The sequence below is a fragment of the Diabrotica undecimpunctata genome, chromosome 1 (assembly GCF_040954645.1).
Source record: "Diabrotica undecimpunctata isolate CICGRU chromosome 1, icDiaUnde3, whole genome shotgun sequence".
NCBI classification, from domain to species: Eukaryota; Metazoa; Arthropoda; class Insecta; order Coleoptera; family Chrysomelidae; genus Diabrotica; species Diabrotica undecimpunctata.
The window spans coordinates 87,212,591-87,500,948 of NC_092803.1; the positions used below are offsets into that span (position 1 = coordinate 87,212,591).

The 288,358-nt window shown below is 33.1% G+C and overlaps 6 protein-coding genes and 2 long non-coding RNA genes across 12 annotated transcripts; 3 read left to right on the top strand and 5 right to left on the bottom strand.

Annotated features, from left to right (window-relative positions):
* Positions 1 to 91: 91 nt before the first annotated feature.
* Positions 92 to 601, top strand: LOC140433018 (uncharacterized). Its single transcript, XM_072521114.1, has one exon. The coding sequence runs from the start codon at positions 92 to 94 to the stop codon at positions 599 to 601; it is 510 nt and encodes a 169-aa protein (XP_072377215.1).
* A 162-nt stretch (positions 602 to 763) lies between these two features.
* Positions 764 to 1,150, top strand: LOC140433034 (uncharacterized). The gene has a single exon (XM_072521115.1). The coding sequence runs from the start codon at positions 764 to 766 to the stop codon at positions 1,148 to 1,150; it is 387 nt and encodes a 128-aa protein (XP_072377216.1).
* A 27,721-nt stretch (positions 1,151 to 28,871) lies between these two features.
* On the bottom strand, positions 28,872 to 213,238 carry LOC140451164 (uncharacterized). 3 transcript variants are annotated; one of them, XM_072544900.1, is made up of 4 exons: positions 212,767 to 213,238; positions 143,736 to 143,962; positions 77,485 to 77,595; positions 28,872 to 30,971 (listed from the first exon to the last, which is right to left on the bottom strand). In XM_072544900.1, exons 1-4 carry the CDS (start codon positions 213,042 to 213,044, stop codon positions 30,835 to 30,837), a joined length of 753 nt encoding a protein of 250 aa, XP_072401001.1. In that variant the 5' UTR covers positions 213,045 to 213,238; the 3' UTR covers positions 28,872 to 30,834. The 3 variants fall into 3 exon arrangements, with proteins under 3 accessions (XP_072401001.1, XP_072401005.1, XP_072401008.1); XM_072544904.1 differs by lacking the exon at positions 77,485 to 77,595 and having other exon boundaries at positions 28,872 to 30,995; positions 212,767 to 213,235; XM_072544907.1 differs by lacking the exon at positions 77,485 to 77,595 and having other exon boundaries at positions 212,767 to 213,227.
* On the bottom strand, positions 161,164 to 187,152 carry LOC140451177 (uncharacterized). The gene is made up of 3 exons (XR_011952030.1): positions 187,012 to 187,152; positions 162,555 to 162,690; positions 161,164 to 161,686 (listed from the first exon to the last, which is right to left on the bottom strand). It is a non-coding gene; the product is annotated as an uncharacterized lncRNA (long non-coding RNA).
* Positions 213,239 to 215,172: 1,934 nt separating the features above from the next.
* Positions 215,173 to 218,562, bottom strand: LOC140451180 (uncharacterized). Its single transcript, XR_011952031.1, has 2 exons — positions 217,992 to 218,562; positions 215,173 to 217,850 (listed from the first exon to the last, which is right to left on the bottom strand). It is a non-coding gene; the product is annotated as an uncharacterized lncRNA (long non-coding RNA).
* Positions 218,563 to 236,235: 17,673 nt separating this feature from the next.
* On the top strand, positions 236,236 to 239,667 carry LOC140451183 (uncharacterized). The gene is made up of 3 exons (XM_072544918.1): positions 236,236 to 236,362; positions 236,753 to 236,905; positions 237,160 to 239,667. Exons 1-3 carry the CDS (start codon positions 236,336 to 236,338, stop codon positions 239,170 to 239,172), a joined length of 2,193 nt encoding a protein of 730 aa, XP_072401019.1. The 5' UTR covers positions 236,236 to 236,335; the 3' UTR covers positions 239,173 to 239,667.
* Positions 239,538 to 246,502, bottom strand: LOC140451190 (uncharacterized). 3 transcript variants are annotated; one of them, XM_072544932.1, is made up of 6 exons: positions 245,245 to 246,502; positions 243,614 to 245,152; positions 243,486 to 243,558; positions 242,774 to 243,434; positions 239,959 to 242,644; positions 239,538 to 239,674 (listed from the first exon to the last, which is right to left on the bottom strand). In XM_072544932.1, exons 2-5 carry the CDS (start codon positions 243,739 to 243,741, stop codon positions 242,241 to 242,243), a joined length of 1,266 nt encoding a protein of 421 aa, XP_072401033.1. In that variant the 5' UTR covers positions 243,742 to 245,152; positions 245,245 to 246,502; the 3' UTR covers positions 239,538 to 239,674; positions 239,959 to 242,240. The 3 variants fall into 3 exon arrangements, with proteins under 3 accessions (XP_072401033.1, XP_072401025.1, XP_072401029.1); XM_072544924.1 differs by having other exon boundaries at positions 243,614 to 244,838; positions 245,030 to 246,502; XM_072544928.1 differs by having other exon boundaries at positions 243,614 to 243,873; positions 243,950 to 246,502.
* LOC140433057 (uncharacterized) lies at positions 244,072 to 245,323 on the bottom strand. The gene is made up of 2 exons (XM_072521124.1): positions 245,245 to 245,323; positions 244,072 to 244,838 (listed from the first exon to the last, which is right to left on the bottom strand). Exons 1-2 carry the CDS (start codon positions 245,321 to 245,323, stop codon positions 244,072 to 244,074), a joined length of 846 nt encoding a protein of 281 aa, XP_072377225.1.
* Positions 246,503 to 288,358: the final 41,856 nt, after the last annotated feature.

Here is a 288,358-nt window from a genome sequence, read left to right on the forward strand (position 1 = left end):
TTCTTCGTGTAGGTATAATAGAAGAAGATCAACATGCACAACGATTCTTGTGTCGCAATGGTAGCTCTGATAATCCTTGGAAGTTTATGTCATGACTGTGATGACCTTCGGGGCTACGGGGCTTCGGGGCTTTGTTAAAAACGCTAATGCGAAGAAATTTAGCGTAAAATATCCTAGCGCTGTTGATTCCATAGTAAAGAATCATTATGTCGATGATCTCTTAGAATCAACAGACACTGAGGATGAAGCCATCCAATTAGCAAAAGAAATTGCCTTAATTCACGCCAGCAGAAATTTTGAAATAAGAAACTGGAGATCAAACTCTGAAAAATTAATGAAAATCATGAACACCACCTACGGAAATAACGAGGAAGTCAACCTAGATCTAGGAAACAATAAGAGCATGGAGAAGGTTCTAGGAATGTGGTGGGATTTAAAGGGAGATAATTTTATTTTCAATTTAAAATGTAATAAAGGAAACAGAGATGTTTTAAGTGGATTAAGAAAGCCAACAAAGCGAGAAATTTTACAAATCTTAATGTCTGTATATGACCCTTTAGGTTTGTTAGCAAACTTTTTGATTTATGTGAAGATTCTTTAACGGGAAATATGGAGGAGTAACATTTCTTGGGATCAACCAATAACCAATGAACAGTTTCAAAAATGGCTTGTTTGGTTAAAACAGCTTCCAGAAATAGAGAAAGTTTCAATTCCAAGATACTTTCTTAATAAACTCGAAAACTGGAAGGATACCAAAACGCAAATGCACATTTTTGTAGATGCCATCGAATACGCAATTGCTTGTGTGGTATATCTAAGAATAATGAAAAAAGATGTCATAGAGTGTACTTTGATTGGAGCGAAAACACATGTAGCACCATTAAAACCACAAACTATTCCTCGATTGGAACTTAATGGTGCGGTAATGGGTTCAAGGTTTGCTAAAAGCCTTTGTCAACATCTTTCCATAACTGTGCACAACATTGTTTATTGGACAGATTCTTCAACAGTTTTAAGCTGGTTAAGAAATGAAGACTCAAGAAAATTACCAAAACATGTTGCTTACAGAGTGGCCGAAATTCAACAAAACTCAATGATATCACATTGGAGATATGTACCTACTAAGAATAACAACCGACGAAGCTACTAAATGGACGAAACGTCCCAATTTGAAAAACACGAGGTGTTGGTTTAAAGGTCCTGATTTTCTGTACCAATTAGAAAACAGTTGGCCTCCAGACACCACCCTTAAAAAGGAAAAGGCTGATGAAATTTTAACCACTCATGAAGTAAAATTTAATAGTCCACTTTTAATAGATTTTGAAAGATTCAGTCAATTTAATAGAATTTTAAGAGCAACTGCATATATGTTTTAAGAATTGTTTATGCAAAATTGATTAAATCTGAAGAGCATATTAACTTCGGAAGAACTTTAAGGTGCTAGAAATATTTTAATAAAGCAAACTCAATGTGAATATTTCAAAAATAAAATAAAACAATTAAAAACTAATAATTCTGGTAGTTTATAGAAAACAGTTAATAAATCAAACAGTTTATATAAATTATCGCCATATCTGGATGAAGATGGTTTACTTCCTATAAGAGGAAGATTAGATGAAGCTATAGATGTTATTTCAGAAACAAAAAGGCCAATAATTTTACCAAGAGGAAGTCGTTTAACTTTACTATTTATTGAAGACTATCACAAATGATATCACCATAGAAATCATGAAATTGTAGTAAATGAGATAAGACAAAAATTTTATATACCAAAACTCAGACAACTAGTTAAAAAAATTAGGACCAATTGTCAAAATTGCAAGGTCAAATTTGCTAAGCCAACACCACCAGAAATGTCACCTCTACCGCCATGTAGACTTGCAACATTTACTGCTCCGTTTACACATACTGGCATGGATTATTTTGGTCCAATAAATGTAACTGTTGGAAGACGGACGGAGAAAAGATGGGGAGCTTTATTTACGTGTCTCACGACTAGAGCAGTCCATCTCGAAGTAGCTTACAAACTAGATGTGAACAGTTTTATACTATGTTTGACAAATTTTATTAACAGAAGGGGACGACCAAGGCATATATATAGTGATCGAGGTACGAATTTCATTGCAGCTGAACGAGTATTGAGAGAAGAACTGCAAAAGGTTGACAGTAAATTAATAGCCAATTCACTGATTAGCCCAGAGCTAAAATTTCACTTCAACGCACCCTTTTCCCCATATATGGGTGGGGCCTGGGAGCGCCTAGTGAAGCGGTTAAAATTTCGTTATATGATTCATTACCAATCAGGAACCCTACTGACCAATTACTTTATAGTTGTCTCATAGCTGCAGAAAACATAGCAAAAACTCAATACCACTTACTTATCTTCCAATAGAATCTGAAGAATCTGAATCTCTAACCCCAAATCATTTTCTATTTGGATCTTCAAACGGAGATAAACCAATTGAATTTTTAAACAAAGATGTTAAAGTATTTAAATTTAATTATTTATACAGAGAGCAATTTGCAAATAAATTGGCGACGCTTTATTTCTGAATACATACCTGAACTACTACTTCGGGCAAAATGGCATAAACAAGTTGTACCAATTAAACAGGGCGATATTATAATTATATGTGATAAAGATTTACCAAGATGCAATTGGCCAAAGGGTAAGGTAATTGAAGTTAAAAAATCATCTGATGGGCAAGTGCGACGAGCAATAGTTCAAACAAAAAATGGAATATATGAACGTCCTGTTATAAAATTAGCAGTAATACCAATAAATGGAGACTAAAAAGATGATGAAAAATAAGTGGTACAGTTTCTCTTTTGCATAGAACTGTACCGGGTGGGAGTGTTACGAATATTTGTTATTTGTATACAATGTATTTAGTTAATTTTATGTTCTATTATGTTACCCAAAATTTCCCGTTGCTACTGTTCTATAGACTATGTCAAATATAATAAAAACGTCAGAAAATAATCTGTCACCGATTAGGGAAAAATTTAAATAATTTAGCAGACAGCAAGAGAACAGAATTTGAGTTGGTTTTCGCAAATAAAAACAGTAAACTACAAATGCGTCAATTGCTGGCTGTACAATAAAGATAAATTCCCAACAAGCAGTTTTGAGTGTTCGGTGTGAAAACGTTCAATACACCCGTTTGACTGTGGGTGGTAGGCAGTGGTCTTAATATCATCTACTTCTAGTCGTCTTAGCAAGAGTAGACCTCTGAAATTGTCTACTCCGCTGTACGCTCTGCACTAGGGTATTTGTGTGCAAATACCCTAGGGCACACCCTAGGCACTTATCCAATGTAGAGCTGGACGTGTGTTGAATTATTACCAAGTCTTGATAAAGACTTGGCATAAATGTCTTACATGAAAACTAATTTAGACTTATTGTAGAAATAAAACTTCAGATTTGTAGCAAATACAATACAAGCCTCAGAGTCTAGGTAAGTGGTTGAAGCAGAGCCGCGTTGATCGGCTCCCTAGAGTTTACGGCTCTAGGGGAGACTGGGGTGGACTGTCATTGGCTTGGAATTCAACTCATATTTATAAATAATATTTAACAAGATTTCAAGCCAAAAGGCCAAAGATAAAATTGGCATATGTAGAGAAGGCGGGGCGATGCGCGCCAAGGATGTTCATTGGTCACTCTGATCGAACATTTTGCGACGCTAGCATTGTATTGAGCTGGAGAAACAATGGCTCTCAAATTGTCTACCTGGCTGGCACACCAAACCGGGATATCCATCCCGCAAGAAGCTTCTGTGCGACTACTTCGGTTGTAATATCTGGAATAGGTATGGCCTCTGGCCATCTCCTGAAACGATCGATGATTGTAAGCAAGTATCGAAAGCTCTGAGTTGTTAGAAGTGGGCCCACAATGTCGATATGTATGTGTGCGAATCGACCGTCAGGCATTCCTAAAGGTTTCATAGGTGTAACAATGTGACGTCCAATTTTGGCACGCTGACATTGGATGCACTCTCGTGACCATTGCTTGGCTTGGAGATTCATGTTATGCCACACAAATTGTTTGGCAATCATTAGTAATGTAGCAGCGTGCCCTGGGTGGGGGCACACTGCGTGTTTAACTTCAGGAAAACATCTCTCTTAAATACAGCTGGTACATAAACTCGTAAACGACCATCTTGTACTGAACAAAAAATGGGTCGCTGGCTGTCTGGTAGAACTATGCGTTGAAGTTGTAAGGAGCTGGTAGGATCGTTCAGGGTCTGTTGGAGACCCTCATCTGTTGTCTGAGCTTAGGATAGCCGGTCACAGTCAATGGTAATGGGTGCTGTGACAGCGTCTACTTCAGGTTGTGAGAGACAATCGGCAACGATATTTTCTGCACCCTGAATATGTCGAATATCGGTCGAGAATTGGCCAATAAATTCTAGTTGACGTATCTGTCATGGAGACTGTCGCTCATGTCGTTGTTGGAAGGCAAACTTTAAAGGCTTGTGATCAGTATGAATGGTAAAAGACATGCCCTCGAGAAAATGGCGGAAGTGATGTATGCCACTGAATATGGCAAGTAGCTCACGATCATAAGTGCTGTAGTTTCGTTCCGTCCTATAAAGCTTTCGAGAAAAGAATACGATAGGCTGCAGGTGTTCACCTACGAGCTGTTGAAAAACACCGCCGATGGCAGCATCTGAGTCATCAACTGACATGTTCAATTGGGCATTCGGTGCTAGAAAAACCAATTCAGTCGAAGCGGTCAGGAGTTCTTTGACTTTGGTGAAAGATGCTGCCACCGTTGGTGTCAATGAAAATTCTAGCTGCCTCTTCTTTTGCTGAGACAGTAGCTCCGTTAGTGGCATTAGCTCATTAGCAGCGATTGGCAACCAACGTCTGTAGAAATTAAGCATGCATATAAAACATCGTAGCTGTCGATAGGTCGTAGGTTGTAAAAACTGGCGAATCGCACTAACTTTAGCTGGCAATGGAAGAATGGCATTTGGGGAGACTGTGGCAAGGAAGTTCACTGAACGTTTTCGGAATTTTGATTTATCTTTGTTAATTTGGAGTCCGTTTGCTTTCAGAATCCGAAGTACTGATACCAGGTGTTGCTCATGCTCAGTCTCAGTTTCCGAGGCAAAATATCGTCAATGTATACGTAAGCATAGGAGCATTCTCGAAAAAGGTGGTCGAGGTATCTCTGGAACGTCTGGGCAGCATTTCGTAAACCAAACGGCGTTCTGGGGAACTCGTATAGGCCAAAGGGGGTTATTACAGCCGTTTTTTGTACATCCTTAGTGTGGACTGGGATTTGGTAAAAAACACGTATCAAATCAATACATGAGAAAATGTTCTTGCCATGTAGCTGGTTAGCCAAATTCTAGATGTGCGGTATTGGATAGCGCTCTGGTTTCGTCATGGTATTTAGACGGCTGAAATCTCCGCAGGCACGCCATCGTCCATTAGACTTCTGAACCATGTGAAGCGGTCTTGCCCAAGATGACTTTGATGGTTGGATAACGCGTTCCTCCATAAGCTTGCAGCTTGAAGACGTTCTGGTGGGAGTCTTCGTGGTTTCGAGAAAACTGATGTACCTCGACTCTCAATATAGTGCTGGACTCTTGCAGTATCCTCTGGTATAGCTGCAGTTGGACGTATTTAAGGATGGGCAGTGGATAGGTCTACTTCGGGTACCTTAACACGACGAGACACGCAGGTAATACTGCTTGAGAGACTTACTAGTCGTTTGTTTCTCATGTCTAACTAATGCCGTGGTGTGACAGAAAATCGGCTCCTAGTATGGGTGTGGTGACATCTGCGACTACAAATGTCCATGTTACTGGTTAGTCTAGACCAAGGTTTAGTGTAAGCTGTTTTTGTCCATACGTTTGGATGAAAGATCCGGTGGCAGAATATAGGCATACAGAGCTGAGCCGCAGAACAAATAACAACCAGAATGCTCGGATTCCGCCTTTGAAGTGTGTCAAGACGTGATCGCCATATTATAAACGGAAACACAGACTCGGATTGAGAAATTTGTGACAAGCTACGACAGAACCGTACATTATTTTAATACATCCTTGTCAAAATTTTTTACTTTTAATTTATATATATATATATATATATATATATATATATATATATATATATATATATATATATATATATTATTTATATATAATTTAATATTTAGTAATATATTTACATTTATATTATTTATATATAACACTAACACTAATCCCAAACAGTGAACACCTTAACACACGCTACCCCTGAACTTTTTAATGCACACCAGATAAAATTTCACTGAACAACACTGGATCCGTTTAAAACATGGCTGATTCCCTCTGTGCGAACGAGATGCGCGTACTTATCTTGACAAGCAGAGTGGGCATTCTGATTTTTATTATTTTTACTATTCTGTGGCTCAAACCCCTATTAATGAATGATTTTTTATTAATGAACGATTTCATTATAGGCAAAACAACATACATTGCTTGCATAAATTAATTAAATGCTCTGTGATTGGCAGTGACCTGTGGTGTAGGCAACCAAACATATACCTACTTATATTCCCACTAAAAAGTTTAAAATGAAGTAGCCGCTGTTAGTACTATCTGCCATTGTATGTAATTATTTACTTTATTGTTTAAAATTCTGTGTATTTGAAAAATCAAAACATGGATATTGACGAAAAGTTTAATTTAACTCCACCAGAAGTGGCAGAAACTGCAAATGAAATATCTTTAAGTTTACTTCTAAAAAAAGCAGAGTGTTGTACGAAAAAACATACGCTGAATTTATTGTATGGTGTGACGAGAGAAAAATAATACGATATTCAGAATCTGTATTGTTGACATATTTTTCAAACATTGCCGAAAAAGGAATAATAGCAAGTTTGTGGCCCAAATATTCGATGCTAAAATCAACCTTAAGTTTAAAATCAAACATTGATATATCTTAATATAATAAGTTAATTATGTTTATCAAAAAAACAGGTTATGTACCAAAGAAATCAAAAACACTTGAAAAAGAACAAGTCCAGAAATTCATCTCTGATGCTCCTAACGACGTGTTTCTAATGATAAAGGTAAACCAGTAAATTAAGTTTATATATTTAATACTCGCATTTCATAACATTTCATTTTGTAGGTTGCATTGATTATCGGAGTGGCTGGTGCGTTAAGAAAAAACGATCTATTGAAATTAGAAACAAATAACGTTCAAGACTTGGGGTCAAAGTTTTTTGTCACAATAAAAGTATCAAAAACATACACAAATAGAATATTTACCATAGTAGATAACGAAGCAAATACCATTCTCAATGCGATCAAAAACTATATTTCTTTAAGACCGGCACACACACCACATAAACGATTTTTCATTTTTTATAAAAATAACAAATGTTCCACACAGCCAGTTGGCATAAATACGTTTTCCAAACTTCCTTCCGTTATTGCTAAATTCTTAAAATTAGAGCACCCGCATCTCTACACTGGGCATTGTTTTAGACGTTCCTCTGCCTCAATACTGTGTGACAATGGTGCAGACTTTTCAGCTATTAAAAGACTAGGTGGCTGGAAATCGACTGCTGTAGCAGAAGGTTATATAGATAATTCTATGCAGAATAAACTTGAGACGGCTGAAAAACTCTTGGGACAAAATACCAAAATACCACTAGACCTTGTCAAAGTACTTCCTTCAGCACCACCGCTTCTTCTTCTATCACAGAATTTACAGAGGTCCAAGAAGACTTAAATATAAATTTGTCAAAATGCTATACAGCAGATAATCATTTAACAATACCTTCGTTTAATTTCAGTAATTGTACTATTTCGAATATTAATGTTTACAATAATGAAACTACCACTAAGGAAAATTAAACTTTGAATAAAAGTTAATGAAAGCTGAAAAAATTGTTGTTTACCGTTAAGTAAATAAAAATTTAAACTAAGATATCTTTATTTCTGAAAAGTACGGTCGACGGAAAAGTTTTGTAACGAACGTGAATTAAAATGGCGATTAACAATCTCGAACATTAACGCGTTCGCTCCGCTCACGCGTTAGAATATCTCAATTGTTAATCGCCGTTATTAATACACTTGTTGGTTAAATAACTATTATTAGAATCTATGGAAATTAAATTAAACAACAAATTAAACAAATTAAAAAATCGGTTGCCTGTAAAGTCGGTTTTACGGGCGAAGATTTTACGTGACAACGTCTTTTTCTCGGTAGAATATTTATTGATATGAATATTATTAAATTGCACAATAGGAACAAGGAATTGCCGCTATAAACTCAGTTTCTCAACTTTTGTGTCAATCTAACAATTAATCAATCAATCATAGTTTACGATAATGAAATATTAGTGTACAATTATTTACCTTTATTGTTGTAGTTGTTGTAAATGACGAATCTACTCACGAATTGAAGACAAATCTCACGATCTCACGATTAAGGTCTTACATCTTACGATTTTTAAATTTTTTTTAAATTTCAAGTGTTTCTAATAAAATGCATGGGAGGAAATCAGCTTTTTTTAGATTGTCAAATTGAAATATCCATAAATTGACTGTATTTTTGTATCAAAGTGGGCTACTCCAATTAACTCAATTAATATACACAAAATAATATAAACAAAGCTTAAAAGGTTCTTTATGCTTTGAAAGTGGTTTATAAACAAATGAATTGTAATGTATATTTTACCGCCTTTAATAAATATGAAGTATAGACTAAATTTTGTGTAAAGAACAAACATTCAACAGACCTAATAGTAAAAACATATTGATTTAAGTGTGAATTTGAGATAATGTGCTGACAAAATGTTAAATCCTAAGAAAACAAAATTATGTTTTTATGTATATTCATTATACTTAATACTTTTGGGTAAAATACCTCATATCATATATGTCTTTAGACACAGTTAATAATTTTCATTGAAGTTTAAACTCTAAAGAATGTTTACAATCATTGCTCAATATTAAATGGATAAATCCATAGCAATATTATAAAAGAATATAGGTCCCTAGGTAATTTCCTAAAATTATATCTGATACTGGTGGTTCCCCCTAAAATAGGACACTGTAAGCACTCCACATTTTCACTACAGACACAGCTGACGATACTTTCAACGATTTTCAACTTTAGCGATTCAACGCGCCTAATTCTCTAGTGCCGCGCGCAGCGGACCGATCATGTTTGAGTGGGAGAGAGACGCAAGGCATTCGCCGGTCCGGCGGGCCTCTCTCTCGTTCGGTGACTCACTGTAACAGACGTGAGCGGGCGTTACACTTTTTCTTAAATGACTCTGAGCCACAACCTAATTTAAGACGTTGTCACGTCAAAAACTACAGATATAATTCTAAATGACCAACTTGAGACAAACAGTTATCCCCTCCTTAACTTATTGAGCTGAATAGAATATGTAGAGTAAACACATACCAAAAATAGATCACTTGAGTAAGGCATTCTGCCGAAACAGCTATAGTGATAATAAATTATAATAAATTTTGTGGAAGTTTTGCAAATAAGAGTTTTCAATGTTTTATTGTTAGATAAAGTGAATTTCCATCAATAACGGTCGAATCCATCACTTAAGTATTTAGATAGAAGAAAGACCAGATTCGGTGTGATCATCTAATCGAATTATAGCGAGATGTTATATCTCCATAACTCATTGATTCACCACAAACCTTAACATGATCAAGGTCTCCTTATTATCTAGCAGTCGGGCCCGGTCGATTCTATGAGTTAAAAAATCAGTAGCCTAGACAAGTAAAAAGCAAGGTACGAGAACATATCGCGCACGTTAACCGCTTTGAAACAAATAAACAAATTAGTAGAAGGTAAGCCACTTCACCCCACTTTGACCTTTGACGTCACAAGTCCCGTACACCTTCGCCCCCACTCCGCGCTCCGGTCATGTCACCGCATCGTAATTAGCTATTTTTAATATGAATTAATTTACATATTATTTTCGTATTTCAACTATGATCTACTAAAAGTCACTATCTATAATTAGCCAATTTTAATTTAAATTATTAAATAAAAAATTCTGCCTTGTGTGGGACTCGAACTCGCGACCAGCCGCACCGAAGCTAAGCATGCACATCGCTAAGTCACATAGCTGTTTAAAATCTGCTCAAAATAATCTGCATAAAAAAAACACTCATTAAGTATAGCGCATATTGAATAATCGAAAAATGGTACCTATTTTACGTTACCATTGTTAGTTTTCTAAACACATAAGGTATATTATTCACTCATAGTCACGTCTTAGTCAACTGGCTCCCAAACACTTAATGATTTAAAAAATTAATGCGGATCTATATAGAGTGTTGATCAAACACATAGATAAGCTGATCTAACGCTTTTTACTAAAAGGTAAACATCTCTGACGCGCTCAAACGCATGTCTGACACATGCTGACGACCACGCTATATTAATATACTTAAAGCGTAGTTTCAACGCTTAAACATCAGCTAACAGATATCGAACGCAATCTAACGTATAGCAGACGTAGACCTGACGCTATCTAACGCATATCAGACGTATAGCAGACGCGTTCTAACTCATATCAGACGTATAGCAGACGCATATCAGACGTATAGCAGACGTATATCAGACGTATATCAGACGTACATCAGACGTATAGCAAGACGTACAGCAGACGCAATCTAACTCATATCAGACCTATATCAGAAGAAACTGAGAAAAAATATGACTTTTTTAACATGCATAAAAGAATTAGAGAATTAACAGGAATGAGAAAAACACTTCAAACTAGGCAACTAAGAGATAAAAGTGGTGCACTTATAACAGATATAAACAAAAAAATGCAGAGATGGACACAATATATAGCACAACTTTTTAAAGACAAAGAGAGAACAGAAGCACCAAAAGAATTTAAGGATGATACTGGGCCTGCCATTATACGAGAAGAAATTGAATATGCAATGAAACAAGCTAAAGGTGGTAAATCTACCGGGCCTGATGAAACTCCTATCGAATTACTCAAAATTGTGAATAATGAATCTATTGATTTTCTTTTGGATCTATTCAATACCATATATAGAACAGGTATAATACCTAAAGAATGGCTCCAATCAACATTCATACTGCTACCCAAAAAGTCAATGCAAAGGAGTGCAATGAACATCGCACTATAGCCTTAATGAGTCATGTCTTGAAATTGTTTTTAAAAGTAATTTACAATAGAATACATAAGAAATTAGATGAAGGCATAAGTAATACACAAATGGGATTTAGGGAAGGACTGGGAACACGAGATGCACTGTTTGCAGTAAGTGTTCTTTCGCAGAGATGCTTAGATATAAATCAAGAAGTATATGCCTGTTTCATTGATTTTGAGAAATCATTTGACAGAGTGCAGCATAATCGGCTTAAAGAAATTTTATTAAATAAAAACATAGACAGTAGAGACATTAGAATCATAGAATCGTATTGGAACCAAACAGCAAAAGTGAAAGTTGAAAACGAACTAACCGAGGATATCCAGATTCGCCGTGGGGTCCGCCAAGGGTGTATTTTATCACCCTTGTTATTCAATTCATACAGTGAAGCCATCTCAGAATTAACGCTTGCCGAAGTCAGTGAGGGCCTTATAATAAATGGTGAGCCACTTAATAACATAAGATATGCTGACGACACCGTCCTTCTAGCAGGAACACTAGAAGAACTGCAACAACTTGCTGAACAACTAAATATATATTTCAACGATTATGGACTAAAAATAAATTTGATGAAAACCAAGTTCATGATATTTACAAAAGTACAAAACATCAAAGTTAAGCTAGTACTAGATAATACAGAAATTGAACAAATATCTTCGTACAAATACCTTGGAGCATGGATCACAGAAGATACTGATCAGACAAAGGAAATAAGATGCCGCATTGAAATTGCAAGGTCAACTTTTAATAGAATGAGAAAACTTTTTTGTAATCGCGATATCAATATATCGCTCTGAATAAGAATGCTTCGATGTTATATTTTCTCTACCCTTTTGTATGGGGTTGAAGCTTGGACACTTAAAAAATCCAACATTAAAAACCTAGAAGCATTCGAAATGTGGTGTTACCGACGTATTTTGAAAATATCATGGTTGGATCGCAAAACAAACGAACAAGTTCTCGAACAACTAGGAAAACAATGCGAAGTTTTAAATTCCATAAAAATCAGGAAATTGGAATACTTGGGGCACATCATGAGAGGTGAAAAATACGAACTACTAAGGAATATAATGCAGGGTAAAATCAAATGCAGAAAAAGCGTAGGTAGACGTAAAATCTCGTGGCTACGCAATCTCCGTGAATGGTTTGGATGCAGTTCAATTGAACTATTCAGGCGCGTAACCAACAAAATTATAATTGCCAGAATGATTTCCAATCTCCGATAGGAGCGGAACATGAAGAAGAAGAAGAAGCAGACGTAAACCAGACGCAAGCTGGGACAGAACAATCGCTAAAGAAAATCTGTCGGAAAAAACGAAATTTGTCAGAGTAAAAAATGAAAGAATCGTAAGAAATTATGTACGTTAAACACAGAATAACAAAGGACATCACAACTACGCCGGTATGGACAGGTCTAAAGAATGGGCGACAACAGAATAACAAAAAGTATTATAATGGACACCACAGAAAAGACGAGGGAAATGCAGGTCAACAACTACTATACATAAATATGTAAATCTCATCTGAGCAGTCATTACAAGTATTCTCCGAACGGTAACTACTATACAAAAGTCACCAATATGATTATTGATATACGATATCGTTTTGTTGCATACTATATTTTATTTACAACAATTACCATTTTACAATGATATTCAGATGTAATCCAAATATAACTAGGACTAACCAAAATATGTATACTATTCTTCCTGTATGACCAAACAACTAACGATTATTACTCGACATAGATATGAGTTGGATGATCACAAAGAGATAAGGACCTAAACGTTCTCTACAAGCTACATCTGAATGAGCACTACTATACACAAATCTAAACTAAACGTACAATTTGCCAAGAGTCTCCGCTGAACGCTCACTACTACACACAAATCTCCACTGAACATACAATTAGTCAAAAGTCTCATCTAAACATCCACTACTATATACAAATCACCAATATGACTATTTTTCGATTTGTTGCATATGTTCTCATACGCTCGCATTTACTGGCCAATCAGCGTACGGGAAACATCTCCAGACACGGAAAAAATTATTCATTGGTTGGAATAGGGGTTATTCCAACTTTTGAGCAATTTAAAATTTCCCATTGGTCGATTTTACGGGAAGTCCACTGTCATACGTCATAATCCCCTAACACAAAGGATTTTTATGTAGGAGGTACTCGTCCCAGTATCCCAGGAGAGCAGGTACTCGTGAGGAACCACAGCAAAGGGAATTTTGGAGCCACATGGACGGGTCCACACACCATCCTGAGGGTACTAGGTAACCATACGTACGAAGTGTATCGGGACCAGGACATCAACAGGACCATCCATGTGGACGATATAAGGCCTGCTCCTCCACCCAGGGAAGAAATGGAAGAAAATTGATTATATACATATAATTGTAAAATTAATTTTGTAACTTACACTTTTTAAAACTTTGTAAACTTACGTTCAATAAAGATAACCGGCACCTAGAGTCTTTAAAGGGGGGGGATGTTCTCCTACGCTCGCATTTACTGGCCAATCAGCGTACGGGAAATATCTCCAGACACGAGAAAAATTGTTCATTGGTTGGAATAGGGGTTATTCCAACTTTTAAGCAATTTAACATTTCCCATTGGTCGATTTTCGGGAAGTCCACTTTCATACGTCATAATCCCCTAAAACAAAGGATTTTTTTATATAAAAGAAGGTGGATTTTCTGTAGTCGGCCAGTTCGAGCTCACCCTCGTATTTAAGACTCTAGGTTCGGTGCTAGTCATCCACCTAGAATCTGCCTTTTTATTTACCTTATTTTGATTTTTATTGAATATTTATACATTTTGATATATATTATTTTGTGCTATTTTGTGCTTTCTGCTGTGGTATTTCTTTTAGATCACGCACAGAGAAAGTGCCCATTTTATCTGCTATTTGATTATTACATTTATTTGATTTATTTTGAATATATTTGTTGCGATATTTCAACTCGTAGATCATACGCTCGAATATATTCCCAATTCGCTATTTTGTTATTGCTATTTGTTTGTTGAATATATCCGTTGCGATATTTCTCTCAGGAGATCACACGCTCCGTATATTCTTTTATTTTGCTATTTGATTATTTCATTTTTTTCGTTTCTCAAATACATTTATTGCGATATCTTTCTTCACGGAGACCATACGCTTGAAGTATTTATATTTCTGTATTTACTTGTGATCCCCTTCCGTAAGTTAAGGATACACAAGGGTTCTCGAGGATTCCTTTCGTAAGTCAAAGAATCTCTCACACTGCCTTTTTACTGTTGCATTATATGTTTATTTGTGTATACAAATATTATTTCTTACTTGTCTTATTACCATTGTGCAGATAACGCTCTAGTGGAACTTCTACTACGTAGATTAAGCTCGAGAGACGTTTGCACCAATAGTTCGAACTCTATATATTTCTATATTTTTGCACACATTCAAGTATATCTATATATGTATATTGTATCCGAGGTTTATTGTGGTATTTTACCAAGATACGCACTACAAACCTCTGATCACGGATTTGTGACAGTTTTCGCTCCGAAAATATACACGATTTACCATATCTCACCCAATATAAACACCAGCTGTATTATTTGTCCAGAGGAGAATGGTGGACACTCGTGAAACATTCAGGTCCAATTACACGGACCGTAAGAAGCCCGTAGAGCCGGAGACGAGCCAACCAGCCGCCTTCCACGCCTCTCGGCAACACATATTATATTTTATCTATGACAATTACTATTTTACAGTGATTGTCAGATATAATCCAATTATGACGAAGACTAACCAACGAATGTTTACCATCCATACATTATCTTCAAACCAACTAACGTGCCAAAAGGCCATTACATCATATCTTCGTTGCTATTAAAGTTATATTCTCGAAATATTTAAGACGTTAAATGAAAGGCGAAAGGAAAGCGTAACGTTTTGTATACTTTAGTTTATCTACGACGAGCAAGTAATTTATTGTTTTATAGTGGATAATAAACATTGGTCTCTGTAAGAATATAAATGTTGGTCATATACGGTTCTTCGATAGCCATCAGGCAACAATTTCCCCTGATCATGTTTATTTAACATACAGAATGTAGTGTATATAACTAACCCTAGTTGACAGCGCACTTTGCAGGTTCCATCTCACGATCAACTAATAGGTTAAGTACAACTCCCTTCGTAAAGGTACACAGGCGTGAATCCGTGCGGGAAAAAGTAGACCATCCATTTTATACTCCGTAGAGGACCATTAAATATTCAACGTTATGATATTTCAGGTATATTGACAAAGAAAAATTAAATTAAATACATTTTTAGAGTATATGTAGTTTTGAAGCAAAATGTCAAAAGGTGTCAAAATTGAAAGTAAATATATTACTTTATATGAAAGGAAAACTCAGCCATCGAGTAAAGACATGATTACCACAAAACGCTAGGGTAACTCAAGCTGACAGATACGAAAAGCCATAATAGAAATAATATAACAGGAAAAATATTCAAGTATAAAATGGAAATAAAAACAATAAAAATGTTTAAAAATAATTTATATGCCAACAAAAAATTACTCCAAGTATATTGATAGTCATTTAATTATTAAATTTATTGATAACTCTGTATAAAATTATCTCATAAAAAAAAACAAAGAAGTAACGGAAAGATCATAGAAAATATAGCTCGATACACACCAGCTTAATAATGTAAGTCAAAATATGTATGAAATATCAAGCAAACGATTAAAATATAGTGTATGCAACCGTAAGGTAAAATTAAAAATCGCAATAAGAATCCGAATAACGACTAATAGGTATTTATCAACTTGACACAATCAATCAATAGAAAACCTATAACCAAACAGAACAAATTATTATCAATATTTAGGCATATATACAGACACAATTAATGAACTGAGAAAAGTTTTAACAATTAGCGCTGTAGATGTTACATTAAGAAAAAGTATTTTTGAAAAAACGAAGTCAATAAACTAAAATTAATAATAGGAACATTACAACAAATAAACATAAATTAATAAATATTTAGTTCAGAGAATAAAATAATATCGGTTACCTTAAATATGATCACTTTTGAAGATAAACACAAAACAATAGCTTTTTTATATCACACACACTGTAACGAAATATTTTGCCTACCACATAGGGTATTATTATAGGGGGTTGAAAATTGGGGGCAGAAATTATTGGGGCAGAGATAGGGCAAACAAAATAAATCGAAACTTATGCGAACTGCGCTCAGGGTTTATTTGGAGTATCTGGGTCATGGATAAGTTGAATGGTAAGGGGATTAGATTGTCACAACTACAAAAAATGAAGCAAAGGGGTACTTACATGAATCTCCTGCGCAAATGGACAAAACAAAACAACAAGAAGGACCTCTAGCTATTTAAAATAGGACGCCGCTTCGAGGAAACTTCCTGCTGGAGGAAAAAAGGTTCTTCCGTCCTTTACACATAATAGAGGTTACACAAAAAAAAACACATAATAGAGGTTAGGAGACTTTTCTTAATAAATAAACAAAATGGTTTAGAGAAATAAATTAAACATTTATTGTTGTCTCACCACAAACAGTTACAAAAATAAATGGCACAAAATACTATATGGATAGTTACAAAGATAAATACCAAAATATCAAAGAAACACTTACTATGTCCTATCCGTTTACAACATCCGTTTACAAGTGGGAGATACTACAAAACTACAATAAATTGTTACTGGGCTATAATCTGTGGCAGAAATATATTATTACAAATAAAAAATTATCTTTTTAAATCCTGAAAGCAATTATTAATAAAAATGTTTATTCTTATTTTTCCTTTAAAATTTAAACACAAAAGTTACCTTGATTTCACTAAAATTTCTGGGGGTAGAACTGGGTTTACACTTTCTGCCACACGAACAAATTCATCTCCATACTATGAAAAGGTATTCTGAAACGGTTTCTTAGGGACATACAAATTTGATGTTGAAATTGGGCCACAAACTTTAAACTGGGCTTCTTAAAAAACAGGAAAATGGAACATGTGGATATTTTTCCAAATTTCACTATATCTGTAACTATTAACTGCCACAATACACTACATATTTTCCATGAAAAGGGACGAAGAACGAGAAAACATTTCAAATTTGACGTGAAATTTGAACAAACGCTGGAAGCAGTTGTCTCTGACAACGCCTCAGCGAGAGTGTCGCAATTATCTGTCGCAAAACTTTCTTAGCGATCTAAATGGATGTTTGTTTGAAACGCAGTATCGAGAGGCTTAAATCAAAGAAAAATATGAAAGAATATGCGTCCGTGATATAAACAAACTTAAAATGTTTTCATATCAACTCGGAAACGCAAAGAGGATTGAAAATACTTTTTACATTTTAACACATACGAGGGGATTTCAATATATACGAAGAAATTTTAAAATGCAACAATACCTTGACGTAAGAGCGAAAACTGGACAAACAGAAAAAGTTTTCGTTTAGGGTCAACAACATTCAGGTTGGAACAACAGTAGCATTTTCCAGCTATTGTAACAATACATCACGACTTCAGTGGATCAAACAAAACAAAAAATCAAACAAACAAAATTCATAACCAAAAACTACTTGTCATAACTGTCTATGGTACTAACATACCTACATTCAGAATAAAACTGGATGCTCGACTTGATGAATCGGCACGAGGTACAGTTCGTTGGCTCTTAAGCACAACGACCAATGGCATATTTTTACAAACATGGCTCTAGCCTAAGCAAAAGCGTGGAACAGATCAGTGTTGAAGTTTCTGGGAGCGAAAAGAGGAGTGCTTTCAGCTCAACAAAGGCGGATGGCCAAGAAAATAGCTTTAAGCAAGCTTCGCTATGGTTATCCACTAGGTAGATAACCAAAATAGCATCAAACAATAATAAAACAAACAATAAATTTTCGAACTTCCAACTACTAGTTGAAAATCGAACTAACACAAACAGAAGAAAAACAAGATGGCCTATAGTCCCATAGGAATATTCTCCGAGATCGATCAAAGCGAAAAATTTCCAAGTCAGTCTATCCTATAGTAAATGTCTATCCTACATGATATCTCAAAAACAAAACAACAAACTAATACATTTCAGTACCATCAACATCTACTACAACATCTGATCACACAAAGAGCCAGAAAGACATAAAACTAACTGACAGAAGAAACATAAAAATACTTCAGCTCTGTCAATAACAAATCGGCCTTAGCCATGGACAAAACGAAGTTGCATCATTATTTCCTCCTACTTATAACACAAAAAAGAACTGGAGAGAAACACGGGACCAACAGACAAAAGAAACATAACAATACTCCTGCTCCCTCCCTAACAAATCGGCTTAGCCATGGACAAACGAAGTCGTATCATTATTTCCTCCTACTTATAACACAAAAAAGAACTAGGGAGAAACACGGGGAGACACGGGACTAACAGACAGAAGAAACATAACAATATTCCCGCTCTGTCACTAACAAATCGGCCTTAGCCGTGGACAAACGAAGTCGTATCATTATTTCCTCCTACTTATAATACAAAAGACAAACACGTAAAAACACAGACTGCATAATACAAAACATTTTCGGGAATTAAAAAAATTTCACACATTACCTGGGCTAAAATTTTCATCTCAGTATCCGTGCTACGATAAAAAACCTTTTACAAATCTCTCTCGAAAATATTTGGCCTATATTTTCGTACTGAAATTGGATCATCAAAATTTTTAGCTGAAATTAAATAAACAAACTAAAAGGAATAAACAACTTTATAAACAAAATTCATTTCTCACATATAGGATGTTTACTTTAGACGAGTTGGAAATAAACAGACGAATAAAAATTCGCATGCGAACAGTGAATGATTATATCATTCCAAATAAGTAATATTTGATCCACAGAAAATAGACGAAAACATTTCTCTCAATTTTTACAAAGACTGAACTAAAAGAAAATGGAAAATTTAGTAGCAGTTAACTTGGAATCGACTCGATTTAACATTGGATGAAAGCAAATACACAATGTAACTGAAAAAAATGTTTCAAAACAACAGACTTAATAAACTACACATACAGGGGGAGACAAAAAAACTTATAATATTGAAAACTTAACTTTCGAGTGAGCTACACAAAAGAACACAAAATAAATAATTCTTGTTCTGACTACTAAATGTGACTGCTCCTAGACGAATTTAACAATATAGGCCAAAGTACTACACTTGTGGTCATTCAGATACAAGAAAGGAAACACAAAAAACAATCTACTACTGACACAATCTCCAACTAACCCATGGCATAAAAACACCGTCCAAGATGGGCTAAATAGGAAAACAAAAGGGGACACAGGGGAACACAATCTCCAACTAACCCGTGGCATAAAAAACACCGTCAGAGAGGGGCTAATTAGGAAAACAAAAGAGACAGGGGAACACAATCTCCAACTAACCAGTGGCATAAAAAACCGTTAAAGATGGGTTAGTTAGGAAAACAAAAGGGGACACAGGGGAATACAATCTCCAGCTAACCCGTGGCATAAAAAACACCGTCCAAGATGGGCTCGTAGGATCGGGAGGCTTAAATCAAAGATAAATATCAAAGAATATGCGTCCGTGATATATACGAACTTAAAATGTGATCATATCAACTCGGCGACGCAAAGAGGATTGAAAATACTTTTTGGTATTTCAACACATACGACGGGATTTTAATATATACTAAGGAATTTTAAAATGCTACAACACACAGATCCGATAGTTTCCAATACTAAAATTAAACTGACTAATTCTGTAGAAAATGGTCCCACGCATCGCCAGTAAATTGAAATTACTTCATTGAATCTGCAACGATAGGTGATATTAACAAATATATGATATTAATTCAACAAATATATTCCGGTATGACATAACCATAGCTCTAGAGGGGAACGACAGTTTGTAAAAATAATAATAAATATCAAGTAATTTATTCAAAGATATCAAGACAAATTGATGAAAAGCAAGAAAAAAGTATAATGTAATGAAAGTGTGACTTCTAACATTATTAACAACATGCCTTCTTTAGGTCAACAAATGCAAATTTATATAATACTATATAAATTACTACGCTATACTTTCATTAATAACAAAGATAGTGTTTAGTGCTCTTTTAGTAGTCGCCACGCCTATTTTTATATCTCAACATATTCATATAATATCACCCCGCCCCACACCAATATTTGGAATTGTTGTATGTAAGGATTCGGCGACGTGTTTATTTTATGCTTAGTCAGAGGCCTTCTTTATATCCATAAATCAAAATTTGTCTTACAACATATATATATATATATATATATATATATATATATATATATATATATATATATATATATATATATATATATATATATATTAACATTCATAGTGTCACATATCTCGTTTGTTACTATATATTCATTAATAACGCTAAAATTAGTTTTATTTTTAAAGTAATTTTTGATCGACACCGTATAACAAATATTTTCTAGACTGATCACCGATTGGTGTAATAGGATAAATTTAAAATTTAATTTTCTAAAATTATTTTATTTTATTATTTTAAATTACCCCGGTATTATTACAATAAAAGTTTTCATACATCGCAATAATTCCTTAAAATATTATATATAAAGAAAATCTGTTTAATGCAGTTTGCTATCGAGAACTCTGACGTCACCGGAAGCAGCTGTGCACGCCTTTTAACATTTTATATAAACAACCAATAAAATAATGGCACCGCAAAAAATGTGTTTTTCCTGTGGCAATATCATGCACTTATTTCCAGCGGTAATGACAATAAAATTCATGTTAAAATCATTTTTATTTGGGCCAGTGTTGGTGATACATCATTAAAATTTTGTGTAAATGTGTGAATTTTTATTAAAACAATTTGAGTTTATTTTAGAGAATATTTGTTTAATTTTTTTTAATTATTAATTGATCTTTATTTTAGTTATAATAATTGAAGTTTTAGTAGTTGTGTGTTCAACTTTCCTTTAAAAGCATGCGTTTAGTTGCGAATAAAATTATTTTTCTACTATTCTTGCTTTTTTGTTTAAATTTATATAGTTTAGAGATAGTATCAGTGCTTATCACGTAAGAATAAATGTGTCGAATCTAATTTTGTATTTAATGATGTTACTCATTAATTTAGGTGATATTTATACTTTATACATTTCTAACAATCATAACTATTTTAGTTTTCGATACTTTTTTTATTATAACTCCGGTTATTTCCAATGAGCTCTATTTTTGTCACTTTTTTTCTAGATTATCCTCTGCAAACATCTAGTATTGATCATGTTCTGTGTTTTAACACAAATTTGACACTGTGCTGGTCTTCTAGCATACTAATTCTACCATTTCTTAAATTCTTTTAGAATCGGACCATGATTTACTGCTAAGCTCGATAACTTGTTGGTATTATTCAAAGTTATTAAGTGTGTTAGTGCTGAAAGTGGTGGTGAGGGGTTATCAAGATTTTCGGATATTTATAGCTAAAACTTGCTATTTATTAGATGATACCTACGGTTATTGATGTCAACTAACTGTTTAATATGTTATGCTTTGCCTTTCTCTATTAAATAAATTTTATGTGTAAAGCATGTACATTATGCTTATGGTACAGGTGTTGGTAATACTGATACTTTCTTGTATCTCTAAATGTATATGCGTTAAATTCAGCACTTTTTTTCGAGTTGTGGCTTACGTGTTCTAATAATTAATTATAAATACATTTTGACCCATTACTTTAAATAAACGGGTTTTAAATTACTTTTATCGCATTATGTTGTTTGGCTTTTCCAACATGTGAACTTTGTCTTTTGTACATGCATACTGAATTATTTTTATCCACATACGAATGATTTATGTATAAATGTTCTAGAGCTGATTCTAATATCTTTGCCTTTTCGGTATTTTAGATTTTTATTTAATTTTGTTATATGTATTGTGTATCAGCAGTTTTGCTAGTAAAATGGTTATTTCGTATCTAATGTACTTTTTATATCTGGTGTCTGTTTTATATGATTTTCGTTATTTTTTGTTATTTTTGTGTCATTTATTTGTTAACTTTTTGCTTGAAAAATATACTGTTTCTATTTGGGGTCAGATGTTTTGTTTTTACAAAATAATTTGTTACTGTTAAATTTGAGCTGATGTTATGACCTTATATTCGTTTTCTTGTTTTAATTAACTAAGTGTTATTTCTTTAGTAACTGTCCTCTGTATCTAAAACGAAATCTGTATTTATTTCCACTTTTCCTAATTTCTTAAATTCGCTTTATATAATATTTGATCGTTAATAGTTTATTTGTGTATTATATTGTTAGTTTTTGCTTTACTATAATGTATGATATTTTTTATAGACTTTTATGTTTTTATCGCAATTTTGAGTAATTTTTATATATAATTTGTATTTTTAGGAATACTTATTTTTTCCGGTATTTTTGATATGTATTGTATGCCGCTTATAATTTAAGCTTCTTCGTGGTTTTTATGGGTTTTTGTTATTTAATGCGTAACATTTTTGTACACAATTTATTTCATCTTCTTTACTTTCCTAGATATATTTACGATGTTTTTGTTACTTATGATGTTTATTTTTTATGGTGAACTTTGGTACTTTTATGTATAGTTTTTTATTTTGTATGTATTTTATTATTGTTTATCGTCTACTATTTGTATTATTTGCTAAGTCTTTTTTTAATCTTTTTTCATTTTCTCACTGTTAATCTCTACGTTTCACCAACTATGCAAGAGCATTTTTTTATAGGTATTAACATATATATTAAACTTCATCTTTTTCCTTATGTGCTTATTTCAAAGAAGTATTTAAAGTTTTCATTTTTCATATTAACAGTTGATTAAGACGTGACTACGGGTGAAGAATACCCCTTATCTGTTTATTTTTTTTTATTTTTTCAATATGCGGTATACTTAATGAGTGTCTTTTTTATACAGATTATTATGAGCAGATTTTAAACGGCTATGTGGCTTAGCTGGCCGCGAGTTCGAGTCCCACAAGGCAGAATTTTTTATTTAATAATTTGAATTAAAATTGGCTAATTATAGATAATGACTTCTAGTAGATCATAGTTGAAATACAAAAATAATATGTAAATTAATTCATATTAAAAATGGCTAATTACGATGCAGTGGCATGACTGGAGCGCGGAGTGGGAGCGAAGGTGTACGGGGCTTGTGACGTTAGAGGTCAAAGTGGAGTGAAGTGAATTACCTTCTACTCAAATTATGTGCAAGAAAATAAGCTTTAAAAAAGATAGCTCATGGGAAACCTATTATGGATATTTGGGAAAGTATGTACTATTTCTTTCATATTTTTACATTTAATATTTTTCTGTTACGGTACTGTAATGTGATCTAATTCAATGCTGTATTCTAACGACTTTGGTAAAATATATTGCTTCCTGTTATTTCGTAAAATTGTTAAACTGGTTATCTCATTTATTATGTTTTAAGTACGGAGAATTTGACTTCTCTTTTGTATTCTGTGTCACAAATATGCACACAAGTGTACGGTTTCATATTACGGTCACAATTAACTTAAATTATCGAATTCAAAATCACAATACAAGAGGGTGATTTATTGATGTACCCTCTTCCACCCAACGGCCAGAAGGTTCTTTTCTGACCTACAATCTCAAGACACTTCATCCCAAGACAGCGAACGAAACACACCAAGTTTTTTGGCTCTTGTGCCTATTAGCCTCCGCGTCCCGGGCGTCGTGATGCACCGCTACCAAATCTTCAGCCTGTTGCGAATACATCAATATTTCAAAAGGTAAGTCTATATTCTTTGTACAGACAACAATAATGAGTAAGACCAGTTAATTTCTTAATTTATTTACAGTTGTATTTGCTATTTTTCGCTAATTAATTTACAAACAAAATATTGCATTTTTTCTTCATGATTATTTATCTAATATCATTTAACCAGCGACCTCTTAAGTTTTATACAAAACATTTCGTCCTTCGAGCCGGATGATAAATAATTATAACTTTGATTCAATTAATTTCATTGTGTCAATTATTTCATTTTAATTAATTGCTTTTTTTTTTCTTTTCAATTTAACTTTGATTCGGTCCTTCGGCATTATTTTTAAACTTAATTTACATAATTAAATTGGATCATATTTATATAGCAATTTTTAAATTTATTTCTACGTATAATTCTTAATTTCAGTAGGTAAAATACTTTTATATATATTTTGATTAATATCATACATTAATTATACATATATATTACATTTACGATTGATTGTTTTACATATTTACATTGTTTTTGTGCTGATTTTGTGAATTATTTTCATTCTACTTGTATTATACTTTCCAACTCATTCTGTACGTCTTGTTTGTTAACTTAAACACATTTCTTTTGATTTTCTTTGTTACTATACCTTTCGTTACTTACCTTTTTATCGATATTCTTACTTGTTTGCAATTGATTGTGTTTAAAATCGTTCACTTCTTTAAATCTAGATATTCTCTTCGTGTTGATTTGTTAATTTGCATTGTCTTCTCTTTCGTGCTTGTATCTTACAATGCTCAACAAAATAAACAAATGCAATTTTTCGCGCCATACTCGGCATTCTCTAGATTAAAGGAGGCCTATGAAACGCATTCAAGTATCAAAACTACACGCCTTCATTATTATTCGTAGCCAGGGTAGATTTTCATAAATCTCACAACCTTGTTTCGATTGAATTTATTGTCTTCTTCTACCCGCTTTTGATTATCGCTGTCTTATTTCAATATTTCGATAAAATCTCTGTTACTTGTGGTTTCGTTAGTGCCACAAAGCACCCTAAGGTAGCTAATCAAGGTGTTAAATGTGTCTTGTGTTCCGGTTCTTATCAGTCATATAAATGTTTGTATTTTTTGTGTCCAACCGTCAAATTTATCTTGTTCCTTTGGACAATCACTTCTTCAAATACCAACATTTCTAATTTACTTCACAATCACGCATTTTAGTAATCAGATCTTATAGACATACTCATAGGGGTTGAATTGGTTTTTCGTTTCGTAAATTTTGGTCAAAATTCTTGGCGAACCAAATCATCCTGTGGCCTTAGAAATCATTTTCAATTATGTTCTATAAGGGCCAGTCTCTACGACTCATTCGATATTTTATTCATATCTTTCGTTACTTCTATGTATACAAACATAGATCTTTTCTACAAAGGTTTTGGGAAGTCGAAAACAGTAGGCACCTGTTAGTTTTGTCCCAATACGACGAAGCTCGTGAAGGATATTTCTCAGTTGCTGATTTTTCGAAAATTAACAAGCCGATTTTCTGTTATTCCACCGTTTTTACAACCCAATCCTCTTTATTTATCTTTTTCTCTTGTTTATATTCGCTACTTATTCTTTATTCTTATGCATATCTTCATTTTGTATGCTAGAGAATCGCTTCAGGAAACTTCCGAATCTCAAAGAGACATATGTTGCATTCATGCAAGATTTTGTTACTTCTCAACATATGAAGCCGGTTTCTGAATCCGATTTTAAATCGATTATTTCTTATATCTCTCACAGTTTTCAAAAAACAAATTTTTATTTCGCTTCTTTGATCCAAAATTCGTACTAGCTTCGACGCCAATCTATATGACGTTCGAGGTGTGTCGCTAATCGACGCTTTTGATACTGGTCCTAAAAGGGCATCTCGTTCTTTACTTAATTTTCGATATCTCCGTTGTAGTTTTATTTGCGATATAACGCAAACGTATCGACAAATTAAAATAAATAAGGAATTTTGGAACAATAAAAGGGGTTCTCTGGAGATCGGACTTTTTAAACCTCTCCAAGAGTTTTTACTACGTATCGTTACTAACGGTACTTCTTCGTTTTATTTCGCTTATAAACTCTACAAGAGTAACGCTTAGTTTTTAATGCTCGATGGTTTTCCGCTAGGCAGTGGGCCAGCAACCATCTCGACGAACTTACGTCAGAATCACGCTACAAGTGATTCTCTTTGATCTACTCACCTTTTGCAGTGAGCACTCGCTTAGCTTTTAAAGCTCGATGGTTTTTCGCTAGACAAATCGACAACGTCAGCAACCATCTTTAATTATTTTCAGGCTTTGGCTTAGACATTTTGACATGTTGTTCGTTGACAAAGAGGAACCTTTCATTGTTACGGTACTGGGCCTAAAATGGAATCCTACGACTGATTTCTTTTCTCATTCTTCTTGTCCCTTTGACAAACCGTGCACAAAGCGGGCTATTCGTTTGTAAATCAGTCGTATTTTTGTTGATATCCTCTTGTTTTTATTCATTTTCCATGTCTTTTTGCTAGTCAAACGTCTTCTAAAACCGCTGTGGTACTTCAATGTATCCTGGGATACTGAAACATCTGAACAGATACATCTGACCTCTGTACTTGTATGTGTTGCATTTCTGGTGTTATTTCTATACAGGAACATCTATCGCAAGATCGGAGCTCTTGGCAACTATACTTCTGACTGATCTAGTCACTTTTGTCAACGAGTCTAGTCCAATTTTCATGCTCGCTCTGTCTCGACAAGATTGGAACTCTTGGCAGCCATATTGCTGGCTGATCTAGTCACCTTTGTCAAAGAGTTTTCCTTTCGATCTTCCGATATCGACGACTGCGCTCCCTTGAGCTAATTTTTCTACCCATAAATTGTCAATCGTATTAAACACATACAAGAACTGATCTACTTAGACACACACTCTACTCGGCATCAAATGCCCTATAATCAACACCTCTCTGATTGTGTTAGTCGTGTTTTATCACTGACACAATTATTACAATTTTCACCAAACTGGCATTTTCCTACCGTGGAGCTCGTCGAAATATCATTACTTCCCGGCTGTCATTAAAGACTTGAAATGGGACACCACGCCGAGATTTCAACGCTATTCTTCTTCTTGTCTTTTCGCACCCTACGGAATTCTTATAGGAAAAGGTGCCAACGGTATTGTGTATGACACAGTCTTTCTAGTTTAGTCGGTCGAAAAATTCTACTGATTCGACGCTATTCTTTTCTAATTGATGACATTGTACGCGTTGTTAATCTGAGCAGAGGGTCAGAAGACATCCAACAATGTTCTGTGGTCAAAATATGACTGCCGCTTATTTGTCAATTCATATTTTATTCTTACTTAGTTCTTTATTAGTATATCGATCTTTTCATGTCTATTCTTTATACTTATCCTTTCAGCTGTTCTTAAAAACATTCGTTTTTGGCGCGGGAGAATATTTGGGAAAGTACGTACTACTTCTTTCATATTTTTACATTTAATATTTTTCTGTTACGGTACTGTTAATAATTTGAATTAAAATTGGCTAATTATAGATAATGACTTCTAGTAGATCATAGTTGAAATACAAAAATAATATGTAAATTAATTCATATTAAAAATGGCTAATTACGATGCAGTGGCATGACTGGAGCGCGGAGTGGGAGCGAAGGTGTACGGGGCTTGTGACGTTAGAGGTCAAAGTGAAGTGAAGTGAATTACCTTCTACTCAAATTGTGTGCAAGAAAATAAGCTTTAAAAAAGATAGCTAATGGGAAACCTATTATGGATGTTTGGGAAAGTATGTACCATTTCTTTCATATTTTTATATTTAATATTTTTCTTTTACGGTACTGTAATGTGATCTAATTCAATGCTGTATTCTAACGACTTTGGTAAAATATATTGCTTCCTGTTATTTCGTAAAATTGTTAAACTGGTTATCTCATTTATTATGTTTTAAGTACGGAGAATTTGACTTCTCTTTTGTATTCTGTGTCGCAAATATGCACACAAGTGTACGGTTTCGTATTACGGTCACAATTAACTTAAATTATCGCATTTAAAATCACAATACAATAGGGTGATTTATTGATGTACCCTCTTCCACCCAACGGCCAGAAGGTTCTTTTCTGACCTGCAATCTCAAGACACTTCATCCCAAGACAGCGAACGAAACACACCAAGTTTTTTGGCTCTCGTGCCTATTAGCCTCCGCGTCCCGGGCGTCGTGATGCACCGCTACCAAATCTTCAGCCTGTTGCGAATACATCAATATTTCAAAAGGTAAGTCTATATTCTTTGTACAGACAACAATAATGAGTAAGACCAGTTAATTTCTTAATTTATTTACAGTTGTATTTGATATTTTTCGCTAATTCATTCACAAACAAAATATTGCATTTTTTCTTCATGATTATTTATCTAATATTATTTAACCAGCGACCTCTTAAGTTTTATACAAAACAATGGAAGACTATAAGAAGCAGAGTTGAAGTAATTTTTTGAGAGACTAGCGTATAAATTATTGCGTGTTACTTTAATCCGATGATACCCTGCTCTATAAGAACAGTGGACATCCTCCAAGGTTTCTATAGAGTTGGAAACACCTGTTGCTTTCGCAACCGAGAAAAGATGCTGAACATTTCTGTTTCCGGGTAGACGGTGAGAGGTAAGAAAGGGACAATATAGCAAGTCCGGATATGTAGCTGAATGTAGCTTAACACATATACTCGAATATACGAACGACATGGCGTTCCCAAGAATTCTAGAGAATTTGGTTTATGTAAAAAAACCGGTATAACACTTTAGTAGTTATTAAGGAATAGTTTGTTAAATACCATTAACTTTGTAAACGGTGAAAAAAATCAATTTGAATAATTCAAATCCTGAGTTTATTGCAAGTTATAATCCCATAAAAATACACTTAATTAGCTTTTTTTAATGACACATCATGTAATTAAATAGTACTAGTATAATACAAAAAAGAACCTCTAGATTATACAAAATAAGATATAAAAATATTTTACTTTATTTATATAATACTAAATTTAATTTGATATGGTATTATGCACATTTCAGTACTGGACGCAATACAGAGATATCAGTTGATTACATAATTAATTTTAGTTTAATTTTTTAATTGGTTTATGAATTTCTTACATATACATTATTTTACATTATTTTGACCTGATTTAATATGTACTTCTATTAGGTATATTATATATATATATATATATATATATATATATATATATATATATATATATATATATATACATATATACACACATGTCCAAAAGTTTGGAATACGTACAAATAATATATCTACGCCTATGGTGGTTTTAAACCTGTTGTTGATATTTATTCTAGAGCGTTTTTAAATGAAAATGACAAAAAATTTGAATCGTTTTTGTATGATTTTGGTCACTGATTCAACTGATTAGCGTATTTACACATTATTTCAGTCTTTGTTTAAATTTAAATTGAGCCGTTTAAAAATGCCTAGAAACGTGATATCTCATTTTGATAGATCTAGAGTAATTGCTTTGTTACAACAGGGCTTTAGTCAAAGTTATATCGCGAATATTGTTGATGTTACTCAGAGTGCTGTATCAAAAATTAAAAAAAAATTCCAAGATACAAATGACGTCAAGGATCGACCCAGAAGTGGTAGAAGTCGATGTACAACAGCAGCACAAGACCGGCAAATAACATTGATAGCTCGTAGAAATCGTCTGGAATCTACAAGTGGTATATCCAGAGAAATTTCTAGGCTTCAAGGACTGAATATTTCACGGCAAACAATAACACATAGACTAAATGCGGTAAATTTGTATCGTAGAAGACCGCTACGTGTTCCTAAACTAACCTACCAACACAAAATAGTAAGGTTGCAATGGGCTAGAGAAATGGTACATCATGGTCGTAACTGGAATAACGTGATGTTCTCTGATGAGTCAAAAATTGGCTTGGTATCTGATTCGCGAAGAAAACTGGTTTGGAGGGCCCCAGGACGACAAGCCCGACTAGAAACAGCCCAACTGCGTGTCCCATTTGAAGGTGGCAGTATTATGATTTGGGGTGGTATTATGAGTGGTACACGGACGCCACTGCTGGTTCTGGAGAGAAGAGTCACTGGTGCTGTGTACATCAAGGAAGTTTTAAATCCTGTCGTACGTCTATTCCGACGAGCAGTAGGTGATGAATTTGTGTTTATGCATGACAACGCACCTCCTCATCGAACAGCAGCAGTACAAAATTTTCTGGAAGAAGAAGGAATATCTACATTACAGTGGCCTTCGAATTCCCCCGACATGAACGTTATTGAACATGCTTGGGACATTCTCAAAACACGCATCAAGAAGCGAAACAATCCCCCTATTACACTTCGAGAACTAAAAGATGCTGCTCGTGAAGAATGGGAGAGAATTCCGCAAGCCCAGCTCGACCAGTTAATGGGCAGCATGCCAAATCGCCTACAGGCATGAATACAGGCCAATGGAGGAAACACTAATTATTAGTTTTATTAAAAATAATTTTTTTCTATACTAATTTATTTTTAAATGTAAGTTGTACATTGTAAGTTTTTCACTCCAATAGAATAAAGAATTTTTTTGCATATCGTTTATCTGGTTTTGAGATTTATTTAGTATTGTTGAGTATTAAAACAAAATAATGTTTAACTATTCAGAAGATTTTATATATAAAAATCAATAAAAAGCTGAAATATTCCAATATTCCAAACTTTTGGACATATGTGTATATATATATACATATATATATATATATATATATATATATATATATATATATATATATATATATATATATATATATATTAATGGCATTGGGCTCGAACTTGAACCGCTTCAGATTTAGGCGAATTAGTGTTGTTTGTACATTCGAGACTGTGGTGGGACGAAGATGGTGTTTTGGCTGCTGGTGTAGACTCTCCCTCAATCTGATGTAAGGTATCTAGAAAAGTTCCAAAATTTCTTGCTAATAAATAAAAGAAAAATTAAAAAGGTGCAAATTAATCCGATAACCAGACAAGGCGAAAAGTTCGGGTTCGTTCAGAAAAATATTTTCATGAGATTTTTTTGCTTATCACTTTTATGAGATACCCTAAAATAAGGTTTAAGAGGTCGCCCAGGCGAAAAATTGATCATTTTTTTTAAACAATTTATATTTGAACAATTTTCTGTAAACTTGATTGTTTTCGAGTTATAAATAATTTAAAACTGAGAAAAATTATAAATAACGATTTTCAAGGCTCAAACCACAAGTAAAAAACATTATTTTTGAATTCACCAAGAACCTAAATGTAAGTTTAAACCTTGATTTATGATTTCCCGATAAGTATTTTGGGCTTATTTCATTTTAAAACCTTGTTTTTTATTCGTTAGTGAAGCGCTTATGACATTACAGGCGCTCGGTGCGGCGTGTATACGAGAGAGAAACAAGATCTAGTGCACACATTTTTGCTGGTTTAAATGCTCATTGAACAAATGAGCATCCACACTGCAATATGTGCTTCATTATGAGTGGTCAGTTTTAAATTATTTGTAACTCGAACAAGATTAAGTTTACAGAAAAACTACAAGAGACTTTGTTCGTTCAGAATGATCAAAAAAATAAAAAAAAAATTGTTCGGACCGACAGCCGATTGGATGTTACAATTTGGTTAAAATAAAAGTGTTTAAAAAACTTTGAACAACTTTTCGCTTGGGCAACCTCTTGAACCTTTTGGAGAATCTCATAAAAGTGATTATGCAAAAAAATCTTATGGGAATATTTTTGCGAACAAACCCGAGCTTTTCGCCTTGTTTAAACAGGGTTTCTACTTTAATATATATTAAAGTAGATATTGCTATGATGTTTTGTTTGTGTATAGTTTTATGAGCAATGAGTGTTTTTAAATAACATATATATATATATATATATATATATATATATATATATAGATATATATATATATATATATATATATATATATATATATATATATATATTTATATTTATATATAGGATATATATATATATATACATATATATATATAAATATATATATATATAATATATATATATATATATATATATATATATATATATATATATATATATATATATATATATATATATATATAGGGTTTTTATCGCGGTTCTCAAAAAATTAGTTTGTAAGCACTTTTTGAAATTACCTTTATTATAATTATTATAAAACACACATATATATCTAATATAGACAATGTAAATTTAAAACAAACTATCTTTAAATTGAAATTCTTATGACACTAATTAAATTATATTAACAAAATTTGGTACCTTTCTGTCACTGAATGCCTAAATTACACTGTTTTCCAAAATAAAGATTTTAAGCACCACTCAATGTCTTCGTTGTCAGCCTCGGTTATCCTTCTTTTTGTGAACTTGCATTGCCAAATACACCACAATGTTTTAATTATCAGCTTCCACCATTTTAAAATATTTTTCTTCTTAATAGCATTTATAAATCGGTAAAATATTCTTCCATTTTTATTGCTTTATTGTTTATTCTTCTTTCTAATAATCTTTTTTTTTTCTTCCAATCTCCAATCACCACATACATAATATAATTTTTAATCTCCAACTAATACTCTCTTATTATTCTTGAAAGAAAATATATTCAAATCCTTCTATTTCATAGACACTACAATGTTCGCGAACATTCTACTACGAAAAAAGGTTAAATTCTTTCTATTGACGTCTTATTTTAGAGTTCTAGATAATTCTTTACTCTTCTATCGAGAATTTTATGGAAATTTAGGCTTTTCAGATCAGAATGTAAACTTATATATAAATTAAACATCTTAAATTAATAAATAACACTATTTTAAATCCATAATTATTCACAAAAGTTCCCACAACCAAATTCATAATGAATTTGTACCAAATTAAATAAAATTAAAATATTGTACTTACATAACTAGATAACTTTAATTAATAAGTTTTAATGTTTTGTAAATTTGAAAATTTAATGGATTAACCTCATGTTGTAAGTTTTTATACTAGTTTTATACAATGCTATTTAATTTTAATTTCATTGTATTTACTGATACCATATTTTAGCATATCCTGAAGAAGCAAATAAATTTTGCGAAAGCTAGATAAAGAACAAAGAGTTTCACTTTCCTGCCCTATTAATGACTGCAACCCCAAAATAAAACTTTATTTTACATAACGTGTCAGTCAATAATACCTAACTACTTTATATATATATATATATATATATATATATATATATATATATATATATATATTCTATTTCTGTAGTATCTGCTGTCTGTCTGTTATTTTTTTATCGAACATTGATACGCTAATGTTTTTTTTAAACCTGTTTGCTTGGTATCGGGTAGCGACACCAGTATTATTTTTACCTAGTTTTTACCTTTTGCTTATCGGTATGTGTCTTATTTTGCTTCGATTTCTGAAATAACACTTCTTCTTGCAGTACCGTCTCCTATCGGAGGTTGGCTACCATCACAGCAATCTTCACTTTGTTGGCTGCAGCTCTGAACAACTGTATTGAACTGCACTCATACCACTCCCTTAAATTTCGCAACCAGGAAATCCTCCTACGTTCCACATTTCTCTTTCCCGAGATTTTTCCTTGGATTATGAGTCTAAGCAGAGAGTACTTTTCTCCTCTCATTATGTGGCCCAGATATTCCAGTTTTTTCGTTTGTATGGTTTTTATGACTTCGCATTCCTTCCCCATCTTCAGCAGAACATCTTGATTTATTACTCTTTCTGTCCATGGTATTTTCCACATTCTCCTGTAACACCACATCTCGAATGCCTCAATGTTTTTGATGTTTATCTTTTTCAGTGTCCAGGCTTCCATGCCGTACAGCAGAACGGAGAAAACATAGCACCTTAACATTCTCGTTCTTAAGTTTATATTTATGTCCCGGCTGTATAGGAACTTTTTCATTTTGACAAACGATTGTCTCGCTATCTCTATTCGCCTCTTGATTTCTCATCTCAATAACACTTGACGTTTGATAAATTTACAGAATGCTTATAAAACATTTAACTTTTAACTTTTGACTGGCACTCGTATTCAAAGATAATTTAAAAAACAAAATATTTAACAATTAGCTTGTCAATGCCGGTAAATATTTTGTTTCTTTTGTTTTTAAATTGCATTTGTATTGATAATTTAACATTTTCTGTATGTTTAAATTACTTTTGCCGTTTAATATACCTGTTGTCCCTAATTTTGAGTACTTACAATCTCAATGAATATATAAACGTTTTGTGTATAAATATTTTGTGTTAACGGTTTCCACGACATAGTCAGTGTTCTTGTATTTTTCACATTTTATTTTTAATATTTGATATTTTCCTTACCTTTTCAATATGTCTTTAACGTTTAAATCAAACCATTTACACTCCGATGAGTTGGAATATGAGTGTTGTGACTTATCTCCGTTCTACAACACAAGTAACGGGCCAAACGTTGGAACTGGTTAAGTATGTAGACTAGGATTGTAACGATTATTTTACCTACCACATAGGGTATTACTATAAGGGGTTGAAAATTGGGACAGAAATTATTGTGGTGGAGATAGGGTAAGCAAAACAAACCGGAACGTTTGCGAACAGCTACTTAGGGTTTTTCTGGAGAGCTGGATCGTGGATAAGTGAACGACAAGGGGTCTGGATTGGGGTAACTACAAAAATGAAACAAAAAGGGGTACTTACATGAATCTCCTGGAGCAAACACAATACAAGAAGTTCTTAAGCTATTTAAAATGGGCGGCGCTTAGAAGAATCTTCCTGCTGGACGAAAGAAAGGCTCTTCCTTCCTAAAAAATACAAAAAGGGGTTAGAAACTTTTTTTTAAAAGAAATAAACAAATTGGTTTAGGGAAAAAAATTAAATATTTATTGTTATCTCACCACAAACAGTTACAAATATAAATAATAATAACAAAATACAAAATAACAAAAAACAAACTTACTATTTTACTATGGGTTTACAAACTCTAGAAGTTGGAGATACAAGAACTTCCAGAAAAATTCCAGTTACAACTGCGAAGTTATACGTCAAGGTCAGATACGATACTCTATGAACGCGTGTTTGAAAAGAATTCCGGTTGACTAGTCCCTGGACTGATATGAGGGGTGGGACGCGAGAGAGGAAGCCGAGACGAGAGGTCAGGTCGAAGTGAATTCAAGTTTCAGGTTTGGGAGAGATTTTATTGAGAGCAGACGGGGCATGTTTAGTTTGAAGAAACCGGCAAATTTGTTGTGAAAAAGTGAATTATACTCGATGTAATGTGTCAGTTTTGAAAAGAGTAACCACTGTTTATGTTTTTATGCCGTCTCTCATCTGAGAAATTTGTAAAACGACGTTTCCAACAAATTTGAAGGATAACCACATGATTCCATTGTGTCCAGTTGCATTCCAGTTGTATTCGAGTTTTTAAGAAGCCGAGTTTCAAATCTTGTGTCCCAGTGCCAGCTTCCATCCTCATTTTGTTTGTCCTAGGTTATCGTTCCAGACTAGATGTAGTCTTTTGTGTTGCGGTGAATCTAAATCCAGTTCCAACCCCAGAAATTTTTAAAGAAAAAAAAATAACACTTAGTGAAATTCAGGCAACTTTTTTGTTGAACTTTTAAAGTAAAAATAGACATTTGCCATAAATAATTGCTTTCATAACAGGTTAGGAAATTGCAGTAAGGATAAGTAAAATTATAAATGTTAGTGTGCGGCTAAGCTGTTATATTAATTATTCCCAAAGTTTAGAATTTAATATTGACATCTGACAGCTAGTTTTATTTTTTGAAATTTGGTACATACCTAATCATAATTGAGATCTTGTTTTGTTTTTGTTTTTTATTAAAGGTTAACCCCTATACATAGTTTCATTTAAAAAGATATTTTTCATTTGTAATAATTTATTTCTGCTACAAAATATCGCCCATTAACAATTGTAAGTTCTTGTAGTATCTCCAACTTCTAGAGTTTGTAAACCCATAGTAAAATAGTAAGTTTGTTTTTTGTTATTTTGTATTTTGTTATTATAATTTTTATTTGTAACTGTTTGTGGTGAGATAACAATAAATATTTAATTTTTTTCGCTAAACCAATTTGTTTATTTCTTTTAAAAAAAAGTTTCTAACCCCTTTTTGTATTTTTTAGGAAGGAAGAGCCTTTCTTTCATCCAGCAGGAAGATTCTTCTAAGCGCCGTCCATTTTAAATAGCTTAACAACTTCTTGTATTGTGTTTGCTCCAGGAGTTTCATGTAAGTACCCATTTTTCTTTCATTTTTGTAGTTACCCCAATCCAGACCCCTTGTCGTTCATTTATCCACGATCCAGCTCTCCAGAAAACCCCTAAGTAGCTGTTCGCAAACGTTCCGGTTTGTTTTGCTTACCCTATCTCCACCACAATAATTTCTGTCCCCAATTTTCAACCTCTTATAGTAATACCCTATGTGGTAGGTAAAATAATCGTTACAATCCTAGTCTACATACTTAACCAGTTCCAACGTTTGGCCAGCTACTTGTGTTGTAGAACGGAGACAATTCACAACACTCATATTCCAACTCATCGAAGTGTAAATGGTTTGATTTGAACGGTAAAGACATATTGAAAAGGTAAGGAAAATATCAAATATTAAAAATAAAATGTGAAAGATAGGAGAACACTGACTATGTCGTGGAAACCGTTAACACAACATATTTATACACAAAACGTTAATATATATTCATTGAGGTTGTAAGTACTCAAAATTAGGAACAACAGGTATATTAAACGGCAAAAGTAATTTAAACATACAGAAAATGTTAAATTATCAATACAAATGCAATTCAAAAACAAAAGAAACAAAATATTTACCGGCATTGACAAGCTAATTGATATATACCTATTTTGTTTTTTAAATTATCTTTGGTTACGAGTTCAAGTCAAAAATTAAAAGTTAAATGTTTTATAAGCATTCTGTAAATTTATCAAACATCAAGTGTTATTTCAGAAATCGAAGCAAAATAAGACACATACCGATAAGCAAAAGGTAAAAACTAGGTAAAAATAATACTGGTGTCGCTACCCGATACCAAGCAAACAGGTTTAAACAAAAACATTAGCGTATCAATGTTCGATAAAAAAATAAAAGACAGGCGACAGGCAGCAGATACTACTGAAATAGAAAAATATTATGTGAATTAAAAAAATTTAAATGAAAGTCAAAATCTAGAAATTTCGACTAATAAACGAACGTGCTAATTTGTAACACCATAGAAATGTTAATTTATTTCAAAGGTTAATATATATATATATATATATATATATATATATATATATATATATATATATATATATATATATATATATATATATATATATATATATACCGATATAACAAAGTAGACCAACAAAAATCTTAAGAGATACCTATAAGAAGAGAAGTACGACAAGGATGTGCAATATCCCCTCTACTTTTTAATGTGTGCTCAGAAGAGATGTTTAAAGACGTACTAGGAAGACATCAATGAAGGCATATCAATTAACGTAACACTAATGAATAATCTCAGATACGGAGACGATACAATACTCCTTGCGGACAGCGGACAGAAAGGACTGCATATTTTGGTTCATCGCACTACGCATTGCTGCGAGAGGTAAGGAATGGCTCTGAACACAAAAAAAAACAAAAATTATGATTGTCAGTAAGAACAAGATTGAAGACGAAACAATTAAAGGAAAAGCTTTAGAAAATGTACCCCGATACGATTAATTGGGATGTGAGCTAAATGAACAATGGGACCGCAGCCTTGAAATAAAACGACGCATTGAGATAGCCAGAAGCGCTTTGAATAAGATGAAAGCTGTATTATGCAATGGAAAACTGGGAAAATAAATTAGAATTAGAGTATTGAGATGATACGTATTCTCTGCCCTTTTATATGGAGTTAAAGAATGGACAATTACGGACGCAACAGCTTTGAGATGTGCTATTATCGAAGAATGTGGAAAATATTATGAACACAGCACGTAACAAACACGGAAACATTAATAAAGATGGAAAAGAAAAGGAGATACTCAGCACTATGAAGGAAAAAAAAGTGAGCTACTTTTCAAAAGGTCACATACTAAGAAATGGAAAATATGAGTTAATCCGGTTGGTTATATAAGGGAAAGTGAAAGGAAAAAGAGGAGCGAGTAGAAGACGCATGTTCTGGTTGAAAAATGTAAAGCAGTTAAATGGAAAAACAATAATAGAACTGCTGCAGATAGAGTAAAATGGGCCGTTGTGTAATGCCCTTCAAGAATGAGGCATATGAAGAAGAAGAAGGATTCACAGAAAGCACACACAAAATATAATTAAAATTAACAGCATAAGCCCGAGTATCGTATCTCATCTTCAAACTTCAATTCAAGAAAAGGTAATCCAGACATATTATGTTCCAACGACTATCCACTCGGATGAAGAAATTAAAAATTTTATGAGGTCCTAGAAACAGCATTACATTGTACACCAGCATATTATACAATAATATGGGTGTCTTTAATGCCAAAAAGGGGTTTAAACAAGACAAAGCAGATGTAGCAATGGGCAAGTATGGATATGGCAAAAGAAATGAACGGGGGCAAAGATTGCTCAACTTCCTACACCAGGAAAATGTATCCATGATGAACTCTTTTTTCGATAAAAAACTCAGCGTAAATGGACGTGATAACCCCAGATGGCAGTGTCAAAGAGATAGATTTTATCACAACGAACAAAAAAAAATAATTAATGACATCGAAGTACTCAACAAGTTTTCGATAGGAAGTGACTTCAGATCAGTCTGAGCAAAGATACGATTAAATGTCAAATTGGAAAGAACCAAGATAATCTTAAAAACGCGAAAGAATAAATAGATTCCCCCAGAAAACGACCTGTACGCAGATACACTAACCAGACATATACAAGACTTAGAAAACAAAAACAATGATGGAAACACTACTACGGATAGATCCAAAATCCACGAGTTTGTCGAATATTTTATCACGAAATATATGAAAGCACCAACGAAAGACAAGTTCCAGCCCCTGCTCAAAAACACAAACCAGAGATCAGAATTAATGCCAGAAATAACATTATACGAAGTCAAAAAATGACATTTTTAGTAGCATCACGAGTAGTGATCGAGGTGATCAAACTAGGTGGAAATAAAATTATCCAGGCTTTAGCCAAAATTTTCACTCAATGCATCCATCAAGGAAAACCCCGTTCTCAATGGAACAATGCATTGTTTTATTACACAAGAAAGGAGATATAACAGACTTCAAAATCTACCGTCCTATCAGTTTGCTATCACACATATATAAACGTTTCACAAAAAAGACTGGAGAAGTTAAACTTCTATCAATCTAGAGAACAAGCTGGATTTAGATCGGGATACAGCACAAATAACCGCTTACTAGTGATAAAGAACCTGATAGAAAAGTCTGTACAATACAACAAACCACTGGCACTGATATTCGTGGACTACGAGAAAGCATTCGATACCTTAAGCCAGCGTAAAATGTTAAAAGCATTGACAGAATGTCAAACAGACCATCTCTACACTAAAAAAATCAATTATATCTACCAAAATGCGACAGCAGGCGTAAGACTGTCTGAACAAGGAGATATTATCTCTCCAAAGTTATTTACGATGCTTTTAGAACATAATTGTAAGAAGGAAGATCTCAACGAGTATGGTATCATCATAAGCAGGCAATAATAATGTTAAAAAACTTTATTATTTATAAATTATATCCCGCTTCCTTGGAGATTGGACTAAAACATGAACATGATTCAAATAATGACTAACCTGGTGCTAAATCGTAATACTGCTGTTGATGGAAGGGATATTACGTCCAAGTCGCATAGGATTAGCCTGGGCAGCATTTGGTAAATTAAACTATGTATTTAAATCGGACCAACCTATATGTCTCAAATAGAAAATCTTTGACATGTGTGTGTTACCTGTACTAATTATGGAGCGGAAACATTAACACTCATAAAAGAGGTAGTAAACAAGGTTCGCATGACTCAGAGGGTTATGGAGCGCCAGATGTTGGGTTATCTCTCTGAGAGACCGAATCCCAAATTTTCTAAACGTACTAAACCTCTAATTATTTGACTGAAGAAAAATGAAAGGAGTAGAAGTAGAGATAAAAATCATCAATGGTTTATCTCAAATTTATGAAAATTTTAAGCTACTGGTAAATCAAATTTCTAGTAGAATAGATAAATTAGAAGAAAAACAGAACGATTTAGAAACTAAAATAGTACAACAACAAAACGATACAAAAACCGATTTAAAAAATCAAATATTACAACCATTTAAAACGACAACAAAACGATTTAAAATCTAATTTAGAAAGAAAAATGAGAACACAAGCTTCCGTATCTAACACTGTTTCAGTAACTAGTGTCGAATATAAACAAATAACCTCATCGCCTTCCATAGTTGAATCAGGTACAATTAGTAATAAAGTAACAATTAACATGGGAAACTGCATCTAGAGCAAATAACTGGACTGAGAAAGAAATGGCAGCTTCCTTGGTAGTGTCGCTTCGACGACAGGTATCAACCGTCTTGCAATTTCTTCCTCAGGATGCATCTAGTTATACCTCTCTCGTTCAAGCTTTAGGGACATGATATAATCAGCAGCATCTAAAGCAGGTTTTCCAAAGTCAGCTGAAAGTTTGGTATTAAAAACATAACGAAAACCTGTAAGAATTTGAAGCCGATATTAAAAGATTAGCATTTGGCGTACCTTCAGGCACATAAAGATTTTCTGGAACAAACTTATATAGAGGCATCCATAGATAGACTAAATGGAGCACGCACAAAACGCTAAATGGAGCACCAATCTCATGCGAAAAATTTTTACAGATCTTGTCCAAAAATTTAAAGAAATATTTCGAGCAAATGAGGATAGTGACTACCTCAAATAACCATTTATTCCAAATGCGTACTGCAAAATCTTCAATATCATCATCATTATTTTCTTAGCCTTTATCCCCATGCGGGGTCGGCTTTTCTAATTACATTTCTCCATACTTTGTACTAACTCCATCTTTAATAGAACATTTCAAATATTCTGTTTTTGTCCTACTAAGTTTTAAACCTTTTTCCTCAAGAGCTTGTCTCAACTGTTCAGTTTTGTTCTAATTCGCTTTCAATATTTCCTACTAACACTACAACATCAGCATACATTAAGCAACACGGAATGTTATCCTGTAGTTTCGCTGTTATTTGATTCAGAAATGATGAGAATAAATAAGGACTAAGTAGCGAACTTTGGTGCAATCCTACTTTCACATGAAATTTATCAGTTTCTCCAACACCTGTCCTAACACTTGTTGTCACTCCCCGATACATGTCTCTCACCCACCACAGATTCTCTCGAGAAACTCATATGCTTTCTCAAGATCAATGAATACCATATGAGCTCTTGTTTCTTTATTTCTTTATTTTTCCATCTACTGCCTTATAATGAAAATTGCATCTGGTGTTGATCTGCCTTGAAAAAAGCCAACCTGATTATCGGATATTTCGGTATCTTGATGTATCCGTCTATCAATTACTCTCTCCCACATTTTCATGATGTGACTAAGTAGTTTTATGGCCCTGTAGTTTGTACATTGTTCTAAATATCTCTTGTTTTTGTAAACAGGTACTAATATACTGCTTCTACATTCGTCTGGCATTTGTCAAACTTTCATAATTGTATCAAATAGACCAGTTCCTGTCACTCCTAATGCTTTCCACACTTCCCCAGGAATATCATCTGGGCCAACTACTTTTCCTTTCTTTATTTTTTGAACTGCTTGAACCGTTTCTTCGTTTGGTATTTTGGTAACCATTGCTGTTACTTTCTTTATTAACTCAATTCGTTTTTTGTCAAATTCTACATTCAATAACCTGCCAAAATCTCTTTTTGACATATTTTTCGTGAATTAGTATTTTCATCTCAGTTTCAGCATCTAATGCTTTATGTTTGGCTATTTTATATATATTTGCTTCTCCTTTATTGGATCAAGTTGATCGTATAAATTTGTACACTCTTTTGCTTTAGCTTTGAATATCTGTGTCCGACCCATTATCTTTTCACTGTTTATATATTTTTCTCTCCTCTCTTATTTTTTTCTTGAACTTCTTTGGACCATGAGCAGGTTATTTAATGACCAAACTTCTTTCCTGACGTTTGCCGAAGTATTACAATATTTTTTCTACTATCATTGCCCTGAATAAACCTTCTTTCTTATGTTGTTGGCTTACGGTCTCACTAAATATTAACAGTCCTTATATTCATGTATATGTTCTTTTCTTGTCTGAAATAATCTAAACTGCGAGACATAAGTTAGGGATGTAGTTAAATATTAAATAAAAAATAATACAACAATTATACAACTATATAAATCAACTTATAAAGTTACTTATCTACATCAACAATTAACACTATTTTTTTGATTTTTTTATTAAAATAAATAAATTATTAAATTATATTAAATGTATAAGTTGTTTATAGTTTATTATTCCATGAAACAAAGTCGAAAAATCACTTAAAAACCGAAAAATTACTGGTCGCTATTTTTTACTGGAATATGTGGGAGATGTCGATAGAAAGGGCATATTATCTTGTGGTTATCGAAACTTTTATTGCGTTATGACATTTCAGCAAAAAAGGGACTTTTTTCATTTATTTTAATATTGTGAAAAAAACTACGCATTCTAGATAAAAACGTTCAACAGACGACTTTCTTGAAAATACTTTCTCTTTAACCTTTTAACTGCCAACGTTCCCATTTTGGGAACACCTATTAAAACATTTTTTTAGGATTGTTTATGCAATTATTTTTGTAAATCGCACTACATAATGTTTTGTAAAGGTAAGGGGCTTGCTAGTTTAAAAAAAAATGTTCTTAGATGTGGGTTCATGTTCTTAAAAAAAAAATAGTAAAAAGCACAAAAATTCAATTTCTTGATTCGTTTTACGGTTCTTGTTATCAAGTCAGCAAAAATTATTCTATTGCTATTATTTTTTCAAGTAAGGTAGCCAATTGACTACCTTAGTAAATAGTTTATATTGCGCTTGAATTCTTTCATTACTTTTTGAAAAAAATTGTCGGAATTAGCCATGTCCCAAAATGGGAACGTTGGCAACTTTGAATACCTAATATACCCTAATAAATTATAATATAATGTCGTTTCTGTTAGCTCGTAAATTTTCAAGGGCAATAACGATTAGTGCAATCGTCTTTCAAGTGCCTAATAGGAATTTAGGAATAACAAACAGTCGATCAGAGCTGTTCAAGAAGAACACGTGTGTACTTGGTTTTTTTTCTGTCTGCATTGTTTATGCTGAGAAGTTTAGAATGGATACAAAAGCATTTATGGGTAAGTTTACAAAAATAATTTTTCAATTAGGGTCTAATTCAACAGTTTTTCTTAAGTTTTTCTTCTTTCTTGAAGTAAGTACATAACTAAAAATAAAAATCTATTGGTTCAGTTTTTTTGATACAAATATTTTCATATTGTTTACTAAGAGCACCGAAGGCTTTTTAGAAAAAAAAATATTATGTAAAGTACCTAAGACAGTCTTATTTTACATGTACCTTTCTATTGAACCATGTTTCTTAGATATTTCATTGTTTTAGGAAATCTATACGCCGACACAGACTATTACGGGATGCTTTGGAAGATGTGGAAACCTCAATATCCTCTAACATTGATGTTGTAATACTTCCTCCCACTTCAGGAGACCGAGATATTGATAGTGACGAGGACACTCTTGATGACCAGATTTTGGACGTGGTTGATACGCCAATAGAGGTTCCTGGAGAGGTAGAAATTCATGATGGTGATGCCGAATCAGATTACGAAGAAGAATCAGTTATAAGTCACGCATCACAAAAATGGAGGAAATCTGAAAAAGTGGCAATCCAGCTAGAAGCCCAAGATCCACCTAAAGTAGGAGCCGAGCCCATGGGTAAAACGGAGTTTGAAATATTCTCTTTGTTTTTTACTCCAGAAATTATTAGTTTTATTCGTAATCAAAGCGAAACTTACGCTCGAAGGGATCAAAATTTTCATAATTTTATAGTTTCTGATGAAGATATTCGTCAGTTTATTGGCTTGCTCCTGATTAGCGGATATCATCATCTACCCGGCGAAAATGACTACTGGTCAACGGCGGATGACATGCAGGCTCCAATCTTTGCAAAGACAATGAGCCGTGAAAAATTCAGAATAATAAAAAGATATCTTCACGTTTGTGACAACTCTAATTTAGCTCATTCAAAAGTAGCTAAAGTTTTACCACTTTTCGAAAAATTAAAAATTAATATTCAGCAGTTTGGAGTTTTTCATAAACATGTCAGCATTGATGAATCAATGGTTCCATATTATGGCCATCACTCAGCTAAAATGTTTATAAAAAATAAACCAATTAGATTCGGATTCAAACTATGGATGCTCTGTGGAAATGATGGATATCCATATAACTTTGATATTTACTGCGGAAAATCGGGAAATGCTCAAACTCCCTTAGGAACTCGAGTTGTAAATAATATGTTAGAAATTCTGCAAAATAAAAACAGCCATGTTGTATATTTCGATAATTTTTTCACCAGCTACTCCCTTCTGAAATCTTTATCAGAAAACGGTATACGGGCTTGTGGTACAGTTCGAGAAAATAGGATCAACAAATGTCCTTTAGTTTCATCGTCAACTATCAAAAAACAAGATCGAGGGACCTATGATTACAAATCAGATGGCGATGTTATTTGTGTCAAATGGAATGACAATTCTCCTGTAATAGTCGCAAGTAATCATTTTGTAGTAACCCCTGTTCAAAATACAACCAGAAGAGTGAAGTCTGAACATAAAAAAGATGTAACTCAACCAAATTTGATAAGACAATATAACATTGGAATGGGTGGTGTTGACCTTTTTGATCGTTTAGCTGCTTCTTATCGTCCCCGACTTAGATCAAAAAAATGGTGGTGGAACTTGTTTGCTCATGGATTGAATTTGGCGGTTGTGGCAGCTTTTCGATTTTTTCAACATGTGAATGCAGGAACAAACATAACACACCTCGAGTTTCGCAGACACGTTGCTCTCGCGCTTGTAAAAGCAGGTTCAGGTCAAAGAAAAAGAAAAGGCGGTCCATCTGCCTCTGTTCTAAGCGACATAAAATTTGACGGGATAAATCACATTCCCGAAGGCACTAACCAAGGGCGTTGTGTTGTGTGCTATAAAAATACTAGACTTCAGTGCAGTAAATGTGAAAAGCGACTTCATAAAAATAAATGTTTCGACCAATTTCATACACCTAATAAATAATTGTTTTATATTGTATCTTATTTTTACTTATTTTAGACATTTATGCTAATAATAAACATTTTTCCAAACAGGTAAGTATTTTATTTTTTAGAAAATCCATAATACCTTACATGCCAACGTTCCCAAAATGGGAACAACATGATAAAGACAAAATACAGCAGCAATATTTTTTTTTACTTCAAAATCTATTAAAATATGTCAAAATCAAAAGACCTTTTACATATTATCTGTTTATTCCAAATATTTCGTATAGCCGCCATTAAAAGGTTTTAAAATGAGATTTTCTAAATTAAAAAATGTTTATAAACAAAAAAGTTATTTAGTTAAACAAAATAGTATATAAAGTTAAGTTAAGTTAAAAATTAAACCCGAAAATAAACATGTTTTTAATTAAAATAAACAATAAAAACATTAAAAACACATTTCATAATGTGAGTTTTTATGTAGTTTCTACATTTGCGAAAGATGGTCACAATCGGTCAAGTAGTGTTTACACAATAATTATATTTGTTTATCTCATTTGAGGAATAAATGCAATTTTCAAATAACTTTTTTTTATTGTATAATGGCTTTGGCATAGCTAATTAGCCAGACTCTTTGTGGTATTTACAATTTTTGATTGTATTACCTAAGTCTATTTATAATCTAAAGTTACAGGGAGTATTAATATGTTCGTATAAACATTTTTTCAGTTTTTGACATATTTACAATTTTTTATTTTATTTACTATATTTTAATTACCTAAAACTACTTATAATTTAAATTTACAGGACGTTATGTATTCGTAGATACATTTTAAAATCTGCTTATCTGTATTATTTGAAAAAATAATTGTATTCAAATTGACAGGTAATGGACAATTTAGCTCAATAGTTTTTCATAAATAATTTTGATACAGAATGACGGTATTAGATTTTTGTTTTGATAAAGTGCAGCAACAACCGTTGATACGTATTTCGACCTCCTTAAGTCTCTTCAGAACGGTATAGCCACTGCTCTGAACCAAAACAAAAATCTTTCCCGTCCTAGACAATAGTTATTAAAATAACTATATACAGACGTAACTACGCCATCTAAAAACAAAAAGAGAAATCAAACGATTTCTACTTAGCGAAACCGAATTCAAATCTTAACCACTGTGTTTCCTAAAATTTGCGAAACAAACAGCTGGATGAATTAATCGGCAAGGGAATCTAAAATTGCATTCCACAAGCCGTTCATCCTAGTCAAAATTCGTAGTGAATTCAGTTTCTCGTACTTCCAACGAAGTAAATAACAAAACAGAATGACGGTATTAGATTTTTGTTTTGATAAAGTGCAGCAACAACCGTTGATACGTATTTCGACCTCCTTAAGTCTCTTCAGAACGGTATAGCCACTGCTCTGAACCAAAACAAAAATCTTTCCCGTCCTAGACAATAGTTATTAAAATAACTATATACAGACGTAACTACGCCATCTAAAAACAAAAAGAGAAATCAAACGATTTCTACTTAGCGAAACCGAATTCAAATCTTAACCACTGTGTTTCCTAAAATTTGCGAAACAAACAGCTGGATGAATTAATCGGCAAGGGAATCTAAAATTGCATTCCACAAGCCGTTCATCCTAGTCAAAATTCGTAGTGAATTCAGTTTCTCGTACTTCCAACGAAGTAAATAACAAAACAGAATGACGGTATTAGATTTTTGTTTTGATAAAGTGCAGCAACAACCGTTGATACGTATTTCGACCTCCTTAAGTCTCTTCAGAACGGTATAGCCACTGCTCTGAACCAAAACAAAAATCTTTCCCGTCCTAGACAATAGTTATTAAAATAACTATATACGGACGTAACTACGCCATCTAAAAACAAAAAGAGAAATCAAACGATTTCTACTTAGCGAAACCGAATTCAAATCTTAACCACTGTGTTTCCTAAAATTTGCGAAACAAACAGCTGGATGAATTAATCGGCAAGGGAATCTAAAATTGCATTCCACAAGCCGTTCATCCTAGTCAAAATTCGTAGTGAATTCAGTTTCTCGTACTTCCAACGAAGTAAATATCAAAACAGAATGACGGTATTAGATTTTTGTTTTGATAAAGTGCAGCAACAACCGTTGATACGTATTTCGACCTCCTTAAGTCTCTTCAGAACGGTATAGCCACTGCTCTGAACCAAAACAAAAATATTTCCCGTCCTAGACAATAGTTATTAAAATAACTATATACAGACGTAACTACGCCATCTAAAAACAAAAAGAGAAATCAAACGATTTCTACTTAGCGAAACCGAATTCAAATCTTAACCACTGTGTTTCCTAAAATTTGCGAAACAAACAGCTGGATGAATTAATCGGCAAGGGAATCTAAAATTGCATTCCACAAGCCGTTCATCCTAGTCAAAATTCGTAGTGAATTCAGTTTCTCGTACTTCCAACGAAGTAAATAACAAAACAGAATGACGGTATTAGATTTTTGTTTTGATAAAGTGCAGCAACAACCGTTGATACGTATTTCGACCTCCTTAAGTCTCTTCAGAACGGTATAGCCACTGCTCTGAACCAAAACAAAAATCTTTCCCGTCCTAGACAATAGTTATTAAAATAACTATATACAGACGTAACTACGCCATCTAAAAACAAAAAGAGAAATCAAACGATTTCTACTTAGCGAAACCGAATTCAAATCTTAACCACTGTGTTTCCTAAAATTTGCGAAACAAACAGCTGGATGAATTAATCGGCAAGGGAATCTAAAATTGCATTCCACAAGCCGTTCATCCTAGTCAAAATTCGTAGTGAATTCAGTTTCTCGTACTTCCAACGAAGTAAATAACAAAACAGAATGACGGTATTAGATTTTTGTTTTGATAAAGTGCAGCAACAACCGTTGATACGTATTTCGACCTCCTTAAGTCTCTTCAGAACGGTATAGCCACTGCTCTGAACCAAAACAAAAATCTTTCCCGTCCTAGACAATAGTTATTAAAATAACTATATACAGACGTAACTACGCCATCTAAAAACAAAAAGAGAAATCAAACGATTTCTACTTAGCGAAACCGAATTCAAATCTTAACCACTGTGTTTCCTAAAATTTGCGAAACAAACAGCTGGATGAATTAATCGGCAAGGGAATCTAAAATTGCATTCCACAAGCCGTTCATCCTAGTCAAAATTCGTAGTAAATTCAGTTTCTCGTACTTCCAACGAAGTAAATAACAAAACAGAATGACGGTATTAGATTTTTGTTTTGATAAAGTGCAGCAACAACCGTTGATACGTATTTCGACCTCCTTAAGTCTCTTCAGAACGGTATAGCCACTGCTCTGAACCAAAACAAAAATCTTTCCCGTCCTAGACAATAGTTATTAAAATAACTATATACGGACGTAACTACGCCATCTAAAAACAAAAAGAGAAATCAAACGATTTCTACTTAGCGAAACCGAATTCAAATCTTAACCACTGTGTTTCCTAAAATTTGCGAAACAAACAGCTGGATGAATTAATCGGCAAGGGAATCTAAAATTGCATTCCACAAGCCGTTCATCCTAGTCAAAATTCGTAGTGAATTCAGTTTCTCGTACTTCCAACGAAGTAAATATCAAAACAGAATGACGGTATTAGATTTTTGTTTTGATAAAGTGCAGCAACAACCGTTGATACGTATTTCGACCTCCTTAAGTCTCTTCAGAACGGTATAGCCACTGCTCTGAACCAAAACAAAAATATTTCCCGTCCTAGACAATAGTTATTAAAATAACTATATACAGACGTAACTACGCCATCTAAAAACAAAAAGAGAAATCAAACGATTTCTACTTAGCGAAACCGAATTCAAATCTTAACCACTGTGTTTCCTAAAATTTGCGAAACAAACAGCTGGATGAATTAATCGGCAAGGGAATCTAAAATTGCATTCCACAAGCCGTTCATCCTAGTCAAAATTCGTAGTGAATTCAGTTTCTCGTACTTCCAACGAAGTAAATAACAAAACAGAATGACGGTATTAGATTTTTGTTTTGATAAAGTGCAGCAACAACCGTTGATACGTATTTCGACCTCCTTAAGTCTCTTCAGAACGGTATAGCCACTGCTCTGAACCAAAACAAAAATCTTTCCCGTCCTAGACAATAGTTATTAAAATAACTATATACAGACGTAACTACGCCATCTAAAAACAAAAAGAGAAATCAAACGATTTCTACTTAGCGAAACCGAATTCAAATCTTAACCACTGTGTTTCCTAAAATTTGCGAAACAAACAGCTGGATGAATTAATCGGCAAGGGAATCTAAAATTGCATTCCACAAGCCGTTCATCCTAGTCAAAATTCGTAGTGAATTCAGTTTCTCGTACTTCCAACGAAGTAAATAACAAAACAGAATGACGGTATTAGATTTTTGTTTTGATAAAGTGCAGCAACAACCGTTAATACGTATTTCGACCTCCTTAAGTCTCTTCAGAACGGTATAGCCACTGCTATCGTTTGATTTCTCTTTTTGTTTTTAGATGGCGTAGTTACGTCTGTATATAGTTATTTTAATAACTATTGTCTAGGACGGGAAAGATTTTTGTTTTGGTTCAGAGCAGTGGCTATACCGTTCTGAAGAGACTTAAGGAGGTCGAAATACGTATCAACGGTTGTTGCTGCACTTTATCAAAACAAAAATCTAATACCGTCATTCTGTTTTGTTATTTTCTTCGTTGGAAGTACGAGAAACTGAATTCACTACGAATTTTGACTAGGATGAACGGCTTGTGGAATGCAATTTTAGATTCCCTTGCCGATTAATTCATCCAGCTGTTTGTTTCGCAAATTTTAGGAAACACAGTGGTTAAGATTTGAATTCGGTTTCGCTAAGTAGAAATCGTTTGATTTCTCTTTTTGTTTTTAGATGGCGTAGTTACGTCTGTATATAGTTATTTTAATAACTATTGTCTAGGACGGGAAAGATTTTTGTTTTGGTTCAGAGCAGTGGCTATACCGTTCTGAAGAGACTTAAGGAGGTCGAAATACGTATCAACGGTTGTTGCTGCACTTTATCAAAAAAAAAATCTAATACCGTCATTCTGTTTTGTTATTTACTTTGTTGGAAGTACGAGAAACTGAATTCACTACGAATTTTGACTAGGATGAACGGCTTGTGGAATGCAATTTTAGATTCCCTTGCCGATTAATTCATCCAGCTGTTTGTTTCGCAAATTTTAGGAAACACAGTGGTTAAGATTTGAATTCGGTTTCGCTAAGTAGAAATCGTTTGATTTCTCTTTTTGTTTTTAGATGGCGTAGTTACGTCTGTATATAGTTATTTTAATAACTATTGTCTAGGACGGGAAAGATTTTTGTTTTGGTTCAGAGCAGTGGCTACACCGTTCTGAAGAGACTTAAGGAGGTCGAAATACGTATCAACGGTTGTTGCTGCACTTTATCAAAACAAAAATCTAATACCGTCATTCTGTTTTGTTATTTACTTCGTTGGAAGTACGAGAAACTGAATTCACTACGAATTTTGACTAGGATGAACGGCTTGTGGAATGCAATTTTAGATTCCCTTGCCGATTAATTCATCCAGCTGTTTGTTTCGCAAATTTTAGGAAACACAGTGGTTAAGATTTGAATTCGGTTTCGCTAAGTAGAAATCGTTTGATTTCTCTTTTTGTTTTTAGATGGCGTAGTTACGTCTGTATATAGTTATTTTAATAACTATTGTCTAGGACGGGAAAGATTTTTGTTTTGGTTCAGAGCAGTGGCTATACCGTTCTGAAGAGACTTAAGGAGGTCGAAATACGTATCAACGGTTGTTGCTGCACTTTATCAAAACAAAAATCTAATACTGTCATTCTGTTTTGTTATTTACTTCGTTGGAAGTACGAGAAACTGAATTCACTACGAATTTTGACTAGGATGAACGGCTTGTGGAATGCAATTTTAGATTCCCTTGCCGATTAATTCATCCAGCTGTTTGTTTCGCAAATTTTAGGAAACACAGTGGTTAAGATTTGAATTCGGTTTCGCTAAGTAGAAATCGTTTGATTTCTCTTTTTGTTTTTAGATGGCGTAGTTACGTCTGTATATAGTTATTTTAATAACTATTGTCTAGGACGGGAAAGATTTTTGTTTTGGTTCAGAGCAGTGGCTATACCGTTCTGAAGAGACTTAAGGAGGTCGAAATACGTATCAACGGTTGTTGCTGCACTTTATCAAAACAAAAATCTAATACCGTCATTCTGTTTTGTTATTTACTTCGTTGGAAGTACGAGAAACTGAATTCACTACGAATTTTGACTAGGATGAACGGCTTGTGGAATGCAATTTTAGATTCCCTTGCCGATTAATTCATCCAGCTGTTTGTTTCGCAAATTTTAGGAAACACAGTGGTTAAGATTTGAATTCGGTTTCGCTAAGTAGAAATCGTTTGATTTCTCTTTTTGTTTTTAGATGGCGTAGTTACGTCTGTATATAGTTATTTTAATAACTATTGTCTAGGACGGAAAATATTTTTGTTTTGGTTCAGAGCAGTGGCTATACCGTTCTGAAGAGACTGAAGGAGGTCGAAATACGTATCAACGGTTGTTGCTGCACTTTATCAAAACAAAAATCTAATACCGTCATTCTGTTTTGTTATTTACTTCGTTGGAAGTACGAGAAACTGAATTCACTACGAATTTTGACTAGGATGAACGGCTTGTGGAATGCAATTTTAGATTCCCTTGCCGATTAATTCATCCAGCTGTTTGTTTCGCAAATTTTAGGAAACACAGTGGTTAAGATTTGAATTCGGTTTCGCTAAGTAGAAATCGTTTGATTTCTCTTTTTGTTTTTAGATGGCGTAGTTACGTCTGTATATAGTTATTTTCTTAACTATTGTCTAGGACGGGAAAGATTTTTGTTTTGGTTCAGAGCAGTGGCTACACCGTTCTGAAGAGACTTAAGGAGGTCGAAATACGTATCAACGGTTGTTGCTGCACTTTATCAAAACAAAAATCTAATACCGTCATTCTGTTTTGTTATTTACTTCGTTGGAAGTACGAGAAACTGAATTCACTACGAATTTTGACTAGGATGAACGGCTTGTGGAATGCAATTTTAGATTCCCTTGCCGATTAATTCATCCAGCTGTTTGTTTCGCAAATTTTAGGAAACACAGTGGTTAAGATTTGAATTCGGTTTCGCTAAGTAGAAATCGTTTGATTTCTCTTTTTGTTTTTAGATGGCGTAGTTACGTATGTATATAGTTATTTTAATAACTATTGTCTAGGACGGGAAAGATTTTTGTTTTGGTTCAGAGCAGTGGCTATACCGTTCTGAAGAGACTTAAGGAGGTCGAAATACGTATCAACGGTTGTTGCTGCACTTTATCAAAACAAAAATCTAATACCGTCATTCTGTTTTGTTATTTACTTCGTTGGAAGTACGAGAAACTGAATTCACTACGAATTTTGACTAGGATGAACGGCTTGTGGAATGCAATTTTAGATTCCCTTGCCGATTAATTCATCCAGCTGTTTGTTTCGCAAATTTCAGGAAACACAGTGGTTAAGATTTGAATTCGGTTTCGCTAAGTAGAAATCGTTTGATTTCTCTTTTTGTTTTTTTATAATTTTGATACTTTGTCTGTACTATCCAATATAAGGTGCTGTAGATCTCCGACTTTACCACAGAAGCAATATGGGTTATTAGTGATACCTATGCTGTGTTTGTATGCAGGAGTGAGTGGGAGTTCCCATCTCTCATTGGAAATTAGTGGTTGGCAAGTTCTAAAGTTTATTCCAGTTGTACTTTGGTTGTATAAACGTTGCCATCTTTGTTTGCAATTGTTTCTACTGATATTATCTATGTCTGTTACTGGTAGAAGTATGTTGTTTATGTTATATTTGGTTAAAGCTGCAGATTTAGTTAATTTGTAGACTTTTTCATTTCCTAATATTCCAGAGTATCCTTTTACCCAACAAATAATAATCGAGCTACCTGTGGAAATAATATCATAATGTAACCTCTTTATTTCTATATCAATATGGTTTAGGTTTGTGGTTTTGATAGAAGTGAGTTTGTCGACAATGCTTCTACAATCGGTCAGAATGATATAATTATTCATACCAATAGAGGCTATATATTTTAACGCAAGTAATAAAGCTGATAGTTCGGCAGTATATATTGAAGCTTCATTGGGCAATCGGAATGATTCTTTGTAATCAAAATTCCAGTGATATATTGCACAATCCGTTTTGTTTTGAATTTTAGAGACGTCAGTAAAAATATATTGAAATGCAGGCCACTTATCTTTAATTATTTTGTTAATCATACTTCCTGAAAGGTTTGAATTCATATATTTCTATTGCCATGGAGAAGAGCCTTAGGAGGTTGAGTCAAAATTGGTGGAATTTTATTTTGATACAATTGTTCTTCAAATATTGTCAATTTCCTACAACTTTCAACGTATATGGGAGTTTTTTTGTTACGCCAATATTTGTGACTTAAGTCTAATATATTCAAGTTACGAATATTTTTTAAATAGCTGAATTTTTTTGAGATAGCTCTAGCTACAAACTTATCTGTACAAAACTGTCTACGTAGTGTAAGGGGTATCTCTTTAGCTTTAATTTCAAAAATAGTAATAGGAGTAGATTTTAAGTAACCAAAACATAGCCTTAAACATTTATTCTTTTGGGTTTCAATTTTATTAAGATGTCCTGTTGACGTAGACCCATATAAATGACAACAATAATCGAAAATTGGTCGAATCATTGAGCGATAGAATAGCAATGCAATATTCAGGACAGCTCCCCAACTGGTTTTACAAAATGCTCTAAGGATATTCATGGAGTTTTCCGATTTTTTTTATAATAGAATGAATTTGATACTTCCATAACAGTTTACGATCCAAATATGTGTCTAGATATTGTTACGATAAATTCTGACCCAAAACGGTAAACATGTTTATTACTAATATGCTTATTCATTCGAGTATTTTCTAGGTAATGCCTACCTGACTCGCGATGGGTCCCCCTTTGTTATAAAAACAACAGTTCGAACCTTCTGGAGACGAGCCGATGTGAAAATACCAGTTTGCCGTTACCATTTCGCCGCTCGGTCTAGTCGAGAGTGCCGTCGACTTTTCGAGATAACGGCAGGTTGTGTATTTAAATGAAACATTTTATATGGAAGAACAGTTAATTTTGAAGATTCGCGGTCGTCATTTAATTGTAACGTTCGTATACATAAATTATGTAATTATTAGTCAAATAAATTGTTGTACAGTGGTTTAATAAATTGATATAAATTATCGTGTTTTTTAATAATTTAAAATAAGAACAATATAATAAATTATAAAAATAAAGACGTAACAAATGGTGTCAGAATAGTGAAATACATAAAATAAATTGCGAAAATGACTACGATTTATGAACTAGCAGTGACGAATTTAAGAAGACATCTCGAGGACAGAGAATTAGCTTCTACCGGAAAAAAGGCTGTTAGTCCAACGACTAAAGAACGCTTTGCTAGAAGAAGGATTGGACCCAGAGAATTATATATTTGAAGATGCTGTCCTCTCGTCGATTTCGAAAGTTTCTGGTGACATCGCATCATTAGAGAACAAAGTTTCTGGCGATATTTCGAAAGTTTCGGGCGACATCGCTTCTTTAGAAAGCAAAGTTTCTAACGAGATTTCTTTTCTGGAAAGCAAAGTTTCTGCTAAGTTCTCTAAAGTCACTTCTGAGATGTCTGCCCTCGACGATAGAGTGTCTTCGTTAAAAAACCAAGTTGCTGCCGATATGTTGGCCTTCGAAGAAAAGATATGGAAAGAAATGGAAAAGAAGCTGGAGGAAACAGGGACAGCAGAGAGAGGAAACAATCCAATTAGAGTAGAGACAAAAGAAGACGAGACGAAATGTAAGTTGGAAACACGGCCGAAATTTGAAGGAAGTGGAAGTTCTGTGCATGTCAAAGTCCCAACTTTCGACGGAAAATCGTCATGGAACAACTACATGAAACAGTTCGAATCAGCTGCAAGAGCGAATGGATGGTCTGAAAAAGAAGAGGCTGTAAACCTGACTATCGCTCTTCGAGGAGATGCCTTAGATGTGTTCCAGACCATAGCTGTAGAGGAGACGGATGATTTCGAACAACTTAAGAAGAGGTTAAATATGCGATATGGCCACGAACACTTGGAGCATGTATATCAGTCGCAGCTTAAAAATCGAAGACAAAAGAAAGATGAGACTCTTCAAGAATATGAGGTAGATATTGATAGATTAGTACGATATGCTTATTGAACAGCTCCCGAAGACATGATGGAAAAGTTGGCCGTTCAAACGTTTATTGATGGTCTTCGTGATCATGAAATGCAGAGAACACTACGATTAGCTCGTCATAAGACGCTGGTTGATGTCTTATCCGCCGCCCTCGAATACGAATCAGCTACGCAGGCCTGTGGCGGGTACAGTAAAGTTAGGACTGTAAAAGAGGAAGGAGATGAAGATAAACTTGACCAGCTCGTTAATATGATGAAAAGCATGACATACAAGAAAACGAAGACCATAAGATGCTGGAATTGTGGCGAAATAGGACACGTACGAAGTTTCTGTAAGCATCCTAGGTACGACGCAAATCAAGAAACTCACCATCAGGAAAACTAGAACTGGTCGGCCTTAGGGGGGCAGCTTCGACCCAGAACTTTTCCAAAGACCCTCTCATACTAATAGCTTCTTTGAAATATCGTGAAGATAGTGTATATGTAGATGGAGACATAAATGGTAAAAAGCATACGTTGTTGGTGGATACCGGAGCGACCAGAACCATTATACGCCCGACAGTTATAAACAGCCGAAAGAAACTGTTACCAACGAGGCTGCGACTTCGGACCGCTACGGGTGAAAATGCCACCATTCATGGAGAAATCCAGATACAATTAGGAATTGAAGCAGAAAAGTTCATCCATACTGTTATAGTTGCTGACATCGAAGAGGATTTTATATTAGGAATGGACGTAATGAATACGCATGGATTCCAATTGGATTTTAAGAATAAGGTAATCAAAATTGGTAACGAGGAGGTATTTCTTCATCCACATGATGACAACACTATGCAAGCAGCTGTTAAAGACGATACAGTCGTGCCTGCGAGAAGTGAAACGATCATAGTAGCGCGGCTACAGGGAATTGTGGACGAAGGAACACCTGTTATGATGAAGCCTTGGAACCATGACGACGAGGTTGGCCGAGGAATCATAATTGGAAAGGAATTGGTGACTTCGGCTAAAGAAATTCCTGTGAGACTTATCAATGTCAACGACTACCCAGTGACCATCAAGAAAGAGACAAAAGTAGGAACTTGTGTACCTGTGACATCCATAATCCGTCAGGCGACAACATCTGATAATTCCAACGACAAATTCGACCAAATGGTTGCAGTTGCTGGACAGTCTATGAATCAAATTGAGAAAAGGAAATTAAGGGAATTTCTTCGGCAGTATCGTAATATTTTCGTACCGAAAGGAGGAAAGACGGGAAGAACTACCGTTGTTAAGCATAAAATTGATACTGGTATTGCTAAGATAATTCGTCAAACAGCTCGACGATTACCACAGGCGAAAAGAGAGGAAGCCGAAACGATTGTTCAGGAAATGAAGAAAGACGGGGTGATAGAACCTTCTACGAGCCCATGGGTCTCTCCGGTGGTCCTGGTTAAGAAGAAAGACAAAACGACGAGGTTCTGTGTGGATTACCGTTTGCTGAACAACTTTACCAAGAAAGATAGTTATCCTCTGCCTCGGATCGATGACACATTGGACACATTGGCTGGAAGTAAATTGTTTTCTACTTTGGATTTGAAGTCTGGATACTGGCAGGTAGAAATGGACCCGGTAGATAAAGGGAAGACAGCCTTCACCACAGGATCTGGATTGTGACAATTCAACGTTATGCCATTTGGACTCTGTAATGCTCCTGCGACATTTGAGAGGTCCACAAGGAAACAAAGTTCCTGTATTTGGCTGTATACCATATATTAAAAATTTTTTTTGAATAAAATCCTTTATAAAAAGGTATATAAAAAACCCAGTTGGGCTATGTTGAATTGACAAAACGTTTTCGGAATAAGTATTCCATCATCAGTGTCTAGTTAATACATGGATGTAGCCACTAAATATGTGGGTAAAAACCCTTTAAAAATTATTAAATGAAATTTAGTTTACATTATGTCTAATTTACAGTTAAGATGTTAAAGTTACCGTTGGATTGGTAACATGGCGACATATACCTCTGAGAGACTATGAGAGTCATATGTCGCCATGTTACCAATCCAACGGTAACTTTAACATCTTAACTGTAAATTAGACATAATGTAAACTAAATTTCATTTAATAATTTTTAAAGGGTTTTTACCCACATATTTAGTGGCTACATCCATGTATTAACTAGACACTGATGATGGAATACTTATTCCGAAAACGTTTTGTCAATTCAACATAGCCCAACTGGGTTTTTTATATACCTTTTTATAAAGGATTTTATTCAAAAATTTTTTTTTACATTTGAGAGGCTTATGGAAAATGTGTTGAGAGGGTTATCTTGGAAAACATGCCTAGTTTATCTAGATGACATAATCGTCTTGGGGGAGCCATTTGAAGATCATTTGAGGAATTAAGAAAACGTTTTTAATCGACTTAAAGCTGCCCAATTGATGTTAAACCCCAAGAAGTGCCAGCTATTTCAAGGTAAAGTCAATTATCTGGGTCATATAGTCAGTAAAGAAGGAGTGGCCGTGGATAGGGAAAAAATTGATTCCATTAAGGAATGGCCAGTACCAACGGACAAACATCAAGTTAGAAGTTTTCTTGGACTATGTACTTACTACCGAAGGTTTATTAAGAAGTTTGCAGATATCGCTAAGCCATTAACGCGACTCACAGAGGAAGCAAGAGATTACCGCTGGGATACAGACTGCCAAAATGCCTTTTAGACCTTAAAAAAGCATTTAATAACAGCACCAATTTTAGGGTATCCACTGCCAGAAGCAGAGTTCATCTTAGATACGGATGCAAGTAATGTGAGAATTGGAGGAGTGCTGTCTCAGATTCAAGGAGGACAGGAACGAGTCCTCGGATATTTTAGTACAGTTCTTTCAAAACCTGAGCGGAATTATTGCGTCACGAGAAGAGAACTTCTAGCAGTAGTTAAATCAGTAGAGCACTTCTACCAATACCTTTATGGTAGAAAGTTTCTAATCCGAACCGACGATGCCGCCCTTAAATGGTTGATGCAGTTTAAGAATCCAGAGGGTCAGATAGCCAGGTGGATCGAACGACTCCAAGAATACGATTTCAAGATTGAGCACCGGGCCGGAGTTAGCCATAGAAACGCTGATTCTCTTTCCAGAAGGCCATGCCCAGCAGAGTGTTCTCACTGCAACAAAACGGAATCCAAGGAAGCAGCAGTGCTAAGAACAACGATGGTCAACGACGACTAGACGCCTACTAAGATCAGAGAAGAACAAGAGAGAGATCCAGTTATACAGAAAATTCGAAAATGGAAAGAGGAAAACCGTCGACCACCTTGGCAAGAAATATCAAACCTATGCTCAGTAGTTAAGACGTATTGGGCCCAGTGGGACTCATTTATCATCTAAGATGGCTTGCTCAAACGAGTCCTGGAAAATGACGACGGTTCAGAGAAGAGAAGACAGTTGGTGATCCCAAAGAGCAGAATAGTCGAAGTACTTCGTCAGTTACACGACAGTCCATCAGGAGGGCATTTTGGTGTAAAGAAGACCCTTCAGCGAATTCGGGAACGGTTTTATTGGATGAACAGTTCCGACGATGTAAAAGACTGGTGTAAGAAATGTACTATTTGTGCTACGAGTAACGGGCCTTATCGAAAAAGGAGAGCCCCTATGAAACAATATAATGTTGGAAGCCCGTTTGAAAGAATAGCTTTGGACATCGCTGGGCCATTTCCAGAAAGTGAAAATGAAGGCAAGTACATGTTGGTAGTAATGGATTACTTTACTGGGTGTCGACCTGGAGAGTATGTAGCAGGTGAAGATTATGTGATCGAATTACGAAGAAGAATGGACGATGTACATGAGTTCCTCCGTTCCCACCTTCAGATCGCTAGCGACCGAATGAAGAAACGGTACGATACACAAGCCGAAAAGGGTTGCTTTAAGAAGAACGACAAAGTCTGGCTCTATAAACCCAAGAAGCGAAAAGGTTGTTCTCCCAAATTGCAGCAGTTTTGGGAAGGCCCATACTTAATTATGAAGAAGATCAACGATGTCATCTACCTAATAAGCGAGATTCCGAGGGGAAAGCCGATGATAGTACACCATAACCGGCTGGCGTCTTTCGAAGGTGACCACGACGTAGATGAAGAAGTGGAAGTAAACCAAGTCCAAGATGTGTCTGACCTCACGATTGAGGAATTCAGGGGTGCCTATGGAGGTACCGGTAAAGCAAGACATGGTGTTACCACTGAAGAAAAGCAAGATCTACTCGCGCTCTCCGATGTCTACTCGCTGGCCCTTACCATCCTGGCCATTATCAAAGACGCACCAGGGTTGGCATCCGTCTTTCGAAGGAAGTTTGGTCGAGTTGCAGAACTTTAATGCCAAGTGCCAACTCCCGGTAAAACCTTGAAACCCCAAGATGCATCACGTTACCTTTTCTACCTAGGAACCAAAAGACACTTCCCGTGACCAACCTACCTACCGAGATGTATGGGAAGCCTTACTTCAATTGAGAGAGCACGTACTAGAGTCCGACGTGCAAAAGTTAGCCATGCCAAAGTTGGAGTGCCGCCAATTAGATTGGAGGGTTATCCGAAATATGGTGGAGGTGATCTTTAAAGACACCGATGTCCAGGTGTTAGTCTGTTGCAATCCGCATAGTTACTGGTGCGGAGAGAAAACCGTCCCTTGTCATTTTTATACAACTGGAAGTTGTAAAAGAGGGTCCAGTTGCCGATAGCAGCATACCGTTCCGGTTCCAGTCCCGACAAGGTTCCAGGAGGAACCATATTTTAAGAGGGGGGCAATGTTACGATAAATTCTGACCCAAAACGGTAAACATGTTTATTACTAATATGCTTATTCATTCGAGTATTTTCTAGGTAATGCCTACCTGACTCACGATGGGCCCCCCTTTGTTATAAAAACAACAGTTCGAACCTTCTGGAGACGAGCCGATATGAAAATACCAAATTGCCGTTACCATTTCGCCGCTCGGTCTAGTCGAGAGGGCCGTCGACTTTTCGAGCAGTTTGTGTATATAAATGAAACATTTTATATGGAAGAACAGTTAATTTTGAAGATTCGCGGTCGCGATTTAATTGTAACGTTCGTATACATAAATTATGTAATTATTAGTCAAATAAATTGTTGTACAGTGGTTTAATACCTTGATATAAATTATCGTGTTTTTTAATAAATTAAAATAAGAACAATATAATAAATTATAATTAATAAAGACGTAACAATAATTTACACAATTTTTGATTAGAAATTCTATTTTTCCTAATTTGAAGTTACCTTGAGGAGTTTGGCGTTTTTTGAAAAAAAAACAAATTTCAGTCTTTGTAGTTGATATTGATAAGCCTAGATAATGGTGTTATGATTATTATAAGTTCTAATTTATTCTATTTTATTTATTAATTCTTTACTAATTTATTATATTGTTCTTATTTTAATTTATTAAAACACACGATAATTTATATCAATTTATTAAACCACTAATAATACATAATTTATCTATACGAACGATACAATTTACACGCGGCGCGAATCTTCAAAATTAACTGTTTCATATAAAATGTTTCATTTATATACACAAAGTGTCGTTATCTCGAAAAGTCGACGGCACTCTCGACTAGACAATGTACGGTAAATGGTAACTGCAAACTGGTATTTCCACATCGGCTTGTCTCCAGAAGGTTCGAATTGTTGTTTTTATAACAAAGGGGGACCCATCATGTGTCAGGTAGGCATTACCTAGAAAATACTCGAATAAATAAGCATATTAGTAATAAACATGTTTACCGTTTTGGGTCAGGATTTATCGTAACATTGCCCACCCTTAAAAGATGGTTCCTCCTGGAACCTTGTCGGGACTGGAACCGGAACGGTATCGGCAACTGGACCCTCTTTTACAAATTCCAGTTGTATAAAAATGACAAGGGACGGTTTTCTCTCCGCACCAGTAACTATGCGGATTGCAACAGATTAACACCTGAACTTTGGTGTCTTTAAAGATCTCCTCCACCATACTTCGGATAACCCTCCAATCTAATTGGCGGCACTCTAACTTTGGCATGGCTAACTTTTGCACGTCGGACTCTAGTACGTGTTCTCTCAAGTGAAGTAAGGCTTCCCATACATCGTGATGCTTCTTGAAGTTTCAAGGTTTTACCGGGAACTGGCACTTGGCACTTGGCACCAGAGATTGTGTTTACGATCAAACGCATAAAATTGCAATATCTGGGACACGTTATGAGAAATCAGCACCGTTACTCCCTGCTGCAGTCTATATTGCAAGGTAAAGTCAAAGGTAAGCGAGGTCCCGGTAGAAGGAGAATATCATGGCTGCGGAATTTAAGAACATGGTTTAAGAAAACCTCAACGGAGCTGTTTCGAGCCGCAGCAAGCAAGGTCATGATTGCCAATATGATTTCCAACATCCGAAACGGATAGGAACCAGAAGAAGAAGAAGGCACTTGGCATTGAAGTTCTGCAACTTGACCAAACCTCCTTCGAAAGACGGATGCCAACCCTGGTGCGTCTTTGATACTGGCCGGGATGGTAAGGGCCAGTGAGTAATCATCGGGGAGCGCCAGTAGATCCTTCTTTTCTTCAGTGGTAACACCATGTCTTGCTTTACCGGTACCTCCATAGGCACCCATGAATTCCTCAAACGTGAGGTCAGACACATCTTGGACTCGGTTTACTTCCACTTCTTCATCTACGTCGTGGTCACCTTCGAAAGACGCCAGCCGGTTATGGTGTACTATCATCGGCTTTCCCCTCGGAATCTTGCTTATTCGGTAGATGACATCGTTGATCTTCTCCATAATTAAGTATGGGCCTTCCCAAAACTGCTGCAATTTGGGAGAATAACCTTTTCGTTTCTTGGGATTATACAGCCATACTTTGTCGTTCTTCTTGAAGCAACCCTTTTCGGCTTGTGTATCGTACCGTTTCTTCATTCGGACGCTAGCGATCTGAAGGTGGGAACGGACCAACTCATGTACATCGTCCATTCTTCTTCGTAATTCGATCACATAATCTTCACCTGCTTCTCCAGGTCTACACCCAAACTCTAGATCACAAGGTAGTCGCATTTCGCGTCCGAATAGGACTCTGGCGGGTGTCTGGCCTGTTGATTCGTTAACAGCAGATCTGTAGGCCATTGTGAAGAACGGAAGGTATTGGTCCCAGTCTCGCTGATGATCGGACACCATCTTTGTCAAATACTTGCCAACTGTCCTATTCATTCGTTCTACCATACCATCCGATTGCGGATGATAGGCGGTAGTTCTTGTTTTCTTCATGCCTAGTCTATCACATATTCCTTGGAATAGATCGCTTTCGAAGTAGTGTTGCCCAAATGCAAGAAAAAGACGAGACTTAGACAGTCTTGGTCTTGGTATTGCACTCCCGGTCTTGGTCTTGGTCTTGCAGCAAGAGTCTTGCAAGTCTTGCAGTTACCCATTAGCCTATTGCTATTTATTAAACGTTACTAGGGGAGTTTGAAGCCACGATCTAAGCGAACCGTGCCTATGCTCTAACTAATCCAGCTATTTACGATGCCCCACGAAAGTCAATCAAACATGGTTAAAACACAAAAAAAAACCAAATTAATGACATAAACTTGACTGTATTTTAAAGAACATTTTCTGTCTAGAAAGGTATTGATAGACCTCCACTATATATGAAACGGAAATCTTAAAAAAGATTGGTACGTGGCAAAAATCCACATACAAGTATCAAGGGCACATATTCTTTAGGTGATAAGATAACAAACTATAATCTCCACTTATTAAAGCAACATAAATGTTATTAACAATCGTAGCTCTACTTTTATATAAAAAACTAACTTGAAAAAATAAAGAATGGGTAAGAAAGCAATGATAATCAAAAGAAGTTATTTTAAATTAAGGAGATATCTACTTAATAAATACATTCATTTACCAAAATAAAGTAGTAGGAACATTTTTTTAGGAACCAGAATTTTGGTTTTTCAGGAAGAAATATTTGTAATTCTTTTTTGTGAAAAGATATTAGATGCTTCCTTAAACGTGAAGTGTTTCTGTTTTTCATTTTCATTTTAACCTTTCCATGTAGGCAAAATTTAAACAAAGCAATTTGGGATGCATGAATTATTTCGAAAAACTCATCAAATTTGCTTTTAGGTCTTTTAGATCTATAATTCCAACGCTCACTACTCCGACTAAAACTATTTGAATCTTTGTCCCCCATGTCAAATTGTAAACTTGTCAAATGAAGTTTAGTGATGTCAAAAAAGTAACTATAAATGTCCGTTACTTTCAATACCCTAAGTATCTAATAACACACCGAGAATTATATATCGTTACTTCGTTATTCTAAATATTTCGGTATTTTGTTTACACGGCAAGCGACATTATCTGTTATTAATAAACGTTTGAATATTAATCGCGCTCTTTCAGCAAATTTGGGTTAACCGAATGATCTCATCGCACACTCAGCAGAAATAATGCTTAGTCTTAGGCCGATAAGATTTGTTTATTTAGATTCCTCCTAACTAAATTATAATGGGAAAAAAATTGAATTATTAAGTGGGTGTCCGTAATAATAAGTGTTATATTTTTTATTAGCTAAGGTGACATATTTTAAAAAAATTTCGATACGATATTACTGTCGGCGTAGCAATGCAAGATTATTTTATGATTAGAGGGCGGCTATTCTCAAAATCTGGACAATTAATTTCAGAGCGAAGAAGTCGTATGCTGAAAAAAAATGTACAAAATATTTTATTTTTACATTGTAATTATGACCTCTGAGCACGTGTCAAATATGTTGTTTTTAATGAATATTTTGATTGATGATTTTGATGTATGTTTATTACATATTTTTTTGCGTCTCATAGAGTCTTTAAGCATAAAACCGAACTACAATACTCGCTAAAACGACACTCCGTCCTAACTGCAAGACGCAAGAGTCTCGCAGGCTTAGTCTTGTTCTTGCGTAAATCTTGCAGGGTCAGTCTTGGTCTTGGTCTTGCTAAAATTAGGCGGTCTTGGTCTTGGTCTTGCGAAAACGCAAGAACAAGACCAAGACTGCAAGACCAAGACCGATTTTGGGCAACACTATTTCGAAGTTCCTGCCTTGGTCACTATGGATCTCCAAAGGCACTCCAAATCGGCTGATATATTCTTGGATCAACTTATCTGCAACGGTGGCAGCCTTCTGATCTGGAAGTGCGTAAATCTCGACCGGCTTAGTGAAGTAATCCATTACTACCAACATGTACTTGCCTCCATTTTTATTTTCTGGAAATGGCCCAGCGATGTCCAAAGCTATTCTTTCAAACGGGCTTCCAACATTATATTGTCTCATAGGAGCTCTCCTTTTTCGGTAAGGCCCGTTACTCGTAGCACAAATAGTACATTTCTTACACCAGTCTTTTACGTCGTCGGAACTGTTCATCCAATAAAACCGTTCTCGAATTCGCTGAAGGGTTTTCTTTACACCAAAATGCCCTCCTGATGGACTGTCGTGTAACTGACGAAGTACTTCGGCTATTCTGCTCTTTGGGATCACCAACTGTCTTCTCTTCTCTGAACCGTCATCATTTTCCAGGACTCGTTTGAGCAAGCCATCTTCCATGATAAATGAGTCCCACTGGGCCCAATACGTCTTAACTACTGAGCATAGGTTTGATATTTCTTGCCAAAGTGGTCGACGGTTTTCCTCTTTCCATTTTCGAATTTTCTGTATAACTGGATCTCTTTCTTGTTCTTCTCTGGTCTTAGTAGGCGTCCAGTCGTCGTTGACCATCGTTGTTCTTAGCACTGCTACTTCCTTGGATTCCGTTTTGTTGCAGTGGGAACACTCTGCCGGGCATGGCCTTCTGGAAAGAGAATCAGCGTTTCTGTGGCTAACTCCGGCCCGGTGCTCAATCTTGAAATCGTATTCTTGGAGTCGTTCGATCCATCTGGTTATCTGACCCTCTGGATTCTTAAACTGCATCAACCACTTAAGGGCGGCATGGTCGGTTCGGATTAAAAACTTCCTTCCATAGAGGTATTGATAGAAGTGCTCTACTGATTTCACTACTGCCAGAAGTTCTCTTCTCGTGACGCAATAATTCCGCTCAGGTTTTGAAAGAACTTTACTAAAATATCCGAGGACTCGTTCCTGTCCTCCTTGAATCTGAGACAGCACTCCTCCAATTCCCACATTACTTGCATCTGTATCTAAGACGAACTCTACTTCTGGCAGTGAATACCCTAAAATTGGTGCAGTGATTAAATGCTTTTTTAAGGTCTCAAAAGCATTTTGGCAGTCTGTATCCCAGCGGTCCCAAACGAAACTAACGTCGAACAAGTGGACAAATATGCATACCTGGGAACAATGATTAACTCCACAAATGATTACAATCAGGAGATAAAAATAAGAATAGAAAAGGCTAGAGCAAATTTCAACAAAATGAGAAGAGTTCTATGTACCAGGGATTTAAAACTGGAACTAAGAGTTAGGTTGGCGAGGTGCTATGTTTTTTCGACCTTATTTTATGGAATGGAATCTTGGACCTTGAATGCTACATCAATGAAAAAACTGGAATCATTTGAGCTGTGGGTGTACAGAAGAATTCTGAAAATATCATGGACAGAACACGTCACAAACAAAGAGGTTCTGAGAAGGATGAACAAAGAAATGGAAATTTTAAATTCAATAAAAACAAAAAAATTGGAATATCTCGGACATATTACACGTGGAGAGAAATACACCTTGCTCCAACTGATCATGCAGGGAAAGATCCAAGGAAAGAGAAGCATAGGGAGGCGTAGAATGTCATGGCTGCGCAACCTGAGAGAGTGGTACGGCTGTACATCAAATGAACTTTTCAGAGCAGCCGTCTCAAAAGTTCGAATAGCTATGATGATTGCCGACCTCCGCCGCGGAGATGGCACTTGAAGAAGAAGATCCCAGCGGTAGTCTCTTGCTTCCTCTGTAAGTCGCGTTAATGGCTTAGCGATATCTGCAAACTTCTTAATAAACCTCCGGTAGTAAGTACATAGTCCGAGAAAACTTCTCACTTGATGTTTGTCGGTTGGTTTTGGCCATTCCTTAATGGAATCGATTTTTCCCTTATCCACGGCCACTCCTTCTTTACTAACTATATGACCCAGATAATTAACTTTACCTTGAAATAGCTGGCACTTTTTGGGGTTTAGCATCAATTGGGCAGCTTTAAGTCGATTAAAAACGTTTTCTAAATTTCTCAACTGATCTTCAAATGTCTCCCCCAAGACGATTATGTCATCTAAATAAACCAGGCATGTTTTCCAAGATAACCCTCTCAACACATTTTCCATAAGCCTCTCAAATGTCGCAGGAGCATTACAGAGTCCAAATGGCATAACGTTGAATTGCCACTATCCAGATCCTGTGATGAAGGCTGTCTTCTCTTTATCTACTGGGTCCATTTCTACCTGCCAGTATCCAGACTTTAAATCCAAAGTAGAAAACAATTTACTTCCAGCCAATGTGTCCAATGTGTCGTCGATCCGAGGCAGAGGATAACTATCTTTCTTGGTAACGTTGTTCAGCAAACGGTAATCCACACAGAACCTCGTCGTTCCGTCTTTCTTCTTAACCAGGACCACTGGAGAGACTCATGGGCTCGTAGAAGGTTCTATCACCCCGTCTTTCTTCATTTCCTGAACAATCGTTTCGGCTTCCTCTCTTTTCGCCTGTGGTAATCGTCGAGCTGTTTGACGAATTGGCTTAGCATTACCAGTATCAATTTTATGCTTAACAACGGTAGTCCTTCCCGTCTTTCCTCCTTTCGGTACGAAAATATCACGATACTGCCGAAGAAATTCCCTTAATTTCCTTTTCTAAATTTGATTCATAGACTGTCCAGCAACTGCAACCATTTGGTCGAATTTGTCGTTAGAATTATCAGATGTTGTCGCCTGACGGATTATGGATGTCACAGGTACACAAGTTCCTACTTTTGTCTCTTTCTTGATGGTCACTGGATAGTCATTGACATTGATAAGTCTCACAGGTATTTCTTTAGCCGAAGTCACCAATTCCTTTCCAATTATGATTCCTCGACCAACCTCGTCGTCATGGTTCCAAGGCTCCATCATAACGGGTGTCCCTTCGTCCACAATTTCCTGTAGCCGCGCTACTATGATTGTTTCACTTCTCGCAGGCACGACTGTATCTTCTTTAACGGCTGCTTGCATAGTGTTGTCATCATGTGGATGAAGAAATACCTCCTCGTTACCAACTTTGATTACCTTATTCTTAAAATCCAATTGGAATCCATGCGTATTCATTACGTCCATTCCTAATATAACATCCTCTTCGATGTCAGCAACTATAACAGTATGGACGAATTTTTCTGCTCCAATTCCTAATTGTATCTGGATTTCTCCATGAATGTTGGCATTTTCACCCGTAGCGGTCCGAAGTCGCAACCTCGTTGGTAACAGTTTCTTACGGCTGTTTATAACTGTCGGGCGTATAATGGTTCTGGTCGCTCCGGTATCCACCAACAACGTATGCTTTTTACCATTTATTTCTCCATCTACATAATCACTATCTTCACGACATTTCAAAGAGGCTATTAGTATAAGAGGGTCTTTGGAAAAGTTCCGGGTCGAAGCTGCTCCCCTAAAGCAGACTCGTTCTGGTTTTCCTGATGGTGAGTTTCTTGATTTTATGGTCTTCGTTTTCTTGCATGTAATACTTTTCATCATATTAACGAGCTGGTCAAGTTTATCTTCATCTCCTTCCTCTTTTACAGTCCTAACTTTACTGTACCCGCCACAGGCCTGCGTAGCTGACTCTTATTCGAGGGCGGCGGATAAGACATCAACCAGCGTCTTGTGACGAGCTAATCGTAGTGTTCTCTGCATTTCATGATCACGAAGACCATCAATAAACGTTTGAACGGCCAACTTTTCCATCATGTCTTCGGGAGCTGTTGGATAAGCATATCGTACTAATCTGGCAATATATACCTCATATTCTTAAAGAGCCTCATCTTTCTTTTGTCTTCGATTTTTAAGCTGCGACTGATATACATGCTCCAAGTGTTCGTGGCCATATCGCATATTTAACCTCTTCTTAAGTTGTTCGAAATCATCCGTCTCCTCTACAGCTATGGTCTGGAGCACATCTAAGGCATCTCCTCGAAGAGCGATAGTCAGGTTTACAGCCTCTTCTTTTTCAGACCATCCATTCGCTCTTGCAGCTGATTCGAACTGTTTCATGTAGTTGTTCCATGACGATTTTCCGTCGAAAGTTGGGACTTTGACATGCACAGAACTTCCACTTCCTTCAAATTTCGGCCGTGTTTCCAACTTACATTTCGTCTCGTCTTCTTTTGTCTCTACTCTAATTGGATTGTTTCCTCTCTCTGCTGTCCCTGTTTCCTCCAGCTTCTTTTCCATCTCTTTCCATATCTTTTCTTCGAAGGCCAACATATCGGCAGCAACTTGGTCTTTTAACGACGATATTCTATCGTCGAGGGCAGACATCTCAGAAGTGACTTTAGAGATTTCCAAAGAGATGTTAGCAGAAACTTTGCTTTCCAGGGAAGAAATCTCGTTAGAAACTTTGTCTTCTAATGATGCGATGTCACCAGAAACTTTGGCTACATCAGAAGATACTTTCGAAATATCGTCAGAAACTTTGTTCTCTAATGATGCGATGTCACCAGAAACTTTGGCTACATCACCAGAAACTTTGGCTACATCAGAAGAAACTTTCGAAATCGACGAGAGGACAGCATCTTCAAATATATAAGTCTCTGGGTCCAGCCCTTCTTCCTGTAAAGCGTTCTTTAGTCGTTGGACTAACTCAGCCTTTTTTCCGGTAGAAGCTAATTCTCTATCCTCGAGATGTCTTCTTAAATTCGTCACTATGAGTTCATAAATCGTAGTCATTTTCGCAATTTATTTTATGGATCCCACTTCTGACACCATTTGTTATGATTATTATAAGTTCTAATTTATTCTATTTTATTTATTAATTCTTTACTAATTTATTATATTGTTCTTATTTTAATTTATTAAAAACTACGATAATTTATATCAATTTATTAAACCACTAATAATACATAATTTATCTATACGAACGATACAATTTACACGCGGCGCGAATCTTCAAAATTAACTGTTCCATATAAAATGTTTCATTTATAGGTTAGTCTTTGTATGTGGGTATATTTTATTTTATAAAAACCCTTAAAAGGGCAACATTAAAAGCACGAATGTTTTCGGAACAACTGTTCCATCATCAGGTTAAAATACAGGTTACCATGCCTGAGCCACCAAAATATTTGGGTAAAAACCCTTTAAAATGTAATGTGTTACCAAAGATTGTACATGATGTTGATAATATTATATGATGTTTAATATTTTAATTAAATTTTACTTCAGGTAACATACACCTTTACCGTTACCAGCTGAAGTCCGTTTGAAGAGGTTTACTCTCCGGACACTGGAACTCACTTAAGCATGGGTGTATGTTACCTGAAGTAAAATTTAATTAAAATATTAAACATCATATAATATTATCAACATCATGTACAATCTTTGGTAACACATTACATTTTAAAGGGTTTTTACCCAAATATTTTGGTGGCTCAGGCATGGTAACCTGTATTTTAACCCGATGATGGAACAGTTGTTCCGAAAACGTTCGTGCTTTTAATGTTGCCCTTTTAAGGGTTTTTATAAAATAAAATATACCCACATACAAAGACTAACCTCTTTTTGTTATACGTGGTATACAGCCAGCTGCAGGAATTATTTTCCTTGTGGATTTTGTTTCATTTATATACACAAAGTGCCGTTATCTCGAAAAGTCGACGGCACTCTCGACTAGACAATGTGGCGAAATGGTAACGGCAAACTGGTATTTCCACATCGGCTTGTCTCCAGAAGGTTCGAATTGTTAATTTTTTTAACAAAGGGGGGCCCATCATGTGTCAGGTAGGCATTACCTAGAAAATACTCGAATGAATAAGCATATTAGTAATAAACATGTTTACCGTTTTGGGACGCCTACAAATGTCTAGGGTAGCATGGGAGGTATACAACACAACATCATCTACAAACTGTAATATATTACAGTGTGGAGGTAATATCTGTTCTAGATCTTTATTGTACAACGAAAAGGGAAGTTGACTTAAAATACTACCCTGTGGTATACCTATTCTTGTACAAGGATATAATGAAATTTGAAATTTTAACTGACAGTCAAGATATAACAATTTCTTATGTAGAATATATAAATTTATGTTATCAAATGCAGAGGTCACATCTATAAATGCTGCAGCTGTTCATTCTTGAATTGTGAAATTGACCTGAACAGAGGAAACTAGTGAAGTGAGAGCATCTTGTGTAGACCTGGATTTCCGGAAGCCATATTGAGATTTGGGAAGGATATCTTCGGATTCAAGCCAGTATTCAAATCCATTTTTGATTAATCTCTCTAGAGTTTTTAGTATACAAGAACTTAAAGATATAGGTCTATAAGACTCAACGTTGTTATCTGGCTTTCCTGGCTTCTTTATAGGCAATACAATATAGTCCTTCCATGTTTTGGGAATTAAATTCTCATTTTGCCATATATTGTTACAAATTTGTAATAATAATGATTTGTATTCTGTGGGTAAAAATATAGCATAGAGTATGATATACAGTCCATCTCTGGAGACGAACTATTCTTTTGTTTGAGTCCATGATTTAATTCCCACAATTCAAATGGTTTTTCTAGATTGGAGTATTCTCTGGAAATGGTGACTGTAGCTTCGTTTATTTGATTTGGTACCCAAGGAGGTGAAATTTTGAAGTGGATATCTTCTATCCATGCAGCTTCGCAGTTTATCGGGAGTTTATTGGACTGCTTTCAGTTTTTGTAGCGATTTACTTTCTTCCAGACATCGCTGATTGGACTGTGGGAGTTAAGGCTTTCGCAGTAGTTTATCCAACTTTGTTTTTTTCTAATTTTAAAATTTTTTTTTGCTAATGCATCCAATTTTTTGTATTTAATTAAATTATGAATATTGGGATTTGTTTTATAACGTCTATATGCTGTTTTATGGTTATTTGCAGCTGTTTCGCAGTTATTATCCCACTATGGTTTTGGAATCTTTTCTGTAGGATATTTTTTTATTTTTTGATACTTTTGGAATAGCAATGCTTGCACATCTGTTTATTTCATTAACTAATTCCTCAAAAGTTTGAGGAAGTTTTTCTGAAGAAAAGTTGGATGAATACAAATTCCAATTTGCTTTATTTAGATTCCATCTTTTATGTGTATTGTTATCATGTGGTATTGCTCGTTTGGAATTTTCCAAGGCGACGGTCAAGGGTAGATGGTCAGAACCATGTGGATCTTGAGTAACAGACCAAGTTAATTTAAATATAATGTCCTGGGTGCAAATTGTTATGTCGATTGCTGATGGACTGGAACTTAGTACAAGAGTTGGAGAACCATCATTTAAGTATAATAGATTACATTGTTCTATCGCCTCTAATAAAACTTTACCGTGAGTGTCATTAGTTTCGCATCCCCATGCCATGTTGTGAGCGTTGAAGTCCCCTCCAATGATGAATGGCAGAGGAATATATTGAAAAAATTGGATCCATTCTTCAACTGTTACTCTAATACGTGGTTCTTTGTATATGGATATTATATGTACAGGTTTATTGATACAAGAAAGTTTAACATCCATGCATGTGTAAGTAAAATTATAATTATCTAATAAATTTATTTTTTCTGTAATTATTTTATCTTTAATTAAAATTGCTGTACCTCCTTACCCATCTGAGCGATCAGATCTAAAGCAATTAAAACCAGAGAAGTTATAAAATTTTCCTGGTTTAAACCATGTTTCTGATAACATGGTCACATAAACATTTTTTGTAATAAGAAAGGCTTCTAAATTTGGTTTATTAGAAACTGCTGAGCGGCAGTTCAATTGTAACAAGTTTATAGGGCTAGTTATGTCTGAGAAGATGACATTTGACCAATTAAGTTTTCTTACGAGATCGATGCCGTACTTAAGTATTTATTAATTTGTTGTATAATATCTGTTTTTGGTGTGTCTAAATTTCAGCGAGTTTTAATAAACTAATTATATTAAGAACCAATTCTAAAATTACATTATTTAAATCTGATGATACTCCTCGTGTCTGCAAATTTGTTGTATTTCTATTCTCTGTATATTTAGAGGTATTATAAATACCACCTTTTGTCTAGGAATATTTATTGGGGAAATTATTTCTTTAATAGCTGATTCCAAAGGATCGGGAGAACTTGGACGTTGTGGCTTTAAATTTAATTTTTCTGGACTACTGCTGGTATAAAACATTTGTGAAGAGAACTTTTTTGCGAACGAACCAGTTTGATTTGGAGTTACTTGATAGGACTGATCATTGTTATGAGAGTTGCTTGGCAAGGAAGAACTATTATGTCTGGCGGCGATATTGGCATTATGAGATTTTCGGTATTTGTTTATAGGTATCAAAGATATTTAGATTTAATGATCACATAGTATTCTTGATTTGTTTTTGTACGTAAAATGATTACCTTGACAGCTGAAACAGGTAGCTGAATTTGGGATTGATTTTCTCCACTTACTGTAAAAAACTTTAAAATACTATTGCAAAATCTTTAACAAAAATCTCAAAAATGAAAACAGAAGATGTTTTAATTGCGGAACAATAGAACAATTGAACATTAAACAATTGAAGAAGCCGATCCCAGTCAAAGAAATAAGAACCAATGAATGAGGTCTGAAGGTCGTCTAGATCGACATTCAGAAGTCCGTCACATAGTGTAATAATAGTAGAACAGTAATAGTAGAATAATAGGTCTCGAAGAATTCGATTTCGCACAACTGACCACAAAAAGAAAAAGATACTCTGGAATCTGAAGTTGCTCATCAATTACAAGAATTCCAAGATGCTTTGAACAAATTACAGGTTCAAAGTCAGTGTTATCTTGAAGAAAAAGAGAATGTTACGAAGAAGTAAGTCTCCGGATGAACACCGTTAAATAGAAAGAAGATAATGACTTCCTTGGGTAACCTTAAAAAAAGTCAAAAGAAAGATAATGGCTTAAAAGTCATACGAAAATGGCTTGAACATGGAGTAAGGCCTATTGACACGAAATAACCAAATACAGTGAACTTATAAAGGCGTTGGGCTCAATTTTAATCTCTGTACCTTTCTAATGATCTATTAGATCGGAAGTGGTAAATTTCCGATGAAATACGGACAGTTCAACAATTGGTACTGCTAAAATAACACATTAAAAGTGTGTTGCAAGAACCTCATAGCAGCCTTTCTGGAGGACATTTTGGAGTCAAAAGAACACTGGCCAGAGTTCGAGACAGATTTTTACACACATAAATACAATACAGAAATGTAAGAAGCTACTACAGTAGCAGAAACATTTTTAACACACGTCGTATTAAGACATGGAATTCCTTTAGAAATTGTGAATCAGAATTATGGCAAGAATTAATATAAATTTTGGATATTAAGAAAACGGAATGGTCGAAAGACATAATAGAACTGTCTGTCAATACATTTCAATCTTTGTGGCTAATAATCAAAAGATTGAGATACTTTAATTCTTCTATTCCTGTTAGTCTAAAGAAGTTCCGAACATGAAGCAACCGGTTATTCTCCATCAATGATGAGCATCGGCAGAGAAATAAAACCTTCCTCAAGATCTTATGGGAAGATTGTCTCCCTGCGAAAAGAACGTTCATCCCTGAGATACATCGAACATTTGACAGAAAAAGTCTAAGAATTTGCTCGTAAAAGTTTGAAGTTTTAAAGTAATAAAGCTAAGGCCAGGCTCAACATGAATGCTACTGGACAACTTTCGAAAGAGGGGACCCAATATGGTTATACAATTCTAAACGTAAGAAAGTGGTAGGGCCCGTACACCTTCGTGGAGAAAATAAACGATTTAATGTAGTACATCCACTTTTCAGCTTGAAGTAAACCCAAGGTAGATAATATCGTTGCCTTCAATCGGTTCCTGATAGACCAGTTATTTAATACGAATAACTATAAAGGAGAGAGTAGTGTTACGACAGTTCCGTGAGATTTATTCCATATACACTCAGATGAAAAAAAAAACGCAACGGAGAAAATTTTGGTCAAATTCAAAGTATTTAAATTTTTTAATTTTTAGCCCTATTTGGATAATTTTTTAGCACACTGTGTAAAAATTTTAATTTAGTATAGTCAGTTTTTTGATAAAAATTTATATTTGATTTATTGTACGGAGTTAATTAAAACGTGGTTTTATTATCCTAACTCTGAAACATCCTGTGGAATAATTCGTTTGCGAATTTTCGTAAAACCTTATTGTTGTTTGTTTCATGTCAAAATATGCCTTGGTTCATTTTTTAGAGCCAAATGAATTTACCACCCACAATTTAGGACTTTTTTAATTATGATTATTTTTGAGTTATTTTGTAATACGACGAGGTGACTTTGGTGACTGTTATCATTATATCATATTGACACCATTGATCATGGTTCTTAGTGTCGAAGATTGTGCGAAAGCCGTTGCTCTGGTTTAAGATGGGCGAAATTATGAATATGTGATGAGAGTACTACACACTCATCGCTCTACCATCCAAAGGGTAGTGGAACGTTTTACACGAACTGGAACAAGCAAGCGTAACATAATACTTAGAAGACATGGTTGCAACCGACAAACAGGGTTTTACGAAAATCCACTAACAAAAGTTAGGATAAAAACCCACCTTTCGATTAACCCCGTATAATGTATAATAAGTCAAATACAAAATTTGATTACAAAACTCCCTATACTAAATTAAAATTTATAAATTTTTACACGGTGTGCTAAAAGAAATCATCAAAATAGGGCCAAAAATAAAAAAATTTAAATACTTTGAATTTGACCAAAATTTTCTCCTGCGTTTTTTTTGCATCTAAGTGTAGAAAAAGTCCCTTAACGAAAATGATGCAGTATTAAAAAAATCTGAAATGTTCGAGATGTCATCAAAAAATCCCGAATTGTCTGGAACGGCAGAAAATGTATAAAGTGTGTCCGTAAAGTATGGAATAAATTCGATATTTCCTAAATGAATAGCCTTTTTAAAAAAATCTAAAACACGTCGATTTTTAAATTTAATGTTCTACATTTTACAATAAAATTTCATTAAACAAGGTGATACACATTACAGTGATGACGTCATCGGCTCTTTTTTTTAAATGTAACACCCTGTATTTTAGGACATTTTTAGATCGATAAAAATAAGCTGATTCCAAAAAAATATAATACTGGGGGTCTAACGGATATAATTTGAAAGATATGCGCTTAGAAAATTAATTTTCATTGATTTATAATATTAATAAATTATAAATAAATTATAAGAAATAACTTAAAAAGTAATCCAGTAATTAATACATGACTTCATTTTAAATGTTCGAAAAGCCCTTGTTGTATTTGACAGTAACCCAAACGTTGTACAAATTCTTGTAGAACCTTGTTTATGCTTTCTTGAGAAATATTGTTTATTTCTTTATGAATTTCTGTTTTTAAGTCTCCAATATTTGCAGGTTTCGTTTTATAAACAACATTCTTTAAATGAACCCAATAAAATAATCCAAAGGATTGAGGTCTGGCGACTCGCTGGCCATTCAATATGTCCACGTCTTCCAATCCACTTATTCGGAAAAAATTAGTTTAGGTAATTTCGAACATCTAAAGCAGTGGTGCTCAGACATACTACATGGGATCTACCACATAAACTGCAAGCGTCCGAAAATCTACTGCTATACCCTGTTTTTAAACCAGGAGGAGTAATTCAAATTTACCGCGCCGCAATGTTTGTTTGTAATTGGTCCAACCTCAGGCAAGTTTACTCCACTGTTACGAAATTTTGACAATAATGGCATTTCATAGGTTAATTAAGTTATATCGGCGATTTTCTGTGTTTTCTGCGTTATTCTTTTAATTTTTAGATTTTTAGTGTGCTTTTGTATAAAAAGTTGTTTTTAGAACTCTTTAGCGACTATATATTTTTGGATTACCGTCGAAGGCCGATATGATCAACCAAAAAAGAAGATGTGTTTGGTAACTTTTCTAGTGACTTTCTTGGGTGTGAATCTGTCTCTTTAGTTTACTCCTCCTGGTTTAAAAACAAAGCATAGTAAAAAAACAATTTTGAAAATAAAAAAATTTATTGCACATTTCTAGTTGATAAAAAGTTGTAACTACAGAGAGTTGTAATTAAAGTCGTGTTTTTCATATTAATTTTATTTGGATGTTGATGCATGGCACTGCATATCATCCACAAGTATTTCATATGATGGTACGTAATTACCGAGGGCCAAACGCAAGCATTAAGAGAGATGTTCGTCAGTTAGCCGATTACGATATTTTGATTTCACTATCTTCATTTGGGAAAATGCAGACTCACACAAGTATGTTGATCCAAATAATGTTGTGAGCTACTTGTCTCAAAATTTCGTATCGGTCGCTCTGAATTTAAGGTGTATATCCGAAATTATTTTCAGTACCTCATTTTGGACGGAAATAATTTCCATATTGAACATAACGGATATTTCAGTGGCTATTTTTTCTACGTCTTGACAAGAAAATGGATTAGACATGAATGTTACAATAGCTGTCAGTTTTTTAAAATCAGCGAAGCGTCTTTCAAACTCGTTATGAAGTGCTTGCTGCTCTGTCTCGTAATAAACATAATTCAAATGAGCGGCTACCCTTTTTTTCAACGATGGAAAGTTGTTTAAATCCTTTCTGCTAATTTGCTTAATTCATAATTTCAATTTGTTAACAAAAGAAATTGCGCTCATCATATCGATAATTGTTTTATTTTTACCTTGTAGTTCAATATTAAGGAGGTTCAAATGATTTGTTAAATCTGTTAGGAAAGCCAGATCACTGAGCCATTTTTCTTTTTGAAGTAGATGAGTGTCGTCCCCTCGTTCTTCTAAAAAAGAAATTATTTTAGGAAGTAGCTTCTGGAACCTATCTAAAAATTTTCCACGGCTCAACCACCTCACATCTGTATGCAGAAGTAAATCAGTGTGTTCCGCAGAGTCGCTAGCTTCCAATTGCGCTTTAAAAAGACTTCATTGCAAGCTTCGCGCTCTGATTGAACTTACAATTTTTAAAAAAATCCACAAGGAAAATAATTCCTGCAGCTGGCTGTATACCACGTATAACAAAAAGAGGTTAATCTTTGTATGTGGGTATATTTTATTTTATAAAAACCCTTAAAAGAGCATACACCCATGCTTAAGTGAGTTCCAGTGTCCGGAGAGTAAACCTCTTCAAACGGACTTCAGCTGGTAACTGATTGATAAGATACCCATGACCGGTGTCAAAAACAAAATGTCAATGTACCATGAAACAATATTAGTTAAACATAGTATTACTACAGCCAAAAGATTAAAAACTTTGATGATGTTAAAATGATAACAGCAATCCAGGTGTTGGGATTTAAAATTTTTTTCTATAATTATTTAATATTGGATATAAAAGATGTAAATTACTGGTGTTGTTGAAGGTCATGTTTAAGAGAATGACGTATGCATTAGGCAGCTTATGTTACTCTTTATCGTATGGAGTGTGGTCTAAAAAGTGTAATTTGTGACGAATTAGCTTAAATATATGGAAATGTCCTTTTATGTTGCTTACATCTAGGACAAGGAAAAAATGAATAGTATATATTTGTAGCTAATGTAAGACTTCGTATTTAAATGAAATTGTTTAATACTGCTCGTATCGTAAAAAATTTAATATAAGTGAGTCCAATAGATTGAGAAAAGGGATTAAAAATCTTCCGGCTGAAGGAATTAAAGTTATAATATATGGGATTAAATTTAAAAAATTGAGAAGACTGAGATCCTCAGAGACCTGGCAAGAATAAAATTAAAGGAAATGACTAAAGAATAAAGGAGAGTGGGTTAAAGGAAAATAAATGAGTTAATCAACAAAATTAGAGATGATAGAGGTCTTTCATGCTTAAAGCATCTAGCACCCTGAACAAAATATATTTTGGTTATATTAAATTCGGTACATAAAGGCCTGAAATTTTATTTGTGAGTGTGATGTACTAAGTTGTTGACTAAGAGAGGGGAGCAATGGTTGATTAAGGGTTTTAGCAAAGTGGGAGAAAGTGAATTCTGATGAATTGCTGGATTGTGTTTAAATGGTTACTGAGTTTAGAACTAATGAGTGGATGGTAGATATATGAAATGACAGAGAAATAGCAAAAAAAAAGAATGGACAGGAATATGATGTAAACGTGAAGATTGTAAAATAATGAAATACTGAGGTATGATAGATATGATGTTAACAATAGGGGCTGAAAAAATTTTTTTGGAGGGAGTGCTGTGACAGTAGTGTAGAGAGAATGGTTGTTTTAAAAGCAACAATTGTTGAGAAGGATTAAGGTGTTGACGTTTATAGAGGAAGGTCAGATAAAGAAGATGAGGTAAATTTGAGAAGTGTGGGTTCTGAGAAGAGTTGTCGGTGTAAGGGTTGAAAGTCACGGTTGAAAGATACATGGCGATTAACGCAGTTGGGGCTTCTTTGCTTTTCTTTGACTATTTCCAAGTCTTCATATAGATCTAATTTTAGAAAAATTTTTTGGGGTATATTATGTAACAAAGAGACGTCTTCTGGTATGTTGAGGGTATGTTTATGTTGTGCAAGATGTTGTGAGAAGGTGGAAGTGTTCTCTTTTTTAGTGTGTTCTAGGAAACGGGAAGTTAGTGATCTACAGGTTCTACCTATATATGTAGCATCACAATCAGAGCACTGTAATTTGTAAACATCACTACGATCCATGTAGTTGATGCAATCTTTTGAATTGGTTAAACATTGTCCTAGATTGTTGAGAATACCCACATTTCTTTTAAAGACCTGAACAATCTAGGACAATGTTTAACCAATTCAAAAGATTGCATAAACTACATGGATCGTAGTGGTGTTTACAAATTACAGTGCTCTGATCGTGATGCTACATATATAGGTAGAACCTGTAGATCACTAACTTCCCGTTCCCTAGAACACACTAAAAAAGAGAACACTTCCACCTTCTCACAACATCTTGCACAACATAAACATACCCTCAACATACCAGAAGACGTCTCTTTGTTACATAATATACCCCAAAAAAATTTTCTAAAATTAGATCTATATGAAGACTTGGAAATAGTCAAAGAAAAGCAAAGAAGCCCCAACTGCGTTAATCGCCATGTATCTTTCAACTTCTCAAATTTACCTCATCTTCTTTATCTAACCTTCCTCTATAAACGTCAACACCTTAATCCTTCTCAACAATTGTTGCTTTTAAAACAACCATTCTCTCTACACTACTGTCACAGCACTCCCTCCAAAAAAATTTTTTCAGCCCCTATTGTTAACATCATATCTATCATACCTCACTATTTCATTATTTTACAATCTTCACGTTTACATCATATTCCTGTCCATTCTTTTTTTTTTGGTATTTCTCTGTCATTTCATATATCTACCATCCACTCATTAGTTCTAAACTCAGTAACCATTTAAACACAATCCAGCAATTCATCAGAATTCACTTTCTCCCACTTTGCCAAAACCCTTAATCAACCATTGCTCCCCTCTCTTAGTCAACAACTTAGTACATCACACTCACAAATAAAATTTCAGGCTTTTATGTACCGAATTTAATATAACCAAAATATATTTTGTTCAGGGTGCTAGATGCTTTAAGCATGAAGGACCTCTATCAACTCTAATTTTGTTGATTAACTCATTTATTTTCCTTTAACCCACTCTCCTTTATTCTTTAGTCATTTCCTTTACTTTTATTCTTGCCAGGTATCTGAGGATCTCAGCCTTCTCAATTTTTTAAATTTAATCCCATATATTATAACTTTAATTCCTTCAGCCGGAAGATTTTTAATCCCTTTTCTCAATCTATTGGACTCACTTATATTAAATTTTTTACGATACGAGCAGTATTAAACAATTTCATTTAAATACGAAGTCTTACATTAGCTACAAATATATACTATTCATTTTTTCCTTGTCCTAGATGTAAGAAACATAAAAGGACATTTCCATATATTTAAGCTAATTCGTCACAAATTACACTTTTTAGACCACACTCCATACGATAAAGAGTAACATAAGCTGCCTAATGCATACGTCATTTTCTTAAACATGACCTTCAACAACACCAGTAATTTACATCTTTTATATCCAATATTAAATAATTATAGAAAAAAATTTTAAATCCCAACACCTGGATTGCTGTTATCATTTTAACATCATCAAAGTTTTTTAATCTTTTGGCTGTAGTAATACTATGTTTAAATATATTGTTTCATGGTACATTGACATTTTGTTTTTGACACCGTTCATGGATATCTTATCAATCAGTTACCAGCTGAAGTCCGTTTGAAGAGGTTTACTCTCCGGACACTGGAACTCACTTAAACATGGGTGTATGTTACCTGAAGTAAAATTTAATTAAAATATTAAACATCATATAATATTATCAACATCATGTACAATCTTTGGTAAGACATTACATTTTAAAGGGTTTTTACCCAAATATTTTGGTGGCTCAGGCATGGTAACCTGTAAGTATAACCATTTTGCTTTTTTTAACCTTAGTCAAAATTTTAAACCACGTTTGCTGTAATTAAATGGTTTATACTTATTTTAGGTATTTTAACCTGATGATGGAACAGTTGTTCCGAAAACGTTCGTGTTTTTAATGTTGCCCTTTTAAGGGTTTTTATAAAATAAAATATACCCACTTACAATTTTTGTTGTCATTTTCATGATGTCGTCCATATTTAAAATTTTGGAACACAAAACTTGCTGGTAAATGATGCAATGAAATGAAACAAACGATGAAAATTCATCGTTGGCTCGACATAATACAACAAATCCATTGTTAACGCCAGTCATGGATGGTGCACCATCTGTTGTAATACACACGAGTTTGTAAGTCGGTAGCTCTTATTGTTTCATAAAATTTATAAAAACGTTGTATATATCTTCTCCGCGTGTTTTTTCTTTAAGAGGCAGCATTTTTACCAATTCTTCTTTAGCCAACATGTCAGAAAATACCATCCGAATGAAAATACACAACTGGGCGGTATCAGTCATATCGGTTGACTCGTCAAGTTGCAAAGAAAAGTACATAGCATCATAATTATTTCGATCATGCACGTGTGGTGAGTCAGGATAGTCCCCGTATTTTCTCCGTGAATTGCGATCGACTTCAAAAACTTTGGCGATCGACCGGTCGATCGCGATCGACCTTTTGAGCACCGCTGATCTAAAGCATAATGCGGAGGCGCACCATCCTGTTAACCATACATGTGCAAAACCATAAACTTTTATCAAAACCTCCAAGATTAATAATTGTACTGGGGAATAAATTAACTAAAGTAGGTACGAAATACCCACTTAAAAACTGTGGCCCCTTTAAATTACCTTCGAAATCGTAGAGTCTAATGATTTTATTTCTTACAATGCCAGCTCATACGTTTACCTTTTGCGGGTATTGTGTATGATGTTCCCGCATCCAGTTGGAGGTTTCTTTTGCCCAGTATCTACAATTCTGATGGTTGACCTCGCCATTTAATTTGAATGTAGCCTTATCAGAAAAAATAATATTTTGAACCAAGAGAGGGTTTCGCTAGCTGTTATCCATCATTATTTCGCAAAATTGTATTCTTTTATCTGGATCATCCTCGTTTAATTCCTGTACAACTGTGCATTTTACTTACTTTTACGTACTTTGTGTACCGTTGTTTTGCAAACATCGAGATCACTACTAACCTTACGAACAGAAATGTGCGCATCTTTTTCAAAAGCAAGTAGAACATCTAATGTTGTAACGTTAATTTACAGGGGGACGACCTGATTTGCGTGCATTTTCAACCGTACTAATCTTACTTACTGTTCACTGCCTGATGGGCATTTCTGGATATTTATCATTAAATAAATTACGCACTTCCATCTGAGTTCGCGATTTGTCTCGATACCCAATCATCATGAGTATTTCAATTCTTTGCTTTACACTCAAATTCATTTCTACTTAAAATTAATTCTAAGGAATAATACAGAACATTTACGAATTAATACAATTATTGTACTACTTAATTGTTATTGAACGTTACTAAAAATAATTACAATTTACCAAAAACTAGAAGTAGGCTACTTTTTTGCAGTTGATAATAAATAATTTATTTTCTAAGCGAATATCTTTCAAATTATATCCATTAGACCCGAGTATTATACTTTTTTAAAATCAGCTCATTTTTATCGATCTAAAAATGTCCTAAAATACAGGGTGATATATTTAAAAAAGGAGCCGATGACGTTATCACTGTAATGTGTATCACCTTGTATAATGAAAATTTATTGTAAAATGTAGATCATTAAATTTAAAAATCGACGTGTTTTAGATTTTTTTAATAAAGCTTTTCATTTAGGAAATATCGAAGTTATTTCATACTTTACGGACACACTGTATAACAGCAGTAAGTTGACAGTTTAAGTACCAGTAGTATTTTAAAATAGTTGTCATTGTCATAACAAGTATTGTTTACAACTTATTGTATTGGTGTTTCAATAAAAGTACCAACCAAAGTTTCAATAATTTAAAAAAGTGTAACAATATAATAGAAATCCCATAAAACCAACATTTAGCATTACTCCTACAGCAATTAAGCGATTTCATATTTTAAATTTAGATTTCATAACTCTTTTTCTAACGATAGTCGATTATATATATATATCTTAGATATTGCAACTACACAAGATAGAAAAATATTTAGAAGAGGCATATGTCCGACAGTTTACACAAATAGCTTAATGATGATATATTTTATAATTATTTCAATCTTTAAAAGCCAAGCTTTAAAAATCAATGACAAATTAATGTGCAAAGTAGTGTACATATAAAGTTGGGAGAAGGAACAACACTGAGATACAGAAATGCTTACTCTTTGGGTGCTTGTAGTTCCAATATTTTTCATATTTACTATACCAATATTGTAAATTTTTTTGTTGTGTCCACTGCAGAATAATATGCGAATCGAAGTGTTCAAGAATTATGCACATTATGTCACTTAGAGGAAGAAACAACGGAGCACATTTTGTGTCAGTGCGACAGTCTGGCAACTGTGCGGTTCTTTACATTAGGTCATGAAAAGCCACCGGCAAAGAGCTACATGGAAGACTCAGCCTCAAAGCTATTAGATCTTTTAAAAACGGTCAGGCTAGTGAATGCAATCTTACTTGAGGAGCATAACATATCTCAGTGGAATAGGCCAAAAGCCACCTCATTTAATCTATCTATCTCTTCAAACATCAGGTTGATATTACTTTTCGAATTTTTACACTTTAGCACTGCCAATTGCTGTCTTTCCGAAATACAATGCTGAAGCGTAAAATTATATGTTGAATGGTAATTTTTAATTTAAAATGAACGAGGCTGTCAGATTGTTTTTAGTTTCGCTCGTTTATAACCCAGAGGCGGATACACGGGGGGAAATAGGGAAATTTCCTTTCCAAGAAGGTCCAAAATTAACGAAAACCTATTATTTATGTCTTTTGTGAATATCTTTTTTATGTCTTTTGGTTGCTTTTTCATTGGAAGTCCCCTCCCAAGTTGAAAGTTCCCCTTGCAAGGCAAATGTCTAGATCCGTCGCTGTCATAACCATGGACAGATTAACCATTACTAACTGTCCAAATGGTATTACAATGCTAATTATATTATACAAATATACAAATACTAATGTATTTTTTTATTTATCATTTATGAAAGGCCTAATCTAGTAAACGTTTTTATCTAATAATAATTATATTATTAATTCATGTAAAAATTTATGTCTTTAACAAATAAACGCAATACTTACCTAAAACATAAGGATTGAGGAAAGGTTTTAGGGATAATTTATGTATCAGGTTAGTTCCTCTGCGCTAAAAATAATAATTAACACTGTAGAAACTTTATGTGGCCTATTCTTTTTTAGAAGATCTAATTCTAAATATGAATTATAACCATATAACCATATGACTTATAACCATCAATAGAGGAACATATATATATATATATATATATATATATATATATATATATATATATATATATATATATATATATTGAAATGATATTGTTTAAAAAATTAATTTATAAGTTATATACTAGATAATATTAGATATAACAAGTATTTGGTTATTTTAAGAAGTTATATACTAGAGAATTTAATAAAAATTATTTATGTGAGGGCAATTTTAAGAAATTAGCATATAATAATTGTAAAAAGTTGTAGTTTAATGTTGTAAATATATTTAAGTGAGCCATGTGCATAGGCAACCAACTATACATGTGAGTGATAGACAGATATACATACTCTGAAGTGACGTTTAAGAATATTTACGAATTTAAGTGGGGTTATAATAATAATGTTAGTTTAAAATGTTTAATCTATATATATTTACTGATTTAAATGTTTATTCTGATCTGAAAAGCCTAAATGTCAACAAAATTATGAATAGAACATTAACGAATTCTCCAGAATGCAGAATTTGACCTTTGTTTATGTTGGAACATTCTGGAATAATGATTATGTCGGTGGATCGAACAGATACTTTTTTCGAGAACATCCATATAGAAGAAATAGAACTAAATCGAACATGATTTCTTACCAGATGGTTCTGGAACATCAAAAAAGATATAAATACCCGGTGATTTGGTTTCAAGATGGCCAGTTTATTATGAAAGTTAGTAGAAGATAGACTCATTAAGTTAGTGAAGTCAATTGTTCAGAATTTTCAAGATAGTGCAGTCAAAAAAGTTTTAGTAAGAAAGTAGGTCCAGTCCATTCAGTTACAAATAGTCCAATTGTTTAATATAGTGAGTTAAATGAAGATTAAAAAATTATGCATATATTTTGATGCACATTTATAATTATACACAAATAATTATTGAAGATTAAAAAAGTATATTAGAAGAATATTGGAAGAAATTAAAATTATATTATGATTGGAGATTAGTATAAATCAACTTATAATAATTGGATATTGGTATATTGAAAAGAAGAATAAATATAAATGCTGTTTTGCTGGTTTGCTTGGTGGTTTATAAATGCTGGTAAAGAAAAATATATCTTAAATTGGTAGAAGCTGATAATTGGAAAAAGTAATTTCACAAAAACAAGGATAACCGAAGTACGAAGACATTCAGTGGTGATTAGAATCTATATAGTGGAAAACAGTTCATATAGGCATTCAGTGAAAGAAAGGTACAAAATTTTGTTAATATAATTTAGTTAGTGTCATAACAATTTCAATTTTGAAGATAGTTTGTTTAAATTTTACATTGTCTATAGAATTTAATTAGTTTTATAAGAATATCAATTTAAAGATAGTTTATTTTAAATTTACATTGGCTAGGTTAGATATATATATGTGTTTCATAATAGTTATAATAAAGATAATTTAAAAAAGTACTTACAAACTAATTCTTTGAGAACCGCGATAAAAACCCTATATATTATATTATTAAAAATACTCATTGCTCACCATTAAAACAAACAACACATCATAACAATATATATATATATATATATATATATATATATATATATATATATATATACATATATATATATATATATATATATATATATATATATATATATATATATATATATATATATATATATATATATATACACGTATATGTGTGTGTGTGTGTGTGTGTGTGTGTTCCTCTATGGATGGTTATCACACGACTCTCTTTTAAAAACTAACTTATACTGTTTTGTATTTTATCAAATATGTGTGTTACATAACAAACACTTCTTGGATCACATAAGCACATTAACGCACTTACGTCTTGCAGATGACTATTTCATCCCCGCATACCCCATAGGCGTCACCGTTATAGATGGTATTGTTTGTTACAATATGTATTTTGTTTGTTAGATTAGGTATTAATATTGTTTAAAAACGAATAGTTAGCCAACGCAATTCATAAACTTTTTTGATTCTAATTGAGACAGTCACTAGATGTCACCACTCTTTTTGTCTCAACAGATTTTATTATACGATTATTTGTTTGCTATACGTTATACTAGATGGTGCTATGTGAAAATGTTAAAGACTAAAGTGAACGTCCATTTTTAATCCCCTGAATGGACAGCTAGAGTGACGTCACGACGGCCATATTGTTATTATTACTTTCCAAACATAGGTTGAAATCAAGGTTAGTAGATGTTAAGTAGGTTGTCTCGTAACTATGTAGGGGAAGGCAGAATGCTTACGTCACTCATACGACAAAGTCAAATTTGACAGTTGATGGACAGTTGTCTGCACGTCTGAGTTTAAGTTCACGTTTGTTGTTGTCTCTATTCTATAGTATCATTAAAGTATAATTTCACTATTTGAGAGAGTGAGTCATCGTTTAAAGACCCAGAAATGCGGAAAGCCGTTTGGAAATCCAGTGACGTACACTTACTTTTATTTTAACGTTAATTATATTTTATTTTTCAAATATTAATGTTCGAAATAGGCCACAATATATTTATTTACAAGTTTTTACTGACGTTTCGATCTCTATATCCAAAGACCGCTTTCAAAGATATAAATGATAGTAATATTTTTTTTATTTGTTTATTATATATTTTTATAATCTTATATTGTTTATTTTCTTTTTTTTTTTCTATCTTTAAAAACGGAATAGAGATCGAAACGTCAATGTATTAAACATGTAAATAGATATATTGTGGCTTATGTCCAACCTTCTCCCTAAAAATACAGAATGCCACAAACAAGCAGCTATAGAAAAATAAATATATCTGTCATTTGTATGTTTGAAAACGGTCTCTTTATAGAGATCGAAACGTCCGTAAATTAAACATTTGAATAAATATATTGTGGCTTATTCCCAACATTATTTCTAAAAATACAGAACGACAAGCGAAAAGCCATAGAAAATAAATAGTACTATCATTTGTATAATTGAAAACGGTCTCTGGATATAGAGATCGAAACGTCAATAAATAAACATATGAATAAATATTTTGTGGCTCATTCCCTACATTCCCCTAAAAATACAGAATGCCACAAACAAAAAGCTATAAAAAAGAAGTAATTTTGCAGAAAGTTTACTGATACCAACCGGCTGTCGCGGAAGTTACGCTAAAACGTCTTTTGACGTGACCCGTCCTTAAAGAGTTAAACAATGAAATTTTTTTAAAACAAATTTTAAGACAGTTTTCACACCACCCCAGAGGTATGTCTTGTGGCGCGATACTTTTTTTAAATGGGTAATCGCCAAGAGCCATATTGTCTTATTAAATAAAATGAACAAAACACTTAAACAGTATAAAACAAAACAAAATAAAATCCTATAAAACAAAATAAAATTCTATAAAAACAAAATAAAAATAATGTTTGATGTGTTTAAACACAAACACTATACACACTTACTATGTTCTTCTCTTTTTTTTTGTTTTTGGTTTTTTTTATGTTGATGTTCTTATTAAACTATTAGAAAATATTATTCGCTGTCTAAACCTGAAGATGCAGTGCTGCTATCGCTGTCATTATCTTCACCACCTGGTGTAATTATAATTGGCTCTACTAAAACTTTGATATGAGTGTCAAGTTCCCACATACGATGTTCTTCTTTAATTATGTGGCCTATACATTTAGCCCATTTCTCTGGAGTTACATGGAGGATTGCTTGATTCAAAAGTTTCTTAATTTTGTTTAATTTGAACGTTTTGTTATTGCGTGCTACTTCTCCTTTCACTTGCTCCCAGATAAGTTCAATGGGATTAAGTTCGCAATGATAAGGTGGTAGGCGCAGAACTTTGACACCATAATCTTTTGCAGTTTCATCTACAGCATATTTAAGATATTCAATTTTCCTTAACCGTGCAATGTCAAGTAGTTGAATTTTGAGCATTGATTCTTCGTATGCAATTCCCTTTTCTGTAAGCCATTCTTGAATTCTCGCTTTCCGCCATGCCGTCGTCGGTAATTGTTCTAGTCTGCGGCTATGATATGGCGCATCGTCCATAACAACCACAGACCCAGATTCCAATTTTGGTAAAATTCTCTTAAACCAGCGCTCAAATACTTCAGAAGTCATTTCTTCATGATAATCACCTGTTTTTTTCGACTCAAATTGAAGCAAACCATCACTTCCTATATGGGCGATGATTAAACGCCGCCCCTTTCCTGATGGAGCCTTTAATCCTGTAGACCAGCCTTCTATAAATGCTTCGCGTTTACTTTTTACATTTAAATCTTGCCAAACTTTTCCAACTGTATGACCTTCGTTAATCTAGGTTTCATCCAAATAATATATTTTGCATCCAGTGCTGCGAATTTTTCGTATTTCTTCTAAATATTTTCTTCTCCACAGAATAATTTCATTTTTTTCTAATAGCATACTTTTTCTGTTGCGTTTTACGTATCGAAAGTTCATTTCGTGCATGGTCCTGATTAAGACTCTACGAGATATCTTGGGTAAAGAGTCATCATTTTCGAGTTCTTGAGAAATTTTTTTCAGTGTTGGAATTTCACTCCGAAAATAAAATGAATGAATTTTTCGACGTATAATATTCCTTGTCTCGTCATCCAAAACAATGCTTTTCCTACCTCTAGTTTTACCTTTTTCTTGCTTTTTATTTTCCGGTGTATTTTTAAGTACACGATAAATACAGCTAAAGGATACTTTTGTTAAACTGCTACAAATGTCGACCGCTTGGCTAACGTTTAATGCCATTTTTCTGCCGACAATTCCTTCATAAACGTTTCGTATCATTACATTCTCTTCGGACGTTAACATTTTCCGTCTCTTTTGCGGCTTTTCATTCTTGGAATCAACATCAGAATTTTGCTGTCTTCTCTTGGAACAACTTGGTTTTTCGTCCATTGTGTTTCAATAATCTGGATATATACTATATATACAATAATTTCAAAGAATATAACTAAATATTTACTATAAAACGACAAACTATAACACTCTTATTATCTATAACACGTTTTATCAATACTACAATACAGTATTGATAAAACAGTATTGACAACAATAAGTTTAAAAACTTATCACATAAAATATACTCACAAAAACACATGCACTATTTACCCATAGAAACACCAATGTTTTCTTCGTTCATTTCTTTGGCAAAAAATAATAAAAACTAGTTTTACTGCATGTCTGGATCCGAATTGTAAAACCGAGTTCCCTCGCTAATTCCAACATTGCCAAACGATTGAAAAATAATGTTTTAAAATATCGATTTTTATTTTATAAATTTAAATACGTAACGAAACAGAACATATAAATAAAATTTATTTTATTACAATTTTGTGCTTAATTTTTACTATTGAAAAAATCATGTTTTTTGGTATTTTTATGACGGTAATAATCGCTGCGTGGAAGAATACAGGTTTTGTATGACCATAATTACTACTTGTGAACAAGATTTGGCTACACTGTACAACAACTTCTGGTCAAGTCTACTATAGAGAAGCACAAATAAATATACTACTTTATATATTCTGTAATTTCTTATGAGGAAACGCAAATTGCAATCGAGAAAACAGGCAGTTTTCGAGGGCCGCTGTGTACATTTAAATTTGAGGATATTCCGCGTTTAAACTATGATATCACTCTTCTGAATTGAGGGTTTCTACTATAGTTCGTTTATTTGTTTAGTTATTGTTTAGTTTTTATTTTTAAGTATAGGTATAAGGAAAATATTATTTATAGAGACTTATTTAGTTATTTGTGTACATAAACACTTGTGAAATGTGTTTTCGTAGCCGTGATATCAAGGTTTGTCAAAACAATTATATGTAGTTTTGTACGTTATAATAATGATATATTTTTTAGATGAGATAAGTATATATAGCTTGAAGATTTGTGCTTGAAGGACTAATAATTTTTTGTATTTTAATCTAATAATAAACTATTTATATTACCTATTGGTCTTTTTTTGCCTACCACTAGATATGATAAAAATGCTGCAAATTCCAGGAAAAAAATAATAAGTAAGTTCCTACATATTTAGTATTTTTGCTTTTGAACTTTTTCTACTGTTTTTTTTGGGTTTTTGTGCGAAATAAACTGTTATCTCCATTTAAAACACACAATATTATCACTATAATCAATTCTATTTTTTGTCATCAGACTATTGATTTTAGAAAAAAAAAATTGATATAATTACTAATATAAGAACCACTTAACATCCCTATACCCAAGAAAATCCCAAAATATATTGCAAAACCTAAGTTTTTGAACCTTATATTAGCATTGAAGCTTATGGCAATTTTAAAAGTGTCGTATGGGTGACGTATTCCCGCCTTTAAAAAGCGAGCATTTGATTGGTCTATAGTTACGAGACAACCTACTTAAATATCTACTAACCTTGGGTTGAAATGCCCAATCTCAAGACTTTTTAATTTCTATAAAGTTAACATTTTGCTTCCTCTGCTGCTTTTTCTTTTAAGTATAATGTTTTTTACGATAATACCATCATAAGTGTTCTATTTCTATGAAAAATAGTTTAAAAGTTTAAATTAAAGAAATTCTAACCTTACTTTATTGATACATGCATTTTATTGCTATTTTTATAAAACAACATGCTTTATTATTTACACAACCTTGTAAAATTGTTGTAGTAACTATTAGAATACTTAGATATTGCAAAAAGCGGAAAGAATCTGTAAAAAAATTTAAAAATATCGAAAAATACAAATTATCCACACTAAACAAGGTTTGTTTGGAAAGTGAAACTGACAGATGTCAATAAAATCTACGTCATCACTCCGCACTCCATTAAATTAGCCAGCGTTGGAGCGTTGCAATATTTCACTGACATAGTAGCAACAGATTTAGTTACCAATAAAAATGAATCACTTAAATTATTCATTTAAAATAGAGTTATTACTATCAAGGAATTTGTATGATAAATATAGTGTCTACAAAAATAGTACGTAAGCATACCGTGGCTTTACATCTAAATAAATTTAAAGCATTTAAATATTTTATTTTATTTGGAAGTATATTAAAAACATTTGGTCCGAGGTAAGTAAAACATTTTAATCCTATGTGTTTAAAATATAACGATAAACATTTATATGAGAAAAAACAAAATTAGGTATTAAAAATGAATTTTATCGGATAATACATACATTCAATAATATTTGAAACAGTGATTTTGAATTAAAATAATGTTACTTCCGTAATAAATAAATGGTTTTTTAAAGATGGCTGGAAATATTTTTTATTACAAATGTGTTTATCACCATATAAATCTCATGGATTGAGAATGTTCAGATTTCCAATAAAAAATCCTTCGGCTTGTCAAACATGGATATTACACTCTGATAAGTAAATATGAACTTTTTTATATTCTTGTATTTTACTCCGTTTCCGTTACGCAATTAACTTAAAAAAATGTTTATTTTTTTTTTTTCATGCATTATTTTTTATTATCGCCACAGTGCATGCGTCATATTTATAGGCGTCTATAAGCACTTTAATTATTTAAAATTACTTAATACACAATTAAATTGTATGTCCACGCTATTTAGTGGTTTTACATGGAACAAAAAACATGAATGTTTTGCGTAAAACTTAGAGGTCGCTGGTTACATGATTATAATTATAACGAAGAAAAATGCAATGTTTTGATTGTGAATAAATTAGCAATTAATTTAAATATCCCGAAAAATAGGTGGCTTAACCCATTGCCGTTGGTCTAAGAGACACACTGATAAAACTAGAAGAGATGTTCACATCGCGATGACTCGTCTCAAAGCTAGAAAACCCTCTGACGACCCTTCTTAGGTGGTCCGTAGATTCGTGGGTAGATTTAACTAAATGGTCAGAGAAATTTGATATTTTGTAATGTTTTCTGTGATTTGCGAGGTAACTACCAAATAACAAAGGCAATAAAATTCTTTGAACTTAAAAACAGATTAGCATGTGTTAGTTAGTTTGACTATGAGAATTTACTGAATAGAAGAAAAATAATATAATATTAATAATAATAATAATAAATGTCTTTATTAACAAACAAATTAATTTTCCTTTACAATAAAATATTATACCAGTAGGGCGAGATTCAGTATGTATACCACTGTGTAACAGATAACCCCCCGAAGATAGGATAGATAGACTATATCTAAATAATGAAATTGTATTTTACAATGAAACATAAAAATATTACTTATTAAATTTATAAATTATAAACTATTTATTTTTTTTTAATTCTTAAATTTTTAAATTACTGTTAAGCTAACAACTTATAATTAATCTCTTGAACTTAACACTAGACAGATTTTTAATATTGTACGACAAACTGTTAATATTGCAACTAATTGAATACGAAAATGAACGTCTAAAAAAGCATGTTGTATGTTTAGGTAAAGTGGGGGTATTCATGTGTCTAAGATTAAGATTATGAACGTCAGTCCTATAAGTTATTCGATTGTACAGGTATGGTGGAACTCTCTCTTGAATGATTTTATGGTAAAAACATAAAGCATGAAGTTTCCGACGATTTTTCACATTTAGCCACTTTACTACGGTGAAAACATGACTTATCCTTTGAAATTTCCTGATGCCAAAAATCAAACGCAAACAATAATTTTGCAATTTCTGTATTCTCCATGAATCAAATTGAGTGAGACACGCATTGTAAAGCACGTCAAAATAATTTAATTTTGATAATACCAGAGCATTACATAATAATGTCTTTGTGGCCCTACTTAATACATTACGGCTTTGATACAGTAATTTTAAAACGGCGTAAGTTCTTTGTAAACAAATAGTTACATGATATGTAAACATCAATTCTTCGTCGAACCAAACCTCTAGGCTTTTTGCTAAAAATTAAATTTTCATTTCCTAAGATAATTGGATTGGCATAATTCTTTAAAAATATTTTCCTATGGAGATTCCTCCCAAAAATGATACCCTACGTTTTTGATGTATTCAATTTTAAACAATAATTTTAAGAAAAAAACTGCAGATGAAGGTCATGATTTATTGCATTTACATCTTGATCACATTCATTTGGATAAAATAACATATAGAGTTGGGTATCATCTGCGTAATAATGTTGTAAACAGGACAAAAACACATAGTGAAAATTAGATGTGTATATAAAAAATAAAGTTGGACCTAATATAAATCCTTGAGGCAAACCAGCATTAAGATCTAGAAATGAAGAAATATCTATTGTGAAATGACATCTATTAGAAAGATAGGATTTCATTAGATCAACTGCTCTCGCTTCTAGACCAATATATTTTAAAATAGAGAATAACAAATTATGGTTAATTGTATCAAAAGCTTTTGAGTAGTCTAGAAGAATTAGAATTGATATTTTGTTTTGGTCATAGGCTTTAAAAATATCATCTGTAATATTTAATAAAGCAGAAAGACAGCTATATCTGGACCTAAAACCGGACTGCATCGTAAGGATTATGTTGTTATTTTTAAATGCGTTTGTAACCGAATATCGATTACCTTTTCCAAAATTTTAGATAATGTAGGCAGTACACTTACTGGTCTTAATTCATTTATGCTTTCTGTAATTTTAATCTTCGGTAAAGGAATAACATGTGCCCTTTTCCGTTTAGTGGGAAAATTGAATTTGCTACGCAAAAGTTAATGATATGTATAATATACGGTAGAAGAAAAGGAATACACAGTTGCAGCGTTAATATGTTAATAGCATCATCACCAATAGCTTTACTTTTAATATTATTAATAATATGTAAAATATTAATTTCAGATACTGGTTTAAAGGTAAGAGAAGAACTGAGGGAATACTTGAAGTTATTTTCATAGAATATTTGTGTATCAGTATCTGCTTTAATGTTTGGTATGACTTCAATAAAGTGTTTATTTATCTCATTTGCATTCCACACGTTTTTAATTTCGAAGTTATTTTTGGTTTGCAATTATTTACCCAATATTTTAAATTATTCCACATATCTGTAGAATATTGATCATGTATGTTTTTAAAATATGATTTTTTCTCCCTTATAGTCATGGCTGTCACTAAGCTACGCAATACTTTGTAATCATTCCATTGCTTTATATTTTTAGTAATTTTGTAAGCAGTAAGTGCTTTATCCCTATCTAACATTAATTGCCTGATGGCATTAGTTAACCATGGAGCATATTTCTTTGAGATTCTAAAAGTCTGATATGGAACATGTATGTCAAGTAAAGTAATGATATTATTAGAGAGAAAAACGACTGTCTATATCTGGCAATTCATATATTATTTTCCATGGTATAGATTCCAGATCTGATTTAAACTGACCGTAATTTAAATTTTTGAAATTCCGAGTAGTAATAAATTTATTTGCATTAGTTTTGATATCACAACCAAATTTTAAAACAACCATTTCATGATCGCTTATTTCTGGGATATGTTTTACTTCAATAGACAAAATTTTATCCTCAGTAGATGTGATTACATAATCAAGCAGAGTCGATGTGAACTGGGTGATTCTAGTTGCTTGATTTACCATCTGCTTTAGTCCAAGACCATCTAATACATCTGTAATGAACTGTGTGGAATATTTATTGGTATTTAACAGATCAACATTAAAGTCGCCCAAACAGAGTAAATGATCTACGGTTGGCAGTACTGAGGATAAAATTGTTTCCAAAACTCCAAAGAAAGTTTTATAAAATGCTCCATAAGAATTATATAAAACACCAATAGCTAGTGTTTCATATCGAAGAGAGAGTTTTAACCATATCTGTTCAATTTCATTTGATGACTCAATCAGCACATACTTTATATTACTTTTTATGTAAATACCTACACATCCACCTGTGTCATTTTTATTCCTGTCGACTCGCTCAAAGTTATAGCCAGGTATATTAATGTTTTTACTGGATATTGATTCCTTTAACCATGTTTCACTTATACCCAAAATATCTCAATCATTTTCCAAAATAAGTTCTTTTATATACTGTAATCTTTTAAAGTAAATAAGTAGTTAGAATATATAATTAAACAAGATCATATTATTATCGTAATTTTTAATCAACCTCGTATATGTTTTATAGACAATAATTAGCGTAACAACTTCCAAATTTGTTAATTTATGTTTTACGAGTAATTTTTAATAACCCCCATATATATTTTATCCACAACGAATAGCGTAATAGCAAAAATTCGTTTATTTTTCAATTTATATTTTACGAGTAACCTCGTATATAATTAAACATATAAAATACGTATACATTCTACCATCGATGGAAAATAAAAAATATAACGCGAAATATTGCTAACGAGAACGTTTGATGACATCACCGGATGTTATTGCATTTCAATCGTTACTTTTGTTCCCACGTCGATAAGTTTCCGGTACATTGAGAAATTTCGTGTACCCTCCAATGTAAAGACATTGGTTGGACCCTGGTCTACCTGTCGGACCTGGCCTTTCGGGATACGACCGTTAGTGGAACCGCTACCCCTACGAGTCCGACACCATTTGAGGGTGGCGTGATTACGTTAAAGTAACACGGGGCTCCACCTTCCCCGTAGTGTTCTCGGGCGCGGTCATTAACGCACCAATCAGCGCACGGGAAACATCTCCTGACATGGGAAAAATTGTTCATTGGTTGGAGTAAGGGTTATTCCAACTTTTAAGCAATTCAAAATTTCCCATTGGCCGATTCTATGGGAAGTCCACTTTCCTACGTCATAATCCGGTAGAACAAAGGATTTTCAGATATAAAAGAAGGTGGATTATCTGTAATCGGCCAGTTCGAGCTTGCCCTCGTATTACAAGACTCTTAAGTATGGTGTTATCATCCACCTAGAATCTGTCTTTTATTTCTGATATTGTTTTATTGCTATAAATATATTTATGTGCATATTTTATTGATTGATTTTTGCTATTTCATTTGTATTTTTGTACGTTTTCTTACGGAAACCTCTACGAGGCTTAGCGTTTGAGACGTACGCATTTATTTGCTATTTTTCTGAAATGTTATTGTGCTTTATTTTCTGTCGGAGAATACAGTCTTGCGAGACCATACACCTGACCATTTCTCTCATTTTATTTGACTTGTTATATGTATTGTGCTATATTATTATTGCCTGTTTTTATAACTTGTTTATTTTTCCTGTGTTTACTTCCGTAAGTTAAGGAAACACAAGACATATATATATATATATATATATATATATATATATATATATATATATATATATATATATATATATATATATATATTGTTATGATGTATTGTTTGTGTGAATGATGAGCAATGAGTATTTTTAATAATATAATATATAGGGTTTTTATCGCGGTTCTCAAAGAATTAGTTTGTAAGTACTTTTTTAAATTATCTTTATTATAACTACTATGAAACACACATATATATCTAACCTAGCCAATGTAAATTTAAAATAAACTATCTTTAAATTGATATTCTTATAAAACTAATTAAATTCTATAGACAATGTAAAATTTAAACAAACTATCTTCAAAATTGAAATTGTTATGACATTAACTAAATTATATTAACAAAATTTTGTACCTTTCTTTCACTGAATGCCTAAATGAACTGTTTTCCACTATATAGATTCTAATCACCACTGAATGTCTTCGTACTTCGGTTATCCTTGTTTTTGTGAAATTACTTTTTCCAATTATCAGCTTCTACCAATTTAAGATATATTTTTCTTCGCCATCATTTATAAACCACCAAGCAAACCAGCAAAACAGCATTTATATTTATTCTTCTGTTTAATATACCAATATCCAATTATTATAAGTTGATTTATACTATTACTTTTTTAATCTTCAATAATTATTTGTGTATAATTATAAATGTGCATTAAAATATATGCATAATTTTTAATCTTCATTTAACTCACTATATTAAACAATTGGACTATTTGTAACTGAATGGACTGGACCTACTTTCTTACTAAAACTTTTCTGACTGCACTATCTTGAAAATTCTGAACAATTGACTTCACTAACTTAATGAGTCTATCTTCTACTAACTTTCATAATAAACTGGCCTTCTGACTGACTTTCATAGTAAAAAACTGCCATCTTGAATCCAAATCACGGGTATTTATATCTTTTTGGATGTTCTAGAATCATCTGGTAAGAGCTCATGTTCCATTTAGTTCTATTTCTTCTATATGGATGTTCTCGAAAAAGGTATCTGTTCGTTCCACCAACATAATCATTATTCCAGAATGTTCCAACATAAACAAAGATCAAATTCTGCATTCTGGAGAATTCGTTAATGTTCTATTGATAATTTTGTTGACATTTAGGCTTTTCAGATCAGAATAAACATTTAAACCATTAAATATATATAAATTAAACATTTTAAACTAACATTATTATTATAACCCCACTTTAATTCCTAAAATGTCACTTGGAGAGTATGTAGATCTGTCTGTCATTCACATGTATAGTTGGTTGCCTATGCACATGGCTCACTTATATATATTTACAACATTAAAATACAACTTTTTACAATTATTATATGCTAATTTATTAAAAACGCCCTCACATAAATAATTTTTATTAAATTCTCTAGTATTTAACTTATTAAAATAACCAAATACTTGTTGTATCTAAAATTATCTAGTATATAACTTATAAATTATTTTCTTTAAACATTTTTATTTCTCCCATATCATATCAATATATATATATATATATATATATATATATATATATATATATATATATACATATATATATACATATATATATATATATATATATATATATATATATATATATATATATATATATATATATATATATATATATATATATATATTAATGTGATATTAAAAGTCAGAGATGCGCCAAGCAATTAATTAATTAAACTTATTTAAATGATGCAATTATGTTCACGTACGTGAACCTTCAAAAATTAATGTTATATACTACATAAATTAAAATTTCAAATCAAAATTGTTGTTCTATATCTCCTGATAAATATTTCTATCTTTTCTGACGCAATTAAAAAAAAAACTTTGTTGATAAAGGAAAAACTGACGAATAAAAAAAACTATCTCTCTGATGATGAGTTGTCCAAATCCTTGTTCCTTGTAGCCTACACTATCTATTCTTAGCAGTTCCCTAGGTAATCAGCAATCTTACAACAAATTATTGCGAGCCTCTCGTCTTCAATGATCTCCTTCAGATGCACGTATCGTTCAAAAGATAAACTTCTTCTCCTCTCGATAAACTGAATCTCTCGTTCCGGCCTGAACAGTGACTCTTGGAATATATAAGTAGAAAAGTATGACTTACAATATTTTACTGGATCAGCTTCCGTCAGGATACACTTAGTCCACGAAAACTCACAAAACATTCACTTCTAATGCTTACTATCATTTGGGAACCGCCAAAGAACTACGACTGTTCGCCTTGCACCCTTGGAAAACAACTGATGATCTTTTTTTCCTCTAAAATCTAGCTAAACTCTCATTCATCTATCTCTCCCACTTTTTTTCACTCTTTGCCAATCAAAGTTCGTCATATTTATCCCCATTTAGATAACAAACAACAACCTTAACTACAATTATAACTTTCCTAAAAACTATTAACATGTTAATCGTTTCTACAAATTCTTAAAAACTAACGGAGAAATATAATTTCTAAATTCTACCCTATTGTCTTTATTCACTGTACAAGTCCATTTGGAAAACCCGGTCGTATTGTTTAATTCACTACGTTCACTCAAATATATTTTACAAAGAAAATAATTTATGCATATCTTAAATTTTGTTTACTACAGGTAATCCAAAGATAATGGGCTTTTATTTCTTTGAAATATCGTTAATAGTTTATCAGTTGAAATATTTTGAATGATTATATTTTATAATTTGAAATATATTACGAGCAAACCAATATTATTTTTAATTTTTACATAGCATAAAAACTCTCCAGAATATATTGAAAATTTATTTAGATGGTCTATTTAGTAATTTTAATTTTATCTTTGGCTGATAAAATGAATCATAACAACATCCCCGCCTTGTTTGAGATACAATTTTTATTTTAATAATTGAAAAAAAAATTATTTTCTCTCAAACAAAAAAATTTCTCTTGTTATCATTTTATCCTAACCAACCTTTTTTATTTTTCGTAAAGATTCAATTTTCTGGAAAGCCTGTTCTTGTTTTAAAGCCCTGTCTTTCTCGAGCAGCTTCCTCACCCATGTAATACTACTGCCAAATTCGCAACAACACTTTGTGTTTTCTACATCAAAGCTTGATCTTAAATTCGAAAAAACAAATTTACTGGCTGTAACATAAGATTCTAATTCCACAGTTTTTTCGTTGTTTAAATCATCATTTTTTCGATTCTCATGTTTCTTGTCCTTTTCCCTGTTTTCTCCACATTTTATTTTTCTTTCATCCTCATTTTGTTCACGTGTGTTCACTGTCCATAATATTTCTTCACAAAATTCTGGACTCTTGTCCATAATTGCCATTTCTTCTCTGTCCTCATCCTTTATTTCTTCTTCTGGTTTTTCTCTATATTCAATTTCCATTTGGTATTCCGAGCACCACGTTTCTACTCCTTTCGTTTCTCTTATGATCACTTCCTTTTCTTCCTGCTTCCTTTCTGTTTTATCATCGGTTGCCAACAATTCTTCTCTACTTTCTATTTCCTGTTTTTCTCTTGTCTCCACCTTGTTTTCCTGCTTTCTTTTCGAACTCTTCTTCTTTTTCTTCCTTCTCTTTTTCTCTTCTGATTGATTTTTTTCTTGTCCTTTCGGTTTATCCTCTACAGTCATATTGATTTCTTTATGTTTTTCCTGTTCATTTATTTTTTCAAAAATTTTTGTCCTATCTGTTCTCTTTTCTTCTTCTGCGTTGTCTGGTTCTGCTCTGATTTCCAGTTTATTTTCCGAAAAATTAATGATATGTTTTTCACTTAATTCATCAATTCCCACTATCATATCATGATTTAAATCTTCGATCACCACACATTGCATAATATGGAAGTGGTCTCCCACTCTAATCCGTACTCCCAAGCCTTCGTTTTCTGTCGTCAATTTTTTATTGTTTGCACCCACTAAAGCAACCCTAGGAATCTTATACACAAATCTCTCCAAATTTAATTCTTTTACTAGTTTTTTATTGATTAACGATATCTCCGATCCAGAATCAATCAAAATTTTAATCGCTTTATGTTTTATAAATGCATCTAAAAATATTAGATTCGAATAAGAATTTTGTCTTGCGTTTCCCGCCAACTGTATAAACTCTCTCGGGTGGCAAAATATATCGGAGAGTTTTTTACTTTTGTTTAGTGGGTTCTGTTTGGATTCATTGTATACATCTTCTTCATCGGTTTCTATTGCTACATGATTTATCTCCCTTCTATTTTGTCGTTGGAAGCTCTGATTATTTCTACCTTCCCTTTGTTCGTTCGTATTCCTATTCGGAGGATTTTGTGCAGCTCTGTTCCTGTTGTGATTTTCATATGTTCTATTTTGTGTGTCATTCCTATTATCATAATTTTGTTGTCTAGTGTAATTGTGGTATTCTCTTGGCCTATATTCATTTGTTGATCGGGGATGTCGGTTTCTCTGGTCATAATTTGGTTGATACCTTCTTTCCGGTCCATTGTATTGGTCATGTTGTCTTCTGTTTCTCATTTCTCTTCTTTTCGCTTCTTTTAATTGAAGGAATTGGCACAAACTATCTTGATATCTTGATAGTTTCTTAAAATCACGTGATCCTCCAACGTTTCTTCGAAATGTCTGCTTATCATTTCTACCAGTTGTTCGGTAGAGTATTTGTAATCTAGGTATTTTGAATTGTTATATATCTACAAAGCATATCTTTTTTCAGATATTCCCATTTTCTCGTGATATTTTCCATTCTGTAGCTCTTGGTTGATTTCCCTTTGTTTATTTTTCCCCCAGAAATAATTGAGAAATTTATTTTCGAAATCTGTCCAATTTTCAAACTCATCTTCTTTGCTTTCATACCATAACGCTGCTTCTTCTTTCAGATGGTTTCTAATTGTGTCTTTGCAATCGTCAAAATATCTAACATGTTGCAATTTAGTTTTTAAATTTTTAACAAACGGTACTGGGAGTGTTTTTCTAATCATCATCATCATTCAATCTTCGCTTATCCACTGCTGGACATAGATCTCCCTCATAATTTTCCATCTATTTCGATCTTGTGCCTCTTGCATCCAATTCCTATGACAACGTTTTAGATCGTCAGTCCAACGTGTTGGTGGACGACCTCTACTTCGGTAGGCATCATCTCTTGGTCTCCATTCCAGTATCCGCTTTGTCCATCTATTGTCTGTCATTCGAGCCACGTGGCCTGCCCAGTTCCATTTTAGTGTTGCTACTCTCTCTACTGCATCAGCCACTGCTGTTCTTTGTCGTAGCTGGCGATTTGGGATCTTGTCTCGTAGTGAAACGCCCAATATAGCACGCTCCATCGCCCTTTGACACACACGGATCTTTTGAACTGTTCTCCTTGTCATGGTCAACGTTTCGGCACCGTAAGTTAACACTGGCAAAACACACTGATTAAACGTTTTTCTTTTAAGGCATATTGGTATATCAGACGATTTGAAAATATGGTTCAGCTTGCCGAAGGCTGCCCAAGTCAGTCTTATACGACGGAGAAGCTCAACGGTTTGGTTATCTTTTCCTATGCGAATCTCATGACCTAGGTATTTATAGGCCATTACCTGGTCTATGGATCTTGTTCCTACGCATATATCTTCGCTGACTACAAGATTTGTCATCTGGGTTTTAGATATATTTATTTTCAATCCCCCTTCTAGCGAGGAAAGGTAGAGCTGATTTAAAAGTTCTTTGGCCTCATCTATCCTATCAGCTATTAGTACAATATCATCTGCAAACCTTAGATGGCTAACTTTTCTCCGTTTATGTTTCTGCCCTTGTCGGTCAGTTTTGCCCTTTTACATATATATTCCAAAAGCGTAGTGAACAGTTTCGGCGATATGGTGTCCCCCTGGCGTACTCCACGTTGTATCAGGAATTTCTGGCTTTGACGATCACCCACTCTAACACTGGCTGTTGCGTTTTGGTATATATGTTTAATTATATTTATATACCGATAGTCAATTCGGCATTCTGTCAAGGCTTCCAACATTTTTTGTTGATTTACGGTGTCGAATGCCTTTTCATAGTCGATAAATATTAAAGCTAGTGGTTTATTATATTCAGTGCATTTTTCTATAAGATTTTTTATTACCAGTAGGTGATCGTTTGTTCCATAGCCTTTTCTAAAACCCGCCTGTTCTATGGGCTGATAAAATTCCAATTTATTTTCTAGTCGTTTCGTAATTATTTTTGTAAATAGTTTATAAATATGTGAAAGTAGACTTATGGGCCTGTAATTCCTGAGGTCGGTAGCATCCCCTTTTTTATGAAGTATGATAATTTCTGCGTTATACCACTGGATTGGTGTTATTGCTTCCTGCAAACATCTAGTGAATAGTTTGGCAAGGACCTGCCATAATCTTTTTCCAGCCACCTTCAAGGCATCTGCCACTATTTCATCGCCTCCGGGGGACTTATTGTTTTTCATTTCTTGCACTGACCTTCGAACTTCATTGGGTGTTACGTCCGGTAAAATTTCAGATCCCTGATTGATTATCTTTGGTAATGATCCACTCCGGTTACATTGCTGTTCTTTGTATAGTTGTCTATAAAAACTCTCTATCGTATTCATAATTTGAATTCTATCCTCAATGATTTGCCCCTGTTCATTTCTTAATTTGTGGACGTTTTTTCTTCCAATGGACATGCTTTGTCTGAGTACTTTCAAGCTTTTGTTTTCTTCTATTACTCTAGTTATTTCCATCGTATTGTATCGTCTCAGATCTTTTCTAACTTCCTTTTTAATTTTCTTATTCAAAATTCTTAGTTCATTTTGGTTATGATCCTGATTTTCCCTAAGTTTTCTTCTTTCCTCTAGAAGATGTTTTGTGTTGTGGCTTAATTTTTTGTTATTATTTTCAGGACGAGGAGAGTATTTCTTTTCAGCTTCTTTCAATATTTGGGTAATATTATTGTTCATTTCATTGATGCTGATATTCTCTAAGTCGTGTGTATCCAAACTAGTCTTAATATTTTCTTCGTAAAGTGTTATATCTTCTGGGAACAGCCACCTTCCACTTTTCTTTTTGAGGATTATTTTTGTTCTTTCAACTTCAGTGTTAAAAGTGGTTTTTGCTCTAACTAGTCTATGGTCGCTCCCTGTTGAAAATTTATTCAATACTGTTACATCCTGAACAATATCTTTCCGATTTGATATTATGAAATCAATCTCATTTTTTGTTCTTTGGTTTGGACTCTTCCATGTCCACTTACGTTGGTATTTCTTTCCGAAGAATGAGTTCATCACAAAGAGATTTTCCTGATGTAAGAAGTCAAGAAGCCTGTTACCTCTCTCATTTCTCTCACCAAATCCAAAGTTTCCCATAGCAGATTCTGCATCATCTTGTTTGAATCCCAATTTGGCGTTAAAATCTCCAATTATCAATGTGTAATGTGTTTTTGAAGTTTGTATAGCTGCTCTGATATCTTCATAAAATTGATCAACTTCCTCATCCGGGTGACTCGTAGTTGGTGCGTAAGCCTGTATAATTTTAAGTTTGTATCTTGGGTTTAATTTAAAAATAAGATAAATGACTATGGTACATATACTTTTTATTGTGATTATGTTTGGTACCCATTTTTTATGGATTAAAAAACCCACTCCTCCAACAGATGAATCTTCGTTTCCTCTGAAATGGAACATATTTCCAGACTTAAGTATTATTTGATCTTCTTTTCGACGCCTAACTTCACTTATACCGATTATATCCCATTTTATGTGTTGTAGTTCATTCTCCAGTTCTATCATTGATGCTTCTGTTGATAAAGTTTGTACATTGTAGGCACATATATGCATTTGTCGTTTGTTTTGGTGGCCTGATCTCTTCCGGTGATTCTTAGCACCCTCTGCTCCAACACTATTCTGACCGCCACCTTGGTCAGGGAAATTGGAACCGCCGGGGACTGAGGGCCGTACACTTGATGTATCCATCATGAGGGGAAATTTGGCCTTGAAACGCCGCGCTGGCCAAGCGTGTTGGCGAGTTTTAGAGTTGTAGTAGAAGGAAATATAGTGACCCGTCTGCCTTCGGAAACCTAATCGCCATTCGGGGTCGGAAGAAACAAGAGTTAGCCAAGAGAGGCTGATAGGAAAGATTAAAGACATTTCACTCAAGACAAGTTGAAAAAGAGTAAAATGTAAAGGCCCTTATGATCCGCCAGGTGCGTTTCATAAGCGTATGAGTATTTATTCACTTTGTGTTCCCGCTCATACCTCGGGGTGTTGACTACAGACTGTATGGCTTGTCCAGCATGCCATAGCATGAAGAATAGGGTGCACGCCATTTTTCCAAAGTTGACACCCCACTCCATGGCCTGACCATAATATCCCCGCCAAATTGTATTTTCGCCTCGCTTGTTCCATGGATAACCATTTCCTTTCTTTCCCCGGAATTTTGTTCTTTCTTGATTTCCTCCATTTTTCTTTCTATTTCTCGCATATCTTCTTGCAACGCGTTTTCAAATTTTGTTTCTAATTTCTCTAGTTCCTTTTTCTGGCAATTTCGTATCTCCTTCATTGTATTTTGGATATCTTTAATCTCTGTCTCTTGTTTTGCATTCTTTAGGGTTATTTCTTCTATCTGTTGTATCAGTTCTTTCTTTATCCCCTCAACACATCCTTTAATTTCCTGTTCATAGTTTTCCAGACGCTGCTCTATATTTCTGTTATTTAGTTCTATTGCTTGCCTTGTTTCCCGTTGGTTTTCTTCCATTGTTTGTTTTGTTTCATCCATTTTTAGTGATGTTTCTTGTTGATTTCTATCCATTTTATCCATTTTCTTTGATGTTTCATTCATTGTTTGTGTCTGTATTTGCATCATTGCTAATAATTTTTCTAACATCCCTGTTTCTTTTCTTTCCTCCATTATTGTAGCATTTCCTTCATTATCCGATCCTTCTTCAACAATCGTTTCCTCTTCTCTGTTATCCTCCTTTCTTTCTTGCATTTTGCTTTGACTTCTTGTGGTCGACATGTTGTTTCTTTTCGTTACTGTTTTTGTCCCCGCTAAATGTGAAATTTTACCACACTCTATATGTTGCAGAACAGGACAAATATTTCTCCCCAAATTTAATAAATTTTCACGACAAATATCAAATATGCAATCCGTAAAATTCAAATAATTCAAAATAAATATCAAATGTACGATTGGTAAAGAAAATAAAAATCAAATAATTCAATAGCAGTAAATATCAACTAACTACGATCAATAAATAAATCAAATTTTTATCCACTGGAAAAATTGTCAAAATACTTTCAAATTCAAATTCCCTCAATGTTATTTTTTAATCTCTGGACCACCTGTACTTATTCCAGATCTCTTTCCCTACCATCATACGTAAAGCTGCGATATTTTCAAGCCCCACGTTGGGCGCCAGTTAATGTGATATTAAAAGTCAGAGATGCGCCAAGCAATTAATTAGCTAATTAATTAATTAATTAAACTTATTTAAATGATGCAATTATGATTTTATCACACTATTTAATTCTCTTATCTCAGGGTTATATTCGGCTTCAATATCTATGCTTTACATATGATAGGTAAGGTCTGAGGAATACCGGAATAATAAACATATATGATACAAAATTATATATTAAAATAAAATTCATACTCAAATATCTTAAACAAAAAATATCTCATACAATGCTTATCAAAATTTTGTTCTACGTACGTGAACCTTCAAAAATTAATGTTATATACTACATAAATTAAAATTTCAAATCAAAATTGTTGTTCTATATCTCCTGATAAATATTTCTATCTTTTCTGACGCAATTAAAAAAAAACTTTGTTGATAAAGGAAAAACTGACGAATAAAAAAAACTATCTCTCTGATGATGAGTTGTCCAAATCCTTGTTCCTTGTAGCCTACACTATCTATTCTTAGCAGTTCCCTAGGTAATCAGCAATCTTACAACAAATTATTGCGAGCCTCTCGTCTTCAATGATCTCCCTCAGATGCACGTATCGTTCAAAAGATAAACTTCTTCTCCTCTCGATAAACTGAATCTCTCGTTCCGGCCTGAACAGTGACTCTTGGAATATATAAGTAGAAAAGTATGACTTACAATATTTTACTGGATCAGCTTCCGTCAGGATACACTTAGTCCACGAAAACTCACAAACATTCACATAATGCTTACTATCATTTGGGAACCGCCAAAGAACTATGACTGTTCGCCTTGCACCCTTGGAAAACAACTGATGATCTTTTTTTCCTCTAAAATCTAGCTAAACTCTCATTCATCTATCTCTCCCACTTTTTTTCACTTTTTGCCAATCAAAGTTCGTCATATTTATCCCCATTTAGATAACAAACAACAACCTTAACTACAATTATAACTTTCCTAAAAACTATTAACATGTTAATCGTTTCTACAAATTCTTAAAAACTAACGGAGAAATATAATTTCTAAATTCTACCCTATTGTCTTTATTCACTGTACAAGTCCATTTGGAAAACCCGGTCGTATTGTTCAATTCACTACGTTCACTCAAATATATTTTACAAAGAAAATAATTTATGTATATCTTAAATTTTGTTTGCTACAGGTAATCCAAAGATAATGGACTTTTATTTCTTTGAAATATCGTTTATAGTTTATCAGTTGAAATATTTTGAATGATTATATTTTATAATTTGAAATATATTACGAGCAAACCAATATTATTTTTAATTTTTACATAGCATAAAAACTCTCCAGGATATCTTGAAAATTTATTTAGATGGTCTATTTAGTAATTTTAATTTTATGTTTGGCTGATAAAATGAATCATAACAATATATATATATATATATATATATATATATATATATATATATATATATATATATATATATATATATATATATATATATATATATATATCTTCGGTGTATTTCTTCCGTAAGTCAAGAAATCAAAGAAATCCTACGCCATTTCACTATCATATATAATATATACTCTATATATACAGGGTGAGTCACCTCTAACGAGACGGAAGATTACAGCAAAACGGTAAAAGATTTTGAAAAAATTTTAAATGTATAGTATGTAGGTTGATAAAGGCTACATTCTAAAATTATTCTAAAATATACAGGGTGTCACAATAAAGTGCGGCGTATCAAAGTTATATCTTTTCTTATGGAACACCCTGTATTTTATTGGATTTTCTAATTGTCTGCAAAAAATAAGGTATAGTTTCATAAGACTTCCCTATACCTATGTACAGAGTGTTCTGAGTTATGTCGAATTTTCTTAAAATGTAAAACTTTAAACGAGGACTCATTCTTAATTTATTTAAGCAATTCTGATAAAATTACTCATACATCTAAATAGCTGGATATTGGTCGAATGTATTTCATGATTAATTATTAAACATTTATTTACAGGGTGTTTAAAATTTGTAGTTTCATTATTGGATTATTCAATGTGTAATATAAGGCTTATTTTAAATGGAACACCCTGTATATTAATGAATTATTAAATTAAAAAAATTTTTCTCTTTCGAATGATATATGGATGTCCTATAACTAGGACTAATAGTTTTGCCGTAATTTAAAATTTTGTTAAACGGAAATCGTTTTTAAATATTTATAATTGTTACTTTCGATTTTTAAACCCATCATATTAACATATTGTTATAAACGAAACCAGTGTAGTTGTAAATACATTTTTTGTAAATAAACTAAAAATTTTTATGTTTTTGGATTTGTATTCGTTGGGAATAGGATAATTAGTATTAAAATATGATGAAAAGAAAATAAAAAAAATTTGTTGAAAATCTGAGGTTTTTTAGATTTTCTACGATTCATCAAGTGAAAGGCAACTGCGCAAAGGTTACAGTTTTCAAAAATGACGTAGATACTAACGTTATGTTTAATTTTTTGTATTATTTTAAGTATTAAAATAAGTTTAATATTTAAATAAATATAAAACTGTAAAATATATGTATTTTGTCGAATTCATAATAATAATAATAATAATAATAATAATAATCAAATCATAATCAAATCCCAAATGAGCAGATTCCTGAGCCCATCATACAAGAAACTCAACCTGTTAACACGCAGCAGGACAACAACGAGTTGCACGATAGCCTGGTAAGAGAAATGGCACGTGCCGTACAAGAGTTTAATGGTACAAACCCACTTAGCAGACCACCGCTACCAAAAATAAACTCTTGTAAGAAACTAGGTGCGCTGTTACAAATTATGAACACTGAAGTCCTACCCAATTATATCGTGGAAGCCCATACATTAGAATATTTGCATATGCTGATTTATTGTGCAGCAACAGCAATTGCTAATGTTATGGGCATTAAGATTAGAACACGGCGGGGAACTAATATCGGAAGGACTGAAAACAGAATTGCACCCTGGGAAAAAAGACTGCTGAGTAAAATTGAATTATTGCGCAGGGATATTGGACAAATTACAGAATACATCCGAGGAGTAAGAAGTCGAAAAGTAATTAAAAGAACTGAAGAAATAATTCTGAACACTCCAAGACACTCACAACATGATCCAGAGAACAACACAGCTCAACACTGCCTGGATACATTAAAACAAAAACTCTCCGTTTATTCAGGTCGCCTAAGGAGATACAAAGTTAGTAACAACCGTAAATGCGACAATATACTTTTTGAGAATGCAGAGAAGGATTTCTATAGAAAACTTAATTCCACCGTAGAAAATGTAAATAAATCCTACCCAAGCCAAGAAGAAATTCATGAGTTTTGGGGAAACCAACTTTCGACGCCAGCTACTCATAACAACAATGCTGGATGGATTGAACAAACGACGAACAACTGTCAACACTACAGTAATATTCCTTATGAACCTTTCACCACTGAAGAAGTCTCGAACATTATCAAAGAGCTTCATAACTGGAAATCTCCTGGACCAGACGGAGTTCAAAACTTCTGGCTAAAGAAGTTTTGGAGTGTTCATGAGCTTTTAACAGCATTTATTAATAATATTATTTCTAATTCACAGGAAATACCATCATTTCTTACTCAGGGAACCACTTATCTAATACCGAAGGATCAAAGTAACACCCAAGATCCAGCAAAGTACCGCCCAATTACTTGTCTTCCAACTTTGTACAAATTGGTCACATCCTGTGTGGCCCGGCGTATCTACCAACATTGTGCTCTGAACAATATCATAGAGCCTCAACAGAAAGGATGCGCTAAGGGGTCCATGGGCTGCAAGGAACAACTTATTATCGACTCAGTCATTTCTAACCAGGCATACAACAAAAAAAGAAACCTTTTTACTGCCTTCATTGACTACAAGAAGGCTTTTGATTCAGTGCCGCATGAATGGCTTATAGATATATTGAAAATATATAAAGTCGATGATAATCTCGTGACCTTTTTGAAGCATATAATGGCAGAGTGGAAGACTAAAATTCACCTTCAAATACCGGATGAAATTAATATCGAAACTGAAGATATCCCTATTAACCGGGGGCTTTTCCAGGGGGACTCGTTAAGTCCACTTTGGTTTTGCCTAGCAATGAACCCACTATCTCAGCTGCTGAACTCTACTGACTCAGGTTTTAGCATCAAAAATAACAACACTGTTGTAGCGAAGCTTAATCATCTGTTGTATATGGATGATTTAAAATTAATGGCTTCCACTCGAAAACACCTAAATGAGATGCTAAAAACTGTAGAAAATTTCTCAAATGATATCAGTATGAATTTTGGACTAGACAAGTGCCGTATACTAAACATAGTCAGAGGAAAGGTTCAGCCCGGAGGTTTCGATATGCAAGATGGCCAAAACATCGAGGCAATGGGTGAAAATGATATGTACAAATATCTCGGAGTAAAACAAGCGCGGAAAATTGACCATAACCAAATGAAAACCGAACTAACTTCGGAGTTCGTGCGAAGAGTAAGACAACTAAATCGGTCATATCTTAACAGTAAAAATTTGTTTAAGGCATTAAATACGTACGCCTGTTCCGCGCTGAGCTACTCATTTGGTATTATAAAGTGGTCAAAAACGGATATAGAGGGTCTTCAGCGGAAAGTAAGAACACTTCTCACAAAGGCGCAAAAACATCATCCACATAGTGCAGTAGAGAGAACAACATTACCGCGGTATCAAGGGGGAAGAGGACTTATGGATATAGGTGAGCAATTGGATAAACAAATTGCTAATTTAAGAACTTATTTTCAGGTACAGGCTGAGACATCTACTTTACATCGAGCAATTTGCGCAGTAGATGATACGACGCCGCTTAAACTGAGGGAACAAGAAATGCGCATAAACCACCTGACTAAGCAAGACAAAATGCGCGCCTGGATGAGTAAACCTCTGCATGGGCGACATCTTAATGAGATCAGCCAAGAATATGTCGACAATACAGCGTCGAACTATTGGTTGACACCAGGAAAGATGTTTCCCGAGACTGAGGGTTTCCTACTTGCCATTCAGGATCAGGTTATTCCAACTAAAAATTACCTGAAATATATTGTTAAAGATCCTCAAGTACAAAATGACAAATGCCGATATGGATGCCAAGCCGAAGAAACTATCCAACATCTTACCGGTGGCTGCCAGGCATTTGTCGGTACTGATTATAAAGACCGTCATGACTCAGTAGGAAAAATTATCCACCAAGAACTAGCTGACAAACTGGGACTTCTCCAAACCGACCATCTTCCTTATTATCAATACGTCCCTGATAGAATGCTTGAAAATGACAACTACAAGCTATACTGGGACCGCACTGTGCTTACAGACCAACCAGTGGCCCATAATAGACCCGATCTCATACTAGTTAATAAAATTACTAAGCAAACAACACTTATTGATGTGGCGATACCCAACACCAATAATTTACGTGTTAAATACAACGAAAAGATCGCCAACTACAGAGATCTAGAAATACAAATCAGAAGACAATGGAGAATGGAAAGTACCCAGACGATACCTATTATTCTTTCTACCACTGGAGTCATCCCGAAGAGCCTCCTAGAAAACATAAAAAAGCTGGGTCTAAATGAACATCTATATAAGATTATGCAGAAAGCTGTGTTACTTTCGACGTCCAGATGCGTACGAAAATTTTTGGGAGATACACCGACATACCAAGTCACCTAGGACTCGATAACATGGAAAGAGTCCCACCAGAGCTCAATCCTTTTGATACCGTAGGTATCTGGGATAAGTGAATTTTCCCCTTAGAGGAAGTGTGAGCCGTATGGCTAAATCTGGATAATAATAATAATAATACAATAATAATAAAACAATATCATAGAGCCTCAACAGAAAGGATGCGCTAAGGGGTCCATGGGCTGCAAGGAACAACTTATTATCGACTCAGTCATTTCTAATCAGGCATACAACAAAAAAAGAAACCTTTTTACTGCCTTCATTGACTACAAGAAGGCTTTTGATTCAGTGCCGCATGAATGGCTTATAGATATATTGAAAATATATAAAGTCGATGATAATCTCGTGACCTTTTTGAAGCATATAATGGCAGAGTGGAAGACTAAAATTCACCTTCAAATACCGGATGAAATTAATATCGAAACTGAAGATATCCCTATTAACCGGGGGCTTTTCCAGGGGGACTCGTTAAGTCCACTTTGGTTTTGCCTAGCAATGAACCCACTATCTCAGCTGCTGAACTCTACTGACTCAGGTTTTAGCATCAAAAATAACAACACTGTTGTAGCGAAGCTTAATCATCTGTTGTATATGGATGATTTAAAATTAATGGCTTCCACTCGAAAACACCTAAATGAGATGCTAAAAACTGTAGAAAATTTCTCAAATGATATCAGTATGAATTTTGGACTAGACAAGTGCCGTATACTAAACATAGTCAGAGGAAAGGTTCAGCCCGGAGGTTTCGATATGCAAGATGGCCAAAACATCGAGGCAATGGGTGAAAATGATATGTACAAATATCTCGGAGTAAAACAAGCGCGGAAAATTGACCATAACCAAATGAAAACCGAACTAACTTCGGAGTTCGTGCGAAGAGTAAGACAACTAAATCGGTCATATCTTAACAGTAAAAATTTGTTTAAGGCATTAAATACGTACGCCTGTTCCGCGCTGAGCTACTCATTTGGTATTATAAAGTGGTCAAAAACGGATATAGAGGGTCTTCAGCGGAAAGTAAGAACACTTCTCACAAAGGCGCAAAAACATCATCCACATAGTGCAGTAGAGAGAACAACATTACCGCGGTATCAAGGGGGAAGAGGACTTATGGATATAGGTGAGCAATTGGATAAACAAATTGCTAATTTAAGAACTTATTTTCAGGTACAGGCTGAGACATCTACTTTACATCGAGCAATTTGCGCAGTAGATGATACGACGCCGCTTAAACTGAGGGAACAAGAAATGCGCATAAACCACCTGACTAAGCAAGACAAAATGCGCGCCTGGATGAGTAAACCTCTGCATGGGCGACATCTTAATGAGATCAGCCAAGAATATGTCGACAATACAGCGTCGAACTATTGGTTGACACCAGGAAAGATGTTTCCCGAGACTGAGGGTTTCCTACTTGCCATTCAGGATCAGGTTATTCCAACTAAAAATTACCTGAAATATATTGTTAAAGATCCTCAAGTACAAAATGACAAATGCCGATATGGATGCCAAGCCTAAGAAACTATCCAACATCTTACCGGTGGCTGCCAGGCATTTGTCGGTACTGATTATAAAGACCGTCATGACTCAGTAGGAAAGATTATCCACCAAGAACTAGCTGACAAACTGGGACTTCTCCAAACCGACCATCTTCCTTATTATCAATACGTCCCTGATAGAATGCTTGAAAATGACAACTACAAGCTATACTGGGACCGCACTGTGCTTACAGACCAACCAGTGGCCCATAATAGACCCGATCTCATACTAGTTAATAAAATTACTAAGCAAACAACACTTATTGATGTGGCGATACCCAACACCAATAATTTACGTGTTAAATACAACGAAAAGATCGCCAAGTACAGAGATCTAGAAATACAAATCAGGAGACAATGGAGAATGGAAAGTACCCAGACGATACCTATTATTCTTTCTACCACTGGAGTCATCCCGAAGAGCCTCCTAGAAAACATAAAAAAGCTGGGTCTAAATGAACATCTATATAAGATTATGCAGAAAGCTGTGTTACTTTCGACGTCCAGATGCGTACGAAAATTTTTGGGAGATACACCGACATACCAAGTCACCTAGGACTCGATAACATGGAAAGAGTCCCACCAGAGCTCAATCCTTTTGATACCGTAGGTATCTGGGATGAGTGAATTTTCCCCTTGGAGGGAGTGTGAGCCGTATGGCTAAATCTGGATAATAATAATAAAATAAATATTGCAATCAACCGGGGCCTATTTCAAGGAGACTCGTTGAGCCCACTGTGGTTTTGTCTAGCGATGAACCCCCTATCCCAGCTACTGAACTCAACTGACACAGGTTTTAGCATCAAAAATAACACTACTGTTGTGGCAAAGCTTAATCATCTATTGTATATGGATGATTTAAAACTATTGGCTTCTACTCGATGCCACCTGGATCAGATGCTGAAAACAGTGGAAAATTTCTCTAATGACATTAGTATGCACTTCGGCCTTGATAAGTGCCGTGTCTTAAATATAATTAAAGGAAAGGTTCAGCCCGGTGGATTCGATATGCAAAACGGCCAGAACATCGAGGCCATGGGTGAAAATGATATGTATAAATACCTCGGAATAAAGCAAGCGCGGAAGATTGACCATAAGCAAATGAAAACTGAGATAACAACTGAGTTTATACGAAGGGTAAAACAGCTGCTTCGTTCACACCTTAATAGTAAAAATTTGTTTAAGGCATTAAACACCTATGCATGTTCCGCGCTTAGCTACTCGTTTGGTATTGTTAAGTGGACAAAAACGGATATAGAAAATCTTCAGCGAAAAGTACGAACACACCTCACAAAGGCACAAAAACACCATCCTCGAAGTGCAGTAGAAAGAACGACATTACCGCGGTATTTAGGAGGAAGAGGACTTATGGATATAAGTGAGCAACTAGAAAAACACATTACTAGTTTAAGAACTTATTTTCAGGTGCAGGCTGAGACATCTACTCTACATCGCGCGATTTGTGCAGTAGATGATACAACACCGATCAAACTGAGGGAACCAGAAATGCGCATAAACCATCTTACTAAGGACGAAAAAATGCGCACCTGGATGGGTAAACCTCTTCACGGGCGACATCCTAATGAGGTCAGTCAAGACCACGTCGACAATAAAGCGTCGAACTATTGGCTGATATCAGGAAAGTTGTTCCCTGAAACAGAAGGTTCATTACTCGCCATTCAGGATCAGGTTATACCAACAAAAAATTACCTGAAATATATCGTCAAAGACCCTCAGGTCCAAAATGACAAATGCCGATATGGATGTCAAGCTCAAGAAACCATCCAACACATTACCGGGGGTTTCCAGGCATTTGCTGCAACTGAATATAAGGAACGGCACGACTCAGTAGGAAAGATCCTTCATCAAGAGATAGCCATCAAACTGGGACTTCTCCAAAAAAATCATCTCCCATATTATCAATACGTTCCTGAAAGTATACTTGAGAATGATAACTACAAGCTATACTGGGACCGCACTGTGCTCACAGACCAAACAGTGGCACATAATAGACCAGATCTCATACTAGTTAATAAACTAAAGAAACAAACAACACTAATTGATGTGGCGATACCTAACAACAATAATCTTCGTATTAAACAAAACGAAAAGATCGCCAAATACAGGGATCTGGAAATTCAAATACGAAGACAGTGGAGAATGGAAAGTACCCAGACAATACCTATTATTCTCTCTACTACTGGAGTTATTCCGAAGAACCTCCTAGAAAACATAAGAAAGCTAGGTCTGAATGAACATCTCTACAAGACCATGCAGAAAGCTGTACTTCTCTCAACATCCAGATGTATACGAAAATTTTTGGGAGATACTCCAGCATACCAAGTCACCTAGGGCTCGATAACACGGAAAGAGTCCCACCAGAGCTCAATCCTTTTGATACCGTAGGTATCTGGGATGAGTGAATTTTCCCCTTAGAGGGAGTGAGAGCCGTATGGCTAAATCTGGGATAATAATAATAATAATAATAATAATAAGATGTACCTATAACTTCTTACGTGCTTACGAGCACACACTCTTTTTTTTTTGAAAACAATTAAATACATAACGAAACAGAAAGAATTTTAATAAAACAAATAATACAAAATGAATAATGAACATAAATAATACAAAATAATCCAAAACTTATTATAACTAAAAAATGTTCAGGTATGTAACAGATGTTCAAATTGCTTGCCGTATTGTGCAATACAACAAGCGATTCTATCTTCGAATGATTTACTTACATTATTTAACATAGCAGGAGTTATTGAAGCAAACGCGTTTGTAATTCTTATATGAACCACCTCTACCTATCCATCTGTTTGTAAATTTTCTGTTAAGGTAGTTCCTAACATTACGTGAGAAATGAGCAGGAGCTCCGTCCAACTGGAGCCACATTTTTGTTCATAGACTAAGTGGAAGGTTCTCAAGCAGTGTCCAAAAATCTTGTTTTAAAAAATTTAGGAAATTTGTCCCATTGAGATGTCCGTTAAAAAAATACGGGCCGATAACATACTCGCCCATAATGCCGCCCCAAACATTAACACTCCATCGGTGTTGGCGATCAATAGTACGAAATAAATGTTTATTTTCTGTGTCATAATAATGAAAATTATGTCTATTTACTAGACATAATTAATACATTTCTAAAAAATTAGGATCTTCTCCAACTTTATCTAAAGTCCATAAACAAAAATTTAAACGGTTTAATTTCTAATTCACATCTTTTGTTTTAGAATCAATATACCGATGAAGAGTTTAAATAATTGTAAATTACGCAAAAACTATGAGACTTAAGTATAGGACATCTTTATATTGTTCAAAAGAGGAAACTTTTTTAGTATTACGTGTTTGGGACTTTTCATTTTGTATAATATAGGATTTTAGGTCAGTCTTGCAACAGTGTGTACTTAGTTGCAACCTGTAGGACTAATAGACTCGCCCAAGTAGCAATGTACAAGGGGAGTAAATGGCGGAAATAACATAGCATTGTAAATTTGTTTGGTTAAATAAAAAGTTGGAAATATCAGTTGGGATATTAATTTTGGCAAAGAAAACCTACGTTAAGAAAAATTAAAGTTCTTAGCATAATCATTGCGATTAATTAATATCCACATATCCATGGTGTTCCATTTAAAATAAGCCTCATATTAGATATTGAATAATCCAAAATTGAAACTAAGTTTTTAACATCCTGTAAATAAATGTTTAATAATCAATAATGAAATAAATTTAACCATTACCAACTATTATAGTTATAATAAGAAAATTTTAAATTGCGCAAAATCTATTACACCTAGTTATAGGACATCCATATATCATTCGAAAGTGGAAAATTTTTTTAATATAATAATTCATTAATATACAGGGTGTTCCATTTAAAATAAGCCTTATATTACACATTAAATAATCCAATAATGAAACTACAAATTTTGAACACCCTGTAAATAAATGTTTAATAATTAATCATGAAATACATTTAACCAATATCCAACTATTTAGAGGTATAACCAATTTTATTAGAATTTCTTAAATAAGTTAGGAATGAGTCTTCGTTTAAAGCTTTACATTTTTAGCATATTCCACATAACTCAGAACACTCTGTACATAGGTATAGGGAAGTCTTATGAAACTATACCTAATTTTTTGCTGACAATTAGAAAATGTAATAAATGATAGGGTGTCCCATAAGAAAAAATATAACTTTGATACACCGCACTTTATTGGGACGCCCTGTATATTTCAAAATAATTTTAAAATGTAGCCCTTATCAACCTTCAATCTATAAATTTATTTTTTCAAAATCTTTTACCGTTTCGCTGTAATCTTCCGTCCCGTTAGTGGTGACTCACCCTGTATATATATATATATATATATATATATATATATATATATATATATATATATATATATATATATTGTCATACTTTTTCTTTTCCAACCAAAGAAAAATAAATAAAAAAAAATCCATCGAAATAAAATTTTAAGAAATCATTATAAATAAAAATGTATATATTAATTTAAGATAAGATTTAGTGTAGATAAGAATAGGAATTTGTTTGGCAAACGACCTGTTTCCGTTGCAAACAAAATTATCAAAAAAAAACCTTTTTTTAGAATTAGAAGACATTTTACCTGTAAGTTAATCTCTTCATTGTTTGTAGAGTCGAGTATTAAATGACCATATTTTAATCTTTTGAAATATGTATAAATGATGTATTGAAAAAAACCAATTTTAAAGTAAGCTATTTAGTTTTCTCTGAAACCGAAATTAGGCTTTTCCAAAATCATGGTAAACACAATTTAAGCTTTTTGATTGGACGGTCGTTTTTAAATGGGAATTTGGTGAGTCGATCATGAGAGAGGAGAAGTTAGTCATATTTTGGTCATCGAAAGAAAACAGTCGTTTGTCTCAAGATAGGGTGTGGTTCGTGAGTTTGGATACCGGCGTAACGAAAAGAAGTGAATAGTTTGAAGAAGGAGATAACAAGTAGATTAAAAGAGGTCTTTGTATCTACCGTGGGCATTTTATAAAGTATATGTGAAAGTATTCTTACGGCATCAAGTTGACAAAAGGAGGTCCTGGTGTCAAAAATAAGTAGCGGAGTTTGGAGAAGTGAATCAGGTGTTTTTTGTGTAGTCTGAAGGAGGTTTGCAGAGACGTAAAGAAGGAGCCGAGGTGCCAAAGAGGGGAGATCACATCTTTGAGGAGACTGGACTTTTCTGGGTATGTTCCAACATACAACTCAAGAAGAAAATAAACTGTATGTGTTTGTACAATTGAATTTAATATCTGTGAAGGATCGTTTCGACATCATGTTCATTAGCATTCAAATTTAAGAACCGAGGTTTTGTTAGTCTAATCAAAAGTTTAAAGTTTTGTGGCTTCTTTTTTCAAGTAAAGAAAATTTTAAGTAAAATTGGTTTTTCACGTAATATAAATGTTTGTAGCTTTATAATCTTATTATCATAATAATTTGATTTATTTTCTTGTATGCTGATTGATAAGATAACGACAGAATTTAATAATTGTTTTATTCGTTCATATAAAATAAAGAAACGTAAATCTTTGTAATATAATATATTTGTATTATTATCCTTTCTTCTCTAGCCCGATAAAAGACAACTAGAAAATCTTTTGAATCCATCGAACACAGGTAATATAAGGATTATTTCACTTTTGATAACAGATAAGTTATAATTTTTTTATTGGCTCAATAAACTAAGTTTGAACTCAAAATAAACAATCATAACAAATGGCCCCCAACGTGTAAGGCGTAGAAAGTATTTCTAGTTAAAATTTAAACGGATAGAGAAAGAAAGCAGATTGATTGAAAATTTATTTGCCGATGGTTAAAGTTTATAATATTTGCTTTTATGACATTACATTTCAAATTTCTCTAGGTACAAAATTTTACATGATATAATTTATGATATTTTATTGATTTTTACAACTGACAAAAGTTTTAAAATTTTATTGCATTTAGTTGAATTTATTGCATTTGGGATAAGAGAAAAAGTTTTCGTCTTTGCAACATTACTTGAATTTCATATTTGGCGGGGATATTATTGCACAAATTTCAAAGTTTCATATTTGGCGGGGATAAATAATCTAACGAACATGTCGACCACAAGGAGTCAAAGCAAAACGCAAGAAAGGAAAGAGGATAAGATAGAAGAGGAAACAATTATTGATGAAGGATCGGATAATGAAGGAAATGCTACAATAATGGAGGAAAGAAAAGAAACAGGGATGTTAGAAAAATTATTAGCTATGATGCAAATACAGACACAACAAATACAAGAATCGTCACAAAAAATGGATAAAAATCAACTGGAAACAAAACACATAATGGATGAAACAAAACAAACAATGGAAGAAAACCAACGGGAAACAAGTCAAGCAATAGAACTAAATAACAGGAATATAGAGCAGCGTCTGGAAAACTATGAACAGGAAATTAAAGGATGTGTTGAGGGGATAAAGAAAGAACTAATACAACAGATAGAAGAAATAACCCTAAAGAATGCAAAACAAGAGACAGAGATTAAAGATATCCAAAATACAATGAAGGAGATACAAAATTGCCAGAAAAAGGAACTAGAGATGCAGAGAGAAGAAATAGAAACTAAAATGAAGGATATTAAGACTGTCCAGAAAAAGGAATTAGAAAAATTAGAAACAAAATTTGAAAACGTTTTACAAGAAGACATGCGAGAAATAGAAAGAAAAATGGAGGAAATCAAAAAGGAACAAAATTCCGGGGAAAGAAGGGAAATGCTTATCCATGGAACAAGCGAGGTAAAAATACAGTTTGGCGGGGACGTAAAAAAATTACACCCAGTAATTTTCATCACCAATTTAAAAAAGAAAGTACGACATATCGGTAATTTCGAAACAGCAAAGGAAACGATAAGGAACCATCTTAAAGATGAGGCAAGTTTATGGTTTGATAGCAAAGAAGAAGAATTGCAAACTTGGCAAACATTTGAACAAAAATTTCTGAATTATTTCTGGGGGAAAATACAACAGATAGAGACAAGACACTTACATTACAACTATTCGTCCGAACAGCTAGTGGAACTAATAGCCAGACATTTTGAAGATACCTTAGAAGATCACATAACCCTACAAAACTACAAAGATATTGACAGTTTATGTCAATTCTTACAAATACGAGAAGCAAAATTAAGAGAAAGAAAAATGAGGAGAACGCAAGAAAATTATAGACAACGAGAAAATCAAGACTATAGAGATAGAGGACAAAACTTTAGGAGAGAGTACACAAGAAGAGAATTTGTCCCGAGGAGGGAAAACGGAAGTAGAGACAACGGAAGAGTAAATTATGAACAAAGAAATCGGCAATGGAACGAAAACAGATATCGAGAGAACCAGAATAGAAACAACAATCGCACATATCAGGAAAACCGAAATAATAATAGAACGAATGAACCGGAAAATCGCGGAAACCGATACGGGTCCGAGAGACCAAGAGAAAATAGAAGAGCGGTCAACAACACACACATAGAGGAATGTGAGGATGAGAGACAAAGCGACAGAAGTAGAAGAGAATAATAAAAGCAAGCGTCTTTTCACGAAGGCGCTCACTAAAGACAAAGAAACAAACAGGAATTTTTTGTCACCCGAAGGAATTTATTAAATTGGCAGAAAATAAGGACAAAATAAGTGGAGCAAATCTGAAATTTGTAGATGGTTTTATCAACGAGACACCGATTAAAATTATGATTGATACTGGATCGGAAATTACACTGATCAACAGAAAACTAATAGAGGAAGTTAATTTAACGAATTTGATTTACAAAATTCCCAAGGTAAATTTAGTGGGCGCAAATAAACGGACTTTGGCAACGATAAATGAAGGAATACGAATAAAAGTACGATTGGATAAGAAATTTTATGCACTACAATGTGTTGTGATGCCAAACATGTTGCATGATATGATCGTAGGAGTGGATGAATTGGCAGAAAAACATGTGATAGATTTCAAAAATAACACGATGAAAATCACAGAGGAAAAAGAAGAAGAACAGGACAGTAAGAAAATGGAAAAGGAAAATGAGAAACAAAAAAATGATTTAGACAAAGAACAAACGGTGGAAATGAATTTGGCAATGAAACAAGGACAGAGAAGAAAGAGGAGATTGGCAAAAGAAAGTGAAAAGTGGGTTTCCTCAAAAGAAGAGATGAGCCCAGAAGAAGAAAAAGAAGAAAGATTAACAAAAGAAGACGAAAAAGGTACAATTGAAACAGTGGTATTTGAAGAAGTATGCGAAATGGAGGAGGCAGAATACAAAATAAATATGTGTAAAGAAATTGAGGAAAAAGAAAGAAAATTGATATGTGGAGAAGAAAAGGAAAAGGAATTGCGTGTAATATTGAGAAAGTATGAAGATTTAATAAATGAAGAAAACAGAGTAGCCAAAGAGTATGAACATTCATTTGAGGTTAAAGACTTAGGAAATTTTCGATCGAAAACTTATCCGATCCCATATAAATACCGACAGGAGGTGAAAGGAGAAATTAACAAAATGTTAGAAGATCAAATCATAGAGAGATGTGACTCGCCGTACATCAACCCAATCGTGATTGTGAAAAAAAGCAGTGGAGAATTGAGGCTCTGTTTGGATGCCCGGAATATAAATCAACACACGGTATCTCAATATGATTCACCCCTCAACATCGAAGCTATTTTTGGGAGAATTACGGGAACACACATGTTTTCTAAAATTGATTTGAAACATAGTTTTTGGTTAATACCGTTAGCAGAAAGATGTAGAAATTACACCGCTTTCTCAATCGATAGTATTGTATACCGATTTAAAGTAGTACCGTTTGGATTACAAAGTGCGTGTGCAGCATTGGTAAGAGCTCTCCATACAATATTAAATAAATATGAAGATTTCATAGTGCACTACATCGACGACTTACTCATTTATTCACCAGATACATCAAGTCATTTGGAACACATAAAGATTATTTTGGGAGAATTGGACAAGGCCGGATTAAAACTGAATGTTGAAAAATGTCAATTTTTTCAAAAATAAGTGATATATTTGGGATTTAAATTGGACACACAAACAGTTAGTTTAGCCGAGGACCGGGTAAAACTCATAGATGAATACCCAAGACCAACGAATTTAAAAACATTGAGAGGTTTTCTCGGAACGATCAACTATTTTAAAAAACTAATTCCTGATTTAAGCCAGAAGGAAATTCCTCTGATCAAATTATTGAAGAAGGGTGTTAAATGGAGTTGTAAAGAAGAACAAGAGAAAGCTTTTCAAATTTTAAAAGAGGAATTCTCGAAAGGAACGAAAATATATCACCCCATGTACAATTTGCCTTTCATACTACGAACTGATGCATCCATACAAAAATTTGCGGGAGTTTTGTCGCAAATACAAAACAATCAAGAAGTGCCGATTTGTTTTATTTCCCGGGTGACAAAAACACACGAAAGAAAATACAGTGTGACTGAACTAGAGTTTGCTAGCGTACTTTTCTGTGTAAATAAGTTAAGATTTTATCTGTTGGGAGCAAAATTCACAATCGAAACTGATCATGCAGCTTTGGTACATATAATGAAAAATCGTCTGGTTAACAATCGTATACATAGAGGCATTTTGTTACTACAGGAGTATGACTTTGAGTTTCGATATATAAAAGGAAAAGACAACATTATAGCCGACGCTCTCACAAGGGATGAAGACTCGGGGAAAAAGGAAGCAATTGCTTTTCATGTAGGATTGAACATTTTGACACAAGAGGAAGGGGTATTTTCGTTAAACGAAATTAGAACAAATCAAGAAGACCTGGAAGAAAGAGAAAAAAGAAGAGCGGAGAGGGAAAACGGTATTTTTTTCAAACGAATTGATGGAAAGGAACTATACGTGATAACACAGACATTGGCAGAAAGGATCATACAGAAATTACACGAAGACAATGGACATATCGGTAGCAGAAAAGTCTGGCTGGTTTTTCGAGAAAATTATATTTGCCGACAAGATTACCGCATCGCAAAAGAAATTACACAAAAGTGCCAGATCTGTCAAAAATATAAAATTAGAAATTTCAAAAATGAAAATGTTACAAAAAATATTATATCCCGGAACAAATTAGATATTGTAGCAATAGATATGTTAAGCGATCTAATTATGACGACGAAAAGGAATAAACATGTTTTAGTCATGGTAGATGTGTTTTCCAAATATGTAAAATTATACAGTTGCCGTACCACGAAAGGGGAAGAAATAATGAGAAAAATCGACAATTTTATAGCCACCGTAGGAACACCAAGAAGGATTCTTCTAGACAATGCAACATATTTTAGAAATGATCGTTTCAAGGGACAACTTCGAGAACGGGGAATAGAGACAAATTTTGTTAGCATCAGACATCCACAGAGTAATCCTTCGGAACGTTTTATACAGGAAGTGACGAAGTTTCTACGGATTACAACAGAGGGTCAACATCGACGATGGGATAGGAAAGTCGCCGAAGTAGAAAAGTATCTAAATACCATCCCGAGCACTGTAACGAAAGAGACCCCAGAATATATAATGAAGGGTATAATGCCACTACGACCATGGGAAGATAGAGAACAAAAGGAATACACACAGATAATGGAAAATGTGCAGAGGAGATTGCGGAGAGCAAACGAAAAATATGTCCAGAGGCAAGACCAAAATAGAAAAAGAAGACCAGTTACTTTCAAAAAAGGTGAGAAGGTTATGGTGAGAGCATTGCGCGTGTCCAACATACCTAGCAACGTGTGCGGAAAGTTAATGCCTGTTTTTGAGGGTCCGTACATAGTAAACAATGAGAATGGGATAAATAGTTATGAGTTGAAGCACATAGAATCAGACAAGATTGGGGGAATTTATAATATCAACGATGTTTACAAATATTATGAATAAAATGCTGGTATTGTTTTTGCATAGAGAAAAATCCCTGCATAATTCAGTAATTTTATCAAAGGCGGGGATTTGTCATACTTTTTCTTTTCCAACCAAAGAAAAATAAATAAAAAAAAATCCATCGAAATAAAATTTTAAGAAATCATTATAAACAAAAATGTATATATTAATTTAAGATAAGATTTAGTGTAGATAAGAATAGGAATTTGTTTGGCAAACGACCTGTTTCCGTTGCAAACAAAATTATCAAAAAAAAACCTTTTTTTAGAATTAGAAGACATTTTACCTGTAAGTTAATCTCTTCATTGTTTGTAGAGTCGAGTATTAAATGACCATATTTTAATCTTTTGAAATATGTATAAATGATGTATTGAAAAAAACCAATTTTAAAGTAAGCTATTTAGTTTTCTCTGAAACCGAAATTAGGCTTTTCCAAAATCATGGTAAACACAATTTAAGCTTTTTGATTGGACGGTCGTTTTTAAATGGGAATTTGGTGAGTCGATCATGAGAGAGGAGAAGTTAGTCATATTTTGGTCATCGAAAGAAAACAGTCGTTTGTCTCAAGATAGGGTGTGGTTCGTGAGTTTGGATACCGGCGTAACGAAAAGAAGTGAATAGTTTGAAGAAGGAGATAACAAGTAGATTAAAAGAGGTCTTTGTATCTACCGTGGGCATTTTATAAAGTATATGTGAAAGTATTCTTACGGCATCAAGTTGACAAAAGGAGGTCCTGGTGTCAAAAATAAGTAGCGGAGTTTGGAGAAGTGAATCAGGTGTTTTTTGTGTAGTCTGAAGGAGGTTTGCAGAGACGTAAAGAAGGAGCCGAGATGCCAAAGAGGGGAGATCACATCTTTGAGGAGACTGGACTTTTCTGGGTATGTTCCAACATACAACTCAAGAAGAAAATAAACTGTATGTGTTTGTACAATTGAATTTAATATCTGTGAAGGATCGTTTCGACATCATGTTCATTAGCATTCAAATTTAAGAACTGAGGTTTTGTTAGGCTAATCAAAAGTTTAAAGTTTTGTGGTTTCTTTTTTCAAGTAAAGAAAATTTTAAGTAAAATTGGTTTTTCACGTAATATAAATGTATGTAGCTTTATAATCTTATTATCATAATAATTTGATTTATTTTCTTGTATGCTGATTGATAAGATAACGACAGAATTTAATAATTGTTTTATTCGTTCATATAAAATAAAGAAACGTAAATCTTTGTAATATAATATATTTGTATTATTATCCTTTCTTCTCTAGCCCGATAAAAGACAACTAGAAAATCTTTTGAATCCATCGAACACAGGTAATATAAGGATTATTTCACTTTTGATAACAGATAAGTTATAATTTTTTTATTGGCTCAATAAACTAAGTTTGAACTCAAAATAAACAATCATAACAATATATATATATATATATATATATATATATATATATATATATATATATATATATATATATATATATATATATATATATATATATGTGTGATTTTTCGATTGGTGCACACAATCTTTGATTCTCTGATTGTATCTATATTTTGAGACTCTATTAATATCTCTACTTGTCGTAGATCACATAGAAAAGTCACATTTGTCTGTTTTATTACTATTTTCATTCATTTGAACTCACCGACTTGTGATATTTCCGAAAGGATGGATCATACACAAGTCACTAGAACCCTACGGATCTCGTGTCCTCGTATACGAAGCGTAAGAACTGCGTACCAGAAGAATGGTAGACACACGTACTACTTCCCGGTCCAATTCACAGGACCGTAGGAAACCCTCAGAGCCAGATATGGGCCATTCCAGCTCTATCGACGCCTCTCGGAAACATGACGCCCAACTACATAGAAACGAACCCACGAGCCAAGCTCAACAAGCAGGTCAACCATCCACGAGCCAGGAACAACAGCCAAACCCTGAGACATGGATGAACACGCTGCTACAAGCCCTGACGGCCCTCTCTATTGCTCAACCCTCAACCACAAACGAGCCCAAAATATGGACCTCCAAACCCCCAAGATTCGAAGGAAGAGAGATAGAGATCCCAAAACAATTCCTGACGAAAGCGGAAGAATTTCTAACCCATTACGAAGTAGACGAAAGCCACTGGGTGGACTACCTGACGGCAAATTCACTCCATTGAAAAGCACGGTTATGGGCAGAGAGTTACTGCACAGCCGAGATATGCTATCAGACGTTTAGACTCGCTTCTTAGAGAAGTTCGACGATCCAGCAATCCTAATCGCCCTAACCGTGAAGCTCTACGGACAGAACCAGGACCAGGAACCAGCCGAAAAATTCGTCACACGGAAAGCTGCCCTCTTTAGACGACTCCTCCCGGACATCCCAGAAGATCAACGATGCAGAGTAATCGCCAACCAACTACTATCACAAATTAGAATCTGTTTGAGAATCGGGATGCCCAAGACGGAGGACAATCTAAGGACAATTGCTAGAGAAATGGAAGGCGACGCCCAACATTTAAGTCACAGAAAGCCGGACAGACACGAACATCAGCATTCTCCCAGGCTTTCCGAAATAATAAATGAATGGCGAAACCAAAACCCACACACACAACACAACAACCGCCAACAATATACCCAGAGGTCGGAAAACTCCTAAAGGGGCGCCAATTAACTCCTGTTGAAGCAATAGTGCCCCAACTGAATCCTATCCACCAACGCCCGATGGTAGCAGGACTCCCCAACCTCGATGGAAGGATCAAACAAAACCGAGTCAAAATTCTAGTTGACACCGGCGCCTCCGGAAACTTCGTACACCGGAAGCTGATCCAGAGACGAGACCTGCAGATTCGACCCGGACAGATTCAGCTGGCGTGCACGGGAAGCACGTCTTCTCCACGACCGTCCAATGCATCGTAATAGAGAAGTTAAACCCCAACATTGTACTAGGAATGCCATGGTTAGAACAAGAAGAGGCCAACGTAGTCATACCACGAAAATGTCTATATGTGGGCACCACTACCAGAGCTACAATATACTGGAAGAACCATGACAACCACAATCGGCCAATCACAATTTAGAAGAGCATCAAGCCCCAGATTTCGCCTTCACAACAATAAAACAGCTGATTGAAGAATACAGCCACTGTATTGTAGACGACCGTCTACGCCAGCCAACGACCAAAGCAACAGAAATCGAAATTCGAGTGACCGACAGCCGATCTATCAATATCAAGCCATACAAGTATTCTACCGAACAGAAGAAAATTATGTCCAGAGATAATCGACCTGAAAAGCGGATTTTGGCAAGTCCCACTACACGAGGTTTCCAGCCCTAAGACAGCATTCAGCTTACCAGATGGCTCATCATACAAATTCTCAGTGATGCCCTTCGGACTGAAGAACGGACCAGCAGTGGTTCAAAAACTAGTCACAAATGTCTTCGCCGGATATATAGACGAATTCATTAAAGTCTATATGGACGACATCATAATATACTCAGAAGATTGGAACCAGCACCAGAAACACTTCCACCTGGTATTAGAGAGACTACGAACTCACGGACTATGGGCATCACTGAAGGAAGTGTAAATTCGCAGCTGTAAACTGGAATACCTCGGACATAAAATTACCTCAACCAACACCCAATCCTTGGAGAAGCACGTGGAGAAAATCAAAGGTTTCGACACTCCCCACACGATGAAGTAACTACGAAACTTCATTGGCACTGCAAACTGGCGGAGAGACTTCAGTCCTCGATTCGCCGAGATCATCACACCTTTAACGAATCTCACTGCAGGCAACAAGAAACGCCTGAAATGGAACCACACAGCAGAAGATGCGTTCAAGAAGATAAAACAAGCAATCGAGGGAGAAGTACAAGTCTACAGACCAGACGCTTCCATTTAGCCTTCAAACAGACGCCTCCGAATTCGGAATGGGAGCCGTGCTTTTTCAAGGGAAACCGGACAAAAAGAAAGTCATCGCCTATGCCTTCACCAAGCAGAAGCCAGCAGAGAGACGCTACCATATAAACGAGAAAGAGTGCCTCGCATTGGTCTGGGTACTCAGAAAATATAAACATTTCCTCCAGTACCAACACTTCAGCCTCTACACAGATAGCCAAGCCCTCCTTTGGTTCAACAAATATAAAAAAGACAAAGCCAAACTCTCGAGATGGGCTTTACTACTCCAGGAGTCTAATTTCACGATACAACACATACCAGGCAATTTTAGACGACTTAACGGATTAGCCACTCCAGGCAAGAATTCAAAGAGGACACGCAACCCACCACGGAATGAGACGTTTTAACAAAAGATGGCAAAAAGTCTCTAACAGGGGCCCGACGGGCCAAGCTGAAGAAGACCTCCTCAAAGAATTTACGGTAATAGACGGTGCTACCTATTACAAAATGAGGCCAAACCACAACGTACTGGTCGTGCCACTACCCTACCGCACGGAAGTCATGCAATTCTACCACGATTCAGACGAGGCGAATCACCCAGGGCAGGATGAGACCATTCGAGCCATCAAGAATGACTACTACTGGCCCAACGAAGGATGTTCGGAACTATGTCAGATCCTGCCTCACGTGTGCCACAACCAAGGCAGCAGCCAGACAGCCAGCAGCCCCTGTCGTCCCCAGAGAACTCAGCAACCCATGGGAAAGGGTTGCCTACGACATACTCGGACCATACCCAGCAGCCCGCGGCACCAGAAACAGATTTGTCATATTGGCCACGGACTGCCTCAGCAATTGGGTAGAATACAGATGCGTCCAAACTGCAAAGAGCCGGCAGGTGATAACGTTCCTTCAGGAAGAAATATGCAGCCGCTGGGGGAAACCAAGCGTGATAATCACAGATAATTTGTCTCAATTCCGAACCGACGCCTGGGAGAGGTTCCTGAGACGTAACAACATCCGGGCCGAATTCGGTCCTATCTACCACCAGAGGGCCAACCCGGTAAAGGAACTGAAGAAAGGACTCCGGGCCAGGTGCAAATCAGCCGACGACCTACAATGGGACACATACATCCCAGACATTATCTTCAAAGCAAGCTATCGAACAAGCTGTCCAAAAAGCTACGGTGTACGCCCGAAATCTGTTCCCGGAAAACCCAAATGCTCCACCAACCAGAAAATTTATCCCAGGGGAGCAAGTAATCGTGAGGAACCATATCAAAGGAAACTTTGGAGCCACATGGACGGGTCCACACACCATTTTGAGGGTCCTGGGGGACCATACGTACGAGGTGCACCGGGACCAAGATATCAACAGGACCATCCATGTGGACGACATAAGGCCTGCTCCTCCACCCAGGAAAGAAATGAAAGAATATTAGATAAAACATAAAATGTATCTAATTTATATTATTTTCATTATTGTAATTAAATTGAATAAAGTTAACCGCCACCTAAAGTCTTCAAGGGGGGATGTTCTCGGGCGCGTTCATTAACGCACCAATCAGCGCACGGGAAACATCTCCTGCCATGGGAAAAATTGTTCATTGGTTGGAATAAGGGTTATTCCAACTTTTGAGCAATTCAAAATTTCCCATTGGCCGATTCTACGGGAAGTCCACTTTTATACGTCATAATCCGGTAGAACAAAGGATTTTCAGATATAAAAGAAAAGTGGATTTTCCGTAATCGGCCAGTTCGAGCTTGCCCTCGTATTATAAGTACTGCCGTACTACCTCCCGGTCCAATCCCCAGGACCGTAGAAAGCCCGCAGAGCCAGATATGGGCCATTCCAGCCCTATCGACGTCTCTCGGCAACAGTAGTACATGTGTTGCGGTACGCACACCATCTGTTATCACCCTTCTCCCCATCAAGTATTTTATTAATTTTGAAATATTCGACATCTCCATTAGAATATTGAAGACCATGCACGTTTTTCTCCAAGTACGCAGCAGTATTCTTATCTTGATTACTCAATGTAGCAAACGCTTGTGGAGGTTTACGAGTTGACAGCGTACTTTACAGGTGCCGTCTCACGAGCAACTAATAGGTTTAAGTAAAACTCCCTTCGTGAAGGTACACAGGCGTGAATCCGTGAGGGAAAAAGTCGACCATCTTTTTTATACTCCGTAAAGGACCATCAAATATTCAACGTTAAGATATGTCCGATAAAGAAAAATCAAATTAAATACATTTTTAGATTATATATTATATAGTTATAAAGTATATTTAGTTTTAGAGTCTATACTTTGGATGTGAAAATTGATTATTAACCAAACAGAACAAATTATTGTTGATATTTAGGCATATATACGTACAAAATTAATGAACTGAGAAAAGTTTTAACAATCAGTACTGTAGGCATAATATTAAGATAAAGTCTTTAAAAAAAAACGAAGTCAATAAACTAAAATCAATAACAAGGAATATACAACAAATAAACAATAAACTGACTAATTCTGTGGAAAATTAAACGAGCATAGCCAATAAATTAAAATTACTTCATTGACTCTGCAACGATAAGTGCTAATAATTAACAAATAGATGTTAATAATTCGACAAATATATCTACACGTGTTTCCGGTATGATATCATCATAGCTCTAGAGGGGAACGACAGTTTGTAAAAATAATTATAAATATCAAGTAATTTATTCAAAAATATCACGACATATTGCTGAAAAGCAAGAAAAAACAAGAAAAAAGTATAATGTAATGAAAGTGTGACTTCTAACATTATTAACAAGATATATGTTATATAAGTATTCTCGGTAATTTTGGTTTATCTCGGTAACTTAAGATTTAATAAAATATATTCAGCATATGGGGTATATTTAAATAATATATATCTATCTGTATACATACCAATTTGCAGCTGACTAGAACACAAAGCTATGGAATACAAGGCGATAACGCTAGCCCAATAATATTAGAAATGGAAACTTAGAATACTGCTTTGAAATAAGCTCATAAGGAAAAAGATGAAATTTAATATATATCTTAATACCTATATGCTCTTGTATAGTTGGTGAAACGTAAAGATTAACTGTGATAAAATGAAAAAATATTCAAAAGACTAAGCAAATAATACAAATAGTAGACGATAAACAATAATAAAATACATACAAAAAAAACGTATATAAAAGTCTAAAAGTTCCTCATAAAAACATAAACATCCTAAATAACATAAACACCATTACTATTTAAATGGGAATAAGCCACAATTAAAGGTAAAAATACGTTTATTGACGTTTCAATTTCCACTTCGGAAATCGTTCTCAAAATACAAACATTAGTAAATTAAACAAATTTTGTTTTTTTGTTACTTAGTGAAAAATTCTTCATTTAATTTAATTTTATCTGACTCATCTATATTGACAATTCAGACATACATTATACATTTTAAAGTAGATGACTTTAAAATAATATTACCAATATTGTTGAGTTGCGTTCCTGGGACGACTTTACTTATAAGATAGTTCATTCGATTACATGAAATCAACTTTAACTTGAGAATATCCGTCAGAAAAGATCATAACATGTAATTCGTCTTTAAAAAGACAAATACATGCCATGATGACAGTAAAATTCTCCTGTTAGTGATTCCATAGTAAATTATGAGGGGAAAACCAGGAAAAAAACCTCATAATACTATCCCGACATGGTAAGTATTTGATCGTGAATTTAGTTTACCTTCAATAAACACCAAATTCCGATTTTATATGCTTTTTATTTAAAAAACATAAATGATGTATTCTCTATATGTTACTGATTTACCAATACTGGTATTTTCCTTTTAATAACTTCCTCTTTCAATATGGGCAACCAGATCCTACTACATTCTGCCGAGGAATTCGCGACACAATTGGTCTCATTTAGCATAATTAGAGCCGCTTCTTTGATTTTTCTCTTTTTACCATCCGTTTCTTTTAGGACTGTATTTGAATCATTCCATTGAACCCTATGTTCATTATCCCATGCGTGTTTACATATTTGAGATCTATCAAATTCTCTATTTTTAATATAGGATTGATGTTCACTTATTCTAACATTTAATGGCCTTGATGTTTCACCTAAATAAAACTGATCGCATTCACAAGGTATTTTATACATGCAATTCCTTGTCCTTTCTTGTTCATTGTTAGGTTTGGTTTTGGACAAAATAGATCTCAACGTGTTTGTTGTTTTGAATGTTGTTGAAATGTTGAATTTGAATGAAAACAAAATTTGTTTAATTTACTAATGTTTGTATTTGGAGAACGATTTTCGAAGTGGAAATTGACACGTCAATAAACGTATTTTAACCTTTAATTGTGGCTTATTCTCATTTAAATAGTAATTACTTTAAAATGCCACAAGAAAATAGCTTCAGAACAATAACATAAACATCGTAAATATATCTAGGAAAGTAAATAAGATGAAATAAATTGTGTACAAAAATGTTACGCATTAAATCACAAAAACCCATAAAAACCACCAAGAAGCTTAAATTACAAACGGCATACAGACATATAAAAAAATAAGTATTCCGAAAAATACAAATCATTTATAAAAATGACTCAAAATTGCGATAAAAAACATAAATAAAAAAAACATACATATAGTAAAGTAAAAAACGAACACAATATAATTACAAATAAACTATTAACGATCAAATATATAAAGCGAATTTAAGAAATCAGTAAAAGTGGAATTAAATACGTATTTCGTTTTAGAAACCGAGAACAATTACTAACGAAATAACACTTAGTTAATACAAACATAAGAAAACAAATATGAGGTCATGAAAGCAGCTCAAATTTAACGGCAACAAATTATTTTATAATAACAAAACATCTGACCCAAAATAGAAACAGTATATTTTTCAAGCAATAAGTTAACAAATAAATAACACAAAAATAAAAAATACCGAAAATGCAAAGATATTAGAATCAGGTCTAGAACTTTTATACATGAATCATTCATACAGTGTAGGTAAAAGTTTATGGTCGGTATGGTAGAATTTAACAGGATATCTAACACAGATATAAAATCATATTTTCAGCGAATAGACAAAGAAAACAAATATATTTCCCCTTGATCTCCCCTCCCCATTTTTTAGACACGCGCATTAACGAACGTCTTGCGAATTTCCGATCCAGCTTAGCTTATACGCGACAGGGTTGCCTTATTACATATTTGAATTAAAACATTGAATTGATTTAAAAAATTGGCGATCAGTGGTACGGTTATATTGCCATTCAAAACTTAATGATGATATTAAAAATGAAACATTAATTTACACAAATACTGGTCCAAAATTTCTAAAATCCATGAAAAATTTACAGATTCACATTTTTATTTGACGAAATTGTAACCCAATTTTGAATAATATAAGATAATTTTGGCAACATCGCCATTCGTCGAGACGAGAGAAGCCACCTGTCGACAGCTATGTATTTCTTTTTGGAGGTAACTTTGTAAGTGTGAAGATAAGAAATAATTATGCCGACTGTTTATACAACAGAAGAACGGGTACAAATAATAAAATGGTACTTTGGGGGCAATTCAGTACAAGAAACTATCAATTTATTTATTATGGCTTTTGAAAATAGGCCAATACCTATAGAAAAAACTGTATTAGCCATTATTCATCAATTTGAAAAGTTTGGCTGTACTAATGACAGGTGTATAAAATGTTGCCCATCAGATCAACCTCGCGAAAACAAAATTTCTCAAGAACGAGAAATTAGAGAAATTCAAGTTTGTGCGTTGGCTGAAGCGACGCCGTGTTCAAGTTAACAAATTGCCGATGAAGTTGATTTGAATGCAAAAACAGTGAGGAATATTTTGAAAAGAAACAACTACCATTTTTATAAAGTGCAGACAACTCAAGAAATATTTCCTGATGATAAATTTAAACGGATGCAATTTTGTGAAATAATGATGGAGAAATGCAATGCAAATAATATTTTGTTTACAGATGAGTCCTCCTTCACAATTCACAAGAAACATAATTCATCCGCTGTACGTTATTGGTCTCAGGAGAATAAGCATTTGAGTGTGTCTGTGCGTACGCAGTATCCACAAAAGTTGAATGTTTGGACTGGAATTTTGGTAGACCATATTATTGGTCCTTTTTTCATTGAAGGCAATTTAAACGCAGTCAAATATCTCCAATTACTGCAAAATCAAATTATTCCTGCACTTCTTCGTCTTCATCTTCAACGTCTTTAAATTAACTTCAACGAAATTTGGTTTCAACAAGACGACTGTCCTGCACATAATGCAAAAGTCGTTAAAGACTATTTATCGTTAATTTTTGCTGAACGTGTCATTAGTACAGACGGTACAATAAAATGGCCCCCTCGGTCACCTGAGTTAGCTCCTCTAGATTTTTATTTTTGGGGATGCTAAAAACAAAATTGTACAGGCATGAGTTCGAGCGAGCCACCAAGGAGGAACTAAAGGAAAAGATAATCCAACTTAGCCAAAACATATCGGCAGATGAACTCAACACCATGAGGAATGCTTTGTATAATAGATTTGGTTACTGTTTGTTACAACTTGGTGGTCTGTTTGAACATTTAATTACCTAAGAATTTGGTTTAGAATTTCTAATTGTTTGGAGTTATTTTTAATTTAAACAGTAGTGTTGGAATTATTTTTATTTGATTTCATTTTTATAAAACAAATTTTATACTAATTTTATCTTTTTTTCTTTCATTTTTATAGAACTAATTCTTATTTTTACACTTAGTACCTCCAAAAAATCTAAACGAAAATAGTTTCAAAGATATTATTTGGAAAATACCAAATAATGTCTCATTTTTAATTAAAAGGCGTAAATTTTTCGTCCAGTTTAAATTTAATACAATACACCTGCTCCCTCATAATGCTTTACTAATACTGACCTACTGACTGTGACTGTGTTTATTTATTATGCTTTATGAAAGAACAACTTACTACCGTGATTACCCTTGACATATTATCACTAGTCCTGTTCTGTAGAGATGAGCGTTGAATCACCGAACTGTTTTATTTAACCGTTTATTTGTCGTTAACGAATCTACGTTTTCTCACTGGGAAGCCAACTAGTTCTGAAGCTGAAATCTTTATTGATAATTCGTTAAAGAATTTATTTATTTTAAATATTCAATTAAGAAGTATTTTTCTTAGTTAAAATCATTTACCTAGTACAAGCGTAATAATTGTATTTTAAAAAAATGCACATTTGTAGAAGATGCAGCTTTTATGCTCGTCTTTCTGAATTTTGCAATGATCGATTATTTTTAATTTGAAATATTAACACATTGGAGCCCCCGATTCACGTTTTATATAATTCAGCAAACTAAATTTTTATTTGGAGTTGGTGTTTTGTCTAATGTAAATGTGAATTTATTCTGTGAGTACTAAATATTTACTTTATTAACTAATCGTGTGTTTAACATGTCTGCGCGTATGTTAGTATTTTATGGCATCACTTTGAGAAAGACATTAACAGTGAGAAGGCTGTATGCAAATTTTGCAAAGAAAAACTTAGTTATAAATCAACTACAATAAATTTGAAAAGCTGTTGAAAGTATTTCAGTATATTTTTCTTTGATTCAAGAAAGCATGTTTGTTTATGTACTCGCTTAAATATTTTAAATATTAGTTTTTCAACTTGTTACTTGTTTACGAAAAGCAGTTCAGTTTCATTAACGATAAAAACGTCAACGACTCACCTCTACTGTTTTTCTCGTTAGAGAACTACGAACACAGTTTGTAGTTCAACGTCTTTATTTTAGAGCTCGAAGTTGCCAAATAATTTTGTAAGAAGGTTTTTTATTGTGGTTTGATATTTCAATTTATTATTTTTATTGCGAATAAGGCACAATGTGACTTTAAATAAGCTTATTTTGATGTTTAGATTTCCAATTCGGAAATCGTACTTAAAATACCAAACATTAATAAATTTTATTTACATAAAACGATTTCCGAAGTGGAAATCAAAATGTTAAATTAAACTTAGGTATTGTAAAGAAAAATTGTGGCAAATTTAAAATAAAAAACAGTAAGCTGCCATTTAAATCGATTCGCCCAAATTTGATTATCTTAGAAATGCTAAAAAGACAACAGGTCAAATAAAACCAATAAGTTTGGCAATTTGAACTTCTCCTCTTTTCTTAGTTTCACTAATGCTATTTCGACGATATAATGGGTTGACCTAATATACCTCTCTCATTTTAAATAGGTGTTTCTCACACCATCTCACGTAAGATACAGTAAGTTTTACCTACACTGTATATGGATAAAAATAATTCAGTATGTATGTACAAAAACCAAAGTTCACGTGTTGGAAAAGCCAAACAACATATTGCGATAAAAGTAATTTAAAACCCGTTTATTTAAAGTAATGGGTCGAAATATATTCACAATTAATTAATAGAACACGTAAGCCATAACTGGAAAAAAAGTGCTGAATTTAACGCTTATACATTTAAAGATACAAGAAAGTATCAGTATCAGTATTACCAACACCTATACAATAAGCATAATGTACATGCTTTCCACATAAAATTTATTTAATAGAGAAAGGCAAAGCATAATATAGTATACAGTTAGTTGACAACAATAACCGTAGATATCATCATCTAATAAATAGCAAGTTTTAGCTGCAAACATCCGAAAATCTTGGAAACCCCATCACCATTTTCACCACTAACACACTTATAACTTAGAATAATGCCAACAAGTTATCGCATTAAGCAGTAAATCATGGTCCGATTCTTAAAATATTTTAAGAAATGGTAGAATTAGTATGCTAGAAGACCAGTACAGTGTCAAATTTGTGTTACAACACATAACATGCTCAATACTAGGTGTTTGCAGAGGATAATATAGAAAAAAGTGACAAAAACAGAGCTCATTGGAAATAACCGGAGTCATAATAAAAAAGTATCCAAAACTAAAATAGCTATGATTGTTAGAAGTATATAAAGTATAAATGCCACCTAAATTACTCGGTCAAATCATAAAATATAAAATTAGATTCGACATATTTATTCGCAATCTTTCTGTTGCTTTCGCAAAGCAACAATATTAGCAAAATAATTCTATCTGTCTATCTATACAGCGTTTGCTGTCCAATTTTGGACATAGGCCTCCTCTTCCTTCTTCCACATCTCTCTATTGTAGGCATCTACTACACATACACTATGTATGTGTAGTAATAAACACATTTTTTACGGTGGCATCATTCTATGAATCTAACAATCTTTAGACACGTCAAAAAGAAAATTGCGTGTACCGTATATGCAAACTTATCGACGTGGGAACGAAAATAACGAATGAAATGTAATAACATCCGGTGATGTCAGAGTTCTCGACAGCAAACTGCTTTAAACACATTTTCTTTATAAATAATATTTCAAGGAATTATTGCGATGTATGAAAATTTTTATTAGTAATTATACGGGGGTAATTAAAAATTATAAAATAAAATTTTAGGAAATTAAATTTTAAATTTATCCTATCACACCAATCGGCCATAACAGTTTAGAAAATAATTGTTATACCCTTTCATTTGATGTGTCACATGTTAGGATTCGACTGGTTGTTTATACGTCTAACAATCATAACTATTTTAGTTTGGGATACTTTTTTTATTATGACTCCGGTTATTTCCAATAAGCTCTGTTTTTGTCATTTTTTTTCTATATTATCCTCTGCAAACACCTAGTATTGAGCATGTTATGTGTTGTAACACAAATTTGACACTGTACTGGTGTCAATTCTACTATTTCTAAAATTGTTTTAGAATCGGATCATGATTTACTGCTAAATGCGATAACTTGGCATTGGCATTATTCAAAGGTATTTAGTGTGTTAGTGCGGAAAGTGGTGATGGGGTTTTCAAGATTTTCGGATGTTTGCAGCTAAAACTTGCTATTAAATGATGATATCTATCTACGGTTATTGTTGTCAACTAATTGTTTAATATGTCATACTTTGCCTTTCTCTATTAAATAAATTTGTTCTGGAAAACATGTACATTATGCTAATTGTAAAGGTGTTGGTAATACTGATACTTTCTTGTATCTTTAAATGTATAAGCGTTAAATTCATTACTTTTTTCCAGTTATGGCTTACGTGTTCTATTAATTAATTGTGAATATATTTTGACCCAGTAATTTAAATAAACGGGTTTTATATTACTTTTATCGCATTACGTTGTTTGGCTTTTCCAACACGTAGACGTTGGCTTTTGTACATACATACTGAATTATTTTTTACCATATACGAATGATTCATGTATAAAGGTTTTAGATCTGATTCTAATATCTTTGCCTTTTCTGTATTTTAGATATTTATTTAATTTTGTTATATGTGTTGTGTGTCAGCAGTTTTGCTGGCAAAATGCTTATTTCGTATCTAATGTACTTTTTATATCTGGTGTCTGATTTATATGTTTTTCGGTATTTGTTTTATTTTTGTGTCATTTATTTGTTAACTTTTTGCTTGAAAAATATACTGTTTCTATTTTGCGTCAGATGTTTTGTTATTACAAAATAATTCGTTTTCAATTTCATGTTTTCATATTCGTTTTCTTATGTTTGTATCAACTAAGTGTTATTTCGTTAGTAATTATCTCGGTTTCTAAAACGAAATCTGTATTTAATTCCACTTTTCCCGATTTCTTAAATTTTCTTTATATATTTTATCGTTAATAGTTTATTTATGTATTATATTGTGTTAGTTTTTTGCTTTACTATATGTATGTTTTTTTTATAAGACTTTTATGTTTTTTATCGCAATTTTTTAGTCATCTTTATGTATGATTTGTATTTTTAGGAATACTTATTTTTTTGATATGTCTATACGCCGTTTGTAATTTAAACTTCTTCGTGATTTTATGGGTTTTTGTTATTTAATGCGTAACATTTTTGTACACATATTTTATTTTTATTTCATCTTGTTTATTTTCCTAGATATAATTACGATGTTTATGTTATTTATGATGTTTATGTTTTTATGATAAACTTTGAGACTTTTAGGTATAGTTTTTTATTTTGTATGTGTTTTATTATTGTTTATCATCTACTATTTGTATTATTTATTTAGTCTTTTTGAATCTGTTTTCATTTTATTACAGTTAATTTTTACGTTTCACCAACTATACAAGAGCATTTTTTATAGGTATTAACATATATATTAAACTTCTTCTTTTTCCTTATGAGCTTATTTCAAACAAGTATTTTAAGTTTCCATTTCTCATATTATTGGGCTAGCGTTATCGCCATGTATTTCATAGCTTTCTGTTCTAGTCACCTGCAAATTGCAAATATTATTTATCTTTGAATAAATTACTTGATATTTATAATTATTTTTACAAACTGTCGTTCCCCTCTAGAGCTATGATGATATCATACGGCAAACAGGTGTAAATATATTTGTCGAATTATTAACATCTATTTGTTAAACAAAAAGAGAAATCAAACGATTTCTACTTAGCGAAACCGAATTCAAATCTTAACCACTGTGTTTCCTAAAATTTGCGAAACAAACAGCTGGATGAATTACTCGGCAAGGGAATCTAAAATTGCATTCCACAAGCCGTTCATCCTAGTCAAAATTCGTAGTGAATTCGGTTTCTCGTACTTCCAACGAAGTAGATAATAAAACAGAATGACGGTATTAGATTTTTGCTTTGATACAGTGCAGCAACAACCGTTGATACGTATTTCGACCTCCTTAAGTCTCTTCAGAACGGTATAGCCACTGCTCTAGTATAGCCACAGAGCAGTGGCTATACCGTTCTGAAGAGACTTAAGGAGGTCGAAATACGTATCAACGGTTGTTGCTGCACTGTATCAAAGCAAAAATCTAATACCGTCATTCTGTGATCTATTTGTTAATTATTAGCACTTATCGTTGCAGATTCAATGAGGTAATTTTAATTTATTGGCTATGCTCGTTATATTTTCCACAGAATTAGTCAGTTTAATTTTAATATTGGAAGCTAGCGGATGTGTGTGGGTGATATATAAAAGCTATTGTTTTGTGATTATGTTTAAAAGTGATCATATTTAAGGTAAGCGATATTATTATTTTAATCTCTAAACTAAGTATTTATTAATTTATGTTTATTTGTTGTATTGTCCCTGTTATTAATTTTAGTTTATTGACTTCGTTTTTTCGAAAAGACTTCATCTTAATATTATGTCTACAGAACTAATTGTTAAAACTTTTCTCGGTTCATTAATTTTGTATGTATATATGCCTAAATATCAACAATAATTGGTTCTGTTTGGTTATAAATTTTCTATTGTATTGATTGTGTCAAGTTGATAAATACCTATTAGTCGTTATTCGGATTCTTATTGCGGTTTTTAATATTACCGTACGGTTACACACACTGTATTTTAATTGTTTGCTTGATATTTCATATTTTCACTTACACTATTGATCTGGTGTGTATCGAGCTATATTTTCTATGATTTTTATGATCTATGTATGATTTTTATACGGAGTTATCAATAAATTTAATAATTAAACGACTGTATACTTGGAGTAATTTTTTGTTGGCATATATATATATATATATATATATATATATATATATATATATATATATATATATATATATATATATATATATAAATTATTTTTAAGCATTTTTATTGTTTTTATTTCCATTTTATACTTAAATATTTTTCCTACTATATTATTTGTATTATGGCTTTTCGTATCTGTCAGCTTGAGTTTCCGTAGCGTATTGTGGTAATCATATCTTTACTCGATGGCTGAGTTTTTCTTTCATATAAAATAATATATTTACTTTCAATTTCGACATCCAAAGTATATACTCTAAAACTAAATATACTCTATAACTATATATACTCTAAAAATGTATTTAATTTGATTTTTTCTTTGTTAATATACCTGACATATCTTAACTTTGAATATTTGATGGTCCTTTACGGAGTATAAAAAGGATGGTCGACTTTTTCCCGCACGGATTCACGCCTGTGTACCTTCACGAAGGGAGTTGTACTTAAACCTATTAGTTGCTCGTGAGACGGGATCTGTAAAGTGCGCTGTCAACTAGTAAACCTCCAAAAACTGCTGCGTACTTGAAGAAAAACGTGCATGGTCTTCGGTATTCTAATGGAGATGTCGAATATTTCGAAATTAATAAAATACTTGAATCCAAGTTGTTGTATGCTGACGACTACATTTACGTTCGAAGAGAACAAAAAGCAGATTTTTTAAAACAGAAGTGTCACATGATTGGCGTATTTCCCGTAATTATTGATGTTTGCAAGTTTGGTGGTTCACCTTACTTTAGTGGAAACTTTGCTCATGCAGACTCCTGCCACGTCGCTGGACTATTTTCCTGCTCCTCGATAAATGTGGACCACCTTCGACAATGGTTTTGTGAAAAGATATTACCTATGTAATTTAGATTTTTTTAAATAAAAGATTAAGTTTTATTTTAGTTTTATTTTAACAGTTTTCCTTTTTACATATTTAATTTAATGCAAGATGATTCGCATTTGCGATTTACAAAAAATTTTATAATGCTATTAATCGTCAGAGATACATTCATTACTAATTATTGTTAACAGTAAAATCCATGAACCATGGACCTGATTCTAATTGAGATTTCGACTCAAAACATGTCGAAATTAATATGGCGACGTCGAAATGCGACTTTGTGAGCCTTGTGGATTTCAGCTGAAACAACCAATAGACGTCAATAATTTTCGATTTATCGAAATTAATTTCAACTTCAAGAAAGTGGTTGAAATTTCATTTCTAGTCGAAATTCATCTGATATGACTGGCTGGACTGGGAGAAGTGAACTTGGGTTCAGTTTAGGCGGTGTTGTGTTTTGATTCTTGCCAGGAAAACTGAGGCAAAAAGTATAAATATGGCTGCATTTTACGGACATTTGCTGGTTTTGAAGGAATTAGAGAGGATAGATATCCGACGCTCACAACGGAGGTTAAGAAGAATGTTACGGGATACTCAAAATCCTTTTTCACTAAGTGATGCTGAATTTAGGCAGCATTTCCGGCTTAATAAACAAGCTGCAAATTATTTGATAAGGGTATTAGAACAATATTTGGAGGAGGGTGTTTATGCCTCTAGGATACCCAAAATGTTTAGGGTAAGTATTACTAAGCTGCAGTAAATTTAAAAATATATTACAATATAACCACTAAGTCAAACCTGGGAGATCACGCCACCTTCAATTGGTGTCGGACTCGTAGGGGTAGCGGTTCCGCTAACGGTCGTATACCGAAAGGCCAGGTAGACCAGGGTCCAGCCAATGTTTTTACATTGGAATGTGCACAATTTTCTCAATATACCGGAAACTTTTCGACGTGGGAACGAAAATAACGATTGGAATGCAATAACATCCGGTGACGTCATCAAACGTTCTAGTTAGCAATATTTCGCGTTATATTTTTTATTTTCCGTCGATGGTAGAATGTATACGTATTTTATATGTTTAATTATATACGAGATTGAGAAAATTTGGAAGTTCTTATGCTAATCATCATCTATAAAATATACACGAGGTTGATTAAAATTACACAGTTCTTCTCTTTTTCTGTCAACGTCAATTCGTCTTCTTTTCGGCTTTCAATTCGTCTTCTTTTCGGCTGTCAATTCGTCTTCTTTTCGGCTGTCGCCATTGGTGTATGTTGAGGCGTATCTTCGTTATTATTGGTGGAATGGGGGTCGTCTTTTCGTTAATATTTTGGGGCGCCTCCACCTTTAGTCGATGCACATCGTTCTCATTGGACGTCGATGCACACGTCCCCATTGGGGGGCCTTCCTATGTCACCATTGCTCAGAAACTCGAGACACGAGGACGAACGATCGGCCATGATGCCGCCATTGGTCGTAGATACGTTCCAACGTCACGAATGGGCGTTTCTATATCACCATTGGTTGAGGATACGGTCTAACGTCACGAGGGCAGCGTTCCTATGTCACCATTGGTCAGGTGTTTACTTGGGAGGCTTTCCTATGCCACCATTGGTCGAGGGACGTGACATCGGTATACGACTTGGGTGTTTCTACGTCAGCATTGGCCGGGGGCGTGGCCTAGAGACACGAGGACACGTAAGCTTGCATTCTGTTGACGTCACGGCCCTCATCTTGAAAAGTGGTCGAGAACCCACCTTACCCATCTACTTGGGTGTTTTAATTATATACCTTTTATAAAGGATTTTAAATAAATTTTTTGTGATACATGGTAAACAACCAGCTACAAGAACTTAGTTTCCTTGTGGATTTTAATTTGAGTTTATTTTTATCATTATTATGTTTACTTTATATAAAGTAATATAATCAACAATAAACCTTATCATTTTAAAACAATGAAGTTTACCTGGAAGTTCTCCGCAAATTTGACCGCAATATGCACTTCGCATTATATGACAGTTCTGCAAGTTAATTTTCATAAACATTTGTCCAAAAATAAAATAACCTAATGCTCCTCCGATAACTGCAGAAACCAGAAACCATGCGTTATATATCATTACAGCTAACATGATCAAATATCCTATATTTTGAAGCAGCAACCATAGAGATATCTCCATACCGAATAGGAGAGCTCTGAAAAAAAAAACATTTTTAGTATAAATCGTATGGATATTTTTAATGTTGTAGATTATTTGTACAACATTGATTGATTTTAAATAATATTCTTGTATAATAATATTTTTAACGTTATAAAATAGAAAACCAATGAACAAATAAAATAATATTTTTCAACGCCAACTAACGATAAGCGTTAAGGTAAACCTACCTATTAACGGTCGTGATGTAAATCCGGTATATTCAACAAATTGAAATTATTTTGTAACTACGTTTAAGTTGGGTAAACTTAATACTACGGCGCGTGTGTATCCTATCGAGAAATTTATTAGGCTATTTTTTATGTATAAATAGTGGGGTAACATGTTCTAGTTTTTGTTTTAGTCAGTTCAATTTATTCAAGCGACCCAATCAGTGCGAGAGCGGTCGTCAATTCTTAATGTTTCAGGTAAGCATTGAGAAATTCATTGGTTACAATATTTGCTTGCAAATTATTACAGAAAATATTTTTTCACCTATATGCAGTAATTTGTTCATTAGAAATGGTTAATAGTTGTATTTTTTATAAAAAACTTTAGTTTTTGTGCCAAAACAAAGTAGAATTTACAAAAATAGATTAGGCCGGTATTGGGGCACAATTTTAGTAGCTAAACCAATTCCGGCCCAATGGGCCCTAATTACGAAGGTTGGTGGTTTTTTTTAATTCAACTTTTTGTTCTTTAATATCAAAAATTATTAAATAAAAGTAATATATTTTTTTAAAAAAATATTAACAAAAACGTACTATCAAATTCCGTCCCTTACTTTTTTTTTCTATAAAAGCAAAAAAGGAAGTTTACAACTATGAAAGTCAGGTGGTTATTTCTAATGGTAGAAAATTGAACAAATCTCGAATTTGTTCCCAAAAAAATTAACTTTGTTTTGTAACTTGCTCAAGTTAAACTATATAGTCTGACGTTTAATTAATTACAAAAAAACATATAGGTATAAGAATATACCAAGGCTGGCCTAGATATTAACCTCGCGAAAACAGAGTACCTATCTACAAGTGAAGAAGACATAGAAGATCTACAGATTGATGACAACGTAACAATCAAAGGAAAGGATAAATTCAAATACCTAGGGTTCATAATCACGAAAAAGGCAACAACAGAGGAAGAAATTATACAAAGATTAGGACAAACAAGAACAGCAATCCGACAACTTAACTCAGTATGGTGGGATAGACACCTAAATATGAAGACAAAAACGCAGATTTATAAAACATTAGTGCGAAGTATTATGACATATGGGGCCGAAAATTGGATCATAAACAAGAAAAACAGCAGTAAGATAATAGCAACAGAGATGGAATGCCTGCGAAGATGCTGCAGAGTAACAAGAATGGATAGGAGAAGTAATGACGAAATAAAGCAAAGAACATCAATAGAAACAGACATACTAACATATATAGAACAAAAAAGACTAAAGTGGTATGGACATGTAAGAAGAGCTAGCGACAGCAGATGGATAAAAAGAATAACCGAATGGAGCCCCATAGGAAGGAGGAAAAGAGGACGACCCCGAAAATCCTGGAGGAACGAAGTAGACGACGCCATGAGTAAGAGAGGACTAAACGATGGAGAATGGAACAACAGAGAGAGATGGAAACGGTTGAGCGAGGGAAGGCAGTGAATACTGTAGAATCCCTAAATATATATACAAAAAAACATTAAATAATTTCATTTGATTCTGGGCGGTATTAGATTTTATTATATTTCGCATTTGCTCCAATTTAGGCCTAGACAAATTTAGCCTGACAAAAAAAAACTCAATTGTTCACATTTAATTTTTTTTTCTAGAATCATGGTCACAATTAAAACCTAAGCCAATACAAAGAAAAAAATATTCACAAGATCTTCTGGATTGGACCCTAAATGATATAAAAACTAGCATGTCTGCCTATAAAGCATCTTGTACCTGCCCGAAAATATTGGAAGACCAGTTTTAACTCATAATGAGGAAAAAGTAATCGCGAAATAGATATTGTTTTTGGCTGTCGTGGGTTTTCCCGTGACATGCGACGTAGCAGTGCTCATTAAAAATCTAAAGTGAGCCAATCCATTTAAGAATTAAATTTATGGAAATAGATGGTACTAACATTTCCTAACCCAGCATCCGGAAGTAAGACCTCGTGTATCGTAAAATCTTACAGCTAGTCGTTTCTTCGTTACAGAGGAAAGGATAAGAAATTGATTCAAGAAAGTATATGATTATTTAAGTCAAAATGTATTTAAAGATCCAAGCCGAATATATATTTAACTGTAACGAGACAGCCTTTTTCATGGCTCCACATTACAAACAAGTGTTAGTTAAAAGAGGGTCTAAAACTTTATATAATAGAACTGCTAACGACGAAAAAGAATGTCTGACCGTATTAGCAATCATATCCGCTAGTGGAGATATCCCACTACCAATGGTTTTGTTTCCCTATACAAGGCTACCAAAACATTTAGTTTCAACTATGCCAATAGGTTAGTTACGGTATAGTTAGGGTATAGGATACAATGAAAATGGATGGATGAATACAGAAATGTTTTATGAATATGTCGCAAAATATTTTATTAAATGGTTAAACGAAAAAAAAAAAAAATATTTTGGTAGCACTAGTTCCAAATTCCATAAATATCATACAGCCGCTTGATGTTGCTATATTCCGATCTCTCAAAGCTACATGCCGCAAAATAGTAATGATTTCTGAACCTATTTTGAAAATCAATCTCCTATGAATTCTGCTTAATCCTATTTTGTCACTCCTCCAAAATTTCCAACGCCTTTTAAAAATTAATTTTATTTTGCAAGTACCAGAGAAGAGTAGAAGCTGAAAAAAAAAATAAAAAGAAAGCAAGGAAAAACAAAAGCTTGAAGAAAAAGAAAAAAAGCACGCAACATGCAAATGCAAAAAAAAACAGAATCTGATGGCAAGAGAACAGAAAAAATTAAAATTTCCAAAAGCTATGAAATTAAACCTAAACATTGAGAATGAAGAAAAACAAAGAGGAGGGAAAGATGGAGCAAATGAAAAGAAAATGAAATTTTAAACAAAAATGTTGGTTCTGGGAGAAAAACAGCTGAAAGAACTAGAAAGCCGAAAGCTAACAAGTGGACGACTACGAACTATGTGACTACGTCATTGTAGTTTACGAGCAGAAACATTTTTCAGGAGTAGTAAAAGAAATAAGAAAAGATAAATTCAAAATCAAAGCTATGGAAAAATAGGTTACTCTTATCAAAAAATTGTTTGTTTAATTGCACCGCCTCATTACATTAAGAAAAGGGATCTTTTTTCTCTACCTGAGCCTGAGATAAATAATTTGTAGGTCTTTCATAGCACTTTGTTCTTATGCAATAAATGAAAAAAAAGACTTGCTAAGTAACTTATGAAAGTATTTTTGGTTGTTTTTTTATGTTCAAAATGTATTACGTATGTACATCGTTTTATTATATTTAGTTCTTCTATGCCTCTTTTATATAAAAAATATGTTTTTATGCTTCTGTATTTTTTATACCTACCGTGAAGAAAACATTAAAATACATATTTACAAAAAATTTCGTGTACAGTTTAAAACAAAAAATAAAAGATAATTCTTTTGATATACTGGTCGCAATTAAATCACCATTAGGCCGGAATTACCACTAATTTTTCAACATAGGCCGTAATTAAAGTTTTTTTAATTTTAGTGAAAACAATTTTTTTTTGGCGAATAAAAACACATTTTTCATTTTTTTTATTAATTATTTTGATAAAGAAAACATCAAGCTATCAAATATACTTTAAATCCATTTTCTCTATTATTTCGTTTCCTTAATATTTACGTTTCAAGTCAAATATTCCTTAACTGGGCCGTTATAAGGTCGGTTTACCTTAATTACGCTACAAAAGAAGAAAATAATAGCTGGTTTTCCGTGCAAATAAGAAACAGAAAGTATGGATCAACTACTAAATAAAAATACAGAGGGACAATACAAGAAATTAAAGATAATAAAAAAAAACAATCCGGAAAAACGAAAATTAAAAATAAGCTTATTTTGAAGGCAAACAGCGAAACAAATAAAAACGAAAAAACTAGGAAGAAAAATCGTGGCGCTAGAAGATAAATTAGAGAAATAAGATAAGAAGGAAGAAACAATAATATAATAATCAAAATGGTTAATATGGGGAGAGAAAAAACAGAATTTCATTTCAGAGAAGCTTAAGGGTTTAACAAAGATGTAGTGGTAGTAAAATTACCAAATCGACAAAAAACGAATAATAACAATGACTAAAAATATTGAAAGGCACAGATACTTATATCGAGAATGACATGGCTGAACAGGAAATACATGTATAAAAGCAACTAAGAGAAATAACTAAGCAAGAAGAAGAAAAAGAGTGATGTTGGAGTTAGTTTTTTGTAATAAGTAAACGGTTCCTCAAGCTGAAAAAGGAGACCCTTAACTTCGAAAAATCTCCCGATCTCCAGAATTAAAAAAAATTAATAAGAATATAATATAATATAACTCCATTTGGCCCATTTTAAGTGTATGTTCAGGGAAATGACAAAAATATAGGTAATTTTCATATCTTAAGTAATGCGGCCTGACAGTGATAAAATAAATCACGTTGCAAACCGTTCTGAAATATATCAGTTTTTAAATGATACAACCACTGATAAAAATTATTTTTGTTACTTTCTACGCATAGTTATAGTGCTATCTCCAAGTCAATCTAGTAAACGTTACGTGAGTACCAAAAATCACTTCATAATATCTATGTCCATAATAATATAACCTATAACGTAACGAAGAAATAGAAACAAATCCAGTTTTTGGGTCAATATCCACACCGGTTTTCGAACCGGTGATAGGGCCGGACTTAAAATTAATCAACTATGACTTCGAATAAAACTATAAATACTACTCACACTTCATCTCACTTCTCATATTCCAGAGTTTACAAAACAATCAAAGATCCAACAAAAGAACAAGCTATAGTTCTTTCCAGTATTTAAGGAACTAAAGTTCATGATTATATCATAGCCTTGGTTCACTAGTTGGTCCACGTAACGTATCTTTTGCTTTCAGAATTGCCAAAAATATAATATGTCTATATCTTTCATCTAAAAATGCAGTTGATTCACTGCTACATTCCCACAAATATGTTAATATAAAAGAAACTCAAGTAGAAATAAGAAGACTTATATCTCCAGCTCAAAGACTAGTAATATCAAATGCTTGTCCTACTGTTCAAAATACACTGAATGCTCTAACCAAGCAAACCCCACTACTTCTAATGTACACTCAGAAACTTCTAAAACATATTACCTACAGTAAATACATCTAATAACCAAACAGAACAAAGTTCTGACAAAGCTAATTCATTCACTGCTAGTGCACACCCAGAAACTTCCCAAAACACGTTAATTACAATAAAATCCTCTAATAACCAAACAGAACAAATTATGGAAACTGACGATAATCTGACAGGATCCATAAGTAATAGAAGTGAAATATTTTCCCTTAAAACCCTAACATCATCAACCTCAAACAACATCAGAAATCCTACTCCAGTAGAAATAACACCAAATCCAATTACTACAAACGTCTCTAATCGACTAAAAAGGTTCACCTCATCTTCACCTCAAAAATACCCCACAGACCGATTCACAGATATTTACGTTTCCTGTAGTAAGCAAACCAAAAAAAAATCAACCAGAAATTCCCGAGAAGAACTTTTACTTTCTCTAGAGTCAATTAAAGACAAAATAGAAAACAGATCAACACCGTATATCCTAAACTATAATGAAATATGTGACTTTCTAGAAAATACTTTATATGCCAAACATCTTGAAACAATTTCAAAAGATTACTCGAATGAAATTCAATATTAAATAATAATATAACTAGATTAAAAAATAAACTAAACCCCAATAATATCTCTTCCACAGAAGAGACAGATGAACAATTATCTCAGGCAGAATTCTAACATGTCCAATTCCTTTATTTTACAGTGGAATCTTATGGGTTTTATACCCATTTAGAACAGTTAAAACTTTTATTAAATGAATTATACCCAAAGATCTTATGTCTTCAAGAAACTCACTTTAAACAAGTTTATATATCAATGAAAATGAAATTATCAATGTTTTCCAAACAACAGAGTAGCACAATAGGCCAGTGGCGGAGTAGTTATCTTCGTAAGTACATACCTAGAAGCTAATCCAATTGCATTAAGTACTAATCTCGAAGCTGTAGCAGTGAGCATTATATACCAAAAACATAATATATGCAACATTGATTTACCACATCCTAGCGAGCTAAACCTACAAGAACTAAATAACCTTCTTGACCAAATTTCACACCGAAAAATAATTTTAGGGGATATGAACTGTCACCATTCTGCATGGGGAAGCTCTAAAATACACACATACGATAATCTAATAAAACATCTCATTGACTCTTCTGATCTACTGCTACTTAATACATGGAAACCTATCAGATTTAACTCCTATAATGGCTGTCTTTCTGCCAGAGATTTATCATTATGTGATAATATAATATTATGTAATCCTTATAAACTTATTGAATATATTTTAACTATTCGCACACCTGATAACAGATTAGTCACTACCTGGTACAGAAAATAAATGGCTAGCAACCGATTCTTAAATTGCCATTCGACATACCCAATCAGATATAAACTTAACCTGGTACAAGCGCTCAGCCTTAGACTACACACATTGACACACCCGCTTTACAAAGAAGAATATCTCAATCTACTGTTCTATATTTCAAAAGCTATGGACAGTCCATTACTGAAACACCCAACGAGCTAACATTAGCGTCCATTTCTAATAAAATACAGATTAATAATTCCCCTTTCACCCCTGAACAAACCACAAAATATGCTTCGTTCCCGTACTTCCCACAAATCACGAACAAGCTTACGAAACTTTTCAAAAACTTACCTGTTAAAATAGCCTTAAAAAACACCAGAATCGTATGAAAGTTATTTTCGAAGACAAAAACTCCATTGGTCCCTTGTAACCTGAGCAAACTATTTACTTACGATATACAAGCAATCTAGGCCGATCTGCTCGTGTCGAAGAGTTTGAGTGCGGTTCTTTCAAAAATAATATCGCATCTGTTTGTATTATCTTTAAAATTAAAATGAAATGGGCGCCATCGTTAATAGTTTATCCTCGTAAGGAAACAAGCTCAAAGAATATTAAATGAAAAATTTAAAACAATGTTAACCTTTATTATTTTGTAAGGAACAAAAAGTTATTAAAATATTCTACGGTAAAAAGTTACGTCATTCCAGAAAAGACTAAACAATTTGTGTTACAGTTACAATTACCAGGAGAGGTGTTTATACGAAACTAAAATTAAAATCGTATCGTAAGAAAACAAACATTTTATATCATGGCATTAGATTATGAATGAGAAATATATGAAAATAAAATTATACTTTATCCCAAATTTCGAAATTCGTGCACATAAAAATACATTTGTTTATTAGGTAGAATACCTATTATATACTCAGTGACATTAGAAGTGTTACAACCAGAAGGAATAATTTCTTGAACTTAATTTTTTGGCAGCATGGTAGATTTACATCAAGAATGAAACGATAACGTTGTCAAGAATTTTTATTAACAAGTAATCAAAAAAAAATTAATAATGTGTTTGGCGACCCCGTAGCTGAATACACTCCTGTATACGTCTAGGCATAGACAAAATGAGATGTTCAATGTCTGCTTGTGGCACCTCGTTCCAAGCAACATGGTGATCGGTTACCATAGGCAATAGCCCCCCAAACCATTACTCCAACTGTCCTGTATACATGCCTCTCAACAGCAAACCCGATATCTCGTCGTTCTCCACGGCGGCGTCTTACCATCCTACGATCATTATGCATTCCTAAACAGAATCGTGATTCATCGCTGAATGCTACATTACGCCATTCTGCTACCCAATGCTGCCGTTCTCTGCACTAATTCAAACGTTGATGACCGTGGTCCGTAATCTAAGGAAGCACTAGTCATGGGCGGAATGAAACCAGTCCAAAGGCTCGAATACGACGGTATAGTGTACGCATACTAACAGGTCTACGTAGTACTCCAAACCATTGGTCAGCAATTTGACGCGCAGTAGCAAAACGGTCTCGCAGAGCCAGTAATCTAAAGCACTTATCTTGACGCTCTGTGGTACGACTTGGTTGACCAGTTGGTCTTCTTCGTGTTCCTCTACCTTAGTTTGTCCACACACGACAGACACGCATAGCCGTCATTGCCGTACAATTAACACTACGGCCAATTTCGCGATACGACAAACCCATATCTTTATACGCAATAATTCTACCCCTGTCAAAATCGCTAAAATGGTGGTAATTATGGTTTATTCGAACTCGAGGCATTTGCTTACACTGAATACAATTAGACTGAGGAACAATAACTAAAAATTTCTATACGAACCGGTTTTCACAAGTCGGTCTCTCAGAAAAAAATTTAGAAGATAAAACTTTATTTTTACAAAAAGTAGAAGAGATAAACCATTGGTATTGTTATCATAGCATGTTCTAAATATAGTCATTCTGTTGCCAAAAAATGAAGTTCAAGAAATTACTCCTGGGTGTAACACTTCTAATGTCACTGAGTATAATTAAAAGACCAATATTAAATCACTTCACTGTTATTTAGTTCGTAGATATTCTTCACTGTTCAATAAAAAAATGTGTACAACCTGAATTATTCAAAAACTGGCGTGCAGAAAGGATATAATTTTTTTTACCCTCTAGGTACTTGACAGACAGAAACCTTGGATCTAGCAGGAACATATACGCCATAAAAAGATATAGGATTGTGTTTCAGAACGCATACCATAAATCCATAGTTATTTATATTATTTAAGAGACCACTCAAACAAAATTTCGTCCTAGCTATTGGACGTACAAAGACATAAAGACGGAGGGAGATGAATTTCGCTCGGGACTCTAGATGAGTTAACGAACAATCTCATTTTGAGGTGAAGGTCGGAGATATTAGACTTCAAACAGTACGGCGATTCATCAGTAAAGAGAATTCGGCTCCAATCCTGTATATCCCAGTGTTGATTTTGTCAAGCAAAAATTAATCGATTCCTACAGTGTCTGGATTGTAATTCGGGATTAATAGTCGGTCTTTTTGCTATTAGTCCTCTTTCATCGAAGCGTCTTCTAACCATTCTTTGACTTACATTCACATTTCAAACCTCCTGCACACGGTTTCTTGCAGCAATTGCAGTTGATTTCTTAATTTCTTAAAAGCTAAATCACAATAAAACGATCATCTCTTTGCGAGGTAACTCTTTTACAACCGGAACAAGGTCGGCGTGAGTATGTACCAATCTCTCATAAACTTGACTTCTTCTGTCTTGTAGCAATGTAATAATTCGAGCAACATCTACTGTAGATAACACCATATCTTAATTATTCACTTAGTCGAAATCCACGTTTGGAAAAGCTAAATTACTGTTTAATTAAATGCTTTCAACTTAGAAGATAAACAGCTACTACAGAAAACAACAACATAAACGTCAAAACTGTCAAAAACAAGCATACATGATCGCAATAAATATTTAAATTGAGACGCAATATGATACAGTGCATAAAACTTCCAATGAATTTTTATTTTCGGAAATTTATAGGGGGGGCACTTTTTTGCCGTTCAGTGTATATTAAAAAAAAAAAAAATTTAAATCCTCTTCAAAAAAACTTCGGTCCTTTTTCTTTTACCAATTCCCTCGATAATCGTACCTCACTGCATTCCAAATAAAAACATGTACGAAAGCAAGCCACATGTGGAATTATGACATTCAACAACGGATAGCAAACAACTGAAAATATACTAATGTGGTCTGACTCTTGAAACAGCTTTAACAAAACATCCAAAAGAAACCATCAGTTCAATTTTAATTTAAAAAATCTGAAAAAAATCACAGGGTTTTTGGGCATTAAAATGTATATTTGTGAAATATTTCAGATTTTTTAAAGCAAAGAATCGTCCAGGAGAATTTTTTTTTCAAAAAAACACAATTTTTGCGATAAGGAACCTAGGGAGCTAAAAATTTTGCTAAGTAGTTTTATAAATATGTACTTCAAAGTGCCCAAACAAAAGTAAACAACCAGCCGAGTGCAAATTTTTCCATCTTATCCCGCCTTAGCCTTTGCATGTTTCAATATTACATTTACTAAGTATTGTTCCCTGTACCTATTCCATCTATTATTATAACATTTTCATTAGTTGCCGAATCATTTACATCCATTCATTCTCCTTTTTTAAGTTTGTAATGTCCAGTATCTTTAAATCGTCCTTTATCTTAATTTTCTTCCTCATCCTCGGTTGACCTCCTCTTTGCTTTTCTCGTACCGAGTACCGATGTTATTTTTAAAAAACCTACATTTTGCATTCTATAGATTGCTAGGATATAACTCTCCTAGGTCCTTTTTTCTATTGCTCACCCATAGACTAATCCCATTCTATATTATTCTCTCTCAGATATCTTTCGTCATACTTTCCTTTAGCTCATTTTTAGAGTATCTCGATATTTTTTGTTCAATGTCCACATTTCTGAAGTGTATTGATCTATCACTGTTTTATATATCCTTACTATTTAAAATAAAGCTTTTAAAATAAACGGCAAAACGTGTATATTAAATTTTTCAATCCCTTCGTTTTAAAAGGGTCGAGCTGAAAGGGCTTGAAGATATTGCTAAACGCATGCAACAACCTTTAAAGAATCATATCTCGTTTAATTTTTAGTATACCTATATAAATAAAAAAAATCAAAATCTTCAGTAAAAAATGCTGTTTTTTTTTGTATTCTAGTATTTTTCTGTATATTTTTTAGTTGTTGTTATTTTAGGAGATTTTTTGAGAAATTCAGAAAATAGTGTCTTTTAAACTCTACTTCAACGCATAGGAATATGAAAAAGGAAGAAGTCGGCCTTCGACGCCCTTTAGTTTTTATATGTATACTTTAATTATTTAATATTAAAATCTTATCTCTTACAATTATTATTTTTAAATTATAGAAAAGTACCAAAATAAACTTAGTTGAAAAATAGATATGGTTATCAATAATACTCTTGAACTGGGGTCATATTATCTTACAACCTTTTAACCAAGATTCGCTAAATAGACACATTACTAGATAAATTTAAAAAATATATTAATATATCTTATTAAATAACTAGCTAAGATACACTCCACCAAAAAAGTATCGCATCACCTATGAAACTGCAAATTTTGTATTAAAAATAATTTAAAACATGGATTTTTTACTGTTGTTTTTTTTTGTTTTTTAAGTACGTAACAAGTATGAAAAGAAAAATGCAGAATGTACAAAAAACAAAGGATTTATTTAATTTATTTCATAAATTGGAAGTAAGTGCACAAACAGCGTTGAATAAAAAAAAAATAAAAATCAAGTAATGATTAGAAATTATCAAGTAATGACAATTTAGTAAGACGTATTGCCTCCTCTAGCTCTTATAACATCTAGACAACGTTGTGGCATACTTCCAATTAATCTTCATAATCTTGATCGATATTATCCCATTCTACGGTTAACAACCGTTGCAGGTCCTGAAGATTCGCTGACGTCACATTACCAGATCTCACCCTTCTGTAAAGATGATCCCAAACATGTTCTATTAGATTTAAGTCCGGGCTGTGCGCTGGCCAATTCAAAATTTGTAAATTTACCTCTTGAAGGTACTCGGTAACGATTCTTGCGACGTGTGGGCGTGCATTGTCATGCATTAAAACAAAGTCATTACCAATAAATGGGGCGTAAGGAACAACATGCATCTCCAAAATTTCTCTAATGTACCTATCAGCAGTTAAGGATCCTCCATTTAGCTGTACCAATTCGGTTTGACCCCAATTTCGGAAGATATATTCCGCCCCAGAGCATAATAGATTCTCCTCCAAAGTTTGTCGCCGGTCTTAGGTTGCATTGAAAATAACGCTCGCCATATCGTCTATAAACTGGTATTCTTCGATCCAAAGTGTATAAACAAAATCTTGACTCATCCGTAAAGAGTATGTTACCCCAGTCGTCGATATTCCAGTTTACGTGCTCTCTTGTAAATGTTAGACGTGCTATACGGTGTTCAAGTCTCGGGGCAGTCGCAGCTACTCTGGACCTAATTCCACACTGTCTTAAGATGTGCCTAACAGTTTCTGAAGACACACGTACATTTCGAGTCTCGGCTAAGTCATGTAGAAGTTGACTTGCAGTCACATGTCTTCGACGCAAAGCCTGAAGGACTAAAAATCTATTGTCCACATGCGTAGTTGCTCTTGGCCGACCTGTTACAGCTCGTCTTTCATAAATACCAGTCTATAGGTACGTTACTACCACTCGTGATACTGTCGACTGATTTATACCCACTTAATTTGCCACATATCTCTGACTCCTTCCGTCTTAAATGAGGGAAATTATTCTAACCACTTGATCTCTCGTTAAATTTAAATTTATATTGTCACTATCTTCCATACTCAATATTTAATAGGAAATTTTAAATTAAACGCAAACTGTATACTTTTTACAAAAGTAAAATAAAGACTGATAATATAAAAACCAGACAAAATAGCAATTAACATTTTTTTTTCTTAAACAATAAGCTGTATTTACGAATTTCTTTTTAATATTTATTCTTGAAAATAATATTGTTAAGGGACAGAAAGAAATAATTTTAATCAACCAAATACTATCAGAAATATTTGCAATTTTATAAATGATGTGATACTTTTTTTGGTGGGGTACCTACACTTTTAAATAATAGTTTTGATGGAAATTTGTTTAGGATTGATTGTAGTGATTCAGACCTTAGATTTTTATAGAAATGTGTCCGTAAAGTTATTTGTATATTGTTGAGAAAACTTGAATATGTTATAACTGAAAAAGTTATCATGAAAACTTTTAGTTTTTCGTTTATTATTTTTAACCTTGTATCCGAAATATTTCAGAAAAATTATATTTACAAAAAAATGTAAAGAACAATATATCAAACAAATGGGGAAATTCCTAGGAACTAGCTCTTGGTACAAGCGTTTTCTTCATGATTATTCTACGAATATAGCGCCACTAACTTAATTATTAAAAAAAATGTGTTACAGTTGGGGGATACAGTAGAGTAGCGCAAAGCTTTAGGTATACTATATTTTCTATATTTTTAAAATTAAATAAAGTAATTTTATTATTTATTATTTATATTTTAAACAAATTATACTATATTCAAATAATTCAATGAATTATTATGTTCGCTCCTAACGCCGCCTGTTGACTTATTAACAAATCATACGTTGTCCACTTTTGACAGACCTGTCAAATTCAAATGAAATATTAAATTATAATAAATTATAAATATCATTTGATAGTAAATTTAATTATTATATAAACTAGATAATATAACAGTAATTGTATTTAGATGAAATTATTTTAAAACGAGAATTGTGTTAAAAATTTAAACAGATGATTCAATACTGTTATTAATCGGATGACATTTATGACTTCGTTAGACAATCGTTGCCAATTAAATCTTTTATTGACAAATATTCTTTTAATTATTTACTTCTCATTTAAAGTCTTTATTTTGTTACTTATTTGCCATGCAGTTTTTAATTTAAACCTGTTTAGAATAAAAAATATAGGATGACTAGAAACGAATTGATCGAGAGTAGTGAATCGATGTGAAGAGTCGCTATTTTGTGACGCTACCTGTAACAACGCCATTTTGTGGCACTAGTTGAGTCACGACGTCATCTTGTGGCGCTAGTTCAGTGAAACTCGCCTCAGCATTTTACTATAAAGAAAAAAAAAGTAATTCAACGCCAGTATAGAAGCTTCGCTTAACAAAAACAGGTGCAATTGGGAAAAGGAACAAACAATCACTTTGGAGAAAAAAAATATTAACACAGGCTTCCGTCCTGATTTGTCCAGATTTCACCAAGAGATTCTTTTTCCAGACAGACGCATCAGACTACGGTCTGGGGGTAGCTGTGATCCAGAAAGATGAACAACGACACGATTAAGACATAGCTTACGCCAGCAGGTCCTTGTCAAACGCAGAGAAAAACTATGTGTAACAGAAAAAGAACTACTAGCCATCGAATACAGAATAGAAAAAATGCTGGACCACAAAGCTTAAAATATCCACAAACCATAAAAAATCCGTCAGGAAGACGAATGACATGATTCGACCCAGGTGGACCATGGCGTTAGATCAGTTCGATTTCGACGTTATCTATCGCAAAGGCGCACAAAATCATTTGGCTGACGCCCTCTCCCGGGAACCAGTGGAAACAATTAGTATAAACATTCGATGAACTACAAAGCAATTGGTACAAGAAACAAAAGAGGTTAAAAAAACCCACAACGATTTCCGGACTATATGATAAAAGACAACCGACTGTACCGATATTTCTAGGATAAATATGACTACAAAGAAACAGATTTATCCAGCCCGTGGAAACTCTGTATTCCATCCAATAAACAACAATAGCTGATATCGAAAACAACAACATCCGGGTATTTAAGTATAGCCAAAACAATTGCAAGATTGGCATGAAAATATTACCGGCCCAACATGTTTAGAAACACCGCAAAATTCGTCAGAAATTGTCACAGCTGCCAACTGTACAAACCATCACAACACAACATCTGACCTCAGGAAAAATGTACTTAACTTCCATCCCGAAACAACCATAACATACTGCCACAACAGACATGATACGCAATCGTTTTCCAAGACACTTTTTCGAAATGCATAGAAATTGTCCCCGTAAGATGTGCCACAGCCAGCGTTGTATGTCAAGGAACAAAAAATAAAGTATAACTGAAATTCGGATGTCCGACCAAACCCTTCTCAGATAATATCAGATAATACCATCTCAGAATAATAATAAAATAGATGGCAATAATGGTAGCCTGCTAAAGAAAATATACGATGGAAATGGGATCAAGAAAAAGAACAGGCTTTTCATAGTTTAAAAGAGGAATTTACTGGTGGAATCAAAGTATACCATCTCACATACACCCTGCTGTTCATATTAAGATGCCGTTCATATTAAGAACAGATGCGTCGATACACAAAGGACATAGCCGGTCCCAGGTCTATGTCCTGGGACCGGCTAAAAGTGTCCCAGGTGAAACTTAACCCCAAATTTTGGGGTATAATTCGGCATCACAAAAGATAAGATTCACCAAATTTTAGCATTGTTTATCGCTATATCGTTTTTTGGCCATAACTCGTTTAATTTTTTACCAAAATAGATTTTGTTGTATTTAAATTAGAGTTTTTTGTGTTCTACAAAAATATTCAAAAATAAGAACTGGCGGGAAATTTAAAGGAATTTGAGTGTTTGAAAATTTTAAACGCCTATAAAAATAATAAAAAATATGACAAGACAGTTTAAGATCGAAAAAACCGTTTTTTTTTTGTTGATTTTTTGCCATTTATCGAGTTACATTTTAAGTTACAGATGCACTACACTTCTGTAAAATTATTTGACTAAATAACTAACATAAATACCTTTAATTTGGACCCAGATGAACCATTTTGGATTCAGAACCAGAGTTATGTCGATTTAAAGGACGAAAATCTGATAAGAACCTTCAGTTCCCATCGTTTTCACCGTATTGAGTTATACTTTTAGTTAAAGCAACGCTAATCCTTTGAAAATCATTTGATATATCAGCCCACATCAATACTTTTAATTTGTATACCGACTGAACTATTTTGGACGGTTAGAAGGTTTGATAGCAAAATTATCTGTAAGTACAACCAATTTATACTCACATTGGGAGAACTCAGTATCCAGAGGGTCGAGGAGTTGTTTCGGTAAGAGAGATCTATGTTCGGTTTTGGGAGCAGGACTAAGACAGACGATTAGCGAACAAGTTTACATGAGAAACCGTGCGTGATTTTGAACAATCTCATACAGAGACATTTTGAAACTGAATCGTTAATACAGGAAATTTAGTACAGGAAATTAATTTAGGGGGATTAAATTTGGACTGCCAAAACTGAACATATCATGTTTTGGCAACTATCTTAGATACCATATATAGACATATATTGTTCACCAAATTAGGATGGCGATCTTCCTACCATTTAGAGCGTACTAAATCATGTAATTATTTCCAAATCGAAGGACCACCCACTGGCGTGGGAAACAAGAACACAAGCAGTTCAAACAATACGTAATTTAATGATTAAATGTTACTACAACTAAATTAATATCTAGCCAAAGTTTTAGCGCAAAGTTCTTTTATTGAAACCGCCGATCACTGTCCACCTTACACTACACAAGCACTGATACAGATTAAAATGTTACTAATAATTATCGCTTCAACTAAGGATGTTCTCTTCAATATTAATATAATTGATTAAGAATGAGCGTTTAGCTTTTAACTATAAGCTATGTAAACTACTTAACTAAGCGACAGTTGAAATTCTGAGCCACGAATGCGTGTATGCGATACTAACTAATATGTGACACTGAATGCTGCGCGTGAGTTATACAAACTATAACCAAGGAAAGCGTCGACCCACTTGGTCGGATACTAAAACGATACTGAATACTTAAAATTCTGATTGCAATGCCTAACTATTGCCAAGGGGTTTGCGGGGGACAACTTCGAGATTTCTACACAGAGGTAGGTAAAAACCACCTTTTGAATACTTTCTTACAGGGAAATTTTGGGAATTGGTCGGAGAAAGTTAATCTGTGGGTAAAAATATCTTTTGAATATATTATCGGCTCTCATAAAAATTGGCTGGAGAATTTACCTCGGTAGATTTTAAGACGTGTAAGTTAATTGCTACCAGTGGCGTAGCAACACTTGGATACATTTCTTACAGAAATGTATCCATCTAGTCAAAGTAAAGTATATAAAATACGTGAAAAGCACACAATAAAAAATTAAGAAATTTATACTGAAATTAAAACTTTGATATTTAATAAAGATAGTTAGTTTAAAGATAGATAGTTAGATCAATTTATTAATAATTTTAAATTCAAAAATTTATGGAATATCTAAATTTAAAATGCAGTATAAATCTCTTTGAAATGTATAATAACAATTAGCAAAATAATTTTTATTCACTGTTATCAATCTACATAAAAAAGCAGTACCATTTAAAAATAAAACATTAAATTCCATCATTTACATTCTCAATAGTCTTGAGTTCGTAGTAAAATGGATGGTACACTGGATCAAGATATTGAAGCAGGAAAAGCAAGTCTTCCTTTTTTTTTGGTGCTTTATGGGTTTAGGTCCACTATAAGTCCTCTGCGTTTAATATTAAGGTTAGAAACGTTAAGGCCCTTATGTGAATATTTAATGTCTATAACACCCAAATCTTTACCAAAACGTAGAATTTTTATATCATGCCATCTCACATTTTCATTATCCACACCTTTATCACGCTTTACATAGAGATTTTGGAAAAGTTTTGAATAGACTAAAAAACGTTTCCTGTGTATTTCTATAGCTTGAAATTTCTTCCTACCAGGGACAGTTCTAACAAACTGGTATTAGTCATGAGGTATCCTTACTTCAATTTGTAACGTTGTTTTGGCACGCTCAAATCTCGCATGGTCAACATCTAATATCATTCTAGTATGACCCACTTCCAGGAACTTAAATTATATTTCATTTATGGTTGTTGATCTATAAACAAATAAAGATAATGCACCTGTAAAAATGTTATTTTTATTTTAACCGGGACAAGAATCCAAATACAGAACAAATTTTTCAACTATATCGACTATACTGTCAAGATATTTTAAAAGACAGGAAGCTACTTGATCTGATCCACGGTCTGACAACCCCTGATGAAACCCCTATTCAGTGCAATTTCTGATGATAAGGTTACATATACAGAGCAATCTTTAATAGTAGACTATATTTGTGCTTAAATTGGTTGTTGGTAGGTTTTGTTGCAAGTCAAATAGTGAGTTACCAGAAGTAGATTTAATTGACTTTAATGCCGATCAGAAATATTTGTTTCAAATTTGTGTCGCAATTTCTACAGGGGAATGTTCTGTCGATTTATTAAACCGAAGCCCTGGAAAGTTAAATCATTCTCGATGGCTCACGTTGGCAAATAACATTCTACGTCTTTATATTAGTACTGAAAATCAAACATCAGAATTAAAGGCATTGACCTTTATTCTCACGGTTTATGCTCCTTTCTGGTTTCAGATTAAGTGCAACTCATCATGTGTAAATGGTGCAAAGCATGTTTTACAAACAATAAAACGAAGTCGATATCTAGAGCAAAATTTAAAAAGTGTTATTTATAGTCCTTGTAATTCAAAGAAATGCCTATTTTGTACATCCGAAAAATCTTCTGCTATATATGCTACATGACACTCGCCTGCATATAAGAGAGATTGCACTTCGTCGCATTCTCATTGCAAAATCTAAGGCCAATAATGGTTGATCTTATATCCGACCTTTTATTATTTCTCAAATTAATTTTGATACAGATGACTATATTGATCTGATTGATTGGCAAAACAATAAAATAACTTACCTCAATTGCTTCAAAGTTTGAAAGTAGATGATTTGAAAAATATTATTTCCGGTTTTCCTGAAAAAATCATAGACATCGCTACATTTCCCTGTCACACCCAATCTGTAGAGATTCGTGAAGCTCGTAACTGAAGTATCTTCATCGGTTGTTGGGTCACAAAAAAGAAACAGTCTTATCAAGACGAAAATTGATTCGCGCAAAGATATGCCAAAATTTAAGCCGAAAAAAGACAACAAACAATAAATAATCAAAATTAAAAGGGAGGGTAGTTAGTGGGTAGAGGAATAAAGATAACATATTTCAAAGATATTTCAATTTTATATCATTTTTATAATAATAACATGTACTTATTACTGAACGTTTCAATTAAAATCGTAAGTTCATATTTTTTAGTTTTTCATCCAGTAGAGAGCAGAAGGTAAACATTTTTTAAAAAATCGGAAATAAAGATTAGGTTTGTAATATCAATTGGCAACTTTTATGCACTATTCCAAAACAGTTTTCGAAACTTCGATTTTTCGATCTACCCTAATATATATATATACATCCCGCTATCATTTAGAGCTCTTTTCACGTTGCAGTAATTTAGCATCACCAAGAAATGCTATCATTTTCTATTTATAAGTCGTGTATGTTCGTTTAGTGCACCTTTGTAGGCTTGGCACCGTTGTTGGTTTTTCAATAATCCGATTTTTTTATATATTAAATTTTTTACATCAAACCATCATTTTAAACTCGGGAGGTAAAATTACTGTATTTGGTATCATTTTAAAGCCAATAGATGTTGTCAGTGTTAATACTTAGAATAATATTTGAAAACATAAAAATATCGATCGGTTTGGGTCAAGTTCAAATAATAAAGACATTGAATCTACCTGCCGGTCGGCTGGTTTCAGGCGGCTGGGGTCAACCAACAAGTTTTTTATATAAACGTTCAGTTGTTTTTATTTAATTTACACATTTTTTCCCAGAGAGTTGTGTAGGGGAATATTTTACATATTTCAATTTCCAAGCTGTTTAATCGAAGCTATCAGTGAATAGTTTAAGATAAATATTAGGTTTTTATGGGATTAAGTCAAAAATATTGGTCGTGATTGTGATGAGAATCACATTTTAATTATTTAATGTTTGACAGTTTGATTTCCATTCAGGAAATCGTTCTCAAAAAACGTTTTTTGTACAAAATGTGTATACACATTTTTACATAATTTGTACAATAAACAAGGTTAAATATTGGAAATTGTATCGTTAAATATTAGTTAATTAAAAATGTAATTTTCATCTCAATATCGACAAATAATTGTGGCTTAATCACATAAAAATAAAATATTTGACTTTGACCATGCCATAAGAAAGTAGTTCACGGAACCTCGCTAAATAGTTTAAAAAAATCTTATACAGAAATTTAAATTCTAAATAGTATGAGGGGTAGTCGACGAAAAATTTGTAAAACGTACAGTTGATTTTGCTTTGTTTTGTTAAACAATCTTAAAAGGTAAAAAAATAATTTTTTGCTTATAAAATGTTTTGTATACATTCTAAAGAAACATAATTCAAATAAAAGTTGTAGACCATAAAAAGTTGTTTATGTAGATAAATACCAAATTTAAACACATAAATAATTAAGATAGGTAATTCCAAAAAACCGTAAACTCTAAGATATTATGTTTGTAGTAATTTATAAATGTTAATAACTTTGTTTTTTGCCTAACGACAGGTAATATAGCTACTTGAAATTATGGCAATTGATGAGTTATTAAAGTGTGCTAAATATCAAGCAGATCAAAAAATATTTTACAATTTATTCAATTTGTTTATCACAGAAAGCGATTATTTAAAAAACTGTACTTGTCCAAACAGTATGACTCTACAAGTATTTTGAAACTTGCAATCGATTCTTTGCGCTTTCAGTTTTAGGGTATATTAAAAAAACTTTAACATATTATTAAATTTTTTATTAAAAACCAGTTTGAATAGGGGACTTTTTAGTTTTTAGACCACTTCACGTTTTTTTAGTTTCTTTGACAAGTGAGCTTGAAATGTGGTTGTATCGAAAGATACTAAAAATTCCATGGACTAGCAGAACCAGAAACGAAGAAGTTCTTCGAAGAATGGGACATCAACGAACTCTATTAAATATTATTAAGAGGCGTAAACTAGAATATCTTGGACATATAATCAGAGGACCAAGATATGAATTCCTTCGGCTAATTCTCAACGGTAAAATCGAAGGAAAGAAATGGATAGGACGGAAGAAACTCTCTTGGTTGAGGAATTTGCGGCAGTGGACAGGTTTGACAGCGGACCAATTGCTACACGTAGCGCAAGACCGAGATCAGTATAACAATATTATAAGCATGGTAGTCGCCGACGTTCCGTAGGGATATGGCACTCTAAGAAGAAGAAGACAAGTGAGCATTGTCTATTCGGTTATTTCTTAATATGGGCTATGAGCAATTGTCTAGTCAACACTATTATAGAAGTTACCCATACTTTTTCAGTAGTGATTCAGACGGTTCATCTTAATTGTCCCCATATGGAACATAAGCCCGAGAAAAGTCTTAAATTCTGTTTGTGTTGTCTCTTTCCAAAACGCAACCCTCTATTTTTCTGAACGACTTTGTGCAAATATTTCGTCAGAGTCAATCAGAGTCACTTCCACCATTCATTTAATCTACATCGTCCTCGCCAGATGCTTCTAACAATGATTGTAATTCAGCAGTGGTCAATCTACGTTTATGTTCACATCTAGCTTTTTTAGATGTCGAAGGCATATTATTTACATCCATTTTTTTATAAATACTATAACTCACTTTTACGGAGGTAATTAACAATAAAAACGTTCTACTAGAAACTATCAACTTACGACTTCCAATACTATAAGGCCACTTGAGGCACAATACGTTTTTACTCAATAATAGTTCCTGTATAAGTATCATTGAAGCACACTAGACATATTGCAGTTTTGCCATCAAATTCTTCAGAGTGTGTTTTAACTTTTATATCGGCCTTTCTACTAGGCATGCTTCTTCTTAAAATTTTGTAACATCTTGTACACTTTCTTCTCTTTGTATTATCTACATCGCTTTGCCTGATATGGTATTTTTGGGTGTAACTGGTCGTGAGGGTTACAACATTTCTTTATTTGCAAATGCCTTCGCGAACTCCAGTCTGAAATCAAGGGTAGGTTGTCGCTTTTTTTTACGTTTTCTATTATTTAGCAACTAAGCATTGACTACTGCGGTATTAAATATTAATTCCACTGCCACTTTCCGGTACCACTTCAGAATTTTGCGTATTGGGCTTTGGTAAGAAGCCACTTGATCACTAAAATCAACACTCTTTTTCACCAAGTTATAATCGAGAATAGTTTGTGGTTTTAGTACTTGTGTATAATTTTTCTTTTCATTTGATTAAACCAAGATACAACTATTATGTTTAAATGTTGTAAGGATTAAAACTGGTCTTTTGTCGACCCATTTTATTTTATCACTTGTAAAATCAATAATGGGGTTAAGTTTCATCGTGAGTAACTGGTTGCAACTTTTTTAATCGAGATTTTGGTTTTACATGTTTTTATAGTAAAACATCTGCACATGAATAATTCGTTTCTTGAACAATGATTTCAATTCATCGACCAATATTCTAAAATAAGGTGTTATTACGTCGGCCGGAATATTATAAACTGATTCTCTTTCACAAAGCATTGAAAATATGGTTTACATTCTATATTTAGAAAAATCTTTTACTGCAACTCTTGTTCGACTAAACTAAACTAAACTAAATTAATACACAAAACAAATTAATCTATTTTTTTTATAGAAATTCAGATTCCTGTCGGATTTTTATCAGTGCGGCATGAGTCACTGGTGTCTCGTATATTTGGACCTCCTATCGCATTACAAACGTAATTCTCAATTAGCAGTGCGGTACAAGATACATTTAGGTCGTATAATCTTAAAGCCGTAATAAGACCATAAGACCGTATGTTATAAATAAATATATCCCTATAAGAATTATCTTGAAAGATGAAAAAAATACAATAAAAAAGTGCAATATTAAGTGTTATTTAAAAAATGATAAGTCATTCACGGGCGTCCAGTTAAAAACAAAAGTTTTCAGTGTTCTATTGCTTGAATATTATTATCTGGTATTCTGAAAATGTTGACATTTTTTCCTGGTCTGATCTTCCTCAACTAACGTCATCTTTCTTAATTGGTGGGTTGTGTTGTTCATGTCTCTTTAAGTGTTTTTGTTGCTATCCATACTGAATGATCTTCTTTAGACAATGTACTAATGTAGTGTTCAAATGTGGCATTGCGTGCATCATGTAGCGCTGATCTTAATTGTCTGATTAGTCGATTACATTTGTGTTCGTCATTAAGATTTCGGCTTCTTGGTCATTTACCTCTTGCTCTTCATTTTTCGACTATTAGTTGTATAATATAATTCGGAGTGTTATTTGTGTTTTCTTGATTTGGAATTGTTAATCGTGTATCTTGTACCGCACTGCTAATTGAGAACTACGTTTGTAATGCGATAGGAGGTCCAAATATACGAGACACCAGTGACTCATGCCGCACTGATAAAAATCCGACAGAAATCTGAATTTCTATAAAAAAAAATAGATTAATTTGTTTTGTGTATTAATTTAGTTCGGACTGTAAAAGAGGAAGGAGATGAAGATAAACTTGACCAGCTCGTTAATATGATGAAAAGTATGACATACAAGAAAACGAAGACCATAAGATGCTGGAATTGTGGCGAAATAGGACATGTACGAAGTTCATGCAAGCACCCTAGGTACGATGCAAATCAAGAAAATCATCATCAGGAAAACTAGAACGGGTCGGCCTTAGGGGGGCAGCTTCGACCCGGAACTTTTCCAAGGACCCTTTCATACTAATAGCTTCTTTGAAATGTCGTGAAGATAGTGTATATGTAGATGGAGAAATAAATGGTAAAAGGCATACGTTGTTGGTGGATACCGGAGCGACCAGAACCATTATACGCCAGACAGTTATAAACAGCCGTAAGAAACTGTTACCAACGAGGTTGCGACTTCGGACCGCTACAGGTGAAAATGCCAACATTCATGGAGAAATCCAGGTAAAATTAGGAATTGGAGCAGAAAAGTTCGTCCATACTGTTACAGTTGCTCACATCGAAGAGGATGTTATATTAGGAATGGACGTAATGAATATACATGGATTCCAATTGGATTTTAAGAATAAGGTAATCAAAGTTGATAACGAGGAGGTATTTCTTCATCCACATGATGACAACACTGTGCAAGCAGCCATTAAAGAAGATACAGTCGTGCCTGCGAGAAGTGAAACGACCATAGTAGCGCGGCTACAGGGAATTGTGGACGAAGGGACACCTGTTATGATGGAGCCTTGGAACCATGACGACGAGGTTGGCCGTGGAATCATAATTGGAAAGGAATTGGTGACTTCTGCTAAAGAAATTCCTGTGAGACTAATCAATGTCAATGACTACATTTATCATGGAAGATAGCTTGCTCAAACGAGTACTGGAAAATGATGACGGTTCAGAGAAGAGAAGATAGTTGGTAATCCCAAAGAGCAGGATAGCAGAAGTACTTTGTCAGTTACACGACAGTCCATCAGGAGGGCATTTCGGTGTAAAGAAAACCATTTAGCAAATTCGGGAAAGGTTTTATTGGATAAACAGTTTCGACGACGTAAAGGACTGGTGTAAGAAATGTACTATTTGTACTACGAGTAACGGGCCTCACTGAAAAAGGAGAGCTCCTATGAGACAATATAATGTTGGAAGCACGTTTGAAAGAATAGCTTTGGACATCGCTGGGCCATTTCCAGAAAGTGAAAATGGAGGCAAGTACATGTTGGTAGTCATGGATTACTTCACTAAGTGGGTCGAGATTTACGCACTTCCAGACCAGAAAGCCGCCACCGTTGCAGATAAGTTAATCCAAGACTATATCAGCCGATTTGGAATGCCTTTGGAGATCCATAGTGACCAAGGAAGGAACTTCGAAAGCGATCTATTCCAAGGAATATGTGATAGACTAGGCATGAAGAAAACAAGAACTACAGCGTATCATCCGCAATCGGATGGTATGGTAGAACGAATGAATAGGACAGTTGGCAAGTATTTGACAAAGATGGTGTCCGATCATCAGCGAGACTGGGACCAATATCTTCCGTTCTTCACAATGGCCTACAGATCTGCTGTTAACGAATCAACAGGCCAGACACCAGCGAGGGTCCCATTCGGACGCGAGATGCGACTACCTTGTGATTTAGAGTTTGGGTGTCGACCTGGAGAAGATGTAGCAGGTGAAGATTATGTGATTGAATTACGAAGAAGAATGGACGATGTAAACGAGTTCGTCCGTTCCCATCTTCAGATCGCTAGCGACCGAATGAAGAAACGGTACGATACGCAAGCTGAAAAGGTGTGCTTTAAGAAGAACGATAAAGTTTAGGTCTATAATCCCAAAAACGCGAAAAGGTTGTTCTCCCAAATTGCAGCAGTTTTGGGAAGGTCCATATCTCATTATGGAGAAGATCAACGATGTCATATGTCGAATAAGCAAGATTCATAACCGGCTGGCGTCTTTCGAAGGTGACCACGACGTAGATGAAGAAGTGGAAGTAAACCAAGTCCAAGATTTCTCTGACCTCACGTTTGAGGAAATCATGGGGGTCTATGGAGGTAACGGTAAAGCAAGACATGAGGTTACCACTGAAGAAAAGCAAGATCTACTCGCGCTTCCCGATGACTACTCGCTAGCCCTTACCATCCCGGCCAGTATCACTTTATCTTTTCTACCTGGTAACAAAAGACAGCTAAGCTTGAGTACCTCGGCCACGTGATGCGGAACGAAGAAAAATATCGAATTCTTCAACTCGTTATGCAGGGTAAAGTATTTGGCAGAAGAGGACCGGGACGCCGTCGTATCTCGTGGTTGAAAAATCTCCGACAATGGTTTGGGATGACCTCAGCGGAGCTGTTTCGCAGAGCAGTCAACAAAACCATGATAGCCTTGATGATCGCCAACATCCGGACCGGATAAGGCACTGAAGAAGAAGAACAAAAGACACTGCCCGTGACCAACCTACCTACCGAGATGTATGGGAAGCCTCACTTCAATTGAGAGTAGAGATGTGTAGTTTACCATCGAAATAGTTCAAGTGAACGATTCTTTCAACTGAACTAATTGAATTAGTTCATTAATTTTCATGGAACTAGTTCACTGCGAACGATTTGCATTATAAATTGTGTCTCAAGTTCTAAAGAAGAAAATAATGAATAAATGAGATCATATATTTATTATTTTGTGAATGGGATGGACTGACTAGTTTAAAAAAAGAAATGCCGATTAGCCTCAGATAACAGATAATAATTCTTATGAATGTGACAATAACATAAACAGTCTTATCTTAATGTCATAATGGTTCGGATTGAAATTTTGAAAGAAAAATTGTTAGTTGTGGTTAAAATGATTGATGCATTTACATAAAATATAATTTTATGTAAAAGTGAGAATGAAAATATGTTATTTAATGCTCCTAGAAAATTCACTGATTTTTTTTTTGTAAAGGTTCTTTTAGAAATAACCCAATTATAGATACCTATGAGTTTAAATATACGTAAATATAAAAATAAATCATACGTGAACCATAAATATTTATATTTAAAACGGTTAATAAAAAACAAATCTTAATAATTTTTTGTAAATAAAAAAAATGTTATTTGCAAAACATTTGAGAAATAAATTTAAAACATTTAAACCTAAACATACAATCGAAAGAAATGGTTCCGAACCCCAACTACTTGTATGGTAGTGAAAGACTGACTGAAAACCGAAGAAAACGGGCGGCCGGCGCGAGCTTGTGTGATGATAAGACGAAACATCTGGCAACCAGTTATGTTAGGGTTGGATTTCGATTTAGGTCCTACAAATAGTTCTTTCGAGAACTAGTTCACTGAACTAGTTCATTTTTGTGAAATAGTTCTCTTGAACTAGTTCGTCTAAAAGAACTAATAAGCACACCTCTAATTGAGAGAGCACGTACTAGAGTCCGACGGGCAAAAGTTAGCTATGCCAAAGTTAGAGTACCGCCAATTAGATTGGAGGGTTATCCGAAGTATGGTGGAGGAGATCTTTAAAGACACCGAAGTCCAGGTGTTAGTCTGTTGCAATCCGCATAGTTACTGGTGCAGAGAGAAAACCGTCCTTTGCCATTTTTATACAACTGGAAGTTGTAAACGAGGGTCCAGTTGCCGATACCAGCATACCGTTCTAGTTCCAGTCCCGACAAGGTTCCAGGAGAAACCATCTTTTAAGAGGGGGCAATGTTACGATAAATAATGACGCATAATATCTAAACTGTAAACATCCTTTCTCATTCAAGTCTTTTCTAGATCATGTAAGCTACTTGCTATAGTTGGTGAATGTCAGCATAAGTTAATTTGTTTGATATTGATTTAGATTCAGGGATTTAGTCTATGAATATTATGGTTTAGGCACATATTACCGGATGTGGGTATATGTTGACCTAATTTACTTAGATTATTTGATTATAGTGTGAATTGGTTACCCATTTGCCTGGTCGATTATACCTTTAAATATGCTATTCTATAAATCTGTTGTACACTGGTGGATCAATTGTGGATTTAGTAATCAATTCAACACTTAACCTGGTCCATATATATTTGGCATTTTTCTTATTGTTACTTTTTGGATTATTTGATTAGAGTAAAAGATTGGTGACTCATTTGCCTGGTTGATTATATCCTTGGATATTCTACTATAAATCTGTTGTCCACCGAATAGTCAATTTTGGAATCAGTGTCCGATTTCACATTATTTTGAGATATATGAGTATTTGTCTTTACGACTATTTTAGGCTACATGGAAGCTTTAATGTAGTTTATGTACTATAGATAGGATATGACTTGTAAGTCACTTAGTAACATTTGGATATCTTTAGATGTCTCCTTCTTTCTACATTATTCATAATCTGTGGTTACTTGTAATCTTGCGAATCGATGTAGACTGTTCGGAAGTTAGTTTTAAGTTAGTGTATTTTAGCTACATTTGTCAAACTAGTGTCATGGCTAAAAATTTAAATTTTAGATTGGCTTGTATCCTTTGCTTGTACTACAATGACGGAAACTTTGGCTAACCAATAGCTAAGCGTCTGTTTGGGCTATTGCCATGACGCACGGTTCATACCTACCCTATGATTTTTGTTAAGTATGCCAAAAAAAAAAAAATTTCGTTTAAATTTTTTTTTCTCCGAGTAAGAGGGGAATGTAACGAGTCCGTTACTTTAATAATCCGTAAACATTTTTAAATAAAATTTTAAAATCCCAATCCTCTTAATGAATTTCTGAATTTTGAATTTCTAAGTTGGCATTAAACAGCGACACCTACGGTGCTCTAGGGCAACATGATCATCCGGCTAGCAATTAGCGCTCATTCTGGTTTTAATCTTTTGGTAGACAACTTTGTTTAACAAAAAAAAAGGGTAGGCGACAGAAGAAGGCTAAATTTGTTTTAAAGAGTATTAATTTCGTTGGGAAGGAAGAATATGGACAGTTTTAGTTGTTTCGTAATGTATACCCGTTGATTTATAAGCCACTTCTAGTCGGTAAGTTAATGCAATTATAAATAAAAAGTGTAAAAACCATCAGCCATTTTAACTTCTATAATATCGTCATTTTTCCTTCGATAGTGAAATATGTATGTGTCATTTCTCGCATTATTTCATTAAGAAACATTCTGGATTTAGATATAAAGTTTATTCGTTTACCACATTTCCATCAGTAAACATGAGCACGTGTTGATATTCGCCGTCTCATTCGTCAAGAGGCTATTAAATATAATTTATTAGACAGGTTCTCATGTTACAGATCCCAACTCGCCATCATTTTAAATTCAAATTGTATCGTGTTGATTTTTAAGTTAATATATTGTGTTATATTTATGTTATAGTTATTGTTAAGTTATTTACTGGTCGTGTTATTTTTTAGAGTTTAGTTTAATTGTGATATAATGATTAATTTTCAAGAAATTCTTACACTAACAGTTTCAAAAGTAAATATTTTTAAAAATCATATGATACATAGGTCGTACATCAGTAAATAAATAAAAAGTGAATAGGGTTTAGTAATGATATAAAATCATATCAATTTTCTATTCTATTTCCCAGCCTTAAAAACATATAATTATCTATCGTTAAAATTATCTATTATCTATTAAGACTATCTGTAAAAATATTCTGCCTCCGCCGAAGTTTCGAAGGGAATCGCCGGAGTTCTAGTGTAACTGTTGTTTAGTATAAATATAGAGGACCCTTTTATTTAAGTTACAGTTAGTTTTGAATATGAAGTCGAGTTTTTAGTCCGAAATAAATATTGTAAATAATATAAATTAAAGTAGTTGTGTTCTAGTTCTTAGTGATAAGTGTAAAACTGTAATAAATATATAAAGATTCTAATAAACTTGTAAGTGTTATAAATGTAGAACCTTTGATAATAAATAAAGACAATAAATTAGATTAATAAAAATATTACAATACACCCAATACAGAAAATTATCAGGTTTTTTTATTTCATTTCGCAATCACAACCATCCTCCGAATTCAACAGATATTACGAAAATACAAGAACAAATCCAAACACTCAACTTGGACACCTTCCATCCGAATCTTAATTTTCCCGAAAAGACATTCCTGTAAGCCCCTTTCATACAATGGCTTCTAAAAATTTATATTACATAATGATGCTACTAATTCTTTTAAACTTCTAATTGACACGGGTGCTGGAATCAGTTTTTAAAGAAAACAAAGCACGAAATTATCATAATAGATTTCCCGAGAATGTTACTATTCAAGGCATAACCGACGAAAAATTGTTAATTACAGAATCTGTCCTTATTCCCTTTACTAAAGACAATCCTCACAAAGTTTTCATTTTTAATCTAGACATTGATTTTGATGGCATAATAGGCCTAGACTTCCTAGATCATTATGAATGAGTAATAGATCTAAAATCCCGACAGTTGCATACAAATTTTAAAACCTTTACCCGTCACAAAGTAGGACAAGAGACAAATACACCCACGAAAGACAAATCATCGACACTCCTTACAGAAATAATACGAGTAGAACCTGAAAATAAAATTAAGCTAGATTGCAAGGCAAATTCAAATATAAAAGCACAAAAAACCATGAGTAGGGAATGTACTACTTTCCAAAAATCCCAAGATCAAGACAAAAATCTGGAAAGACCAGAGAGAAAACGAATAAAAGGAAAAACAAACAGAATAACGATTGGCAGCCGGACCGAACAAATGTGCAGACTAAAATGCAACTTATCAAATACAAAAACTTATCAAGAAATAGAAAAAGTTAAATTACCTAATGAATTAGTCTATATAGACGAAAATGGAGAATTCTTAACTTCCGTGATTAACGCTAACGCTATAACAAAGATAATTGAATTTTCGGGCATCCCAATCGAACCTTTCGAAAATTCAGGGACAATCCTATCCCAAATGAATTAAAAGAACTCATAGTAGATAGAACTCGGATAATTAAAGAGCAACTAAGAATTGACCTAAATTACGAAGAACAAGAACTAATTCTAGACATTTATACTGAATATGCAGATATATTTTATGTAGACGGCGACAAATTTACTTTTACAAACGAAATTAAACACAAAATCGAAACAAACAACGCTAGACCTACATTTATTAAATCTTACAGACATCCTCAAATACATAAGGAAGAGGTAAAAACACAAATTAATAAAATGTTAGAACAAGAAATAATTCAGCCATCTATTTTTCCCTGGTCATCCCCAGTTTGGGTTGCACCGAAAAAATTAGATGCATCAGGAAAACAAAAATGGCGAGTTGTTATTGACTATCACAAACTCAACGAACTTACAGTACAAGACCGTTATCCACTATCACAAATTTCAGAACTATTGGACCAACTAGGAAAATGTCAATATTTTACAACCCTAGATTTAGCGTTTGGATTTCACCAGATTGAAAGTTGCTAGTGCATTTGCAATTGGAGCCGTTCTATCGCAAGGCCCTATGGGAAAAGATTTACCAATCGCATATGCCTCCAGAACACTATGCAGTATCGAAACAAAATACTCTACTATAGATAGAGAATTAATTAGCTATTGTATGGGCAGTCAAACACTTTAGACCATATCTTTTTGGCCGTAAATTCACTCTTATTACCGATCATCGACCCCTTACATGGCTTTTGTAAGGTATGTACAAAACTCGAAGAATACAATTATAAAATAGAACACCGCTCAGAAAAAATAAATAGAAATGCAAATGCCCTCTCGAGAATAAATATTAACCATTTCAAGGATTGTGCAAACTTTCAATCAAAAATATCGTTACATGCATCGAATAGAGACGAAACGGATTCAAACGAAAACGAGGACGACGATAATGAAGAAAATATAGAAAGGATATTCGAAGAACGACAAGTTTATCGAATTGTATAGAACAAAATACGGAATTACTAGATAAATCTCATAAAATTATCGTTACCTTTTTCTGGCAAAATAAACTTCAGGAACTTCACGAGAAAATAATGAACGATATATTTGAGGAAAATGAAAATTATGGCAACCGAAGAATTAATATTGTATCCAGGTTATTATACCATTACCATTGTTTAAAAAAGAATAGTTGGCCAACGCAATGTATAAAGTTGTTTGATTTTAATTGAGACAGTCACTAGATGTCACCACTCTTTCTATCTCAATAGATTTTAATATACGAGTGTTTGTTTGATATACGTTATACTAGATGGTACTACATGAAAATATTAAAGACTAATTGAACCTCCATTTTCGTTCCCCTGAATTAAATTACCCAGCGTTGCAATATTTCACTGACATAGTAGCAACAGGTTTAGTTACAAATAAAAATGTTACAAAAGATAGACCATAAATCACTTAAATTATTCATTCAAAATAGAGTTATTACTATCAAGGACTTCGTATAGTAAATGTCGTGTGTCTATAAAAATAGTACGTATACATACTGTGGTCTTACATCTAAATAAGTTTAATTTACATTTTTTATTACATTTGGAAGTATATTAAAAACATTTGGCCCGATGTAAGCAAAACATTTTAATCCTATGTGTTTAAAACATAAAGAAAAACATTTGTATGAGAAAAAACAAAATTAGTTTTAGAAATTAATTTTATCAGATAATACATTCAATAATATTTGAAAGAAAGTGATTTTGAATTAAAATAATGTTACTTCCGTAATAAATAAATGGTTTTTTTACAGATGGCTGGAAATATTTGTTCTTATTACAAATGTGGTTTATCACCATATAAAACTCATGGATTGAGAATGTTTAGATTTCCGATAAAAAATACTTCAGATTCTCAAATATGGATATTACACTCTGGTAAGTAAATATGAACTTTTTTATATTCTTGTATTTTACATCGTTTCCGATACGCACTTAACTTGAAAAAATGTTAATTTTTTTTTCATGCATTATTTTTCATTGTCGCCATGGTGCACGCGTCATAATTGAGATGCAATAATTTGTATTTTACGTTTTTGTTGGTACATATTATAATTATCATATATGTAATAAACTTCGGAAAAGCAAATTAGTGAATAAATATAAAGTAAATAAACATAAACAAAGTATTAGATATTTAAATATTGTAACGAAATAGCCCATCTCCGATACGTCATAATGCTTAGAAGGATAAATCTAGAAAACGTAAGAATTGGCATTTCAATAGCGCCCGTCTTTGAATGCGGTTTCAATGAGACGAATTAGAGGTGGGACTACCCCCGAAGATTCGAGAATAATACTTTTGGTATATATATGTCACGATGTTATGGGTTAGTTTAGTTGATAAGAGAGTACCGAACTGTAATCTTATAAATAAATATATTTATATAAATTCGAACCACTCGTATTATTTAATCTCGCTACAGTTGGTGTCACGGTGTGAGATTAAAAAAAATAAATTCAGCAGTGATTTTTGAAAAAGACTTTTGAACTTTTGAAAAGTATTGTTCCTCGGGAACATCCGCGTAGTTCGGTAATGATCTTGGTACGAAAGAACATTTAAAAAGTACGTGTGTGTCCGACCAAAGATGCTGCTAGTACAACTTTCAGTAAAACAGTTGCGTGGGCAACTAAAAGAACGCGATGAAGACTGCAGCGGGCAAGAAGATACTCCAAGAACGACTGAAGACTTTTCTTACCAAGAATGGAGATGACCCAGAAACATTCCATCTCAGTCAGCAGAAGAAGCAGTTTTAATGAAGACAGAAGAAACTTCTAAAAAAAAATGATGATAAATTCGAGACTGTTTCCAAAAGATTAGATGAAACGTCTCAAATGATTAAAGAATCTTCTAAAAAAAATGATGATAAATTTGAACACGTTTCCAAAAGATTCGATGAAACGTCTCAAATTATTAAAGAAGTAGCTAGACAAAACGACGAGAAACTCGAAAAGGTCTCTAGAAGATTCGACGAAGTATGTATTCAGAACAATGAGAAATTTGAAGAAGTCTCTAAAATATTCGATCAGATACAGAAAAATGTAAACAACGTAGAAGAGAAGATCAAACAATTAGACACCATGATAACTAACACGAAAGAGCTACCACCAATTAATACGGTAGCTTTAGATCCGGTAATGAAAGAAGAATCATCTAGAGACGAAATGACACATCATATGAGATTCAAATTGCCACCGTTTGATGGAAAGTCTTCTTGGTCCATTTACCTTAGACAATTTGAAGCTATTCCGACAGCCAATCATTGGACAGAACAAGAAAAAGCTGTTTCCTTAACTGCTGCTTTACGAGGTGATACTGCGGATATCCTAAAATCGATTCCTAAGGGTCAAGAAAAATGTTACCAGACCTTGTTCACTCGACTAGACAAACGTTACGGAGATGCCCATCTACAACAAGTCTACAAGGCGCAACTAAGAAGTATAATTCAACGAGCAAGTAAAAATTTGCAAGAGTTTGAAGCAGATGTTGGTCGTATAGTGCGGTTAGCTTATCCAGAGGCACCAGACAACATGTTGGAAGAAATTGCTGTAAATATCTTCGTCAATGAGTTAAAGGACAATGAATTACAGAAAGCTTTACGACTATCAAGACCGAAAGTTCTAGATGAAGCGCTCGCTATTGCCTTGGAACATGAAACAGCTAGTCAAACTTCACGGACCCATCGAGTAAGAACTATTGAAGAAGGCGACGAACCAAACGATGAACGTCTGGAAGAAATGGTACGAAAAGTAGTTCGTAACACGATGCCGAAGAGACGAGAGCCCAGATGTTGGAATTGTGGTGACGTAGGTCACATTCGCCGTAAATTGCATGAAAATAATACAACAGTCAGAAAGCTAGAACAGATCCAACACTGGGTTGGAAAAAGCCATTCAAATGCTGAGGCTCAGTCAAGACAGCCATACAGGATAAATCGTAATCATTGTCTTGAATTAGAAGAACGACTTTGCCCCGTGAGACGAACCACCGTCATTAATGATCAATGGCAGCCTCAACAGCTACAAGACGCTCAAGCAGATGATCCATGTATAAAAAGAGTATTGGATTGGATGCGTCGAAGTGAAAGACCTTCTTGGCAAGACATTAGTGCATGTAGTCCAGAAGTCAAGTGTTACTGGAGCCAATGGAATTGCCTAGTGCTGAAAGATGATCTTCTGTATAGAACCTTTGAGAACGTTGATGGTACAGAAACTAAGCTCCAGCTGATTGTACCTAAAAGTAAAGTGTCAGAAGTATTGCGTCAGTTGCATGACGGTGCATCAGGTGGACACTTTGGTATTACGAAGACTCTGCAAAAGGTTCGAGAGCGGTTCTATTGGGTGAACTGTAAAGATGATGTAAGATGGTGCCGAAAATGTGAACTGTGTGCAACCAGTAATGGTCCAGTTGGTAAAAAGAGGGCACCCATGAAACAGTACAATGTTAGTAGTCCTATGGAACGAGTAGCAATCGACATTGCAGGTCCACTTCCAGAGACAAATGATGTAAATAAATATATCCTGGTAGCCATGGATTATTTTACGAAATGGACTGAGGCCTATGTGATACCAAATCAAGAAGGTGCTACCGTTGCAGAGGTACTTGTTAAAGAATTCTTTAGCCGATTTGGTGTTCCCTTGAAGATCCACTCCGACCAAGGGCGAAACTTCGAGTCAACCCTTTTCCAAAACGTTTGTAAACTGATTCAATTGCAATTGATGGGCAAGGAACCAAGTAAGTCTTTTATTGATCATTTTTTTAAGAAGTTTGAGGTGATATAAGTAAGAGAAACCGGACGAAAATATTTAAGTGTTATAGAGGGTTGATCAGGTGTTTTAATTGGAATGATTATAGAATTACGCCAAATATCTGGGAATTTATGTGTGTTCCAGATAAGGTTATAAATTTCGAAAAGTTTGGAGAGAGATGTATTGGAGAGATTTTTTAAAAATATATAAGGGATATTATTAAGGTTAAGTTTATTGCCATGGATTTGTAAAATAATTTTTTTCATAAATGAGTAGAGTTTGCATTTTGTATTAACACGTTAACTGCCGATCTATTCTGGGTAGGTTTTCACTAAGAGCCGCTTTCTGTTTTTGATACACAGACGTTTATTAATTAGTTTTTGGAAAAGTTCGAATAAAGTAAGTGTTTTTAAACTAAATGCACATATATACAATAAGGGTTGGTGGTGAACGCGCTAGAGCGTCACTGGTGCTCGGGTCTAGTATTTATATACATACGCCGTACGACGCGCTGGTGCGTTTTGTAAATAATATTGAAAAAATCACTTTTAATAGGAACATTTTATTGATTTACTAATACAAAATAAAAATAAAACAAGAAATACAAAATAAGATAAAATATAGATATATAAAACAAAATTAAGGTTTAAATGTGGAATATTTGACAGCAATCCAGACAAAATCCAGGGGTGTCGGGACAGGTTTTGCATTCGTAAATTGTATCTTTACGGATATTTCGTTCGCTGCAAGTTTTACAGCGTTTTCTCATAACTTTTCCCTTTAGATCTTTTACCTCTCGTTTTGTTACTAGGTGACAAACATGTTTAGTTTCAGAATTATTAATTTTTAAAAGTGATCTAACGAGTTCTAAACGAAATTCGTAAAGACCAATCTTTTTTCCAGAATACTTATTGTATAGTATGTGAGCATTTATAACCATCATCTGCATAATATGTATAAATATTTTTGTTGGCCATCGTACAGTTTTTCGTTGACAAGGATAATAGGCAAGCATCTGGTCTTGTCGGTCAATATTAGACATATTCTTATTATATCTTATAATAGGCTCTGGTTTCATTACATGCTGACCTCTTCTTGTTGTAACTTGTTGTAAGGTGTTTTGACATTCTGTTGTTATATAGTAAACGTCTCTCTTATCCTTCCATTTGCCAACTAATACTCCTTTTCGGCAACGGGCAATTGTTGCACCTTAAGCAAGTTTTTCTTGTTTTACTTCTGCAGGATTATTTTTACGGTCAATTCGAAGAGTTCCTGTGAAGTAAGTTGAAAATTCAAGCAAATTTTTGGCTAAATCAAAGCTGTTGTAAAAATTGTCCATGTAAACGCAATCGTCAAACATTCCAGAATAAACTAAAAATTTTAAAATTAGACCATTTGGTTCGGTCAACATATACAACTTTATTCCATATTTATGCTTTTTGTTTTTTAAGTATTGTCTAAAATTAAGTCGTCCTCTGTGTAATACCATTGACTCATCTAAGCTCAAATTACGATCAGGATAATAAACTTCTTCCATTCTCTTATTAAAAAAGTTTATCATCGATCTAATTTTATATATTCTGTCTTAAGGTACTTGTTCTCCCTCTTCTGGATTTTTACTAAAATGCAAACAACGCAGTATGACCATAAATCTGTTCCAGCCCATAAAAGTGGAAAAAATTGCATTAGCAAAAAGAGTATCTTTCTTTTTCCAATAATCCTCAATCCTAGGCAATGAAATGTGGCCCATATGTAAAACCAATCCTAAAAAGACTAGCAGTTCTTAGGGAGTCAAAATTTTCCAATCGAAAATTCTAGAATGTGTCGCCCCTGAATTAAACAAGAAAACGTACTCGGCATACCTGTTGGTCTCATCACATATTTGCTGCAAACATTCATCAGTAAGTAGCATTCGAAAAAAGTGAACTGGATTATTATCGGGAACTTGTATTAGTAACTCCTGGTGTTTTAAAAAAGGGAAATTTTTCATCCATCGACATTTTCTTCCCATTTATCGCTTCCATCAACTTCAACGAGCAGCTTAGTCTACAATTAAATATAGTTTTATTAAAAGATGAATATTTGCATTTAATTTTATAACATACATTATCTTGCGTATCCTCAATAAGTGCTGCAGGTAAGTTATTTTCAATTTCATCCTCAGATTCTGGTAAATACTCACTGTCTGAATCAAGAAAGTCATTAAATTCTTCAACGCTTGTTTATAATAACCTCAACAGTTCTTCATCTGATATTTTTTTATATCTAACTTTCTTTTTTTATTTGAATTTGAGCCACTTGGTATAATATCGTCATTTATATTATTTTTATTCATTTTTACACTTCAATATGCACACCCTATGTCATTCAAATATAAACTAACCAAACGAGATGTAAAAGAACCCAAATCATATTTAGGGGAAACACTGAAAATATCCGGGTATTACCAAGCTTTATGATTGACGAGTCAAAAAATAGGAGAAATATTGAAATCTGGGAATTACTAATCTTTACACGGTTACTAATCCGATAAAATAATAAGCATTTGCAGAATTTTATGTACTGTTACTAATATTTACAATTATTACAAAGCCAAAAGATATAGACACCCTGTCTGGACAAAAAGTCGTTAGTCGAAGAACCAAGAACAAAGTTAGAGTACCCCTAGTTATCTGCCTTTGAAATATAAAAGACCCTCTTGTAGCGCCAGTGAAATAATCCAAGATCATAATCAATAAAAGTCTGAACGCGCGAGAGCGTCGTCGGCGTCTAGCTAGAGTCTTGTAGCAACGCACCAGCGCGTTTTCGGCAAGGAACGTGATAAGGAGGAAGTGTAATTTTGCCATGAGGATCTTTTGCTTTGTTTAATAATGAATTTGGCTTTAGCTTTAAGTTGTTTGTGTATTAGAAGATTTTCCTGAGTTTTGCTTCGCCAATACTTATTTAAAGCAATCTTGGATAAACGGAGAGCATTATTACAATCCACCAGACTACCATTTTGTGAGTAGAAGAGATGGTTTTTAACCGATATGTTTTATTCGAGAGCATTAAGTAAGCATTCGTTAAACAAATTTAGAGTAATGTTAATATCCTCTGTAATAGCTAAGGAGGATAATAATATGTCAGTTTTAGAATTAAATTTTAACCAATCAGTGTAATTTTGGGGTCACAAAGGCTAAGATAAATGGCTCAATATGATCCTGAAGAGATGTTAAAATGGGTATTAAGTCCAGTATTTAACAGAAAGGTGCCTGAACAATTTAAGATGTTTTCATTAACTTTGCTTTACCAAAAGTACGGAATAAGCTCCAAATTCTGTTATGGGCATTAAAGTCATCCACAAGAATATACGTGAGTGGAAGTTGAAATATTAAATCGACTATCTCTTCTTCATTGAGGGTATGGTCAGGAGGGATGTATATGTTGCAAATGGTAAGTTTGTTAGGACACCAAGCAGTAAGCGCTACTGCTTCTAGAGTTGTAGTGAACGGTAGAAGAGAGTAGATTTACATCACTAGAAACAAAAATTGAAGTACCACCACTGGTCCTTGTACAGTTTGTGCGAATATGATGAAATCCTTCAAAGTTTTTAAGTTTGGCTTAATGGTTAATTTTAAAATTTGTTTCTTGAAGACAAAAGGAATTATGAGAGGAAATAATCTTTTGAACTCTTTCTAGGCGAGGATAAAATCCATCGCAATTACATTGTATCAAACTTCTTCTTCTTCACGTGCCATCTCCGCGACGGAGGTTGGCAATCATCATGGCTATTCTGATCTTAGATGCTGCTGCTCTGAATAGTTCAATTGATGTGCATCCGTACCATTCCCTCAAGTTACGCAACCATGAGATTCTTCTTCTTCCTACACTTCTCTTGCCCTGGATTTTCCCTTGTATAATCAATTGAAGTAGGTTGTATCTCTCATTACGCATAACATGCCCCAGGTATTGCAGCTTTCGTGTCTTGATGGTTTCCAATACTTCCATTCTTTTGTTGATTCTTCTCATGACTTCGTTGTTTGTTACATGCTCGGTCCATGATATCTTCAGGATTCTTCTATACACCCACATTTCAAATGCTTCCAACTTTTTAGCAGTCGACGCGTTAAGTGTCCATGCTTCTATCCCATAAAGCAGAGTCGAGAAAATATAGCACCTTGCCAGCCTGACTCTCAAATCCAATTTTAGATCTCTTGCACAAAGTACCTTTCTCATTTTATTGAAGTTTGTACGTGCTTTCTCTATTCGAACTTTGATTTCTTTGGAGTAATCGTTTGTGTGATTAATTATTGTGCCAAGATAGTGGTAGTTTTCAACTTGTTCTAAAGCACTACCGTTAATTGTCAGGCTTTCACCATTATTTTGGGTTTTTGATATCCTCATAAATTTGGTTTTCTTGGTGTTTATTGATAATCCATATTCCTCTCCCTACTCAACTATCTTGTTCATTAGCTTTTGGAGGTCTCGGAGGTTGTCTGTTATTATGATAGTATCGTCCGCATATCTAATGTTGTTAATTGGTGTTCCATTGACCTTGATTTCTGCTGTTTCTCCCTCAAGAGCTCTTTTCATAATTTCTTCAGAGTATGCATTGAATAGTAGTGGTGACAGTACACACCCCTGTCGCACTCCTCTTTTAACTTCGAACTCTTCTGATGTGTGTTCATTAATGCGTACGTGTGCCTGCTGTTTATAATATAGATTTGTTATAATTCGAAGGTCATTGTGTTGTATTTGTTTTGCTTTGAGGATGTCCATTAGCTCTTTGTGGCGGACTTTGTCGAAAGCTTTGTTGTAGTCTATGAAACAGACGTACATATCTTGGTTCACATCCAAGCATCTCTGGATTAGTACGTTGAATGCAAATAGAGCTTCACGGGTACCTACGCCATTACGGAATCCAAATTGAGTTTCTTCAATATCCATATCAAGTGTTTTGTAAATGCGTTTATGAATGATCTTTAAAAACAATTTAAGTGTGTGAGACATCAGGCTTATGGTACGGTGGTCAGTGCATTCTCTAGCATTTTTCTTTTTTGGGAGACAAATGAATGTTGAGGTCAACCATTCGTTGGGTATGTCACCCGATTGATAAATTTTATTAAAAAGCTTTAAGAGGACATCAATGTACTCATTTTCTATTATTTTAAGGATATCAATAGGCAGTTGATCTGGCCCGGGGCTTTTTCCGTTTCTGGTGTTCTTTAGTGCATACATTATTTCTTCCTTTGTAATTTCTGCACTTGTTTCTCTGTCCTCAAAAGACAAGTCTTGTGGGTTTCCTCTTTCGTCGTCGAAGAGCTCTTCCATATACTCTTCCCATCGTTTTAGTTTTTCGTCAGTCGTTATCATAGTATTTCCATTTTTATCTAAAAGAGTTGTATTGTGGTTTCTTTTTTGCAGTCCTGCCATTTCTTTAACCTTTTTATGTATGTTGAATAGGTCGTATTTGTTCTGAAGATCCTCTATCTCTTTACATTTTTCCTCATAGTAAGTTTGTTTTGTCCCTCTTATCTTTTTTCTGATTTCGTTGTTAATGATTTTGTAATTGTGGCTGTCTTTGTTCTTGGCTTGTCTTCGTTGTTCCATCATGCCGAGTATCTCGTCGGTCATCCAATTGTCTTTCTTTCGTGTCGGTTCTTTTAATATCTCTTTGCATGGAGCGAGGAGGCAGTTTTTTAGTGTTTCCCATTGTTCGTTTATCTCGTAAGGGTTAGTATCTAATTTATCAATGTTTTCGTATAGTTTCTGTTGAAGTTTGATTTTTATATCCACTTCTTTCAGTTTTCTAACATCTAATTTTGGAGTTTTTTGTGGTTTTCTTATACGTTTAAGCTTAAGCGTGACATTAGCGATTAGTGGGTTAAGGTCTGATGCGACATCTGCTCCTGGATATGTTTTAACTGATTTGATGGTGTTACGATATCTCTCTTTAATCATTATATAGTCGATTTGGTTTCTTACAACTTTTTCCGGTTTATCTGCTGGTGAGCGCCATGTATATAACCGTCTCATTGGTAATTTAAAGAACGTGTTTGTGATTATTAGACTTTGTTCTTGGCAGAATTGTATTAGACGATCGCCTCTATCGTTACGTTCCCCTAGTCCTTGGTCTCCCATTACTGTTCCAGCTCTTCCTTTGCCGACTTTTGCATTGAAATCGCCCATAACTACCGTGATTTCCCTGTTCTTTGTCATTTTCAGTGCACCTTCAATTTGTTGGTAGAATATTTCTACTTCATCTTCTGTTGGATCCGTCGTTGGCGCATAAACCTGGATCAGATTTAGTTTTGTGTGTGATGGCCTTATTTGTAGTAGCATCACTCTTTCTGAGATTGGGAGAAAGCCCTCTATTGACTTGTTGACCTCTGTATCGACAATAATTGCTACTCCACGTCTATGTTGGTTATCAGTGTTTCCCGAATAATATAAGGTACCGGTTTTTGTTGAAAGATATCCTGAGTTAGGCCACCATGTTTCGCTTACTCCTAATATATTTATATTCAGTCTTCCCATTTCCTGAAGGATGTTGTGCATTTTACCAGGTTGATACATGCTTTTGACGTTCCACGTACCTATTTTGTTTTTGATAATTTTAGTTTGTCTTGTTTCGAAGTTTGACAAGGGTTTCGCCGTTAACGACCTGGGAGTCCTTGTCTGTTCCTCCCCTGCCGGATCTTGGGCTCCGATTCCATGATCAGTTTCTTTTTTTCCTTTAGTACTCATTGCCATGATAATTGTACTAGAGATATCCAATTGGATCTTTAATGCAGTGGTTTCTCCTTGCCTTCTGCATCCTTATGCCGTTGACCATTTACTTGATTCATTCGCCTTTGGTGCCAATTTCTTAGCACTAGGACAAAAGAGTGCCCTTCCACTTACCAACTCATCCGCCCGAAGCCGTTGGCCAGTAAGTGTGGGATTGCTTATACCGGCAATCGCTCGGTGGAATTTTCGCCATATCTGGCTACCCTCACTTAGTTTAGTATCAAACTGAATGTTATTAAATTTTAAACACGATATAGGAGAAAAGTGAGAAAAACTATTGAGAAAGAACGGAGGAGTCACTTGTATATCCATAGTTAGTGAGCAGTTGTTCTGTGAGATTTTTTTGATCGGGATAAAGCTTTATCTTAATTTTATTTAACAGACGTGTTGTGTTATACGATTTTTTAATGATCTTTCTTTTATCTTAGTATAGATTAGTGCAAGATTTTCATTAACGAGAGTATGTCGGTGGAAAATTTACTACCTTTAGTTAGAGGGTCGTTGATGCCAAAGGAATTTTCAAGGAATGCAATAAGTTGGGTTACATTGAATGAAAAAGATTCTGGGACGTTTTTATAAAGTTAATACTAAGTGGTTATTCCATATTTGACGAGTCAATTGAAATTGGAGTGTGTTTATGGGAAGGGGCACTATTTTGGAGATTGGGACATAACTCTGCGGTGAGTCCAACCTGTTTGCAAAGAAGGCATTCTAGTTTGTCAGTTAAAATCAATATTATGTGAATTAAGTTTTCAAAAGAAATGGTAGTCGATGTTTTTAGAGAAAAATCATCACTGTTGGGTAAAATATAAGTTACGCGGCGAAAACTCAAAACACGAGCATATTCATCATCAGGTGATCCACATTTTAACGTAAGAAACAGGAGAGGTAAGTGTTAATCCTCGATCCTGGAGTACTTTTTAATTACAGGGTTAGAAATGGATGGGCTAGGTGAAATAAGTCTGCGTTTTTAAATGAATAGTAATGTTTTGAAGATTCTATATGCGAAGTGTACCTTTTTGGGAGCACCAATACTACCTGTTGCTTTAATATAATCAAACAGTACAGTATCGGGCAGAGAAGGCATGGTAATTTCATGGCCTCGAAAAGGCACAGGGGGTGGAGGTAATTTTGCAGAGATAGCAGCTGCATAAGATCTGGGTGCATGAGTATTATTTGTATGTGAAGTTGAGTTTGACATGTTGTTCTGATCCTGGTTACCAAAATCACAAGCAACTGGTTAAATTAGGAAAAGGTTAAATAAAAGTAAATGTCGGCTCCGACCACAGTCAGCAACTCAGTGACAGGCCTATAAATTCTTAACCAAATAAGCAAATCAAAATAATATTTACCTGGTTTGTACGTAACAGCTAATTTATCGTACTTTTTTGCAACTACATTTTTAAAGATGATAAAAACTACTATTAAATTGCTATTAACTTAACGATCTGTACACGATGAAGACCAACACGTGAATCATCAAAGATTTAAATATGAATAAATCGTTATTTATTATAGAATGTGTAAAAATTAAATACAAACATAATATTACAAAATAATCGACAGCCTTCAAGTTATTATATTCAATTCAATTATTCAAAATTAATTAAATTGTTTTAATTTTCAAATTTTTAATCCACAATAGCATATCAAAAAGTAAACAAAAAACAGAAGGTTGCGGATGAGCACAGGCATTTTTAACAAAAGTGTGAATTTGATAATTTTTTCACTTTTGTCAAAGATAAAGCTGTATCATTGTGCTGTATGCTTAATATGCTCAGAGACTGTGTCGATATTAAAATAATAATTATAAAAAAGGCATTACGATACGAAACATGAACAACAATAAAAAAACTTAACAAGACAACTTTGGATAAATAAGTTTTATATCAAATGAAGAAAAACTTGAGAAAACAACAGGCTATTTTAAAAATCAAGCTGTTTTATTAAATAGGGCAGTAAAGCCCAGTTTGGCTAGTTTTTGTCATATACTGGTATAAAAATGAAATCCTTTCTGGATGAAGAGATGTTACAAAAATGTCTAACTGCTGTTGCAGAAATAACATTTCCCCATACAATAAATATCTTAAACATTAACTTTTCAAGATTCACAATTACAAGCAGAACTGAAGACTTGTCCGAGAACATAACAACTCTTCGTGAACGCATTGCAAAATTCGAATACAAGTCTTTGATACTCAATGAGTGTTGCGATATACAACACAACTCACTATATTTTTACGTGGTATTGGCTCCAAATTTAATATTACCAAAGAAGTGTGTTCACTGATTCCAACGCAAGATACTACAACCTACAAAGACCTGGGCAATGAACTAAAGTCTGTGTTGGAAAATTTTTCAATGTTATTTGAAAAGATTATTGATATAACGACAGACGGAGCACGTGCAATGTGATCTTTCCTTTGTACCTATGTGGAGCTTTTGAATACCATCTATGTTGGAGGAAAATTTTTAAGCTTCTTGTAGTGGGGTAACACATCCAAAAGAGTTCTCAAGAAATGCAATAAGTTGCGTGGAATTGAGTGTAAAATTAATCGGATTATCTTTGTAAATCGTTTCTATAGCGGAAATACAATTAGGTTTCATCGAGTAATCCAATCGAAGATTAGATTTGGACCTTTTTTGGATGGTTTAGGTGGAATCGAGAATGTCGAAGGAGGAAAAGAACTTAAGAGAGCAAGAATAACGGATGGAGAGAGAATGGTAGAAGTGCCAGGAGGACTATCAGTAGAATGTCCTCTTTTTTGTCCTACTGGCAATATATCCTTTGACAATATATGATGAGTGATGGATAAATCCATAATGGTAGCCGGGATGGGTGTGTAATTAACGGGGATGGACTCAACTTCCGAAGATGGAAGTTCTTTTGATGAAGTTAAGGAGTCAGCTGAAAATAAAGAATGAGGAGGAGCATTAGCTGCAATAAGTGAGTGGTCTGGTCGACTGGATACTTTGGGACTTTAAGACTCCGCGATACGACCCGTAAGCTTACAAATAGTCTGCCAGAGGATAAAAATATTCTAAAGGGTGTATTTTCATGGTTAATTAGCAGGGAAGATTGCACTTGGAAGTCAGGGGTTACAAATGTTACCCTACGAAAACTCATGATATGTGCATATTGATCATCCGATGTTCCATATTTTTTAGAGACTGTTCGATTAGTGAATGCCGGATGGAAGAGCATACAAATAAGGATTCTTTTGGCCGGAGAAATAAGCTTGCGGATAAAGACGACGGTGGAATTAATTATGAGGTTCGGTGTATTTTTTATTAGTTATTAGTTTTTATTAGTTTATCAACGTTGTCGGTAGATGTGAGAAAAATGCAGATTCGATTATTCGAAATGCGAGATGCAAAAGTAATATTTTTTGGATAAACTATTATATATATATATATATATATATATATATATATATATATATATATATATATATTTGCTTTAATATATTCAAATAAAACAGTATTCGAAATGGAGGGCATGACAATAGCTTGTTCTCTTTTAGGAATCGAAGGGAAAGGAGCCATATGATTTTGGGTTGGAATTGGAGTTATTTTGTGTAGATGTAGACAGTTAAGTGTTGTTTATGATGTGTAGTCCTGGTTACCACGACCGTAAAACAATGTGTAAGAGTACCCAATGGACCATCTCCTAAACTGGAAAGAAAGAAAAAAAATCTCACCTATTTCTCGGGATTTTGACTGGTTTTCTTTAATTACATCAATATGGCCACAATTAAATTCGACTATTGAAATATTAAACCAAATTTGATACTCGTTCCCTTATCACATTGGGATTAAAGCACTTCGCTTCATATTGTTAACTCGTTGATGAATAAATTTATCTATTTAACACTGTTTAAATCTTTTAAATGCGTGAGGAACTTTAAAAACCGCGTTTAAACTTTGACAGTTATTCGTTGACGTTTTTTGAATCAATTATTAGAAGCTTTATTTATAAACATTTTATTAAACTTCTTATTAAAAAAACGGTTTGAAAAAAGTGTTGACTTTTCAGCTTTTAAACATTTATACTGCCTTTGATATTTTTTATGTCACACGGTTGTAAGTAGGCTCAATGAAAAGCTGGTGAAAAAGCACAATTAAAAAAAAAACAGATCCTTCCATGACCAATAATAAGAAACAAGCTAAGATATTGCAGTGGACAGTTCTCCCCGTTCTGTGTCGATATTTTACGAGTACCATTATTTTAACGTTTTAATATGTAACTTTTTACTTATTCACTGTGTATGCCATCTTTAAATTGAATTATAAAATTTAGATATTTTTTACAATATGTTCAAGTCTCAGCTCCTAATGTTAATAAACAATGGAAATATGGTATTAAGGAAAAAAATGCTCTTTGCCATGTTTTGCCATTTTAATTTTTTTAAACATTTTTTCACCAGTTTTTCATTAAGCCTACATAAAAGTGTATGACACAAAAAATGTCAAAGTTATTAGAAATGTTTATAAGCTAAAAATCTGCCCTTTTTCAAACTGATTTTTAAAAACAAATTTAATATAATCTTGATTTTTAATATACTTTAAAAACGAAGCCTCAAAAAATCGATTGCGATTTACAAAATATTCCTAAAGTAACTGTTTGGGCAAGTACAGTTGTTTAAATAATCGGTCTCCGGTATAAACAAAGTGAATAACTACCTATTCTAGAGATTTTTTTTCTTATATTTTTGCTGACAAAGAATTAAAATTAAGAATCTGTCAAAATATAATTAAAACAGCCAGCGAAGACGAAATCCCTTAAATTCTGTATCAATGCCATTGTGGCAAAAACAATTTACACCCAGAAATAAACGAAACTGTCAGAAGAATAAAGGAGAAATACAATTGGAAGAACCTTACAAAAGATGTCGAAAAATTTATCAAAGCATGTGGAATTTGACACAAGGTTAAGATTTGCAGAAAAAACTTAAGTGGACCATTAGTCATAGACAAAACTCGAAATAATTAATATAGACATTTTCGAATACCCCACTAGAAACTATGTTTTAACTATTCGTGACGATTTAACCAAATTCACACAAGTCTATCCTTTAGATGACAAAAAGGCAGTAACAGTAGCTAATACACTCCTACTGTTTTTTCAGCATTATGGAACACCATTAAGAATTAATTGTGACTGCGGTCGAGAATTCGAGAATGCTATACTCAAAGATCTATGCGAACTATATGACATAAAACTAACATTTTCTAGTGTTAACCATCCACAATCGAATGTATCTGTAGAAAGATTTCATGCTTCACTCTCTGAAATAATTTGAGCAAATCAAGCCGAAAACCCCAAAGATCATCCCTTCTCCATACTTCCGTATGCAACAATATGCTATAACAACACGAAAAATAAGACTCACAGTTTTACACCATACGAACTTATATTTGGATATACTGCAGGACGACCACCAGAAACTCTATACAATTAAAAAAACACTAATGACTAAATATATTAGAGACCCAAATAATCGTATGGAATACTTTTACAAACTAGCCAGAGCAAAGACAGAAAGAACAGGCGAAAATAAGATTTGACTAAAATATTTCAGCACAACGGCCTAATTTTAAAATCGGTGACAAAGTTTATGTAAAAGAGTCCCAAATTAGATCAAAATCAGAAAATGTTTTTAATGGACCTTTCGAAATTCAAGATATATATATATATATATATATATATATATATATATATATATATATATATATATATATATATATATATATATATATATATATATATATATATATATAAGCGGGGATCCTACAGCTTCTGCCGCTTCCCGCATTTCGATCGCCATCTTTTTCTATTTCTCCAGGTGTCTTCATCAATGGCTCTATCTTTCATGGTTTCAATAACACCTTGTATCCAAGACTTGGCTGGTCTTCCTCGTTTCCTTCTATTACTTGGATTGTATTCCATAGCTCTTTTTGGCCATCTGTTGTCGTCCATCCTCTGTACGTGTCCATACCATATTAACTGTCTAGTTTCTATTCTTTCAGAAGTTGTATGTACTCTATCTGTTTTTCTTCTAATTTCAGAATTAGGTATACGTTCTACTCTTGATATACGGCAAGCTCTTCTTAGGTAGTCCATTTCAACCGTGTCAACTTTTTTCTTTCCTTTTACTGTCATTTGCCAACATTCTGCTCCGTATGTAAGAATGGGCTCTACAATTACTTTGTAGATAGTTATTTTAGTTCTCATAGTAGCTTTGTTGGACCAAAGTATCGAATTCAGAATTTGAACACTCTTCCTGCCTTGTTGCACTCTATAGTCTATATCTCGTTCCGTTGTTCCTTTACTGCAGATAATACTTCCCAAATATTTGTATTCGTAGCACCTTTTCATTTGTCTAATTTCCAAATCCGGGTCTTCGTCTTCATTCCCTATTCGCATATATTCTGTTTTAGACATATTCATACTCATCCCCCATTTTTCGTATTCATCTTTGAGCTTTCTAAGCATATAATCTGCATCTTCTTCACAGCTTGCAATTAGTACTTGATCATCTGCAAAGAACAGCGTTGTCAGATAATGGTTGTTAAGCTTCAACCCCATTCCCGCACATTTTTGTCTCCACTGGTGCAGTGCTTCTTGGATATATATTTTGAATAGGGTGGGGGAAAGACAACATCCTTGTCTCAAGCCTTTCGTTACTGTAAATACCCTTGAGAAAGTATTTCCTGTTTTTACAGTGCTTTGAGGACATTTATAGATGTTCAGTATTGCTTTTAGATATGTTTTACTAAGGTCCGTTTTCGTCAAGACACTAAATAAGAGTTTTAAAGGAACTGTATCATAAGCCTTCTCCAGATCTATAAATACCAGATGCGTAGGGAGGTTTCGAGCTGTTCGTTTTTCAATTACTTGTTGAAGGGTAAATGTGTTGTCCACGCACGATCTTCCTGCTCTGAAGCCGCTTTGTTCTTCAATTTCTTTATACTCCTCTTCTATTCTTCTTTTCAATATACGACCATATAACCTTCCCAGCGAGCTAGTTACGCTAATGCCTCTAATTCAAGAACTCTTTACAAATTCCGCAATTATCCTAAACCCCAAAACTAACCAAACTTCAAAAGTGAATTTTGACAGACTAAAACCTTATTTTGAATAATTTTCCTTTTACAGATTTTATGGACTCTTTTCAATCGCCCAGTCCCAAATTCATCTCACTTCTATTAATAACACGAGTGGAATATTTTTTCATGAAAAAGGAACTATACGAATATCTAACGATAAATGGACCTTACTTGTTTACAAGGAATTGTTACCCATCAAAACTACAATATCCAACAATATCCTACAATATCCAAATAAAAAGGTTTCTATATATATATATATATATATATATATATATATATATATATATATATATATATATATATATATATATATATATATATATATATATACCAGCTTATTAGGGCTGCAGTGAAATATATGAAACGGTTACTAAAACAACACATCAGTAATACCATCTAAAATAACTTTTGGTTCCTTACCCTACATTCCAGTTCTGACACCTAAGCTAATTAACATTTTCAAAAATGTTAATGGCTTAAAAATTACAACTAGGAATGTGAAAACGGTATTTAAGTTATACACAAAAACAAAGGATCTCTTCACAGTACGGGTGTCTTCGAATGTTGTTTATTCTATACCGTGTACCAATTGTAACAACGTATACATCGGAGAATCATCTCGTAATTTCCACAGTAGGGTGATCTCACATCGTAGTGACATAAAAACTAATAAAATAAATGCATGTGCACTTACAGAACATGCATTAACGTTGAAACATGAGTTTAATTTTGTAGATTCCTGTATTTTGGCAAAAGAAAAAAACCATTCAAACCGTGTTTTCTTGGAAATGTGTTTCATAAAATATAGTACGTCTTGCATAAATAAAAAGTCTGACATAGATAAACTGAGCAACATTTATTGTTATTTACTGGAAAAACATCAAAAATAAAATAAATATTTATACATATACACTTCACAATACACCTGTGTGCATAACTGGTTGCATAACAGTAAGACAGGTTTAAAAATTAAAAATAACCCAGTATGGGCCTCTTGGTTTTTGAAAAGAAATACAATATTAAGAACACCTAATTACGTTTTATATACACATATATATACACTCAAAAATGTTTTGCATATTATCTGTAACGCCACTGAACGTTTCTCATTTGAAATTTTTTGCACTGACTTTGTGCTGTCTACTAAATTAATGTATTTTATTGCTTGTTTTTTGTTTCTTAATCGTCGTAAAGATTCTCAGTATTTATATGGCGTTTATCAGTTTTCGAAAACCGATAATTGTAAAAATTGGTTTGCGTTTTATTCACTTTGTAGTGAACAATATAAATAGACAAGTGATATCTGAGTTCAACAGAGCTAGAATCGTTACTTTCATTGAGGAAGGCCACACATAAGTCGACGTTGCTGTCCGGGTTGGAGTTAATCAGAGTGATGTGTCTCGGATTGTGAAAAAATATCGAGAGACGAATTCTGTTAGCGATCGTCCAAAAAGCGGAAGAGCCAGAATTGCTACCAATGTCCAAGAACTTTATTTAACGTTAACTGCCCAGAGAAACCCCTCTATGACTGCCCCAGCTATTAGAAGAGAGCTCCAGCAAGCTCATAATATTGTAATTTGCGATCAGACTATTAGAAACAGGTTACATTCAGTGAATTTATTTACAAGAAGACCATTGTTTGTACCAAAGCTTACGTTAGAGCAGAAAAGGACTCGACTGGAATGGACCAATGAACATTTTCAACGGCATGACAACAGATGGGGAAACGTATTATTTTCTGATGAAAACAAAATAAGCGTTTTGTCGGATAATCGCCGAATTAGGATTTGGAGGAACCCAAATCGACAGGATAGACTTAACCAAGCTGTCCAAAGAGTCCCATATCAAGGTGGCTCCATAATGTTTTGGGGCGGCATCATGCTAAATAATAAAACTCCTTTAATTCCTATTGTTGGTAACATGAATGGACAAATTTATATTGATACCATTCTTAGGCCTGTTGTACGCTTGTGGCGAGGAGCTGTTGGTCCAGAATTTATTTTTATGGACGACAATGCGCCTCCCCATCGTACGAGACATGAGGCAGATTTTTTAGAGACAGAAGATATCGTCAAATTACAATGGCCACCTTGCTCACCTGACCTCAATCCCATTGAGCACGGATGGGATATGCTCAAAAGAAAAATTCAGTCCCGGCAGCCACCCTCAAGGACACTACTAGACCTTAGAATAGCAGCGATTGAAGAATGGGGCACCATGGACCAAAACTATATGAATACACTTATAAGAAGCATGGGACATCGCATTCCGTCTTGCATTGATGCAAGAGGTGGAAATACGGCATATTAAGTATTAATTCCTATATCTGTACAAATTTAAAAAAATATATTTATAATACATATTATAAATAATAATAATAAATTGTTAATCCTTTAAATTTTGTTTATTGTTTTTTTTTAAACATACAATTTTATATATACAGTGTGACCCATTTAGATTGGAAACACCTCTATAAAATTTGAAGTTGTTAACCGATTTTAACCAAATTTTTTTCCAAAGTCATGTAATAAAAGGTCTATTGCGGGACAAAATATGAAATATTTAGTTAAATTTTCACGGCAGTCTACGATACTTTTTCTTCGTCGAAAATGAAGAATTTGTATTAGCGATTTTTTTAGTAAAAAAATTTCTACGCCACTGGATTTAGAGTGGCTTCAAATAGCTATAACAAAAATTTCATTAAAATATATTTATTAATAACGAAGTTATGACAACTTAAAATTTTAAAACTCACTAAGAAAAAAACTCTTAACGTTAAAGTCTTAAACTGTATTAACGTTAAAAAAACACTCTGTATTAACAGAAACATGGAAACATAATTTTAGTTTAAATCCCAGTTGCCTTTACCAATCCACCATCTAATTGGATACATTTGTCGTAGCGTTTATGAATATTTCTAATTACATTTCTTAGTTGTTGGGGAGTAATTTCTGCACATGCCTGTCGAATTCTTGTACGAAGTTCGTTTACGTCTCTTGCACGGGTTTGGTAAACTTTTTGTTTGATAACTCCCCAGAGAAAGAAGTCTAAAATTGTGAGATCTGGGTAGCCAATCTGTCAACGGACTACCCCGGCCTATCCAACGGTTCGGATAATTTTCATTTAGCCATTGCTTCACGGTTCTGGCGTAATGAACAGGACACCCATCCAACTGGATATACAAATTTAATCGTCCATTAATTGGAATCTCATGAAGAGTATTCCACAAGTGGGTGTTTAAAAATTCTAAAAAGTTCTGTGAGTTCAAGTTTTCTTCAAAAAAGAAAGGACCAATAACTCGCTCGTTCAGTATACCACACCTTCTTCTTCTTCAAGTGCCATCTCCGCGGCGGAGGTCGGCAATCATCATAGCTATTCGAACTTTTGAGACGGCTGCTCTGAAAAGTTCATTTGATGTACATCCATACCACTCTCTCAGGTTGCGCAGCCATGACATTCTACGCCTCCCTATGCTTCTCTTTCCTTGGATCTTTCCCTGCATGATCAGTTGGAGCAAGGTGAATTTCTCTCCACGTGTAATATGTCCGAGATATTCCAATTTTTTTGTTTTTATTGAATTTAAAATTTCCATTTCTTTGTTCATCCTTCTCAGAACCTCTTTGTTTGTGACGTGTTCTGTCCATGATATTTTCAGAATTCTTCTGTACACCCACAGCTCAAATGATTCCAGTTTTTTCATTGATGTAGCATTCAAGGTCCAAGATTCCATTCCATAAAATAAGGTCGAAAAAACATAGCACCTCGCCAACCTAACTCTTAGTTCCAGTTTTAAATCCCTGGTACATAGAACTCTTCTCATTTTGTTGAAATTTGCTCTAGCCTTTTCTATTCTTATTTTTATCTCCTGATTGTAATCATTTGTGGAGTTAATACCACACCAGACATTGATTTTTTGAGAATACTGGCTTTTACAGTTTATTACCCAATGGGGATTATCCGCTGTCCAATAGCGACAATTCTGTGATGATACTTCTCCATTTGTAGTGAAAGTGGCTTCGTCGGTAAACAACACGTTTTTTAGAAAATTTATATTGTTTAAATATTCCCCTTGGGCCCATAAACAATATTCTAAACGTTTTGCTTCGTCGCCTTCTTGTAATGTGTGTAAGAATTTTGGTTTGAAAGGTTTAATATTATTTACCTTAATACATCGCCGAATACTCTCTCGATGCACATTCAAATATAAACTGGCATTCCTTAAACTGGCATTAGGGTTATTTCTGATATGATCTAAAATGATTTGATCATTTCCTCTTCTTCATTGTAACGGGTTATTTTTTAAAATTAGTTTTGATACTGCACCATATTCATTAAATATTCTATTTATTTTGTTTGCCGTACCGCAACTAATATTAGGACGATCCACATGTCTGTCATTAAATATTGTACAAACTTCCCTGGCACTTCTATCGTTATCTCCCAAAAGACGTATAATTTCAATTTTGTCTCTCAAACTTAATCTTGCAGCCATGACACAAAATATTGTTAAAAGAATTTGAAGTAAATATTGTTGCAGATATTATGGATAAATTTATGCTAGCACTGAAATTTGTATGACACAAATAATGACATACAGTAATATCGTTGTCATGGCAACTGAGATTTAAGTTGTAGCATGTAAAGTTAATAATAATGTAAGTGCGTTACTTGCATTAAATTTTTATGCTATTTTAAACATTTTTTTGTCTAGTAGTGGTTTATTATTAAAATTATTTGAAAAATAATTAGTTTTATGGTTATCTGTTGATACAGGGTGTTCTTTTTTGACTCATAGCTTAGTGAGTTTTAAAATTTTAAGTTGTCATAACTTCGTTATTAATAAATATATTTTAATGAAATTTTTGTCATAGCTATTTGAAGACACTCTAAATCCAGTGGCGTAGAAATTTTTTTAATAAAAAAATCGCTAATACAAATTCTCCATTTTCGACGAAGAAAAAGTATCGTAGACTGCCGTGAAAATTTAACAAAATATTTCATATTTTGTCCCGCAATAGACCTTTTATTACATGACATTAATAGAAAATTTGGTTAAAATCGGTTAACAACTTCAAATTTTATAGAGGTGTTTCCAATCTAAATGGGTCACACTGTATAATAAAATATTTTGTTAAAAAAAAATAGAGGGCACCAGATTTGGTGGATAATTTTGAAAATATTACATTATGCAAAACATTTTTGAGTGTGTGTATACTGAAAAAGCGATAAACGCTTGTAATCAACAACGCTGATCAAATAGAATACAAAACTCAAATATTTGGGTGTGCAACGGAAAATAGGACAAAGTCAGTCCTCTTTTTAGTCTACCAAGCTTTCGCAAATCTTTATTTGCATCATCAGGGTGCTACAATAACCAAAATTAGTACAAAATACAGAAAAAGAATTAATTTGCATCTTACACTAATTGAGGTTAGTTGTTGTGATGTTTATCAAATGAAATGAGCAACTCATTTGACCCCTACAAATGATGGCGAAAACTATCCAAAATTGTTTTTAAAAAACGTTCTTTAACAAACACATATTTAAAATACTTTAAAACACATATACATAAACACTTAAATAAAATTATGTTAAAATAATTACAGAACATGTACTTAGTCACAAAATAAAATTTAGGTTATAAATATTCTTATCAAAAACAAAATAATTGGTTGTGAATTCGTTACTGCCAACTTAAAACGATATAACGTTAGATCTTAAATGATAACAATGTAAAGGTAGTATACCTGATAGACGCTGAACTTCTTGAAATTTCCGCGGGAGTTATATGTGCTTTCTGTAGTTTTCCAGATTTGACTCCTCGTTGAATAATTTTGGTTATAATAAAAACCATTATTTTGACGTTTCGGCAAGGTCGCACTTGCCATTGTCAAGACAGGTAGTAGCGCTTCTCGCTGATGTTTGCAGTTAACTGACTCTCCTGGTCGATGCGTTTACTTTTTATAGCCGCAAGCTTCTTCTGATTGGTCCTGTCCGTGTGTAGGTGTGCGGGGTCCTACTAGTCGGTCTTGTGGTCTGATGTATTTTTGACTTTTTCTGTAATACCGTTTTCCATGATGTTGGAAGCCTTTGAGCATCATTTCTTTGTTTGGATTCAATCGCCCATCTTTTCAAACCTCACTTTTACTGTAACTGACCTATTAACTGCCACAATTCACTACATATTTTCCATGAAAAGGGACGAAAAACAAGAAAACATTACAAATTTGACGTAAAATTTGGACAAACGCTGAAGCAACTGCCCCTGACAACGGCCTCAGCGAGAGTGTCGCAATTATCTTCCCGGCAAAACCTTCTCAGCGATCTAAATTGATGTTTATTTGAAATGCAATATGAAGCAGCTTTCGATCAAAGAAAATACCAAAGAATATACGTCTGCGAAATATAAACAAACTGTAAAAACGTGTTTATATCAACTCGGCGACGCAAAGAGGAATTGAAAGAATATTGTTTGGTGTTTTAACTTGTACGAAAGGAAATACACTGAAATTACTCTTCGGTGATTTAATACATATACGAGGGGATTTCAACATATACCAAGGAATTTACAAATGCTACAGTGGGAACTAGATTTTGTTGTGGAACAGCAATTAAAACCACTGATTATTATTTTATGTGACGACGAATCTTCATCCGAGGACACCCATAGTAATTAATTTATTAATTTATAATAAAGGTAACCTCTTTTTGTCATATTTATTTTGTTTTTTATTTAAAACGCCCATGAACTTAAAACTTCAATTCAGTCGAATTCGGGTCATGGCTGAAAAACAATACCTAAAATCCGGGACTTTTCAATGAAAATCGGGCCATTTTTTTTAAATGGTCATTTAAAATTTGGTTATTAATCAATCCAAGAGTTCTTGCTTTCCCCATTTAGTGTTAGGTAACAGTTTCTCCTGTTCTCACCTACGGTTCTCAAACTTGGACGTTTATAAAGGAAAACATGGAAAACATAGCAAAGATCCAAAAAGCCATGGAAAGGCAAAGGCATCAGACTATTAGACAAGAAAAGAAATACTTGGATCAGATAGCAAAACTTAAGTGGAAGTTCACTGGACATACCATAAGACAGAAAGACGACAGATGGAATAAGATGATTATACACTACAGACCATATAGTTACAAACGAAAAAGAGGAAGGCCACAAATGAGATGGTCAGATGACTTGAAGAAACACGCAGGCCCGAAGAGGATACAAGCTGCCTATAATAGAGAGACGTGGAAGAAGGAAGAGGAGGTCTATGTCCAAAATTGGACAGCAAGGGCTGTATAGATAGATAGATAGAACAGTTTCTTTAATCTTGAATGGTAACTAACAATAAATCCTTTATCACCTCCAATATGAGTGATAATTAAACAGCAACCTTTACCATTTGGAAATTTTAAGACCGTAGACAAACCTTCTATAAATGTCTGACGAGCATTTGTAATTACTTTATCTTGTCAACTTTTATTACAAAATGCACTCCACTTATCCATGTTTCATCTAAATAAAAAATATTTTTGCCTTCTCACCTCAATTTTCGAATTTCCGTTAAATATTGCCTATTCCAACAAATAATTTCCTCTTTCTATATGATCGCAGCGTTTCTATTGTTATTCTCATAAACAAATCCTAATTCACATACAGTTTTCCACAATGTATCTCGTTTAATGTTTGGCAAAAATTTGTCTTCATTAATGTCTACTAAAAGTTTATCCAAAGTAGGAATCTCTTTTTGTAATTAAAATGAATGAACTTTCCTTCGAATCATAGTATCGTCTATATGAATAGGTTTTCTCCCTGTTGACATTTTAGGTGCTTCTGTAATACTTCCACACTTTCGTTGCTTTAAAAGTCTATAAACAGTTGCTTCTAAAACTCAGGTCATATCTGAACACTTAGAAACTATACTCCGAACATTAAGTACTTGTAAAATGTTCATGTACAAGAGTATTATGTACATTTACCACTAAAGTTTTCATTGACACAGTTAAATGACACTTTAATTTCATAGGGGTAAAATTAGACTTTTGTGACATTTTTACTACACAAGTTAGTGCAGTACTACACATTTTTACTACATAAGTATAGAACTAACAATTCTGCTTGTTGTAATCACAGGACTTTACAAACGCAACCTGTTAATCTTAACTAAAATGATTCACAATCTGCAAAACACGTTCTGCCGCTTGGAAATGTTATTCATTTCTAAGAAAGTTAAGGGCTTATAAATAGACCCTCTCATTTTTGGAAATTGTAAATATTTTGTACCAGTAGAGATTACATACTTATATCATTTGTTGATTAAAATGACTACAAAATTTAAGACAAGAATTGAAATAAATTGGTATGTTTATAAATTTTAGGTAAAACCCAAACAATCTCAGAATAATGCTGAATATTTTATTGTAGAAAATTTCTGTCAGTGTTTTATGATGTTATATTGGGTTTTATTTCACATACAATACAATTTGTGCTATCAATGATTTTCAAATGTACCACAAATAAGGCAATTTATGGGCTTAAACAGTCTTTTAGGGCCTGGAATTGTGAATTATTGTTTTGGAAAATATGAATTATAAGAAATAAAAACATGAACCTTGTATTTACATAAAAAGAGAAAAAAATAAATCAGTCATAGCAGTATATCGTTGGTGATGTGAGAATACCTCCTATCTACACTTTTTCACGAAAATGAGTTATTTGGTGCATTCTCTCTAAAATGTCACTACGCATGTCCCAGCAATATCTCATAAGTCTAAAACAGTATTAAGAGTGAATATTCCGTTTAAAACAATACCTCCTATCTCATTGCATGTAAAAACAGCTGACATAATCTCCTATCTCAATAGTAACATTTTGAGTTTCGATGTGAACAGAGTTCCATGTGACTTTGCCTAGTTAAAACTAAACCATCTGAATAATTTTATTGTATTGTATCTAATAATAATTCTACTGGAAAACATGTAAGTACAACTTATTGAATCCATATATCAATATCAACAAATGTCCAACAGTTTGGAATATTGAAATATTTCATAAAGTGAAAACACGCGAATCAGTTGGATGTGAATAAAATGATAAAAGTTTTATGCACTTTTTGATATTTTAAAACTTATTTTATGTTATGTTATAGTTACGAGAATTAAAATTTTTTATTTACATAATAAAAACAAGTTCATTTTTATGATACAGTATAAAACATTTTTTTACTGATGATTCAGCATTGTATCTCATGCCGTCAACACCTAAGCCATGCCATGTCCGCGAATGTGTTATGTTATAAACGTTGTAGAATCAGAAACAATTCTGAAACCACCATAGGCGTAAATATATTGTGTTTATTCCAAACTTTTGGACATGCTTGTATTTATCATAAAGCTCAATCAAAACCATTGTTAACCAAATTCATTCCTGTGTGGCATAATCTATTATTACACATTTAATTACAGGTATACTGGGTCCAGAGCTGCCAGAATACTTCAACTCCTGATGGAAAAAGAAGTCAACAAAAATAAAGAAAATATAACAGACTCGGCAGTTTTTGATGAAACTTCAATGAATAAATGCCTGTGGCTATTTATGAAGAACAAGCTTCAATTTCCGACCAGAAGATTCAGATAATTTTGAAGGTATTGTCCAACTAGAAGTCGTAAATAGCGTTGAACCTTATAATGAAATGTTAATTAAAAATTCAAAAGAAAACATTGACGAAATTACAGACCATCAGTTGACAATGTCTGAAAATGAACGTTATGACGCAATGCTAACTGAAAATGCAGAAGAAAACATTGAAGACACTACAGACCTTCAGTTGACAATGCCTGAAAATGAAAATGAGCAGATATCCAATATGACTGGAGTTCCTGATTATGGAAATATGGATGAAGGAAGAAAAAGAAAGAAGAATGCAGATCAAAGTAAATGGAAGCGAAATAAAAATAAAATTCTAGGAATGAAGGGTAAGGCTTACATATTTCGCAAAGATAATGTATTTCGGCATAATACCGAAATAAATGAAAGAAAATTGGGACCCACATGTGTCTCTAAATTATGTGAAAAATCCTCCAAGAGAAACTGCAGACAATTCACAGAAGAAATTAGGATAGAAATGTTCAATTCCTTTTGGGATAAGCTAAATTGGGACCAACGGAAAATTTATGTTTGTTCGCATGTTAAAGACATTGTGTGGCTAGGTAAACGACAGAAGGAGAATCAAGGAGGAGGGAGGGAACTCTACGTTACGCATTAACCAATGTGAATGAGAAACTTTCTGTGTGTAGGACAATGTTTTTGAATACTCTTGCCTTAGGATCTTCTACTGTTCAAAATTGGGTAAAAGAATCGAAATACACAATACAACCTGAAACTGAGTACTTAAATAAGTCCAGAATAGATAAAAACCACAAAGTCAGATTGTTTGATGCTTCCAAAAATTTTCTGAACGAATTTTTTGACAAACTCCGTAAACAACCGTTGCATTATGTAAGAAAAGATTCCAATAAGCTTTATCTGGAAGAGAATTTTACTTCTATACAACAAGTTTTTAAGGTTTATGAAGCAGAGTGCAACAAGAACAAAACTAATGCTTTAGGGAGATTTGTATTTGAGAAATATTTTAAAATAAATAACTTGAGCTTATACCAGCCTAAGAAAGATCAGTGTAATTTATGTATTGAACATGTGAATGGAAATTTGAATGATGAAGCTTGGCAAAAACATGTTGCGATGAAAGAAAATATAAGACAAGAGAAGGAACGTGATAAAGAAATGGCTAAACGAAATGAGGTGATTATGATAACGATGGAATCGTAGAATTGGTAGTATATGATCAAGTCATGGATCACATTGATAAAAATGAAATCTTAATGAATACTCAGTCAGGTTTTCGTAAAAAGTATTCATGTGAAACTGCACTGCAACTTTCACTTTGTAAATTCAGGTCTGAATTGGACAATAATAATTATGTAGTAGTAGTATTCCTTGATTTAAAAAGAGCGTTTGAAACTATTGATCGTAATATACTTCTCACTAAATTAGAAGGCTATGGTATTGGAGGAAATGTTCTTGAATGGTTTAAAGATTACTTATTGAATAGAAAGCAACAAGTGAGGATTGATGATATTACTTCTTCTGCAATTAGTGTTAATATTGGGGTACCTCAAGGTAGTGTCTTAGGACCCCTTTTATTTATATTGTATTTTAAATGATATAAACTTGTTTGTTAAATGTGATTTCTTTACTTTGTATGCAGATGACACCCTACTTGCATGTTTTGATTCAAACTTAGAAAATGCTGTATCTAAAATGAACTCAGCATTGCAGTCTGTTAATAAATACTTAAAGATCAACAAACTAAAGTTAAATGTGTTAAAGACAAAGGCTATGATACTAACAACAAAATACAAATACTCAAATATTGATATTAATACTATTAACACTTACACTGCCACCATAGTGAGAAAAAGAGGGTCCTTCTGGCCGTAAATATTTTCCCCTCTATATACACACACGATTAAAAACTAAGCATATATTTACACGTTTCTTTTCAAAAAAACGTTAATTTGCGTTTGTTAGAGATGAGAATCACCATATGATTCACGCGGCCTTGTTGGCTGATATCGTTTATTACAGCCGTGTGCATCATATACCGATTCACACAAAAACAAGTCCATATAATTCACGCGGTCTTGTTATCTAATATCGTTTATTACAATTTTATGCCCATTCCCACAAGATGAGTCATTTCTTGCAAAAATGCAATTTCGCAAATTTCGCTATAAATGGATATTATTCATTTCCAAGCGTTAGCCCGTAGGTGTTAGTCGATTTCTCTGAGTATTTTGTGTAAATCTTTATACTGTGAAAATGAATTACGAAAAAGAACAAGAAAAATTAAATCGTCTGTGGCAGGAATATCTTTCAGATAAAGATAATGAACCATTTGAAGATTCTGATGATGAGTTTCTCCCTAGTAATTCTGATAGTTCTTTAGATAATGAACCAATTAAAAAAAAAAGTAAAATTAATAAATCAACCAAGTACTTCTGGCACATCAAGAAATATATCTGATAGTGTAATGGAAACAATAAATAATGTTATTGAAAACAATTTAGAAGAAAGTGAAGATGAGGATAAAGAAAGTGAACACATTGATAATAGTGCGAATTTATCGTGGAAAGACGTGAGTGGACAGTATATGAAATTATTTGATTTCACTGAAATAGATGTTGGTGTAAAAGCAGACCTACACGGTGAATATTTTGATAAAGGTCCTTTAAATTTTTATGAGGTATTTCTTACTGACGAGGTAATGGAATTAATGGTGACGGAAACAAACAGGTATGCAAATCAGCTAAAAAGTACTGTAAAATTACCCCATGCCAGAATTTCTGAATGGCGTGATACAAATGTTGAGGAAATAAAATGTTTTATTGGGATCTTGATTTGGATGAGCTTATGTCTTTTTCCTACAATTGAAAGTTATCGGTCTAAAAGTAGTCTGTACGATAATAAAATGAAAAATTTGATGCCTTGCAACCGTTTCCAATTATTACTCAAGACATGGCATTTTCATAACAACGAAATAGTAACAGATGATAGATTACAAAAAATTTCTCCTTTGACAAACCTGTTGATAAAAAATTTTCAAATATAACAAAATTCAAAGAGAACCTTGTAGTAAGCCTAGTAAAGTCCATTCAACAAAACCCTAATCCTAACGACAGTCATTTGTTGGAAGACGTAGGTTCCAGTAATCGTCGAAGGTGTGTTGTTTGTTATGAAAATATTGCTAAAACTGGACGAAAAAACGCTCAATTGAAAACTCCTCAGTCAAGATATCTTTGTACACAATGTAATAAGCATTATTGTTTGAGTTGTTTTTTTGAAATACACAAATGTACAAAATAAACATAACTTTTAAAATTTTGCAATTTTTATTAATAAATAAAATTTTTGTTAATTTCTTATTAAAATAACAATGTATGAAAATGATAATTTTCGTTAAAAAATAAATAAATAATAGTTGACTTGAGTATACAGTTTTTATCAGTAACCCACTTTTCAGGCTGTGAGAATCAAACATTGGTTAACATATTTCAGAGGCCAAATAGAGTTTCTGTTGCTTACAGCCGTCTATTTTTATTATATATAACGATACATTGATATGAGAGACCAAAACTGCTTCTCGCAGCTTTTATAATTTGCTTCTCATGGCAGTGAAAGTGTTAATCTTCAAATTGACAATGACAAAATAGAAATCATTACAACAATTAAGTACCTTGGTTTTAAATTGGATAATTTATTGTCTTTTAATGACCATTTTAATTACCTATTAAAAAAGATTTCTAAAAAATTATACTTTTTTTCAAGAATATCTAAAAATTTGTCAACTGCAACTAAAATTACAGTTTTTAATGCGATTATTCAACCTCACTTCGATTTTTGCTCGTCAGTTATTTTTCTCTTCAATTTAAATCAATCGGCCCGGTTGCAAAAATTACAAAATCGTGGAATGAGAATCATTATTGGTGGAAACAGATATACACCTATAGAAACAATGCTTAGCATGCTGCAGTGGGTTTTAGTTCAACAAAGGGTCTTTTACCTTACAATGTTGTTCATTTATAAAATTCTAAATAATTTGGCCCCTGCTTACTTTTGTGAGTTTATTACACGGAATTGTGATATTCACAATTACCCTACTCGAGGTAAGTGCAATTTACACATTGTGAAAACAAAAAGGACGGCTTCAAGAAACTCTTTGTTGTTTAAGGGTTTTGATCTTTTTAATAAGCTTCCTCAAACAGTTAAAAGTTGTTCATCTATACAAATGTTTAAAAGCAAATTAATGGACCATATTAAAAGCACCAATAGTTAGGTAGTTGTTTTGTTGTCATGTTTTATGTTATATATTATTGTTTTATATTTTTTAATAAGTGTAGATACTATATTTTAAGTGTAATTGTTATTTTTATCATATATGAATGTTATAAATTGATTAATTTTGTATGTATTAGGGCTTTCCCTATTTTTGAATCAATAAACTTCTTCTTCTTCTTCTTCGTGGATTTACAAGCTGTAAAAACAGCTCCGCATTTGAACGCTACCGCCATTTATTTCAAAACCAAATTAAGGTGTCATAACTTCGCTATTTATAATGTTGCCAACCATGACTGTACCTGTTATTGGTTCACAGAAGTTGATGCCGATTTATGTGCATCAACTTTTGTATCATAAATTGTGGACTACTTTAAAGAAAATTGTTTGCCTTTGAAAATACCAATTATAATATACAGCGATGGTTGCACCTTTCAAAACCGGAATGCAGTATTGGCCAATGCACTACTCAATTTATCGATTCTATACAATGTACAAATCAACCAGACATTTTTTGAAAAAGGTCATTCCCAAATGGAAGTAGATCCAGTCCACAGTTGCATTGAGCGTAAGCTTAAAAATAGAATAATTTATTTACCAAGTGATTTTCTAAGAGCGACTGAAGAAGCAAGAATGAAATAAACACCATATAAATATAAACAATTAGAATATACGTTTTTTGACAATTATTCTTTTATAGAGCATAAGTGCTACAAATCTATAAGACCTGGTAGATCAAAGGCAGATCCTTAAGTGATCGATATAAAAGTCATGAATTATAGTCCTGAGGGAATCGTTCAAGTGAAGCTTGATACAGATAATTCTTGGATCAATCTACCTTGTAGATTGAAGACAATGGCCCCCATAGACAATTATCCAAAGATGTATAGTGAAAAGTTAAAGTTAACAAAGAAGAAATGGGTGCACTTACAAGAACTAAAAAGGTGTTATTCCTAGGGACTGTCATGTCTATTATGACTCACTTTCCTATGAGAACAATTAAGAAACTCATGTCATTTTTGGTATTCGTATTGAAAAATGTTTTTTTTTTTTATTATTTGACCAATATTCTTTCTAATTTCAATTAAACAAATTCTTCTAACCAATGTTTTATTTATCAGCCTGGAACCAAAATATCCATACAATATCCCCTATCTGTACAATTCTCCTATCTAAATGTGCTGATAATACCTCCTAACTACAATAACTTAATTTCAAAACTTTCATCAGTTTTTTTCTGGACTTACATATATTTTTACACAAATTTACACAAAACAAGTAAAAAAAATATTATATGAAAACAGGAGGTGTCCCTAAAAAATGTTTTTCGTCTCTCCTACAAAATTCATGTTACTGCAGATAGGAGGTATTGTTACATCACCCACGATATGTAGATGATTTTTTTGTGTTTTCAAATGATGAAAGTGAAACAAGTAGACTAAAAAATGAGCTGAAAAGTAAATTTGTTATTAATGATTTGGGTAGAATTAAGGAATGTTTAGGTATGAAGATAGACTTTGATCCAAATAAAAAGGTTATATTGCTTTGAATCAGAAAAGCAGTATTATTCAGTTGTTAAAAAAATTAAAGATGAGTGATGCCAAAGGATTTAAAACTCAACTCTTTAAAACTGAACCAAAGTTATCTTACAATGGATGATAGTAACAAATGTATTAGAGATAAATTTCCTTATCAGATGCTAATTGGCAGTTTGATGTATTTACCTGTTTTAACCAGACCAGGTACCTATATCATTTAGAGTCAGTTTCTTGAGCCAATTTAACAATGTATATAATGAGTCTCATTGAAAATGTGCAAAAAGAGTATTGAGGTATTTAAAAGACACTATTAACTATTCTCAGATTTACTCAAAAGATACTTCAGAATTGCAAGGTTTTGTAGAAGCTTATCATAGATCCTTTACTGGATATGTATTTAAACTTTGTCAGACAGAGGCTGCTAAAGAGGCTGTTTTTCTTAGGTGTTTATTAAGTGATTTAATTGAAAGAACTGAATGTACTACATTAAAGTTATAAGCAAATTCAATTTATCATAAAAGAAGTAAGCATATGGACGTCAGATATCATTTTTAAGAAACCTAATATCTGACACAATCATTAATATAAAATATATGTCCTAAAGAGCTAGTTGATGAAAAGCTGCACAGATTATTGAAACTGTTAGGTATAGGAAACCTATAAATTTTGTTTTATTGATAAGCGGGGTGTTAAAATATTGATATCACCTATGCTATAATTTCACTATTTGGGAGACTGATTCGTCGTTTAAAGGCGCAGAAATGCGGAAAGACGTATGAAAATCCAGTGACGTACACTCACTTTTATTTTAACGTTAATTATATTATATTTTTCAAATATTAATGTTCGAAATAGGCCACAATATATTTATTTACAAGTTTTTACTGACGTTTCGATCTCTATATCCAAAGAACGCTTTCAAAGATATAAATGATAGTTATATTTATTTTATTTGTTTATTATTATACACTGTGTCCGTAAAGTATGGAACAAATTCTTTTTTAGCTAAACAGAGCATTTTAAGAAATAATCCTGAAACACGTCGATTTTTGATTTTAATTTACCGTATTTTAAAATAATATTCTAATATACAGGGTGACTTACTTTCGAGTAATGACGTCACCGTCATTTTTTTTTAAATGGAACACCCCCATTTTGTCTCAATTTTCGGAAAATTGTCTCAAAATTGTATTTTTGTCCACCCTGTACCAATTTGAATGAACATGTGATACATTTTTGGAATCAGCTCAGCTAGAGTAATCCTAAAATTGAGACAAAATGGGGGTGTTCCATTTAAAAAAATGAGGGTGTCATTACTCGAAAGTAATTCACTCTGTATATTAGAATATTATTTTAAAATACAGTAAATTAAAATCAAAAATCAACGTGTTTTAGGATTATTTCTTAAAATGGTCTGTTTAGCTAAAAAATAATTTGTTCCATACTTTATGGACACAGTGTATATTTTTATAATCTTATATTATTTATTTTCTTTTTTTTTTTCTATTTTTAAAAACGGAGTAGAGATCGAAACGTCAGTGTATTAAACATGTAAATAGATATATTGTGGCTTATTTCCAACCCTAAAAATACAGAATGCCACAAACAAAAAGCTATAGAAAAATAACTATATCTGTCATTTGTATGTTTGAAAACGGTCTCTTTATAGAAACGTCCGTAAATTAAAGATTTGAATAAATATATTGTGGCTTATTCCCAACATTATTTATAAAAATACAGAACGACAAGCAAAAAGCCATAGAAAATAAATATTACTATCATTTGTATAATTGAAAACGGTCTCTGGATATAGAGATCGAAACGTCTGTAAATAAACATATAAATAAATATTTTGTGGCTCATTCCCTACATTCCCCTAAAAATACAGAATGCCACAAACAAAAAGCTATAAAAAACAAGTAATTTTGCAGAAAGCTTGCTGATACCACCCGGCTGTCGCGGAAGTTACGTTAAAACGTCTTTTGAGTTACACAATGAAATTTTTTTAAAACAAATTTTAAGACAGTTTCCACACCACCCCAGAGGTATGTCTTGTGGTGCGTTACTTTTTTTAAATGGGTGTTCACCAAGAGCCATATTGCTTTATTAAATAAAATGAACAAAACACTTAAACAGTATAAAACAAAACAAAATAAAATCCTATAAAACAAAATAAAATTCTATAAAAACAAAATAAAAATAATGTTTGATGTAACAAAACATTGTACTATTCTATTTAAACACAAACACTATACACACTTACTATGTTCTTCTCGTTTTTTTTGTTTTTGGTTTTTTTTTGCTGATGTTCTTATTAGAAAATATTATTCGCTGTCAAAATCTGAAGATGCCGTGCTGCTATCGCTGTCATTATCTTCACCACCTAGTGTAATTATAATTGGCTCTAGTAAAACTTCGATATGAGTGTCAAGTTCCCACATACAATGTTTTTCTTTAATTATGTGGCCTATACATTTAGCCCATTTCTCTGAAGTTACATGGAGGATTGCTTGAATCAAAAGTTCCTTAACTTTGTTTACTTTGAACGTTTTGTTATTGTATGCTACTTCTCCTTTCACTTGCACCCAGATAAGTTCAATGGGATTAAGTTCGCAATGATAAGGTGGTAGACGCAGAACTTTGACACCATAATCTTTTGCAGTTTCATCTACAGCATATTTAAGATATTCACTTTTCCATAACCGTGCAATGTCAAGTAGCTGAATTTTGAGCATTGATTCTTCGTATGCAATCCCCTTTTCTGTAAGCCAAACTTGAATCCTTCCTTTCAATTTCTTTCATAATCCCCTGTTTTTTTTTCGACTCTAATTGAAGAAAACCATCATCAAGGAACCCTGTATCACTTCCTATATGGGTGATGATTAAATGCCGTCCCTTTCCTGATGAACTTTTAATCCTGTAGACCAGCCTTCTATAAATGTTTCGCGTTTACTTTTGACATTTTGACAACATATTTTGCATCCAGTGCTGCGAATTTTTCGTATTTCTTCTAAATATTTTCTTCTCCACAGAATAATTTCATTTTTTTCTAATAGCATTCTTTTTCTGTTGCGTTTTACATATCGAAAGTTCATTTTGCGCATGGTCCTGATTAAGACCCTACGAGATATCTTAGGTAAGGAGTCATCGTTTTCGAGCTATTGAGAAATATTTTTCAGTGTTGGAATTTCACTCCGAAAATAAAATGAATCAATTTTTCGACTAACGTTTTGTATCATTACCTTCTCTTCGGACGTTAACATTTTCCGTCTCTTTTGCGGCTTTCATTTTTCGAATCAACATCAGAATTTTGCTGTCTTCTCTTGGAACAACTCGGTTTTTCGTCCAACTCCAATAAAACTCAAACCAAATAATCACAGAATATAACTAAAAATTTACTATAAAACGACAAACTATAACACTCGTATTATCAATAACACGTTTTATCAATAACACAAACTTATCACATAAAATATATTCACAAAATGCATGCACTACCCTCAGAAACGCCAATGTAAATGAATGATTGTTGATGGGCACTTGCTCGGCAAAAACCAGTTTTACGGCTTTCTGTGGGTCGGAATTTGAACGGAGTTCCGTCGCTAATTCCAAAGTTGCCAAACGATTGAAAAATAATGTTTTAAAATATCGATTTTTATTTTATAAATTTAAATATGTAACGAAACGGAACATATAAATAAAATTTATTTAATTACAATTTTGTGCTTAATTTTTACTATTAAAAAAATCATGTTTTTTGGTATTTTTATGACGGTAATAACTGCTGCGTGGAAGAATACAGGTTTTGTATGAGTGGCTACACTGTACAACAACTGGTCAATTATTCTATAGAGAAGCACAAATAAATATACTACTTATATATTGTGTAATTTCTTATGAGAAAACGCAAATTGCAATTGAGGAAAACGGGTAGTTTTAAAATTGGGGATATTCAGCGTTTAAACGATGAATCACTCTCCCAATGAGTGAAATTATAGCATAACTAAAATTTAAATATTAGCAATATATCGTCAATACACTGCCAAAACCACCAACGTGAAAATTGTCATTCAAGTAGTTTAGCATAAGAGGTAACCTTGAAAGCTATTGATGCCAAAGTAACAAATACGCCTATAGAGTACCTAACAGCTTGGACACAACCACATTCGTTACTTTGACATCAATAGCTTTCAAGATTACCTCGTCTGCTAAACTACTTGGGTGAAAATTTTCAATTTTGCACATTTATGGTTTTGGCATTCTACTGAATATGTCATTTCCAAGCAATTAAGATTGGTACAATGTAAATTGAATATAAACATAAACAAAATAGTATTTTATACTTTTATTTGCAATTTTTTGTAAGTGTAGCATTATCTGCCCACAATTAAATGTGAAGCACATAAAATTTATTTTTTATGAAAGTAAGTCTGCCTATTCAAATGATTAGAAAAGTTGACAATTCTGAAACACCATACTAAGAGTCATGTTTGTGAAAGAAATACATATTATTGAAATAAATGCCCATTAATTATTTTTATAATTTAAAAAATACAAAATATGCATACCTGTCAAAGAGGGTTATGTTTAGAGGGTTCTGAGGATTGATTACCCTCTGGGCAATTAGGGCCGCACATTCAGTAGTACAGATTAGCTTCAACTGTTTGACCCTGAGAATGAGCTCCTTCTGTTTTTGTTTTGTTTGAACATACCTTAGAAACTCGAACAGAAAAGCCAGACATCCAATAAATAAACATTGTCCTATTAGTCCCGGAACGGAATGCGACGAGAATCCTTTAAATAACAGGTGATCAACTTTAATTCCCCAATAAAAATATTCTAGCATAATTAAAAAATTTCAATAATTTACTATAATATTCTAGGACGTGTGTAGTACAAACAGCAATTCATGAAATATGTATTAATTCGAGAAGATTATCGCTTTCTTAAACCAATAACGTAATAATTGACAGATTATTAAGCTGATAGTTGTAAAAATAAAACAAAAACAATCAAGAATAATCTAACCAACGTTGCCAACATTAATCAAGCAACAGAACAGCCCAGGGTCACAGTATTCGCGATTGAAAACAAAGTATCTGACCTCTGGCGGAATAAATTTAAACTACTAAAAGTGGTATAAACAAACCAGACAGCAATTGATTTGAATAGAAATATTAAATTTTTTTAGTAAATTTCAGCATTATGACTACGTTAAAGTATTTTAAATCAAATCAATATTGTTCTGTTCCTCCCCTATTGCGAAATAGGGAAAGATATGTCCCTATTTCTCTTTCCTAAACTTTTATTTATTTATTAACGGGTATACCATTTACATTGAAACAAAATATATATAAAAATTTTCAAAGTAAGCATAACATTGGAAAATAATTAGTAAAGTTTAACAAAAAACTAATAATTAACTTGAATACAAACTAATATCACACAAATAGCAGAAACTGGAAAACTTGAGAAAATCAATAAAAAGAAAATACCGCTATCATTTAGTCAATAACATATTGAGAATACATAATTTATTTTCTTAAATAACAGAAATACAAATACTTACCGTGTTGGGATAGTATCATGAGGATTTTTCCTCATGATTTATTATGGAATCTTTTAAAGACAAATCATGTGCTATGATCTTTTCTGACAGGTGATCTCAAGTTAAGGTTGATTTCGTGTAATCAAATGAACTATCTTACAATAAAGTCAATAAATAAATAAAGTTATAAATAACTAAATATACAATACAATAAAGTCCTTACATATGTCAAAAAATAGTATAAAATAAAAATTACATAAAAAACATTAGGCATAATTTTATATAATAATGCATATATTAATAAGACAAACATTACACAGAACATTATACTATGGGTTCCCAGGTATACACAAAATATTTATACAAAAAATATACAAATTCACCAATACACAAGCCAGTTCCAACCATTAAAGTTAAAATTTAAGAATTCATCACTTGAAAACTGCTTCCCCTTCAACCAATGGTCTCTTTGCTTCACCACAATACTCAACGATATCATTAGGCTAATTTCCATTTTTAAATAATAAAAATAACTCGTCTTAAACCAAACTAAGCATCCAAAAGCAATGGTAAACATTAGACTGTTATGTTTGTTTATACCATTTATATCGGCCATGACACTGCAATCGAGCTGCCCTCTACATTCAGTTTCAATCGCGAATACTGCTTTTAAGCAATATACTATGCCAGGGTCGCTATTCTCGACATCACTCGCAATTAGCGCGTATACGCACGATGCGAAGGTTGGATTTGAGAATGTTTCCTAAAAATGGTATTCTTACCACCGTCCGCAAAAATGTGACTGTTCGCTTTGTTGACGTCTAACTAAATACATTTAGCAACACTGTAATGTCTAAAAAACACCTATCTTCACTGCTGTCGGAATAAGGTTATTTATAGTTATTTACAGCTTGTTTGTTTACATTCGTATTTTGAAAATGGAAATTCAAACAGTTAAAGTAAAACGATCAACCAATGCGTCAGATGAACAAAAAAAATTATTGCTGGAATTCATGAAAAAAAAATCCCAACTTGCTGGCTGCAAAATTTTCAAATACATTCTCTCTAATTATTGATCGCAAATATATACTCCATAGATAAATAATATGTAAACCATAGCACACTACCACCTAGCATTGAAACTTCCGTGTTAAGGAATAAAACAATGATTGGCGCATCACCTAGTGATCGGGCGCATAACTATATATACATGGCGCTAAATTCAAAAGTTTAGTAATATTACCTAGGATTGTGAATTCATTTTAAAGTAAAGGAAAATCGATATAATCCTAAAATAACAAGAAAAATCCTTATCCTATACGATAATAAATATTTTTCGTATACTTTTTGGGTTTTCTTGTTATGTTGGGACTATATTTATTTTCCATTACATTAAAATGCCAAAGTGGTTAAAAAAATTACAGAATAAAATATAGAATAAAATCTTTATTTATAAAAATGTTACAAGAAATGTTATATGTGTTACAAGAAATATTAATAATACAAGCCATGTGTAGTATAATTTAGTTTTCTTAATGTTGTGACAAGAACGGGTCAGTATTTAAATAATTGTTTTGTCATTCTTATCAAGTTTTATGTGAATAAAAGCCTAATTCTGCAAAAGACATTTTACTACAATTTTATTCGCATAAATTTACAATGGGGAAGTACTTTAGACCAGATAAACTAGAGGCTGGTCCAAACTGTCAAACTTCCACCAAAGAATTCAAACATTAGTAAGTATATAACATTCAAGAATTTTTTAGAAAGCAATGAATCTAAAGATAAATCCCTAGAAGGTAAAGATAAGTACATGCTTTTAAAAAATTAATCTACAATTACATAAGCGAAGCAATCAATCTGGAAAACCAATTGCTTTTTTCACACATACCCTCACAGATTCTGAATAAAAACATTATGCAATTGAAAAAAAAGCAAATGAGTTGAAGTATTTAAAAAAATGCAGACATTATCTGGTAGAAAAGCAATTCTAACCAATTACAGATTAAATCACTATTTGGTTTATATAGAATGACGGTATATATCAAATCTAACAAGGAGAACTAGCTTTACTTCACAAGAATTTATTAATTATCTACACTCTAAAGGAATATATTCAAGTAGAACAACACCATATAATCATGAAGAAAATGGTTAAGTCGAAAAATACAATGAGTTATATGGAAATTGGTGAATCTAGCATAGAAAACCAAAAATTTAGAATTCACTTAATGGAAAACTGCTTTACCATGTGCTCTGCACTATATAAGAAGTTTACTGTTGAATTGTTATATTATTGAATCAAGATAATGATGAAGGTCCAAATAACACACTAGAGAATTCCACTACTAAATAAATACCAGATGAGACAGAAAATTTACCTGTTCAAAAACCTGATGATAATGATGAACCAAGATTGGAAAATTCAGATTTTCATTCTAGCTGTAAATCAGCTGGAGCTAAAAATAAACCAAAATAGTTGCAATATTTTGTTCAAAAATAGGGACGGGTGAATGTAGTATAATTTAGTGTTCTAAATGTTGTGACAGGAACTTGTCAGTATTTAAATATTTTTTTTGTAATTCTAATGTCAAATTAAAGCCTAATAAGCAACAGACAGCCATCAGACATTCTGAGTTTTTTGTAGTACTTTCATCCTAATGCAATAACACACACTATCAGTGGTCAGTGAAAACTCTTACAGTCTGGCGTTCTACTCACAGAAAGAGAGAACTCAAGGACCCTGCTAAGTTGGAAACAGAACAATTAAATGATTTAGTTCTAGAAAGAAGTTTATATACATTTATACTCATACTATATGTTATATATTTATATGATAATACTTTTATTCTTATAATCAGAATCATAATATGAGTTCCAGAAAAATATTGTGGTTATCAACAAAATTATGATTTTGATTAGATTAGCAAAATATTGCTTCTTGCAAAAAGAAAACCCAAGAATGAGGAATAACCGAATGATAGCAAATAGAAAAAACGAACAAAAAAAAAGAACAATGGATAAGGTAAATAATTTATTTCTAAGGTATGCTTAAAGTTTTCACCCAGAATGTAAGCTTTGCTAAAACCTGATATAGTAACTTTATTTGCTCAGTATAAACTCCAAACAACAGAGGATAATAATGTTTTTATGCCTGAAATGACAAACACAATTACAATCAACAGATTTTTTCACCAGTATGTCATCTTAAGATCAGACATCCCATCCCTGTCATCAACAGAATAGGAAAGATCCCTGTCAACACATTCAAATTTATTTATTCATAACTCGGAACGCCTTACCGCTGTCTATGTGGATGCAGGCTAATATACGGGACAAGCCGATTAAGTGTTACAACTTAGTGGTTAAGTACACAGTGTTTTAAGATAATAAAATTAAATAATGTGAAATAAAAATATATTATGTACACAAACACATGCATGTACACATACATATATATATATATATATATATATATATATATATATATATATATATATATATATATATATATATATATATATATATATATATATATATATAATTAAAGATGTAATGACATTTTAAAACCTATAAACCCAACAGTTAGTTCTATGATTCTAAAATCCAGCACAAACAATAAAGATGGAAAAATAACATAACAAAAATAAAAAAATATGTAAAGTATTACCTAGTTACAATAAAAACATGAAGTATTTTACACAGTTAAGTTTCCAAACTCTATGGTACCAGTAACTCTTCTACTAATATTTATATATTTATTGAGGGACATATTAAATACATTTACATTTAGGTTGTTTAACAAAGATAAGTATCTATTCAGTGGGCTATTAGCACCATAGGTTGTTTTACAAAATGGAACATTAAAAGTACATAGATGAGGCAAACCATGGTATTATAATATGGTACTCTAAGACCAATCTCACTCACAAGAGAGGGACAGATCCCTCCTCATACTTAAAGCAGGCAAGCTCATAGACCTCTCCATGATAGTGTAGTCATGGTCTGCTAATCTAATCCAACTTTGAAAGGCGCACACCTGTAGAAATTTATGCCGAACCCTCTCTAAGGTGATGCTTTTTAAGATAGTTGTTGAACCACCACCTACAAATAATTCAAATACTAAGCTAAGTAAGACTGGTTTTATAATATATAATTTTAGGTTAAATTTATAAACTAATTTTATAGTAAAAGGTCAGATATAATGTGAATAAGAATATAGGTCAGTGGTATAATAGTTCTTACCTGGTCCTGGTAAAAACAAACTCGGAACGGCTGTTCTCGTAATACCGCTATTTCCAACATTGACTATATCTTCCTCTTTAAAATGACTAGCGCATACACGAAAATTGTTATAAATAGTTTCTTTTGCAGCATTCTCTAATTAGGGCTCTTAACAGCATTCACCCATTTATCAAACATATCCATATAATGTCCTGGACTTAAAAAAGTAGTATCAAAGAATATAGACGCTTAAGCGTCTATATTCTTTGGTAGTATCCATGCAATCTGGAACACATCTTTTTTCTTCAGTTCTTCGTCTCTACATTGTTATTTCATGTAATGTGTTCGATTCCATAATAAAAAATCGTCGAAAATTGTACGATTTTGCACTATTTATACAAAAAATTTTAAATTATAAAATAAATTATAAAAAATAAAACAAATACAAATATGGCGCCGTATTTGTCTAAACTCAACTTTGACTTGATCACAGCACACTCACTCCGTGCAGGAACGAGACTAGCAGCGCCACCAAGCGAATGGGCGCCTAATCCGAACATGATTTGACCTTGGCTATCCCTGTTACCAATCTAGGTGTAATTTATCTATGATGTAAACTCGGTTCGCTAATCCCAGTCCGAACTGTCTAGTGAATTTAGTAATTATTTTTTTGCGAAGTTAGTTACTTTTTGACAGAATAAAAGTGGCTGGAACTTACTATACAACCAAGCACCCGTACTCATAACCAATATTAATAGTAAACAAACTAAATAGTAAATAAAATAGAACTTTGCGTATTACCGACAATCAATATTTATTTATCTGCACCATATAATAAATAGTTATGTTAAATTATAACAACTAAATATATATTTTTTAAATATATACTACCCAAAATTTGATGGGTTTAGTATACACTTCGACTATTTAGAATAATTCTTCTTTTTTTAAAGAAAGAAGTCTGTTATAGCAGGATACTTGAACTATTAATATTGAGAAGTAGGAATTGTTGTGTTGTAGGTTTCCGACAATGAATCTGTCAAAATATGTCCGAGCTAAGCGAATGGAGTTTATATACTCGGTTCGCTATTCCCACTCCGAACTGTCTAGTGAATTAGTGATAATTATAATAGTGATAGCAAAGAATATAGACGCTAAGCGCCTATATTCTTTGGTGATAGCACAGAATACTTTAGTATTCTGTGGTGATAGTGAATACTTAAGGCAGCTTTACATCTAGGCTATGCAAGTCTCATGCTATGCAAGTCCGTCTTGCATGGCACATCTCTTGCCTAGCTTAACCTTTTTACATCAGAGATATTTCTGTGCAATTTTAGATCCCACTTTCATTGTTGCCAACAGAGAAAATATTTATCAATTTGAGGTTATTTTATTTTAAATAAATATAAGTACTAAAATAAATAATATAATAAATAAATATACACTATTTATGGTTATTAAAAGGGTGAAGGATGTCAACCAAAGAAAAGAAAACATTGTTATTGTTGAATATTGCTGTTGTAGCAACAATCATGAAAAATAATAAAAAAAGAAAACCTAGAAAATGCTGGGTCAAACCTTGGTTGAATGCAGGACTGGGAAATTTGAAGTTACCCCAAGAGTTCTTGGATGCTAGAGACCTTCAAAGTTTTAAAAACTTTCTTAGAATGAACGAGTCCACTTTCCTTAAGCTCCTGGAAAAAATTAATCCCTTAATTCAGAAAAGAGATACCAATTTTCGCCAGTGCATTCCATCAAGGACAAAATTAATTATAACTTTAAGGTATCTGGCAACTGGTGAAACGTTTCGATCTCTAATATACAATTTTAGAGTATCAGAATCAGCTATATCTCAATTTATTCCCATTGTGTGTAGGGCAATTTATGATATACGCTAAAGATAGAGATAAGGTTATGTTTTATTCTGTTTCTGTAATCTATTATAAATTGTTATGTTGGCAACATGAATTTTAACGATAAATTGCAAGAAAATAGCATGAAAAATAGAACATGTTCTAATTTTTCGTCTAGCACAGGAATTGCATGGAAATAGCCCGTGGGCATGCGCAGTTCCATGATCTGTCTTGCATGGCTCTTGCCTAGCATGAAAATAGCATAATGTAAAACTTTCTTTAGAATTTATACTCTTCTTCTTCTTCTTTTGTTTCTACGGCTTCACGGCATGGTGATACGCCAGCTCAATTTGCTGGTGACCCCGATAAAGCCTGGCTCTAAACCAACTCGAGGCCACTCACTTGTGCCAAATAATTTTGTAGAAAAAAATTCATAGTTAATAGGTTTGGTTAGTTGAACTGTCGGTAATTATTTAGTAAGCCAAATTTTTTGTGGACTTAGCCGAAAAAGTGAAAAAAACCTCAAATTTTAATGTTTTCTTTGCTTTAAACTAGTAAAAGTGCCCAAATAATCTAAAATACAGAAAAAATAATAAAAAAAGTACTATTAATCAAAAAAAAATTACATAAAAAGCAAAGAAAAGTATATATACATGTCCTAAAAAAAACGTAACTAAAACATATTAAATATCACTGTTTTTTACTCTTATGTTATGAAAAAATGGGTAAAATTGTTTAAAATAATCAAGATTTTTAATATATCAAAACAATATGGCGGCCATGCGCAAGAAGTTCAATTTTATGTTCTTTTGACATTGTTGCCAGTTTTAACCTTTAAAAGATCTAAAGATTTCATGAAAATTACCTTAATTAAAACAGGTAAACTCGGTTCGCTATTCCCAGTCCGAACTGTCTAGTGCATTTAGTAATTATTTTTTTGCGAAGTTAGTTACTTTTTGACAGACTAAAAGTGGCTGGAAATTACTATACAACCAAGCACACATACTCACAGCCAATATTAATAGTAAACAAACTAAATAGTAAATAAAATAGAACTTTGCGAATTACCGACAATTAATATTTATTTATCTGCACCATATAATAAATGGTTATGTTAAATTATAACGACTAAAATATATTTTTTAAATATATACTACCCAAAATTTGATGAGTTTAGTATACACTTCCACTATTTAGAATAATTCTTCTTTTTTCAAAGAAAGAATTCTGCAATAGTAGGATACTTGAGCTATTAATACTGAGAAGTAGGAATTGTTGTGTTGTAGGTTTCCGACAATTAATCTGTCAAAATATGCCCGAGCCACCCGAGCTAAGCGAATGGAGTTTAGAGGTGGTTTAGATCAATCGGCGCATAATTATGCGATTTGCGCATAATTTAATTCCCAGCGCATAATTTTCGCATCCTTCATAAAATCGCACAATTTCGCATAATCCAGCTAAACAAAAGAAAAAGCCAAGGCCAAGCCACAGCTTACAACGTTTATAAGAAGAGTCCGCGTCTTCTATTTTCTTTTAAAACAAAATGTTTGTACTGACCTGACATTTTATAGTTATACAGCATTAACTTTAGCAAATAAAAATTACTTTATGGAAGAAAATTTCCATTCTATGGCGGCATTAGAAAATAAATTTACAACATGTAAAAATTGATTTTCGGCCACCTGAGTCACCTTCATTAAGAGTGGTTTAGGGTTAATCCGGGAGTGGACGGGTGGTCTGAAAAAGTCACATGTGGACAGGTGGGGTCCATCAGGACCAAAATTTAAATGACTTACAAATTTCAGATAACATTCACATAATGTTTTTAAGTATTTTGTCGGTTTACGTGTCTATTACTTAAGGACCTTATGTCATTCTATTTTTGTTGTTTTATTTTTCAAAAAATATAGCAATTAATCTAAAACCTTTAATTTTCTGCTTTGTTTAACTTTTATTAGCACTTGGTAAACAAATGTTTTCCAAAATTCCTACAGATGTTTTATTAAAATACAAATATTAACCTACACAAATTTGGTTATAACAATAAACAGAAAAATTCTCGGCTCAAAATACAACTTTGAATTTTACTCCAAATTGTTCTCTGTGCATTCAGAGCAACATGCTACAATGTGCTCCATACACAACCAGAACAGACAAAATGTGCAAAAATATCGCGTTTTCTATCTTTTTTAGTATTTGCAATTTCTTTTTTTTATTGGTGGTCATTTCTAATGGGCCTGGTATAGGGGTATTTGATAAGTGCAATGCTGGTTGTTGTACAACTCAAGCTAAATGAGGGTTCAAAGCTTTCCTCATATTTTATTTTGTCATATTCCTAAATCTTTCAAATATTTTTCAGCAATGTTTAAATTCTTCTGAATTGTTTTTTTTTTATAATTCGAACGAATTGACAGCAGCAACATTCATGAGGCCATAGAATAATACCATAGGTTAACATCTAGAAGTGTTTCTAACAAAATTATAGGAATCTCTATTCCTCACTTTGTCAGATTATAAAATGTAATAATTTCTATATATGTAATAATTTGTAAGAAACCGAAAAAAACTGCATAACAAGTATATGAATCTCAATTTCCAATAGTAACAGGAGTAGGCGGGTGAGGTCTGCCAGGACATATTAAATATTTCAAAACCAAAAAATAAATTTGTTTTAAAAATTTCACCATTATTTGGAGGGAGCAATTATTGAAAGGTACTGAAAAGGTCATTTGTATAATATAAATCACATTTACATTAAAATCATTTTTCATTCTTTGTAGTAAGGATCTAACTATAAAGTGCCCTGTTATTCCCCAAGCAAATATTTCTCACCAGAAAAATCCCCCTATCTGACAATACCCAATCAATACGCATTGAAGGAAAGGTTTCACATATATTTGAAGTAGGTAGGTACTTCACATTTTTACTTCAGGTAGGTACTTCAAATTACATATATAAGGCACAAATTGAAAAAAAAAATTAAATTATTCAAGCTTACTTCTTCAACTGTTACTTTGTGTGTTGTGTTTGTGCAAAGAAACTAAAAAATATATAGAAAATGGATAAGTGGCTTTCCAGTTTTAAGGTAAATATAAAAAATAGTTAAAAGTTACAATCATTTATATATATATATATATATATATATATATATATATATATATATATATATATATATATATATATATATATATATATATATATATATATATATATTTATATATATATATATATATATATATACATCTAGCGGTTAATGTAAGCTCCGTTCTAAAACGGTATTATACTAACTCCAGTAGAATATACACCGTGTATATTATTATCTAAGTAGCGCTTTATGTAGACTCCGACCAACATGTAGCATTAAGTGGACTCCACAATAGGATAAACCATTTTTGGGATCCGTATTTACCATGTTGCATACATTTCTAAACTCCTGAGATGTTGCCAATAATTGTATTAGTAGTAGATTTTTAAATTTTACAGCAGGTACATTTTAACACTTAAGGCAGCAGGAAATTTATTTAAATATCCATCAATTTAGTCGTGAAGGAATTTCAGGATTATTTCGCTAATGTAGTTAAATATAAATTGTTAATTGACACATAACTTTATTTTACTTTTTAGTTTTAATAAACAAGGCGGTAATTTATATTACTTATTTTATATATTTTTAAACATAAGAAAGTGTCTATTATAAACTTGGAAAAGTTAAGTTTCCATTTTTATTAATTAGTATTTTTTATTAAAAGGCATTGTCACTAAAACATTTAGTTCATAAATGTACGTAGATCGGATAGAGTAATCGTGTAAGAGTTTATGAAATTAGAGGCTCCTTCGGTAGGATTATAATGTTTGTTACCCTACTTATTAAAGAAAACTCAAACAACAGGGAGATCTTTATAATTTTTGGATTACTGCAGTTTATGACATGCAATATTTGTTTCATAGCGTAGTTGAATTTAAACTACAATAATTTATAAATCAATCTTTAATAACATACTTTTTTACTGTCTAATTTCAATAGATATGTCGATTTTTAATTAAAATATTTAATGCATTAAAGTCGCGTAGAGATTTTCATTAAACATTTAATTTTAAAATTATTATAATAAAAGTCCAAGAAAAGTATAAAGTCTAGGGAATTGAATATCCCACTATGGATTTGTTTTATAGACTATCGTAAAGCGTTCCACAGAGTCAAATGAATACACTTATGACTGATACTAAAAGAATTAGGTGTACAACACCTAATTTTGCTTATAACTGAACTGTACGAACACACTACTAGACCATTTAAACTAACATTAAAAGAAGATTGAAAATCAAAACGAAATATAAGTATCTGGGAAAAATTTCTCAAACGATATTTATATTAAAAGGGACTTTAAAGAGCATCTGACAAAGCATGCTAAACCTTAAGGCGACTAAACCACACAAAATGGTTATTTGAGAAAAATTATAGCTCGTTCCAGAAAGAATTGTAATATAACATTAATGTAGATTAAGAAGAAACGCTGAAGAAAAAAACAGTAGCGGTTAGCCTAAATAAAGAAAGGCAAAAAGAAGATGTAATTTGATGTTTTGAAAAATCTGATCCGAAAACTGTATGAAAAACATTTCATAGTACTTATAGACATCGAGCGCGGCGATGCCTCTGCCGTCTGGCGGCCTTTATCGACTTTTACTACCATTTGACTATTTGTGTACGATTTTGTGTATGGTTAAGTGGCACACCACAAAAAGTGTTTTTATTTTCTCTTTTGTTCAACAATTAAAATGTATTGCTATACTTCTAGATGTTCCAATACAATAAAGGATAATAAACATAAAGCACAGGGTACAAAATTTTATTATTTTCTATGCGCTAGTTATTATAAACACATAAGCTATATTACAATTAAAAACTATGACCACTATGAAAAAAATACGGTAGACTATGACTACATTTGTGCTTTAGCACTATAGTAAGAACAAGATAAAACTCTAAATTTCTACATAATTATATTAACAAGAAATTAATAAAACTTTTGTTCGTTATTAGTAATTTCGTTATTTTAGAATATATTATGAAAAATGTTGTTGATATTACAATATCAGATGATAGGAATACAAAAATAAAAAAACAACTTACCTTTTCAAAACAACAATCAATCACTTTATTTTATCATGAAAAATTTAAAAATTGCAATGTAATTGAACCCATTTTGTGAGCTATAGTTACATTGATACTTATGTGGCAATTAGCTGTCTTTATCACCGTATCGTATTTTCATGATATTTTTTGTAGGCAAGCGGTTTAGTTTGTGTAATATAATATCCCCAATTCGTCTCATAATATTTAGTTTTCAAAACAGGTGTTACGCTAACTTGGTCACATTTTTTAAATAACTTTGCAGTACATTTGAAAATAAGTCGACAGTTTTGTTACTTGCTCTTACTTCTAAATTGACAGATCAGCTGTTTAACTGCCTGTACTGAACTTTCTTTCTTATTTTGCAAATATATATAAAAATTAATAAAACTCTGACATACCGTTGATTAAAATATTGGATACCCTATACTATTCAATCAACGGAAATACTAAGATCACACGGGAAGAATATTATGGGTTATTTCTGGTTTCGTCACAATTTACACTGAAATTACTAACAAGAGAGTGCTCTTACTTCCACGTTCAAATTGATATATAGAACCAACAGATGATAGTCATATACCATCAGTACTAATAAAATGGAAACTATCAAATTAATGTCAATTTCATTTAATCAAACCTACTAACCTTAAAAATGGTCATTTAAGGAAACCCGCCTCAAAAACATTGACAATAAATTAAAAATAGTTTAAGCGTTATAAAAGTAACAGAGCAGCAAAGCTCACAGCATGAGAATAGTGCCTTGTACTTTTACATAGCAATTTGTTCTCACAATTTTATAGTTTTTCGAAAAATGAACTCCGATTAAAAGATTAAAACGTCAAATAAAATGTAAAAACCTATTCATATTTTTAAATATAAAATCTTCAATTTAGAAATTGAACATTCTTAATAAATGTATAATCTAATATTTAAGCCTGTTTATGTTTTACAGACTTGGACAACACTGAACAGACAAATATTTATTCTTTTATATACTAGGTTCTAAAAAAAGTGTAGGTACTCAAAACGAATAAATATTATCTACCAAGTGTTTTATTCCAGTTTCATATGAAAGCACTAGATCTTAGATATTATAAATTTCGTCATAGGTGCTAATTTGAAATGAAAACCAAATGATAGAGCATATAGTGAAATATAAATATCTTAGCCCTCTATTGCCCGACTTTTTTTGTAAACTTAAGAGAAAATGTTTTAATTTGTATATGTGCTCAAATATCCATCCATTTACAACTAGTATTTTTTTTAGATTTTTTAAATTTTGTTTGGGGAGAGTTTTGGGAGTATTGCCTTCAGGCAACTGTGGGCAGCAAAAACTAACGAATTAAGTTATATACTTATTTATTATGCCAATCAAAAAAACAAATATTTGTAGTTGTAAAAGATAAAGCAACTTTACATTTATCGCACATTACTTTGGAAGTATTACAGCATCCTGGTTTTTTGCATCTTCCCTTTTCTTGAAAATACGGGCCAGTCGAAGGTTTGGTCAAGCCTAACTTCCTTCGGTGGTACAATAGCAGTAGGTCCTCTCTTCCGTTTTTTTACAATTTCGTTCTCAATTTCACTGAGCCTGGGACGTCCTTTGTTTTTGATCTGGTCAGTTCTTGCTAACAGTACGCTACATAAGTGGGACTTAAACTGTAACAAAGGCAACTGATTTTTCTTTCAAAGTAATCGCAACCACGACAATACAACAACCAGCTGTTAACAACAGCTAAATCCAGAAGGTGAAAAAATATTTTTAGATACCACTTTTTAGATTTTATGTCTGTTCGGTAAAGAGCAATTAGTGAATCCATAAGATCGACACCTCTCATAAATTTATTATAAAATTGCACTGAATTTGGACAGCATACAATAATTCTTGATTTTTGTTTCTTATCCCACCTCTTGACTAACGAAGTAGGCTCAGAACCAACAAATGTACTAAGCAAATCCAAACATTGCAGTCCACGTTTTTCCATTTCATTCTGCAACTGAATGCTATTAAACCAGTTGTCAAAATATACTTTATAGTATTTGTTTGGTTCGACTATCTCACACAATCTTATTACTACATTACCGCTGGTGTCTACATTAGTTAATGAAGAGAATGTTCAACAGTTCCTGTATATAATTCCCAGTTATAAACAATACCATTGCTATCACGCAAAACAAATGCCTTGTATCCCCATTTTTTGGGTTTATTCTTCATATATTGTTTTAAAGAATGTGCCCCTTTGAATGGTATCATTTGTTCATCAATACACAATTTTTCACTCCTAGGAATACTCTGAAAATTTTGAAATGGACCGTTGATGAATGGTCTAATTTGTATAACTTATCATTATTGTTGAGCATATTTTCGTTATTATTGAAATGAATTTTAGTTTCTATTTCTTCCCAGCGATTCCTAGATATAGTGTCAACTATTTGAGCTGGTCTAAATTTGCTTCGTACAAATCATCTTTATTTTCCATTTTATTTGATCCTGGATCGATTGATATCTGAGTACCTATGGAAAATTCATTATCACTCTCTTATTATCACTGTCAAAGTCAGAGTCTTTGGATTCCTCGGATATTTACTGCTTTTCCCGTAGAACGTTTTTGTATCCATCCTAAAAAATAATTTAAAATAATATGGTCCAGTGTGGATTCAAAATAACATACCTGTTTTTTATCACAGTACTGAAACAACACAATAAAATAAACAAATTTCAACGGTAATCAATATATAAATGCTGATATAATGCCTCGGTATATATTTTTATATAAATTGTACACAATTTATAACAATAGATCACTATCGAAAATACAAACTAATAAGGCAGTCATGTCCATTTGACATACTGTTAAACATTTCCATATAGGTTTCGTCATAGGTTCATAGAGTGTATTAAAATGTATAACCAAATGTTGCCTGAAATTAACAGAGGGCATCTTAGAGTCGGAAATTGTTTTAAAAAAGTTTTCTGCATCAAAAACTCCTTTGTTGCCTTGAGTACACACGGGGCTATAGAGGGGCTATATAGCTATATCGCGCGAGGATAAGGTTATTGATGAGGAAAAAAAGACCTATCACTGAGGAAGTGAGATAGTAATTGGCAAACGCAAAGAGCACTATAATTACATTAAATGAAATATGCATTACAATCTATCATGATACACATATCTTGATACACATGAAACAAGACAATTAATAAACACGTTAATAGAATCTTAAGAAATAATAACCAAAATTTAACTTTTAATACGCAAAAGAAATACTAATATACAGAAGATACACAAATTAAAAAACGTTATCCACTTATTGTACGCAAGAGAGATACCTCTAGGAAAAATCAAAACGATCGAGAATTTATACCAAAAAAACACAATCAAAGTAAAAGTAAAAGAAGAACTAACCGACCCTATTGAAGCTGACAATGGGTTGAGACAGGAATATTCCCTGAGTCCTCTATTATTCAACCTGATTATGGATGAAATAATAAAAAAGTAAAAACTAAAAAAGGATACCAAATGGAAGAAAAACAAATAATATATAATATAATATTAATCTGCTGTGCAGACGACGCAATACTACTCTTTCAAAGTGAAGATGATTTACAACGTACGCTGCTTCAATTTCATACAACCGCCAGAAAATTTAACATGTTAATTTCCCCAAAAGAGACAAAATGCATGGTTACTACCGCAAATTTACTAAGATGTTAATTGGAGCTAAAAGGTCAGATAATAGAACAAGGGTTGGAGCTTAAATATCTAGGCATCACATTATCTAGCTAGGGAAAGCTCGAAACTGAAGTGAAAGATCCAGTGAATAGAGCAAACAGAGCCACAGGCTGCTTAAATGAAACATGAAGAAATAAAAATATCGGAAAAGAAACGAAAGGCATAATTTACAAAACAGTCATCAGACCAATAATGACATACGCGGCAGAAACAAGACCTGATACAGAGAGGACAAAAAAGATTGGGAAACAGCAGAGATGAAAACACTTAGAAAAATTGATGGTAAGACACTATGAGACAGAGCTAGAAGTACAGATATACGACGTAGATGCAAGGTGAAGAACATCAAGAACTGGTTAAGAAATAGAAGAGTAGAACGGAACGATCATATAAGCCGAATGACAACAAATAAAACAATAAAGACGGCAAGAGACGGTTAACCCATAGGAAGACGATCAGTAGGAAGACCACGAAAACGATGGAAAGGCAACTTACTGGAAGCACAATGAAAAACAGACAGAGTTATGTCTATATAAAAAGAAAAAGAAGAAGAAGAAGAAGATACACAGGATAAACATTAAAATAGCTGCAAGAAAGATAAAATAAGTCAACCATATTAATGTAGAACAGCAGAGGACAAAGTGTTTAGAGAAAATAATGAATGTCATATTAATGTAGAATAGCAGAGGACAGAGTACTTGTCATAGCTTTCGACAAGTGCCCAATTGAAAAAAGAACACAGGTCGTTCAAAAAAGACGGAACTCTAGAAAGAAAACAGAATAGATTTAAAAAAATAAAAGCATAAACATGTCTTTTCCTACTTTTTTAATATTGAAGATACGTAAATAGAACATTGAATTAAAATGTAAACTTTGACATCTGTGATAAACCCATCATCTGAACAGTGGCGCCAACAAACTTATTTATTTTCCACAAAGAGGCTCTTTAGAACCTAAAATTATTACTATACAAATCTGATTCGACATATCGTCAAAAAGTAATACACGGCATGTAAAATTTAAATTTTTAATAAAAAGATTACGCATTACTTATGGGGTTTAAAGAACGAGCCTTTAGGAAGATTGGAGTACTAATAAGACCACCGCAATCGGTCATACCCCGGGTAATGATTAATTAATTAATTGGCTAATTCTTCAGTCACCCCTTTAATATGATTTTGTCAAATTGGTCCTTTTTAGGACCAACTATTCTAATAACATATGTCTATAACTGTTAAGGGTATATCTAAAAATCAATAAACTTTACTTTACTTAAATTTATCAGACATATGAGTTAACACGAATCTGACTAATTTCTAGTACAGGAAACACATATAGGGACTAACCTAGGGTATTTGGTATATAGCTGATCGCTGAAAACCACATTATAGATATAGACATACTATTTCTGTCGGAAAGTAAGAAAGGACAAAACCAGTCAGCTGAGAGAACCTTTTAATGATGTGGAGCTTGGATCCACCATCTACATATTTAATGAAAAATAACACAACTACCGACCTTGAGGATCTGAGCACAAAGCTTATTACGCAATCTGGACCAAAAACACTACAATGACTTATCCAGATGATGAACAACTGTATTCAAATTAGGAGATACCCAAAAAATAGAGACAAGCCAAAGTTGTTACCTTACTTAAGCCTGGCAAACACTCCAACGACCACAAAAACTATCGGCTAATATCTTTATTTTATCAGCTATTCAAAATACTTTTGCACAATATCGTTAATATGATATCACCGATATTAGAAGAAAAACTTAAATTAAAAGACAAAAGTGGCTGTAGACAGGGAAGATCACGTACATCACAAATACTAAATCAAAGACGGGTACGAAAAATATCGGGTATCAGGGGTGGTATTTTTCAATCTAAATGCCGCTTACGACACCTTAAATTACAGAATATTTCTCCAAAAACTATATGATATCCCCTTACATAACAAACTCACTTATATTGTCTGCGTATGCCTCCACAATAGAATATTTTTTGTATCACTCAATGATAAGAATAGCAGATGAAGAACGGTCTCGCTTGGGATAGCATAAAGGCCCCTACACTGTATAACATTTACACAAACGAACGATCCATACCGGTAGATACTAGAACTTCTATTATATAGACGATACACCTATTATTACACAATAAAAATAAACAATGAATCAATTTTCAGCCAAAATCCCTGAACAACTCATGTGTGCTCCATTAATCTCCCTAACATAGACGCTTTCACAAAACTGAACATCCAATAATGTCATGAAATTGTTGAACGTAGACTTCATATAAATTCCTTGAAAATAATTTGTATCGCACAGGGTCAGTCACAGATCATTGTTTAAAACAAAAAGGTAAATTGAGGACCAGAAATAATATTTTTCGCATGCTTGTCAGCTAAAAATGAGGTGCGCGTCCTTCCGCCCTTAAAACATAGACGCTTGCACTATATGCATCTGCTGCCGAATATACCTTGTTAGACAAATTCTTTCTTTTTGTGCAGTTTTGTGTAGTACTACCCATTTTAACACAAAAATATCTATTGTAGCTCTTAACCATATTTATTTTGAGATAACCTTTTATCGAGATATATATATAGTACACAAATAAGACCAGAACTAAAATAATAAAAAAGCTTTATACAAGATATCGCAGAAGATTGGATGAAATAAAAGTAGTTTTTATTAATCGGATGCTTACATAAAACGTACAAAGACATACTCACGTAAACAAAATATATTACGAAATTTCTGTAATTAAAAAAAAAACATTGAGTTCGGCATTTAACTAATAAAATTATATTAAATAAAAAAACAACATTTTTAAAAATGCAGAAAAAATAAAATTTCCTATGCAAGCGAACATTCCATTAAATAATAAGCCCAAATCCTTTTGTATCTATATACCTGTTTTTAATGAACCAGTTACCTCTTAGTACGTAGTTATACCATGTAATAAGATATCCTTTGTTACTCAGTGTAATGCGTATGACATTACACTGTCTACGAACAGTAGATAAAAATAAGGAGCCCATATAAACCGCTCGGGATATATGTTGAAAATATAAGGTATAATCGCACAGTTGCCAAACTCTCAGAGCTTACTTAAACCGATAAACCTATGGTTCAATTATACATTGAAGAAGATCTCAACGACCCCTATAATATATACACGTGAACTAACCGATATACATTTATGATACAGGGGTATTTACGGGCTCCAAAAATTTTTTATAAATTATTAAACTCTACATGTTGATGAATCGACAGAACCAATATTATGGAATGGTCAAGTGAGCTCCGTATATCGGTACCCACTTGACCACGGAGCTCGATTGAACCTGAATTTTAACATGGGCGGAGTCCACTTTATGCCGTAGATATATATATATATATATATATATATATATATATATATATATATATATATATATATATATATATATATATATATATATATATATATATATATATTTATATATATATATATATATATATATATATATATATATATATATATATATATATATATATATATATATAAATGAGGCTACTTTGTGACACTTTTTTAGGTTTTATGATGATATAGTACGTACACTTTCGGTTTATTATAATTTTAAAATATTAGCTGAAAGCTCAATCTTTCCTCTATGTTCAGTGAAAACTATAATGCGTTATATGTTATAGATATCAAGAAAATGTGAAAAAAAAACGGTTGCCTGTAAAGTCGGTTTTACGGGCGAAGATTTTACGTGACAACGTCTTTTTCTCGGTAGAATATTTATTGATATGAATATTATTAAATTGCACAATAGGAACAAGGAATTGAATGAAAATAAGAATTGCACAAATTTTAACTATAGAAATATATTTTGTTTACTAAAACATTGTACATGTAAACTTAAACTTAACTAATTTCTATTTTAGTGATTTTGTTGAGGATAGGACGATGATAGGAGAAATAGCATCGCACCAGCGGACCGATCATGTTTGAGTGGGAGATAGACGCAAGGCATTCGCCGGTCCGGCGGGCCTCTCTCTCGTTCGGTGAATCATCGTAACAGACGTGAGCGGGCGTTACACTTTTTCATGAGTGACTTCGAGCCACAACCTAATTTAAGACGTTGTCACGTCAAAAAAAAGTTGTCACAAAGTCACCCCATGGGTAGGGGTTTCTTTGTGACACGTAAATTTTTCTGTGATATTTATATGGAATTCTAATTGTGGCACAAAGAAACACCCGTACATGGTTTAGAAAGAAAAATTATAATAGCAAATTAATAAAAAAATTATATATTGGTAGGAAATAAAACAGATATTAAAAAAAAACATTTTATTTTACGTAAAATTAAACAAAAAAATATTTAAGAATATGTAACGTCATTTAGATAAAAAAAAGCTGAAAAATACGGGCAACTAAATAAAAAGATATTATAAAAACTTTATAAAATCCCTTGGGTTATTCAAGTATAGGTATCATTTAATTCTGGAATGTCAAATAAAGCTCGCTTTCCTCGTTGCTTTGGAGCCTTTATGGCCATAATCATTTCGTCATTTCTATAAAATATTTCGTCCTTCTTTTCAGACCACTACCAAAGCAGACATTGGTGATTTGGCCAGGAAAATATTTTTCTTCGAATTGAATGACTACATACTTTCCCACTGACTTGTCCACTGCTTCGGATATTAAAATATCTTCTGAAGATAAAATCCGTAAACTAATTTTCAAAACCAAATCTTAACTGTCTTTTTCTTTCCCCTCCCCTTATCTTCTGAAGTATATTCGTTTTCAACGCCAGAAAGATGTTCATTCCATGAACTATCATCACTTTCCATATATTCAGGTTCGTGTTCATCTTCACTAGCAGTATCTGAATCATATGAATTATTTCTCTGGCGTTTTTTTTTGGGTTCCAGAGGTTCCAGGCTGAGAATTAGCATCATTTTCTTTATTTACAGCAGGGGTAATATCGTTGTTAAAGTCACACTGCTTATACTTTTTCCTGGTGGAACATTCAAACGTTTTTTTCTTCTAATCTGCCTTTCTTTGGTGGTTTCCGTTCTTATATTGGTTAGATGTTCAATAAAACTATTGCCAACATTTTCAGCTATTTGGACTTCTGCTGTTACAATACGATTGCATAAACGATCTAAGACTTCCTGGCGATCTAAAGGAAAAATTCCAGTCTTTCTAAATCCGGATTTTAAATTGTTAGCCGCTCTCTCATCTAATTGGTTTATCAGATTTTTTAAAAGACTAGGAAACTCATCTTTTGGTATAGAAGAAAGTCTGTTACCGTGATCACTTGTCTTCCATGTATTCAAGATCTTCCGCCATTTCTCCTTCATAGGAAAAAGGCCACGTCTAGTAATTGGAGCAAATACGTGGTGTTAGGTGGTAGTGCTATAAACCGAATGTCATTAGCTTCACATTCTTGAATGACTTGCTGATTTAAATGTGAGCTAAGATTGTCACCTATGATTCCCTTTCATCCCTCTTGTCGTTTTAATAATGGAAGTAGTAGTCGTAGAAACCAATCCTCAAAAACTTGGTAATCAAACGATCCAGAAGCTGTCCAATTATATCGTGCATTTATAGGCCTATTTTCAGTCCAAGTGTTCCACAGTTTTTGCGATTTATAATTAATATAAAGTGGAGCTAATTGACTCTCGGCATTTCCACATATCATTAAAGAAGTACATGCTTTAGACGCGTTTCTGATACGTTCAGGATACTTGGTTCCTCTTTTAGTTATTATTTTGCTTTGTCCTGGGTCATCGACACAAGGATCTAGGTACACCCCAGTAATATCTGCCGGAAAGCTTCGCGCATGCGCAGTTTGGCATTTGGTGTTATGTTTGTGTAGTAAAAATTATGCGGAACACGGAACACGAACAGTAGAATAGAACACATAAATAATAACCAGTGTTGCCAATCGGCGCATAATTATGCGATTTGCGCATAATTTAATTCCCAGCGCATAATTTTCGCATCCTTCATAAAATCGCACAATTTCGCATAATCCAGCTAAGCAAAAGAAAAAGCCAAGGCCAAGCCACAGCTTACAACGTTTATAAGAAGAGTCCGCGTCTTCTTTTTTCCTTTAAAAAAAGATGTTTGTACTGACCTGACATTTTATAGTTATACAGCATTAACTTTAGCAAATAAAAATTACTTTATGGAAGAAAATTTCCATTCTATGGCGGCATTATATCGAAAATAAATTTACAACATGTAAAAATTGATTTTCGGCCACCTGAGTCACCTTCATTAAGAGTGGTTTAGGGTTAACCCGGGAGTGGACGGGTGGTCTGAAAAAGTCACCTGTGGAGTCCATCAGGACCAAAATTTAAATGACTTACAAATTTCAGATAACATTCACATAATGTTTTTAAGTATTTTGTCGGTTTACGTGTCTATTACTTAAGGACCTTATGTTATTCTATTTTTGTTGTTTTATTTTTCAAAAAATATAGGAATTAATCTAAAACCTTTAATTTTCTGCTTTGTTTAACTTTTATTAGCACTTGGTAAACAAATGTTTTCCAAAATTCCTACAGATGTTTTATTAAAATACAAATATTAACCTACACAAATTTGGTTATAACAATAAACAGAAAAATTCTCTGCTCAAAATACAACTTTGAATTTTACTCCAAATTGTTCTCTGTGCATTCAGAGCAACATGCTACAATGTTCTCCATACACAACCAGGACAGACAAAATGTGCAAAAATATCGCGTTTTCTATCTTTTTTAGTATTTGCAATTTCTTTTTTTTATTGGTGGTCATTTCTAATGGGCCTGGTATAGGGGTATTTGATAAGTGTAATGCTGGTTGTTGTACAACTCAAGCTAAATGAGGGTTCAAAGCTTTCCTCATATTTTATTTTGTCATATTCCTAAATCTTTCAAATATTTTTCAGCAATGTTTAAATTCTTCTGAATTGTTTTTTTTATAATTCGAACGAATTGACAGCAGCAACATTCATGAGGCCATAGAATAATACCATAGGTTAACATCTAGAAGTGTATCTAACAAAATTATAGGAATCTCTATTCCTTACTTTGTCAGATCATAAAATGTAATAATTTCTATATATGTAATAATTTGTAAGAAACCGAAAAAAACTGCATAACAAGTATATGAATCTCAATTTCCCATAGTAACAGGAGTAGGCGGGTGAGGTCTGCCAAGACATATTAAATATCTCAAAACCAAAAAATAAATTTGTTTTAAAAATTTCACCATTATTTGGAGGGAGCAATTATTGAAAGGTACTGAAAAGGAAAAGGTCATTTGTATAATATAAATAACATTTACATTAAAATCATTTTTCATTCTTTGTAGTAAGAATCTAACTATAAAGTGCCCTGTTATTCCCCAAGCAAATATTTCTCACCAGAAAAATCCCCCTATCTGACAATACCCAATCAATACACATTGAAGGAAAGGTTTCACATATATTTGAGTAGGTAGGTACTTCACATTTGTATTTACAGGGATTTCACATTAAATTACATATATAAATATAAGGCACAAATTGAAAAAAAAAATTAATTATTCAAGTGTACTTCTTCAACTGTTACTTTGTGTGTTGTGTTTGTGCAAAGAAACTAAAAAATATATAGAAAATGGATAAGTGGCTTTTCAGTTTTAAGGTAAATATAAAAAATAGTTAAAAGTTACAATCATTTATATATATATATATATATATATATATATATATATATATATATATATATATAATAGAGAAATCACATAAGCATTAACCATAACTAAATTTGTACCTTCTAGGATGCATGTTCAATAGTTTAAAATAATTATTTTTTGTTCACATCAAAAAATCATTTCCTATACAATAATTAATGGTACTTATTGGTTTTTTTAAGTACCATATAGTTTACAATATCTTTATGCTTCTTCAAAAATCAAAATTACCAACATATACCTGCTGTGAATGAGAGGTAAAAGTTCAGTAGATTTTGTATAGATCTTTTAAGCTTCTTAAAATTAAATTTTGTGTTTTAATAAAGCAAATTGTTTTTTAGAGTAAACATCAGGAAACAGAGACAAATAAGCAGAAAGATTCCCCAGTACCACTTGATGTAGAAAAGCCAGGTTGCAGTCATCAAGTTGAAGGCTCCCCTATTTATCCTGCTCCCACACATTCTCATATTATGAGTGACAATGGCGATACTATGGTAATGTATTGAAGCAATTGATAATTTTATAAAAATTACATAAAAACACAGACTTCATATCGTATTTATTTATTAAAATTATATAGATAATATAATTAAATTAAACTATAAACTACAAATATCAGATATAATTACAGAAATTAGGTATAATATGAGAAAGATTTAAAACTACTACAGTAGTGAAATACATTTGTATTTGACTTTGACTAATATTTTATTGATTTACACCATCTAAATTATGATTATATTTTTAGAATGATCCTACACCAGCAAAAAAGAAAATAAAAATAGAGAAAGCATCAAAGAGTGAAAAAAAGAAGACTTTTAACAGCTCTTGGAAAAGTGTACCACAGTTTAAGAATTGGTTAGAAAAATCAATAAAACAACCATCATCTGAGGGTAATGAGTACGCCTATTGCAAGGTATGTGATTGTGATATTGTAGCTCATAAAAGTGTATTACTAAAACATTCAATAAGTGAAAGGCATAAATTAAATTGGACAAAAGTGGCGAGCAATACTAAACTCACTGAATTGTATAAACCAAATGCTGATGATGTAGCTGTAAAAACGGCAGAGTTAAAGTTATGTGCCTTGTTGGCAAGCAATAACCTGCCATTTTTATTAGTAGACACCCTAACTCCTTTAATTCAAAATATATGTTATGACTCGAAAATTGCTAAACAATTACACTTAAAACGAACCAAAGCTAAGTCAATTATTTGCAATAACTTGGGGTATAATTTTCTTGAAGAACTATATATTAAATTAAGGGAGCCAGGATGTTTTTTTTCTTTGGTTATGGATGAAACTACTGATATTTCAGTAAAAAAGCAATGTGCATTCACTACTATAATTTATGAAAATAATTCAACCAAAACACAATTTTTTGATCTTGTCGAGGCTCATGGATCAACAGCTAGTGATTTATATGGTATTCTAAAGAACTGTTTAACTTCAAAGAATATTCCACTGACTAATTTTGTAGGGTTTTCATCAGATACCACCAATGTTATGGTTGGAGAGTTTAACTCTGTATTTTCCAAGTTAAAAGAAGAATTTCCACACATAGTATGCATTAGATGCTCATGTCATATGGCACATTTAGCTACATCAAAAGCCTGTTTAAAATTACCTAGGCATGTGGAAGATCTGCTACGGAACATAGGCAGTCATTTTAATAGGAGTGCTTTGAGGAGACACAAATTTATAGAGTTCCAAAATTTTTTTCAAGTGAAAATTCACAAGATACTCTCTCCAGCCATAACAAGATGGTTATCTATTAAAGAATGTGTCGATAGAGTACTTGAGCAATATGAGCCACTTAGAGCATATTTGACAGAGTATGTATTTGAAGACCCGTCAATTACAACAGAAACAATGTTGGAAACCATGTCAAATTTGTTCACACCGGTGTATCTAGAGTTTATGTCATATTCTTTAGGACTAATGACAGATTTCAATTTACTCTTTCAGTCAGAAAAACCACTTCTTTGTAAGGTTCAGCCACAAACTGAAACTCTGTTGAGAACGCTGTGTTCTAATTTTATAAAGATGTCTGTAATAAAAAGAACCAACGACATATTTAGACTTAACCATGAAAACCCTACAAATTTTGTTAGTTTACATGATATTTATATAGGAGTTGCTGCAACAGAAAGCTTGAAAGAATTAAAAAAAAAGCCAAATTTGAACCAAAAAGAATTTGATAGTTTTTTTAAATGTATTTTAGAATTCTATATAGAGTTAGTTAGTAATATTAAAAATCGATTCACCTTTAACGACCCTATCTATAAAATAATTTCAATATTGGATCCCAAAATTGCACAAAGCTTTGAAATAAAATCATTACAATGTGTAACTAATCAATTCCCTATTTTAAAAGAATATGTTAATATTCAGGAGTTAGATAATGAATGGAGAAGACACGCTTTATTAGACTTTGAAAAATTAAATTTAAATTCAGATGACTGTGAGCAATATTGGTCTCAAATATTTAATTTAAAAAATGATGCTAATGCTTTTTTATTTCCGAATTTAAAAAAAACGCTACAGCTACTTTTTGTTTTGCCATTCTCTAATGCTAGTGTAGAACGTATATTTAGTGATTTGTTTAACATAAAAAGTGACAAACGGAATTTATTAAACTCTTCAACAGCAAAGGCTATTTTGGCAACCAAAGCAGGAGTTGAAAAGAATGGCGGTTGCTTAAAATTCATACCATCCAAAAAAATGCTAGGCCATAATACATGGAAAGACAATCAGTAGCTTGTATTTTAATATAGTATGTTTCTACTTTAAGTATACCTATGTTTTTGTTTTAATAGAATAATTTACATTAGTTTAAGATATTTAATCTGTTGTTTACTTGTAAGTACCATTCATAACTGATTATTAAAGCTAAAATATTACAAATGATGTATATTTTTCAAAATATCCTATTTTCCTGATAATATTTTAAGTAAAGAAAATAACTTGGCAAATAATTTGCAAACTTTTATGTCTTCAGTTTCTGAGGAAGACAAATTAGTTGAACATGTTCTTTTTGTATTCACATTTTACCGATCTGAGGTATATGCAACAGTTTTCAATTGCAAAGGTACATTTTCTTTGCTGATATGAATAACAGGAGTATCATTGTTATCCTCAAAAGCACATAAGTAAACTCCTTCCACAATAAGTTGTCTCTAGGAAACATAGAAAAATACCATGGAGGAACTAGACAGGTTCATCAATTGCTCATGACACAGGACACAGTACATAAGGTATTCTGAAATAAAATAAAAAAAAGTTAAACTACATAATTATAAAAAAAGTATTACAAATATGTAGGAAAGAGTCATAATTATAATTTTTATTGTATTCAGTTTCCATAGATATTTTACTAGAACCTTGCAGTTCCCAGTTGCCACTTTAAGAGCATATTTTCATATGCCTATGATGATGGAATAGTTCTTATTCTTAGTACCATATAAGCATTAAAAAGTGAACAGGTTCCACAATCAAATGAATTGTAGTTAAATAGGATAAAAATATATATAATTATGTACTCACCTATTAAAATTAATCCAGTCTAGATGCGCCATATTCTTGTTTTTAAGTTATAACATAACCATCAAGGGCAAGGGTGTACCAGTATCACACACTTTTTTTGGGCATTTCGCATTTTAAGGCACTCTAACCTAGCCAAGCTTTTATATGACAGTTAACATACTCTTAAATCAACAAATAAAAATTAAACCTCAATCCTACTTATTTTCTTTTCAGTTTCTTGTTTATTTTGTTTACCATCATTTACCATTTTGTTTATTTGTTTTGTGACTGTGACACGCTTTCAATCCATTTTCAATCATGATTTTCAATCACTATTACAATGACAACTGACAGGACGTGACAGATGACAGTAAGGACATAAAAATAAGGTTTGTTTGATGTTTGTTGATTGCTTCACACGTTTTACAACACAGCGCATAATTTTGGACAAAATCGCATAATTTTTGACAGGGAGGTGCATCTTTCCATGCCCAGCCATTGGTAACACTGATAATAACATAACCTTTCTTTTTGCTTCAAAGTTTATTTTTTTTAACTACTAGAATATGAATGTAATATCTATGATTGCATAAAAAATTATTGTTATGTTAGTCAAGAAAGTAATGTAATGATAAAAGTTGTGTAACGACTAGTCCAAATCACGTTAATCCTGTGACCGGCCTAAAAATAGTGAAAAGCTTATCTTCAAAGTTTGGGGAAAAATAAAAATGGGACAGTGTGCTGGTTTTAGTCGGGTAAAAAGGTGTTTGATAAGCGAAATGCAACATTTACAGGAATTAGTCTTTATACGAGCCAGAAATCTGACTAAAGCTTTTTTTTTGAGGGACCTAGCAAGCACAATGAAAAGAACTACCTAATTATTTTTTAAACTATCTAGAGAAAAAGCCACCTTTACTGACAATAATCAAAATATGATCTGTTGTGTTTATAGTGGTGAGAAAAATTGTGATTTGCCAATAATCCTGTTTAACACTTGTGGGTATATTGATTTAATGTGCTAATGTAATATTTAAAAAGTACCAAGGTGTTTGATTCTACCCCTTCAAGTGAATGTGCCAATTTATTTTGTATCAAAATTAAAAAATATGTAAAACACATAATGTAAATTAAATTTATTTGACTTTTTGTTTTGATTTCTAGTGTAGGGTAAACTACACAATGTGATTGTTATAGATAAGAACTTATTAAGTACCCAATTCCTCTTAAATTGTTTTAATATAGTTTAAGTGTTATGGGGATTGCCCAATGCTTACAAACAGCACCTAGATTAGATTTTAATTGTAGCTTCATCATTTTGTATAATGTTTATTCCTAAGTGTTGTTTACATGTACATGTATTTTCCAAAAAAATATTAGTTGAATAATCAAATATTTATTGTGAATTATATATACCCTAGAAAAAGGATGTAACTGCATTTTTTTAATGAGATTTCTCTTTGGTTTTTCTCAATACATATTTACTATTAAGGCACATTATGTATTTATCAGGCAACTTTTGCATTTTATATAAATTGTTGTTGGATATTTTTCAGCTCTTGGAGAAATTTTGTTACAAGTCACTTGAATTTTGTTTGAGATGCTCTATATTTGAATTAGTTTGGTATATTTGGTCTTTTAAAATCAATAAACAAAATTATGACTATTGATACTTTCAACAATTGTTTATCTAATAATTTCAAAGACTGGTACAATATGGGGCCATTTTTTAACTTCGAATTGTATTTTCTGTTACTGATGACATACGTCGTTAAAATTAAATTAAAAGTTTAATTCAACAAAGAAAATAAATATATTCATAATATATTCATCCATAGAGTCTTTATATACAGTAAGTGTCTACATATGCAGTCTTTTCTGTGAATGTGTTAAAAAATGAAATTTGGACTGATATCTTCAGAACTTAAAAATTACATGAAGTTACTAAGTACCCTTTTATATATGAACATTAAACTTTTGTTAAAGGTGAAATAAAAACACACTTTAGACTTCTTAAAATATTATTAAAACAGATATGTACAAATTTATCCATTTCCACACCACAGTATTCTTTTGAGAACTGCTGTAGGATAAATGGCGCGTTAACTTTTTTATTATAGTGGGAAGTTTTGCCAGTAGCCCTATTATACTAACTGATTTTAAAAAGTATACCTATAGATCACAAGAAATGTTTTCTGTATATATATATATATATATATATATATATATATATATATATATATATATATATATATATATATATATATATATATAGGCATCCATAATTATACCTACCTATATAATTGTCAATTTGGGTGTATTAATTGCATCGCTAAACTATCAATTTCATCAGCTGATGGTACTGAAAGTATTTTCTTCTTTTTCAGAACTTTCTTAGTTTTAAATAATCGTCTCTGAGGTTCTATATTTTTGTTACCTGGAGTAGTCATTGGAAGTGGGAATGATTTGCGATGAGCTTGATTATTTCGAATTGCTTCTAAGGTTGGTTGTATAGGAGCAACTATTGTTTTAATGGCCTCAATTTCCTCCAGTGTTTTTGTGTTAAAAATAAGTTCCTGGATAGTTTGGGCAAGTTTTTTTTGTTCTTCAAAAACAACTTGTGATTCCTTTTTTTTGGTGCTCAGTGCCATAACAAGGTTTGTAGTTTCTTCTGATTGGTCAACTTCATTTACATCAATGATCATTTTATCTAAAAAGTGTCCTTACTATGTTATATGAATATGAGATTAGGTAAGTACAAAATGTTATTACAAAAAAATAAGAAGGTTTATTCTGCACTATTGTAAAAAAAACGTAATAAAATTGTAAGTTTACCCACCTGATAATACTTCTTTGACTTCTTTGCAAATATTTGTTGGGTTTTGCTGTCTAAACTTGCATACTAAGTGAATATGTTTACACATATTCCACTTAATACTACAGTCTACACATGTATAATGGTGAATACACACACCACATTCACTACATTCAAGCTTGCATGTACATTCTGACTGTAACTCTTTCACAACATAAATTTCATTACTTGAAGCTGATGGCACTATCCAACCAACATCTATTGCATCAACTTTACTTATATCCAGCATTTCACTTGTTTTATGTCTTTGTCTTAATTCAGATAATTTAGTGCACACTTTCCCTTTATGAACTATGATAAGTCTTTCAAAAATTTTGTCTCGCACAAACTTTAATATTGCACTGATGGCTTTGTCTAATCTTTTAACATATTTTCCATTAAGATATATGTGTTTAATGGTCCTATGAATCCTCTCTATATGCATGTTAGTATTAAGACCACTAAAGAGTCTAAAGCAATATGCCCAATGTTCTGCTTTATTTACATAATGTTGTTGAAAATAGTAAGCAAATTCTACAAATTCTGGGCTTCCTTGGCAAAACACCAAAAATTTTTGAATTAAGATATTAAAAGTGGCTATATCTCTTTCTTGCAATAACATTCTAAGCATTTGGTAAATGAGAATCTAAAAAATACGCGTTTTAAGTCATATTTAAGCACATTTAAGTATCTTTACCTTTTTTTCCTTATTAAGGACTTTTTGTAAATTTTTTCGCCAAGCCCTATCTACATGCCAAGAGCAATAAAGTCTAAAAGTAATATTAAAAACTTAATAAAAATTCTAAAACTACAAATTAAGTATACCTAAATTCAGCAGGATGCATCACTTGTAACCAAGCATTATAATAGGCTTCAGCCATATCTGACATGAAGACTCGAGGCTTAATTTTTTTCCCAATTTGTTGTTCAACACGTGAAAAAAAGATTTTCATTATTTCAGCATCATTCCTATTAGAAATGCACTTGGATAGCCTTCTCTGAGATTATCAAGTATTGTATGAAGCTCAAATCCATATCCATTTAGCCCATGGGTTCCATCCATACAAATACAATCATCACCAAACCTTAAAAAATAAATTATAAAGATGTAGGTAGAAGTACAGTTTACAAATATGTCAAGATACTTAAAAAAAAACAAACCTTAATAATAATTCCTTTTGTCCTTCAGTCATTATCATTAGCAAAAAATCTTCTTGCTTCAGTTGAGGGTACTCATTGGATAAACATTCTTGTGGCTTATAAAATAGAATGGATCCACTTACTTAAAGCTCATTTACCCAAGCATCAACGCTAATGGCATCATTTGCATGACGAATAGCAGATCTGTTTAGGTTAAATGCTTTTTCAATATTGTATAGGTCTTTGTTTGTAAGTAAATGGGTTCGCTCCAGTTGACAGTTAGTAACTGAATCCCGTACTTCATCTAATATAGACTGCAATGGTATTTTTGCAGCTATTTTGGATGCAATATTTTGACGATCTGATGTTGACAGAAAAAGATGCCCCATATCTTCTTGTAATTTATGTCCAACATGAGTATTACAAAATTGTACTGTACATTTAGTAGCCTCAACTGTCACACACATTTCAGCAGGGCAATACCCATTTATTTTGTTACTCCCTTGTGTTTTAAGAGATCTAATATTTTCCCCTCTTGTTCTAATATTTCCTGATCTATGGCATGTATATTTTATTTTTTTGCAGTTTATACTCTTCTTAAAACCATGCATATTTACAAATGAGGAGAAAGTTTGCTTTTCAGTAGTCATTTTCCACTCCTGAAATTTATCGAATGTTTGAAATATAAATGTTTCACTAGCAACAGTCAAGGAATGTTCTGTTTGGTAATGGGTAATCAGATATTTTGAGGATGGTCCTGTAAATTGACACAATGGACACTTTAGTTCCTTTTTCATTACTGCTTGCTGTGATCTTTGGTGGATAATTAATTTTTTAAACATGTCAAACTCAGCATTACATTGTTTGCAATTAAATTTTTTCTTAGCAGGAACTAAGTCTTGCAATTTCTCTAAAAATTAAACAAAATAAGTAAGTAAGTAGGACAGGTAGATAATAAGGTAGTTTAATGGCCTGACACACTGCAACCTTTACAGATCTATTGGGAACTGTTTAGCCTGTCTCTGTCTTGGCATATTTCTCCACCACTCAAGAGACTTGTAATTAAGTAGGAGTATATAGCAAAAAAAATTTGTATTCTACCTGTATGTTTTTGTTGTATATGCATTCTTAAACTACCAAGCTTTACAAATGTAGCCCTACATTCTTCGCATATAAAAGTCCCATGTCCACCTTTAACCTTTGGCGCCAATATATCAATTTTTTCTAAAAGAATATATAACTTGTAAAAACTTTACTGTCTAATTATGTCAGGTTTGGCCCTGTGTTCTTACCAAGAAAAGAAATTTGGTACTTACCTGGATGCTTTCTTTTTACATGCGCCCTTAAATTGGACGCTTTGGAAAAGCTCACGTTGCATTCAGCACAATGTACCATTTTGCAGAGTTCAAAATCCTAATCCCAATGTCCAATGCCTTACTTATATTAATAAATAATATGAAAAACAACAAAAAACTGAAATCTCTTAAGACCTACTCCAAAAATAAATGAATTTAAATTTGAATTTGACATTTGACACAAAAAATTCGCACAGAAAATCTTGACACCAAATCCTTAAAGTGCGCTTGCGCGAAGCTTTCCGGCAATATTACTGGGGTGTACCTAGATCCTTGTGTCATCGACAAGATTGGTTTCATCATAATTCCAAATGTTACGTGCAGAAATGTCTTGTAACTCCAACTCAAAATTATCAAAGAAGTTATTTATCATTTCTTCATCAGTCTGAGCTCTAGCATGTGATAGATTTTGATCTATCCTCTGAGAAAGTTGCGGATGTCGTTTTAAAAATGATTTTACCCATTCTACTCCTGGCATATTGTCTTTAAAGGGTTTAACATTTTTGCCTTGACGGTCTAAAAACGATTTTACAATACACCGAAGGTCAAAAGTGGTTACTGGAAAACCGAAAGCTGATACCGTGATTAAATGGACTGCAAACACATTTTCCTCCTCTTCACTAAACACTTTTTGCGCTCCATGTTTTTTGGTGTGGCTGTTTTTAGTTTTGAGCCATAAAGTACTATTTCGGTGAATGTCTTATTTTTCTGCAGCACCACGAAGCGAAAGTCGTTTATTTCTGATATCATCAAGAGCTTCTGCTAACTTCTCTTTGGTATAATTGACATAGTTTCGACTCCCAATCTTTCTTATATAGATTTTTGGCATTTTATCTAAAAATAAATTAATATTAGTATTTTAATCAACACACAAGGGGTTACTTTGTGACATTCGATGTGTCACGAAGTAGACCCTGTGTTTGTACTTTTTTTAAATATTTTCATGAAACAACGTTAAAACAAACTAATAAAAGACAACATTTTAGAAATAAATTGGGGCAACATATTGTGTTAAAATATAAACTTACTTTGGTAGAAATATCTTTTAATAATTCTTCTGGGCAAGACAAGATTTGCGCGCCAAACCAAAATCACCTGTTTTTACGACGATCAAATCAGCTTTGGCATGACGAGCGAAGATGCACTGAGAAATTTGGTTATTGTCCCCTAGATAGCGCACATAGCCTACTATTGAAATATGTGACACAAAGTAGCCTCACTTTACGGTATATATATATATATATATATATATATATATATATATATATATATATATATATATATATATATATATATATATATATATATATATATATATATATATATATATATATATATATATATATATATATATATATATATATATATATATATATATAGATCTAGCGGTTAATGAGAGCTCCGTACTAAAACGGTATTATACTAGCTCCAGGCGAATATACACCGTGTATATTATTATCTGGGTAGCGCTTTATGTGGACTCCGACCAACACGTCGGATTAAGTGGACTCTGTAATAGGTTAAAACACTTTTGGGATCCGTATACATTTCTTTGCGTACCCAACTAAACTCCTCCGATGTTGCCAATAATTTGATTAGTCGTAGATTTTTAAATTTTACAGCAGGTACGTTTTGGAACTTCAAATTTATTTAAATATCAATCAATTTAGTCATCGAGAAAATTCACAAATACGTACTTGGTTAATGTAGTTAAATATTTTAATAATTATAATTTATATTACTTGCTTTAATTATAGATAAACTGAAATTAGTGTCTATTATAAACTTTGAATAGGCAAGTGTCCATTTTTATGTACTAGAATTTTTTTTTAATACATTGGCACTGAAATATTTATTATATTATAAATGTACTTTCCGATGTTTCGATTGCTATAGTGTATGACTTACAATATTTGTTTCATCAAGCAGTAAAATTTAAATTATAATAATTTATAAATCAATCTTAAAATTATAATTTTTTACTGTCTAATTTAAATATTTCGATTTTTTAATGTAGGGAATTCAATATACTACTATACTTTAGATACACATAAACACATAGATATAATATTTCGGTGTCTTATGGTATAATTTTAGCCAACATATCTATTACAATTACATATAATATGTTCGGCCTTATCGTTTTAAATACTTTGTCGCTTGTGCAAGCTATCATTGTTTTCAATGTTAAATCATTGTTTTTTGTATCTTGCGTTGTCAGGCATATAATTTTTAATTTAGAAGTACATGTATGTATAATATTTTTTTTTCTGTCACTTGGTTTAAATATAGTACACTTACATTCTTCTTGCTTATTTATTTTTATTCGTAATACTTATAAAGTATGTAATAACGTACCCGTTGTTGCAAAAATCAACAACGGGTACGAAAGATATCAGGTATTAGGGGTAGTATTTGTCAATCGAAATGCCGCTTACGACATATTAAATTAGAGAAAATTTCTCCAAAAATTCTATGACGTCCCCTTAGATAAAAACATCACTTGTTTTATTCACAATCTAGATTGAATTGCTCTCTTCTGTTGATTCGCTTGTATTTGTTTTTCATTTTGTTGATTTTAAGTAAAACATTTTTCGTGTTCTCTTCACTTTGTTGAAGATGTCGCAGACGAGAGAGAGTTTCTTATGAGATCAATATCATTACCATATGCTAGAAGTGCTTGGTACTTTGGGCCATTAATGGATTGCATTTTAAATAGGCGATTTCTATTTTAGTAAGCTGTTCTTTAATTTTTTGAATATTTGAATTGAGAATCTGTATATTATTCGACTGTTTTATAACAGTGTTTCTTGTGTTATAGAATATAGTGCTGTTTATATAGTGCTGTTTAATAATAATAAAGTTCAAGCAACAATTCATATATGCAATAACTTGGTACTGATATCTCTGCTCCCCCATACCAGGTAGCAGACCCGAAAATATTAAAACTGCTACACTCATGCTTCCTATTATCCAACGATTAGCCAGTCCAGGACTATACCCTTATTATGGTACTAATATTGCTGCTGTCCCTTATAAGTGAATAAAATATGCAAGGAAGGTTTTGGCAATTTAATAGGATTTTGTATGTTAGAATATTATTACTCCGAGAAAGTGAAAAATATCTATTTGTTATACGGATTTAATCTATAGATGAAATATTAGAATGCTATTAGCAGCAAATAATATGGCAGATAATATGCTGGAATTAGCAGTAGCATGTACTAACAGTGGCCATACCTAGTCCACTGTTAGTACATGCTTTTAGAAAAGAGAAAGCCAACTTATCCAATTTAAAAGCAGACAAAATCAATTCAAATATGGATCGTAAGCCAATCCCTTATGTAAAGACTCTAAAGTAATAACTAGTGAAACTGTAAGCCAACAGCATAAAGTGCTGGTACTAGATATACAAGTAAAATATGAAATAAAACCAAAATATCGAGGAGAGTCACAAAAACAATTAATTGACGTTAACAAGCGACAAAGTAGTTCAATTTAGAACAGAAATAAAAAAAGAATGTGTTGGAATATGGAAAAAGGTCATAATGAAATTTTGAGAAATGTGTCAAAAATTATTAAAGAGGGTGTAACTAAAATACTTGAAAAAATCTCAGAAAATTGACTTAAAAATTGGTAAATATAGATAGTCAGACGATGTTTAAGACAATATAAAAGACAAGAGAAGATTATATAAGGAGGGACAAGAAAAAATATCAGAATAAGATTATCAAAAGTATCAAATAGATAAAGAGGAAGCAAATGTGTGGTAGCACAATCTAAGGTAGCAGCGCATGAAAAGCTGTACAATGAACTGAGTACTAAGAAAAAAACATATACAAAATTGTTAAAAGTGGAGCAAAGAAAACCAAAGATTTTAATCAGATTAAATGTATACGAGATAAATACATTAAACTATTTATGCAAGGAAAGGATCTAAAAAATAGCTACAAGGAGTTCTTTAACGACCAATTAAACTAAGAGTTTGAGAAAGCATCTATAGAGGCAACAGAGACAGTAATAGCAATGGTGCCGAAAATGACGACCGCGGAAGTAATTCAAGAGCTACATAAGATGAAAAAAGAAAAGGCATAGGTCCTGATGGCATCCCTGGATATATATGATCAGCATTAGGAAAATCAGGAACAAGTTGGCTAACAGGACTATTTAATAGAATTTTGAAAGTAAGGCGAATACCGGATGAATGGAGAAGTAGCATTTTAGTACCTGTATACAAAAACAAAGTAGATGTTAAACTCTGTACAAACTATAGAGCCCTAAAACTACTCTGTCACACCATGAAACTGTGGGAGAGAATAATTGATAGTAGAATAGAGGAAGAAACAGAAATATTAGGAAATCAGTTTAAATTCATGCAAGACATATCAACAACGGATGCAATTTTTATCATAAGGCAAGTAATGGAAAACTAATGTTAGAACAAGTGAGGGTAAGACTGATAAATTTCATTTGAGAATAGTATTGCATCAGGGGTCAGTGCTAATCCCTTATCTCTTCTAATTAGTGTTGGAAAAATTAACGAAAACATGTTAAGGAGATATCCCTTGGTGCCTTATGTATGCTAACGATGTGGTGTTAGTAAGAGATAAGGAGAGATAATTGAATTAATGATTGAGACAATGGAGATGGGCGCTTGAGCAAAAAGGTCTAAAAATAAGGTAAACAAAAACAGAGTATCTAAAGTGTGCATTTAAAAATCAACATTAGATATTGATATTGGATACCCTATACTATTTAATCAACGGAAATACTAAGATCACACGGGGAGAATATTATGGGTTATTTCTGGTTTCGTCAAAATTTACGCTGAAATTACTAACAAGAGAGTGCTCTCACTTCCACATGTTGAAATTGATATATAGTACCAACAGATGCTAGTCATATACCATCAGCACTAATAAAATGGAAACTATCAAATTAATGTCAATTTCATTTAATCAAACGTACTAACCTTAAAAATGATCATTTAAGATAACACACCTCAAAAATATTGACAATAAATTAAAAATAGCTTAAGCGTTATAAAAGTAACAGAGCAGCAAAGCTCACAGCATGAGAATAGTGCCTCGTACTTTTATAAAGAAATTTGTTGACAGACAAATATTTATTTTTTTATATACTAGGTTCTAAGAAAAGTGTACTCAAAACGAATAAATATTATCTTACAAGTGTTTTATTCCAGTTTCATATGAAAGCACCAGATCTTAGATATTATAAATTTCGTCATAGGTGCAAATTATAAATGAAAACCAAATGATAGAGCATATAGTGAAATATAAATATCTTAGCCCTCTATTGCCCGACTTTTTTGTAAACTTGTTTGTTTATAAAATGTTTTAATTTGTATATGTGCTCAAATATCCATTTACAACAACTAGTAATTTTTTTAGATTTTTTAAATTTCGTTTGGGGAGAGTTTTGGGAGTGTTTAGCAAAAACTAACGAATTAAGTTATATACTTATTTATTATGTCATTCAAAAAAACAAATATTTGTAGTTAGTTGTAAAACATAAAGCAACTTTAGATTTATCGCACATTACTTTAGAAGTATTACAGCATCCTGGTTTTTTGCATCTTTCCTTTTTTTTAGAAATTACTGGCCAGTGGAAGGTTTGGTCAAGCCTAACTTCCTTTGGTAGTACAATAGCAGTAGATCCTCTCCTCTGTTTTTTTACAATTTCGTTCTCAATTTCAGTGAGCCTGGGACGTCCTTTGTTTTTGATCTGATCATTGCTTGCTAACAGTACGCTACATAAGTGGGAATTATGTAGCGTACTGGTTTTTCTTTTTAATTTCAAAGTAATCGCAATCACGACGATGCAACAACTAGCTGTTAACAACAGCTAAATCCAGAAGGTGAAAAAATATTTTTAGATACCACTTTTTAGATCTTATGTCTGTTCGGTAAAGAGCAATTAGTGAATCCATAAGATCGACACCTCCAATAAATTTATTATAAAATTGTACTGAATTTGGACAGCATACAATAATTCTTGATTTTTGTTTCTTATCCCACCTCTTGACTAACGAAGTAGGCTTAGAACCAACAAATGTACTAAGCAAATGAACCGGTTTATTATCGTACCACTTTAACGCTGTTTGTCTTATGCCATCTACTGTAGCGTGCTTTTCTTCTACAGTACCTCTGCCCTGTTTCTTCATATTCTTGTCATCAGAAAAATGGCAATAAGGCAATCTGTTTGGAAGAACAGTTCCCAAACATTGCAGTCCACGTTTTTCCATTTCAATCTGCAACTGAATGCCATTGAACCAGTTGTCAAAATATACTTTATAGTATTTGTTTGGTTTGATTATCTCACACAATCTTATTACTACATTACCGCTGGTGTCTACATTAGGTAAATGAAGGGGATCTTTAACAGTTCCTGTATATAATTCCCAGTTATAAACAATGCCATTGCTATCACACAAAACAAATGCCTTGTATCCTAATTTTTTTGGTTTGTTCTTCATATATTGTTTTAAAGAATGTGCCTCTTTGAATGGTATCATTTGTTCATCAATACACAATTTTTCACTCATTGGAATACTTTGAAAATTTTAAAATAGACCGTTGATGAATGGTCTAATTTTGTATAACTTATCATTATTGTTGACCATATTTTCGTTATTATTGAAATGCGTTTTAGTTTTTATTTCTTCCCAGCGATTCCTAGATATAGTATCGACTATTTGAGCAATACGTGTTTCCTTCTGCCAAAATGATCTTGTCCTTGGCAAGCCATATATTGACATCAGTAGAACAGATCCAATAAATTAGTTTAATTCTGCTAGTGTCATATTCAATGGTTTATTTATATTCTTTTGCAGTGCAATTACTTTGTTCTACTATGTTTTCCAGCATATTGGTAGATATCATCTTTTTAAAATAATGTAGAGGGGATTCCGGTTCTAATAATTTGCATGTTGGTAAATTACCTTTCCATTCTGGGATTGGAAATACTGTTCGAGAACCACTCTTCCACTGAATGTTTTTTACGATCATTTTTGACCTTTTGAGCACATTTTGTTCAGTGTGTTTTTCAGTTTTATCGGTATCGCCCTCATCTTCATCTTAGTCTAAATCTAAATTGGTATCCTGGTCTAAATTTGCTTCGTACAAATCGTCTTCATTTTCCATTTTATTTGATTCTGGATCGATTAATATCTGGGTACCTGGAAAATTTATTATTACTTTCTTATTATCACTATCAAAGTCAGAGTCTTTGGATTCCTCGGATATTTACTGCTTTTCCCGTAGAACGTTTTTGTATCCATCTTAAAGAAATTATTTAAAATAATATGGTAAAGTGTGGATTCAAAGCGACATACCTGTTTTTTATCACAGTACTGAAACAACACAATAAAATAAACAAATGTCAACGGTAATCAATATCTAAATGCTGATATAATGCCTCTGTATGTATTTTTATATAAATTGTACACAATTTATAACAATAAATCACGATCGAAAATACAAACTAATAAGGCAGTCATGTCCATTTGACATACTGTTAAACATTTCCATATAGGTTTCGTCATAGGTTCATAGAGTGTATTAAAATGTATAACCAAATATTGCCTGAAATTAACAGAGGGCATACTAGAGTCGGAAATTGTTTTAAAAAAGTTTTCTGCATCAAAAACTCCTTTGTTACCTTGAGTACACACGGGGCTATAAAGGGGTTAAAATAGCTGTATCAAGCGAGGATAAGGTTATTGATGAGGAAAAAAAGACCTATCGCTAAGGAAGTGAGAAAGTAATAGGCAAACGCAAAGAGCACTTTAATTACATTAAATGAAATATGCATTACAATCTATCATGACACACATATCTTGATACACATAAAACAAGACAATTAATAAACACGTTAAGAGAATCTTAAGAAATAATAACCAAAATTTAATTTTTAATACACAAAAGAAATAATGATATACAGAAGATACACAAATTAAAAAAACGTTATCCCCTTATTGTACGCAAGAGAGATACCTCTAGGAAAAATCAAAACGATCGAAAATATATACCAAAACAACACAATAAAAGTAAAAGTAGAAGAAGAACTAACCGATCCTATTGAAGGTGACAATGGAATAAGACAGGAATATTACCTGAGTCCTCTATTATTTAACCTGATTATGGATGAAATAATAAAAAATAAGAACTAAAAAAGGATACCAAATGGAAGAAAAACAAATTAAAATAATCTGCTGTGCAGACGACGCAATACTACTCTTTTAAAGTGAAAATGATTTACAACGTATGCTGTACCAATTTCATATAACCGCCAGAAAATTTAATATGTTAATTTGCCCAAAAGAGACAAAATGCATGGTTACAACAGCAAATTTACTAAGATGTTAATTGGAGCTGGAAGGTCATATAATAGAACAAGTGTTAGAGCTTAAATATCTAGGCATCACATTATCTAGCTACGGAAAGCTCGAAACTAAAGTGGAAGACCCAGTGAATAGAGCAAACAGAGCCACAGGCTGCATAAATGAAACATTATGAAGAAATAAAAATATCGAAACAGAAACGAAAGGCAGAATTTACAAAACAGTCATCAGACCAATAATGACATACGCGGCAGAAACAAGATCTGACACAGAGAGGACAAAAAGGATATGAAACAGCAGAGATGAAAACACTTAGAAAAATTGATGGTAAGACACTATGGGACAGAGCTAGAAGTACAGATATACGACGTAGATGCAAGGTGAAGAACATCAAAAACTGGTTAAGAAATAGAAGAGTAGAATGAAACGATCATATAAGCCGAATGACAACAAATAAAACAATAAAGACGGCAAGAGACGGTTAACCCATAGGAAGACGATCAGTAGGACGACCACGAAAACGATGGAAAGGCACATTGAAAAACAGACAGTTATGTCTATATGAAAAGAAAAAGTAGAAGAAGAAGAAGATACACAGGATAACCATTAAAATAGTTGCAAGAAAGATAAAATAAATCAGTCATATTAATGTAGAATAGCAGAGGACAGAGTATTTGTCATAGCTTTGGACAAGTACCCAATTGAAAAAAGAACACAGGTCGTTCAAAAAAGACGGAACTCTAGAAAGAAAATAGCATAGATTTAAAAAAATAAAAGCATAAACATATGCTTTTGTTTTGTCTTTATGTCTTTTTCTACTTTTTTAATATTGAAGATACGTAAATAGTACATTGAATTAAAATGTAACCTTTGATATCTGTGATAAACCCATCACCTGAACAGTGGCGCCGATGTATGTAGTTAAGATTGTTTACACTTATTTTACCTGTTTATTTTTTTATTATCTATATATGAGTTGTGACAGATATCACAAACTTATTTAATTTCCACAAAGAGGTTCTTTAGAACCTAAAATTATTACTATACAAATCTGATTCGACATATCTTCAAAAAGTAATACACGGCATGTAAAATTTAAATTTTTAATAAAAAGTAAAAGATTAGGCATTACTTATGGGGTTTAAAAAACGAGCCTTTAGGAAGATTGAAGTACTAATAAGACCACCGCAATCGGGCATACCCCGGGTAATGATTAATTAATTAATCGGCTAATTCTTCAGTCACCCCTTTAATATGATTTTGTCAAATTGGTCCTTTTTAGGACCAACTATTCTAATAACATATGTCTATAACTGTTAAGGGTATATCTAAAAATCAAGAAACTTTACTTTATTTAAACTTATCAGACATATGAGCTAAACACGAATCTGACTAATTTCTAGTACAGGAAACACATATAGGGCCTAACCTAGGGTATTTGGTATATAGCTGATCGCTGAAAACCACATTATAGATATAGACATACTATTTCTATCGGAAAAAAAGCAAAGAATAACTCAAAGTAAGAAAGAACAAAACCAGTCAGCTAAGAGAACCTTTTAATGATTTTGAGCTTGGATCCACCATCTACATATTTAATGAAAAATAATACAAATACCGACATTGAGGATCTGAGCACAAACCTTATTACGAAATCTGGACCAAAAACACTACAATGGTTTATCCAGATGATGAACAACTGTATTCAAATTAGGAGATACCCAAAGTCTAGAGACAAGCCAAAGTTGTTACCTTGCTTAAACCTGGCAAAAACTCCAACGACCACAAAAACTATCAGCCGAAATTTTTAGTTTGTCAGCTATTCAAAGTAATATACATCACAAATACTAAATCAAAGATGGGTACGAAAAATATCGGGTATCAGTGGTGGTATTTTTCAATCTAAATGCCGCTTACGACACCTTAACTTACAGAATATTTTTTCAAAAACTATATGATATCCCCTTGGATAACAAACTCTTAAAAAACTTATATTGTCTGCTTATGCCTACACAAGAGAATATTTTTTATATCACTCAATGGTAAGAATAGCAGATAAAGAACGGTCTCGCTTGGGGTAGCATAAAGGCACCTACACTGTATAACATTTACACAAACGAACGATCCATACCGGTAGATACTAGGACTTCTATTATATAGACGATACACCTATTATTGCACAATAAAAATAAACTATGAATCAATTTTCAGCCAAAACCCCTGAAAAGCCCGTGTGTGCTCCTTCAATTTCCCTAACATAGACGCTTTCACAAAACTGAACATCCAATTATGTCATGATTGTTGAACGTAGACTCCCTATAAATCGATAGTTTGTATCGCACGGGGTCAGTCACAGATTATTGTTTAAAACTAAAAGGTAAATTGAAGACCAGAAATAATATTGTTCGCAAGCTTGTCAGCTAAAAATGAGGTGCACATCCTTCCACCCTTAAAACATAGACGCTTGCACTATATGCATCTGCCGCCGAATATACCTTGTTAGACACATTAACCATTCTTTGTTTTTGTGCACACTACTACCAATTTTAACACAAAAATATCTATTGTAGCTCTTAACCATATTTATTTTGAGATAACCGTTCATCGAGATATCATATGTAGTACACAAATAAGACCAGAACTAAAATAATAAAAAAGCTTTATAAAAGATATCGCAGAAGATTGGATGAAATAAAATTAGTTTTTATTAATCGGATGCTTACATAAGACGTACAAAGACATACTCACGTAAACAAAATATATTACGAAATTTCTGTAATTAAAAAAAACATCGAGTTCGGCATTGAACTAATAAAATTATATTAAATAAAAGAACAACATTTTTAAAAATGCAGAAAAAATAAAATTTCCTATGCAAGCGAATATTCCATTAAATAATAAGCCCAAATCCTTTTGTATCTATATACCTGATTTTAAAGAACCAGTTACCTTTTAGTACGTAGTTATACCAGGTAATAAGATATCCTCTGTTACTCAGTGTAATGCGTATTAGATTACACTGTCTACGAACAGTAGATAAAAATAAGGAGCCCATATGAACCGTTCAGGGTATATGCTGAAAATATACGGTATAATCGCACAGTTGCCAAACTCTCAGAGCTTACTTAAACCGATAAACGTATGGTTCAAATATACATTGAAGAAGATCTGTACGACCCCTATAATATATACACGTGAACTAAACGATATACATTTATGATACAGGGGTATTTACGGGCTCCAAAAAATTTTTATAAATTATTAAACTCTACATGTTGATGAATCGACAGAACCAATATTATGGAATGGTCAAGTGAGCTCCGTATATCGGTATCCACTTGACCACGGAGCTCAATTGAACCTGAATTTTAACATGGGCGGAGTCCACTTTATGCCGTAGATATATATATATATATATATATATATATATATATATATATATATATATATATATATATATATATAATAGAGAAATCACATAAGCATTAACCATAACTAAATTTGTACCTTCTAGAATGCATGTTCAATAGTTTAAAATAATTATTTTTTGTTCACATCAAAAAATCATTTCCTATACAATAATTAATGGTACTTATTGGTTTTTTTAAGTAGAGAAAAATAAGCAGAAAGATTTCCCAAGATGCAATCTTAATAACCACGTGCAAAACCAGTACCCGTTAACCATCGTCTTATTTTATTATTAAAAATGTAAACCAATAAACCAAATCTAACCTAACACTGGTAAAAAAAAAGCAGTAATAAGAATAAAATGTTATAATATAATTAAAAATAAAATTTTTTATATTTCATAAGAAAACATGAAATTAAAACTAAACCAACGTAACCAAATCTAACCTAACACTGGTAAAAAAGCAGTAATAAGAATAAAATTGTAAGAAACAGTTGTCATTCCTCATTCCTATCATTTCTTGTTGTTTCGTGGTAAATAATGGCGGTGGCTTTTATAAATCGGGCATATTTTAGATGGAAATTACATAAAAAAAGAACGTTTTGCACCAAATAAAAATCATTGCACAATCATTAGTAAGTGAAGCAGAATTCATTGGTATAAATTTCATCTCTGTAGACATGGTTCAGGCTTATTACACTAGTACCGAACTGTCAAAGTTTAAATACGCATTTCAAAGTTTTCTGCGAATTTTTGTAATTTAAGTACAGTATATTTCACGAATTTGCACTTATTTTGGATTAGAAATCAAAGCTTGGATAATTGTCATTCCAGGTTGGTTTTTTTTTCGAAGTTTGATGGTGAATGGTGTAAAAATACAAGTAAGGGCCTTACTAACATTTTCTTTGTGATCTTATTCCTTTACATATTTCCTAATCTTCCATAATAGTTTAACCACATCGAAACGTTTTGGTAGATTTAAACTTTGTTGACGTTTGCCATTATGGAGGAAGAAATTCCTCCCGACCGGCCACCAGATCCCGACCCCAATAATATGTGTAAATCTGTCTCAAAACAATGCAATAGAGAAAGTAAACATTAAAGAAAAGAGTTTATATTCTGAATCAGATTTGGGGCCCTTTGAGGTCTTTGTTCAGGGTAAAAATAGTAATGTGGGTAACTATCATATCCTAAATATTGCTAAGACTATCTTTAATTTAAAACTGAAAGAGATTGCTAAATTTGATAGAAAGGGAAAAAATAGAGTGGGGGTAGTATTCAAGGACAGACAATCTGCCAATTCGTTTATCCTTAGGAAGGACTGGGAAGAATTAGGTTATGAGGTTTTCATTCCCACTCATCTTATCTCTTGTGTATTGTCAGGGGAGTTTTTAAAACTTTGTCAGAAGAGGAAATTAAAATGTCAACTTCTACTAATCTACCCTTTTGTAGAGTTATCTCTGTTAAAAGAATGAATAGAAGGGTTATGCAAAATAATTCAGAAACCACTTTCATCCCTACAGGTACTATCTGTTTAACTTTTTCAGGAAGGAATATTCCCAAAGAAATTGAAATTTATGGTCTGCCTATGAGGGTGATACCTTTTGTTAGTCCAGTTCTCCAATGTTATAATTGTCTTTTATATGGGCATACTCTTTCTCAATGCAAGGGAAAAAACAGATGTGTTACATGTGGTGCAAATCATGATTCTCCCTCGTTTGTAGGATGCAGTAGGTTTTGTATGTTCTGTAAAACACCAGATCATGACTCTAGACATCCTGAATGTAAAGAAAGAAAAAGACAAAAGAGTATTAAGGAACTTATGTCGTTTGCCAACTTATCCTATTATGAAGCTAACCAAAACATTCCTAGAGAAATATCTAGCCCAAAGTTGAACATTAAGGATTTTCCTAATCTTGTAAATAATCTATCCTCTGCAAATAGCATTTCAGTTCAAGAGAGAAGATTAGTTGCTACATCCCTGTCTTCAAATTCTGTTTCCTACAGTCAGATTACAAAATCCACTCCATCAAAAAGGAAAAGACCATTAAATGCAGGCTTTGATCAAAGTTCTCATTCTAAAGTATTGAACAATCCTAATGGGAGATCCCCCAAAGAATCCCCTAGTCACTTTATAAATAACTCTCAGACCCAAAGAGATTTAAATCAGGCTATATTAATGCTCAATCAAAATCACAGGGATTTGGTTATGACATTTATTGGTGAATTGATTAATAAAGATTATAGTTCTCCTAAGGATCACGTTGGATTAACAGGTTGACTGCCAAGCTGAAAATTCTAATTTTTCCTGTTGCGCCAAAGTAATTTATACTAGAAAGGTGTATTAAAAAACAGTTCGGCACAAACTAAATTTTGTTATAAATTAAAAGAAAAAAATTACGGTCAAAATTTAATATCAGCTAAAATGACCGCTCTGGCGTAGGCGGACAAAATAACCTGTCTACGCCAGAGCGGTCAGCTGTAGCGGCCACCTCTATCCTTATGCTAAGGTAATAGTTCGCGCGTTTTAGCTAGTTAGTTAGTGTAGACTATTATTGCAAGGGTGTGGCTCGTTGTTTTTTATTGTGTGTGTACTTGTATTGCAAAACTACATTATGTTTACAAATCGGCGTACTTTACGTCTATTGAAATTAGCTGGAGAAATGCCTCAAACAGATGGTAATACCTGCATTATTTTATTGTTTTTCTGTAAAATAGGGTAGATTGTTTTATTTCAGAAGAGTCAGAAACAGACGACGACTTTGGTTCATTTAATTCTACAGATTTATATGTACCCTCAAGTTCGGAAGAAATGGACATATCATCTAATTCAGACGATGATGAAAATATTAGTCCAAATAAAAAGAAAATGCGGTTTGATATAAACAAAACCACTGATACTTGTGAAGCTCAAGCAGGTCCATCAGGTATTGGTAATGGGGTAAATATCAATCCACTGACAACCGAGCCGCTTAGAGATGTCACCAATATGTCCGACGATGAGTTACTACCAGAAAATAATGAGATTGGAAATGATCCAATGGCTGATAGAGGCGATTTTGTGATTGATCAACCAATTAGTAGCCCAGTTCCAACAGAATGGACAAATCCTGTTAGTAATCACCAACAATTTGATTTTACTGAGACATGGGGGCTCAATCCAATTTATGCAGCAGCTATTTCTTTAGAACAAGTTTCACCGTCAACCTATTTTTACGCATTTCTTGATAATGAAATAGTGGATATGATAGTCAATCAAACCAATTTATATGCAACACAGCAAGTGTTAGGAAATGATGTTTCACTGAATTCGAGGTTACACGCCTGGCAACCAACGGATAAAAAGGAGATGTATCAGTTCATCGGTCTTCTGGGTTACATGGGATTAGTTCAAATGCCTTCACTATCACATTACTGGAGCAGAAAACCCTTATTTCGTAATGATATTGCTTCAACTGCTATGAGTCGAAATCGCTTTGAGCTGTTGCTCAGAATGTGGCACTTTTCAAATAATGAAGAACGCGAAGAGGGGATAGACTGCACAAAATTCAACCACTTGTCGACCTACCCTTAAGAAAATATCAAGACACATATACTCCAGGAGAAGTATTTTGTATCGATGAAAGTATTGTTCCCTTTCAAGGAAGATTAGTGATGAAGCAATACATGCCTCAAAAAACTCATAAATATGGTGTTAAAGTATTTAAGTTATGCTGTGGTAACGGCTATACTTGGAATTTACAAATTTATGCTGGCAAAGAAAGAGACAGAGGAGCTTCAGTTCCTACCAAAGTCGTGATGAATTTGTCAAGAAACCTCCTGAATGCAGGTCGAACTGCCATTACTGATAATTATTACACCAGCCTTGAACTGGCTAATCGTCTACTAGACAACCGTACACATTTGATTGGAACTTTGAGATCAAATCGTAGAGGTAACCCAAAGGAGGTTTTGGATAAGACATTGAAGAAGGGCGAAACATTTTGCAAAGAAAATTCAAGAGGTGTATGTGTGATAAAGTGGCATGATAAACGCGATGTTCTTATTTTGTCTACTAAGCACACTGATAGTTGCCAACTTATTGAACGCCATTCAGGACCCATAAGAAAACCGGATGCTATAATTGATTACATCGCTGGGAAATCATCAATCGATTTGTCAGACCAGATGTCCAGCTATAATTCCGCTTTGCGTCGATCATTAAAATGGTATCGTAAAATCGCGATCGAACTTCTGCTAGGTACAACTATTGTAAACGCTTATATAGTATTCAAGACACTTTCTAATTCAAACATGACGATTACTAAATTCAGAGAAAAAATTGTATCTGACTTAGTCAAAGGTGGGCCCGTTTATGATCAAGTCGAACAAGCTGAAGATGAACCACTGCCACCAGCAACTACAAGAAAGACTTTACGAAATCATACATTGCTAAAAAAAGATGGAATTGCTACTTCTGTAAGGAAATACTGCAGAGGTTTCTACAAGAAAAAAACTACAGGAGAAATATCTAAAAACAAAGTAAAAAAAGTTACTACATATTGCACAGACTGCCAGGGGTATCCTCATTTTTGTCTGCCTTGTTTTAATTTCAAACATTTAAAAATGTAATGACTTTTAAAACCATGATATTTTTCAATTATTTCAATAAAAACTTACTTATTTCTATCTAAAATCATTGATGTTTTACTTATAATGTACAATTTTTTGTTGTATACACATATAATACATAGCGCATATGTAAGTAAATATATTTACTCACATATCCATACAGGCCAGGCGGTCATGTTGCCTATGCATTTTTAACGAAACCGGCGGTCATATACCCTTTACAGACACTTTTGTTAAACAATGCACGGCGGACAATATGACCGCCACGGCGTGAGTTACTATGGCTTGTTTTTAAACCAGGAGGAGTAATTCAAATTTACCTTTTATTTTTTTTACCTTTAATAATTTTATAATGCTATAATATATATGGATTACCGTCGAAGGCCGTCATGATCAACCCAAAAAGAAAATATAATATATTTGCTGAATTTTCTAGCCACTTTCTTGGCTGTGAAACTTTTTAGTTTACTCCTCCTGGTTTAAAAACAAAACATATTACTATGAGCGGGCATAATGACCGCTGTGGCAGTCAACCAATTAAATGTAGAGATTGGTAATCATAAAAACAAAAGTGTATCACATAATGCTATAAGTACTAGTCAGGAGCGAGGAGGGATGGAGGTATCTGGGTCTGAGGACTCAGAATACTGATTCCCCTCTCGTCTTGACCTGGTACACACATGTTTTTAACATTTTATATTTTCAATCATCACGCCCCACTAACTATTATACAATGGAATATAAGATCTTATAATACCAATGTTGACAACTTAAAAGTTCTTATTAAAGACTATAACCCTGATATTGTCCTCATTAGTGAGTCTTGGCTATCTAACCAACACATAATTAGATGCAGAGGGTATCACATTATCAGAAAGGATCGAGGTGATGGATATGGGGGCTTAATTACCCTTATCAAATACAATATAGATTTTCGGGATATTCATATTAACAATCCTGGTTTTAATTCAGATGTTCAATTTCAACTCACCTTTTTACCCAAGTATAATTTAAATATATTAAATATGTATTGTCCTTTGGACAATCTCATTTCCAAAACATGCTGGTCTTCTTTGATCAACTCGATCAACAACCCTCTACTCATCATGGGTGATTTAAATTGTAATCATAGAGCATGGGGAAGCTCAAGAGATAGTGTTAATGGCAGAAATATTTTGCAAACTGCAGAAGATCTTAAGTTAATTTTTCTTAATGATGGTTCTCCAACAAGATTGGTTCGTCCTGGTGGCAGCAAATCAGTAGTTGACTTATCATTGGCTTCGATAGATGTGGCACCTAAAATTAGTGGATGGACCACCATTCCAGATACAGGATCTAGTGATCATTTTCCCATTCTATGCTATGTCGGTATCCCAACACAGGACTTTAATCAGGTTTCTAAAAGAAGAAATTTCAAAAAGGCTGATTGGCTTTCATTCCATGAGAAACTAGACTGTATTTAAAATAAAATTTCTAAAATTAAAGCGAAAAATAAGCTTTAGATCCTTTTGTAGCAAACTAAATAGAAATACTCCCCTTAAAGATATTTAGAATAAAATTAACAAGGTTTCTGGTAGTAAATTGTCTCTTTTATCTCAATTGCCACCTGAGGAGGTAGCCCGGGAAATTTTAACATTTCTCTCACCTATTTCTGGAGACTTTGAATTACTTTTCAGTCCTCTGCAGTATTCTGAGAATCCCATATTATTTGATGAATATAACAATACTCTTCTGTCTAAAACTGATTCTGCTATGGGTCCTGATCAGGTTTCATACTCTATGTTAAGAAATTTACCGCACTCTGGATCATTACTCTTAATTCAATTCTTTAATGAATGTATCCGGAAGGGACAGGTTCCTCCCTCGTGGAAACAAACGGTCATATTACCCATTGTTAAGCATGGAAAGGATAAAACTGACCCACTTATTTATAGGCCAATAGCTCTATCATCGTGTGTTGGTAAAATGCTGGAAACATTAATTAAAAACAGAATTGAGTGGTTCTTAGAACACAATCATATTTTAAATCCATTGCAACTTGGTTTTAGAAGGGGGTAGAGGTTGCATGGAATGCATTTCATTACTAAATTCTAAAATACTACAAGGATTTTCATTAAATCAATTTACCGTAGGACTTTTCCTAGATATTTCAGCAGCTTATGATAGTGTCAACATCTCTCTTTTATACTCTAAACTAATTAAATATAACATTCCTATTCAACTAGCAAATGACATTTATTCTATATTAAATGATCGTAGTATTTATGTAAAGGACAAAACTGGTCAAATTCATGGTCCAAGAAAAACTAATCAGGGCTTACCTCAGGGCTCCCCTCTAAGTCCAATGTTATTTAATCTGTATTCCCTATCTTTATACGAGATTATTCCCAGCGGTTGTAATCTGACCCAGTATGCAGATGATTTGGTTATTTTGGTTAGTGGGGCTGATCTACTTAAATTAATTAATTCTTTGAACTTGTTAATGGATAGGATGGATCTCTGGTTATTAGAACACAACTTTAATCTATCTTACAATAAGTCATCAGCAATTATATTTCAAATAGGGAATCGTAAAATTAATCCTCCAAACGTAAGAATTAGAGGTCATGCAATTAAATGGGTGGATACAGTGAAATATTTAGGGGTAGTTATTCAAAAAAACCTGAAGTGGAAATCATATGTGGATTTAAAAGAATTAAAAGTAAGTCGTAGCTTGAATGTAATGAGGGCTCTATGTGGAACATATTTTGGTAGTGATCCTAAAACTCTCCAGATAGTTCATAATGGTTTGATACAGAGTCATTTAGATTATGGATGTCAAATATTATCAGATTGTCCTAAGGCGCTAATCAACAGGTTAGATAAATTACAATATAAGAGTATTCGTATCATAACAGGATGTATGAGATCTACCCCTATTCATGCATTGTTAGGTGAAAGTGGTCAAATTCCTCTAAAGTACAAATGGGAATGGCTTAATTCTAAATTCCTCCTAAAAAATCTTATGCTAATTAATAATCCAATAATTTCTGCCTTGAATCAATTACAGATATCAATGCAATCAAATTATAATTACTGGAATAAAAAAAGTATTCCCCTCTTAGTTTCCATCATGAGTAAATTCCAGCATACCCCAAATTTATTTTCTAGTGACTTATTTCCGTGCCACAATTTTGAATTAGAATATCAATTAACTTCTATCCCTATTAGGAATGTGCAATCTAATAAAGGTGATGAGCATGCAATAATTCAATTTCAAAGAATCTCACTTAACAATCCACTTCACACTATAATCTTTACAGATAGGTCAGTTGATAGTAAGGGCTCAGCAGGATTTGGTGATTTTTGTCCTGACTTTGAATACTCATACTCTAGTAAACTCCCTACACAGACTCAAGTTTGCACTGCAGAGATTATTGCAATTAATCATGCGATTCAATTTGTCTTGGAGAAGGATATCAAGAGGGCCTTAATCTTGTCTGATTCTAAGAGTGCTATCCAAAAGATAGGGAAAACATCTTACTCAATGGAAATTGAACATACCTCTATTATGACCAAAAGGGGCATTAAAGAAGCCAATCAACAGAACATCAGTATTATTCTGGCTTGGATTCCAGGGCATTCGGATATTAAGGGCAATTGTGTTGCAGACAAATTGGCAAACATAGGAAGATCACTAAAAATGCCAGCCAAAGTTAAATTGCACTATTCAAACTACTTATTTTATATTAAAAAGCTAATTTGGACTCGATGGGCACAAGAATAGAATTCAAACAGATCAAAAGGGTCGTTTTATAGTAAAATAGTCAATAAATGGAGCAAATCACCATGGTTCAATCAATTTCCTTATAAAGACAGAAGGCATATCACCGCAGTAATTAGAATGAGAACAGGACATTGTTCCACTCCCGTTCATTTATTCCGCATAGGTATTCAGGACAACCCATACTGTAAATGTGGTCAAATTTGATCTCTGAATCATGTTATCCTAGAGTGCCCAATAAACGTTTCTCCAAATTTTGACCAGAGATTTGCTCTCTCCTATCCAATCTTAATTCTCAAAGACTAAATTTGTTGATTACTTTTCTTAATCTAGCCAAAATCAACCTATAATATATTTCTATCTTATCTACTATAACATAACTTTACAAATTTCTCTCTATTTTTACACCTGGGTTCTCTATCATCCGTTGGTAGAAAAAAAAAATGAAAAACTTGGACAGTCCACAGTAAAGTAGCTATTGAATTAAGTAGATAGCTGCAGAAGAGTTTGCTGTGGAACTCTGAGGACCTCATCACTTATTTTATATATAAATAACTAAAAAGCACCTAATAGAAAAGAAAAGATTATGTAGAAAAAGACTGGTTGCTACACCCAAGCGAGAAAAGTTTTATCCTGTGTTGAATTGTCTTTCCTATACTAACTGTCTGGCCCAAGAAGAAGAAGTTTCAACATAGTGTTCATTCAATATAAAATAATTTCAATTTAGTTTTATGTGGGGATATTTGATTGTCTAGAGCAAGTTGAGAATATCCCCCCTGAATTAGCTGGGCAAATTATCCCCTGGGATATTACCCAATAAAGGAAGAAGAAGAATTAATAGGTTATGTTAGTAAACACTACAAAAAGTATTGAGTATTGTCGATTACAAATTTAATTTATTAATTGAAAGGAATTTTATCAAAATGCTAACTGATTCTTCAGTAAGTTTATTTGGCAATATACAGTAATATAGAATATATAGTAATTGATGAATTATAATTCATATAAATGAATTTTGTGTATAGGTCAGAACTCGGAATGATCCTTATGGGGCATTCAAAAAAACGGGTGTGGCAGTCCAGTGGGACTGCCGGTAGAAGTTATACTTCTATACACGCGTTCGCCGTTAAAAATTTATATAGGAGTCAATCTGCACAATCATTACATATGTAATGCTATAGGTAAGAGAGAGCAGAAAAAGAAAAAGAGTTAGTTATATAGGTATATGGTGCATCGTTTGCTGTATATAAACACTTGACCTGTAATAGGAGTATAGTAAATGAAGGATTGTATCAATTTAATGAAAATATATATTTTTATTTTTATATATGTATAAAAGGAGCTGGATGCAAAAAAAAATTTACACATACTCTGCAGTCAAATTCATTGTTTATTTTGTTATTAATATAAAAATTACAATACAATAAATACACTGCAACATAATTCAATATAATAATACAATATAAATTAAAATGTAATATTCATAAGTATTTAAAACTGCCAATATACATAACTTACTTTACGAAGATAAAAATAAAAAACCAACAACTCGGATTATGTTGTAAATTTTCATTTTATTTTAAAATTTATGTTTTTTGCGTATCTTACATATATTTAATAAGATTAACGTGAGGTTTTTAAATATTTCAAAAATAAAAAAGGAAATTCATAATTGGGATTCGAACTCACAACCACCAGTGTATGAACCAAACACGTAAAGGATTTGCCAATTAGACATGACACTAACGGATTTCAAAATTGACAGTTCTCGGTAAAACAGTGATTATTTTGAAATACAAAAGCCTAAAATAATTATAAAAAACGTTTAATTTTAAATAATACAAAACATATCACATAAATAATAATATTAATACATTATATTATATATATATATATATATATATATATATATATATATATATAATATATAAGATTATATAATATTTAATATTAAATATATATACAAAAGGAACATTTTTATTCTCGAGAGAGGAAGAGAGAGAAAATATATCTTCTGTCTCTCTTACTCATTATCTTACATATGTAATGGTTTCACAGATTCACTCTCATGCAAATTTCCAACGCCGACCGTGCGTATAGAAGTATAACTTCAAAAATATTTGATTTGGTTCTCTATTAGGCCACATTCACAGTAAGGGTTGTCCACCCTTAATTCAGTTTGAAAAGATGTTGACTTGTTAAAAAATGACCATTCTTATAATAGGCATTCTTATAATAGTTGTAATGTGTCTCCTATCTTTATATGAAAAGTTTTGAAACCATGTCTTATTAGGGAAAATATTTTGTACTCTGTAATACTGATACGATTTTTTGCTAATTAAAGTTTTCCAAGTGTTTTTAAATTTGTTTTTAATTTTATTCTTAATTATGGGTAACACATCTTCAGAATCTAATTTCATATTCAAAGGAACATTAAGATCTCTCCCTATTTTGGCCAGTGTGTCAGCTTGTAGGTTGCCCGGTATATCGGAATGACCCGGTATCCATGAGATAAGTATTTCAAATCTGTTTCTATTTGCAGATGTAATAAGATTTTTTGTTTTAAGGCACCAATAATCTACCGAAGCAGAAATATTGCTATTAATAATTTTAGAAATTACACTAAGGGAATCAGGAAATATAATAACTTTATTGAATCTGTCTATTAATGAATAAATTAACTGCTTGGTATATAGCCATGTTTTCTGCTTTGCATATGCACAGTTCATCAGGTAGTCTGGATGAAAATTTGTAATTGATACTAGGAATATAAGTGACAAAACCTACTTTGTTATAATTTTTTGAGGCATCCGTATAAATGAACATTAAATCATTGATATATTTTTCAGTAAATATTGCAAATTTTTCTCTAATCATATATTCATTCTTTGTTATTTCGCAATTTAGTGTTTTTACTGGACTGACTAATGTATCAAAATCCATCTCATAACATGGAAAATTATTACCTTTATATATTTTGTTAAAATATGGGAAAAAGTATTCTAGTGTTAAAACTAAGTATGGAAAGTTATCTTCATTATAAAAATTAGGTTTGATTATAAGTTTATATAAGTTATTTATTTTATTATTAAGTTAACAAGGGACAAAATCAAAGGATGGTTTTTGATATTAACGATCTTACTTAAAAATTTAGTAGCTAATATTAAACTTCTATGTTTTAAATCATATTGCGCCGATTCTGCTAGCAAAGTCAAGTGAGGGGTAGATTTCATACAACCTAAAGAAATTCTTAGCCCTTCAAATAATACTGTGTTAAGTTTATTAATACATTTCTGAGATATAGGTCTGAATAAGAATGAACCATAGTCTAAGTGAGATCTTATTAAAGCATTGAAGACTATTAAAAGAGTCCTAGGGTCTGCACCCCACCACACTCTGCAAATTGCACGTAAAATATTAATATTTTTCTTTGTTTTAACTAATATATTATCAACATGTTTGTCCCACTTGAGATGATTTTGAAAAATATGCCTAAAAATTTAACTTGATCTTTTAATGGTATAATTGTGTTACTAAGTTTGATTTCTGGGGTAAAATTTTTTGCGTTTTCCCTTTGAAAACCATACAGCTTCACATTTGTCTATAGAAAGAGATAGATCATGTTCTAACAACCATTCTTGTACATTGTACAGACTTTATTAACCATTTGTTGGATAACTGATCCTTTAACATATAAAACCAAATCGTCAGCATACCCATTAATATTTATATATTTAAGAAGAATGGAAAATAGATCCAATATGTATATATTAAATAAAATTGTGCTTAACTTTAGTTACTACAGACGGGCCCAAAAAGTCACCTTTATTGGATCTAGTAAACAAAAGCCTATTTTGCAAAATTTTAAAAAGAATATTAATTCTAGGACAAGGGACATTTAAATTTTGTAATTTATTGTAAAGTTTATATAGATTCACATTATCATATTATGCTGATTTAATATCAATGAAGATGGCAAGGACTGAATGGGAAGATTTAAAGGCTTCTGAAATGAAGGTATGAAGGAGAGCTAAATTGTTGGCAGTTCCTCTACCTCTTCTGAAACCTGCCTGAGAATTTTTTAAAACGAGATTATGTTATAAAAACCAATCTAATCTATTTTTTAAAATGATTATAAAGTTTTTAGTATGCAAGAGGATAAAACAATTGGTCTAAAACTATTCGGAAGAAGTGGGTCCTTAAAGGGTTTTAAGATGTTAAGAATATTAAATTTTTTCCAATCGCTAGGTAAGGGTTCTCCTTTAAGACATTCATTGTATATATTTAGGAGGATTTTTTTGGCTTTTAGAGGGAGATGTTTTATCATTGAGTAAGAAATATCATCAATTCCCGGGGCAGAATTTCTTTTATTGAACAATGCAGTGTCAATTTCTGAAATTGAAATAAGTTTAAATTCTTGGTTAGCGTGAAGTAAACGGAATTCAGGATCAATAGAAACTGATGACATATTATATAATATTTCTCTTTTAATGTTATCTGAAGGATTATAAAAATTTTTGCAATTATTATGGTTTGAAAAGTTTTTTACTTTATTCCATACATATGTAATATTGGATCCTCTATTTAATGTTTCACAAAATTGTTTAAATTTGTTTCTCACTCCATCTCACGTAAGGTCCATACCGACCATAAACTTTTACCTATACTGTATATTTAAATATAACCTGGACGATATTTCTATTGTTGTGAGATTAAAAACTCGACACGAAAAATATGCGATGTATGGGTATAAATTAAGAATAGTTAATTCACCTGTTTGCTTTTGGTATAATATTTCTAGGAATTAGAGATTTGAATCTATTAATGTTTCCTGGAATGCAACATTACCGAGAGATATATAGACCAATCATATTACAATCTACAACAATAACAAGTGTGTTTTACAATTAGTACAGAATATTTACCAAGTTTCCATGAGATGAAAATAATTAACATACTGATTGACTATTTGAAAGAAATAAACATAATGAAACAGTTTCAGTAATGAAACAGTTATAGATATAACAAAACTTAATAAAAGAAAATAAACTAAACTAGAATAGAATAAACTAAACTAAACTAGAATAAAATAAACTAAACTACTGAACTGAGTTTATTATCTAATTTATTGTCTTTATTTATTATAAAAGGTTCTACATTTATAACACTTACAAGTGTAAAGTCTTTATTTAATTTATATATACAATATTCTTACACTTATCACAACTACTTTAATTTATATTATTTATCTACAATATTTATTTCTCCGTTACAATTCGAAAGTCGACGCGATATTATTTTTCAGACTCCTTCAATAATTAAAATTCCGCTATATATATCAAAACAGCCGTTAAACTAGAATTCCGGCGATTCCCTTTGAACAGACGAGAAGGTCACCCGGACTGGTTTTCATTCGACCTTCTTCTGGAAATTAGCAAATAAACATGGCAATACTGTCAAAACACTAATTGCCAGATTGCAACAGATGTTCAGTAGATTTCAATTTTGGCTATTTTCTTATAATTTTGGGATGAAGTGGTACCTGAATACCTTAAAAACTTAAGAATTTTAATAAATTAAATTTAAATTAATTAAACTTCTTTTAAAAACTTAAAAAGAATGTTTTGTAAAATTAATTAACATTATATCGCATGCTCTTTCGTAATTTATTAAAACGACATGGCAACACTGCCAAATACAAAACTCTCCCTCATTTGTAGCTAACTTCACCGGCACTTTCTCTATACTTTTGCCACAATACCTCCTATAATATTCGTTTTTATAAAAGTATTATAAAACTAAAAATATTCGAAAAACAGCAAACGTAAGCAATCATACACGATCTGTTAAAACGATCATAACAAAATATCGCATATAGAAGAATCTTTCAGTTATTTTTGAGCGTCGGCAAGGGTTGATCGCACGTGTTAAAAAAGAATGAAAGATGGATAAAGATTTTAGTACCACTAGGGAGCGGTCATGTCAGCGCTATTATTGCTTCTAAAATATGAAAGAGTGGGACAACAAATGCAAATTTAGATATTTTTATATTATGTAGATGCCGCGTGGTTGTAGAATAGGATTAAATTTTTGTGTTTTATAAAATTTTTTAAAGAAATAATATTATTTTAACTTTTAATAAATGAATCTTTTTAGAAAAAACATGATTCAAATTTTTAATTGAAATATGTACAAATCTACAAATGAAAAACGTCAAAAAACTGTCAAAGTGTTTAGACGCATTTCAAAGTTTCTCTAAGTGAATCTAAGTGATTTTTCTCACCACAAGTATAAAATCTGTGAGTACAAATATTTATTTAATCTAAATAATAACATTTAAGTTAAATTCACGTAAACAAGAATTAACTTTTGGTTATAAAGCAACAACTTTTTACTGCTACCGTTTATCAATTCTGATATCGAGGAGACAGGACCGAACTAGGTTTTTGAGAGTTATCGATGATAATAATCAAAAATGGATAATTTTCCGCCTCTTGGGGCCCCTGAACAAGAACTGGAGCAACGTTCATCAAATACAAATATAAAACAATCTTTTACAACTGTCACAAATCAAAATGTATCTAAATTTCCATCCAAAACACAAGCATTAGTTTTTCCTGAGCTGGAAAATACAAAGTTGGAAGACTATCTATTTGCAGTTGGTGATTTAATGCATCCAAAATATAGTCTTTTCTTCTCTAGAATGTCAAATGGTCAAATTTGCATTTATCTAAGAAGCAAAACTTTAGTTTTTCTTCTGCAATTTTCTAGAATTTAACAAAGGGATAATTACTGTAAACCACCAAAATATTCAGGCTCGTAAATTAATGTCACCAAATGAAAGATTATTGATATCAAATGTTTGTCCTTCAATCCCACATTCAATTATTGAAAATGCACTTTCTAATTTGGGATTAACTTTGGTAACTCCAATAATTTTTTTAAAAATTGGTACATCAAATCCTAATTACACAAATTTTCAGTTTCAGAAGGCATACTTTTATTTCTCCCCCAGTCTCATCAATACCCGACTCAATAATTGTAAATTACGAAATGACATCATATCGTATATTTCTTGTAATGGAAAAGGATCTATTTACTTGCAGGCAAGCGGGACATTCGGCTAAAAATTGCCCAAACTCAAACATCTCAAACACAAAATGCTGCTCCAACTACTTCAACTGATCCAATAGACAATGAATACATTCCCCTAACGCAAAACATATCTTCCTCGGCTCCTACACAATGCTGAAAGCCTTGATTTTCAACAAATGTCCGACGATCCTCCCTCAAACGAAATCGCTCTGAAATTATAACCCCTCCACCAAATGATACTCCAGTAAATAAGCCCTTTTCAGACCCTAAATTAAAAAAGCCAAAGTCTTCAATCACAGACATAGGAACCATTAAAGTAACTGATGATATAAAAAATTCAGCTAGACGAATATATGAAGTAATATACTTCAGTAAACCATTCAATATCTTAAGAAACATTAGTAGATATACTGGAAAATGCTCATGGTACCCCTGACCCAGTAAGCTTAATAAAAACTTATACAAATGATCTAGAAAACCTATTGACACTTTTAAATCAACTACATGAAAATTTATCAAATAGGAAATCAAAAAATAGATGCACTAGACTTCGAAACAAAATACTTAAATCCATACAATCAGAAACTAACACCGAATCCAATAATGAAATTGTAAAAGATATATTATAATGGCTTTCTCAATTATCCAGTGGAACTTATGAGGGTATTACACTCGCCTTGAGATATTACAACAAATGATTAAAAAACTTACTCCATCCATACTTTGTTTACAGGAAACTCATTTTAAAAATAATAAAGTTCATAATTTAAAACTCTTCACATGCACATATAAAAATAGAGAAAATGTAGACCATGCTAGTGGTGGCGTAGCAATTTACACTCATTCGTCCATCGATGTAGAAATTCTTTAAATCAATACACAACTTGAAGCAGTCGCAATTACTATCAAAGGGCCTTTAAAAATGAACATATATGTAATATAATACATTCCACCTACACAAAACCCAAGGAATAATGAAATCTCAGATTTGATTAAACAAATACCTTCACCTCGTTTAATAGTTAGAGATTTTAATGCACATAATTACATATGGGGATTAAATAGAATTACTCCATTAGGTCGTAGAATCGAAATAATGTTGGACAATTTTCAGTTAAACCTACTAAACGATGGAAGAAATACTTAAATTTTGACATTTCTACTGGTAAATCCTCTGCCATAGACCTTTCAATATGTAATCCAGCATTATCAGCTACCTTATCTTGGGATAAACTTTCTGATTTAAATGATGGTGACCACTTTCCGATTGTAATAACGAATCCTGACAGTATACAATACTCTTGTAAAGTTGAAAAATGGAATCTCAAAAATGCAAATTGGCAAGAGTATTATAATCTAGTTTTAAATGAAATGAATGCATTACATGAAATTTTACAATCGACTAATAATATTGATAGTCAAATTCAAGAGTTTTCCAATGGTAAAATGAATTCCAAACAATTAAATTTATCAGTCCCTTGGTGGAATTCTAAATGTCCAGAAGCTATTAAACTTTCAAAAACAGTGTTAAACCGATTGAGGAAATATAATATACTTGAAAATAAATTAGAATTCAAACGACTAAAAGCACGAGCTAGATTCATCATTAAAAGAAGTAAACGTGAATCATGGAAAAAGTTTGTTTCAGAATTAAATTCTTCTACACCAATTAATAAAGTGGCAAATGGTACGAAAGATATCCGGGAAAAATACCCCAAACCACATTAACTTCTTAGAAGAAAAACAAACAATATACACTTCCACTCTAGGCATAGCCAGTATTCTAGCTAATAGTTTTGAAGGATTCTCAAGCGATGATGTTCTTCCTCCAAATTTTTTTATTAAAAAAGAAAGAGGAATCCAAAGGTATTGATATACCGATGATGACCTTTCTCCTTTAAATTATCCCATAACCATGGATGAATTAGAATACTCACTCAATAATACGAAAAACTCTTTTCCGGGTCTTGATAACATCCCTGTAATATTTCTTCAAAAACTTCCTTCATCTGCAAAGAAACACTTGCTGAATATCTATAATAATATATGGGAACATAGCAAGTTTCCAAAAATTTGGAGTTCATCTATCGTTATCCCTATTTATAAACAAAATCAACCAAAATCTCTGTCACATTCATATAAACCTATTTCTCTAACTTGTATAATGTGTAAAGTTCTCGAGAAAATTATATCCAACAGATTAATGTGGTTTTTAGAAAATAATAAATTAGTTGCCCCGGAACAAAGCGGATTCCAGAAAAATCGTTCAACACTGGATAATCTTATTAGTTTAGAGTCTGAGATTCATGAAGCAATGGCATTTGGACAAAAATGTATCGCAGTATTTTTGACATAACTAGAGCATACGATACAGTTTGGCCACATGGTATTATTCAAACACTTGGTCGATGGGGAATAAAAGGTAATATATCACAATTCATAAAAAAATTCTTATCTCATCGAACTTTTGATGTACGAGTTAACGGTACTTTATCTAATACAAAAATTCAAAAAAACGGAATTCCCCAAGGAATTGCAATAAATAATATTATCTCCACTTATAACTTACCAGTAAAAACTAGACTCTTTGCAGATGACTTAATCATTTTTGTTAAGGGGATAAATGATAAAACCCTTCACATCTACAGAAAGTGCTATGGAACCTCGAATTATTGACAAATTCCACAGGTCTTCAATTATCAACAATAAAATCAAAGGCTATGTTATTTTCAAAAAGAAAAGAAGTTATATCACTCCAGAATTAAAACTATTTAATAAAGAAATAAAATATGTTGAGAAAATTTAATGTCTAGGCATGACATTTGACGACAGATTATCCTGGAATCACCACATTCATGATCTAAAAAGTACGTGTCAATCCGCTCTTAACATTATAAAAACTGTTGCACACAACACGTGGGGAGCAAATAGTAAAACACTGACCCTTATGTACGAAGTCATTAATCAGGTCCAAACTCGATTACGCTTGTATTATTTATGATTCTGCAAAACCATATATCATAAAACAACTCGATTTAATAGAAAATAGTGCTTTGCGAACCATAGTGCCTTTTATACTAGCTCTACTGAAAGTTTACACTGTAAAGCTGGAGAAGTCCCCCTATAATTCCGAAGAAAACAACTTTCACTAACATATGCGGCATTAATACAGGCAAATCCTATTAATCCTGTTAACCACTATGTAAATTCAGACCGTTTTAGGAATATCTTTAAAACACATGCTAGGCTTGACCTTCCTTTTTATGAAAGGGTAAATAGATACCTCAATGAACTTGAATTCGAATTTCCTGATACCTATTGTATACCTATTGTAACGATTTGAATGCAATAGTGCAGAACTTTTTAGAGCGGCAGTCAACAGAGTCCGCATAGCTATAATAATTTCCAACCTTCGATAGAAGATGGAACTTAAAGAAGAAGATTGTATACCAGATATTAACACTGTTCCCCCTTGGACTGTTCTCATCTTATCTATCAATACCAAACTCTCCATATATAAAAAAGCAGATAACCATCCCAAAGCATTATATCAATATGTTCTCCAAGAACTCATGACATACAGTAACCATAATATTATATATACCGATGCCTCTAAAACTATAGATAGAGTGGGAGCAGCATTTATGACTAATAAAACAAAAATATTAATGAAACTCTCTAAATTAACATTCATTTACTGAGCCGAGTTAACCGCTATTCTCAATACAATAAATTTTGTGGTAGAAAATAGTATCAAAAACCCTGTCATATTACGGATTCCTTAAGTTCTGTAATTGCCCTAAACAACTTATATCCTAGTCATCCAAGTTTATTAAGTTTAGTCCACTACTTATTAAATCAGCATTAAGCCAACTGCAAACTATGAACATAAATGTCAACTTTGTATGGATTGCTTCCCATATCGGAATTGCTGGTAATGAAGAAGAAGATTTCTTGGCAAAACTAACAATATTGAGTCCGCAAGCTGTAGAAATCAGAAGCATTCCACATCTAGATATAAAACCTATAATCAAGAACTTAATAATCAATGATTGGCAGACCAAGTGGAATCAGTCAACATCCAAACTACGAGAAGTAAAACATTCTATATTCCTTGGAAATCAACCCCAAATAGGCCAAATAAGCGTATACATCAAAACATCCTATCTCTTCTTAGAATAGGCCACACCACCATCACCCATAAACATTTGCTGCAGTGTGAATTAAGACCACAGTGCTACGTATGTGATATTGTGCTCAGTGTTCGCCATATTTTACTGGAGTGTCCTTTATATTGCATGGAGAGACTTCAATATAAATTACAAAATACCTTACAGGCAATATTAAGTGACGGAACTGATATAAAAAATTTGACATCATACTTATATTTCATAAATGTACTAAATAAATTGTAAAACTTTAAATTGTACAACGCCAATGACCCTATGAGGTTGAAGCATAAGTAAATAAAAAAAATCTATAAATAATATAATTAAAACTCTCTTCTTATAATTTATAAATAAAATTAATTAAAAGTCAATCACCGAGAGAGAAAGCCCAAAAAATTGAAAGGTGTTTGAAAAAGATTGAAAATCAAAAAACAATTCCCTATCTTGTTAGTACGCTAGAATTACTTTTTAGCACATACACTAAAGAATTATTTTTTACAATTTGAAAATTCAAAATTGTGAAGTATAATTTAGGATTTTTAAATTAAAAAATAAATAAGTAAGTCTCAAATAACGCCTCACTAGAGCTCAACAAAGGAAGATAAGAAAAAGGCAAAAATGGCTGCTAGGACATAGACCATAGCAAATACTAAGAAATCCAAATCAGCAACACCCGACGATAAAAAGAGACTTCGGGAGAATACCATCACCCCCCTCGTAACAGAGTTAAAAGGAAATTAAGGTGCTCTAACGAGCAGACTAGGACATAAAGCACACTGACAAAAATATTCAGAATGGTGGTTACACACAGACACTATCCTGATACTCAACTAGATCGGGCTCAAGCAAATTTGATCATTAACAAACTGGAGCAAGCACTTGAAATTATCAAGTAAACAATGTCCCGAAAAACGCCCAACAAAGATTAAACAAATACAAAGCTCCTCGACCCCAACCAAATTTTGCCACTCCAATGAGCGGTGTTCAAACTACCACAACCAGAAACCATCGGCCCATGACAATCACAACTAATAGAAGCCACAATTTTAATATAGATTCGAATGATATCCAATATTTTGAAAAATTATGAATCCGAACAAGAGCGATATGCATGATGAAAATCATCAGGATTATCAAGCCATCCCGTTAGACGATCATCCACCCCCTGTATAAACCTACATAATTATAGAACGTTCCCCTGGGTTGCCCTGCTTCGTCACACCCAAACCACATCTACGCGTTTTGATTGACACCAGCGGATCCCATTCAATTATAAATCCGCGAGCTCTCAGTCTATTTGATAAAAAACATATTTATCGAATACCTTTTTCGCCAACGTTAATGAAAATTACTTCCAAACATGAATTAAACATTAAGACGCCAATATTTATGGAATATGGAATTCCACAGACATTCGACGTAAAAATCGCCGATTTCAGCCAACATTTCGATATCCTACTAGGTAATTATGACTTAAAGAGGTTCAATGCCACTATTAACTACGCAAATCGTACATTAACCTTTGAGAATCTCCATGTCAGCATTCCATCCAAACACTATATCAGAAAATTCCCGTAAGCATTAATAACGGCGAAGTTATATTGCGTGAAAGACAATTTCAAGGTTTTAAAATTCCCCATTCTATTCACGTTGCAAAAAATGGTTTCATAGAAACTTTAGAACTAGCATTTCCGATGAAATTTGATAAAAAAATTGAAGTTGAGAACTTCTGTAATTACGAAATAGCAACAATTTCCGCACATTTTAATGAAAACAAAATACGAACTTCGCACTTAAACAGCGAAGAAAAATATAAAATTATAATTCTGGTCAATTTTGCAAAAATAACGTCCCCATTTTCGAGATGTACTCAAAAAGGAGCAACTATTGACCCTACTAATCCAAATTATTTGGAATGTTTTGCAAAATGCAAACAATTGTTAACTAATTCCCCAGTTCTACAATATCCTTACTTCGAAAAGCCTTTTATACTGACTACAGACGCCTCTAATATAGCTATAGGATCAGTATTATCTCAAGACAACCACACTATTGCCTACTATTCTCGAACTCTTAATTCCGCAGAAAAAAACTACTCCACCATCGAAAAAAAACTTTTAGCCATAGTAGATTCTTGTAAACACTTCTGTATGTATCTATACAATCACAAATTCACTGTAGAAACAGATCACAATCCTCTCGTATGGATCTACAAAATTAAAGACCCCACTTCTAGATTAGCCAGATGGAGACTTAAACTAGAAGAATATGATTTTGAAGTCAAATATAAAAAAGGCAAAGAGAATCAAGTTGCCGATGCTCTTAGCCGAGTCCAAAGAAATGCCCTAAGCTCTAGTTCAGAATGTGATGAACCATCAGACAATTTCGACATTGACGATTTCCTTGCCGAATTTGACAACTTACAAAACAGTACTAACACACAACATAGATCAGTTGAGAACCCTATCACAGGAATAGAGATTTCACCTGAACCAATTAATTTATCCTCAAACCAAATTATTTTCAAACCAGAGTCAAATAATTTAAAAAAAAAATACAAAAGAATTTTTAACAAACACCGTTACACTGTCACTTTGACAAATAATTGGAAAACAGAAATAGCAAATACCTACCAAAATATCCTTAGACCAAACCAAAAATTTGCAATGACAATTCCTCACGAATTTAGACCTTTTATCTGTAACTATTTTAAAGAAAAAATTAATTCCACAGTCAAAGCAATATTTTGCAATATACTACTTCAGGACATAGAAGAATAAAATCAACAAATAGAATAAAGAAATATCACGTAGAAAGCCACAACGGAATAATTTAAACGTACAAACACTTAAAATAAAAATTTTATTGGTTCTCAATTCAGACAACTATTTCGAATTTTATCAATAAATGCGAAATTTGCTTAAAAAATAAATACAAACGACGTCCTTACAAACTTCCCCAATTAGGACCATTGTTAGGTCAGAAACCTTTTGATATATTACATATCGATCTATTCCACTGCAATAAAAACCTGTATCTCACAATAATAGATTCCTTTTCCAAATACGGTCAATGCTATAAGCTCACCGACAAAACTTCCATTTCCATACTAAATAAATTGAGACACTATTCGCACCACAATTATCCAAAAAATATTGTATCTGACAGCGGCACCGAATGCAATTCCGCAGTCATTAAAGAATTCTTAAATATCCACAAAATCGAAATACATTTTACAACAGTAAACAATTTCTTCTCAAACTCTCCTGTAGAGCGTTTTCATTCAACTTTTATCGAAAAACTTAGGACCTTACAAGCCCAAAACCCAAATGATTCGTTAGATGATTCTAACACATGCCATTAGTAGATAAACAGAGTGACTTCTGGAGAAGAAGTGACGTCATACTAGGCCACGCCTCCCTGGTGACGTAGGAACGTCCCCCGTGTCTCAAAGCCACGCCCTCGGCCAATGGTGACGTAGGCACGCCCCTCGTGTCTCTAGGCCACGCCACTCGGCCAATGGTGTCATAGGAACGCATCCAAGTAAACGCCTGATCAATGGTGGCATAGGAACGTCCCCACTCGTGACGTTAGAAGATATCCTCGACCGATGGTGGCATAGGAACGTCCCCTGGTGACGTTAGAACATATCGTCGACCAATGGTGATACAGAAACGCCCCACTCGTGACGTTAGAACATATCCTCGACCAATGGTGGCACAGAAACGCCCCACTCGTGACGTTAGAACATATTCTCTACCAATGGTGACATAGGAACGTCCCCTCGTGACGTTAGAACATATCCTCGACCAATGACGGCACAGAAATGCCCCACTCGTGACGTTAGAACATATCCTCGACCAATGGTGACATAGGATCGTCCCTTCTTGACGTTAGAACATATCGTTGACCAATGGTGACACAAAAACGCCCTACTCGTGATGTCAGAACGTATCTATGTCCAATAGCGGCATCATGACATCGAATTGAGTTCATCCTCGTGTCTCACCGACCAATGGTGACATAGGAACGCCCCCAATGGGAAAGTGTGCATCGACGTCCAATATGAGAACGACGTACATCGACCAATGGTGGAGGCTATCACGAAAAGACACCCAAACGCCCCCCATTCCCCATAATAACGAAGATAGGCCTCAACGTACACCAATGAGAACGACTGGTGGAGACGTATCACGAAAAGGCACCCAAACGACCCCCCCCCCCCCATTCCCCCAATAATAACGAAGATACGCCCCGACGAACACCAATGGCGACAGCCGAAACAAAACGAATTGACAGCCGAAAAGAAGAAGACGAATTAACGTTGACAAAGAGAAGTGTGTACGTCGTATATATTTTATAGACGATGATTAGCGTAAGAACTTTTAAATTTTCTCAATTTATATTTTACGAGTAATTTTTAATATACCTCATATATATTTTATCCACAACAATTAGCGTAATAGCAAAAATTCGTTTATTTTTTAATTTATATTTTACGAGTAATTTTAACTTCGTATATATAATTAAAATTATAAATCTTTATAAAAATTCTAAACAGCGGATGTGCATTTCCTTTTAACAATTCTCACACGGTCGCCGGAAACACGTGCAACAATTTTTTCAAGAATCAGCTTGTTAGTCATAGAACCACCGGACGTAATATGGCGCCAAATATTGTGTATAATTATATATGCAAGGTTAATCGGCGACATTCCGTAAAGTAAATGTATATTTATGTATACAGGGTGCAACGAAAAACTTGTGTACAACAAATATTATTTATTGGATTTGTAAAACATTACAACCAAATAATTAGGTTAGAATAATACCACAGCAGTTGGGATTATCGAGAATATTATTTATATTGAGGTTTGAATGAAAGTCATTTATTTAACTGATGTCGCTCGTACAGTGCAGGCTAGAAGAGTTTTGCGAAAAAATACAAAAGTTGAAGGTGGATATACACTGGTACGAAGATATAACGAAAATTGAAAAACGATTTGCAGAGTTTCATTTGTCTGATAGAAAGCTACCAAAAACACAATACCCATTAAAAAGAATTCAGCCGACAAGATGTCTCAACTAACAATATCATTCATCATTCTCACAGCTATCGTTAACAATGTCCTTTATACAAACGTTCCAAACAATGTTAAGAACATGGCGATATGTTTTAATGATGTAAAAACTGACTGTAATCGAACTGAATGGACTCTAATGGATCATGAAGTGGTGAATTATGGACAGCTTCCAGTATTTTTCAAAGCGACACCAAAGTCAGAAGGAGCATTCTACAAGATCAGGCTAATATCCCCAAATAACACCGAAAGTGATTCAAAATGGTGTAAAACTAATAATGGTGTCATCGCTCAATATGGTTCATCGATTATACTGTTAACAATCATATTAGTAATGAATGTATTTCTGACGATTAATATCATTATAAAATTTTTTGTAAATCGCAAATGCGAATCATCTTGCATTAAAATAAAAATGTAAAAAAGGAAAAGTGTTGAAATAAAACTAAAGCAAAACTTTTATTCTTTTATTTAAAAAAAAACCAATTTACATAGGTAATATCTTTTCACAAAACCATTGGCGGAGGCGATCCACATTTATCGAAGAGCAGAAAAATAATCCAGTTGTGTGACAAGCATTTGAATCTGCAACAAATTTTCCAGTTGCACACGGTGTAACCGCTCCATCATACTTGCAAACATCGATAATTATGGGAAATACGCCAATCATGTGACACTTCTGTTTTAAAAAATCTGCTTTTTGTTCTCCGCGAACGTAGATATAGTCGGCAGCATACAACAACTTAGATTTCAGTATTTCATTTATTTTCTAATATTCAACATCTCCATTATTAGAATACCGAAGACCATGCACGTTTTTCTCCAAGTACGCAGCAGTCTTCTTATCTTGATTACTCAATGTAGCAAACGGTTGTGGAAGTTTAAATATATAATTACAATGTTTAAAACCAATTTCCATACTTAGTTCTTTGGGTACGAACCACCCATCTACGGTGAATCCCTGTATGTCTACGAACGCTACTCTCATGATGACTGCTTGTCTGCTACTAACACTTCATTCAACTTATTTAATCTTTTTAAATGATATTTTTGACAACTTCAGTTAGAGGAAAGTATTCGAGTAGACTGTCATGAACAATTAAACAGTACGCTCGAGTGCCTGCCGGAAAACCTTCATCTGCTTCGATTTCCAACTTAACATCAACGGTTCCCGATCTGAATGATGTATCATACTGCTTGGAACAGTCAAAAACAAACAAGGCATAATTTTTTGAATGCCTGATAATCCAAGATGGGATGTTTTGTTGACGAATGAGCATAACTGGGAAAGAATTCGGTATAGTTGTAGTGAGCTATAGCATAGTCATTTTTATTAAAATCTAATTGCATTCTCTCGTTAGGCCAATATTCCCCATTAATAACCACTCGTATGCTTGACATTCTAATGTGATCGAATAACGTTGGATTGGCGTGAATGTCATCTCGTTTAGAAGTTTGAAAAGCTACAATGACATAGCGTGGACGTTCAATAGCTGAAGTTGTGTTTACACTCCATATTTCACGTCGAGATTCTGCCGTAAGTGAAGGTAGTTCATTGAGCTCCTATTTACGGAAAGGTATAGTTGTTATCGGTGTATTATTCTTAATTGGAGTCATTAATTCAATTTTCACATCATCATTGGGAAAGACATGCTTGACCTTGAGTTCCATGCTAGTAACAGTTAGAGATACTGTTGTTGTTGTTGTGGCATTAGGTTCTTCCACTAAAATACAGTCTCTATCATTACGTGCTCGAACAAATCGAAACACTGGACGACCATAGGTTAGTTTATTGTAATCGTTGAAAATGTTGAAAATATGTTTTATAGGAATCAGTAAACTAAAGCTGTCCCCAGATAAATGTGGATTATTCGGATAGTTCAATCCTGCAGTACTGAGAAACTTAACATCTTCAGGAGTATAACATAACAAACTGCGAATAGTGCTAACTACACCTGGATCTCGAACTATTTCTATGTCGTATGAACTTTGGATATATGTACATGTATCAAACAAGAAGGCTCCAACATTCGGTGCAAGAGAAACAGTTCCATTACCCACTTTCTTGATACTTCCTTATTCTATAACACTTATCGGAAAATGTAGAATGGTGTGCGCAGGTCTGTCCTCGTAGAAGGCTCCTTCGGTAATGTTGCATTCAAAAAGTAGACTCGATACTTTTATAATGTTGACAGGTTGATCTGAAGAATGCATGTTTCCTGGTGTCAACACTCTATTTGAGGAGAAACCCAGTAATTTTGTAAGACTATCGTCTTTATCGAAAGTAATGGTGTGATCCTGACAGAAAATTTCACATTTAAGCGTATTGTTGTTCGGTCTTAAAGTAAACTCCCGAACCGAATTGTATCTACGCAGTAATTCATTCCGAACATACGCTTCGATACCAGTAATTTCATAGCACCCGGACGGAATTACAATATTACGCAGCTTTGTACGATCATTTTGCTCATAGAAATAAAACTTTTCACCATCGATGTTTGGAATTGAATTAAATGTATGAAATCCCAACGCTGATACATAATACTGTTGCAACGGATCAAGCACAAGAGACACTTGAGGAGTAAACGAAAACTCGTTTGTAGTACTCGTCAGGGTCAACAATCGAGACATGACTGATATAAGGTAAAAGGTGTAGTAAGTTAAATACCAAAATATGTTAAAAATTTCTTTATTTTTCTTATACTGTTACATGGTTTTGTTTTATTGTTCTCATAATATGACACTTCACAAAATACACATTTACTTTCCATATACATGCCGCAAACATCACTCCATTCATGCCTATCATAGTCTTTCTTGCAGGGTAAATGATGTTCTAGTGCGCGACGAATATCTTGAGGTAGTTCATACCAAACGCTCGTTATATTTTCCATAAAAATGCAAATGGCACTTCTCAAGATGTTGTTAGATAGTTCCATTGTAGAGAAACTTTAAACAAAGATGTCCACAGTTAATTTGGTTATAACTTTGATATTGATCGTTATTATAGAAAATTCGTTCACCACTCAAATATGATACTAGTTCTCGCGGTGGTTTCAAGCAACCATATGAATCAAAGTATTCTATATCGCTGTTTATCTTTCGGTAAGCTACCCAATGTGTACCGGGGTGCTTGGAAACATCAAGATTAATAATAGCACATTCATGTTTACGAGGGATATGTGGTAAATTATCTCGCATAAACACGCCACGAAAATTTGGTAATTTTAATTGTTTAGCAAATTTATTCAAGTCCACGTTGGTTAAAGGTCTATTAGGTAGCTTTAGCGGGAGTTTTTTGACTTTTTTAAATATAATCCAAAGCCACCTTTAGAGTTTTATCGTAAGTATAATCCTACGAAATAATAATTGCTTTAACTCGTTCCTACGCTTTGTTTTCCAAGACCAAATCTGCTTTATGCCGATTTTTCAATGAATTACTCTGGGAGTATGCGATATCGTGATCTCTCGCAGCTCGATCTAACGGATTTATCCCCGGATCTCCACGAGCTAGACGTTTCTGTAATTTAGTTCCAGGTCCTAGATATTGGTAACCAGGAACATGCAATTCAAACGGTAGACTGTTGATCAGAGAATTCAGCGCTCTTTCACCTTGAACGACCAACATTAAAATGAACCGCCTTTTCCAAAATGTCTTTATATATAACCGTGTGTTCAAAATACATCTCAATCACAAGATGAAGTTCATTCAACAAGACAAGACACTAGCAGTGGACAACTTGGATTTTGTCGATAACGTGACAAGAACCAGTAAACATGGTGTATTGCTACCAAATTCTTTTCGTGCAATCATATGTGGTCCAAGTGGGCGTGGAAAAACTAATGTGATATTAGCATTACTGTTTGATCTGAATGGCGCTAAATTCAAAAATGTTTACACGTTTATTCAAAGTCGTTGTTTCAACCCAAGTATCAATTTTTGAAGGAAGTGTTGACATCTGTGAAAGAGGTGGGGTATTTTCCATTTAAAGACAATTATGACGTAATAAGTCCTGGTGAAGCTAAACCAAATTACATTTTGATTTTTGATGACGTATCAACGGATCCGCAACAAACAATATGTGAATATTACTGTATGGGTAGACATAAAGATATCGATTGTGCATACCTATGTCAATCGTATAGTCGAGCAGGCAAACAACTCCTACGTGATAATGATAACCTTATTGTATTGTTTAAGCAGGACGAGCTCAATTTAAAACACGTCTTTGACGATCACGTCTCACCGGATATGACATTTGACCAATTTAAACAATTTTGTTCCGAATGTTGGAAGGACAAATACGGTACGTTCGTGATTGTAAAGGATTTCGATATTTCTAATGGACGATATCGTAAAGGCTTCGACAAGTTTATAAAACTGTAGATATGATCGAAACACGCATTGTATAACAATATGTCAGACAAAGAGGTAGCTGCACGCCAACGTAAAGTTGCCGAACTAGCTCGTGTCATTCGCAAAAAGTATTTGGCACTAAAGCTAGGTAGAACAGAAATGAGTCGCTAAATAAACTTTTTAAACCGATTGCTAAACCTCTAAAAGATATTGCGCAATCCTCAAAAACGTTGCATCATGCTATTAATAACAAGCTTAATCATGTCAAAAAGGAAGAGGTGAAAACGGAGGAAAATCCTAGAACATCATTTATTAGTGATGGTGATATATTTGAAGACACCGATAAACAGAATGAACAGTATGAAGAAAATATAGAAACAACCCAATCTCAAGATGAAGTATCTGATCAGATGTTTCAAGAGTACTTCGCGTAATACCATCCTCAAATTCATCCTTATGTTACGGACCACTGGAGATACTCAGATAAAATAGATACGGTATACGGTCCAACTCATGATCCTAAAACGTCCAAATGGAAACTTGGAAAAACTGATATCGATTTTAATGGTAAAGGTTGGATAATGGTAGACGGAAAATATGTTGATGGAACTCGCGGACTATATGAATTACTATTTTACAAAGACCCTGAACATTACACTGAGAATAACGTTAAAAATTATATTGCATTGCTGGAATTAACAGAAGGACACAAAAAACAGGATGGAACACTAAAAGGGAAAAATATATATATAAGTAGATTGAGATTATTAGACCTAATCTTCGATCGCTACCACAACGTCGACATACAGTGGTTAGTAGGCAGGAGGTTGGCTGTGGATTACCTACACATTTGACATACAACGATGACCCTGTGAAATATGTGTATTGGGACGAACCAAATGAACTTTGTGATCGTCTCAAATTGTTGATTGCTTCCCAAGAAGAAGGAAATACATCCCACAATAACGAAATTGTTGCCATTATCAACGAATTACGTGAAGCAGATATTATATATTAATGTTAGGTTAGATGGAGCATCATTTCCAAGATGAGTGTTGACAAGTTTGGTCGTCATCATTATCGTTCTAATGACCAAGCTGTTAAAAATCTACGTGATGGTTTAAAGCAATCAATTTTGGATTTACAAAACCAGATACATGCAGTAAATAAAGACATTAAACGGGATCCTCCTCTAGCAGGCATACATCTTTCCAACAAGAAATACGTAGATGACCGCATTGTTCACCTCAAAAATTTTATACAAACAGAGTTTAATTTGATACGCAAAGAAAATAATGCAAAAGATGCTCAACTTAAACAAAAAATCTTAAACTCAATTAGCAAAATTGAAAGCAGTTTTAATAAATCGATTAATGAGTTAAATGATAACAATAAAAAGGATTATTTGAAAATATCCGAATTGACAAAACAAGTACATGACTTTAAAAATGATTTAGATATATTTAAACGTGAAATGAAGGAGAACATTACAGATGCTGCTTACCAAAGTGCACAAAATATACTGAAAACGTTGGAAATAGAAGAACAGATTAAAACAATGTATCTTAATTCACATGATTTAGACAATCGTCTTAAGGTAATAGAAAAATACATCGAAAATAATAAAAACGTATAAAGTCTATGGAACAATGAATTATAGCGTTACAAAGTAAAGAGGTTAGATAGAGTGAAGATGTCCGAATCTGATACAAAGTTAAAGCGTTCGAAGCTAAACATGGCATTTACCAAAGAGAAGACACAACTAGTTAACGAGCTACATAAGCAAGCACGAAAAAATTATCCTCGTCGTCGAACAATCATTAAAGGATTAGACGATTTATGGCAAATGGATCTTGCTGAAATGCGTTCGTATGCTAATCAAAATAAACAACACAAGCTGATTCTCGTTGTAATTAATTGTTTTTCAAAGTTTGTGTGGACTCGACCATTAAAGACGAAAACAGGGGAGGAAATTACTCGAAAATTTTAGGTCATTCTTGCTCATAGTCAACGATGTCCGAGAAATTTACAGACAGACCAAGGTACAGAATTTTTTAATTCCAAGTTTCAAAATACCATGAAAAAGCATGGTATTAATCACTATCACTTTAACACTAATACCTTTAGTGTTAAAAAAGTAGCTATTTGTGAACGAGTTATTCGTACATTGAAGGAAAAACTTTACAAGTATTTCAGTCTTAATGGTACTTACAAATGGATTGATATCT

Bases quoted from the DNA above. Each gene is read 5' to 3' on its own strand.
- LOC140451164 (XM_072544900.1), bottom strand. From the start codon at position 213,044: ATGCTAGAATATTTTTATTGGGGAATTAAAGTTGATCACCTGTTATTT. The intron at 143,963-212,766 runs GTATGCATATTT...TTTTTTTTTCAG, and splicing joins AACATAACCCTCTTTGACAG to AGCTCTCCTATTCGGTATGG. The intron at 30,972-77,484 runs GTAAAAATAAAA...GAACTTTTCTAG, and splicing joins CCTTAATATTGAACTACAAG to ATACCTTACATCAGATTGAG.
- LOC140451183 (XM_072544918.1), top strand. From the start codon at position 236,336: ATGGATAAGTGGCTTTTCAGTTTTAAG. The intron at 236,363-236,752 runs GTAAATATAAAA...ATTGTTTTTTAG, and splicing joins AGTGGCTTTTCAGTTTTAAG to AGTAAACATCAGGAAACAGA. The intron at 236,906-237,159 runs GTAATGTATTGA...TTATATTTTTAG, and splicing joins GTGACAATGGCGATACTATG to AATGATCCTACACCAGCAAA.
- LOC140433057 (XM_072521124.1), bottom strand. From the start codon at position 245,323: ATGGTACATTGTGCTGAATGCAACGTGAGCTTTTCCAAAGCGTCCAAT. The intron at 244,839-245,244 runs GTAAGTACCAAA...TTTAATTTTTAG, and splicing joins TGTAAAAAGAAAGCATCCAG to AGAAATTGCAAGACTTAGTT.
- LOC140433018 (XM_072521114.1), top strand. From the start codon at position 92: ATGACTGTGATGACCTTCGGGGCTACGGGGCTTCGGGGCTTTGTTAAA.
- LOC140451190 (XM_072544932.1), bottom strand. From the start codon at position 243,741: ATGAAAATCTTTTTTTCACGTGTTGAACAACAAATTGGGAAAAAAATT. The intron at 243,559-243,613 runs GTATACTTAATT...TATTACTTTTAG, and splicing joins ATGCATCCTGCTGAATTTAG to ACTTTATTGCTCTTGGCATG. The intron at 242,645-242,773 runs GTGGGTAAACTT...GACACTTTTTAG, and splicing joins AGTCAAAGAAGTATTATCAG to ATAAAATGATCATTGATGTA.
- LOC140433034 (XM_072521115.1), top strand. From the start codon at position 764: ATGCACATTTTTGTAGATGCCATCGAATACGCAATTGCTTGTGTGGTA.